The 273,438-nt window shown below is 49.1% G+C and overlaps 6 protein-coding genes across 7 annotated transcripts; 2 read left to right on the top strand and 4 right to left on the bottom strand.

Annotated features, from left to right (window-relative positions):
* Positions 1–2,472: 2,472 nt before the first annotated feature.
* On the top strand, positions 2,473–15,413 carry ASB13 (ankyrin repeat and SOCS box containing 13). Its single transcript, XM_067317568.1, has 6 exons — positions 2,473–2,612; positions 7,997–8,184; positions 8,675–8,825; positions 10,501–10,635; positions 11,925–12,116; positions 13,708–15,413. The coding sequence occupies exons 1-6, from the start codon at positions 2,564–2,566 to the stop codon at positions 13,833–13,835; spliced, it is 843 nt and encodes a 280-aa protein (XP_067173669.1). The 5' UTR covers positions 2,473–2,563; the 3' UTR covers positions 13,836–15,413.
* A 12,189-nt stretch (positions 15,414–27,602) lies between these two features.
* On the bottom strand, positions 27,603–81,389 carry NET1 (neuroepithelial cell transforming 1). 2 transcript variants are annotated; one of them, XM_067317566.1, is made up of 12 exons: positions 81,228–81,389; positions 51,703–51,769; positions 46,253–46,312; positions 34,730–34,837; positions 33,968–34,135; positions 33,140–33,202; positions 32,587–32,683; positions 32,388–32,464; positions 31,633–31,890; positions 31,248–31,418; positions 30,077–30,263; positions 27,603–29,650 (listed from the first exon to the last, which is right to left on the bottom strand). In XM_067317566.1, exons 1-12 carry the CDS (start codon positions 81,353–81,355, stop codon positions 29,250–29,252), a joined length of 1,785 nt encoding a protein of 594 aa, XP_067173667.1. In that variant the 5' UTR covers positions 81,356–81,389; the 3' UTR covers positions 27,603–29,249. The 2 variants fall into 2 exon arrangements, with proteins under 2 accessions (XP_067173667.1, XP_067173668.1); XM_067317567.1 differs by lacking the exons at positions 46,253–46,312; positions 51,703–51,769; positions 81,228–81,389 and adding an exon at positions 38,551–38,697.
* Positions 81,390–92,846: 11,457 nt separating this feature from the next.
* Positions 92,847–99,752, top strand: LOC106491708 (tubulin alpha chain-like). The gene is made up of 4 exons (XM_067317559.1): positions 92,847–92,932; positions 95,809–96,052; positions 97,387–97,535; positions 98,321–99,752. Exons 1-4 carry the CDS (start codon positions 92,930–92,932, stop codon positions 99,302–99,304), a joined length of 1,380 nt encoding a protein of 459 aa, XP_067173660.1. The 5' UTR covers positions 92,847–92,929; the 3' UTR covers positions 99,305–99,752.
* Positions 99,753–104,268: 4,516 nt separating this feature from the next.
* LOC106491706 (tubulin alpha-1D chain-like) lies at positions 104,269–106,610 on the bottom strand. Its single transcript, XM_067289989.1, has 3 exons — positions 106,430–106,610; positions 106,080–106,228; positions 104,269–105,240 (listed from the first exon to the last, which is right to left on the bottom strand). The coding sequence occupies exons 1-3, from the start codon at positions 106,608–106,610 to the stop codon at positions 104,269–104,271; spliced, it is 1,302 nt and encodes a 433-aa protein (XP_067146090.1).
* An 8,339-nt stretch (positions 106,611–114,949) lies between these two features.
* On the bottom strand, positions 114,950–121,561 carry UCN3 (urocortin 3). The gene is made up of 2 exons (XM_067289988.1): positions 119,472–121,561; positions 114,950–115,732 (listed from the first exon to the last, which is right to left on the bottom strand). Exon 2 carries the CDS (start codon positions 115,721–115,723, stop codon positions 115,253–115,255), a length of 471 nt encoding a protein of 156 aa, XP_067146089.1. The 5' UTR covers positions 115,724–115,732; positions 119,472–121,561; the 3' UTR covers positions 114,950–115,252.
* Positions 121,562–131,691: 10,130 nt separating this feature from the next.
* On the bottom strand, positions 131,692–272,947 carry LOC106488103 (collagen alpha-1(VII) chain-like). Its single transcript, XM_067317553.1, has 90 exons — positions 272,714–272,947; positions 256,280–256,419; positions 250,949–251,129; positions 250,288–250,447; positions 248,642–248,735; positions 247,398–247,571; positions 246,233–246,390; positions 245,118–245,247; positions 243,500–243,616; positions 242,752–242,907; positions 242,089–242,205; positions 239,332–239,478; positions 238,031–238,150; positions 236,782–236,940; positions 235,402–235,530; positions 234,653–234,802; positions 234,137–234,274; positions 233,547–233,693; positions 232,423–232,542; positions 228,546–228,692; positions 228,189–228,392; positions 227,193–227,332; positions 226,193–226,316; positions 224,700–224,843; positions 224,177–224,367; positions 223,554–223,685; positions 222,134–222,208; positions 221,728–221,808; positions 221,605–221,631; positions 220,122–220,166; positions 219,478–219,546; positions 219,270–219,356; positions 218,321–218,347; positions 218,111–218,164; positions 216,613–216,684; positions 216,047–216,106; positions 215,813–215,848; positions 213,099–213,134; positions 211,482–211,517; positions 210,959–210,994; positions 209,823–209,855; positions 208,258–208,329; positions 206,796–206,855; positions 206,041–206,076; positions 204,707–204,787; positions 203,737–203,772; positions 202,681–202,725; positions 202,074–202,145; positions 201,338–201,373; positions 201,191–201,226; positions 199,852–199,893; positions 198,063–198,116; positions 195,816–195,854; positions 194,911–194,946; positions 193,689–193,823; positions 192,993–193,109; positions 190,249–190,393; positions 189,842–189,954; positions 183,709–183,792; positions 183,550–183,600; positions 182,645–182,680; positions 182,486–182,530; positions 181,640–181,684; positions 180,859–180,894; positions 180,413–180,448; positions 179,765–179,824; positions 178,859–178,984; positions 177,819–177,890; positions 177,303–177,338; positions 176,455–176,514; positions 173,552–173,596; positions 172,706–172,741; positions 171,473–171,508; positions 167,807–167,863; positions 166,921–166,992; positions 165,403–165,474; positions 164,759–164,794; positions 158,152–158,232; positions 156,863–156,916; positions 156,579–156,632; positions 155,557–155,619; positions 154,667–154,729; positions 151,457–151,573; positions 147,039–147,116; positions 144,971–145,024; positions 143,305–143,353; positions 140,047–140,214; positions 137,639–137,710; positions 136,894–137,064; positions 131,692–135,581 (listed from the first exon to the last, which is right to left on the bottom strand). The coding sequence occupies exons 2-90, from the start codon at positions 256,347–256,349 to the stop codon at positions 135,535–135,537; spliced, it is 7,590 nt and encodes a 2,529-aa protein (XP_067173654.1). The 5' UTR covers positions 256,350–256,419; positions 272,714–272,947; the 3' UTR covers positions 131,692–135,534.
* Positions 272,948–273,438: the final 491 nt, after the last annotated feature.

The raw sequence follows: 273,438 nt of genomic DNA, 5'->3' as shown, positions 1-273,438 counted from the left end.
TTCAGTTTCTCCCATCGTGAGCCACATCAGCCCATCCAGCGATGGTCAAACTCTTCCACCAGGCGGGTGCTCTATGTCATTAATATCTGTGTTTTACGGAGGGGGCGACTGAGGCAGAGGGTGCTTCGCTGGAGACCACGCAAGGAAAATTTGTGGAGTTTCTTCTCAGGCCCATGGCATCCTTGGTTCCTTGCCAAGTTTGCAGGTTAGGTCTTGAACACCCTGTGGTTCCAGGCTCCAAGGTCCTTGGGACCCTCCGTGGCACAGAGTTGGAGCTACGGCCTGACTCTTCTCCCCTCAAAGTGTGGAACAAGCGCCCAAGGAATGCAAACGCGGAGGCAAGGTGGGCGCGCGGGGGGAAAACCCAACAGCAGTCGCAGACACACAACTGGTCAGTGAAGTGAACGGGTCCTGCAGCGGTCGTCCTCTGAGGGAGCAGCTCTCCTTGGAGAACTTCAACCACCGGAGACGCCATTGGGGGGGATTTTTTTTGTCTTTGCTTTTAATCCATTTGCAGTGTATCCTTGCTTACTTCAGCAGATTCGGGAAGGGAATCATGGGAAGACCACCAGGGTGGGAGCACTAGGACACGGGCGTACAGACACCAAGGCTGCCTGCAAAGTTCTCATGAAGTTCCTCAGCCGTCTAAATAACCCACTGGGAACTGGGAGAGCAAAAGCTTGGTGCTCCTGGATGTGGCTATGGAAGGGCAGGGCGGGAAGGTGACCAGTGCTCCCAGTCCCTCCCCACACACCAGAGCCCGCCACCAGCGCTCCCAGTCCCTCCCGCACACCAGTGCCCCCCACCAGTTCTCCCAGTCCCTCCCGCACACCAGTGCCCCCACCAGTTCTCCCAGTTCCCCCCACCAGTGCTCCCAGTCCCTCCCGCACACCAGTGCCCCCACCAGTGCTCCCAGTTCCCCCCACCAGTTCTCCCAGTTCCCCCCACCAGTGCTCCCAGTCCCTCCCGCACACCAGTGCCCCCACCAGTGCTCCCAGTCCCTCCCTGCACACCAGTGCCCCCACCAGTGCTCCCAGTCCCCCCCGCACACCAGTGCCCCCCACCAGTTCTCCCAGTCCCTCCCGCACACCAGTGCCCCCACCAGTGCTCCCAGTTCCCCCCACCAGTTCTCCCAGTTCCCCCCACCAGTGCTCCCAGTCCCTCCCGCACACCAGTGCCCCCACCAGTTCTCCCAGTCCCCCCCGCACACCAGTGCCCCCACCAGTTCTCCCAGTCCCTCCCTGCACACCAGTGCCCCCACCAGTTCTCCCAGTCCCTCCCCGCACACCAGTGCCCCCACCAGTTCTCCCAGTCCCTCCCCGCACACCAGTGCCCCCACCAGTTCTCCCAGTCCCTCCCTGCACACCAGTGCCCCCCACCAGTTCTCCCAGTCCCTCCCTGCACACCAGTGCCCCCACCAGTTCTCCCAGTCCCTCCCGCACACCAGTGCCCCCACCAGTTCTCCCAGTCCCTCCCTGCACACCAGTGCCCCCACCAGTTCTCCCAGTCCCTCCCCGCACACCAGTGCCCCCACCAGTTCTCCCAGTCCCTCCCGCACACCAGTGCCCCCACCAGTGCTCCCAGTTCCCCCCACCAGTTCTCCCAGTTCCCCCCACCAGTGCTCCCAGTCCCTCCCGCACACCAGTGCCCCCACCAGTTCTCCCAGTCCCCCCCGCACACCAGTGCCCCCACCAGTTCTCCCAGTCCCTCCCGCACACCAGTGCCCCCACCAGTTCTCCCAGTCCCCCCCGCACACCAGTGCCCCCACCAGCGCTCCCAGTTCCCCCCACCAGTGCTCCCAGTTCCCCCCACCAGTGCTCCCAGTCCCTCCCGCACACCAGTGCCCCCACCAGTTCTCCCAGTCCCCCCCGCACACCAGTGCCCCCACCAGTTCTCCCAGTCCCCCCCGCACACCAGTGCCCCCACCAGCGCTCCCAGTTCCCCCCACCAGCGCTCCCAGTTCCCCCCACCAGTGCTCCCAGTCCCTCCCGCACACCAGTGCCCCCACCAGTTCTCCCAGTCCCCCCCACACACCAGTGCCCCCACCAGCGCTCCCAGTTCCCCCCACCAGTGCTCCCAGTTCCCCCCACCAGTGCTCCCAGTCCCTCCCGCACACCAGTGCCCCCACCAGTTCTCCCAGTCCCCCCCGCACACCAGTGCCCCCCACCAGTTCTCCCAGTTCCCCCCACCAGTTCTCCCAGTTCCCCCCACCAGTTCTCCCAGTCCCCCCCGCACACCAGTGCCCCCACCAGTTCTCCCAGTTCCCCCCACCAGTTCTCCCAGTTCCCCCCACCAGTGCTCCCAGTTCCCCCCACCAGTTCTCCCAGTTCCCCCCACCAGTGCTCCCAGTCCCTCCCGCACTACAAGTCCCGGCGGGCGCCGCGGCGGGGCCGGGCCGAGCAGGGCCGGGCGGGCGGAGGCGGATCGCGGCCGGGCCCGGGGCTCGCACCGGGGCCAGGACCGGCACCGGCACCGGGACCGGGTCCGGGACCGTGGCCGGGATCGGGATCGGGATCGGGATCGTGCCGGGCCTGCGGCCTGGGCCCCGTCGCGGCCCGCGGCCATGGCCATGGCGGGCGCCCTGAGCGGCGGCTCGGCGCGCGGCGACATCTGTGCGTGAGGCGGCGCCGCGGCCGCGGCCGGGAGCGGGATCGGGATCGGGAGCGGGAGCGGGATCGGGATCGGGAGCGGGATCGGGATCGGGGGGGGGCCGGGGCCCAAGTGGCCGTTGGGGCTGCGGGGGGGGGGGGTCGGGGACGTGCGGGAGGGGGGTGGGGGGAGACGTGGGGCAGGTTTGGGGCTGTGGGGGGTGTGAGGGGGCTGTGGGGAGACGTGGGGGGTGTGAGGGGGCTGTGGGGGATGTGAGGGGGCTGTGGGGGGGTTGGGGGTGTGAAGAGGGGGCTGTGGGGGGTGTGAGGGGGCTGTGGGGGGGGTTGGGGTGTGAGGAGGGGGCTGTGGGGGTGTGAGGGGGCTGTGGGGAGGTTTGGGGGTATGAGGAGGGGGCTGTGGGGGGGTTGGGGGTGTGAGGAGGGGGCTGTGGGGGTGTGAGGGGGCTGTGGGGAGGTTTGGGGGTATGAGGAGGGGGCTGTGGGGGGGTTGGGGGTGTGAGGAGGGGGCTGTGGGGAGATGTGAGAGAGTTTTGGGGCTGCAGAGGGTGTTAGGGGGCTGTGGGGGATGTGAGGGGGGCTGTGGGGAGATGGGGGCTGTGGGGAGGGTCGAGTTTGTGAGGAGGGGGCTGTGGGGGGGGTTGGGGGTGTGAGGAGGGGAGATGTGGGGGGCCGTGGGGAGGGTCGAGGTGAGGAGGGGGCCGTGGGAAGGGTTGGGGCTGTGGAGAAGGGGCCGGGGTGAGGATTGGGGTGGGGGGTGGGGTGCTGAAGGGCCTGTGCAGGCCACGGCGAGGGGGCTGCAGCAAGTGCTGGAGATACAAGGAGAAGATACGGAGGAGATAGGGAGGAGATACGGAGGAGATATGGAGGAGATAGGGAGGAGATATGGAGATAGGGAGGAGATACGGAGGAGATATGAAGGAGATAGGGAGATATGGAGGAGATAGGGAGATATGGAGGAGATAGGGAGGAGATATGGAGATAGGAGATACGGAGGAGATAGGGAGATAGGGAGGAGATAGGGAGATACGGAGGAGATAGGGAGGAGATAGGGAGGAGATATGGAAGAGATAGGGAGATAGGGAGGAGATACGGAGGAGATATGGAGGCCGTGGGCAGAGTTGGGGACTTGAAGGTTGGGCTGTGGCGGGGGCTGTGGGGAGGGCCAGGGATGTGCGGAGGGGTCTGTGGGGGGCTGCGGCGAAGGTCGGGCGTGCGAAGGGGGCGGTGAGGGGATAACGGGGACACGGGGCTGTGAGGGGTGCATGGGGATGTGGGGGGGGGGGCGGCAAGGGTTGGGGCTGGTAGGGGGCTCGAGGGGGGGTTGTGGGGGGCTGCAGCAAGGGGTGGGAGACAGAGTGGCACACGTTTGGGGATGGGGGGGAGAGGGGCGTGTGGGTGCACGCTGGCGTGGAGGATGAGGGTGCGCGATGTAAGGCAGTTGTGTGGTTTGGGAAGCGTGGAAGAGGTGTCCGCGAAAGGGCGGAGGGGATCTCTGGGGCTGATTTAGAAGTGAGGAGGGCGAGGAAACACGATGGGGAGATGGGTTTTGGGTGCCCTGAGGGGGCAGGATTGATCTGTGTGTACAGATAAATGAGACGTCTCCGTTCTTTGGAGGCGGTGAAGAGGTGATAGTGGAACTGGAGGAGGAAAGAGTTTTGCTTTGGGGCTGGCATGGAGAAGGCCAAAATTTTAGCGTTGTGCTTTGGGAGGAGGGCTGGACGATTTGGGGGGAGGCAAATGGTGTCTCTCTCCAGGGAAAAGGTGAGGCTGCTTCTGTGTTCCTTGACAAACGTATGTGTTTTTGATCCAAAGAGGTGTTGCTGGCACCGTAGGAGAGGGGATGGCTCTTCCCTGAGGAGTGACTTGGGACTTTTTCCTGGGCACAAGATGGGGGGGGATGAGATCTTTTGTGAGCTGCTGTCTACAAGATAAGATATGCCTTGGAGAAGCGGGGCTTGAGATAACCAAACGGCTTGCACGGGAGCTGAGAAACCGTGCCCCCGAAATATCACGTACCTGCCACAGCGCGAGGTGCTTGGGAGCCTTGGGCCAGGTCCAGCAGCCTCCCAGGTAGATGGACCACCACAAAGATAGCTGGTGTAGGCTGTGCTGCACTGCCAAGGTCGCCTTGCAGGGATGCCCTCTGGTTGCGTAAGGAACGCAGCAATTTTGGAGCCCTTGATTCCCTGCATTGCACCCGAGACTCGCGCAGCTGGCTCTGCCTGGTGAGCTGCAGCAATGCTGCTTTGCAGCCGCAGGAGATCTGGGCCTGGCTGCAGTCTCCTCCTGCTCCACAACCCCTCGTGCGGCTGACTGGTGGGATGTGAGAGCTGAGGTGGGATCGGTGAGCTGTCTTTGGCCTGGATGGCCAGGGCGCAGGAGAGAAGCCAGGGTCCTGCCGTATATTTTGGGATGTGCCGTGCAAAGAGCCCTATCGGAAGGTACCTCAGAAGCTGCACAGTGTCTGAGCCCCTTCCCTGATGACTGATTACATCTCTCTCTTGTGACCCTGCCGCATAAAGGAATTGCGTAGTAGGAGAGAAGAAATTTGAGGATCCTGCAGTTCACGTGTTTGATTTTGGATTATATAATAGCCTTTTAATGAGATGCTGCCGGAGCTTTTTCATCGCCTTCCTAGTCCCGCTGCTGGCAGCGTTGGTGCTGCTCAGCAGCTAACAATTCAAGGGCTCCGTCCTCATTTGGACTCCTCCTCTTCTTGCTTTTCCTGGCATAAACCAGGAGAAGCACCAGTGAAGACAAAATATCCTGCCCAGGGATATAGGCAAAGGGAATGAGGAGCTAACAAGTAAATAAATAAGATTATATCGTATCATGTGCTGTGAAAGTGCCTGTACTCATGATTCCCTTTCAAGGGATGGTCATAAAAGGGGCTTCTGCATTGTATAATCTTATCAAGTCTGCTGCATCTTCCATAACTGCTGGTTTGGGATGACTTCAGTGCTTTATGCTGGTAAATGAAGATCCCCCCTCAGTCTTCTCTTCTCCAGGCTAAACTGTCCCCACTCTTGGCCTCTCCTCGTTTGTATGAGAGATGCTCCAGTCCCTTAATCATCTTTGTGGCCCTTTGCTGGACTCGGTCCAGCAGGTCCCATGTCTTTTTTTGTGCTGGGGAGCCCAGACTTGGACCCAGCGCTCCAGATATGGCCTCACCAGTGCTGAGCAGAGGGGAAATTTCACCTCCCTTGACCTGCTGGCAGTGCTATGCCTTATGCAGCCCAGGATGCCGTTGGCCTTCTTGGCCACAAGGACACATTGCCGGCTCATGGTCAACTTGTCCACCAGAACCCTCAGGTCCTTCTCTGAGCTGCTCTCCAGCCAGTTGGCCTCCAGCTTGTCCTGGTGCCTGGGGTTGTTCCTCCCCAGGAGCAGGACTTGGCACTTCCCTTTGAACTTCATGAGGTTCCTTTGTGCCCATTTCTCCAGCCTGTCCTTTTGAACGGCAGCACAACCACCTGGTGTATCAGCCGCTTCTCCCAGTTTTGTATTGTCTGCGAACTTGCTGAGGGTGCACTCTGTCCCTTCATCCAGGTCATTAATGAAGATGTTGAACGAAATTGGCCCCAGTATTGATCCCTGGGGAACACCAGTAGTCACTGGTCTCCAGCTGGACTTTGTGCCACTGATCACAACCCTCTGAGCCTGGCAGTTCAGCCAGGTTTCACTCCACCTCACTGACCACTTATGTAGCCTGCACTTCATCAGCGTGTCTGTGACGGTGTTAGGGGAGATAGTGTCAGAAGCCTTACTGAAGTCAAGGTAGACAACATCCACTGCTCTTCCTTCGTCCACCAAGCCTGTTGTCTCACCGTAGGAAGGCTGGCAGGTTGGTTAAACATGATCCCCCCTTCGTAAATCCCTGCTGATTACTCCTGATCACCTTCCTGTCCTTCATGTCTGGAAATGGTGTCCCGTATTAGTTGCTTCATCAGTTTCCCAGGGATTGAGATGAGGCTGACTGGCTTGTAGTTCTGAAGATCCTCCTTCTTGCCCTTCTTAAAGATAGGGGTGACATTCACTTGTTATCTGCTTTCTGCTCTGCTACGTCCTCGCAGGATCCTGAGCTCCACCATCTCATGGTTGCTGCAGCGAAGGTTGCCCCCAACTTTCACATCTTTGACCAGTCCTTCCTTGTTTGTAAGTATGAGGTCCAGCAGAGAGCCTCTTCTTGTTGGCTCCTTGGTCATCTGTGTTAAGAAGTTGTCATTGATGCTCTCCAGGAACCTTCTGGATTGCTTGTGTCCTGCTGTTTTGTCCCTCCAGCAGATATTGGGGTGGTTAGAGTCCCCCATATAGACCAGGGCCTGTGAATGTGAGGCTTCTTCCAGTTGTCTGAAGAAGACCTTGTCTGCTTCTTCCTGATGTTGGGCTGCCCCCTGATCCTGACCCATCAGCTCTCGGCTGATCCCTTATCCGTCCCCAGGCAGAGCTCTGCGCATCCCATTTGCTCTCTCTTCTCTATCCCAGTATGTCCTTCCTGAAGAGCCTGCATCCGTCCATGGCAGCGCCCTGGGTGTGTAAGCTGTCCCCCCACGTCAGGGCAGGGAGGTGGCCAGAAGTGCCTGACCATGCAGCGTTTCACGACTGAAGACAAAGCCAAAGACCACTCGTTGGTTGACCAGGGCTAGGAAGAATTGTATAAACCCTACTTTTACAGAGTATCTAGGCACGTGTTTTTACAGAGAGGATGGATTTATCTTGTTGAAGGTTGTGTGAAAATACGTAGGACTCTTCTTCACTCGTTGCTAACTTGGTAAGCAAAAAACACACCTGAAAGGAGATGATAGTGTCAGTTTGTGCTGGGAAGCAAAGCCCAGACTTGCCCTGTAGAAATGCAGATACTCAACGAAGGTGCCTAAGTTAGGAACTTAACTTGTCTAAGCTCTGTTGGCTTTTGAGAAGGACTGGCATTTCTGGAAGATAGTTTTTAGATGGACTGAAGTGTTCTCTGGAGGCGTCCATTTCCAGTGACTGTAGATGGAGCCAAGAGAAACGGTGCCTCTAACTCTAAACAGTTAAGAGCTATGTGGGATGAGTCTGGACCTAAATATCTGAATCCTGCTAATGGTTTGTACTTGGATAAAAGTTTCAAGCAAGGACTGCAAAGCATTGCACCAATCATAAGAGAATCCAGTGTCAGGAACAGTCCCTCCAAGGTCAGTGTTCAGTGGGGAACCCGGGAAAGCAAAGCAGCTAATTTAAAATCGCACACTGAGTTGGGGGCGCAGTGAGGAATAAGCTTCTTATTCCCAGGTCTCCAAGCTGCCAGCCCATGTTCCGCTTCTGGCAGAGCTGCTTTTTTCCAGCACAGAAGCTCATTCATTCTGCTTTTTTTTTTTTTTATTTCCTCCCTCCCTTCTTCCCTCCAGGCTTCTGGGCCGATCGGACGCCGGTTCATGAAGCAGCCAGGCGGGGAGAAATCCTACAGCTGCAGCAGCTGATAGAGAGCGGAGCCTGCGTCAATGCGGTCACCTACGACTCCATCACCCCGTTGCACGAGGCGAGCCTGCGAGGGCAGACGCAGTGCGTCAAACTCCTGCTGGCTGCAGGGGCCCAGGTTCGTATTCAGCTCTGAGCCAAGGGGCCTGGACAGAACGGGACACGAAGCTCCTGTTCTGTAGCTTTGGTCTTAGTTATGCAGCTCTTACTGCACGTTGATCCTGCGTTGAGATCAAGAGGAGCCCAGAGTACTCCATCCCTTGCAGGAAAGTCTTGAACTAATCTAGAGAAAACGAGATTCTCTTAAGTCCCACTTCATCCTGATGTCTGAAGTTATTCCAGGGATCCAGATTCACTCTGTCTAACTCTACGCTCTTCATTCATGCATTAGGCTAGAGGCTTAGTCACCCTGGGCTCTCTTGACCAAGGCCAAGGGGGCTAGGAGAGGAGCAGGGGACACATTGGATTCCTGTGGGGGCTTATATTTATTCTTGTGTTTCTTTTATTACTTAATTTTATTATGGAAACTCTACAGAGTTAAAAGAAGCAAAAATATCGTCAAGGCACGCAACGGCCTGTGGGTACATAACGGTTTTTCTGCCTTGAAGGTGGATGCTAGGAATATTGACGGCAGCACTCCGCTGTGCGACGCCTGCGCCTCGGGTAGCATAGAGTGCGTGAAAGTGCTGCTGTCCCACGGCGCGAAGGTGAACCCTCCCCTTTACACAGCGTCCCCTCTCCATGAAGCCTGCATGAACGGTAAGCCCCTGGCATCTGCTCCGTGCATGTTTACTTGCGGCTTGCGCAAAAAAGCGGTTGCCAAGAATCTGAACTCGACTGTAAGCTTTTGTTGCTCGTGAGACCATTACAGCTGGAAAATGTGTCAGCTTGTCTCTGCTGTGTGTTGTAATGACTGTTACGTGGGCGCAGCTCCCTTTGAACTTGCAATGGAAAGCGCTGTGGCATCCGGCAAATAAAGCAGTCCCCTGTGCTGGGTGCTTTTATCCCGTGTGACGGGCATGGGATAAGATCTTCGGCAGATAAACGTCAACTTCTTGATACTCTATGAGAAAACTTTGAGCCAAACCAGTAGCTTTGCTCCTGCAAGCAGAGGAGAGCTTGCATCCTTTCCTTCTGATCCAAGTCGAGGTGAGATGAATTGCTCTGATCAAGACACAAGACTGTTTTTGACAGATAGTCCCATCCCAGACCCTTCCTGGTTGTTCAGAGCTGCTGTTGCTGCCCAGGTGGCAGCAGCAGTGGTTGGAGGAAGCTCTGAGATGGGAAGATAGGGACTGTTCCGCTCCTTGTCCCTCTCCCAGCCTCTTTCATCTGGAGACTTCTGTCCAGGATCTAGGTGATTGGGATGGGGGGCAACCACAGGAGCTGCTGGGACAGAGGTGTTCCCCAGGTCTGAGCGCCTAGGAAAGGTGCCCTTCTTGCGTTACTCCGCTGCGGGCATAATTCCACCTCTGAATTTCCGCTCCCACGGACGCAACAGTGGGAAAGCGTGGGCGTGAGAAAGGCAGCGTCCCCATTCCGTGATCGTAGCCAAATTGCTTAATTGTTTTGTGCCTCAGTTTCCTCTTTGCAAGATGTAATATCTCCTTTCTCCTCCCCATCACCATCTTTGTTGTATACTGTCATGGACAGAGTTTCCCTTTGACTGTGAAGGCTTTGAGAGACAACATTTATGACAAATAAGTAGATATTTAAATAAATAGCCATTGTCTCCTGCTTCTGTTTGTGAAGCGTTTTTCCTAAGGTTCACTGCTGATGACTGCTCGCTTTCTGTTAAGTCATAATATTAAAATTGGAAAAAATAAGGCTAGAGGGAACCTTGAAGGTGATCTAATCCACCCAAGGCAGGATCAGCCACGCAGCCAGCTCTGTTAAGCACAGGCTATTCAGTGCAAAGCCTTGGACTCAGGTTTGATTCAACTGACTCCCTGCCAGGCCTGTTAGCTCTAGTTCAGTGTCACGCAGATGTTAATATATTATTTGTACTCTAGTCCCAGTCTTGGTCCTACAATATAGTGTGTTGGCTCAGACAGAGCAAGTGAGCCTTGCCGGGCTCAGCCGATTCTGTCTAGAGCTATATGGATGTGTCTGCATCCGTCCTCAGCCTGTCTTGTAATGCCTGTATTATCCGAAATATTTTCATTATCTGTGGGGTCTCCTCCCCTATAAAGGGGGGGGAACGTTGCCACTTTTAGTCCAATTGCCTTTTGGAAGACTTGAGTGATGAGACATCCCGTATTTTCTTTGGAGGCCCCGTTAGTGCCCGAGGGGAATTAAACGCATGCGTTTGTATTTTGCAGCCGTCACCCAAATATTAAACAAGCAGTTCTTAGGCCATGCTGATGTCGGCGTGCCCGGTGCTCCCGTTTCAAGCCGCGTTCTTTCTTTTGACTCGCGTCTCCCCTTTCTAAAGGTAGCTCAGAGTGCGTGCAGCTCCTCATAGACGTCGGTGCAAACCTGGAGGCCCACGACTGCCATTTTGGGACGCCCCTGCACGTGGCCTGTGCCAGGGAGCATCTGGACTGCGTGAAGTTGCTGCTCAAGGCAGGTATGGCAGCCCCGGGGTTTGCTGCTGGGTGGGCAGTAGATGGTGGAGTTCTCGTCGAAGAACTTACTCATTCGCAGCATGACGTAGGTGACGGTGGTGAAAGGTTTTGGTTTTACCTGAGCAAAGCCTGACACTTAAGCATTTTTCAGGCTACGCACGTCATGATGTCTCCAGCAATACTTCTGTTCCCCTATTTTAATAAAAACCGGAACTCTTCAGCCCCTGGGAGCAGTGTTTCAACTTCTTCCTGAAACTGGTATCAACTGGGGTGCGTAGGCTCAGTATTGGTAGTGTAGTTGTATGGTTTTGGATAGCAGAGAGATTTTAGGGTTTGATGTTGTACAGAAAATTAGAGACGATCTCAATTTGTGCCTCTGGGAGATCCGGTTAGTGTTACGCCAAGATGAGTCTGGTGGGTGTTCAAGGAAATATCCTGCGCTTCAGGTTTCACATCCTTAGTTTCACTGCTGCTAATTTGGGAGGAATTTGGAATTGGACTTCCTGTCTTCGCCTATCCTTACGAGGAAGCGATCTTGCCTAGGGTGCGATTTGTCTTGTTGAACATTAATTGTCTAAAAATCACACGGCTTGGCCAGCTTGTTCCCATCTTCCTCCCTCCAGTTCCCTGTATTGGGCACCTGTCTTCAGATGAGATTAATTGATCCCCCAGAAATGCCTGTTTCTCTTCGTTAATTATAAGGAGAGTCCAGTGCCCACCTCTATTGGACAAATCAGCTTGAGAGAAGGAACGCGAACGGTTGTGGGGTATTAGAAGGACCTTCTGCTGTCAACTTACAAAAGCCAAATTTTCCTTAGCGAAAATATCTGTGACTAAGGCTTGATCCTGGAGTAACGTGTGATGGCGAACTGCTGCATCTCCCAGGTCTGGAGCGTTTCTGTTAAATAAAAATAGTTAACAAAGATGCCACTGTTTACCCTGAGTATGAGCGCTCTGAGATGACTGGGAGCGGCGCTCTGTTGGCTTCAGACAGCACAGGTTCAGGAAGCCGTTCTGAATGTCACCACTCAGCGGCTTATTTACCTAGTAACGTAGACTAAAATCCTTTCTCTGTAAGGAAAACAGAAAGCCAGAGAAGAAAGTGGATACGTTGCCAGCGCTGAGAACTTGTTCAGTGGTTTGGTTTCCTGTTTAGGCTGTTTTGTTTGGATCTCATTCTAGCCACTCGTACTTGTCTTAACGGCATTTTTTTTTCTCCACCCAAATCTTCCCTCACGTTTGGGTCAAGTGAGGCTTTCACAAACAGATTTGTTTTTCTTTCTGGTCCCAGGGGCAAATGTGAATGCTGCTAAACTTCACGAGACAGCCCTCCACCATGCAGCTAAAGTGAAAAACGTCGATCTGGTGGAGATGCTGATTGAATTTGGAGGAAACATTTACGCGAGGGACAACCGAGGAAAGAAGCCGTCAGATTACACCTGGAGCAGCAGTCCCACAGCAAAGTGCTTTGAGTACTACGAAAGTGAGTGAGATATGATCCCCTACCCCAGGAATTCAGTGACTGCTAACTCCATTACTCCATATCAGCGATTCTCGGTCCACTTTGATTTGTAGATCCCTGATCATCTTCCTATGAAGGTACCGAGTTCTTGGTAAATCCAGCTGGACAATAGGCTAACTTTGCTTAACTGTAATTTAATGACAGTCGTAAAATGGTCCAAGTCTTGCCCTCGCTGCGTTCAGGCCTCTGTCACGTTAGTGTGAGCGTATGCTTTGGTGCATTAAGTGAGATCAAAGAACCGATCCAGTTGAAAACTCTCTTTATTTGGAGCAGGGTTAGGGAACGTGTTAAACTTCAGCTTTGTTGGTTGTCTGATTTTGGAGGAGACGTCTGACTGAGATTTGAGGATGTCTTGTAGTCGATAACACTCTTGGTTACCTTTAGAGGAGCTCGGAGACATAATTCACAGACCTTTCCCAGTTTTGCACACCCCTGCTCAAAACCACTGCGCTAGATGATCCTAAAAATCTTTTCTGGCTTTACAATCCTTTGGCTAGCACCCTACAGCCCCTTCTCCCTCTGACGCCTGTTCTCTGGGTAGCAGTCTCTCCTCTAAATTACTTGTTTCTCTCTTTTCTTTCTTCTCTTTTCTTTCAGTTAAGCGTGCCGCTCTGGCTGCAGCTGAGCTGCGTTAAGAGATTGAATCCCCCATGCCCATAAATACTTACTGTATCTTGCCAGAGTTTGCTGCCCCCTCAGCTCTGCTGGCAGAACTGCACGTGTAGTTGCTTTTTAACACAGACTGTTATAACAGAATTGTGATAACTTTAAGAGTAGCTCTGTGGGGTTGTTGGTTTTTGTTTTTGGTTCGTTTTTAACTTGCATCATTAAGTTCAGGAGAGATTCAGGGCGGGAGCAGGTCTTGGAGGCTGGCGATTGCCAAAACTGTGGGGGTAGGGACAGTAGCTTCTTGATGGCTTCCAGAGCAACGGGGCTCATCATAACTCTGTGTCTGCGTGTGTGTGCGCGCACCAGCACCTGGGATCGAGGCTCTGGGCTGCAGACCGAGGCCCGCCTGGAAAGGGCTTGGAGAGTCGTAGTGAGCTCTCGGCTGCTTAGTGACAAGGGTTATGCGATCCTTAGGTGAAAAAATAGGGCAGTAGAGGAGAAGGGTTGGAAGCAGGTTTTATTCCTTTATTTGGCATGGCTGAGACTTAGTACAGCATTACTAAAGGAAATTCGAAGGCTTTTGCTATCCCCGGTGGATGCGAGCAGATGATCTAATGAGCCCCTCTGGCTGCAGCCTACGCGCTTGGTCTTTGGGGGATGCGGGCGAGGAAGGGAGCCGGGAGCCGGGCGCTGTAGATGCGCTCGGTGTTCGTTATGGGATTGGCAGTGCGATGAGCCTTGAGAGAGCGTGCCGGCGGCCTCGCGATGCCCTTCCCGGGCCCCGGGTACTGTGGGAATTAGCACCCTTGCAAGCAGCGCCAGGTTCGTGATGACAAAGGGAGCAAGGCCGAGTGTCACTCTCCCGGGAGGCCTGCGCTCTGCGGAAAGATCAGCCTCCTGCTGAGCTGCGACGATAACTTTGGATCCTCTTTTCTCGTTTTAGAAACGCCTCTGAGTTTGTCGCAGCTCTGCAGAGTTACCGTGAGGAAAGCGGCCGGGCAGCGAGCGCTGGAGAAGATTGCCAAGCTAAATATCCCGCAGCGATTGATCCAGTACCTGTCATACAACTGACAGGGGTCAAGGTGACCAGGAAGGATGGTATCTTTAGATCCCACAGTATGAAGTCTCTGTCTCTTTCTCGTCTACCTCCCCACAAGAAACAAACTTTAATTTAAGCAAACCGGTGTAAACAGTATTTATGAGGCAGCACTTCACACCCCTTCCTCTTCTCCATCAGTGATTGTTTTAGCAACGACAGACTTGGGCAAGGTGTACCGCTGACCTGAAGTTCTAGGCTGTGGTGCTCACTCTTTGAGTGGGATTAATCTTGCCTAATTTTAGATGTCTCTAGCCTAAAAACATCTCCATGTGATCTAGCCAGGCTCCCTTTTGCGGTCAGTGGAGAGAAATAAATGCTGCTAGAGCATGACTCATCTGTCCTGTTTTAGATGGCGGTGTTAGGATGATGCAGGGTGCCCTTGGAGGGCCTCTCTGTCTCTCCGCTGACTGCGAAGGGATCTAGATATCCTCAGATGCGGACATCTACGTTTCTGACGCAGAAATGCTGGCTCCCACCTCTGTGTCAATAACTCAAGCGATAACTGCCTGGCGTCAAGGGATGAGGCTCAGATGACCCAGGTGCTCTAGCTGGAGGCAGAATAAGTCCTCAGCAGGCTCAGGACTAATCCAGAGGCACTGGAGCCCGTTGGTGACTTTCTGTCAGCTTCAGCGGGCTTTGGCCCAACACCAGCGGTGAGGGCACGTTGCTGATAGATCTGGCTTGGCTTTGCCCGTGCTCCTCGCTTGCTGAAGGTGAGCTAGCTCTGACTGTAGCGCTCCCCAGAGTAGCTCTACGTCTAACTTACAAGCCCAGGCAGGAGGCAGGTCTGTCTGCGCATCTAAGGAGGCTTTTCTCCACGTGGCTGGTCCCAAAGAATATTTCTCCACCTGCTTTGAGCCCCTGTGGTTACAGGGTTGGTTTTATGTGCAATAAGTGGCAGGCTTGCTGCCCCGTACTGCCAAAACCGCAGCACCCTGTCCGTAAAGCCACACCGCTGTGGCGAGGTCGCGTCCCTTGGGTAGCACCGCAGCAGGTGGGGAACATGGTTGGGGAGGTGAGGTGGGACTGAACGCACTTTAACAGTGACCAGTGAATTACTTTATCATTTTTCGGTTAGGTTCGTTTCCTCCCCCATACCCTGCTTTTGTCGTTTTCGCGTTTCGATACCGTGCGGAACTGGGACAGGTTTTTGCGACTGTGCTTTTGGGGGGGATTGTCTGTTTATAATTCCACCTGGATTTTTATATGTAAAATATCAGAAATGTGAAATTGCGAAGAAGCTCAGGGAAGCCCTAGAGATGTCTGTTGTGGGATTCACCCCTGTAACTGATAGGATAAAGGTTTTGTATTGACTCTTTCAACGAAAGCTTCCTCTGTCCAAAGTGTTTGTTCTTACAGTTAAGTAAATATTAGGAAAGTGTACACCTATCAGTAGTCTGAGTTGAAAATTCAAATCTCTTGGTAGTTTGCTTTTTTTAATACTGCCGTTTCACTGTTTCACCAGCTTAGGCAGCGCCCAAGTTTCTAATGTAAAAACAAGCCAAAAAACTCCTCGAACCACCAGGAATAAAATGACCAATTCCTTTTTATGTCATCTTTATTTTTCTCCTCTCTTGTAGGTCACCTGTATGGTAGGTCCTAAGATTTGGTTATTTTTCTTCCTGTTTTAAGTGGCCCTGCCGATGGGTGCGGACATTCGGTAAGGACTTACTGAAAGAGCTAAGCAACTATGTTTTGGTGGGAATAGCCACACGCGTTCAGTAGCTGTTTTTTCTTTGGGAAGCAAGAGATTTACTTGTTACTGCTGTGTCTGGGTGGAAAAGTGTTCCAGAAAGGTGCTTTGAGAACCAACAAGTTAGAAAACAACACCCAAATCGTTCCCCTGTGTGCTGTGGTACTGAGGCAGGTGGCTGTTGATCACCTACTGTGTATTTAGTTGTATATTCCTGGATTTCTAAATTGCAAGTGGAAATAACTCCCTCTGAGATTCTTAAAATGTTTCTTATCTGGTCTCCAACCCATCTAGTCCTCAGTTCTTTTAATCCTGTTGGGATTCCTCAGCTGGTTGTGAAGCATCTTCTGAGCTCTTGCATTTTACAGCTCAGAATAAAGGTAAAGTGGATGTTAAGATAAATCAATACTGAGTTTTGGCTTCCCTTAATACCTTGGACTGCAATTTTTGTGGCAGTTTGCAGCTACTACACGAGTAGCTGAGTCATCTTTGCAGTAGGTATAGTCTGGAGAACCGGGTGTGGGGATCACTACAGCCACCCCGAAGTAAGCTGAGAACGAGAAGTTTTGGCGATAACGTTGCCCTGAAAGGGGAGCTGGGTTCCTTGGCGCCTGGGGGTCAAATTTGGATGATCTCAACAGTCCGTCCTGCCCTGTAAATTGCTGAGGGGACCTCCGCCTGAGTAAGCAGTGGAGGCACTTGCTCATGCAAGCTGCGGAAGGTAGGTGGAGTGTCATCCCCACCACAGGGTGAGGTTGGCCCTATGCGTGGCTTGAACGGGTAACTTCTCTCGCTGCTAGCTGTGACCACCTGAGCACAGCCTGTCCCGGGCCTGGTGAGCCACGTGGCCAGCAGGAGGCTGCCCGAGAAGCGTGTCCTGATGCTCGCCGAGCGCTCGCTCGCTGTCAGCCGCCTTGCCGACTGGGTGCGACGCCAGCCCGGGGAGCAGCCCTGTGCGTAAAGCTCTGCTTTTGCTAGTCCATCCCAGCTTCCGAGGTGGCTGATACCTCTGGTGGAGGTTGCTTTGAGTGTCTCTGCTGCTGGCCTGACTTAACTGCAAGCTGGCTAAAGTAATTTCTTCCCTCTCTGGGGAATATGTTCCCTGGAGCCGCCCACGCAAAGAAATCTGCTCCCCATGCGTGGCAGCCATGGACCTCCCAGTCCTGAAGGCGTGGATCGGCTGTGGTTCGGGCGTTAGTCTTTGTACCTCACTGACTCACTTCGGTACGGCCTTGACATGAGCTCTTCTGCCCCTGTGCTTGGCAGGGAAGTCTTCAGAGTGACTCACAGAGACCAGGGTGCGAGTCACCGTCGGTCATTGCATCCCTGGGATCCTGTGATGAGGCTCTTCAGCTTCCCGGTTTCAGGACGCCCCTTTGGCAGTGGCAGTATTGGTGGGGAAGGTAGTGGCGACCGTCCACCATCTGGATTCCTTCTCTGGAGTCGACTCCACTGGTTCGTGTTGCGCTGGTTGCGTTTTGTTTCTCTTATATACCTAAAAAGAAGGGTCCAAGATGGCCTTACCTCCTAGAAATAGAAGTTTTATGCATCTCACCTGGATGACTTGCCCTCTGGCCAGCCCTAGAAAACCATCGTGGGCTGGCTTCTCCCGGGCACGGGGTGAGAAAATGGAAGATCCCCCAAAAGCAAACCCCTGTTCACACCTAGTTTATAGAGACTGGTTAATGCTAGATACCCCTGCTTTTTAGTGGCAGCTAAAATACCCTCGGATTTGTATCGAGTTTTGGGATTGTTGGGAGTGAAGGAGACCGTCTAAATAGGGGGTATTATTATGTGAAACTCCTCAGCTGACTCTGCTTGGGTTACACCCTTCCCTTCATTTTATGTCAGGTTCTGCTTATTATTTGACTTCCTTCGCTCTTTAATTTGAATGTCAAATCGAGGCATGAAGCCAGTGCAAACAAATCCAAACCCACCAGGCCAGTGCTGCTTTCATCTCTGCCCTTGCTGGGCTCCTGGAGCCGAGATGCCAAGGAAGAGAGCAATCCCCAAACTGCGAACCCAGTTTAGTGTTTCGGGCCTCCTCCCTTCTCCTGCGGGTTTCTCCTTCCTGCACCTCAGACCTTGTCAGAGATCCGGCGTACGCGGAGAGGTCTGAGTAACCCCTGCTCCCATCCAGACACTGCCTCGGCTTCAGGGAAGTCCAGGTGCGGATGCGGCTTTGCTGTTTCTTACAGCGAGCGTCGCTCCCGGGTTGCTGCTGGTCGCTGCTAGCAGGGCTTGTTAACGTTGGCTTGCAAGAAGGGAACTCGATCGCAGCAGCTTTTCTCTCAACTATGTGAAGTTTGTCCAGAAAAAACAAGGTGTGGCTAAAGCCGATGCCTCGGGAAAAAAAAGGCCTCGCGACTCGGAAGAATTAACTCCTTGTAACGCAAGCAACTGTTACTTTTCCTGGAGGAGGTGGCGGGTGGCCACCCTTTCTCCTGTTACACGAATAAAAGACCGATTGCAGAGGTGCAGGTATGCACAGAGAGCAGGAGTAGCTCCCTCAGTCTGGGCTTAGAGGAGACGAAGGGAAGATGTCGAATGCAAAGGGGGTTTTTTTTAGGATCTTCGGGGGACTTTGTACATTCGGCTTCACCTGGGAGGTCCCCGTAGGGGATTTTAGCAAACCCCCAAAGCTGCCCCGCTCCTCGCGGTGGCAAACAAAGACCTTGGTGTTCTCCGCAAGTGGCGGCTGAAACCGAGTCATGTAGCAATTGCATCACCTTTAGAGCAAGCACGAGCATGAAGCAGCTGTTCTACCTCTCGATTTAAAAAAAAAAAAAGCACTGAAGACCTCGAGCATTTACCCGAGCTTTCTCGCACCCTGTTCGTCGCTTCCCTCTTTTGTTCAAGGGAACAAGTGATCTTGCAGGCGCTTGCAAGAAGATGGCGCCTCTCCCATACGCTTGAGTTGGAGCCGGGTCGGCTCCTGTAAGCTGAGTCCAGGGGCTCCCGGCTGACTTGCGGCTGCCGGAGACCTGGCCTGGAGTCTCCTCGAGGTTGGCAAACAGCCTGTTCTGAAACAGGGTTTTTAAGGAAGTGGTAGGCCAAGGTTGTTCTACTCAAACCTGGTTGCTTAAAGCCGGCGCCTAAATCTGTAGCATGGTACCTAGTTTTAAGGGAGGCTTTTTAGTGGATAAAATTCTGCTGATTTCTTAGGACTTCTGGAAACCTCGACTACTTATATATTTGCTTAAGCCTGGACTCTCCTGCCACCCGCACCGGGTGAGCAAGACCTAGTCCCAGCGCGCTCCTCGCTTGCGCTTGGGTGACGGGGAGAACCTGTTGCCCTACAAACGTGCCATGTCTTGGGTGCTCCTGTGTGGGTTTAGGTGCCGAGACTCCGGGCTTGGAAAACCTCGGCCTTCCTTCTGAAGGGATACGGCACGCTACAAAGAAGTTATTTGTATTTATACCCGATTGTTTGTTTTTTGTTTTTTTTTTTAATGATTTCTAGCACATTGTAACGGTAAGGTTTTGGAGGGTGCGGGGCCGTGAACACTGGCGCCTGGTGGGCAACCTTGGAGAGAATGGACCGGAGTATTACTCATGATTAAAACTCACTCCACCACTTTTTGTCTGTGCCTGACTCTGTTTCTTCCTTAGATGGACTGCCGTAGGTGTGTTTGTGCGCCGCGCGGGAACCCTGCCAGCTCCCGTTGCCTCATAATCTGCATCCTTGATCGTAACGAGGCTGCCAACTGGCAGCGCGGGACCGAGCGACTTTAGGGATTTAAGCAAGCAGCCACCAGGGAGGCCAAAATTATTGTCCTGAGGGAGAGCGCCCAAAGTCCGTGCAGAGCTGGCTTGTTCTTGGGGCGGTCGCAAGCTCTTAGGGACTTTTGGCTTTGTGGAGGCAGCCAGATGGCTTGATCATGGATGTGTGTTGGAGAGGCCGGGACCGAGGTCTCTTGTGCGGGCGGGGAGACCTCTCTGCGGAGGCCTCTCTCCGTGGAGTAGAAGGGGGACCTAGGTCACGGCATCCTAAATTAAACCCCTCTGCTGAGTGCCTAAAGTAACGGAGGCCTTGGCTCCTTCCTCTAGACTCATCCTCTTCCTGCTGCCGCCGGGACTTCTTGCATCCTTCCTTCTCCTCGATGAAATCTTCCACGAGCAGAAAAGACCTGGTGAAAGACGGTGCCTTGGTGCGGGCTCTCAGCAGCGGCCCGCAGGAGGAGTCAGTACCTTGGTCTCCTCGCACGGCTAAGCTTCGGCTCCCGAGCCCTGTGCTGGAGAAGTCAACAGCTTGAGCGCGACCTTGTTTGCTTGAAGAGCGTTTTGCTTTTACGGCCCTTTCGCTCTTGGACCTTGGATGGGTTTGGCTGTTTTTCTCCCCGCGTCTTTCAGCTGACGTAGCGCTCTGCGCGTGCTCTTCCGTAGGCGCTGTCCGCGGGGAGAGGGAGCTGCGGCAGGCTTTTGTTGGCCGAGCCAGCCCAGTCTAAACCGGGGCTGGACGCCGGTTTTGGGAACCTGTTCGCGCTCTTTTCGCAGGTCCGGTGGTAGCTCCTGGCTTTCTGCAGGCCCAGGTGGAGACCGTGCCTCTAGCATGGTCCTCTGCAGAGAGCTGCAGCGCTTTGGGTGGTAAGCGCTGGGCTGTTTCGGGGGGAAATGATGAAAACGGAGCCAAAAAAAGGCCCCTGGGGAGGGGGATTCATGGTCTGATCGTTTGAAGGATAGAGATGCATCCTGCGTCCTGACTGAACGCATGGAGAGAGAGGAGCTTAGAAACCCTTTCTCAGATATATTTTCCCCTGTTTTATTCTCATCCTGGGTAAAAAAATTAAAGAGTAGCAACAATAAACTGACATGGAAATGTAGCTCTTTCCTAGCTCCAGGCTTGAATTCCTTGGGCTGCAAAAAGCTTTCCGAGCCCCCTTAGATCTGTTGGTAATAAACCTCCCTCCAATTTCGGCTCGGGAGATGGAGGTGTGGCATGCTTTTGAGGAGGAAAAAAGGTATTGAGTGAAAACTGTGCAAGCCCGGACGGCCGTCTTGGGTGAAGAGCTGGGTCAGCCCTGCTGGGGCAGAGCAGAGGGGCAGGTCATGCCGGCGAGCGAAGCAGAGCTCGGGGCACCCGCGAATATTTCCAGATTACGGTGGTTTGGCCCTGGTCAAAAGCTGGACTTTGTCAATGGGGAGAAAAGCGCGTTTTTCCCCCCACCCACCGCAAATTCTCCTAAACGGGAGGAGGCCAGAAGGACCCCAAGGCTGCACCTTCATTGCCCGTTAATGACGTTATTCACCTGCAAACGTGTCCCCTTTTTCCATCAGGCCCACGAAGAGCCTGGCGGCTTCTTCCCTTCGGCTGGGATTCACCTTCTCTCCCTGCAGCCATCTCCGTCCAAGCTTGGGACTCCTTCCCCAGCCAAGGGCGAGGAGGAGGCATTCGTACAACGCAGGTCTTCTCACCCAAACGCCTGCTAAGGTCATCCTGATGCCTGGTTTGGGTAAATCACACCCAAAAGTGTCTGTTTGCTTCCTGTCTGTTAGAGGGGAATGCTAGACGGCTAGCCCGGACATCGGCTCCGTGGTTGGTGGCCAACGTTGGCTGAGCTGGACCTTCCCTGCTCCTGAAAGCCCCGAGTCAAGTCCTTCGAGGTATCTAGAGATACCTAGAAAGATCTAGAGATACCTTCTAGGTGTCTAGACGTACCTAGAAACCTGTCTAGAAAGAGATATCGTTCTAGATGTCTCAGTCTTATATTTTATTTAAGGTAATATCTTATGTCTATCTCTGCACTGATTTAAGACTTATCTTAAGGTATAAGGTGGCCCCTGCTCGATGCTCCTAAAGCAGAAAAAGCCCACGGGATTTCTCACCGCTGGAGCTATCTATCCATCGTGTCCCCCCCCCAATAAACCCTGATCGTGACAACTAAACACATCCACATAGCTCCTGTCCCTGCTGGAGGATTTTTACAGCGCTCGGGCTGGAAATACGCCGCTCGGCTGGCTCAAGGCATCCAGGAGGGCGCGAGTCACGGCGGCGGCGATCCGGGGCAGCTGCGGGAATATCCGAGCTGCCGGGAGCCGAGTCGGACGGCAGAAAAAGCCGCCCAGCGCCAGGCTCCTTCCCCAGGGTTAAAAATACCTGCCCTCTCCTTCTCCTTTCTATTCCTGGGGCACCGGGGAGAAATGGATTTTCCTGCTGTCCGTCACGAAGCCGAGCTTGTCATGGGCTTTTTTTTTCCCCGGCAAAGCTTGCTCATGGACGTCAGGCTGGATGGGACCTGCAAGGAGGTTTGGATGATGATGAATTATATATGTATGTATATATATATATATATATATATAAAAAATATATGTTTATATGAATGATAAAGCACCAGAGAAGAGATGTCCGGAGCCCACAGATCCCCCAATTTGCCGAATTCACCCCAAACCCTGGAGCTGAGGAGGGCGCCGAGAAGCCCCATCTCCTAACACGCTCCGGGCGACCTGCCCCAAACGCCCTAGCACGGTGCCCTGCAGTGATTTATGAGGTTGCCCCAGCGCCTCAAAAAAAGAGGGGAAAAGCCCCCGAATCCCTGCCCGCGGGGATGCCGGAGGGGGACGAGGCCGGTCCGTGGCCGGCGGGGCGCCCGGCTCGCCGCGGGGGGCTGCGTGTGCGACGGCTGAGGTCACGGCGCTATTAATTCCCCCTCCTTAAAAGCCCGCGGGCCCCTGGCGCGAGGGGAAGGGGATGGAGCCGGCTCCGATTGCGCTGGCTCCCGGGGAGCCGCGGTTAACCCCTGCTGGGACGCTCACATCCCACGGGCCTGATTTTGGGAGCCAAATCCCTGAGTTTTCCTGCGGCGCGAGCTGGAGCCACGTCCTTGGAAGCGCCAAGGTTGGGCAGGTGCCATCCGGGATCCAGCAGCGCCGGCAGCTCCCTGGGGCACCTAACTGGCCCCGATGGGGCTCAGATCAGCGTCCGACCTGCCACCAGATCCGGATGGCCTGGAAAAAAAAGAAAAACCCCAAACTGGTGATTCTCAGCACGGCAAAAGAGCTGCCGGCGAGGCCCTCGAGCAACGTGCCGGGGCTGTTTCACGTTGCGCTGGCGGCCGCGGCGAGCCGGGGGAGCCTCCGCTCGCCGCCGGCACCGGCATTTCCCGGCTGCTGCGTCATCTTTGCTTAAGCGTAAAGTTATGGCCGGGGAGGAGCCGGGGCCGCGGTGCTGCTTCAGGGCGAAAAAGGGGAAAGCGCAGCGCCGAGGGGCCCGCGAGCCCCTTAGCTCTTGCAAAAAGCTTTGTTTTTGAGCAAAAGTTGTTTTTTTCCTCCCCCCTCCCGAGCAGGCCAGGAACGACCGAGCCCCGGAACGGCAGGAGCAGAGGAGGAAGCCTAAAAATCAAGGGGCTGAAATGTCCTGTTAGTGATTGCGGTGCTGGACGGGCTGATTTTCGAGGCTGGGGCACGATATCTTGGTGCTCACCTGGGCAAGTCCTCTGGCCGGCTCGACAGCAGAGCTGCAGCCAGGAACCGTGCGCGAGCGAGAGGGCAGCGCATGGTGAATGTGCCACAAGCTGCCATTGGCCAGCCCGGCGGGCACAGAGTTGCTAGCGAGGGCTGTTTGGGGCCGTTTGGGGCCAGGACAGGCCACGGCCTGGTGGCTGCCGGCATCCGTGGGGTTGTGGCCCCGTGAGTGCCTGGTGGTGCCCAGCTCCGCGGCTGGATGCAGCCGGTGCCAGTGCGGTCTGGGAAGGAGGAGGCCGCCCTGAACCCGGCGAGCTGCTCCTCACGGAGTGCGCCGCCTCCCTCCGTCCTGCCTTCCTCCTTCCCTCCTTCCTTCTGTCCTTCCTGCCCTGCTTCCTCCTTTCCTTCATTCCCTCTGTCCCTCTTCCTCCTTCCCTCCTTTCTCCATCCCTTCTTCCCTCCTTTCCTCCTTCCTCCTCCCCTTCTTCCCTCCTTTCCTCCTTCCTCCTCCCCTCCATCCCTCCTCCCTCTGTCCCTCCTTCCCCCCTTTCCTCCATCCCTCCTTCCTTCTTCCCTCCATCCCTCCTCCCTCCATCCCTCCTTCCTCTGTCCCTCCTTTTCCCCTTCCTCCATCCTTCTTCCCCCCTTTCCTCCTTTCCCCCTTCCTCCCTCCCTTAATTCCCTCCTTCCCCCTTCCTCTGTCCATCCCTCCTTCCCTCCGTCCCTCCTTCCCCCTTTCCTTCATTCCCTCTGTCCCTCTTCCTTCCTTCCCTCTCTCCTCCATCCCTCCTTCTCTCCTTCCCTCCATCCCTTCTCCCTCTGTCCCTCCTTCCTCCCTCCTTCCTCCTTTTTCCTTCCCTCCCTCCCTCTCCCGCGGGAAGAGGAGGAGGCGGCTGCAGATGGGCAGGAGCCGCGGAGGCCGAGAGCTGAGCGACGGGGCCGGGCGATAAAGCACCGAAACTCCCTGGGTTTCGGCTGCGTTCGCAGAACAGGTTTGGCGGCCGCTTCGCCGGGGCCGCTGTGGGCGAGGGCCCCCGCGGGGCGGCCCGGAGCCCCAAACCCGCCCCAAAACCGGGGTCGGGTGACTGCGGAGCGACGTTGTGGCAGGGGTTTGGGTGGGTTTTGGAGCAGCGTAGGGCGCTGCAGCCTGGCCCACGGCGAGGATGAGCCCGGCCCCGGGGTCGCTGCAGGCCCGGCCTCCGCTGGCTCATCCCGCTCCGGTTACGCGGCCCCGAGCTGCTCCGCGGTGACGGGGAGCTGACTCAGCTGTGACACCTCCGGGCTGGCGCGAGCACCCCGAGAGCAGCCGCTGGGGCAGCTGACGTGGCCGCACATCAGGCCACCGTCGTCATGAGTCCTGCTGGGTTAATCACGGGTTAAATGCCGTGAGTTAGCGAAGGTTAATGAAGTTATGTCATGCTCTTCAGAACAGGGCTCGGAAGCACATGGAGATGAAGTCCCTTCCTGTCCATCCACCCAACCATCCATCCATTTGTCCAGCCACCCATTGATCTGTCCATCCACTCAACCATCCGTCTACCCAAATATCCATCCATCCATCCATTTGTCCATCCACCCATTGATCTGTCCATCCACCTAATCATCCATCCTTCTACTCAACCATCCGTCCATCTGTCCATCCACCCAACCATCTGCCCATCCATCTTCCCTCTGTGCACATAGCATTGAAGTGACCTTCACCTGGGCCAAGGAGGGACAGGACCAGGCAGCCGGCTCCACCAGCAGAAGGTGGTTCAGCTGTCTCGACCAAAGGAGAACGTCGCCACTTCACCCCAGTGAGGAATTTGAGTTGCAGAGAAGGCCACGAAACACGGGTCAACCCTGCAGTGTCCCAAAGAGGACGTGATCCCCATAAGACACCTGCAGCCCCCTCCCTGCCTCAAGCGTCTCCCTTCTCCCTCCGAATGCCCAGGAACCGGGGTCTCCAGGTGGGCCAACATCTGGGAGGGGATCCTGGAAGCCAGGAACCACATGCAACCCCCGTTCCCCGCTCAGCCTGTCCACTCCAACCTCCTCCCGGCTCCGAAAAGCACCAAGGGAGGTGCAGCCGAGTCTTGGTGCTGACCTCCCACCTCCCCGCACCAGCACCCATCTCCCCCCCGTCGCCCCCACGCTGGCCGCGGGACCCCGTCGCTCCCCGCGGGAAACGCTCCCCTGGTGTTGGCGGAGGCGGCGCGGTGCAGATGGAGCTGCTCCTTGCTCGTTGTTAACCAGCCCGGGGTTCGAGTGCAGGCTTGTGCCTGCACCTAATTGCACCTTCATTAGCGCCGCAGCCTAATTAACCCTCCGACAGCCGGCTATAAAACCCCACGGTTTATGGAAGGCCTATTTTCGGCACCTGAGATGAGCAACGGGGCAGGACGGGATGGCAGGGAGACGGGGAAAGCAGCCACCGGAGATGGGGAGAGAGGAAACCCCCTCGGATGCAAATGGCCAAAAGTTAAAGCACAAATATTCCCAGCCCCGAGGCGAGAGGGCTGGTAACACCATGGGATGGGGAGAGCAGGGAAAAATCAGGGCCGATTTAGGACCGGCCCTACGGCAAATCCTTGCTCCAGATCCGAAGGTCAGAGCCGATAGGGGCAGGTGCGCGCCGGGGATGGCGAAACACTCCGAAATGGCACCCCGCGGGCGCCGGCGGGGAGCGGGTGCATCCTGCCGCGTCGCCCACGCTCAATCTCAGCGCCCGACTTGGAGCTGTCGCATCTGTTTAGTGGCGCAACGGGCCGTGGTTAAGAAAATGGATGCTTAAAATCGCCCGTATAGATAATCCCAAGCCTGCACAGCCCGTAATGCAAACACAGATGTGCACAGATGTGCGCGGCGGCGGCGGGGTTTGCACCTGCAGACAAGGCGGGGGGCAAAAGGGTGGAAAATTAATGGAAAAAGAGAACGTCGGAGGCACTGGCCATGCATCCCCCGATGCTTCTCGCAGACTAACCCCCCCCAGCGCCGATGGGGCTGCACAGACCTGGGGATGGGGAGGCGAAGACGGGCAAAAGCTTCGTCTGGGCTTAACACGCCGGTCGGGGTTTTGGCAAGGCTGAGCTCGGTCACGACCCGGCGAAGGTGCCCGGCTGCGGCGGCTGCCAGGGCTCGGTGCTGCCGGTTTGCAGCCGAGCGCTTGCAGAAACCAGGCGCCGAAAACCTGTGTTTTATTTAGGCGTCTTTTCGCGGGAGGTTTCCAAAAAGACAAGGGCGAATCGCCTGGTCTCCGGGGCAGCGTGCCCAAAGCAGGGCTTTTCCAGCCCAAACCAAGGCACTGCGCTCCCGCTTTTGGGCAGAACTGACAGCGGTGGCAGAGGGAGGCCGAGGGATCCGGGAGCCGCGGGGCCACTTTGGGGGGATGGACGGAGGCTGGAGAAGGTGCCGAGGGGGAGAGGAGAGGGAAGGACCGGCCGGAGCCGCGGAACGGAGCAGAAGAGGAAACCAGAAGATCCCGGCTTGTTTAGTCTAGCAAAGCCAGGGCCGAGGAAGCAGACGGCTGCGGTCTGCGAGTGCGTCCTGGAGGGAGCGCGGGGCATAAACACGGAGCGGGGCTGGGAACCGTCGGGAGCCTCCTGGCAGGGTCCTGCTCCCTGGGGAGCTCAGACTCGCTTTGGGGAAGCGCCGCCACGATTCGGCTAACGCTCCCGTCCGAGTCGCGAGGCTGGTTTGGGGCAAGAGCGGAGCCGAGCTCCTCTCCCAGGTACACGGCTTTTTTTTTTGGTGTCTGACTTTGCAGAGCTCCTGCGCCAAAGCCACGGCAGAGCTTTTTGCTCTCCGCAAAAGCGCCGGCAGCGGGAGCGCTCGGCCGCTGCTCTCCGGGAGGACCGCAGAGACCCGGCGCTTTCGTAACGCTGCTGATGGCGACTCTCTCCCCCAGGCAGCGCTGAGGGCGGCGGGCGCTGCCCGGCTGCTCCCCGCGCTTGGCGCCAAGTGGGGTTTGCCCTCGTCTCGGAGAGGATTTCCTCTCTATTTGCTCAATAGGGAACGTTTCCCCCTTTCGGCCCTCCCTGCTGTCAGGGCCGGAGGAATTTCTTTAGTTTCTGCGCTTGAACGATGAAGCGACGCGAATGGGATCCGATTTCTTTTCGCCAGCAGAAGCCGGCCACAAGGTATCACTTCGTTTCCTGCAGGAGGAAGGGAGGGCTGGGAAAGCGAGTAACGTTTATCAAGGAGAGCTGAAGATCGGCAAAGGAAACCGTCGCACGCGAGAGGTTTCTCCCGCCAGGGCTCCGCACAACCCTTGGAGCCGCGAGCCGCAGCCTCGCGTCTTCTCCGGCCTTGGCCACGCAAAGCCGAAGAGGAGCTGGGCACCTCCCAGCGCTCGAGCTTGCGGTGGGTCACAGCAGAGAGGAGGATGCTGAGCGAAGCCGCTACAAAACCTGCGCGCGGAGCGGGCTGCGTGGGCCAGACGCAGGCGCCTGAGAAGCAGAGCTAACGCTTATCCGCTTCCCTAACACCTCACCCTGGAAACACCTATTCACACCAGCGGCGCCTGTTCACCCACGTCCCACCCTCTGCACCAGCGAGCCCGGGCGCCCAGGCTCGGTGGCAGGGAAGGTCGGTGGGACACGAGCTGGAGCTCAAGACCACGTTGGCGCCTCCCTCCCAGGCAACAACTCACACCAAACGAGCAAGGTGCTGTCAGGAATTTAATTGTACTTGGCACTTGAAACTGTACAACACATTTACAGAGAACCACGCGTTTTGTTGTGTCTACGTACGCCCCCATCCCGTTTCTGACGTTACTGGGCAGACACCTCGCAGGCGACAACCCTCTGCACGCGAGTTATGGCTCCTCGAGCACCGACGTCGGAGGACGCTCGAGGGTCGGGATCAGGGGGTCGCTGTCATCGCCACGTCGTTACCAGTCTCATTGCACGAACCACCCGGTGGCTTATTCAAAGTTCTGTTTCTTACGACACTTTGCAGCACAGCGTTATCAGGCTGACTGTTCTCGCGTGAATCTTTGGACCACTAGAACATGGCAGCGCTGCCGTTACAAGTATATACAGTCACTAGCTCTTCTCAAGTCATCAGCTTCAGACGCTTTCTCTTCTCTACCTTTCTACCACATACAAGACGCCCTTGGTTGCCCCCAGTCCTGCCTTCTACCCTCCACTGGAAGACACTTCATTTGCAAAACAACAAAAAAAACTACCTTCGCTCCCTGCTATTCCCTCTAACCGATACTCGTCTTCCCTCCCCGAACCCTTTGCGACGTTCCTAAAAAACCTTCCTAAACCCCTTAGCAATGCGGTTCTCTTTCAGTAGCTCAGAGCACGCACGAGCCATTTACGTCGCCCGTGGTTAACAACCTTGAAGCGCCGCCTCGGGCGAGTCGTTTCCCTCCCGGCTCCTAACGCTATGGCTTGGTTTCGCTTTGCGGAGTCTTGAAAAAAGAAATCGTATGTACATGCGCATCTTCGAACGTAAGGTTCAAGTACTTGAAAGGAAATGCCAAGTCTGAAAGACTCTAAAGACAACAACAGCAACAACAACAACAACAACAACGACAAAAATACAAAAGTAAAATAAAAAAAACAACACCCAAAGAAAACCAAAAAACCCCAAACAAACCTGAAACAAAAACTAATAAAAAAAATTAAATACCTGGCAGGTTATGTGAGTGAAAATGAGGAATGTACAATGGACAAACTAAGAGGAAAAAAATTCCAGTAGGTAAATTGAAAACCTATTGACCTGGGGTCTGTTTTTTTGTTTGTTTTTGCCTTTTTTTTTTTTCCTTTTAAACATTAAAAGTTACACGGATTACGATAACCAAACGCTGCAAAACACGCACTGCACAAACGAAAAGAAAACGTGCATTCAGGTTTGAAGCCCACTTTAGAAGCGCTTTTGCAGCGGTGACGCAAAACCACCGAAAACGCGGTGTTCTGCTAGGCTCGTCGTGACGGCACACGCTTCCGCTTTAGATTTCCCGTTTTGCAGTCTCAAACGCTGCACGGGGTGACGCTCTGGAAAAGCTAAGTGCACTCTTCAGCTCTGCCGTTACCAATCAAAAGCACAAGGACTTCTGAATCACAAATTTACGGCACGCCACCAGGTTCAATGTGGCTGCGTTTGCAAAAAAACAGACTCCAGCTCAACAGTGTTAACTGTATACCAGTAGCTGCCATTATAACATAAAAATGAAAAAAAGAAAAAGAAAAAAAAAAGACATTTTGTTCAGTAGAGTAAATCCCACCATGCTCACAATACAAGAAAAATGTACACGTTATTTATAAATAAACAGTCTTCCGCAAGGACATTCCCGGACTCCTCTTTATACTAATGTTTCTTTCCGTTTGCTGCTTAGCTGCTTCTCTCTTGTTTTTCTGTGCCCGGACAGTGTTCTGTGTATTTTCAAACCCTTGACTTCCTCCGAGTCCAGGACGGAGCCACACTCGGAGGTGTTTTCCTCGAGCTCCATCTCAGTTATGCCAGACATGGCAGACTGCCTCCTCTGGACTTTGGCGTTGGATGCAGAAGGGTTGTTCTCCTCCGACTCTTCGCTGAGCTCCGGCAACTCCTTCAGTTCTCCGGCGGCCGCAGTCCGCTGGAAGGGGGCGATGGCTGTGCGGATGCAGTTAACCCACTGCTGCTTGTGGAAGATGTCGTTGGCTTGCAGCGTGTGGGACTGGCCCGGGGAGGGATCTTGGAAACGAACCCTGAAGATATTTTTAGCTGACGATAAACATAGGAAAAAGCAGATCAGTTCCTAGCTCAGTATTTAGAGATTCCATCACTAGACAAGCGGCCTGGACTGCCCTGCTGTTTCTGGGGAAGCGTTCAAAACTCCACAAACCAAACAGAACAGACACTTTGAAGTAGATGTTTTCTAATTCGAGCACTGACTACAAAGCGCTATATATAAATATCTATATATACACGCACACACACATACACACAGTGCGTAGCCACCAGATATAAAATCGCAAAGCCAGCGGTGACAGACTAAAGGTAGAAGTTTACCTATGTCACCTGGCTGCCATCCTAAAGGAACCTCAGTTCACAAGGATCTAAGACAGCACAGGTGGAGTCTTGTCTCATCTTAACACAGCCCAATTCCCACAGAGCGATTCCAACACAGGTAGCTGGTTTGGTCTCTACCTTTATCCGAATTGCCAAAAGCTCCTCGGAAGGATCCTCCCATTTTCACATCGCCATCCTGCAGGTCTTCGAGGAGCAGCTCCTGGACGGGGATCGGCTGCCTGTACACTTGGTAGGACTGACGCTCATTTCGAGTGACTGGCCGGGTCAAAACCAGGATGTCTTGGAAGAGGAAGACGTACAGCTTCTGAAAGGGAAAACACAACCGAGCATGAGCGAAGTGTTGTACTCTGTACTCTGAGTGGTTACGTATCCTCCTGGATTCAAGGTCACATTATCTAAGTTTCACTCACATTGACTTGTTGATATTTTCCTGATGCAATAACGTAGGGCTCTGGCAGTGGTGGCATACACAAGACTTGCACCAAGAGGTTTACGCATCTTGTGACCCATCAAAAGTTATCTCTAATTTGCACCTGTCTATGAGAGGTGGTCAAAGACACAAGTGTAGCTTTCTTAAAAGCTTTAAACAATCATTTAGGACCTTGCATTTAAAATTTAACTACCGCCTTAAGACTACACACTTGCTAGCCACTACTAGTTCTTTATTTGGCAAGGACAGGAGGCTTAGAAGCAATATCTTTTTTGAAAACACATAGTGTTTCATGTGTATAAAAAAATGTAATGGCTGAATTAAGAAGCAAAAAAAAATCTGACGTTTAATATGCGTTTACTCCTCCTGTAAGCGAGGACAAAAGGCAGCAAGCCCTTGACTACAGCAGGACTTTCCAGTGCTGCTGCAGTGGCAAAGACAAACTTTTGGCAGTTCATCTCCAACCCAAACAGGCTGCTGCAGGAACGCTTTGTTTGGAAGAGCTGCGAGCCAGCTTTTATAACGGGGAATGTCAGAGCACCTGAAAGTAAACAGCAGGCAGGAAATCCCTTCTGATGGAGTGCTAGGGCCCAGAGCACACTTTCTACGGTAATTCTGCGCTAATTATTTTTCAGGTTCTGAAGGCCACTTGAAGAGCTGTCAGCAGGCAACTTTCCCTTACACCCGGAAATACAGCCTGCCATCAGGTGCTCTCACTCCTGCTTTTTAAATTTAACTTTCTAAACCTTAAGGACAGAAGGGCTCCCGGTCCTGCTATGACGGACAAACAATGCCAGCTGTCTCCAGGGAAAGGTTTCCAAACTTTAGTGTTAATTACTGAGAACACAAGGAACTTACATGTCCATTTTTGTTCTTCAGCTCCCCATGGCACAGTAAAGCTTTGCTGCCCTCAATCCTCGGGTCCTTCTGCTTCTCATCCAGGTACTCCAACTTGTCAATGTAGTACTGACATTCCGACTCCCCCTTCTTCAAGTTGATGTCAGAGAGGACTCCTTGGATTATAGTGATCTACGCAACAAAGCATTAAAAATGATTAAATAGGAAACTATGCTTTGCATATCTTCACTTCAAGTGCTATTTAAAACTCCAGATGATGGAATTCACGTAGATTAAGCTCTCATTTGTTTTCACCCCCAAAATTGCTGGGGGTGGGGAACTTTCTGAAGCTCCAGAATTACATGCTTATGTCAGAATGATGATCAAAAAAATCACTGTTACTTACTGCTTCTTCTAGAATCTGGATATCAGGATGGTCTTTGGGAGTGTGTCTCAAGATTTCTTTTAGGAGCAGTGGGTATTTGACCAGCCGACTTCGAGGAATGTCCAGGAAGCTCCAAAGGTCTAATTTACGGCTGAAAGGAGACTCAAGGCAGCGCTGCAGGAAGTCCTGCACTCTCCGGTCCTGCTTCTTCTGATCCAGAAGTGCTTTGGCTGCCAGCTGATTGCTACAGTAACCTTTGTAGGCATGAAGTCGTGGCAACTGCAGGAGAATGGAACATTTAGGAGCTAAATTCCACGTAGGAAACAAATCACATTAACATGTCAAACTCGGGGAGTTCTATTTCCCTTACTGTAATTCTTTGTCCCATTAAAAAGCTAACAGATTATCTTGTATATGTAGCTAGTCTTTTGTGAGGAGAAAAAGGACACCCTGCATACAATGCCTTTGAAGTTCAGATGTTTGAGATTAACAGCAATAACACTATTGAAGTCACATCAGCTACAAACAGTCCAGAAGACACGGACATTTCAAACATAAATCAGTAAGTGATTGCAGACACACTAGCATAAGTCTCCAGCGTGAAATCTTGGCCCATTACAGTTGACAGACTCCCATTGTTTTCAGTGTAGCCAGGATTTCCGTTTAGATCTTTCACTCAAGGCCACAAAAGCCCACAGCATTTCAGCTTCTAGCTCTAAACGTTCTTTAAGCTCATGACTTGTTTTCTGCCTGGTGTCTCTCAGCTTTATACTCACCCATTTCACAAGAATGGGCCCAATCTGCTCCACTGTTCCATCAGGTTTTGTTGCTTCTCCTAAACTTGCCAACAAATCTGGAATTGAAACGAGAAAATAAAAATTGCCACAATGCCTCAGTGAACTTTTCTGATGCGAGAAAGCATAGCCTGTAGCTCCCATTCAGCATATTATGTAAAAACGATCCAGTTGCTCTTACCTTCATGCAGAGGAATATAAGAATCCAAGTCCCCAAATATGTGGGTGAGTTCCTCCTCAGACATGATAGAGAGTTTCAGCATGGGATCGTGATAGGCCTGTCAAAGAACATCAGTATTAAATCATATTCAGATCTCCCAAACCCAAATGCCAGATGAAAACATATTTATTAGGGGACGTATCACGTGCAAGACAGGCCTGAAGTAAGGCCAGTAGAAAAAGCAACATTGACTTCGATCTCTACAAGATTGATCCCTGTTTAACGGTATCAAGGCCTACAAATGAAAAGGACTTTCCTGTCTAAACTGATCTCATCTGGGAGAGGAATTCCCCAACAAGTTCTGTAGAACTGCAAAGCACAATTTCTTTTGGCTGGGTTTGTTGTCAGTCAGACCAGTAGCTGGTAGCACTGCAGGACTGCTCACTGCAGCTTTCCAGGCCAACTTTCAAACGGCGGATGCTGGGCCTGGCATGAAGTTGATGTGTAACGTTCCACATGTAAAGAAACGTTACTATCTGCAATTTGATTACTGACTCTAAGGAAAGACACTCACCTTTCTCGCAAGCTTCAGATCTTCTATTAGGTCCTGCTCTCCTCTGGACATTTCATATATTGCCTGTGAGGAGGGGGATGAAACATGGAGAGTCATTTCTAATCCTAGTGTTCCTCTGACAGTCTTTTTGTTCACATAACAAACGTACATCCTGTCTCTGCAGCTTGCCTAGGAGGTTTTGCTATCTGAATCTGGGCATGAGAACCTCAAGTAAATCTGTTGTCTTTCCTCTGAAATGAGCTACATTACTTACAGTTGTGCAAAAGCTTTGAAGCTCAGGCACCAGCCAAATTAAATATTAGCATCTTTTAAATCACTGCTTTTACACAGGCAAGTTTGAAAAAAACAAAACCCAGCAAACCGCAGAGGTCAAATCCCAAGCGTCTTTAGTCAGCTTCTGTGTTGTCATTAGAAGATTTGTCTAAGAACTACAGGAAAAAGGCAAGCCAAGGCCTTGCTATTTGGCTTTCAACCAATTATCAAGAGCCTTAAGAGAAAGACAGCTGGCTTTAGAAGGAAACCGACTTTTGGTCCGCTGCAAAGCAACCAGCGTGGGCGAGTCTCAAATTTCAAAAGTGTTGAGCACCACCATGGAGAGGGTTTGGCATCTCGGAAGGGTCAAACCGGGGAGACAAACTCCCTGGTGATTCGAGAGAGAAGCCTACCTCTTCCCAAAGAAAGAAATTTAGTCTTCTAGAAATAAAGGTGCACAGGAAGATACAGTCCCACGCACATATGCCCATTTTCTCCTTTTCCCACCACGGAAACGGGCTGAGCAAAGGCCTCAGTCGCCTCTTTCCCAGTTCTGCTGTTTAACTGATGGCCTACCTCTTGGCGCTTAATTTCTTTGGTGCTCAGGGACTCTTTCATGTTGACGTCTAACATCTCAGACCAAAGTACACTGTTTCTTCTTTTCGGAGGGGTAGGAGCGGCAGATCTGCTACATGACTTCTGGGCACAGCTAGGAGATTTGCTGTCACTGCGAAGGGTAAATGACTACGGGGATTTAAAAAAAAAAAAAGAAAAAGAAAAAAAGGAAAAAACAATTTATAGCCAACATTTAATAAGCGCAGAAGTGTTATCCACACCCCTCCCAATCCTTCATCCTCCTCTGCTCTACAGGGCAGGAAAACACACCCAGACACTTTTCCTCAGATAAAGGAACACTTTAATCAAGCTGGTGAGAAAGCCCCTCGAGACCTGAGATGGGCAGTCTTTTCCATGTTCCTCTCTCGGCTCTGATCCAGAACTAGCGTGTGGGAGGAAGAAGGGCAAGTAAAGTCCGACTCCAACTCCAAGGTATGAGGAAGTACATAAATTAGGATCATAATTCTACCTATAATGTGGCTAATCGTGAGCCACTTGAACTTTGCTTTCATGGTTTGCAATGTTAGTACAACCAGACATAGAAGTGATTTTTATCTGTGTGTACAGGTTATAGTGATCTTTAGACAACGTTTTTCTAACATTACGTAGCGCTAAACAGCGGGGTCAGTTCACATTTAAGCACGTGCCCCGAACACTTTGCTCACCACCAACCAGCCAGTATCTCCCACGTCTTCATGAAGGACTAGAAGGTCGACTATTTACCTGTATTGTCTGACCGAAGCGCCGAACTGCACCATTTCTTACAGGAGAGATCAAGTTCGCCAAGGACGTGACCCGTGCTAAAGGCCGAACCCGTTTATTGCTTGGCTCCTGTAAATAAAGCAGAGAACAAGTTGTACTGGCTGCAACTCCCACTTCATTTCTCAGCCGTCCAGGCAAGTTTAAAAAGCAAGAACCCACTTAAGGAGTGGGAAAAACCGCAAAGAAAGTGTTCTGAAGTTGCCATTCATCTTAAAGGGAAAAGCAGTGGCTGTAAATATTTGTCTGAACTTTAAGGCTACAATTAAACTGCAAAGACTTTAGCCAGTGTAAAAGAGGCAAGATAACATACGCGCCAACTGGAACTCAAAACAGGGTTTGAACAGCAACCGTTATGATTTGAACGGAAATAGATGGAAGCAGTCTCCTCTTTAGGGCAAGCTATGGCCACCTTTGGATGGAGCCGCGATCTGTTTCTCTGCTTCATCATGCTTTCCTTTTTTAGAAAGAAAGTATTTTTCCATTTTAATTCTATTTTGGAGACAGAAGTAGCAGTCGGAGCCCAGGATGGCCTCAGCAGCTATTCTAACAAATGGCAAATGACCACATGATGAACATTCCTGCGAGGAACATGCACACACGAAGCCGATTAGGTTTAAAATCTCCAGGTCTACGAAGCTTCTTCCCTTTACCCCCCCCCCTAAAGTCATCCTAATTTTTCTTCTACGTCGTTTAGATTTGAAGGAGAGAACTGCTGCTTTTCTACGCCGCTAATAGGTGCTGGGAGCCCAGGGAGTTTTCAGCTCTGTTCTGACCGAACCATCGCCAGGAAAGATGAACCGTCTCATAGAAATCTATTGGTGCTTAAGCTCAAATCGTTTTTTAGGTTAAGCTAGCAACCCTACGTACTTTGCATCAAAAATGCTGCATTCTGAGGACTGTTCGGGAAAAGCGCGCACAAGGGGAGGCCGGGAAGAGATGGACTCGGAACTGGATGCTGAGAAAGGCCAGATGAGCTGCCCTGGTACTCTTAAGCATCTGGCATAGCTGGACATGACTCATTATCATAAGGAAGTGTCTTAGCATGAAATTGAGTTTAATGGAAGCTTCTCTTTTGAGTCAACCTCAGCAGACATTTTACCAAGGCTTTATTAAGCATTTTTGGTTAATTACAGTTGATTCTCTCCTCTAACATACCAAAAGATTAAAGGGGGAAGACAGAAGATTGCCTAAGAGCTTAAAACAGGCCCTCTACTGTCTCCACTTCCCGTCTGAGATTGCAAGATAAGGAGCCCCAACCCCTACGAATCCTTTGCCTCTGCGCAGCAAGAGAAGTGACAAATGCTGCAAACAGCAAAGAGGAATAGGAACGTACGGCGCTGGATTCCAATCACGAGATTCAGGAAGTCTAAAAGCTATGTCTGCAAGATCTGATTTCAGCAACATGACCCAAGGAGCGGCCTGTGCCTGCTTACACGCGGTATTGAGCAAGAGAGGACATTAGCTCACGCTTTGAATTAAGCCTGCAAAGTCGCAGGGGGAAAACAAGAAAAACAGTCCTTCGATCGATCGATGCAGAACAGAAAGACCACCCCGCACGGTACAAAAGGGCGTTCAAAGCCGTGCTTGAAAACATTTGGGTAATCTCGGGACTACGAAGGTGCTACAGAAATGGAGAAAACCTACAGAGAGAACAGCGAACGCCTTCAGGCCCGGGAGCCTGATCCTCAGCTGGACTCAGGCACACCACCACCGCAGTTACTTCTTTCCTGCGCCAGCCCCCAAAACACTGCACTCAGAGCAGCATCTGTCGGGAACAGGATTATCCGGAAAGCTGGAAAATCAGGCTGGACTCGGTGGAAGACCAGGGAACTTTAATTAATTAGGGGCATTTCTGAATGGAGCAGAAGGAGAGGCAATTCAGTGCTATAAAACCATGCATCAACCTTCCAGGGCACAAGCCAAGAAAGGCTTAAGAAACTACAGGAATGTAAGCAGAAAATATACAGACATAAGCCACACACAGCTCCGTCAAGGCCAGGGATATAAATAGCCTGGAAATGAAAAATGCGACACCGAAAATGAAGTACTGAGGTTTCTTACGCTATTCAGATGCTTGTACGATATTGCTCAGCTCGCTGCCAGAGGGCCAAAGCCCGCAGGCTTTCCAGACTCGAGATACGGCGACACACTATCTGCACCAACGGACGCGTGCGAATGCCTTCCCTGCGCATCTGCGCGGGGCTCGGGCGACACATGCGGGTGCGCGGGGCCTGGCAGAAAGTGTCCCTTCCCGTTTGGGACGGGCCGTGCAAAGGGGCTCCCTGTTCGAGGAGGATTATGCATCGCCGCTTTGCGGAATTGCAAAGCGGACGCGTACCGAGACGCGCAAAGACACGCTGCTCTCTCCCGGGCAGGAGGAGCTCGAGAGCCTCTGAGGATGGGGGGGATTTTGCACAAGCCGGCAGGAGCGCGGTGCTTTCTGCACAGCCGGCGCACTCCCTCGGGGTGTTCGGCCACCGGGGGAAACTTCCGTACGCCAGAAATTAGGTTGAGCAAAAGGCCATTTCCCCTCTCTTGAAGAGAAGCGAATCCTGCTTGCCGTCCTGCGAGTGCTCGCAGACCTGAAGAACGGCCTGACTGCCAAAAGATGCATCTCTTTCTTCTCCTTCCAACTATATTGTTTGAGCCAGGTCGGGAAAAAAAACACACACCCCAAAACCTTTTTTTAAAGAGAAACCTCACCTTCTCTGAGATGTACAGTTCAGCCTTGGGGTTATGCACTCCATTTATAGCCAAACTCAGCCCGGCTGTAAGCTGAGACTCGGCAAAGTTCATACTGTGGATAATTTTGGCTCAGGATTATATATATATTTATATATATATATTTTTAGTTCTGTATTTGCAAACAACGATTAGACCGTCTCCGCAATGCATCCCTTACAGAAGCAGAGACGACATTAAAGCCCGTTCCAAAGTTTCGGGTTACTAAAACCAGCTAGCGGCGTGAAGCGTTACGGTACCGACAAACGATTAAAAACCCAGAAAGTTCAACAGCGTGTCTGCTTGCATTTGGAAAAAAAAGAAATAAATCAATCTCCGAGGGACTCTTTATTAAAAGTGACTATAATGTACATAAACACACAAAAGCTAGAGGATCGTCTCGGCGGCCCGGCTGGAAGGCGAAGGCTTCCTTACGGCATCGGGAGCCGGCAGACGTCCTTCGAGCGCTTCTTTCAAGCGCGGGTCGTCTTTGCGCTGCGAAAAGGTCGCGTTTACGGCTTGCGAGAAAAACAGCCTCTACTTTGACCTCCCAGCAAAGGGAGCCCAAGCGCGCACGCAACCTTTCCCCCGCGCTGAGTAATAGCTAGTGCTGTTTACGAGGCTCGCTCGCTAGATATATATATATATATACACATATATATGTATACATATATATACACACACGCATATATAGACAAATATATATACATACACACACACACACATATATATATATTAGACCTCCTATGCCCAGCACAGCGGTTGCACCGTGAGAAAACCCGCGGTTTAAGAATCGGCAGCTGCTGATGACTATTTAAAACAGTTTAAAGCAGGTTTATTCCCCTTTTTCACCCCTTCCCCGGGCAGCCCGGCCCCACTCGCCCACGATAACCCCCCCACGAGGCGTCTGAGGTGGTTTTAAAAGTTTTTCCAAGCGTCGCAGCTTGCACCCGCCGCCTCCCTCGGGCGCGGAGTGAAGGGGGTGGGTGGGGGGGGACCGAAACCAGCCGCTTCTCCCTCAAAACCGCCCCCTTGCCCGGTTCCCGGGGCGGCCGCCTCACCTCCTGCTCCCTGAAGGACTGGTTCTGCGCGTCGATGACCCGGATAGTCCTTTTGATGGGCAGCAGCCCCCCGAGCTCGTCGTGAGCCACCATGGCCGCTCGGCGTCTCCCCCCTCCCCTCCACCCGCCTCAGCCGCCGCCACCACCGCCGCCGCCCGGGCCCGCGCTCATGTCCGCTCTGCGCCCGCCGCCGCGCCGCGCCCCGACCCCACCGCCGGGGGCGGGGCCTCGCGAGGAGCCACGCCCCCTAGGGCCCCCGCGCCACGCCCCTCCTTCCCCGCGCCACGCCCCCTTCCCGGAGCGCACCGGCCCCCCCCCCCCCCCCCCAGCACGGCCACGGAGTGTGCGTGTGTGTCTGCCCCCCCCCTTTCCCAGCCCTCTTTTCCTCCTAAAATCTAGGAAAAAATAAAATAAATAAAATAAAATAAAATAAAAATAAAATAAATAAAAATGAAATGAAATGAAAATGAGGCAGCAGGCTTTTGGCAGCACAAGGCCCCGGGGGCGCCCAGGGAGGAGGTTTGGAGGGAGTCGGGGCCCCCTTGCCGTCGCCGCTCTCGGAAAATCTGACGGCCGAAACCTGCCAAAAGCGGGTGGAAGGTGAGGAAGGGGGGAGCAAAGCAAGGAAAATAACCCGACCTGCTGCAGCCGTTCCCGCGCGCTGGCTGATCAAAGGGAAAGCCGGCGGCGTGCCTGGGGAAAGTGGTTAGCAAAGAGCGGGTTTTTTTTTTTCTCCATTTACACCAAAAAGAGGCAAAGGAAAACGGGCGATTTTTCCTCCCCCCTTCGACGGCACTCGTGGCGCTGGGCCCCGTCGCTCCCCGCTGCCGCCCCGCAAATGAGGGCTGGGGGCGAGGGGGACGCGCTCCCCCGACGGCGGCCCCGTAAATCACTTGGCGCGGCGTGTTTCTGCCGGGTTCGGCCCTCCTCGCTCGGGAAGCGAATTCTTGCCTAGACCTGCGCCCGCGAGTCGGCTCGCGGCTTGAAAGGGTTTGCTGGCAGTGCCCTGCCTCCCCCTCCGCCGCCGGGGCAGCCTGTCCCGGCAGGCCCGGCCGTGGGTGCCGCGAAGGCTTGGCTTTTCCGCCGTTTGCTCAAGCTGTGTTATTCCTGGCGCCGCGACAAATCCGAGCAGCGAACGGATGCTCGTGCTGGTACAGGCCGAGCTTATTCGAGCCGCGCTCGGGGCCGTCTACCTGGGCTAACGAACCTTCTTCTCGGAGGAGGTAAAGCCGAGGTGGCTTCCCGGCTCCTGCCCGTGCGCCGCGACCGGCTGGGGCTTTGCAACATCGCTTCTCAGGCTGAAGGGCAGAAGAAAGTCCTGTCCCCTCCGCCGGTTTTCTGCTTTGTTTGCTTTGCTTTGGCCGAGAGCTGCTCTCAGCAAATCCAGACCCATCTAACCTCGGGGCGAGACCAGAACGTTTGGGATCATCTACTTGCAGGAGTCTCAGAAACTCAAGATATGTCGAGTTCCCGCGGCTCTATTGGAAGGACAGTATGTGACTCTCTCAGATACGGGTGGTCTTTTTTTGGAGTAGTGAAGTCACCTTCGTTAGCAAAGTCAACCATTTTAAAGACAACGGGGGACAGCTCTGGGGAGAAGCGGGCAGAGTCGCTGTTGAGCTTGATCAGGGTTTTTTGGGAGCATCTAACATGCCGGTCTCTCCCACAAGCTAAGGACATGAGTGCAGTCAGCGAGTTGGTTAAACTCGGTCAAAAGATTGAGGACCTGGGGGAAGGTGAATACTTCTAGACCCAAACAACACACCTCTTTTTACCGGGATGCAGATAGGCCATACGGAGTTAGATAAAAATAGGACTTAACAAGGACCAGAGAGGGAAGGCGTGAAGTGGAGTCATAGACACAAAAGAGGTACTTAAACGAGTCTCATTAGGACCAGAACGTGATGTCCTGCATCTTGAAGCACTTCACACCGCAGAATATGAAGTGTTTTCTATGACGTGAGCGTTAAATATTCCTTCTCCTTCCAGAGCCCTCGGGGAAGGGACCTGCTGCCATGCACGCGATTCACCGGCGGGGAGATCCCTGCCCGAGCGCGCCTGCCCTTCTGCGTGACACCTTGGGAGGCTAATGCGTGGTGATGCAACCCCCAGCTGATGCAGCCTCCTTAAGGCATGTCATGGAAACACGAGGAGCGAACACCGCTCTGGTGGGTGAGCCATTCTGAAGACGACTGTGGTACTTGGGAAACCCCCGACAAAGGCCAAAAGGTAACGGAAAAGCAAAGGAAAGGACAACTGTTCTTCGTGCAGCAGAAGCAATGAATCTTGACTTACGGAGCTGTGCCCACGCCATGACGCCAGTGTCCCTCAACCCCAGGACATGCTCTTCTAGCCAACAGCATCTCATAATACCCCTCCGTGCTCCCGGTGCCCCCTCGCCCCACTGCGCTGGCTCCAACCTCCTTGTGCCTTCCCTATCCCTCTGGCCGGCCGGGCAGGGATCAGCCCGCGCCGTGGCGGCTCTGGAGCCATGAGAATGCGGCCGAGCCAGTCGGCGGCTGCCGAACGACGGATAACAGGCTAGTTCTTCCTGCTTTCCTGCCAGTGGGTATTAAGAGCGAACCTCCCCTATACTCAACTGTTGATTTTCACTTCTAGGTGTGAAATAACTCAGTGACTTCTATCCTACCATCAAATTAGGGAGCTGGGAAGAGGTCGAGTGACAGAGGAGTCGCCCAGCCCTCATTGTTTTACTCTTATTTTTAGCGTGGGTTTTCGTTTACATGGAGGACTGTTGTTACATAGAGCTGTTTGCCTGAAGTCCTGGACGGCTTCATACCTGTGACATTCTTCGCTCCTGCGAGTTATTCTGGGTAAGGCTGCTGCTAAATAAAAAATGCTCTCCAGGGTATTGACATGCCATTTTGTTATTTCAACCCCAAAGCATCATCAGATAAATTTTAGACTAACAAACGATGAATTCCCATGAAAACATGCATCAAAATTCCCATGCGCAGTTCCAGACTGATGCTAAGTTTTCACAGTTAAAAATACTCAGTTGCTGAAGCGCCGCATGGCATCTGGCTAGTGCCAGGGGTTGCCGAGTGGGGCACGCAGACCACTCGCGGCACGGGCGCGCTGCCCCAACAGCTGAACGTGTCATCCCGCACCTGCGTTCAGCGCGCCCGGCGCTCGGGACCTGCTCCCGTCTCTTCTCTTGGCAGCGCGAGAACAGCAGGCAGATGGTCAACGTGAAACCCCAGCAGGCCTGGGCTGTGGTTTCAGCCTAGCTGCCTTCGGTGGAAGAGTCATTACAGCACCCTTGATCTCCCCATAGTTCAGGTCTGGCCAAGTTATACAGCCCCTACACTTCAGGGTTGCTCTACTTTATACCTAACCCTGCGAGAAGGATGTTTGTTGCTGCAGAAAAGAGCCAAAAATCTCAGTTCTGCCACCGGCTGGGGAAGAAGGCTTGAGCTGGTGCTCTACTGGAGCCGGGAGGAGGGGGTATTCCTCCGTGGGCAGTTTTCCCAGTTTTCGTAGGTCCTGGATGCCTCTAATGTGACTGACATCTGGATTCAATTTCTTCAAAGAAAGAACCTGCGACATTTTAATCCCTTTGGCGGCTTGAAGTCTCGGGGAAAATGAAAGCATCCATAACATTCATAGCATATTCATTTTCATTGTTGCGCACGTACGTTTAGAAATCTTGTTTACTAGGAACTGAAATCCAGCCACAAACTGACTTTATAGGAATTCTTAATATACTATATATAGCATAACACGCAGAACACTCAAGGACTGGAAAAAACAAGAACTGCACGGGCAATCTTGTTCTTCGTTATATTCTCATGCGCCCCAGGCAGTCAGACCTCCTCGGCTGTACACAGAGTTGTTTACTGTCCGTGAGCTGTGTTTAACATTCCACTCCTAGATATTTATATTCAAAGCCAAATTCAGAGCAGTATTCTGGAAAATGAGCAAAAGTAGGATATGACCCATCAAGAGACTATTGGGTCATCTGAAAAGTTTATGAGCTGGTCTGGAATCCAGCATTTATTTTGGATGGTGGGAGGTCACTATAATTAGCTGCCAGTCAACTCCATTATAAAGTTACAAGTGCCAAAAAACCCGATACACAGATACATTTTTACCAAAATACAAGTTAGGGCATTCTGCAGACCTCCGCAGAAAACAAGTTACCTCAGCCATCCATGAACTGAATGTTTGTGTACTCAGGCCAGGAGAGCAATTTCCATCTTATGAATATGAATGCAACGCCAGAAAATGTGGACTGTCTAATCTTGTGATATTATTAAACACAACGTCTGCCCTAACAACAAAGTAATAGAGCAAGAAACTGCAAATGACTTAAACCCCTGACCTGCTCATGTGCCAAATGTTGTTTTTCAGAGTTGTGCGGTGCAGCCAATCCCAGAGATGTTCATTTTGATCAAAGTCTGTTTCCAAATACAAATTTGTAACTTATGCACGGGCACGTTCTTGCATGAATCAGACACGCCAATAAAATTCCCATAAAAGTCCTCTAGAGCTGTTGCATCTTTGGGAGGGGGGGAAGGGAGGAGGGACGGGCTGTTTTTGCAGCTTCTTTAAAGTTTATGGATTTATATTCCAAAGAAGAAGCAATTTCTTGCATCACTTAGTGCTGTTCTTTAGGCTGTGCTACCCCTGCCTCGAGCCAAGCTGCTTGTGGGAACGTTGACCATGGAAAGACGGTCACTGATGGTTTCAAGTGATCTGGACCAGCAAGAATGCAGACGCACAAGGATTCTCCCTCCCCTCTCTTTTATTCAGGTCATTTTCTATGTTGGAAAGTCAGAGCTTATCTGCCTTCCTTGGAGCGACTGTCAGCTTCATAGACGCAATCTCCCTCCACCGCCAGTGCTGGTACAACTCCAGGGCTTGTGTGGCCTGAACTCCTCTCCTATCCAGGCTGAGTAATGTTCACGGAGTTGGTCCCAAAAAGGTGAGTAAGGCTTGGAGAGCGCACAGCACTGCGCTTTCATAAAAAGGGTCAGAAAAGGGTCCTCACTAAGACTTCACTTCCTCCGCGCAATTCCTCTTCCTAAAGCCTTAGGAGGACATCCCATAACCACCAGAAAACACAGTCCAGACGAGACGTGATTCTTAAACATTACTCAGCCTGGCTTCGTTTTGCCTCCGGTAAAATACACTATCACATCTGTCTGTTCCCTATCACCTACCAAAAAGGATCTAGTTGCTAACAAACATCAAGATATACACACCTTCAAAAAACACAGTCTGGTTTCCTCCCATGAATCATTCAACACCTTACATAACTCTGGGGTAACGTGCAACTATTTCATATGTGATTACTTAGCTAGAAGTTGGTCGTAAACGTAGCTGAAATGCGGGAGCAGCGCTCAGTATGGAAGCCTAAAGATCTGCTTAACAAATTCCTGTCCTCAGTTTCTTGCTTCTGCCCCTGCGCTGCAATTTGCTTTGCCTTCCGTCTTGTCCAGACGATCATTAATAGCCCGCATTGTAGTACAGCCCCAGAAGTGATTTGGGAAGAAAATGCCTCTTTCCCCCCAAAGGAGAGTGTTTTGGCACAAGAACAGGGGTGGCTCAGTGCTGAAGGAAATGGATACTGTACACTTGGTCTCAGGTTATAACTTCCCACTCATATTTAGGTAATGTTTGGAGGCCTCCGAGGGTTTTAGGCCGTACGTCAAATGATAAGAAGCTTAACAGACCTCATAGACTTGGCTCATTTTTGAGGCAGGCTCTGGAGGCAAAGAGGAGGTTAACAAACAAAAATAAGCAAGAACAGCATGGCCCTTTCAGTCTGTCTGGGCTGACGTGACCAGCCCTACAATAATTTTATGTACCATCTTCCTGGTATGCGGAGCAATGACGTAGAATATCATTAAACATCATTAAAGGACTGTTCAACCTTTTTAGAAGGACAGGTACGCATGCAGGTTAAATTACCCCTTCCCTTGCTGTATTTTAAAAACATACATTGGATAGAGTGCCAAGGGATATGCTTTATATAGACAAACTCTGTAAATCAGTTCCCAGCTGTAAGATGGGGATAAATAATAGCAAGGTTTAACCTATCTGTAACAATCTTAAATTATTTTGATCTTCTCTTGTAACTTTATTTTGTTAATTAAATTGATATATCTGTGTTTTATGGGGCCACGTTTCAGCCTATTGATTCACCATCAGAAAATCAAGATAGAGCAAAGTATAATCTGGACTACAGTTTAAGTGCACAAGGAGACTCAGAAGTCCAAGTGATGGGAGTGTTTTGAAAATCTGGCTATAAATAGTTGACTGTGGTGCTTTTGAAACTTCTAATAACCTTGACGGCTGGTGTTACGAAGCCTGCAAATTACAATCCAATCAGTACTGCTAATGCATTTTAACAAGGATACTGGAATGTACTTGGTGGGTGTGCCTCAAACTCTCAAATAAGAATATCCTGGAGAGCTTGATCCTTTCAAAAGAACAAGGTAAAAAGTCAGGTTAAACGAAAGCTGCAGCCTGAACTTTGACTGCATTAGCTGAGGGCTTTCCCTTTTTCCTTGGAAGGCTTCAGTTAAAACACCTAAAATATGAACACGCAAGTTATTGTTGATGTTTTAGTTTCACTTTAAGGTAATCGCTGTTGTGGGCCACCCCCTAATTCATGGGATTTTTGTCCAGCCCCCAAAATCGTAGCAGAAACCAGAAAGAGCTCAGAACCAAAACAAACCCAAAACACAGCGGGCTCAGAGATGTCAGCAGTGCTGCGTCCCAGCCCTCTGCAGATAATCTTTTCTGCTCTTTGCCCTCCCTTCCTAGGAAATTACAGGGACAGTCCTATCTAGAACAGTAGATCTAGTCTAGAGAGGTCAAAGCCCAGCGTTAGCCTCTGGACAGCACAATCAGTCACGGAAAGCATCAAGCAGTAGCCAGGCTAAGTGAGCCTAATAAATAATGCGCAAATGCAGAGCCGGTGACACCAACAGAGGATGTGCTGGTCGTTAGGTCAAGCAGGAAATTCCCCACCAACAAATTACTTTTAAACCCAATCTAATAAACCGTAAAACTCACTTAGTTAACTCTCAACCCAATAGCTACCAGGAAAAAAACACTATTTCTCTCGCTTCCCCTCATCAGAGAATTGTCTGACAGCGAGATCTTTAAGGCGGATGGAGAGCAGGAAGCTGTTTCCCTTTCAGAAGGGCGAGCATTGGGTAGTCCTTGGGAAAAGATACAACTCTGCACCCTCCCACCCCCAGTCTTTTCAAGTCACTATAACCCATAGCTTTAAGAATAATTTACGCACCCGAGCCAGTCCAGCTTGTTTGCAATACGATGAAGCGCACTAACTAAAGTCAAACAACAGCAAAATTCAAAGGAGCTTTGCTGCTTCCATGCTGCATGATTTTGCATCCCATCGCTTGAAAATGCTTGTGTTTTTTGTTAAGCACAGGTTACACATACTTATTTCACACAACATTAAAACTGTGGCAGATTTCAGATGGAGATGATTAAAACAGGAGGCCCCAAACAGTGCTATGGACACCACTAGCAGGACTTGGCCCACCCCAGAGAAGGATGCAAGAGCAAGCACAGCTCTTGTGCACTTCTCTGAGCTGTTGATGGTGAAATGCAGACGCAGAAGGTATGGCATCCCCGGGATAAACTACTGTAGTCGACCGAGCAGATGATAGCACAGTATTGTAGAGCAACATGCTTCGCTTACCTTAAAGTCAAGGCTGCAAAGACTGACCACATCATCGTCCTTCTCTCGGCGCTTCCTCTTCTGTAAGAGATGAAACCAAGTTATAGTTGTAGACTTGATCTGGGTTAAAAAAGGCGGCTTCCCAAGGCATATGTGATAATAAAGGTCTGTTTTTTTAAACCAGTCTAGAAACATTTTCTTTCTTTATATCCTCAAGTAACTGCAATAAGTCAAAACACCTGAAGGCTGAAAAGAAATGGAAAGCATTTTTATGCTGTTTCATTGGTTTGTCACCTGATCATACTTACAAATCATATGATTATAAACTTGTTTCTCTGCACTCCCATAATTACGGCTAGGAGTAACATATAAAGTAGAAAATCTTAGCGAGATGGTAGAATGCAGCAGTTACCACTGTGAAATGATTTAACATTCATTTAGTTAAATGAAACTCTTTTTTCAAATGGTTTCCGAGGTCAGGAATCCAGCAGTAAAGTTGGGCTTTTTTAAAGAGTTAAGTACCAAGGGGCTCAGACCTGTTGATCCTTGGGATTTGAAGTCCCTAAAGGTAAAGCAGAAGGTGCGATATGTAATTCTCATAATATCTGCTCATAGAAGTGGCTGGGCTTGGAGAGGGGTTCAAGAGTCAGGGGTCCACAGATTTCACCCAGGAGGCAGTGCCAACATAAAATAGCCTGGGACTGGATCGGTTGATCCTGCTCCTCAGCTACCAATATCCAAATATGTTTTATTTGGGGGATTTTTACCGTGGATCAGTGATTTGTTTTACAGCACAGTCCTCTTAGCAGCTGAATGTGTATATGAGAGGGAGCAGTTATACGGAGAGAAAAGAAGGGCCAGGGCAGGACTCCTGTAAGTCAGCTTCACCACAAAAGTCACCATATCCGGTGACTACACCCTAAAGTCAATAATATGGTTTTAATCAGAGTGGCTGACTGACGGTTGGTTGGCCAGACACAGCCCATTACAGCAATTCACAGTCTGCACCCCAACCCCAAATCTCACGGTGTGGTGGGGCACTAAAGCCCCCCAGTAGCTCCAGAATGGGAACCAAAGGGCAGTGTTGATTTAAATAGAGGGCGTTAAAATCACCTGTTTACGTCATTACTTTGGACACGTCCAGCAGACAGCTGTGCCTGAAGCAGCCCTCCTAGAAATGCAATGGGCTGAAAGAAAAAGCATTTTTGTCGAAGGCAGAAAGATGATGCCTTTGGCCAGGGAGCTCTCAGCCACTTGCCTCTCCGAGGAAAAGCACAAGCCCATGGAGCAATGACCAAGGACATCTGCACTGAGCTTCCTAAAACATCGCACTATTTTTGTACACTATCTGGGCTTCAACATTATTTTTTCATTACCTAGACAGTGGAAAACTAATTGTGGACACATCCTGTTCGACTGTGCCAGCCTGCAAATCACCTGGTCTGGAAAAAACATGAGCCGTGAGCATAAAGTGTTTGGTCACCCACAAAACAAATAGTTGATTTTAATCCTGTTTTTGTCACTTGTCCATCAACATTTAAGACTCAGTAGATCTCATCCTTTTCCACTTCACTGTTATAAATACAATGGAAAAAGACAACAAGCTATCTTGTTTTTTTCAAATTGGTCTACATGTTATTTATAAAATTAACAGACTAAACATTCGACTGAATGAAATGGGGACACTATCTTCTCTGCAACTGCTCTACAACCAAAAGGTCACTCTGAACTTCAACAAATTTCAGTTCTTGGTGCTCTACCAGCTCAGCAGCTTGACTTTCTTTTCAGGAGCAAGCGTGCAATTCCTGTCTTCTTAGAATTTAATAATCTATTCAAATAACCTAAAAGTTTCAGCTTTAACAGAGGTTTGTCATCACTGTAAGTATACTTAAAATGTTTGAGTACAAGTATTCATTCGAATTATTTTTAACTGCTGACCAGCCTAGTTTCCATGGTTCCTTTGAAAACCTGATGTCGTTTAGGGGACGTCCAGCTTCCCAGGAGGGTTCTCAGAAACCTGTTCTTTTGTTTTCTAGTCCTTTCATACGAAACGTTTTTAGGCTCCAATGTGTCTTCTTGTCTATCCACATTATGCTGACTCTACCGTTTAACTGTTAAATTAAATACACACATGTAATACTGACATGTTACAGAAGTACAGATACTCACTAGTTTCTTGTATTTTGGGTTTTGGTGGTGTGCTTTTTTTCCCTCAGCTGTTCAAACCAGCCAGAGAAGCGGATTCAAGCACAAAGTTCCCTTACAATTTAAATTGTGTTTTTTTCTGTTTTGTATTTGAAAAGACAAGATACTGCCTCAGTCATGTGAGTGAATCCCTTTGCTGATAGACTTGCTAACCACAGAGGAAAAAAAACTTCTCATATGAGACATTATGTATTACCAAATTTGTAGCACTGACATTGAATTAATGTCCTAGCACATTCCATACTTTTTGAACAGACTTTTGGCAGGCTTGAGAACACATGCAAACACAGACATTTGTCTTTTAAGTTCAGTAAAACATTCAAAGTTGGTTATTTATCAGAGCCTGCAATAAAAGACGGCTAGAACCACACCTTTTTGGACTGCAGACTATTTTTCCCATATGTATGTCAACGATATTAGCGTCGACTTAACAGAGGAGAATTTGCAATAAAGACAAAGACACCACGCCTTTCTGGTCTCAGTGTTATTCGTTCCTTATGTAGTCAAGTATATTAACATCTTTAACATACAGCTCCAGACCAAAGCCCAGACACTAAAGGAAGGCCAAAGTTTTGTTTTTAAACTGGCTAGACTTATGCAATAAGTACTGCTTTGGCTGGACCCCATTTCCTTTGCCCAGTATAGTTTCATACAAAAACGTAGACATTTGACTACAGAGCCAGCTGTATCGTTCCTGCGTGGTGCCAAAAAAGAAACAGATTCCAGGAAAACTCCCTCTTCAGACTGCTCAAATCTGGGCGTTTAAAGCCGCATGATAGGAAGGCGACTGCTGCAGTTCTGTTTTCTCACATTTTTGAGACGGTCACAATCAGAGATCTGATACGTTAACCTTCTCACGAAACTCAAGTCATGTGGAAAAACTTATTTCTATGAAAGTTATTAAACTGTAAAAACCGTGAGACCCTGCTTAGGCTCTCAAAGGGGTATTGTAATGGAAAAGCATAAAAAAAACGCTAATCAAGAGGGGAGAGCTAAATATTTGTGACTTATTTTAGAAAGATCTAAACAATGCCATGAGCATGAATGTTAATTACATTTCAAGGATTCCGATTAAAGCTCTAGGAATGTTTTTCAGGAAAGCACAGCGTTTCAATTTGCAAACAATTCCAGCCATCTAGTTTTCCCCTGCTCATACTAAGGGCTTTTGCATAAAAACAGGATCTTTATTCTTCAGGGATCAGTCTGTTCTCTGCTGCTTATTGCCCACCTGAAATCATAAAAAGCCAGTGTGACTTCAGGTAAGGAATGTACATCAGGACCGTTAAATCAACAAAGATCAAGTGCCTGGTTTTCGTGTATGCATCTTATTTAATGAAAAGGGGGAAAGGAAAACAGACTATGATTAGGCTTGCTTCCAGTCAGGAGCCATCAGGAGGATGTTTTAACACAACTTTCATTGGATTTTTCTTAGAATTTGCAGAACACGCGCTGGTCGTTTTGTTCTAAACCTCTGCAGGCATGGAAAGGACGCTTAGCTTGGTTACCACTTCCCCTGAGACGCAGGCCAGGTACATATTGCATTTTGCCAGAAAAGCTGCATAAACTATGTCAGGAAGAGATGCTATTTGTGACTGGCATACTAGTACTTGGTGGTTAGAGGGAAAAAAAAAACATTTTGTGACACACATTATTCCAGCACATGAAATACATGAAACCAAGAGAAGTGCAGAGCTCGTTTGCCTACGGGTCACAACCAAAATACAGTAGTTTGGTCAATGTGACCACCTAACTACATTGGCAATGCCGAAGTGGAGGCCAGGTCCCAGGCTGTGTAGCAAGGACAGATCTGCTGGGCAACTGAACTCCATAGCTCTGCGTTCTCCTTCGTTATTCCTTCTCTCCTGCATTTCTTCTCTGCTATACACACTCGCCCACCTCTCCATGCCTTCCCAGCTAATGACTCTGGAGGCCAGCGGTGGGTTTATCCGTCAAAGTCTAACCTCTAGCATGTCACAAAAAAGCCGGTATCTCCAGAACGGGGCTGGAGTTGAGCGGTGCCCACTGGCTATGGCTGGAGATGAAGCTACTTGGGCGTGAAGGGAGAAATGGCAGTAGACCAGGCTGATGAGGGACATGATGGAGGAATGCAGATAAGCAATTAAGTCATTCAAGAACAGTCTCTTTGCCTTCTGCAGTCTGTGTCATGAACTGTCATGCCTAATTGAGAATTGAACTGAATACGCATGCTGCAAAATAAAAGCAGAATAAAAAAAAACATATCGAGAACAGGAATGACTTGAAATAGAAATAAAATACTTTTAATTTGTGATGATAGAGCATAATATTTTCAAATTTGAGAGAATATAATTTCTAGGGCTTTGTAATATTTGAATGTGTATGTTACTGTAGCTGTAGTCACCAGATGAAAATTTCTAAAATTAATCTAAAGAAAAATCTACAAGAGCTTTTGGTTTTGTTTAATCGACTCCCACACTGGACTGGTGTTTATGCAGCCTCAAAATTGCACATGGCTGCTCTTCAAGGCATAGCCAGAGTGCTGTCTGAATGCATACGTTCACAAGAAGCTCCGGATGATTTTAGATGGGACTTTTTCCCACCCTCCAGATGTGTTCTCACGCCCTTCATCGTGCCAACGCTGGCATCGATGCAGCTTGCACAGTCAGCTGGATCAGCTCATCCCAAACTCTTTGTTTTCTTTTTGGTAAGGCACGTTTTTCAGCCAGATCAGCTTGCTGGCTGAGGATGGGATCGCTGCTTCCAGGGGCAGCAGGGTCAAGGCAGCTCATGAAAATGAGCTTTAAGAGAGGACACCATTGTATATGCACAACACCAGGCGCTAAGCACCTACTTCAGCTGACTAATCGCCTTGCAGTCCTCAGTGTGTGAAGAGGGACAGACTTCATGAAGAAGCAGTTCAGAACAGAAACCCATTGAAGGTCCCTGGAACCACTCTCCAGAGTGGTCCATCTTTCTCTACCAGCTCTAGAGGCACTCTAGGAAGATATAAACCACTTTACACACCATAGGATGGAGAGAAGAGTACAAGGCTTACAGCAGCAAGGCCATATACTTGCTGGAAAAGAAAAAGAAGAAAAAAAAAAAGCAGAAAAAGCACCTTCCAGCTAAAGCTCAGGAGCCTCAGGGGCTCAGAAAGTGTCTGTCCAGCCTCGTAGAGAGGCACATGTTTGTTTTCTTTCTCCTCCAGGGAGCTGGACCTTCACCTCCTTATTCTTGCTTTTGTTTGCATGCCTTTGCTATGTTCACCCACCCCTTGTTTTACTCACCAGGGTGAAGTCCCAGTGCGGTCCAGGAGTCAGAAACGTGAAAGAACTGCCTCGTCTCAGAGGGTACCTACGAAAACAAAAAAGGATTAAGGTAAATAACGTATGGGTTGCTGCAGCAATTGATAAACTACATCTGTTACCCACTGCTTGTAGATCTTCAGCTTCTAACACAAAAGTCTCAAAAACAATAACGTAGCACGGTCTTTGGGTAGGAGAGACCAAAGGAATTGGTCTTCCCCCCCGCTCCCCCATTGCAGGTGTTAGATGAAAAATCCTGGTTTACTACAATAAATGGCTCTGTGCTACAGAGGCAGGCAAAAACCTCCCACTGGGCCCTGCAGGCTGGTCCGGAGAAAAAACTTTCTTTGACCACACATCTGCCAGTTGGTTTAAATCGACCAAGAGGAAGGCTAAAAAAAATAACAATAATTAAAAGAGAATAATATTGTGGCCTCGTTTTCCAAGGTTAACGAGGCTGAAAGGAAAGCAAGCAACAAGCTACACCTTTGACAATGCAGCCTTGTAGTTTCCCATAAAATTACAAGCAGGAATTGAGTTGTGGTCTTTCATTAAGTCAGTCTCGATCCAAGAAAGTTAAACCACCAGAATGCAATACGCACAATGGACCGTTTGTATAATCCTCGCTCCACGAACAATGGTAAACGAATTGCCTTATGCAAGTCATTTATTGTACTAGCGCTGAGTTGAGCAAACACGTAGCGTTCCAACTTTCACTGTCTGGTGGACTTCAGGTATGTTTCCAGCAACAACTTTTCAAAGCTTATTCTGGCCCTAGTATAGAGAAGCATTTTTGTCTGTCATTGGGTTTCCACATGTAGAATTTGAGACCCGAACAGGCCGCTCTCTTTTTTCAAAGACGGCCAGCTGCATCATCTAACGGGGAGAAGATTTCTCCCTTGCTGCCACAAGCTCAGACAGAAAAGACATCTTCTCGCCAGCTGCACCTTTCTTCTTCGTACTAAGATCCCACAGGATTTTCAAAAACATGGAAATAACACAGGAATGCAATCCTTTCAACTTTCAGGGGACTTAACGCTCCAGCATTGCTCAGGCCTTGTTGAAAATTCATCTCACGAGGTAATTAGTAAGGTCAGCGACTACCCATATCAGAAGAGAAAAAGCATTTGCCTTTAAAAGATTTGTGCAGGGTGGGGTTTTCCGGACTGCTATTTGGAAAATAGAAGCCAACCGCCCAGAAAATACTTCTGCGCTTCTAACCAGCCAGCTCCGAACACCGAGATAAATGTTTTATGAAGTGTACCTTAACGGAAGAAAGATGTGGAGGAATATAAGGCGCTTTCAGTGATGAGGCAAACACTTTATGCAGTAGGTGCACGCTACACAGGTGAACTTATTAGCACATTTCCTCTGTAAACGTATTTCTGCGCTAGCCCTTTGCTTGGCATACTTTTGCTAGTACACTTGCAAGTGACAGTGTTTAATTTCAACCTCAAATCTGAGAAGAAATACAACCGGCGGTGGGATACCTGCACTGGTTCTGCGATCCGGGCTCCAGAGAGCATCACGGATGCTCTGTGGACCTGTGGGCCTGTTTGAGAGCATCTCCTCCGCTCCGAGCCTTCGTGCAAGGCAGCCGCCACGCAAGCGGTGGAAACAGCTAAGCCAGCAGCATCCGCAGCAGAAAACCAGGAAGCAGCAACATTGTCCCAGGCTTCAAAAATGGTTTTCCCTAAATAAACTTTGTTCAAAGTGCCGTACATGCAAATTACGATTTAAATAAAACCAAAGGAAACTGTCCCCTAAGATTGACGCTTTCAGGTATCTAAGGACCAGCCAAAAGCTTTAGTAGACTCACTTTGTCCGTGACACAGCTCCAGGGAGGAAAGGGGCACTTCCAAGAACTGCCACTTACCAGCACCCCGCCTTCTAGACAGAGGAGAAATTTCTGGAAGGAAACATTCTCTGGGATTTTTAAGAGTACATAATGCTCAGGAAGAAAATCTGGGAATGAGCAGCAGATTTCTTTGAAATTAAAATAGAGTCATTTTTCTCACGAGAAAGAAATCCGCGCGGCTTAATCCCAACATCCAACCTGCCAGGCTGCCAAGGCCAAGATTTATGGGTTTGATTAAACCTTCCTTGGCCACAGATAGAAAAGCAGAGAGAGAATTAATGGTCTGCAAACTGTGCCCTGCACAGCTATAAAGAGCTACCAGAATGGCCTAAACCTGCGTGTCTATTGGAAGCGGTTCTTTCCTGGGAGCTGCGAGAGTGATTTGCTTCCATGAATCTCATTCTCCGACACCAGCGGGACCACGCTGCGGCCTGAAAGCCACCCGAGGCTTGCAGACGGTTCAGAGCAACCCCCGCTCGTCCCGGGGCTGCTGCGTCCGCGCTGTCCGGGCTCCTGGGTGCGCTCCCCTCCCCGCTGGGAGCAGGGGGACCCCAGGTAAGGAGCTGCCGTAGAGAACAAGCAGAAGGAATTTGCCTCATTTATATTGGTGCACCCAGCTTCCAGCCAAACGGAGGTTTTATGGAGTAAAAAAATCAAGCAACTCCGGCTACAGCAGCCTTTCAGAAAGCATAAATGTAAAGGTGTGCTAGGACCAGCATCAGGTCTTCTTACGCTCCTAAATTTAAAGCGGCTACTACAATTTCTATTTACCGTGCAATGTTTTATGCCAGTTATGTAGGCATTATAACAAGATTTTAATGCAAAGCAGCGTTCTGTTTTGGCAGGCGTGTTACAAGGCAATGCAAATATCTGGTGGGAGGGTGTAAAGACGACAGCGCCAGACTCTTCTCAGCGGTGGCCAGTGGCAGGATGAGAGGCAACGGCACAAACCGAAACACGGGAAATTCCACTTGAACATAAGAAAACACTTCTTCACCGCCAAGGGTGGCTGAACACTGGAACAGGCTGCCCAGAGAGGTTTTGGCGTCTCCATCTTTGGAGATATTCAAAACCCAACTAGACGGCGGTCCTGGGCAACCTGCTTTGACTCTGCTTGAGCAGGGGGTTGAAGAAGACAATTTTCAGAGGCCCCTTCCAACCACAACCACTCTGTGATACCTCTTGGGTTCGCTTATCTAGTATTTCACTTCCCCCTCTGCCCGAGCTGGGGTGGGAAGGAATCATTTAGCTAATTGTGCAAGATGTTTCTCGCTCTGGCCTGTTCGCTGCCCTTGGAAAAGGCCCTTCTCCATCCCTCCAGGGAATATGCCTGATGGTGTGCTCCAAAAGACAACTAGCAGAGATGAACATGCAGGTATTAACCTCTCTACTGCTCAATGCCAAGAGTAGATAGCCACTATTCTTTAATAATAAGGAGAAATGATCATGTATGAGAGGGATGAATTGGAAACCTTCTTAGCATTTTGAAATGAGCCATAGGGGTGGGGAGAAAAATAGGAATACTGCTCAAAAATCTCCCCACAAGGTTAGGAAAAATCCCTCCACCTCTTACTTGCATCCGTCATCTAAACGTTCTCCCTTGCTCACTCAGCCGTGGGGAGAAATGCCGCTAATACCTCCCACAAAGGGCATATAACAAGAAGTATCCACCCCAGTTATAAAGTTCCCTTCAGTCCTACAAAGGCCCAACACAGGTCTTCTGGAAGAACAGATCAGGTTGTAGACAGGCTACTCTTCCCTCCTCTCCAATGGTCCAGTAAGAAGACTCAATCAAGAGAAGAGGGTGAGGCAGAAATCAGAAGCTGCTCCTTCTGTCCTACCACTAACACCTATGGTGGTCCACGCGCAGAAAGTTTTATTCATTCTAGATGACAAGTTTCTAAAGATCTTTGTATCATGGACATTTTCTGATCAGCTTTTGTTAATAGGAACGAGCCTTTTATGGCGTTAAGAGATCTTAGAGAACCTCCTTCCTTTTCAAGTCTTTAGCCAAGCGCGTGGAGAAGAAACCAGACATCAGTGCCGGTACAAAAACAAACTGGCTGAGTTCTGCCAGGAGCTGTCAGGAGCAGCAAATGGACAGACAGCGAGAGCAACAGACCCGTGTGCTAAGTAGAACAAAGATCCTTAGGAAAGCGGCCTCTGTCATCTCAAGGTATCATCGCCTGTCATCCCTGCATCATCTCTCCAGTCACTGCTAGCTATCCAAGCCTTGGTAAGGTACCCTTTAAGCAAAGATCATTGGGATAACTGCCTGCAGAAGCGCTTGATTTTACACTCCTCCTCTGTCGGTAGCAGTACCAGCAGAGCCTGCAAAGCCCTGCAAAACGACAGAGCCAAATTTAGTCATCTGCGTGACTACCACGTGTATTACGTGCAAACGGATGACTCATAACTGCAGTGCTCAGCAGGACATGCCTTGTGAGGTCCGTCAAGAATTTGAAGACAGCACTGGTGAAAAAAAGGTCAGTGATGATCCTAAGAGTAATCCTGGGAGTTTTACCTAACACATCGCACCATGCAGCATGAGAAAAAGCAGAGCTGTGTGATGGAGCACTGCACTGATGGTCGTCTGCTCAAAACACAGCATGATTAATTGAAACAAGTGCAGAGCTGCCTGGGTATAATGTTTTAGCACCTGAAGACAGCAAAATAAAGTATTGTTCTAATGCCAATTGGATACAGCTAAATATCTGTGTTTACAGCATGCAGAGCTTATGCAGTAGCCCAATTGTATATCCATAGATATCACTGCTGTGTAACACAACCACACTAAAATTATGTCCACCCACTTCCTTGGGTTTCTTGACAGAGATTCTTCCTGACAGACTGTCTCCAGCATCATTTTCTTTTTTACAACAGGACGAGCAGATCCTCAAGTAACGAGGGCCCAGCCTCTTTTTTTGCCTTAACAGGGTTCAAGACAAGCAGAAAGCGTTAACTACAGTCGGCTAATGCTGTAACTTTGAAACCTGTTTCAAAGTAAGGAAGAACATCAGGGTTATGAAGAAGATTACGCGAACACACGAAAATAACTTTCTAGATGTAAAATGCTGGGGCAACACTCTGTCAAAGCAAAGTTCTCCAAACTAAGGGCAGGGGAGGGGAGGACTTGTTGAGACTGCACAGAAAGAACACACACTTCTGTTTTGGTACCCTGTGCTTGCTTCAAGAAATGAATGTTCCAGGCTGCTTACCAGCAAATGATGATAACTGCCAGTCTTGCCAAGATTACATCTTTCAATGACCTGTTAAAATCCGGATTGCCACATCGATGGCCCATACAGAAGTTAGCTATGAATTATTTTTAACTTGAAAACAGCGCGTGTCATTTATAGTCTCAAGCTATCCTTCAAACAGATTTATACTACTGAAAAAGTTAGCTACGCTGAGGGCAACAGGGGAACTTCTGAATACGAAACCTGTTTGGCAACATAGCAGGGAGGACATGAGGCCCCAATAACCTTAATAGAGGAAGCTTGGGCAATTTAGTAGATAACATATCGATAAAGGCCAGTGGGCAGGCACAACTGTTTCACATCGAAGCCAGACGAAGGAAGCAGTCATTGTTCACCGGCTTCCTTGAATAAACATCAGGATCCTCCTGTGAGCACAAGACAGTGCGGATGTAGCAACTAGCAACAGCAGTCAGCACTCGGCTTTTAACTCTAAGGATGATGAATCCCTCCAGGGCTTGTATTTTTTGAAATTCAGAAGGGAGGAGTAAAAGAGCAGTGAGGAAACCACCTAGATCTTACCTCAGTTTTTACAGAAAGCGAGTGTTTTTGTCAAATAATTTACACTGTTTCTTCTCATGCATCTTTTTTATTGGTTGTCTTATCCAGAAACAAAGGTTCTCTTCTTTTGACTTTTGCTTAAGTTTGAGGAGAGAGAGATAAATAAGTCGTAAATAAGTCATAAGAGTCATAAATGAGAACTCAGAGTAAACAAATCCAAAAGGCATCTGCAGTGGCGTCCTCGAGCAGATTTCCATCAGCCAGACTAGAGTGCAAAGCACAGAAGAGCTTCACTTGTCAGATCGGAGCAATTTCCCATTAATGTTATTTGAAACATTTTTCTCCCTTTTTTACTGTAAATCCACATCGCCTAGTCAGCATCATTCGACAGTCTGCACTATTTTATTTTTTTTTTTAAGTTTATTTTTGATGACTTATCCAGGAAACTGCAGAAATGCTTTGATCTGGCACTTCTCTCAACTTTCTGAAGTTCCAAAATACATTCTTTAGACTGGGCAGAAATTCCTTGTTTCCTTCCCCTCTTACTCCCAATCCTTTTTTTGTTTTCAGTGCAAGCTGTTCTTAACTTGCACCGGTTAAGTATTAGGACTGTGAATATTACAGCAACATGAACAGATTAAAAAGTAAATCTTTCCCCAAACAGGTAAGCCACACTGGTGAATCCCACTTTAATTGACAAGAACGGAAAGCTCCTTCTGAATTTTAATTTAAAGCTCTTCTGTGGAAAATATCTTCTGGATTTCCAACTTAATATAGCTAATATTTCCACTTCAGCAATAGCCAGAGGCCTTGGCCACTAGAAAAGGCCTCCAAGCACTATGCAAACAACTGGTGACTAAGGGCACTTAGGGCAGTACTTGTCATGGTTCCTTATCTTGAAAAGCTTCAGGGTAAAAGCCTTACTTGAAGAAAAAAAAACTATTGACAGACATTTTAAATATCTAAAAGCAAGACAGAAGGACTCAACAGGACTCAGTGGCTTACAGGAAAACGGTGGTGATGCACTCCGCAAGGAGTTCAAGTTTGCAGATTGCTTCTCCGTCATTAATGCTACCGCAGATAGCGGCACACAAAAGGAAGCAGGATATTTACAGCCCTAATTATATAGAGAGCAAAATAATCACTGCTTGCTCCCTGGAAACGTGGTTTAAAAAGCTACAATAACTTTCTGGCAGCAACAGCGTCACACTTTGCAACACTGGTGCAATTAGTAATCCTAGCGGTCTCAGCTTTCCAAATAGCAAAGCCATGAAAACGCACAGTCGGCAGCGGAGTTAAACAGCGATCAAAACCACTTAAATCCATCTACCACTTGGACAGGACAAGGCACTGCTACTGCCGATCTGAGAACTTCTTGTACTTTACAGACGCTCTGGAATAGCTATTATTTTGTTCTTTTATGCTGGAACAGCCTCTGCTTCTAAAGGAAGCGCTTTCAGACGCTCCGGGCAGGTTTAAATTATATAAAGAGCATTTAATTTTTAAGTAGTTTTATGAAGTTTAGCGCAGACTGAAAGGGAAGAGTGGTTTTCCATTTGAGAAGTGTTTGTTCCCCATAGGTTTTGGTGGAATCCTAGGGCATTTGTCTGAAGAAGCAATCAACGGCAACGCTGAACACGAGCAGATAAGGCCTAAAGAGATTAAACATGCACCGCTATCCTTAAATAATCACAAGCCTGACCTCTCCAGAGCTGCACATTAACAGTCTCCCTGCAGCCAGCACAGCAACACGAAGTTTCATCTGAGGATTGGAGTGATATCTTTTCACTGCAGGCTTCCCCTATGACCCAAGCATCTTCCTTCCAGTTTGCCTTCAGACTTCCCTCCCCAACCGGGTGTCTGCTCCAAATCAAATTCAGTAAACCCTAAGCTCCCTAGCGTCGCTGCTCAGGCTGGAAGCCAGACCTTTCTGCAAAAGAAAGGAAAAGAGCTTTCGGGAGCACGCGTTCAAGGTCTCCTCTCCTCCCACAATCCCTTCCCAACCGTTTCGATTACTTCAGAGTTTATGCCTAGCACACGGTGGCATTTTCCGAGGCTCCTAAGGGAATGACGCACTGCAGCTCACCGGCAACGGGGCGCTGAAATGAAACCGCTAACAATAGCCTTTTGTCACGGTTATTTGTAGGAGCACCGTTTTCAGCGATTCCGTTTACAACCTGCCTGTGCAAACATTTGCACTGGCCAAACGGAGAGGCAGCAAGCACAGGCTGGCACTAAAACCTTTAGTCTGCTGAGCTGGCACGCCGAGACAACGCTCCTCCGGCTGTAGCTGCACAGGCGACCTGCAGCTGCAGCGCTGGCCTTACGGCGCCCCTAAACACGGGTGCTTCCCACTTGCCCCGGTGCAGTACACCACCTTCACCACGTTCTGCTGGAGCTGGCAAATGTGGTGGGGGGAATACTAGGAGCATCCCAGAGAGCCTATACCGCTGAGGAAATGGAAAAAGCTTGAATGCCTCGAGGAGGCCACAAATCCCAGGTCATACCCAAGCTGGGAGCACAGAAGCACCACTAGATCCAAGCCCAAAGTGCCAAGCTCTAGAAGACCATCCTCACAGGGCAGAGGAGGCAGCTGGCATTTCCCTAGATCAGTCATCAGCATCAATGTCTTCATATTGGTGACACTCCAGACTGTCACCTAGTTGTTCCCTCATCTGGGCATTCGCCCTTGCCTATATCTGTACTTTGCTTTGGATGATTAGCAAGAGCAGATCCTCCTCTATGCAGCCTTAGGGTACTCAAGGGCAAAGCTGTACAAAGGCAGGTCCAGGTTGGCACGTCTGTATTCTTGCCTACAAGCACATAAGAAAGGATTATGGCAATAATCCGTTATTGCAAAGAGAAAGATTTTATTCCTCTTAAGAGGAAACGAAAGCTGCCCCTAGAACCGCGTGTAGTCGTTTTGCCCACTTCACAGAGCTATTTGTGCTCTCACTTCCAGAGACACGATTTAAACGCTGAAGCGGAGGGGGGAGGAGGGCTGTAAGGAGAAGCAGTGCAGCTGCTGACAAAATATTTCACTTGTCAGCAGCCGCGCAAGGGCTCTCGCCGCTGCGGGACCGTCTCCAGCAGAAGAGCCCGGCTCCCCGCGGCACAGCAATCGCCCCCCCCCGGCTCTTGAGCCGCCGAGGTTCATGCATCAGGCCCTTGTCAATCAGGTCCGTCTGCTGTGCAATGACTCCTCGCATGAGCGATGGCTACAAGATAATCCGAACAATTAAAAAAACCAGGAACACAAAAGCACATCAATGCCAGATGCCAAACCTTGGCTCCCTGTTTCCTGCTGGGCGTGTGGCCGGGCCGGGGCTCGTCTCATCTGTCAGCCCCCCGACGGGCAGGCGGTTGTCCAGCCTCCCCTGTCACTCCTGGAGAGGGGCAGCACCTCCAGCAGACGTTTTAGGCTGGTTTGGCCATGCTCTGGAGGCGCCTCTCTTTCTGTACCGACTATAAAGGAGCCTTGTGTGCGGCTTAAATTTAAACAGTCAACTTTTAGGTGGCTGAAGTTAGGTGAAATCAATCTTCCAAACCATGTTTAAGAGACAAGAAGTTCTAGTTAGAGCTCAAACGCAAGTAATATTCTATTTTTTTTTTTTTTAAAGAAATATATTCACAAGGACATTTTTGGCTCACTTGATCATGTCATCCTAGCTGTACAGCTGATTGCAGGCATCTCTGGAGGCTACGGCTTAGAGATATCTCTAGTCAGGCTTTAGCCTGAATAATTCATATGCTTTCCAGAAATTTTCATCCCAAGTTCAGAACAGAGCCGTGTTCCAGAGAAATTGCCGTCACTGAAAAAGTAAAAACTGCCTTCTAAGAATAGAGGCGTTCAACTTAATCGTGATGAGGTGATAAAGCACAAGCAGAAGAAATATCATGAATAAGTGTTTAGGTAGCTGGACCGCGTTCAAGGAGGAAAGAGAGAGGAAGCTAATGTTGTAAACAGTGGCTGCGCTTGCAGGAAAGCGCCGTCTCCTAGAGACTAGACTCAAAGATAGGGCAGGCTTTGCAGTGTTTCTGCGTATCGAAGTGAAGGCCGCTGCCCCAGCGCGCTTTAGCGAACCACTGACCCTTTCGTTTTAACTTTACCTGACTTCTCTTTCCCACCAAACCAGGCTCTCGGGGGCTCCAAGTGAACTTTAAACTCTTAGAGTATTTCCAGGCAGGGAGCAAAGAGGTTCCAAGTTCAGCTGAAACTGGTCGTACTTTAAACGTAACTGTTTCCACTTAGTGTCACCCCCTCCAGCCCTGTCCCCTCCGATACCTATTTTGAACGCTCTCGTGGGAGAGCAGTCGGGACGGAGGAATTCCAAGTGCCCAGAAGCCATGGGAGCGAGCGCCGGGGGCTCGCGGCCATGCCAGCCGAGGAAGAGTGCCTCGGTTCAAAGCCAGACGACTATTTTGAGCTCTTGTGGGAACCAAGCTTGATCCAATAAATATTAGAAGTTATCACAAGAGAACAGTCAGGAAAACATACATTTAATGCTGACAGGCACAAACTTTTCTCTTTTTTTTTTTTTTTTTAAACTCTAAGCAGCTATGCAAACAATCATTTCAGCTGCATTTTTTTTTTTTTTTTAAATGCAAACTATGTAGCTGTAGCCCCTAGTAAGAAAGCAGTTATGCCAGTTATAGGGCTTAAGGGCTCAGATAGCAAATTAACGTGGTGAAACAAGTTACGGCTAATCGGCTGATTCACTGCAACCATCTGCGTGCATCATTGCGACCTGCAGCAAACAAGAGGTAGTTAAGAGCTCAGTTCGGCTTGCTCTCACCGAAAGGCACGATCACCTTGCGCTCGAGCCGAAAGCGTGCTTATAAAAGGCCGTTAAAGAATGGCTGAAGTGTAGTAATTTGCTCGTACTGGCATGGCTTGTTTCTACGATACAGGACTATACTGCAGCTCAAGGCTCCCTTGTAACGGGAGGAGGCGGGGAGATTTGCAACCGCAGGGAGAGCGGAGCGGTGCTGCCACGTGTGTGTGTGTTTAAAGGAAGCCATCTTACCCTTTGCTACGGCAGCGTGGGGACTCATCAGCACCGGGACGCTGTACCCGTAATTATTTGCACTTCACAAGAAAAAAAAAAAAAACCCTAAATAAACACCAAGATTGCTTCATCTCGCAATAATCTACGCCAGTATTTGTCCTACCAGGCAGTGCAGGTTCGCAGAAGCCATAAAACCCAGCCTGGCTGGGGTGGGGGCCGGTGACATCCCGCTTCCTGCCCACTGTGGTGGGAGAGGCACCGTCCTGGGCAACGCGCCAGCCAGGTGCTCGACCGGGCATCTGACCTGTGGGGCTCCTTGTCAAAGGCTGGCATGGATGCAAGGTCCACGTTGGATCAAGATGAGACCGGCCAAGGACTTGGGAGAGATTTACTGAGGGCCACAAAACAGACACCTTGAAAACAGGTGGAGATTGGGATGATACAGGTGAAAAGTCTCAGAAGCATCAGTCCTGTCCTTACTCCTTCCTAAGCATCCAACTCTGGACACTGTTGGAAACATGTATTAGAGGTCAGATGGATCCTTGGTCTGAGTCAGTTCACCTCCTTCTCATCTTGGGCAAGGCTATCAAAAGCTGCCCTGCATTGCTTTGGAGGATGAAGACAGTCAGCACTGAACCGGAAAACGGAGAGGAGACGACTTGGACAAGCAAAACAAGCTAGTAGCTAGAAGTCTAGGAATCAAAGAGGAAAATGGAGCTTTAGGAAAAAAAAGAAAAAGGCCAGAAGAGAAGAAAATAATCAGAAAATATCAGGGACTGAGGAGCTGGGCAGGAAATGGTTGCAGGGTGGAGATGTATAGTGTAATGTCCATACAATTTAAGGGTAAGATTGTAAAAGAAACAGACCTTAGTAGGTGGGTGGTAAGGCAGCACCGAGTGACTTCATATTTTAAATATTTAGACTTCACAAGAACTTGAAGGTGTACTTTACTCTTTCAGAGGAGATTGTTTAATGCTTTTACTCTCTGAAGGGGCGGTCCCTTTCATTCTTTGCTTATTAAATATAAGAATAAGTAAACACACTTACTGCTGATATCCCAGGCAGCTCTGCGAGCCAGTAACAAATCAACCTGTGCTAAGCTGACACAGACCAGTAACTACCCTGGGGGAATTTATTTTCCACCAGCAGGGTTTGTACTGTTTTATTAAATTCATTTAAGGCACGCTGATTTAACTCGTGCACCTTCTGTGCTCAGTCAAGATCTTTGTCTCCTTTCAACGCGACTACCTTTCTTCACACTCTTAACCTTGAACAACCTTCCTCCCCCTGTGAGTTTGGAGGCTTCAGCTTCCTCGGCGGCTGTATCCTTCACTCAGCGTTTCAACCGTGTCCTTTCTGTGGAAGCTTCAGTGGTGGATCCCAACTGAAGTTAGTCCAAACGGTTGGTACCCGTGTCTGACCTAAGCTCGTAGTCACGCAGCCTCAACGTAAAAACCGTAGCAATGTTTCTCGGTCCTCTCTGCCTCCATGCTCACCTGCATGCGTTTAGGAACACATCTTGCACTTTGTCCCCAAAACCCTCCGTTGTCCCCCAGTGGTGTGAAAGCACGAGAGGAGTATCAGCTCTCAGATGACTTGGTTCAAGCACTGGCTGCAAAGTCCCAGTTCAAGATCCTTTCCATTCTCTCAAATTGGGCAGTTTAGCTCAGCTTGTGCCTGGACAGCAGTAAAGATCAGGTCAGACCTCAGGCTAAAGCCCAGATTATCTTTGTAGGAATGACATAGCTCAGTTGTCATTTGGATATCTGATCATACAGAAGGTTTTAGAGACACGAGCAAATAAGGAACAGAGTAATGAAAGGCCTGCAAAGAGAGGAAGAGAGTTTGAAACTCAGACAAAACAATACAGATGAAGGATTAAGAAACGGGGAAAAATGTAGTTATTGCAGTAGACAAGGAAAATGCAGCCTCCAGGGATAATTTTATGGAGGCTGGAAGGGAAAAGGTTGCTGCTTGGGAGCCAAGGAAGCCATATGAGCTAGCATGATGACAAAGAAAGGAGAGTTCAGACAGGAGTCTCTAATCTCTTTCCCCGGGAGAACTATAAGTACACCCGAAGACTGTTTTCAAGTCTTAATCACAGAGAGTAGGAACGGAGTTTTAATAAAGGTTTATAGCTGTTTCCAGTTATTAAAACAAACAAACAGCCCACACTCAAAATAAATCTCCCAGCTCAAGGGAAACATAGCATCTCACTAGAAAGAATATACAGTCTTTGCAGAAGAGAAAGTCAGCTAGGCATGTGCACAGGAAACCCTGCATTAAAATTCACTTAGCTCAACTAGCGGTTATTCACGTTCAAGAGAACATTTTTGTACAGTTAGCACAAAGATTATTCTGTCTCTGCTAAAGATTAACCCAAAGCAAAAATTAAAAAAAAAAAACACAAAGAAAACTGATTTAGGTTATGGAAGAATTGCAAATCTGCCCCCTTACGTATATGAGCCAGTATTGCAACAGCCCTACACGTGACTACGAAGTACAGTAGGATCTATCTATACAAAGCGATAATCGGCTCGGGAGAGCACCGCCTTTCCCGACGCCTGATACAGTACAAGTTAAAACACCAGCTCGTTTTACTGAATATAAACAACCTTAGGGAAGGAGACGTGACACTAGCTGCATACAGCGGCAAGCAGTTTTCTAGGCGGGCGAGCCAAAGGCCAGGCCGCGCTGTAGTTAATGGACACATTACTGAAAGCACTTCTTCATCGGCCTTGGTCTGTCATTAACCGCTCCGAGTTTCAAAGCTGACCCCTCTGTAAAACAGTTATAACAAAATCAGCTGCTCAGGCACGCTGCGAGGCTTGTGGAAGATCGCTGTATGAAGGCCAAAGTCCCATGAAATTAATGGAAATGTCATTTGTGAAGGACTTAGAGTACAGGCCACTAATTAGCTTATGCTTCATGGTGCTCTGGGTGATATTTTCCAAACATTGAGGGACTCATGAACACGGCTGTCATTAAAAAAAAAATTACCCATGGGCTGGAAAACCTTGCATCTACAGATTTAAACTGAACCAAGCCCTGTAACTAACTGCTTTCACTGAGGAAGATATGGAAGTGATTATGAAAAAAAAGGAAGTATTAAGATCTTTACATGTGTGTGGGGGAGGAAAATCAGCTTGTTTGCAGCCTCATGCAATAGACTTTTGTGGTCTCTCTGATATCAAAGACCGACACGCACTGGGTTGTCAGAAATGAATCTGGAGCCACCCAGACAACTTTGCAGAGCGGCTTTCAAGTGAAGATATATGTGATGAATACTCCCAACCCAACCTTGCTGCGTTCCTCCTCCAGCCCACCCACACGCAGAGAGCCCAGAGCGCTCAAAACAGGTTTGCGTGCTTTCGTTCCCTGCTCAGTTGTTTTTTTTTTTCCCCCACCCCAATTCACCTTGGAGCAGATTTAGTTTATATGGTTTTGGAAAAGGAGCTGGTCAGAAGACAGGTGTCATGAAAGAATATCAATTCAATGAGGGAAACGGGGCAGGGGGAAAAAAAACAGTCCTCCTGTAGTATTCAAGAAATTATTTCCCTTCATCATGGCTGGGTGGGGAGGCACTAACCATTCGACTCTAAAACAAAATTAATTCCAAATGTAGTCTGACTGGTCAATTCATTAAGCTCAAAGCACAAGTGAAATATAAACACTTGTCTTGTGTCTTGGGCTAAAAAAAACAAAGAAAAATGTTTCCCAATCTTGTGGTGACACCTAGAGGAAAAGGATTTAATTGCGTGTTTTGCAGCTCCTGAAGGCCTAAGAGAAGTGCACAGCCTGACCCTGCATCAGCAGTGGCTCTGCAGAACCTTATTTCACACTCAAGTTCCCTGTGTTTCAGCCACACCAGCAGCCTCTCTCCCTCTCCTCTGTTTAAAAAGATCAGCTAGGCAGTGGCCGTTGCTCAAGCGTATTGCAAACCCAATAACTAATATTAAATATATACATTTAACTTCAAAATAGAGGTGTTTTAATCCTTCAGGTCTCACATTCAGGTGCGTTTCAGCAGAGCAAACAAACCTGCTTGCAGTAACAGTGGTCCAGGAAGACGCATGAAGAAGAAGACAGGGAAGAGCCCAAGTCTCTTCTGAACAGCAGCGGAAGGACTCTGCCATCCTCAGGGCTCTCACGCGGGAGCTCCTGCAGCCAGGGCACCTTAAACACTGCGGGAAGGGCAAAGCGTTTTGCACAGTAGCATCAGTGGGATGCAAGTCACACCCGGCCATCTCCAGGGGTGACAGCCCAGGAGGGCCCAGGCCCCCGAACAGCAGGTAAGCCCATTTATACCTTTCCTAGCAGACCTTGCCTCTCTTCCCCAGACTCGAGGACTCAGGTAACCTCCACATGCCTTTTTTTTTTTTTAAAAAAAAAAACAACCCTCTTTCTCTCAACTTTGCACATCCTGAACTGTTATCCTCATCCACGGAGGTAGGGGAAGAAAAGACAGAATCCAAGCACCAGCCAGCTCCATAGGAAAACAAGCTACATTATTGCGCCTGTCCTTGGAGCTACTTGCTAAAACACGCAGGAAACTTCAGCCAAGTTTATTACTACTCCTCCACATAAGCCGGGGCCCACCCAGATTTGCGATTCTAACTACATTACTGGCTTTAGGCTTAAAAAAAAAAAAGTCCGTGGTTTTTACAGCTTCACCACAGTTAAGATCAAGAATAAAGGTGAACACTGAACCATTCAAATGGACCAGGGATGGTTCTCGTACCAGGAAGCCGGTGAGTGAGACCATGGCTGTGCAGACACACTTCCGCCTCTTCAGGAGCGTAAATGCCTCTTTCCAAAAACTCCTTGGCAAGCACTCGCTCCCGCTCAAGTAACAAAGAAATCACCTTGCCCACCTGGGACCCATCCAAACATCTGACAGCTGGGTCTGAAATAACCTGGGCCTTTTCCCTCCCAGTTAGACTGCTGGGAGGGTCTCTGTCCTTGCTTTAATTTCTGGGAAGACTTCAAAGTAACCCTAAATAAAATTGCCCGAGGAGAGGGGGGTAACCAGGAAGTCGAGGCCTGTGATCAAGCCTGCCTTCCTGTCCATTTGCAGGTAAAGCGGTAGGTCTGGTCAGACAATTGCTCGCAATTATGTTAGCACGTTTTAATAAGGTGCTTCGCCTCTCACCAGGATGTGGTGACCAGGGGACCACCAAGTTTGCAGCAACGCAGAGCAGAACTGATTTGCTTGCAACCTGTAATTTCTGGGCCAGAGAAACTGAAGAATTACTTGTGTTCCTCAGAGCAAAGGAACGAGGCACCCCAATTAAAACAAGCAAGCTGCAAGCTTTAAACAGCTAAAAGAACAAAGTATGTATTTAGGCACGTGAATACTCCATGAAAATGCAGCTGCTTTCTAGAGACTACTGAAATCTACCCTGCAGAGCAGAAAAGCTGGGAAGCAAGGAAGCTGTGCACCTAGGAAGACAAACTAAATGGCCATTTAAAATACTATTTGGAAGCAGGTCACAGTCCTCCACCTGCAATTTTCTCCAGCTCATTGGGTATGCTATTAGCGTGAGATGGTTTAGTTTTGAAGAGGAATCTAACTCATGCCCAACTTCAGGCTGCAGCTTGTGTGTCCAGGGCTTGTGGGGAGGTGACAAATTCGCGCTCGAATGGGACGCTGTCCACGCGTGGCTGTGAAGACACACACACCCCACAGTTGAGCATTGGCTGTTTGCCAAGGACATGTTCCTACCACATTCACCAAAGGCTCAGTTCCACGGCACTCCGCTGCGGATGCCAAGCGGAAACCCTACGAAGATGACACGTTGGCCAGTTCACTGCAGGACCTGCTCTGGTAAGACAAACCTCCTTCTGAAAAACACCGAGGCAATCCTACTCTTCTCCAAGCCAAATTCAGATTGAATGGTCTCCCTGGAGACTTTTCCAGTATGCAGCGGATGCATTTTTCTAAACCGGGGTGTTTTACACCTCTGCTTTAACACGGAGCTGTCATGGTTAGATTCAGCTGCTACTCGAGAAGCAGATGAAGTAATTTCTGCATTCAGCTTGCATTTCAGGCCCTTCCATTACAGCAATAAAAGGTATTGGAGTACCAGCGTCACCGTTATTGACACCCACACAAAATAAAGACCCACGCTCTATGTAAGACATTATCTTCAGGAACAGCTCCTATGCACACGTGAATCCTCATTATTTGTGAGCAGAATTTCAAAATTATTTAAATTGGAATTCAGTGTGTTCTTAATGCTTACATCCTTTTACTCTCAAAAAGCAGCAAAATGCTACCAATACAAAAGGAATACAAATACTTATATTGCATTAGCTTCCCCAGGAATTGTCCTTATAAATCTTAAGTACTCTCTAATCTTCTTTCAGCTGAGAAGAGGCTTTTTCATTCTCATTAACTGCTTTACCTCAGCAGCATCAAGATGATCGCTAGCTCTTTCCTCTCCACTTACAAATTATTTGGGGGGGAAATTTTCATATAATTATTTTATTTCTCTCATCCCATTGCTTCAGTGTCTGCTCATCTCACTATCATACTCCTTTCTGCAAAGAGTTTTTCCTTCCACCTATTATTCTCATGGCTGTCTTATCGCTGCTGTCCGTTCTCATTTCAAAACTTTCCTCTAAGTTTCATTGTTGCTATGGCTTGACACTTACCAGAAACTCTGCGTTTCCTGCTGTTTCTTCAGAGCAACAGCAAAGATGATGGCAAATTTAAAGCTGATGCAAAAATGAAAGTGTAAAATATACTGGCAGATCTGATAGGAAAGGAAGAGAGGAAGGGAAAGGGAAAATAAAGAGAGGAGGCAACAAGTAACTTTAGCCAACTGATAACAGAGCTATGGAACAAGTATTAACAGTAAGGATGAAATTATTCCAGTATCCAGAGAGGAAATCCTTGAAAGTCAGCCAAGACAGCAAGTTTCTGTGGCTGTCAAACAGACAGGCACTTGAAATAAATCCATTGTACAAAGCTGTTTAGGGTAAAATCCTGGCTTCAGTGAAGTTGCTGGGAATTTGGCCATCCATTTCAGTGAGGTCATTTTCCTCTACGCATTGCTTTTAAATCTTAGCAATGACTTAAGAGAAAAGTGTTGCTGAAAGGTCCAAAAAGGAAGTATTTGCACATTAGCAAATCAAACAGTAATGACTTAACTTCTCAACTAACGTCCATAAGAAATCTTCCAGGTTCTAGGTCCATGCACGATTTGCAGTTGTAGGGGCCGAACTGTCTTCCACCAGCATGTCCAGCTCACATACTTTCAGTCACAGGCTCCCAAATTCTGCTTGCTTACTACCACCAATGGCAACATCCACTACAAATGCAAAAGATACCACCTCCACCATAGTCATCACCTCATTTGAAAATCCAAGGCATTTTTTTTCTCTAATCTGTCACCCCCAGATGTCTTCCTTCCATTCCCCAGCATAGAGGAGTCCCTGCTTAGGGATCTTTCATTCATACAAGTCACGTCAGTCATTTTCTGAATTTGTGCTTGTTCATTATCATCCTACAGAAGGATTCATGGATCTGCAGCCACTAGACATGCACACCAGAATGCTCTAAACCATCTCACCATACTTCTCTTAATCACTGGTCTAGATCAACGTATTATCATATTCCTATGTCCTAGATCACAGGAAGAGCGAGGCATGTCTTTCTTCTCAGGCAACTAATGCTTACTTGCAACTTACTTGATCACCTTAGTGGGAAACTGGTAAAACAAAACCACAACATTTTAATTAATACTGACTAAAAGTCACTAAAAACCCTCTTGGATATAGGAGAAAGGTCAAGAAGTGTTTTGTATTTCTCACACTGTTGTACAAAAACAAAGGAAACTGATAGTCACTTTTTATCTGTGACCTGGAAGACGATGACAGCTTGGCAGATGAGTTTTGTTACTTCCAAAGGGCTGAAGCTGACTTCAATAGGTGGAAGACATCTACTTTGGGGCTTCTGAAAAATGCTCACATCCTTCCACATGTAAATGCTTCCCAAAAATCCAGCCCAGAGGAAGAAGAAACGTTTTCAAATCCTAACGGGTTGAGGTTTCACTTTGACTAACTTTGGCAAGAAAAAGAGCTGTGCAGAAAACTGAAACCAAAAGTAATCAAGAAAAGCTGCCTAAAACAAAAGAAACTGAAAGTCTTGACATCCGGTATGATGTCAAATATGAATACCAGCATTCAGTTCAGCAGGAACAGAAACAATGCAAATACTTGAAGGAGTACACAGCTTTGACATTTAGAAAGCTTGACCCAACAGCGGAAGTTGAAGATGTCCCAGAAATTGGCTACTACTGAAACAGCAGCACCATCTCGTTCTTCTCACATCAGGCACATGAATGCCTCTTCTTCAGCCCGTACAAGCTTCTCCCTCTCACTCATACTCCCTGCGCCCTTGTTTTCTTCACAACCTTTCCTTCTACAATGATAATTGGGTCTACCCCTTTAGAGAGCTACTACAATGCAATAGCTCTCTGCTTTCTCAAGCCTACTCACAATCCCATCCCTCCTATGCAGGATAATTTCACAAATTAAAGCCTACCCTGTGACAGGCAATTTTTTAGGTTAATGACAATTTTGCCCCTGACATGCCCAGTGCTATATTAAGCTCAGTCAAATGCTGTCTCTGTGGAGAAGCAGGAGAAGGGCTTTGAGGGTGTCAGTTTTCCTCATCTTGTTCAGCAAGGACTTAACTATGTTTGCAAGACTTAACTATGTTTACCAGAGGGAACCTCCCCTCCTTACATATGGTACCAGTGAACCCTGGCATTCAGGGTACTTTGAGATGTCCGTGTAGCAGGCACCCCAAGAAGAGCACAAGGTTTGCTGGCTACCACCTGGAAACCTGCATGCCAGCATATGAGAATGAGTGACAGGTGAGTTGATAATCAGTAGCCTTATGGGTCCAGCTGGGCAGGAAAAGGTTTCGGAAGCAGTCTTTACATTTTTCATTGCTTTGACTAACATAAGGCAAAAATATTTGTCAAGACAACTAATTTGCCAGTTCTTTTTGATCTGAGCTCTTGAAAACACTCTGGAAGCAAAACCGGGAGTCTGAACACTTTCAAAGGGTTAAAGGCAAGCAATGGGAGCTGGAAGAACATTTCAAGTTCAGTAGTTGCAAGGCTTTCCCGTGAAACTAGAATAGTTCGGGAAGCAGTCAGACCTCAAATCTGTGCTGTTTTTACCTCTACCTGGCATGATGGGAAGCAGCAGCACACTGAAATGCTGTTTCTACATTCCCAAACCGTTAGAGCTCAAGCTCTTGCAACTATTTTTTAATCCAGTAGAGATGCACATGAGTACAAGGTGTGTTATGCTTCTGGAGATTTGGAGGAGGATTAGGTAAATAAAACCAGTTCTTCTTCACTTCTTAAACTATTCTTTAACCCGTGTACTATTCACATCTAACGTCTAATCTATAACTGGTGCATTCAGGCCATCTCCTTTCCTAATAGCTCAGCTCTGCTTACTGTTTGGATAAGCCATGCCTATCTGGTTTATTACTGATGCAACACACTTTTCCTGATTTTAGCAAGCATATGGGGACAACACTGCAGACCTCTTTGGCAAACTACTGCAAAAATCATTTCCTGGTCCTCCATATTAACCGCACAGTACCCCTCTGCAACCTCCAGCCCCCTTTGAAGGATCCCTCTTTCTATAGCATCACATATTTGCCTTCATTTTAAGACTCCTCACAACACACCCACCATCCCACTTTGTTAGGTAAAGGTGTCCCCTCCGCTGTTCAGCGATGTCAGCCTCCATCACACATGGTACTTTTAACCATGCAGCTCCTGCTTTCTCCTTTGCTGCCCCTCAGACTTGAAGAGTTACATAAAAATGAAGGATTTTCTCATTTCTTTTAACTCCCTTTCAAGTTCTTTCTCCTTTTCTTGTATTCCCTTGTCCATCTTTGCCTGTTGTCTCTTGCATTAGAGATTTCAGTCTGTTGGGAGAGACCATCTTTCTGCTATTTTAATTTCCCCTGAAGCACCAGAGATCACACACAGGATATAGTCAAGACATGCAGAGCCTCCTCCTAAAATTAAGATAACCGAGGCAGATGCCTGGCTAATCTCCCATTTACTTGTATTCATCCAAATGATTCTCCTCATTTAGAGCCGGTCAGCTCTCCCCTGGTCAGATCAGCAGGACCGCAAGAATTGGTTTCTTTTTCTTGGTCTTTCCCTGTAGGAGCAGCAAGGCCCATTTCATGAAGGTTTTCTTTACATTTCACTCTGAGACCAGCAGTGCACTTGATTTTCTCCTGTTCTCTTTCCATGGCAGATTTCAGAAGATCAGTGATCATAATCAGTAGCTGTTAGTCTTGTTCAAGGGATCTGGAAGTGTGTGTGGTCTGTAGTGAGAGGGCACGAAGCAGACATTTTGTGGGCTTTGCTGTGCTGTTGCTCTCAATTGCAAGGAACTGAACTAATGCCTGTGCTCTCTTCCTCTCCAGACAGGAAATTTAAGTGCTAACATAACTTGTCCTTTTGAAAAGCATATTTAACTTGTTAGATACCAAGAGAGGGATACGAATCAAATGTAGTTGCAGTAAAGATGCAGCAGTTTGCTTTTTCATAAAACCTGGTGCAACTACTCATAAGTGAAAACTGAAGAGCGAGGTCTTCTCTGAACAGGAACACAGCACCCCAGTTTTCTGGACTGATCAGCCCCACCACACTGAGCCTTGTCATTACTGTGGGCTCATACCAGCCTATGCCTGATATCTAGGTCAGAAGCAAGACCAGCCAAAAGAGACATCTCAGTTAACATCCCTCGTTGTGGAGAAGATACCTTCAGCACACACATAGATTATTCCACTGGGTGCAAGAACACTAAAGGGCTTATTCTCATCATGAAGGGGTCATTTCACAGGTGAGATGCTCTCCTAATCTTTTGATTTGCAGGACTAAAGTTGGCTGGGCTCAGCAGTAATATCTCATCTTCATCTGCTTTGAGTTACACACTTATCTGAAGGGGGCATTCTGCAAGGCACCTGTGATGAGCTTGCCCTGAAAATGTTAATTGAAGCAATAATAGCTAAGCTTAAGCAACTGGATGTTGAGGATAATGATTTGTGAGTGAAGATAATTATTTGGTAAGCGTAGCATGACTTCTGTTTTACAAGACAATGAAAAGTCAGGCTATCATCAGCATATAGCAATTAAGAGACCAGTGTTACCCACAGTCAACATTCACGTAAAGTGATTTTGAGAGTGCTGAGAACTGCCCTACGCTGTAGCAACAGGTTGATGGCACTTGCCACGTAGCTTCAGAAAGCAGCAGTTTCCTATTTCAGAAAAAGCAGGTTCTGAACAATTTCACAGGTCTTTCTTCCTTCTCCCCACCCTCATCTCATCCTCCTATGAGAAACTTCATTCATTGCCAGTCTCTCCAAGCACGGAGAAACGCCAAGCTGTGCTGGGAGCACAGTGAGGGTGGAAGAGTGCTCCAGCAGGCACTAGCAGCATTTCTTAGAGATACTCATGCAGAGGCTACTCAAAGTACATGTTTGTTTTATTAATTCAACAGGTGTTTTAACACACCTAGCACCTCCTAACAAAAAGGAATGATTTCCAGAGCAGTGCAGTTGACTAGTTAGGTAGGCTCACACCTTCTTTGCAGAGAAACACTGGGTACACCACAGTCCTCCTCCCCTTAGTGACAGATGTTAGTGTCCAAATAAGGCCAGGATTTCATTCCAGTTTGCTACACAAAAAAAACAACATACTGGATTCTAATAAATCTTCAGACATTCAGAATTAGGGAAAGACGAAATCTATAAAAAGCTACTAGTGATCTCATGATGTCACTGGAAAACACTGTTTACAGGAAGAAAATGCACAATGTCATGAGTTCACTGTTCTAATTCTAAAGTCCCTCAGTTCCGGGAATGCTTTCGCTGCTGAAATGTTGTGCAGTTCTCGGGCAAAGGAGGGCTGAGAAGCACAAGCAGCAGTGGGAGAAGATGAGACAGACAGTGAGGAAGGTACACAACAGTGAGGTTTCTAACTCTTAACAAAACACTGATTTGATCTCCTTCTCTGGAGATATTCAAAACCCGCCTGGACGTGTTCCTGTACAACGTGCTCTAGGTGACCCTGCTTGAGCAGGGGGGTTGGAGTAGATGAGCTCCAGAGGTCCCTTCCAACCTCAACCATTCCATGATTTTCATGAACTACTGCCATTGAAGTATCAGCCTTCTCTTAAAGTAACTTCAGGCTGAGCTATCGACACACAAGTTGCATACTGCGGTTGCTGCAGCTTTACCCATCTCCTGTGAACTATGCATTTGATGTCTCTGGAAAACACAACTGACTGTGGTGGCATTTAAAGCCTCTGTGCCTCAAACACATTCAGACCCAGACACTCACAGCCTGCTTTTGGAATAAAAAACAGTAGTAGTATAAGAGCCTCGGGATGTTTTGTGAAAGCTACACTGTAGTTTCCAATTATGCTCAAGTGATACATTTTAATAGCTACCTTCTTCAGTGAAATAAAAGTTTCCATTTATGCTAACTTTGATGTGATAATAGGGAGGAAAAGTGCATGTTAGCACTCTCCCATTACTATTTTACCAGCTCAAAAAAGTCTGATGGAACACAGGTTTTAATCACAACAGAGATCAAGAGCAAACAAACATTCATTTCAGAAAAGCCATAATTAGGGAGAAGAAAGGAAAGAGGCATCACCACCAAAAACACTTGGCCTTCAACAGTGTTAGGTCTCAGGCCAACAAACAAGTGACTTTAAATGGGATAAATTTGTGTAGTGAATAAATACAAGCCAATTGAAGAATTTATTGCAGATTGTGCAGAACAAGTGGGTATTCAGGGAGGATTAAAAACATTTTTTTAATCAATATAAACAGATTTTCAGGAACAACTCTTCTTTCAGATGCCTCCTTAAAACCCATCCTTCTCTGGTGTGAAGAGACAGGTTCTTTGCTCCTGCCTGACCTCATCCCATGCAGGCTGCAGCCAAGGGCATCATGTCATGTTACATCTCTCTAGAGTGACTGTAGGCTGCCAAAAAGGGACACCTTACTTCCTTTCTCCCACCCACAGGTGCCTGCCCTGGCCCTGCAAGCTGAATTCAGCAGTCTCACCACCTCAGGATAAGGTGGCCGACCTACTGTAAGACTTCACTTTTTTGGGCACTGGTTCAATGGAAAACCCACTACCCCATTTGCCCTGCAACCACAGTGTCAAGAACGGCCACAACGACTGCAGCGGGACTGGAGCTGATTTGGGGAACCAGGACCACCTCTTTGGCAGCAGTCCACAACTGCAGCAGCTTTGAGAAAACACAAAGCTGGACTCAGGTCCTCTCCAACCCTTGCTGCTCTGGCCAAGCTCCTCTGCCAGCCCCATCCAGGGATCACACCAGACAGAAGCTGCTTTTCCTTGCTTTCTCCTTTTTACCTCAGATTGCAAACTTCAGACCGCCTATTGCTCAGGGGCTTAACGTGACACCACCCTTGTTGCCATGAGTTCACAAATTAACATCTCTTTCTGTCTTCTACCCATATCTTATCCACATAAAAACTCTAGTTTCTTTTGATCCTTCTATACAAAGTCAGCCAGCTAATTGGCATCAGTCCCCTTTGAATAACTACTGAGAACTGACGGTTATAATCAAAATATTCACAAATACATGAATACGTACAATCAACTCTGAGCCTCTCCCACAACTCATCTCAAAGTGACATTTGTCTCTTCTTCAGAGCCACACTTTCTTTACAGGTCTGAGACCCCTGGTGCTGAGCAAGTGCCAACGGATTGCAGAATGAGAAGAACACTGCATTTGAGTCATAGGATCACTGGTTGCAAAGAGAGCTGTGGTTCTGCACTGCCAGGCATGATACACAGATGCTAGGGAAGGGGAGCATGAGGTAGATCTTAAACAGGACATGTGACTTGACAGCCCGTTTCTGTCCTCCAAAGCCCAGCACAGCAGTACTCCAGCCCCGTGTGACTGCTGCTTCTGCAAAAAGAAAGCTGCAAAATGTTTCTAGATATTGGAGAGAATAGTTGACTCTGGAAAAAGATAAAAAAGATTTTGCAAGCTCCAAGCTTGGCTGGGGCTAGAGGGTGTGTCTTTTCCCAGCAAGGCGCTGGGCCTTCCCTGCTGGAGGGAGCTCCTTTCCAAAGCCAGCCTCCACACTTGCTCCTGCAGCTTGTATGCAAGGTACAAGCCAAGGTTAGGTATCATGTCTGGGGTGAGAGAGAGCACTCACTGTTTTCTTTTATTTGTGTGTGTTACCTCAGAAGAGATAACATGCCCTTGAGCTGCCAGCTTCACCTGGCTTCACCTCCAGACATTAGATTAACTCTGAAGCTGGGAACAAGATTACAGAGTAAACAAAATCCAAAACAAGGTTTCTTTATCTGTCCCAGAAGCCCACCTGCAATTTCTTTGCCATGTTCTAGCTGCTAGAGCTGAGGACATGAGGTTCATCAAAACACTCACCCAGCAACTGGTAAAGCATGCTGATTCTGGGTCAGAAACCAGCTGGCGGCAGAGTGAATATCTTCTCAGTAAATCCATTCTTCCATCTGCCTCAGGCCTGCCTTGCTTTGGGCACACTCTCTAGCCTCCTCTCCCTCTGTTTAACAGAGCAATTACCTCTCCCATTCATACTTTAAACCTGATTCACATCGTCATTCAGGAGTTAGTGGCATTGCTGATGGGGGGGAAGTGATGGAGGGAAAATTATAAGATATTAAGATGTTAACAGCAGCTCACAGCCCATAACTATCATAGGAAATATTCACTGTTCATAACTGGATGAAGTCATTGTCTCCAGCATGCTATCAACTGTCTCCTCCCCTTTTAGACACAGCTTTGTGGGATTATACAGACAAGAGGCTGACTACAAATACTCTGTTCAAACCACATCCCTTCACACCTCCCTGGCCACATATCCCTCTTCTGGAAGAGTTAGGAATCTCTAACATCACAGAAGTGAAACTTGATGCTTTATACAAAAGTTAAACTAATGCTTAAAAAAAATCTCACTAAAACAGCAGATTTGAGAATGCGCAGAAATGCTGCGGCCATGAGAGTCTAAGGGTACAAGCAAGGCAGCGCCTGGAAGAGCACACGTCTAATAAAGGATATTACCTCGCCCTCAAACATTGCTGAATGTATTTAGTGCATCCACAGACCCTTTCAGTCAGAGGCCTCAACCCTGCAACTGGAGCTGCGTTTCTGCCTGTAGAGATATTTGACTAAAATCAGACTGGTGGGCAGAGGACTCCTCCTCTAGGGTCAGATTACAGGGCTGGAGACAAAGGGCTTTTTCATGCCTGCGCACACACTTGCAAGAGTTAAGGCGAATCAACTGGAGGGAGGAAAGGAGGGGAAGTCACTGTGCATATGTTTAAATATATTTAAGTTCTGGTGCAGAAGTGCTTGCTTAGAGAGCAGGGGTCTTTGTTTTAAGTGATCTGTGTGGTTCTCCAGGAAGCCCAGCTGAATCCAATCCCTGACCTCCTGTTTTTTCTGCTCAGAAGAGCTCTTCCCAGCTGGCTGGGTAGTCCACACGCAGCTCTTGCCTGCCATAGCCCGGAGACCCAGCTACAGATCCTGCCTGTGACAGGTGGTTAGATGCGATCACAACTGACAGGGAGAAAATCACCCACTATCCCATACCGGCTCTGTGCAAGGTTAGGTTGATTTAGTGCTCAGGAACTGACCCCTACAGCACGACCACTCAGAAATAAGAGGCGAGTTTGCATATTTGAAGTAGTTTAAAAAATTACTGCTTCCAGTTGCTTATTCTCTCCCTCTACCCTAAGTTGCCACTTCTCCAACAGAACTGAAGGGACCAAACTATTTAAATTAAATGTTATTAGTGGTTTGCAGCAAGCTGGCCGGCCCTGCACTACTGGACTGGCAAAACCACAGCAAGCAGGTCAAGGGAAGATATTCAGTATTTGTGAGACCTCATGAGGGCATTGGGTCCAGTTTTGAGCCTCCCAGTACAAGAAATATCAAAAACTGGAGCAAGTCCAGTCAAGGGCTACCAAAATGGTCTTGGGACTGCAACACAGTATGAAAGAGGAGAGGCTGAGAGTGGGTTTGCTGGGGGAAGAGAACGTGAAGAGAGGATCTGACTTCTGTCTACAACTACCTAAAAGGGGTGGGGAGAGAGAAGACGGAGAGAGGTTGTCTTGGGCACTCACAGCCAAAGAAAAAGAGGTAACAGGCACAAGTTGTAGCACAGAAAATTCTTGTCTAATAAGTAAGTTTTTCAAAATAAGTTTGATCAAACTCTGGAACAGGGACCCAGAGAGACAGAGAAATCTCCATCCTTGGAGGTATTTGAAACTCACCTGGACAAGTCCCTGAGCAAACTGACCTAAGTCTGAAGTTGCTTTGAGCAAGGGTTGGACTAAAGATCTCCAGATTTCCCTTACTAATTAAACTTTTCTATTATTCTACAAACAAGCCTCAAGTCAGTGACTTCTTGAACTGTTCTACTTACATCAAAAGACCACATCTAGGTGCTGAGCTGGCATCATTTTGCCTGTGAGAAAGTCTCTGGATGAAGGTTTAATACATCCGTGTCTTATCTGCGTCAACTTCTTTCAGTTTTATCGTAATTCTGCTGAGCCTTTCTACACAGACAAGCCTCACAAAGGAATGCACGACCATCCCACAAGCAACCAGCGTGTTTCATCACCTCACCGAGCCACCGAAGCCTTTAATTACGTTACGCTTTTCAACTGTGGTAATTACGGACCTACAAGATGATCCTGCAGCGTGTTTCTATGAAAACATTTATTTTTAAAGTTCATTAAAACATTCTGCCACCCAGAACACACCGTGTTTACTAAAGCCAGCCATCATGAAAACTGAGCACATTGATGTTTAACTTGCTTTGATTTAGGCCATCAAATAAAGAACATCCATTCCAGCCCCTGGGGAATATCACCAGGTCTCAAAACGAGGCACTGCCCAAGTCCCCTTTCTCCCATCCATTCCCAGGGCACAGATGAGGCCGAAGAAAGGCAAGAGCATCTCTGGCCGCTACAACCCAGGCAGTGAAAAGCAGCTTCCAGGCTGGGCTGTAAAGGATTGCAATCTCCCAGTGGGTACAAAGAACTACAGCAGTAAAGAAAAGACCATGATCGCATCTCAGGGAGAACCTCAGCTCACATACAGCATTTAGAGGTAGAAACTGGGGTTCAACAGGACAAAGCTAGAACTGAAGGATTTATATTTTTCTGATACACTACAGATCGCTACACTTAGAAGGCCTGAAGGCAGACTGCAGCTGCACAGAAAAACAAACAGAGGAATACGTATTTGTGTGTAAGGGTCAGAAGTTTTATAGATATGCTCCCTTCTCCTGTCCTAAGCCAGCTGACAACCACTATCCTAATTTAACAGCTTAGGGCATCCACATATCCAAGCCCACCATCTCCAGAGCTGGGAATGTTTCCCTGACAGCCCTGCACTTTCCATACCACCAGCATGAGTGGAGAAGTCATTTCCTAACCCCAAGGGCAACCGAAAACACAAGCCACCTCTAATCAATCTGGGTTTGTCTAGATGTGAGTCAGCAGGAGATGGGGCGTTCAGGGGTCAACTGCTGATAGGGCAGGATCCGTTTATGAACGGAACCAGGTATCGTTATTGGGGTCAACACAGATAAACTGAGCTTCTGGTTAACTCAAGAAGTAAGTTTCCTTCACAGGGTGGTCTTGGGAAAGGTCTCAAAGTCCGACACATCAGAATGACTACAATAGACGGCACACCGAGGCAATTAAAAATCAGAGTAAAAGCCAGGGCTGACCCTGGAGTCGAAGCAGGTCTCCCCACCTCAGGGGAGCACACCGATCAGGCATTACGGCCCACAGAGATCCTGAGGACCAAGCTGGCAGCGGCCAAGGGGGACCTGCCCAGTCTGGCCCTCCCTGCTGGACAGCCTCAGGCTCCTGATTTTATTGACATCCGCTCCCCACTCCCCCCTGCCAGCTGAGTTCCAGGGATCAGCGCTTGATATGGGTGACAAGGGGAGCCCAATCCCCTCAGATGTGGGGCAGCACGATAAGAGGGACTGGAGAGGGGAGAAGACATTCCAGCCCCAAATTGCACTGATGCCCACCCTAGGAAGCAGAGAGGACCCTCTCCTCTTTCCCCCCAAAGAGGTGGGGGCTGCAGGCAGCCAGGGGATACCCTCACAAGCAATGGGAAAGAAGGGAAGTCTTTGCATGAAAACCCAAGGGTAGTTTTGCACCCTGGGGTGGAGATGGGACCAGCCATCTTCCCCATTAAGGGATGGGGCAGGCAGGGGATCCCCTGTGGCCTGCAGACCACCCCTCTCCTCTACACACACACACTTACAGGATAGGAACAGGCAAGGGACCTCCCCACTCCCTTTATGGGGTAGTCAGAGATCCTCTAAATCCATGAACAAGCCTCCCTTATAGGATAGGGTTTGCTTACAGCCTAGAGAGTGTCCTCTTATAAGATAGGGGGGCAAGGAGTCCCCTACAGCCTAGGGGTGTCCCCCCCCTTATAAAACAGGAGGGCAACAGGTCCCCTACAGTCAGCAGGACCCCCTCCTTTAAAAGACAGGAGGATGAGGAGTTCCCTATGGCCTGCAGGGGTGGGTCGTTCTTATAAGATAAAGGGGTAAGCAGACCCCTATAGCCTGGGGGGGGCCCTTATAAGACAGGGGGAGGGATGGTGCCCTTTATGAGACAGACCAGCAAGGGTCCCCCCCTTTATAAGTCAGGAGGGTCCCCAACTGCCTGAGGGAAGGTCCCTTCTTAGGGGATACACAAGGGGCAGAGGGAGCCCCGCGGCCACCGGCCTGACGCGGCGACGGGGAGGGATCGCGGCTCCTACCGGCTGCAGGAGGCGGCCCCGCCGGGGGTGCTGTCCGCCGGCGGCGGCGAGCGGCTGGCGCGGGCCCCGGCACTGACCCTGCCCCGTCTCCGCCGAGGGGGCTTCGGGGCCGCGGGCTCAGCCTCCATGGGGACACCACACGTTGCGCCGGGAGCGGGCAAACACCGGTCGCGCCGCTTCCGCTCGGCGGGTAATGGCGGCGGCGGCGGCGGCAGCAGCGGCAGCGGCAACCGGGGGGTTTGAAAATGGCGGCGGCAGCGGCGGCGGCCAATCAGCGCCGCGGGAGGGGCGCGTTGCTAGGATACGCGGGGCTGGGCGGGGCGAGCGAGGCGGGAGGGGCGGCGGCGGCGGGTGGCGCAGCGCCCCCTGGTGCCGCGCGCTGCGGCGGCGGTTGCGGAGGAGCCCGGCGGCGGGGCCGTGTGGGGGGGGATGGAACTGAGGCACGGAGCCGTCGCGCCCGGCCGCGGTCCGGCTCTCCCCGGCCTTGCCCAGGGCTGCGGCCCCTTTCCCGCTGCCCCCCGCCCTTCCCCTCAGCCTTTTCTCCTCAGCGAGCACGGAGCCGGCGCCCCGCTGCCTCACGCAGGGCTGCCGCCGCCGCCGCCCTCGTCCCCTCGAAATCAACCGAAACGGCTGAAACAGCCTCAAATCTCAAAAGCGTACCTCAGAAATCGCCTCGGGTCACGAAAAAGTCCCTCAGGAACGGCCCCCCCCTCAAAAAAACCCCAAAAAATCGGCCCTGAAAAGCCACCAGGATCCCCCCCACCCCATTTTGGATTAAGCAGGACTTCAAGCAAGGCGTCCAGATGCGCTCAGCTGTTGGCTGGAAACGTGTCCCTTCTGGGCAAAATTTCGGTTTTCCTCCATTTTAGCCCTCGCCACGTGCAGATAGTGGCTGTTGGGGTGGGGGATGGACGGACAGACAGGGTCTTTCCCCTCATGCGGCGGCAGCCCCAAAGTTTCCAACCATTAGACCGGTCCTAGGAGAGAGGGAGGGTTGTGATTCACCCTTGCTTAGGAATTGGGATGGGAGGATCCACACTGGAGTGCAAGTCTGCCTTCAGACTAGACAGTTTTGGCCCAAAGACCTCCCTTTAAGGGTGCTGGCACCCCGGGCAGCTGTGCTGGAACGTCCTTTTACGGTTTATCACATTCGTTTCAGCGCACGTTGGTCTCAACTTCTGTGCAGCAGTTGGACTAAATGCTTTGAAACCCATAAAAAAAATCCTACATATATACAAGGCATTTCGCTAACTTGGCTGTATTTGAGTAATAAATCAGAAATGGATTCTTCAGAGATACTGAAAAAAAGCCTAGCTTTTGAAGTAGAAGCTGCAGCTTGAATCAGAAAAAGTAGATATCCCCCCTTTAAGCTGAAATACAGGAGGCTGCCAAAGGGTTAAACATAACCATATGCTAGACAAAGATTTGAAGGCTTTAGAAAGAAGTTGTACTTGTATTTTGAAATGTACCACTGGAATGGGAAGAAGAGCAAGCATACCCAATGCACCAGGCTTACTCTCAGCAGAGTATTTTGCTATGCCAGAATAGTCAGACTTAACACTGATACTATGCCAAAGCTAGGAGAATTAATTCTGCTTATGCTATTCCAATGCAGACTTCATGTGACAAAACTGTGAAGTTTCTATTTTTGTTCAAACCTAAACAGTTCAGCGAATTGTGTTGCCCCGCTTGGTATTTCATTTATATTGGCTTATAGTCACTGATAGGCACTCATATGCTTCATGGCCACCAGCCAGATTGTTCCCTTCTTGACAGTCCTTCTCCACAGCTTTGTCCTCTGCCCCAGAGAGACCTCCTTGCTCCACATCCGTCACGCCACACCACATACCAGTCACAGAGGCCTCTTTCACGTACATCATGTTGAACGCATGATCAGCTGGACCGTGGTTCCTGTAGCAGCCCTCCACAAACTGGTGTGTTCTCCTGGCACTGGAGAGCTCCTGGTCTTTCAGGACCTCCTGTTTTTTGCATTCTGCAATGGCCACAGTCACATCCCTGGGCACTGTGTTCCCCCAGTACAGTAGGCAGCAGGCCATGGACTTGTCAGATGACTTTTTCATCTGGTTGGAGAATTCAGCACTGATCCTGGTGATCTCTGGCATGGGAAAGTGCTTGCGGCAGGCCTTCTCCACTGAGGCTATAGGTGTGTAGGTCATGAAGGTGAAGCATATCCAGGGATGGGGTCACCAGGTTGGTCTGTCTTGTTGAAGTCAATACTGAAGGCACTGTTAAACCACAAGGATGCAATGGGAGGGGACAACACATGTCCCATCAGTGGGTACAAGTGGGATGCTGGGTGTCTAGGTTGTGGTTGCTGATGCCGTAGATGGCTTTGTTCTCCTGTGCATCCTGAGTGCTCCAGGGTGGGGTGGGAGGTCAGCTTGGAGCTGTATGTGGAAGCTGGCAGGTCTCCCTGTCTGCAGAGAGATCTGCAGGGCTGCAGCTTGGATCTGGATGAAGAGTTAAAGAAAAAGGAAGGGACTCACAGCCTGGTCTAAGCCATGGAAGACCAGGAACCCTTGCAGGATCCACACTGTTCTGCCGGCAGTGGGAGAAGAGAGCTGTGGGAGACTGCTACAGATGAATATTCAATCCAAATGTAAAATTTTCAAGGCCACACTTCATTAGAAGCCAATCACTATTGTATTGAGCTGTGGCCAGACAGGGAAGGGGAACATACCCTGAAATATGAACTCAAGCAGAGTCATATCTGCCTTCTTATCCACCTCTGTCACATCCACCTGTCTTTGCTTTTCAGTTATACGTTCAAGACACAGAAAGTCTCCATCCATCTGTACACAGTGCAAGTGTGATGGAAGTCAGACCTGCCTCCACTGCACCCATCATGCTTTGTTTGCCATAAGTCTTGTCAAGTAGTGCCCAACTCCAGCATTTCTTTCCCAGGGGAGTAGCAATCCCAGACTTTAGGTAGCATCTTCCTTCCCACTGACAAACTCCTCACTGTGGAAGAACAGTGGACAGCAATCTGAAGTTCACCTGTAGTGAAGGATGTTCGCTGGAGATCTTGGTAAAAGGGGGAGAGCAGAGAGAAGTAGATTGAAAATCAGAGTCACTCTTGCCTTTTTCTAGAAGGGACTTAAGTTGTTACGTTGTTACATTAGATGAATTTAAATTACAGCGGCTTCCCTACTACTCTACTCAGTAACTCACATCTGCGGTAGTCACAGGATCTGCTGAACAGTGAAAGAAAAAGGGAACCTCAAAGCCTGGGCCACATCTCGAAAGAGATGAAGAACCTCTCGTTGTGAGCCACAGGTCTCCTACTACAAACATTTAGGAAAGGTGAGAAGCCAATCCAGCTAAGGGATCCTCTTCAGACCTCTTGGGAAGGAGGTTGTGTTCCTTCTTCTGTTAGATTTCCACCAGGTTTTGGTATTTCTCCAGTGACTGTGGGCTCTGGGGCAGGGTGGATGCTCTGGACAGCCACTTCCCCAGTCAACTTTCACTAAAGAAGGGTGCAGAGGAGCTTGTTCATTTGCTTGGTTACGGGAATGGTGCTCTGTGGTTGGATCCCATGTGTGAGGCTGTACTGAATTGTTCATCTACACACCAGCCTGCCTGGCAGAGATAGAAATGCATAACCCCTGGGGAGGACTAGGAAAGAAGAAAACCAAGAAGCTCTACGAAAGAAATCTGTTCACAGTTTCAGTTCCCACCCAAGAGGCAGTAGCAACAGCAACGATTTCATCAGAGGAGCTGGAGGCTGCACGGGAAAAACCCTCCTCATGGAGTCTCCAGTAGTGGCGTGACACTAAGGAGATCTGCCTCTAACACATTCCTCCCTTGCTCCACTGTACGGCAGTACGTATCAGACTGGAGACATCATGCCCAAGGGAAGCCCCAACTTATTATCACAGTTGTGTGGGCAGCTGAGGGCTAGCACTGGGCTGGAAGGATACATCACTCTGCTAATCAGCACATGAACAAGAGTCTTCAGCTAGACGCTCCAGCCTCACCCAGTGTCTTCTTCTGGCTTACGCATGAGACTTATCAGCTGTGTAGCCCTTATGGCTGCTACTTGTGCAGTTTATACACTCACCAGAGCTGGAATTTTAATAAACATAAGTGGATTTAGGATGCTACGCAAAGATACAGTCTCAGAGACAGACATGAAGGTCCACACTGGTAGGCACAACCAGGCTTCCTTCTGAAGGTCAGGAGATTGTGACAGAAGCTCGGCCTTGCTTTGGGCCAGATCCTGACTTTACGTCAAGTCCCCAGTAGTGTCCGAAGCTCTTTACACCCCTGGAAATGAACTCAGGCAGTCGAGTGTGTATCAAAAACAAGTAATAGCTAAAGATTATGGACACAGAGTGTCCATGAGAACTCATGAGTGGTGGACCGCTAGAACTACCGACAGAGCACAGCGTCTCAGAGGCTTGCTCAGAGGCTTCCCACTGATGCTGCAGCATCCACCTGCTAGCAAATGCTGTCAGAGGTTGCAAAACTGAATTTTCAGAAGCTCATAATGCTCCGGGAGAAATTGTAAGTTTGACCTTTGCTCCATGCTCCATCTTTGGGGCCAGAGAGGACTTTATTCAAAGGAGGACTTTTGCCTGCTTGGCTTTCTCCTCCCAGCTCTCAGCAAGGAGTAGTAACAACTATATTGACTTAAATGGATAGCCTGCCTAGTGAGGACTATGGCCTTTTGGAAAGATTTTTTGGATTAGGCAGAGGATTAGTAACACATGCATTAAGGACTCGTGGCTCTCAGACAAGCAGACTTAATTAGGCAAAGATTAAAGCATGCTTCATTGACACCAATCTCTTTCAGAATTCAAAGTGTCGAGTTATTTTGTAGAATTTTATACACTTGGCAGTGTTGCTCATTTAAGCACTTACACCACTTTGAAAGTAGTCAGCTGGAGGATTTGAGGCAGCTTAGACATTTATGGTGCCATAAAACCTTAGGCCATAAATTGCACATGATGAGGGTGCGTGTCACCGTCAGTACTTCAAGTCATTAAAACAAGAAAAAAACTGCCTCATATTTTCATCTTTAAAATCCTAGAAAATAAGTGCCATAAAACTACATGAAAATTGCCCTTATGTTCCAGTTAGTCAGCAAGCATTAGGCTAGATAATACATGTGGTTCACAGCCACAACAGTAACTCTGCCAAGTGACACAGTCAACTTGTGAAAGGTTTCAGAGCTCTTCCATAAGGCTTATGAGATATCCAAGCTGGCCAAGCTGTTGTAAGCCTCGAGTGATGCATTTCCCAACTGTTGCATACCGTGCAGAATTAATTCCTTTCAGAAGAATAAAAAAAGAAAATTAGTTTGGATAATCCAAGTCATTCTGTTCTTCTGTTCTCATTCCTTGCACCTTCTACAGACACTGCTTTTAGGCCTCACTGGTGTTTTGTCTTAGCCAGAGAGCTAGCCAATGTAAAAAGCCAGTTTTAATAATAGTGCAGCCCTTACGCATAGTTTTGCAGTGCATTCCATCTTTCAGAAGGTGAAGGAAAAAGTATTTTGCTTCTACATCCTCACACCAATTGTTTACATATGCTTAATGAGAACATTTATCATTGTTGCAGAGTCAGGACCATTAGAAAAGCTCCACGAGCTGTAAGTAATCAGAATCGTCTATCATTCGTCACCTTTGTCTGTGGCAATGGGAAGCTCAAAATGGGCTCTTGCTCAAAACTTCTCCCTTGCACAGCTCAGTACCACAGGGGAACAGGTCTCTTTAACCCCAACACTGTGAGGTCCTTTTGACACTGCTGCAAATTTGATTTCAGTGGCTCCCAGCCAATCCTTTTCCATAAGAGAGAAAGGATATGTGTAGAGATGAGAAGACCTCACATGGCCAAGAACAAATATGTCTACAAACCTTTTCCAGCCATGCAATAGAGCTCCACACCCTACGTAGTCAGGTTAATCACAGCGATTATTCATCTCAAATCGCACATGAGAAAGGATTCTTCCAGCAGGGGAGAGAAGCCTCTGCACTGAAATCTAATTCCTCCACAATACTTGATGCAAAGCTTCAGTTTTCAACTCCGCTGAGGGCAGTGTTGTCAGTTCTGATATTAAACATGAAGGGAAGCACTAAGGCTGAGTTTTTATACTGGTCACAAGATTGCAAAGAGCTTTTCTAACCCTGTATTTGCTCTAGGTGTTTTCCATGTATGGACAGGCAGGGAGGAAAAGTCTCTTATTGGGAAAGGTATTTCATAGAGAGTCAATATAAATTGAACCAATGCTGCAAATGCAGCTTTAGACCAGGCAGTTCCATGGTGAGTGCTAATGGCAGAGCCCTAGTGAATGACAGGGAGTCTGGCTCAGTCTCTTGCAAAAACTTGCAAGAATTGTGGTAAGGTCAAGTAGTAAGAGAGCAGAGAGCTGCTAGGATCCCCTACAGCATCAGATAAAATCGCTTTATTGGCAGAAAAAAAGACACAGCTCAGTCGCTTGCCTTCCCTCAAGAAATGTACACGCACACACGCTCTTGAGAGCTGAGACAATTTCAGCTTTACAGGCTGGGGAAAGCAGGAGGAAGATCAAGAAGAAAAAGGGAAAAAAAGGATATCAGAAAGATGAAAAAAGTCATGCAGCACGAAGTTAGCTATGGGGAGTCCAGCTGAACAAATTGGAACTGAAAGTGCCCCTGAGCTGACGCTAACCTTGGACAACACTCAAGGGCACTAGACAAACTGATGGTAGAGTCTGTCAGCTGGATAAAAATCAGAGGAGAGACTTCAGGGGATATGTTATATACACTTTCCCTGCCCTTTGCGCTTCTCTAAGCAGCTACTGACGGCCACTGTTGGGAGCAGGGCACTGGGAGACGGACTTTGTCTGACACACTACAGCCACGCTCAAACTCATTAAAGGATATAAATCCATTTCTTTTAAGTCGCTTTAGAAGAAAGCTTTTCCTTAAAGCATTTATCTCATTACTTCTAAAGCAATTAAAGGGAGGAGAGTAGAAATAACTCTTTGCATCTGGAGAATAAATAAAAATATATCCTTACAGTCTTGCTAGCGCTACAGCCTAACCCCACTGCAAAGACTCCCCTACCCCACAGCTGGTTCCTATCTGCTATAGGGAAGGCGAAGGAGAAGCACAGCTGTGCAGACACAAATAAAGAGATGGTGCTTTCTCCACCCTTGGTTACAGGAATAGCTTTGAGGCAGAGCTGGTTGGGGGAAATTCTGCTGGAACTGTATTCTGCTGAAATATGCATTTCCACTCAAATCAAGCTGTCTTGCAGAATGGGGATGGGTCTGCCAGAATTTTATTTGGAAAGAAAAATTGAGGGGAGAAGGAGAAAGAAGTTGGAATGTCAAAATGTCCCATTCTGATTGCCTTGAAATGAAGGTTTTCAGTCTGTAACTGTTTTTTGCTGTAACTTTTTTGCATTATGTTAGAGCATGCTAAAAGTTGCTATTGAGGCTGAATGCTTCTGTTGAAAGTACCTTCTTAGTAATTTCCTTTTGCTGAGAGTTTAATTGCTTTTCTGTGAGTATATATGAACAGATCCCCCTTCATCCAAACAGCTCCACTGTCTCACACTGCAAGGATGTGTTTGCAGATAGTGTTTGGCTGGAGGACAATTTGTGCATTAGAGGGAGGGGTAGGAAACCATGGAAGTGAAACAAGAGGAGTTGCCTCTGCTCATATCCTTCATGTGCGCGAAGCAGAAAGGTCTGATGCCAAGGCGAGGGAAGCAGCAGTATAGAAACCAGCCGTGCGTGGACAAAACACACAGTGAAATGCTAGAGATATGTGGGCTAGCGCTTGGATAAATCATTGCTGGTTATCAGTAACAGATGCCTGAGCTGAGGTTGGGGCCTCACTACACGATAGATAAAAGGCAACCACTATCAAAAGCAGTGCTTCAACGTCAGCCCTGGAGAACTTAAGTTAGGGGAATGGGGGCCTGAGACCTCACTATAACCAGGGGTGAGAAGTGGAGATGTCCAGAGGGTTAGTTGGCCCTTGAGTCAGCAGGTGCCCCTCAGGAGGTCCTCATTTTCTCACCAGCAGCAATGAGCAGACATGAGGCTCAAAGCCACACAGCAGAATTAGCAGGGCCACCATGCAATGGCCACCAAAGCCCGTGAGGGTCACGAAGGCTTTGTGAGATATATGCTTGCCTCAGGCTGAGTCTTGGGAACCGCTCCCATAGGAAAAATTCCTGCCTTATCAGAGGCTCAACAGTGGGGGAACTGGCATTAGGTGGGACGAACCCAGGTTTGCCCAGGTCCCTGGGGAGTCCCCGTTAATGGAATAAGTGGCTTTTTCTCTTTATGCCTCCAGAGGACAATGGAGGCAGAAGGAGACCTGCTGGGGAATGGGATCTGGCTGTTTGAGGCTAATGTGGAGGACAGAGATCTCTAGGACTGTTGTTCTGCATATTCGGTCAGTGCTAAATTCTGTTGAAAAGACAACGACTGCCTTTTGGGGGGATGAGGGTATGGAAAGTTGGCAGCTTTCACTCCTTAGAAAAAGGCATAATGAGAGCCAGTGGCTGGAAGCTGATGCTAGAGAAATTCACATGTGAAACGGAGCAAATTTAACTAGATGAACAATTAAACATGGGAGCAAATTACTCCTGAAATGATGGATTTTGGAGCTACATAAATCACTGTTTTTTCAGTTGAGCCAACAAACCAAAAATACTGAAACTTCCCACATTTTGGTTCAGCCTGAAGCTAAATGAGACTTTTTCCCCACTTTTCCCTGCTTCAACAACAACAAAAAGCAATGTTGGCTTAAATTAAACATTTTCCCTGTCCAGGGCCTTTGGATTCCCTGGGGGCATCGCTAACAAAAGCAAGTGACAGGCCTAAAAGGTGAAATTTCAGTGCCATTCTCCAAGATAGCACAGCAAAAGCAGTAACTTCTCTTTTCTTCAGCAGCCTGGTAATTCAAGTGCTTGCCCAGAGCACAATGACCACAGATCAGTTGTCCCCTCCATCTGAGGACGCTCGTCCAGCGTCTCTCAGGACACCACCCACATCCTTGCAGTAAGGAATTGTTCTAGAGGGACAAATAGCAACTGGTGCCAGACCGCATGGTGTGGCCAGCAATAGGAGGACCAGGGAAGTCGAAGAGGCAATATTTAGGATGCAGGAGTGAGAATGAGGAGGCAGCAGCTGTGAGATCTGGCTATAAAAAGGCTGGGAGCTGCCGCTACGGGTCCTCTGGGGGGTTGGTCTCTGTCTTGTTGTTGCTGTTCTAAATATGTCTTAGAGCTGACATCGCAGGCAGGTTGTAGCTGTCACCACCAGACTACAACACTCCTCTCCTTTGCTTTCCATCTCTCAAGAAAGAAAGACAGAAATTAGCCTCAAAAACTGTCTTGAGGTATTAAGTAGTTTGGGGTTGACTGAAGGCATGCCATCCAGAGAATAAACGAATGCTTCATGCTCCAAACAGCCCACGTTCCTGGTTTTCTCTATTGCCATGGGGGAACAAATGTCTCCCAGAAAGAGAAGATCTTGTCTGACTGGCAGGCTCAGTGCACCCATTTTGGGTGGTTCTTGGTTTAGGCTGGAAATGAATAACTTCTCTATACTCAGAGGCCACCTTTATTCCCAGCCAGAGGTTTGGGGCCTAGGACGATGACAACTGTGTTTGTACAATGCTGTATCTAACGAAAGAACCTTGCTGAGCCCAATTAGGGGCTGAATTCCCCCACTTTCAACACAGGCACAGCTGTGTGCCCAGTCTGCTTGGCTCAGATTCCCTAAATCCATGGGATAGCCCTGAGCAGAAACAGAGTGATGCTCCCATCTGCCCTCAGAGGCAGAGGCGAGCGTTCAACATCCAAGTGGAGGAAAGCTCTTCCACAGACTCCTTCTGGCACCTCATACAGGTCAGCTCACCTCTTTGCCCATTGGGGCAGCAGCCTTGTCCCCGTTCTCCAGCAGAGCTGGGGGGTGAATACCCCCCACATCCCAGGCTCAGCTTAGCCCATACGCGGTGCTAACAGTGCAAAGGGAAACAAAGCTTCTCTGAATAAATTCTCCCTGCAGCTGGTGATGTTCTTACAACCAGTTTGGTGCATGCAGGTCTGTGGCAGGAAGGTTAATTTGGCCCCCTAAAATACTGAGTCAATTTAGCAGTGATGAATTTCAGCCTTGTTTGCCCATCATTACAGAGCATGGATGTACAAGCAGGTACTCTGTCTTCAGGACAGCCAAGATGGTGGGAAGTCCCAGGGGAGGCCAAGTGTGGGAGTGAGTGGCCAGAGCGGGGAAGAAGAAGGATCGGGTGGCAAGGGAGAGGATGAGAAATTCTTATATGACAACGCCGGTGCTGAAGGTGGCTGTTGCAGAATAATTGAGGTTGGGAGGGATGTCTGGAGGATGCTGGCCCAGCTTTTGCTCAAAGCAGGGCCAACTTAGATGGGGTGGCTTGAGGTTTTGTGCAGGTGAGTTCTGAATATATTCAAGGATGAAGTTTCCCCCATCTTCCACCTCATGCTGCAATGTCTGACCACCTTCATGATGAATTTTTTTCCCCTTATACCCAGCCAAAATTTCCCTTGCAGCCTCTTGCCCTTTTGCTGTGCATCTCCAGGAAGAGTCTGGCTCCATTCTCTCCTCACCCTCCAGCTAGACAGTTGCAATCTGCAATAAGGTCTGCCCTTCTGCAGGTTGAACAAGCCCCACACTCAGCCTCTGCTTTTATGTCCTGTGCTCCAGCTCCTGACCAGCTCGGTGGCCTACGCTGGACTCGCTGCAGTGTGCCAATGTCTGTCTTGCACTGGGGAGCCCAAACTGAGCCCAGTATCCTGATGGGGTCTCACAAATGCTGAACAGAAGGAAAACTCACTGCCCTCCACCCTCTGGCTGTGCTCATGCTGACGCAGTCTGGGGCACGGTTATCTCCCCTGGCTCCAGAGCTATTAGAACAGGTCTGGGAGCTCTTAATGAGACCATAAAGAGATAAATAATATATAAAAAGAAAGAGAATCAGTAAACAGTTTACCATTAACCGCCCTTATCTACCTTTTGTAGTAACCACACAGGCACTTACTGAGACTGAGACTTACTGAGATCCAGGGCAGTCTTAGTTAAGGCCATGCCTACCCATTTGCAGGATGGGGCAGAACTGGCACAGCATCTTTATGTCAGCTCTTGGGCAAAATTAAACCTTAATGGCCAGCAGGTAAGGCAAACGGAGGGTCTGACCCTACACCTTACCACTACTGAGGTGCAAAAATCAGCACATTCCTGTAAAGGTCAACGAGGGCTTGAGACAAAGACCAAAAATTGCAGGATTAGGTCTAAAAATAGGCAAGATATAATGTATGAATAGCAATGCTTTGAATAACGATAGGGGAAGGATTGTTTCTTCTGGATAAAGTGCATCATATGGGGGCACTCAAACTTCCCCAGTGTTCAGTATCTCTTTACTTTTTTTCAGTTGAGGCTCTCTGAAAAAAAGCGAGGAAAAAGCTCACATTGCAGCATACCCAAGGCTGTTAAATCACAGGAATTGCACCAGCTGGATGCTAGCAGATCATTTTATCCCTTGCTATATCTGGGGATGCAAAGGAAAAGGAGCTCTGCTCCTTTAAGCTAGCAGAAAGCCTCTTTATATTCAGGTGGAGTCAAGCCTTCCTGGGCTATAAAGTTGCAGGCAGAGGCAGGGGCAGCAGCTGTTTTGCTTAGATCTTAGCAAGCCTCCAGTCTCATCATGGTAAGAGCATGCCTTATATTTGTACTTGTCTGAACTTAATATATAGACTGAATGTTTTCTGAGTGTACTGAGCTGAACATTTTGCTTGCTCTTTTTCCCCTCCTTTCTCTTGAGGCTGTTAATTCCAAGCAGTTTTGTTTAATTGCCTATTACCTTATGGCTTATTGAATCAATGTTTGCTCCTTATAAGGAAAAAGTGAGGGACTTGGTTGGAGAATGGTAATTTAAGTGGCCTCTTGCTGCTTTTCACTCTGAGGCTTGCAGCTCCTGAGATGGTGACTGTAGAGCTGCAAAGTGTTTGACTCTTCAATGCAAGTTGGGTTTTACTTTTCTGGGACCCAGCATATCTAGATACACAACTAGGTGATATACTAAACTTTAAACTTTGATACTTCTGGCACTTTTCCATGAATTTAGCGCTTCAGCTCTCACACTACTATAGGGAACTAGTGCAACTTGCAGAGACCTTAGGGTTTCTTCCTTAGGAGTGAGCTGCCATGTTGCCTTTGTCTGCTACAAACCCTTGGGATTAGATATTAAATGAATAAAGGTTTTTTCCCCCCCTCTAGGTTTTTTCATTGAATCTTTGCTCTAAAGAGTTTGCAGCTGTGAAACTTAAGTGGATTGATCTGGTTACTAAAAAAACTGCAACCCTGAACATTGCTGGCTGATCTTGCTGAAACTTTTTCAAAGAATAACACAACTGTCACCTTATTTTGAATGCAAAAGAATAAATTTTTGGAAAATCTGATGGTGTCCCTTTGCATGTTGTAAATGGAAGAAAACTTCAAAGTAACCTTTGGCAAGTCAGCTTTTGAACTTTTTCTTTTATCTGGGACTTCTAGTGCCTGTCCTGGCTATAAAACAGTTAAACATTTACATGGTATTTCCAATGGGAAAATCAGCCGGACAACAATAGGCTGCCTATAGCCAGAGTCTGTAAAATGTAGTTTATCTTGATACAAAATACGAATGTTGGAGATCTGGGATCTCAAAAAAAACTTCCCAGTGTATTTGAGAGGGGGAGAAAACTACACAGTGTGAGCTGTGCTTTCATCCTGCTATTCCTGCAGGCCCTCCCCTTTTTTTTCCTTTTTTTTTTTTTTTTTTTCCATTCCCTGTGTGCTGGGCTGAAAATGCCAGTGCCCCCTTGAAGCAGGTGCTGGGACTAGTGAGCTGGGAGAAGAGAGAGAGCTGAGCAGCTGTCTTGGCTAGTGCTGGCGAAGCGGCTGTGGCGGTGACCCCCGCAAACTGTGGCGAGGAGCTATTGCAACCATTTTGCTGGGAGGGATGGGCAAATGGCAGCCAGCATTTCCCAAATAGTGCAAATATCAACTTGGAGAGAGGGGACTTAAATGTAGCCTCCACACCCAGCAGAACTGGTGATCTCGGCCCAGACCTGGATTAAGCAGTGTTTTGCCAGCTGTGGGTGCAGGAGTCAGTGTCCCTCTGCAGTATCAGAGCGCTCATCCGGATGATATCTAGCTTTATGGCAGGTGATCTGGACACGCAGTGGTGATTTGACTCACTTGAATGTTGAGAAACTTCTTGACACATCAATGCTTGGAGACAGAAAGAGGGGAGAAGTTGTGTTACTTCCCTCTCCTGATGACTCCTGCTACTGCCACGAGCAGTTGATGCCCGAGACCATGTCTAGCATCACTTTGAAGGCAGAGACTCAACTTAAAAGGGACAGGGTTGCTTTGACAGGGCAATCATGCCTAGGGCTGTGTGCATTCAGGGTGTCTTCTCAGGCCTGAGACACCTGAGCTGTCAGTGGTGCTTGTCATACTCTGCCTGAGGTGGACACCTTGGAGCAAGGGAGTTGGGCTCATTCATGGAGACCCCTGGCTCTGGGTAGGACTGGGGGAAACTGAGGTATGGGGCAAAAAGGAGCAGGATGGCTGGGTAGCAGCAGAGAGGAGACCTGAACTGGGCTGCCTCTCAATGCCCCAGATAATGGGATCAGCTGCACTGCTCGCCACCTCAGGTGGGATCACCAGCTGCCTTTAATGTGGATACCCTGGGAAGCCACACTGCTGTGTGTTGTGCATGGCTGTATTTGGGAGTCTCTGCTTGGGTCCTGGGACATGAGCCTCTGTCGTTGCTGCAGAGGTGCTTTGATCTTGGGGTGGTGGAAATGGCAGAGATGCCAATTACCAGGGGAAGCGTGCAACCATCAAAAATCCCCAGAGAGACCTACATCTTCTGGAGCATCTCCAGCACCGCCCTGGAGGTAGTTATAGGCTCCTGGAGGGTGACCCAGTTAAATCAGGACTCCAAGCCTCTCCCTGGGTGTTGGCCTGCCCTTGTTCTGGCCCCGGGCAAATGCTGGTTTCCTCCAGCTTTGTTTCCTGATGTGACTCCCAGCTCGGCTGTGGATTTTCCAGGTTTGACTCTTCCCTGTTCAGTGCAGAGCTTTGTTTAGGGAGACCCGAGCCCCCATCTCCAGTAATCCCTGAGGACCCATCTGTTTGGGACAAGGTGCCGGCATGGCAGACCCTGAGTCATGTTGGTGGTTGAGCCCTGGAGAATCAACAGCTGCCCTGCTCTGTGGCGGGGCCATTTGAGCACTGAGTAGGAAGAAGCCAGCACTGCTCAGCTGCTTCCTGCCTCAGCACCAAGCCCATCACCTCCTTCCTTCCTCCCCTGGGCTGGAGAAGCCCTTCCTAGGGTTGCTACGTGCATGGCTGGGCTGTGTCCAGCGGCTCTGCAGATCAGAGTTTGATCCTTGCTCCAGCTCCTGCTGGTGGGAGGAAGTCTTCTGTTTCCCTAATCATCTGCCAGTAGCAAATGGCTCCAACAAGAACTGTGGGGGCTAGTGCTAAGTCACAGGATGTCTAAAAATCCCTTTAACAAGCCATTTCCCCTTCCAGAGGGAATGCATTTCCATCCACATCGGGCAGGCTGGCGTGCAGATGGGGAACGCCTGCTGGGAGCTGTACTGCCTTGAACATGGGATCCAGGCAGACGGGACCATTCCTGGCCCCAAGCTGGCAAAACCTGTGGAGCCGGAGTCCGAGCAAGTGGATTCTTCTTTCGAGACCTTCTTCTGTGAGACAGCGTCTGGGAAGCACGTGCCCCGGGCAGTGTTCATAGACTTGGAGCCCACTGTCATTGGTAATAGTGGGGCAGATGGGTGTTGTGGCATCTCTTACCTCGACTCCTGAGCCTTCTTACTACTGCTCGTGTTGCTGCCTGTATTGCCTAGCAGCTCCCACTCCTTTACTCTGTTAAAACGTCTCCAGCCATCAGAAGCTGGATGGGATTTGCAGTTCCAAATGGACCTGCAAGTGACAAACCCATTAGTCTTACCACTCTGACTTGTCTTCAGTTGATCCCTCAATATAAGAGTGACCTGCTGTCTCAAGCAGGATCCTCAGCAGGTGTAAACTGGCATGGGTTTATTAACCACAGTGTCTCTGGACTGAATTACATGAGCCTATGACCTGATGCGGCACTTCTGGTTTTAATGCTACCTCTGAAGCACCTCTGGGCATGTGGGTGCTATCAATTTCATGGTTCTGTGGAAAATGGGTGTCTTGCTATTGCAGGCTTCATGCTTCTCCTTCCACCCCCCAGCTTCATTAATGATCTTTGGAAGCTTGACTTAATCATGGCATTTTAATTTGATTTAGAATATCTTCCTAGAAAACAAATTCTCTTTTGCTCAAGAAGCTGGCAGAAATGACCCTCTGCCACCTGCATCCATGTTAGGCGGTACATCTAACCTGCTTCTGCCTTCTAGGCTTCTCCTGTGGGTGAATGTGTCTGTTCCTATCTTACTGTCTAGGGTGTGTGACTCATTATTTCATTTAAGGGAAGGAATGCAGACTTTTGTTTTGGTTCCACTTAATTTCAAGGCACTAAATTGGGAACCTAATGAATGAGCCAGCAGAATATGAAATATATCCAACATTGAGACTGAGTGGGTCTAATGACCCTCTGGAGGTGTCTCAACCTCACTGACTGTGCAGGGCCTAGAAGAACTGCTCCTAATGTCTGTATTCATTAGATGCCTGGAGCTTGGTGGGATGAATCTAGCTGAAATGTCAATACAGGAGGTATTCTGTCTCCTCTTCAGTATGCTGTAAAGCAGGTGGTGGACATAGTGCTTCCAGCAACCTCAAGGTGCTCTGCAACAAGCGGAAGCATGTGGTAGTTATAATCCTACACCAGCACTGGAAATTTAGGCAGCACCCTAAATCTTTATGAACCAGATTAGATTAGGATCTCAAGGTGGCAGCTGGGAGAAGGTGGAGGAGGTTGTGAACTTGATAACTAGTCTGGACAGTGTTTCTCTAACCCCTTCTATTATTCCCAGTCTAATTAACCACACCATGATTATTACTTTGTAATCTTGTCTGGTGTGGGTTCCTGGTGGATTTGTAGGTGCTTTATGGGTTTTTTGTGGCAGAGTAACTGCTGCTCTCCATGATTGCTCCTCCTTGTAGATGAGATTCGGACTGGGACCTACCACGCGCTCTTCCACCCAGAGCAGCTCATCAGCGGCAAGGAGGATGCTGCCAACAACTATGCCCGTGGCCACTACACTATTGGGAAGGAGATCATAGACACTGTTCTCAGCAGAATTCGTAAAATGGTAAGAGGGAAAAGAAAATCTTTTCCTTAAAATAGCACATCATGGACAATGCAATTAAACTTTGGGTTCATGTCTGGGTAAAAAATCTTAGAGGCAAAATTCCTCTATCTGAGCTCAAGAACTGCTGCTGCTATCATTAGATTTGGGGCTTGGTAAAGAAAGGAGTTCATATGAAACTATATATCTATGCCTAAAGCAGCTGTCACTGTGTGTAAATCTCATGGGCTGGAGCGAGACAACACTAGACCTTGAAGATGGAAGAGAGGGACTTTGGACCATAGGGAGGCCACACTCTGATTATGCAATTGCAGAGATTAATTCTAAATGGATGATTGACACTGAGAAGATCAAACTCCATGTTTGATAGGGGTGAAGGTAGTTTGTAACACCACTGTTAGGGGCCTGTCAGGGAAATGCTTTTGTGACATCTCCTAGGGGTGCAGGAACCACATGCTACCTCCCATCTCCTCTCAGGTGCTGGGATATGCATTGAGCAGATAATTGAGCAACTTGCCTGGAGTTTCCATCTGGCCATGCAGAGCTACCTATGGTAGCTCCACAGAAATCATCTGGTTGATTAACACATGTCTAAGCTAAAGATGCTTAGTAGGGCAATATACTGAACGAATCCACTCTTGGGAAGAGAATGGCTGGAGTTTGTGGCTTTGTTTAGACGCTTCTCTTCTGGTTAATAAGTGCTCCAAACAGAATTTATTGCTGTATTACTTTGGTTCCTTATTCCAGTCTTTAACAAAGAGAAGTTAATATGCATTATTCTGCTGCAGGCTGACCAGTGCAGTGGTCTCCAAGGGTTCCTGGTCTTCCACAGCTTTGGGGGAGGCACAGGCTCTGGGTTCACCTCCCTGCTCATGGAGCGGCTCTCTGTGGAGTACAGCAAGAAGTCCAAGCTGGAGTTCTCCGTGTACCCAGCCCCACAGGTCTCCACGGCAGTGGTGGAGCCCTACAACTCTATCCTCACCACCCACACCACCTTGGAGCACTCAGACTGCTCCTTCATGGTGGACAACGAGGCCATCTATGACATCTGCAACCGCAACCTGGACATTGAGCGTCCCACCTACACCAACCTCAACAGGCTGATTGGGCAGATCGTTTCATCTGTCACTGCCTCACTGAGATTTAATGGGGCCTTGAATGTCGACTTGATTGAATTCCAGACCAACCTGGTGCCTTACCCACGGATACACTTCCCGCTCACAACCTATGCTCCCATCATCTCAGCGGAGAAAGCCTACCACGAGCAGCTGTCAGTGCCGGAGATCACCAATGCTTGCTTTGAGTTCTCCAACCAGATGGTGAAATGTGACCCGCGCCGCGGCAAGTACATGGCCTGCTGCCTGCTGTACCGGGGCGACGTGGTGCCCAAGGATGTGAATGCGGCCATCGCAGCCATTAAAACGCGCCGGTCGATCCAGTTTGTGGACTGGTGCCCCACGGGCTTCAAGGTGGGCATCAACTACCAGCCGCCCACGGTGGTGCCAGGGGGAGACCTGGCCAAGGTGCAGCGGGCTGTCTGCATGCTGAGCAACACGACGGCCATAGCGGAGGCCTGGGCCCGCCTGGACCACAAGTTTGACCTGATGTACGCCAAGCGAGCCTTTGTGCACTGGTACGTGGGGGAGGGCATGGAGGAGGGGGAGTTTTCGGAGGCCAGGGAGGACCTGGCAGCCCTGGAGAAGGATTATGAGGAGGTTGGAAGGGACTCTGCAGATGGAGAAGAGGATGAGGCTGATGAGGATGAGTATTAATAAACCCCTGCCTCTTCTTTAAGAAGTCAAACATCGGATCAAATACAAACTGTCTGTCATCAGGCTAAACTGGTCCCAAGTGCCTGGAGGTGCCAAAGGATTGTCCTGAACGGCAATGCTACTGTTTGACGTATTATTCCTTTTCTGCTTGCATAGTCTATGTGCTCATAATGCACTTCTGTAGCATGGGTGTCTCGAGCTTTGTCACACTGCTGTGTATCGAAGAGTGAAGCTGAATAGGTGTCTGGCTTTGTGTTGGGGTCACATCCTGCCTGGGAAGAGGATCCTGGTGCCTAGTCCAGGGGAATGTTGCAAGCTGCCCGCTTCAGCTTAAGCGGCAAATTTTTGCTCTGGCTTTTGCTGCAAAAGCACCTTTTAATTAGAAACATACCAGTACACTTCTATGCAACTGCCTTTTGTATTTGAATAAAGACTTTTTTCGCTCTGAGTTCTCTGGATTTAATCTAGGGTGTTCCTTACAGTGTGAATGTCATCTTGGGGAAACGGCAAGTGCTGATAAAGATGAGCTCTGGGTAGGTGAACACTGAGGATCGCAAACTGGAATTATTGGTGTGAGGGGAAATGTCCTATGTCATGCAGGGACTTGTCTGTCTAGAGCTGGATGCTCTTGTCACTCTGAGAGCAGTTTGGAGGAGGCAGCAGATCCCCAGTTGGGTTAGTGATAGGGGGAGAGTGGTGCCTGTGTGAAGGGTGCTTATTGGTGGGTCTCTGCCACCTTCCTGCCTCTGGTGAAGTCTAGAGATGATGGCTTGGCTCTACCTGAGCGTATCCTGGTGTGTGGGTCAGCACTGTGGCTCTGAGGAGGGGGTCTCATGTGGATATGGTGGCAACTGCTCTGCAGCTGGTGTGAGCATAAAACCAGGCCACTGGAGTTGGTGTGCAGAGGTTAACCAAGCCCAAGTGCTGGGGTGATGGTCAGAGGAGGAAAAGCCATGAAATGCCTGGTGATAAGATACAGAGAGGGAGTGTTTATAAGCCTGTGGGATGGGAGAAAGGCTTGCCCCAACCTTAGTTGAGCCTCTGTGTGCCCTCCTCAGGGCCATCGCATTAGAGGCTACACCATAGCCCTGTTTATACCCTTTATTTCAAAACCCAGCCTGGATCTACCTGTCCTTGGTGGCTGTAAACAGAAACTGAGCTTCTTCCTGCTCTAGGGCTTTAAGATAAGGTGCTGCTTCCAGGCTGTCTGAAGGCTCAGGAAGATGACCCTCTTCTTTCCTGGTGGTAGGGATGACACAGGAGATGTTCTCCAGGGTGATGCATTGGTGCATGCCTGGGGATGGTTAGAGGGTTGTGAAGATGGAGGAGCATTGCTGTGCCCAGGGGGAGGTGGAAGGAGTCAGAGCTCCTTGTTGGCTGCTGATGGCTTAAAAACACAGGCTGTCAACAGCAGGAGCAGGGAGCAGGTGGATCCCTAGGAAGATCCCTGCTGGGCTGAAGCCTCCTCTGTGTTCAGTTGCTGCTGTGAGTTTGCCCAAGCTAAAGCATTTGGCTTGTCCTATTGCTCGCCTGGAAGCATGGGGCTGCCCTCTGAGGCTGGTCCTTGGGGGTGGGAAGCAGCTCCTGCTGCATCTGATGGGTTCTCTCCTTTGGCTCCAGCTCTGCTGTGGTGACGGATGCCATCAAGGCCGGTGTACCTGGTGCCCCTCCACCATGGGACAAGCTGGGGCTGAGCATATCTCCTCTCGCGCACCCCAGGCAATCAGCTTTCCATCCCCCAATTCCTGGGGACTTGGCCAAATGATCTCCTGGGCTGCTGGCAGCTTGTGGGCTGCCAGCTGGCTGTGCCTATGCTGTGTCCCACAGCGCTGATGTTAACCCTTGTGGAGAAAGAGTGACTGCCCTGTTTGGGGCTGTTCAGGGCTCAACCATGCTTGCTAAAGGAGCAAGGACTTCTGACTCCATCCCCACGGGTCAACATGCTGGGACGTTTCCCGGCATGGTCTTGAGGGCTGCCACCTTTCCGTGGTGGCTCAGCTCTCTGCAGGTGGATGGGGCTGGAAGCCGTTGGTTAAATACCCAGAAAATGTGAGTGCGGCAGAGCCTGCTCAGGGTGGACATGGAATGAGTGTTGCTCTGGCCCAGTGAGGGAAGGAATGCGATCCCCGTGCTCTGGCAGCTTGGAAAGCAATCGGCACATTGCTGGGGCTGATGTAATTTAAACAGTCATTTATTACTGAAATCAATTACTTTAGCACATCCATCAGTGCAGCCCTGCTCCAGCCCTCCCACGAATGAAACATTGTTAGGGAGGGAGGGAAATGAAGGCTCTTCCTTGCAGGGAAGGGAGAGCGATCCCACAGCTTTTGAGGAGGCAGCATCTCTAGCTTGATGGCCACAGATGATGCCTTGTCCTCTCCATGCATGGCACAGTCTGCAGACCTGCTCCCAGGAGCAGTGCACGCTGCATTGCAATGCTTCAGCTTGATGTCCGCTGCCTGCTGCGATGGTGAGGCTGGTCCTGGAGGTGAGCTCTGCAAACAGCGACACATGGAGCAGCCCATGGGAGCGGGGTTCCTGGGATGTCACTCTGGCCTATTCGTTACTGAATTAGCTGGGGCAATAAGGTAGATTGTAGGGACAGCGGGAGGTTCGTTCATTAGCGTCCTGCAAGCAGGAGGCTCAGTGGCACCTTTAAAGAGGAGGCAGCTCCCTCTCTGCCACTGCATTCCCACAAGGCCTTGGGCAAGTTCCCTAGTCCTCCTGCATGCCTCGGTGCCATCCAGCCCTGCTTCCAGCAGCTCCATCATACTGGCAGCGCGGTGCCTGGCACCTGCCACCTCTCTCTTTCATCTTGCACCCTGACACTAGTAAGGAGCAGCATCTGGGGTCAGTGAGGAGCTGTGCATGGTCCCCCTGGTCCTCAGCATGTATCCAGCTGGGGGGACAAACCACCTCATCCTGTCATCACCTCTGGGCTGAGCTTAGGGCAGTCATGCAGTGATAAAATGGATGCTGCTGCAAGTGGATGAGCAGAGGTTTCTGACGCTCATGAGCTGCGTGGCCATGGGGGCAGCCAGCAGGAGCCATGCCTCAAGCTGGCATGCCACAAAGATGGTCCCCCGACCAACAGCCAGACCTTTCCTCTCCACCACACTGCACACTGGTGCAGTCCCATGGTTAGGAGCTACAGAGCACCCCAGAATGTGATTTAAAAGCAGCATGTGTGTGTGGGGGGGGGATACTTTTTCTCCAAGCAGGACTATGCTCTGCCAAACGCACAGAGGGTTCAGCAGATCTGTGGAAATAAGCCCATCTGCACTTGTGAAATCAGATGGTCCAGGTGCAATCTCAGGCCACCAGACCCAGTACAGCCATTCTAGCCCTTGTCTCCTTCAGGGAGGCAGGAGCAAACATGCTGCTCCAGCCCTGATCCTGAAAAGCAAGGGCAGCTGCAGGATTAGCTCCCAGCCAAAGCAAGCCTTGCTCTGCTCCTGGCCACACACCCAAGCAGGGAAGGCAGAGCCTGTGCTGCACCTGCCCAAGCGGTCTGTGCCTGGATAGAGTATTTTGTTTCTGCTTTGTCCCCTCTCTACGCTGGGGAAGGTGTAGGCATCACATTGGGGTCTTCAACATCTGAATCAGCCCTTTGCAGAGAAGCATGTCCAGAAGCACAAAGTCACATCTGGAGGAGCCAGAAGTCTCAAGGGAGGTGCACAAAAATGTGTTCCCTCTCCTGCAGCTCCTACAGTCATTGTAGCAGTGGCCACACCACTCCGCACAGCTTTGCTCCCCAAGGCAGAGGGCAGCTCAAGGTGAGCCAGCCCCTGGGAGCCCCCCCCCACCCCATGTTGACCTTGGGAGATTGCCACCTCCAGGGGCCCAGCTGAGTAATGGCAAGTGGAGACAGGCTTTAATTTATAATGATCCCCCCACCCTTGCCTCAGGTTGTTTAAACTTTCCTCCAGTGCAACCCAGAGCCAACGCTGTGAGCCTTTCAGTTACAGGCTGACTTGAGATCCAGAGTCCCCCCTGCATCTCAGCCAGCTCATTTTCTTGGATCACTTGCTGGGAAGGAGACTCCCAGATGGAGAAATAAACTGCTTCAGTTCAGGGATTCAGATCTGCATGGATCAAGTTAAAACCTCTTTTTCAGCTCATTAGCTCTTTACATGGATTCTTGCATCCTGCCCTAGGAGAAGTCCTACCTCAGGCTAATTGAGTAGCACAAGAGAAGAAAAAAAAATTAATTAGGAGACCACTCCTTGCTTTAGAGCCAGGAGCAGGTTTGGATATGGCTCGCATGCTTTTACAGGGGTCTGACAGACTGCTGAAGTATTTGAATTCCCATTTCCAGACTCCAATTAGACTTCCAGGCAGGCTGAGCACTGGCAGCCCTATGTGGATTGCTTTAACAGGGCTCTGCACAGGGAGGGGACAGGAGAAACCTGATCCCACTCCCTGCTATGCCTCAGAGCAGCCAGCAGCATGGAAAACCCAGAGCTGACTGCACCTCTGCACACGCACAGGCAGCCAGGGCCCCCAATGGGACAGGTCCTCACTGCTCATTTCGGCACTCCTCTCCTTGCCCCAGTTTTTCCCTAGGGCAGAGGGCTCGTATCACCATTACCCACCCTAGCTCACAGGGCTCAGCCCAGCCTGTGGTTGATCTGCTCCCAGAGTGGCTGGTACAGCCACATCTGAAGGGTCAGGAAAGCCCATGGGTAGGATTGCAGTGGCCAGCATAACATAAGAAAAAAACCACAAATCAGGTTGGTGGAACACCAAGACAGGAGAAGGAGAGGTTTTGCTGGTCACCATTTATTTGGTCAACTTTCATTTATGCATACACAAGCTTTGACCTGCAAGTTGCTTCTGGCCAAGCTATAGAGTTTCCAAGTCACATTTAGTTAGACACAGCCTGTGATTCTCCTTTCTGGAAGGAATTGCAAGACCAGGATACCAGACCATTTATAACCCAAGCTGCCTTCCCAGAGATAAACTTATTCCTCCTCAAACTCTTCTCCATCTGCAGAGTCCCTTCCAACCTCCTCATAATCCTTCTCTAGGGCTGCCAGGTCCTCCCTGGCCTCCGAAAACTCCCCCTCCTCCATGCCCTCCCCCACGTACCAGTGCACAAAGGCTCGCTTGGCGTACATCAGGTCAAACTTGTGGTCCAGGCGGGCCCAGGCCTCCGCTATGGCCGTCGTGTTGCTCAGCATGCAGACAGCCCGCTGCACCTTGGCCAGGTCTCCCCCTGGCACCACCGTGGGCGGCTGGTAGTTGATGCCCACCTTGAAGCCCGTGGGGCACCAGTCCACAAACTGGATCGACCGGCGCGTTTTAATGGCTGCGATGGCCGCATTCACATCCTTGGGCACCACGTCGCCCCGGTACAGCAGGCAGCAGGCCATGTACTTGCCGCGGCGCGGGTCACATTTCACCATCTGGTTGGAGAACTCAAAGCAAGCATTGGTGATCTCCGGCACTGACAGCTGCTCGTGGTAGGCTTTCTCCACTGAGATGATGGGAGCATAGGTTGTGAGCGGGAAGTGTATCCGTGGGTAGGGCACCAGGTTGGTCTGAAACTCAGTCAGGTCAACATTCAAAGCACCATCAAATCTCAGTGAGGCAGTGATGGAAGACACAATCTGCCCAATCAGCCTGTTGAGGTTGGTGTAGGTGGGACGCTCAATGTCCAGGTTGCGGTTACAGATGTCATAGATGGCCTCGTTGTCCACCATGAAGGAGCAGTCTGAGTGCTCCAGGGTGGTGTGGGTGGTGAGGATAGAGTTGTAGGGCTCCACCACTGCCGTGGAGACCTGTGGGGCTGGGTACACGGAGAACTCCAGCTTGGACTTCTTGCTGTACTCCACAGAGAGCCGCTCCATGAGCAGGGAGGTGAACCCAGAGCCTGTGCCTCCCCCAAAGCTGTGGAAGACCAGGAACCCTTGGAGACCACTGCACTGGTCAGCCTGCAGCACCAAGGAAAGACCCAGGAGGACTGAGTTAGTGAAGTTACTCCAGTCTCATTGGATTTTTAACTCAAATTCAGCTAAGTGCTGGATTCAACCATCAAATTTAAGACCATACTGCTATACTACTTATATGCACCCTCCACTTCTCACCTGGGGGCATCTGTTAGAAGTGGAGAAAAATCCAGCTGCTTTTTAGTTACCTTTGTTTTAGTGGCGGTAGAGGCCTGGGTGACATTTTGGGCCAGATAGCTCATTATACTAGCAGCCAGGAAGAGGATCAGGAAAAGCTGGAAGGCCACTAAGAGTGTATCTAAATCAAGAATATCTTAATGCTGTCATAACACCTCCAAAAGCCTATGGGGGGGGGGAGTTTCTGCTTCAAGGCCAAATGCATGGGGATGCAAGACCCAAGTGGAGACATCAGCCAGGAACTGGGATGTGACATCAGTTTGTGATGTCCAAACTGCAGGGTACCACAACTGCTGCATTTTGAGTTGAAAGACTGAAGGGCCAACAGAAGGTTAACATAGCAGACACTGCATCCAAGAGGAGAAACTCACTCTGCTGGACAGTTAAGGCACAGGAGACTTTTTGCAAAAGCCTGCTGCTTGTTTTAGCTCTTAAGCTACGTGCATTATCAGCACCTTGGTTTCCCCTCAAGTCCCAAACACTAAGACACTCCCTTCCCACCACATGCATCCCATCCTGTTGTCCCAGGTGAGTCATGGTCAAACTGACAGACCTCCATGCTACCACCCTTCTGCTGCCTCACTTGATGGCCATGGCAGACACAGCCAGAGAGCATTAGGAGCAAAGCCTCTCAACGGGGTTGTTACCATTTTACGAGCCCTGTCAACAACAGGGTCAATGATCTCTTTCCCAATGGTGTAGTGGCCCCGGGCATAATTGTTGGCAGCATCTTCTTTGCCACTGATGAGCTGTTCCGGGTGGAAGAGTGTGCGGTAGGTCCCAGTCCTGATCTCATCTGGAAAAGGTTGTAAGCTCATGAGTGTCACTGGCGTAAGAACAGCCATCTACCAAGATGCTTGCACTAATTTAATTAGATGCCCTTTCACATGAAAGCTAGTGACCTCACCAAGAGTTTTGATGGCCAGCACTGACACATCAGGTCAGAAAGAAGGTTAGGCAGGTCTAACAAGAGGTTTGCAGACCTTTCATGCCTTACCAATGACAGTGGGCTCCAGGTCAACAAATATTGCTCTGGGCACATGCTTCCCTGATCCAGTCTCGCTGAAGAAGGTCCCAAAGGAAGAGTCTGCTTGCCCTGAGGATGCCTTGGAAGAGATGATTCCATCTGGCTGGATCCCATGCTCCAAACAATACAACTCCCAACAGGAATTGCCCATCTGGACACCAGCTTGGCCAATGTGGACAGAAATACACTCCCTCTGCATGGGGATGGGAGACAGAAGGAGGTTATGAACACACACAGGGTAGCACCTCAGGGTCTCCTTATGGAGCACATGGCAAACAGGACTGGAGCTCCCATGGCACAGGACAAGAGGAGCATTAGCACAGCTTGGTGGCAATGAGGACATTTCCTCCAAAGCAGGCACCCAAGATCTCTTGAACTAAGAGAGAAGCATTAGCTCCTCAGACAGAAGTTGCAATCTCATGTCAAGGCAGATACAGAGATCAAGACACTGCAGTAGGTCCTTCTGCATCCCAGCACTATCATTACACTGCACAGCAGACCTGCTCCCAGGACAGCCAGCAAGGCAGGCTGTCAAGACCAGCCACTGAGCCTACAGCATGTGATAACTATCAAGTCAGACTGCTCATGCTTTCTCCTTGCTCTGCCAATCCTGCCTTGGGGCAGGAGGCAGGGCACACAAAGCCTTCCCAGGTACTTCTGGTGCTCTCAGCTGGGGAGGGAGGGACTGATTCAGACCAGCCAGCTTTAGACCAGCTTTACTTCCTCATCTCTGCTTAGATTAAGAGCAGCTGTGCAGGAACAGCCAGCTGGAGATAGCTAGAGGGGGTACAAGCAAGGATGGAAACAGACTGATCATTCACCTTCTCCATATGAGAGCCAGCAGTTGTCCCATGAAGCTACCAGGTTTGAACCAAAGGAGGAGACCCCTTTGCACAAGGCATAGCTAAGCTGTTAACTTCCTGATGCAGGCAGCTGTTGAAATTAGACTTTTGGGCTTAAAGAGAGAGTGAACTAGAGATATCCACTGAGGGTTACTAGAGGGAAAAGCCACATTCAAATCAGGAACCTCTCATCTACAAGGGATTTAAGCTAGAAGAGTCTCAGATACGCTCACCCAAAGCTTAGTCTGCCTAGCCCCCTGCTTTTAGGGGTGGCCTGGGCAGGACACCAGGTTAGATACCCAGCACAGCCACTCAAGTTATGTTCTTACAATAAGCCTAGCACAACAAGGCCCCCGCCAAGCACAGAAACACAAGGCAACATCCTCCACTGAAGCAGAGGGTCCTGTCCTGAGGGTGGTTATTTAACACATCAGCTCTACACTTACCACAGAACATTTATCTTCCTACTTAGGAAGCAGCCCTAGGACAGCCTTAACAAACCCACCAACACCAGGGCCAGCACAGGGGTGCTGAGCCAGTCTCTGCAAGGTCAGGCTCCAGGTCTGCCCAACCCCACAGTAGCACAGGAGGGGAGTCCCAGCCCAGTCTCATATCAGACATGGCCAGCAAGACCTTCAAAGGAGCTTTGCAAGAGGCACAGGCAGGTCTGAAAGCTCTTCAGCCTTAGCAGATCCCAGCAGGTCATTCCTCCCCAGGCCAGGAGAAGGTGGTAGACACCAGGCTTGCAAACCCAACCCAAGCCCCCAGCTCTGGAGACCTCCACAAGCACCAGCTCTCCACCTCAGGAGCTCTTTCTCCAGGCCTCACATGCTTCTCAACTCATTGCTTCTTTCTCACCTTCCCCCAACAGGCACAAATAAAGAGAAAAGTTACCTCCAGTGTCACCCTCCTGCTGATCTGGGAAGGACCAGCCACAGCAGCTATGGCTACCCAGAGAGCAAACCCTTCCTCAAGCCCCACAGCTACTCACCATGACTGCAAACCACCTGAGCTCCTCACTGAAATCTCACCCCACCTTCTTCTCAGGGCATTTTATAGCAGTAGAGCTGGGCTCACCATTAAAGGGGCAGTGTGGCTTCCTCCTGGCTCCTGCCCTTTCCTCATACGCACACCTGCTAACCAAGTTCTCTAACGTTTCTGTTCCTAAAGAGGTAGCAATATGGGGCAGTCAACTCGCTTTGAAGGAATTGCTCCTGGAGATCTGTAGGGTTTGGGGTTTCTTTGGCTTTTAAACACTAATGCAGCATTGCTAACCCAAGTGTGTCTAACATCACATTCTATGAAATCAGGAAAATAGTTTCAAATGTTTTTTGATGGAGTATCTGGGTTATTTTGAGGGTTTTTCTTTAAGATGAGGCTATTTTTTAAGCCTTTTTTGCAATCCTCAGGGCTGGAGATGTGCCTTCCCACCTTCATCCCCTTCCCTGAATGAAAACAGCATGTTTCTCAAATTGCCTGGCATTGCCCAGGAGTTGCAGGATACAGCTACTGCCTCGGGGTAAGGTTGCAGGGCTGGGACAGCTTCTCCAGCATTGGTGCCGCAGGAAAGCAGGGCTCTGCAAGCCCTAGGACCACACTGGCACAGGTGGCACAGGGCTCCTCTGAGACCAGAGCTGCGAAAGCAATCTGGCTCCACCTGTCTGTGCCTGAGTTTTCACAGTTTTCATGGTTTTTCAAACCTTCCAGGGCCAGATCTGGTGCCAGGGGTGCCAGGGCTTGTCCCTGCCTGGGTGGACCAGGGTGGCATGGCGTGCAGCTCTCCTCACCAGCCCCTGGCCATCGATTGTGCCAGGACCGCAGCTCATCCCTGTGAGGCTGAGTCCTGCCATGGGAGGGGATCGCAGGGACTCCTGTGCCTTTGCTTCTCTAAAATAGGGATAATGGCTGTTATATGGTAAAAATTCATCAGAGACTCTGAAGCTGTTATGGGATGTGGAGACGATGGATGCTCTGAAGAAACCAGAAGGGCTGGGGAGAGGGGTTATGATACATCGCAGGATGCCAGGACTGAGAGGCACCCAATGAGATCGTCATGTTGCAAACGGACAGTGGTTTTATTTTCCATGCAGCATGTACGAAAGCAAGAAACTCAATGACGCAGGATGTCCCAAAGGCCAGAAACACAAGTGTTTAAAACTGGATTAGCCCCAAGTCGTGAGGACTGGCTCCATGGGGGCTATTGAACCTCACGGTTGGGTCCCCTGGGCATGGTTTGGTTACCCTCCGTCCCACCAGCCTTCTTGGACTCAGCAGCAAGAGAGTTGGGGCTTTCCAAGGGGGAGAGCAGAAAATGGGAATCTCCAGGGGAAGAACCTATGGAAAAGCACTGGAAAGGCAGAAGTCAAAAAATTAAAAGCAAACGTTCGTGAGAGGGACATGGAGCAGAGTGAAGCACCCCATCCAGCGGCCAGCAGACCCCTGAATAACCCATGGGAGGATATTGGGTCATCCACCCCATTTGTAAGAGGTGCCCTGGGGTTATCCTCCCCTTGGTCGGGTTTGGAGGAGACTTGCAGGAAGCCCATGTTTGGCAGAGGATAGACTGGGAAGTCGACAGTGCCCGATGAGGACTTTTATGTAAGTCAAGTGAAGAATTTATTGTTAGTGTAATGGAAATCTTAGCAGTCTAATTCAAGAATCATCATTAGTCTAGATCTAACTTTGACAGAAAAAGAAGAAATACTAATACAGTTAGAGCACTTATATACAGAAAAAAATTGCAATAATAGTAATAGTGCAATTAAAATTGCAACGCACACACTTCTTAGTTTCTCTCTCTTCTTTTGGAGTTATCTCACCCTTCCTCCCCTGGCTGTTACAGTCGTCACCTTTGGACTGCTGGAGGAGATAACCCTGTAAGTTGTCAGACTCCAGAGTCCTTCGCTGGGGGGAAATATCATGTTGATGTTGCTGGTTTCTTCTTCCTCCTCTAGAATCGGGATCATTTTTATACATTTAGTAACATGCTTTACACCTTTCTCTTTCTTCATTAGCCTGCAGCTCCAGCTTACGTCTGAATTTACTATATACAGTGTCCTTAAAGCATATCAGATACTATTTCTTCATTACCTCTAAAGCCAGTTTTGTTCAGCTCCAGGTCTGCGTTTCTTTAGATGACCTTGGATGAGTGATCCATAGCCATGAGGTCTCCAGGGCCAAATGTGTACACCATCTCTGTCATCCTATGCCTGTATTCCTCTACGCCACAGCCTGTTCCTCCACTTCCCTGTCATACCAGGCCAGTATTTCTCTATATTACATCATTGTGTTAGAGTCATAAATATCTCATTCTACCTAGAATAACTGCTTATTACTGCTATTGACATAAAACTGTGGCTGTACCACACAAAGATAAGCAAAAGTAGAACAAATTAGCCACGGACACCTGCTCGACTAGAGAAGCTGCTGTCACAGCTAAACCAAGTAAAACAAAGTTACAGGCTGGCCAAGAAAAGTTCAGACAGAGCAAGCCTAACATGTCTCAGCCCTGAGGCCTTGCAAACTCATCACAAAGCTTATGGGCTGGTACTAGCAATGGCAATACCGGATTACAGGAATACACAGTTATACAGCCCCTCCTGGCCCTGCTCAGAGCAAGACAGGAGATCCAGGAGTGGGGTAGGACATCCCAGGAGCAGGACAGAACATCCCAGGAACGGAACAGCACATCTGAAGAGCAGGACAGGACATCCTAGAAGCAGGATAGGGCATCTGAGGAGTGGGACAGGACACACCAGCAGTGGGATAGGACATCCCATGAGTGGTGATGCTAGCGTTGGGGCAGGACATCCCAGGAGCAGGACAGGATGTCCCAGGAGCAGGACAAGACATCCCAGGAGCAGAACAGGACATCCCATGAATGGGATAGAACATCTGAGGAGTGGGACAGGACATCCCAGGAGTGGTGACACCAGCAACGTGACCTTCCTGCCTGACCAAGCGGGCTGACCCACTCGTGTTGTCTCTTGCCTCCCAGACTGGGTGGCTGCTCTTCCCCAGGAAGGTGGATTTACTGGCCTGACTGCTGTTTTTCCAGACACCCACTGCTCCTCCTGGACAGACTGCTCGGCCAACCCTGCCATCTTGCCACCGGGAATGGCTACCTGTAGGGGTATTTGCAGCCTGAAGTGCATCTCATCCCCCTGATAAGGGCTCAGTCTAATACTCATTCCTGACGTAGCTCTCTGCAAGGCGACAGTGTCTCCCGTGCTGTCTTTCCCAAGAGACAGGCTGACTCTGCTCATGGCCAGGGCTTTAGTTGGTGATTGAACTGGAAGTCTGGTAGATGCTTGTAGCCAAGATGTCACTGATGCAAATGTGGGCTTCTTGTCACATGGCAGGGTGTATTTCTGGCCAGATGGTCAATGCCCATTGAGCTACACTGCCTGCATCCTGTCCTTTGGGACCTTCCTCAGCGAGATGGGCGTGGGGCCTCCTCGATCCCAGAAAGGTGTTCAGAGACCTTGGACCTGCTGCCTTTGGTGAGATGCCTAAATCACTGTAGCATCTCCAGTTTGCCCTGACGTATGTGAAGGAGGCCTTTGTGCATTGGTATGTGGAGGAGAAGACGGAGAATGGGGTTCCTGGAGGCCAGGGAAGCCCTGGCTGCCCTGGGGAAGGATTGTGAAGAAGCTGGAAGGGACCCAGCAGAGGAAGAAGAAGAATATGATGAAGAGCAGAGCTGGCCTGACTGAGTCCTGTGCACCTACTCCTGACTGCCTGGTGAAATGTTCCTCTTGAATGCAGTATCAGGGAATTGGGTTTCGTCCCTGGATCCTGCATGAAATGACTGGAATGACTGAATCCTCAACTGATTTTTATGAAACTGCACATACAACCTCCAAACAGCATCGCTGTCTGCCTCTTCCTTTCCGAGAGACTTGGCTCCCAGTGCTCCCAAACCCAGGTGGTGGCTGATAGATATTTCAGTGCTCATGTTTCAATCCAGCTTCCTCAGGAAATCTGGCTCCTGTGACCTTTGTCTGTGTCTCAGCCCCTCCAAGCAGCTTGTGATCATGCTTGGCAGAGGCTGAGAAGATGGATTAATATTGGAAAGGTTTATCAAAGCCAGTGTGGGATGTGGGTGAGACTCCTCTGTGGGGATGCAGATGGGACAGGAAGGATCTCTGCTTTCCCCATCGCTCAGTTTCAGTTGATATCTGCTGTCTCCTGCTCAGCTGTGCAGGTTCAGGGAAGAGCCTGGAGCCAGCAAACACCCTTGGGCTTGTCCACTCCCAACACAAGATCCTTCCTCCAAGCAGCTGCTGCAGACTGGGATAGCAATATGGCCAGAGAGCTGAGCACTGTGCGGGGCCAGGTGGCCCATGCTGGGAGCCAGGGTGGATGCGTTCCTGGGAGCAGAGCCAGACGAGCAGCTTTGCAGTAGCCAAATTTGCTTATTCTTGGCTCCAAGACAGTGACTAAAACTGTGAGCTGCCTGCAGATCTGGATACAGACAGGGCAGGGCCAAATGCTCCCTTGGTTCCTCACCGCCCACTCTGTGAGGAGGTGTGAAACTACCCCAGGACTTACTGGAGGGATGCTCCAGGTGGCCGAGCTACCTGATGCGAAAGCAAGACCCGGCTGTGAGCCCCGGGAATGCGATGTTTTGATTTCTAGGCAATAGCATGGGGCTGAGATGTTCCCCTTGTCTGAACAAGTGACACTCAGTGAGTCCCTTCCTTCCTGGAGCATCATAAGTCCTTTGGGCCACAACCAGGACTGGTGCAAATCCTCCTGGCTGCTGGGGAAAGGCCTGTTCCCAGCTTGCAAAACAGGGAAAAAAGACTGCAACTTTCTGCCCAAAGCAATGATTTCTCCCTGCTGCCTCTCTCCTCTGTTGCTCCTTGCTGTGCCAAGGCTCCTCTGGGTGGCAGGGAGCAGCTGTACGCATTGGAGAGGCTGAGCCCTCACAACCTCGGGACACTCTTGCGGGATGTCAAACCTGCATAGGGACAAATGTGTATCTGGCTGGGTGTCCGGCCAAATCTGACCTTGCTCTTCCCTGCTCTGCCTGGCTGGATGTGAGCCGGCACATGTGCCTCTCTCTGCTTGCCATCCACAGGGCTTCCCCAGGCTGGCTCCCCTGTGCCCTAAACCACTTCCAGGCCAGACTGGGTGCTTTGTTTGGGTTGGGTTGATGTGACCAGTTGGCTCCAAGAGCAGCCCTTCCTGGGAAGGTGGGTGGACGCGCAGAGAGTGGCTTCTCCTCACTCAGGGAAGGTCTCTTCCTCCTGTGCTGCCCCTTCCCAGAGGGACCTCTCTGCAGAGACCTCTAATCATGTAATGAGTCCTGGCTGGAGGTCCCCTGGGGGGACCTAACCAAAGAGATCCCCCCACAGGCTGCTATTTCCAGCTGCTCTGGAAAGACCTTGCTGATCGCTCCTTGGCCCTGGTGCAGAGGCAGGATGGGCTCAATGAGCAGAGAGACCCCGCAGGCGTGTTGCCTGCTGGAGAAGTGTCACACTAGGGGAAGACGCTGGAGGGCCTGTTGTATTATTTTATATTTACTTTCCAGGTTTAAGTCGAGCCTGTGGATGGTGCTGAATTCAGGTCCCCCCAGTTGTGTCCCTGGGCTGCAGGTCACCCAGAAGCCTTGGCCACCTGAGCAGGGCTAAGGGCTGAATTCAGCCGTGTTGCCTCATCTGGTGTCCCTCTTCAGAAAGGCACGGAGCAGAGAGGAGATGCCTCTAGCTACTTCCCTGCAGCTGACTGGTGGGTCCCTCAGCTGACTCTTCAACCAGAGACCGTTACCCTATACAGTCCTACCTGTATGGGGCTGCCAGGAGCTACCTTCTTGCTCTTGGCAAATGTCTCCTGTGGAAGAAGAGTCAAGTTTCTCTCCATCTCCCACCACTACTACTATGCAGGGCTTGAGGCCAAGAACATCTTGGAGCTGGACCGGGAGGTGAAGGGGAGTGGGGGTATAGAGGAGGGAACAAATAGCCCAAGGTGAAGGGGCAGGTTTGGGAGCTCGGAGAGCTGGGACATGGACAGAGGGGACTGGGGTGTGCGGGGACGGCTTGGCGAGGAGTGTGCATGGGGAACTGAAGTCCCTCAGTTCGCACGGATGTCTGCTGGGAAAGGGTGAAAGGCAGGGAGGTGGGCAGGGGAGGACTGGGGAGTGCAGACAGGCCCCAGGGGTGGCTCTGGAATGGCTGGGAGGCACCTGCGATGCTTGGAGCTCCACACTCACCTTGGGCCACGGTTGTCAGCACCCTGGGGAAGCACAGCCAGGACCACCCTGTGACCGGAGATGCTCGTGATGGGCCATGTGGATGGGGCCCCTGTCTGGGCCGTGGGTGAAGGTGTCCTGGCTGTGACTGCTGAGGGTGTGGGGGGAAAGGAGTGGTTGCAAGATGACTTTAAATCTAAAGGGTCTCCTGCGTCCTTCCCCTGGGAGGAATTGGGAAATCTCTCTCCAGTCCCCCTGACCAGTATTGCTTTTCCCTTCCCAACACATGAGGTTGTGCGCAGGGACCTGGGACAGAGCACAGGCTGGGCGGTGGCAGGAACAGGATCATGTGGCTGGGCTGAGGGAGGCTTTGGACAGACCACAGGGCCCAGGTGGAGCCAAGCGAGCACCCGATGGAGGCGATGGGAGAACAAAGCATTGGAAACTCAAGAGATCGTAGCTTTAATAGGGACCTTCCCGAGGTGACACATCCCCTTGCCCTGTTCCAGAAACCAGCCTCTTCCCCATGTGTGGAAATGTCCAGGGCATGAAGGAGGATTGGGGGCAGAGAGGGAAGGAGAGAAGGAGGAAGATGAGACATCTGAAAGTTAGGTAGCTCTATGGGTCAAAAATATACAACACCGATATTGTACACAGGCGTCAGTCCCCTCCAGCCAGTGGGAGTGGGGCTGGCCGGTGGCCCCGCTGTCCCCGCTGTCCCTGCATGGCCGGCCCTGCTCCAAGTCCCCCCCGGGGTCACTTTCGCCGCCCGATCTGGGCCATGAGGTGTGCGTTGGCCGCGGCCTTCGCCCTCAAGTTCTTGGCTTTGGCGATGTTGAAGAGGATGTTCATGATGTTGGTGGGGACGTCGAGAGAGAGGGTGACCTTGGTGCGGCGGTCGCTCTTGGCCCGGTTTTGGTATGTCTTCCCCTTCACCTGTGCTTGGGAGACGTATTTGTAATGGCCTTCCCCTGGGAACGTCCTTTTCTCCTTCTCTTCCTCCACTGCCTCTTCCTCCTCCTCCTCCTCGGATGCCTCCTCCGGTGGCGGGTAGTCCAAGCCACGCTTGTCGAGAAGGCCGTTCTCATCTGGGTGGCTCTTCTGGGCCTCGGTGAGGGCCGCGTTGAGGCAGCTGAAGATGGAGGCGGCGTTGTAGAGCTTGAGGGCCCGGCTGGTCTCGGCGGCGCAGAGGAGGGCGAGGAGAAGCAGCACCTTGGCGTGCGGCATGGCGGCGGCCTGCACAGTGGGAGACAGGGAGGGGAGGGCAGAGGTGGCCATGAGAGCCCTGAGGGGTCGGTGTGAAGTGGCATCGCCCCCCCCCCCCCCCCTTCCTGGGAGGACCCTGGTCTTCTGCGTGCTCCTCCCAGGCCTGAAGGTGATGGGACTGGTGGGACTCAGGTGCCCCAGGGCCTCCTCCTTGTGCTAGGGCTCAAGGTGCAACCCACAACCCCCGATTTTGGGGTGTTCATGGGGAGACGGGATGCTGGGGCACCTCCACGGAGGAGAGGATTTGGCCCTTTTGCTAAAACGCAGCTACCTGCTGTAGGAGAGCTGGCTCCTAATGTGGGCACCTCCCCGGCTGGGACAGCCTCCTTGCCCTCCTCTCACTGACCCTTGTCCTGCCTGCCTTGCTAACAACGCTGTGGGGTAACCACAGGTGTCACTGGCCCAAATCTGGCTGCAAATGTGGGGTTTCCTTCTAGCTCCTCTCCTGTCAGCCTGAGGCCACTGGAGATGCTTCTGTGCTCTAGGCACCTGCAATCACCCGCTCTCCCAACCTGGTCCAAAAAGGGCACGTGGCATACCTGCGACATGGGGTAGAGCCAGCCCCAGAGCTGGCAGGGCAATCTGCCACCCCTTGAGCGTGACCGGGCCCCTGGTCCCCTCTCTGCGCCCTCCTCACCTTCCTGTCCTGCAGGCAAGCCAGAGCCTGTGGGTTGGGCACTGCCCGGTGCTCCCGGTAGCGTGAGACAGGGGACGCATTTACCTCCTGCGCCATCCCTGCCCCATTTGGGCCAGGGGGCTCTGGAGAGGGTCCAGGAGCACCCTCCGTCCTGGGCACAGGACAGGCTGGCCCATCTGATCGCACGACGTCCCCAGTGACGTGCTCTGGTGGGCAGTCCTGCTTGGAAGCCTTGGGGCACCTCCAAAACGATGGCACAGTGGCGTTGCCCCCTCCGCCCCCCCACCTTGAAATTCGGGTTCTTCTCGAGTCTGGGGGCTGCTGCAAACCTTGGGCAACCTCCCTGCTCTGCCAGACCTCCCCAACTCTGATTCCTGTCTCTTTGGGAAGAACCGACTAAAGTTATCAGGATTATCTATCTCATGCACCCATCGCTCCGTCTACCCGTCCGTCTGCTCAAAGGGGCTGACTAAACCCGAATTTCCCAGGGGGTCTTTGCCCTTGGACCATCCTCCCTGGGGCCAGCCCGATGGGACCCAGTCCTCCGAGTGCCTGGACCTGGGCTCGCATTTGCGATCTTCGGGCCCCATCTTGTGGCAAGCACATCGCACGGCAAGCCGGGGCCGGGGGACAGTGCCCAGGGGTGCAGGGACCCTGTCTGGGGTGACGGGAGCGTGGAGCTGAGCCCCACCGTGCCACAGCCTTCGGAGGGGCCGAGGAGGCAGGGATGAGCCCCGAGGAAGCTCTTGCAGATGCCTCCTGGGTGCCTCCCTGGCTGGCTGCGTCGCCCGGGGTCGTCCCTGCGTGTCCCTTTGCAGCCTCTGCACCCGGCGAGCGGGTTCGCAGCCGGGGACGAGGCCGTGCCGACCTGCACGAGGGGCTGCTGAACGGGGTGTCCTCAGACTGGTCTGAAATCAAACTGAAGCCCTTTCCCCTAGGAGCTGTCACCCTCCACCTAGCTGTTCTGCCACTGGGCCGTGGTCACCGTCACCGCTATCACCTTAACTCTGCCCTTTGCTGTCCCTTGGAGTGGGACACCAGGGCAGGCTGGCCAGGCGGGGGTTGAGGGCACCACTCAGTGCCCACTTCTTTGCCTCGCTCCTCTTTGCGCCAAAGCACAGATCTACCCCCGGATAACAACCGTCACCTTAACTCTGCCCTCCGTCCGGACACCCGAGGAAGGATGCGAGAGAGCCGTGCCGTGACGCAGGCAGCGCCAGCGAGGCTGCTGCTGCGGCCCCGGGGAAGGACAACCTTCCCAGGTGCTCAAACCTCCTGCAAGGCTGGTTTGGTGCCCACGGCTCCTTCGGCTCCGAATCAGACAACTCGTTTCAGCCCCTGCGAGCCCGAGTTTAGAAATCACCATCCTTCCTTCCCCTTGCCTGCAGCCCCTGCTTTCCCACCGGCCTCTGAATTAATCGATTGGGCCAGTAAAAACCCAGGAGCGGGAGCCAGCCGGGCAGGGAGAGCCCGACCGGGGCTAGATTTTAAATAAATCCGGAGTCGGCAGCCTGCGGCTGAAGATGGGCTCGGCCCCAGCCTGCACGCTCCGTCTTGCTCCGGAGGGTCTCCGCTGGAGCCGCTGGCTCGGCATGGACCACCCCGTGGGCGATTCGCGCCCCGCGAGCCCGAGCTGCCGGCCGCAGAGCGGCGATCGCTCCGAAAGCGCTTGCAGACCCGGCGCGGCTGCGGGGAGCGAGGTGAACTGATTTGAGCCGGCGGTGCCGGAGCTGCCGAGCCCGAGAGCGGCGCTGAGCAGCGTCTCCCCCCGCCTGCCTCGCCTCCCCCCGACAGGCGCTACGCCGCTGTCCGAAATGGGCCGGCTGCCCCACGGCCCGATCCGGCGCGCTGAGCTTTTGCCGCCCAGCAAAACTCTTTGGGCAACCTCGGCTGAGCGAGGAGAGCGGCAGCGCAGAGTGTGTGTGTGGGGGAAACGCAGCCGAAATGCATCCCGACCCAGCGTTTTGTTTCCTGGTCCTCGGCTGTGTGATGGATACCTTGGCAAAAAGGAAAAAAAAATAAAAAAAATCAAGGCAAAACGGCAAGGAAATGCAGCGCCCGCGGTGTGGGCTACGCACTGGCTGTCCCGAGCGTACAGCAAAAAGCTTAATTTTTTTGCCTGGGGGTTTTGTGCACCGACGTGTCACAGGGCACCAGGTATCTCAGACCACTTCCAAAAAAAAAAAAAAAGAAAAGAAAAGGTGGAATTCGGTCACCCCAGTCCTCTCCCAAAGCAGGAGAAGAAGAGAGCGGAGTTAAATCTCCTCCCGTTGCCGGAGGGTGACCCGCGGGCGCTGTTCGCAGCGCGGCTGCCGCGGGTGGGAATTGCCGGGATGCCCGCCGGCAATTTACAGGCATTACATTGAAATGCTGCCGACCGACCGCCGTGGCAAGACAATTTGTAGCGGCTGAAAAAAAAAATCCGCCTCTCAGCCTTAAAAGAGAAAAGTAAATCACTCCGGCAAGGCAGCTCCGGCAAACTGGGGACAAAGCTATTTGCTGGCTCTCACGGGCTCCTTCACAGCAAAAGCACCAGATTAAGCTAAATTTTTTTCCCCATCGAAAAGTAAGTCCAGAATAAAACAGTGTTGCAGATGAGACCTGTAGACTTTTTAAGCTCTTTCTGACCAAAGCCACCTCCGCTTTTCTAATGAATCTCTCCTAAGGGTGCAAACTGCCGGGGGTTATTCCCAGGCATCCGCAATCGAAGCCGACCCGGCGGCGAAGGGGCTGTGCCTTGATTTCCCCCCTCTCCCTTAAAGCACAGCAGTGATTTTTATCCCCACGTTTAGTTTCCCCAAGAGCATTTTCAAACCCTTCTCGCGCTGCCCAGCCTCAGCTGCCCGATCTGAACCCCCAAATTGTCACATTAAGTGAAAAGATATTTCTTGGGGTGGGGGGGAGTCTCTTAATACAGGATCTTGAACTGCTTTTCCCTATCCTGCCCTTTTTTTTTTTTTTTTGCATAGAAATGTGGAACCTGTTCTCCCAGGGAAAGCACTGAAATATTTAAACTTTGTGCAAATGAAGCCGGCTGCTGCTTAATAAATGCAATCCAGGCAAGGCACTCACCTGAGAGTCTTCGGTGGTCGGGATGGGAAGGGGCTCCGGCTGCAAGCGGCTGTCTCACACCGAGGAGAGAGGCATCAGGAACGTTCCCCTGAACTTCTGTACCTTTGCTTTTCTTTTATTGTTATTAAGAGGGCTGCGATATTTTTTCTCTCTATGGAAACGCTTTTCCCCTCCCTCGTGTATATATAAAAATGAGCGATCACGGGGTTTGAGTCGTAACTCCAGACGTGGAGCCTTCATTTGGACATGATTTCATTAAAATGAAATCAGAAGGAGTTGGCAACGTCACGGGGCTGCGGTGTCTGTCCTCATTCAGAAAAAAAAAAAAGGGGGGGGAAAAAGAGACCTCTGAACCCGACAAGCTGAGCAGGCTGGTGAGAGATTCACCAAGAAACGGGGCTGTCACAAACTTTGGGACTTTGCAGGATCACACAGACGCAGGCACACGTCTCCCTACAGCTTCCCCCCAGAAGCCAGAGACTTGGTGCAAGAATATGTTAAATGCAAAGGTTTTTACAGCCCCTTAAGATGCTTGTTTGGGTTTTCAGAAGTGTCCCGGGTTGGTTAACAGAATTATCCCACTCGATATGTTTCCCTTCAAAGTGCAGGGCCGGTGCAGCACCTTGGTGGGTCCTTGTCCTGGTGCAGTGCCCGCGACCCCCTGTCCGCCCTGAGGACAGGTCTGCCCCACGCTGCATTAACCGTGCCTGGGGGTTTCTGTCCTCAGGAGCAGGCGGGGAAAACCACCGAGGGGTCACGGTCGGGGACCCTTTTCCAGGACGTGGTAGCAGAGTCCCCGCTGGGGGTTCCTGGAAGCTCCAAGACCCTGCTCAGGTCCTGAGCGCTCTGCAGAGCTCCTTGCCGAGCCTGGCTGGTGCCTTCAGCTCCCTGGCTCAGGAAGACCGGCGGGTGCTCAGCACCTCAGTGCCGAGGAGGGACACCCTTTGGGCACCGCGGACCTGAGCATCTGCTTTGAAGTGCCGTCGCCACCTTCCTCTGGTGAGGGGCCGGTGTGGGGCTGTTGTCCCTGAGGAGGGGCAGGTCCTACTGAAGGTGAGGAAATGCCTCTGAACCCTGTCACGAAGAGGTGAGAGCAGCCAGTAGCGACCGTGAGTTGGGCTCCAGGTTAGGATGGGGAGACGTTCTTGACCCCAGACCATATGCCAGTGAAGGTCACAGCTGCTCCTTTGGAAGAAAAGAGCCACAATCCTGGATCTTCTTGGAGGAGCACCTTTGAACTTCCCACCCATCTTCTGAAGGTACCAGCTGTGGTCTGAGGGGCAGTGACTGGTAGCGATGAGAGCTCCCCATCGGTTTCAGTGCTGGGTAGAGCATTTTTCCCTTCATCACATTCAGCTGTTGGCTAAGACCCATCTGGATCCACTCCTCCAGCAATTCACTCATCTTTTCTTTTTCCTCAAAGCTTTCATCTCCTGAACTGAAATTTCCTTTTCTCTTCCTTGACCTGAAAGTGGAAGGTGGTTTGGTTATCCAAATCCCTGGAGTCTTTGGTCTTATTCCTGGGCAAGGGAACCCACTGCAGACGCCAGTGCAGAAAGCTTGGTGAGAAACTCCATTTGAGCTACCCAGGTGTGGGACTCTTTACCAGCAAGGGTCAGGGAATCACCATATGGCCTGCAGTCCTTTCTCATCTCCCCCTCCAGCAAAATCCTACAGACTTACTTATTGCAGAGGGATGAGCTTTCTCTAAGGGCTACATGGTCCCTGGAGCTAAGGAAACCCTTCATCTCGTGTCCTGCGGTGAGGAAGCATTGATAGATGAGAGCTATTTCCAACCTGCCCCCCGTGTTAGAGCTCCATTAAAGATGATTTCCCCTTGCACTCGTTGCAGATACCTGAGTGCTGATTCTCAGAAACCTTTGGTTCACCCCCCCGCTATCAGGTTATGTGTCTTGCCTTTCCTCGACATCCACGGGGTGAGAGGGGCTTAAGTCAGCATGGTTACCAGGTAGCTTAATTAGCACTGATGGGCTGGGTGACGTAACAGGGCAAGGCCTGAAGCTTGGCAGAAGGTGTCAGAAGCTTTTAAAAATATATGCAATTCCTCATGTGATGCCAGGCACCCAGGTTCAAGGGGCAGAAAAGGCAGAAGTTAATAGCGGAAATACCTCATTAAAAGAGGTAGCGCCACCCATGTCTCTTTCCTTTGGTTGTCCCACCAGGCAGGCTGGATTCCCTGTGGAAGAAGGCTTCATGCCTGGGGTGGATGGTGAGGGCTTTCTGCCCTACCCTCTTTCCCAGAGAGATGTGTTTTGCACCCTCTCGCTCCCTGAGGTGTATAGACATTGGTTGAGGTCCGGAAAGCTCAGGAGACCCTTCAGCCCTGCTGGGATCAGACCACTGACAGCCCTGCGCACTCCAGAGCAGTTTGAGAACTCACCTCCCCTGATTTCACAGCTCTGGAGACGGAGGAAAGGGATTGAGCATGTAAATATATGTGGGCTGGGGGCTTTGGGGGCCGACCTGGCCAATGGGTCCCTAATGAAAGTTGTGCAGGCTCTCAGAAAGCGAGTGCCCCTCTGCCCACCAGCTCCTCCAGACCTCATGGGAATCCTGCCTGGAGCCACACACAGAACACCTCTGGGCTCAGTAACACCTCCCAGGACCCACACCTCTGAAGCCACATCTGTACCAGAAAAGCTAAGTAGAGCCACGTACTGGGGGTTGACCATACTCTTTAGCATGGTACAATGTGGACCATGCCAACCAGTCTACCCCCAGGCTACACCCAGTCCCTGGGGTCAGTGTAGGCCAAGGACTGATCCCAGTAGGTGGTTTGGGTAAAGCAAGGCTTCCTGGGGATGTGGGGTGAAGTCCTGCCTTAAGGACACAAGCTGGGCCCAGCAAATAGGCCATATTATTTACAGTATGGACACTAGCAGACACATCTGTCACCTTAGACCTCAGGCTGAAGTGATGGGTGTAGCCACCCATGGGTCCTTACTCAGCCAAGGGAGGGAGACAGGCTCAATTCATCTGACCCAACAGCTCAAATCGCACTTTGGCAGGCACCTAAAATTGCCTAAAAGTAGGTAGGGTGAGTCCAGGTCTGCTGGGACTCAGCCTGCTCTGGCCATGGGGCCACCAGGAGGGTGTCTGCTCTATGCTGGCTTCAGGGATGCCCAAGAGATGCCCAAGAACCTCCCAAAAAGCCAAGCTGCAAACCTGTGTGTTCATCCCAGTGTCTCCTCGCAGTTCAGGCCGACCTTTGCACGTGTGCGCCGGTGGATCTCAGGGCTGCAAGCCTGGAGTGGCTGGGAATTGGGATGCCACCATCCCACAGCCCGGCATCGTGTCCCCTTCGGCTAGAGGAGCTCTTTCAAAGGCCTGCTGGAAATGCTGGTGGCATTTCCAATTGAGTTGTCACCTACTGAGGTGGCAGCTGGGGAATAAAAGACGCTGAAATGTTGTCGCTCATGGCATGGCACGTAGAGTGGTCACCCCTCTGACCTGGTGGTACCCCAACATGCTCGGGAAATCAAGACCTGGTGCTCCCGTTTGATGCAGGGACCCCATAACCTCTAGGAGTTTCGGATCTCCAGGTAAAAATCGAAGCCCTGCTATCGCCAAAATCACTGGGAACCTGTGATTTGGGTACCTGGGGGAGGGAATCCAGGCTAGGGAAGGCATGATGATACAGTAGATGAATTAAGCTGTGTTAAAGCCACTTTCTGCCAGAGATGAAGGGGTCTTTAATTTATTTCATTACATTCCCGAAGTGAATTAAACTAAGTGAAGTCTACTGACTTTTTGCTTGGCAGAGTCTATATAAGAGCTGAGCACAGTGTAATTTCCCCACGAGAAAAATGAACTTGGATTTCCTTTCAGGAGCGCTCCTGGGGACACAAGCCCTGGAGATGTGGCCCTTGGCATTCCTCTGCCGCGCTTCCCATGTGCTGAAAAGCCAGTGCTTCGAGCACTCTGCTTTCACCCCACCTCCCTGCGCTCAGTTTTAGGTCATGGTGGCCTGTTTTTTTGGGCTGTTTTCAGACTGTCAACAGCAATCAAGGCAAGCATTGCAATTACATTAGGCTGTCCCCATGGGTTGTGCATGCTCCATGTGGAGGAGAAGGTTGGGAATAGGGCGGTCAGGAAGGACCCAAAAGAGTCCAAGACCTGCCTGGCTGGTGGCTGCAAAGAGGTGACTTGGGGATGTTGGGAAGTGGCTGACCCTCAGGCCAGGAGGCCCCATGGGCTGTAAGGGGGTGTTTCTTGGTGTCGTCTCCCAGCTGGGCTCCTCAGTGTCTGTAACGAAGAACTTGCCGTTGCAGTCTTGCATGGGAGGGTCGCAAGCACGGTTATCCACCTCCAACGAGGGGCCCATCTTCATGGCGCTTGCAGTTGAACCTGGCCCTGTTTGGCTGAGTTTCAGGGTAGGAGATCCCAAAGGTCCAGGGGAACAGGGCCAAGGAGCAGACTGCACAGCAGAAAGGGACTTAATAAACCATTTTCCTTGGGCAACCAGGCTGGAGACTGATCATTCCTGTGGCTGCAAACCCAACCAGGGCTGAGAGCTGCTTTGGTCTAGAGAGATGCCAGGTGAAAAGCAATCAAAATAACCATAAAGTCACCCTCAAAAGTCAATCCCGATGCCCGAATGATCCATAAAAATGGGACAGACTGCACAGCGCTTGCAGACAATGATGCCTTCCTGACAGGGAGGCCGAAGCACAGAGGTGAATGCATTTACCATCATCCAGCAAGTCATTGCTGGAGCCAGGCGGTGAATCCCATCTCCATCTCCTGCTCTGTAAGCAAACGATAGGACGTATTTCTACGGCTCTTGCCCGTAAAATGCGCTGTTGTTGGGAAGGCTTGGTGCAGGGGAACATCTGACAGGAGGCAAATCCGCTTGCCAGACATGGAGTCTTCGTGGTGATTTTATTAGACGAAAATAGGAAAGAGAAGACAGTGCCTAAGAAAGAAAGATGAAAGAAGTCAAACCATCTGGTTCATCTCTATCAGTCTGCTTTAAAAGCAAACCAGAACGCTTAAGCTGTCACCGGTTAGGTACTGCGGCTTGCAGATCCCTGCCTTGTGCTGTGCATGGGATCAGAGAGAAGATTTTGCAGCAAAACTGGAAATGTCATGGCATAAAAATAACCTGTAATGACCCAGAGGAGAGCAGGAGCGGCATTATGAACAGTCTGGGGCATCCGTGGGAGCCCGCTGGCAGCCGAGAGGAACATGGTTCAAGCACCCCAAAGTTTCTCTGAAAATTACCAAACTTATGAAAAATGCAGGCTTTGTCATGAGTGTCCTCACTGGTCTCCCGTATGCGTCTGTCCCTCCAGGAGCAGGACACCTTCCAACCTCTCCGCAGCCTCTCTCGCTGTTACAGAGCTCAATTTCCTTCCATGAATCATCGTTTAAGTCTAAATGTGGGCAGCTGAAGAGGATCTTATTAAAGTTTCATCACCACAGCCATTCCACCACTGGGAGAAATAAGACACATCCACTTGTGTCCTATCACACCAGAAGCCTTGAAAGCAAAAAGCGTGCCCCAAATACCAGCCCAAAAGTTTCGTCTGGCATGGGGGTGCAAAGGGAATATGACACACAGTCCTCCTATCTACCATTTCTGATGCCAGAATTGCGTAGAGCAGGCCAGACATGGACGCAATAGCTTCTTGCAGGGCCAAAAGGGTATTTTCTGGTTTGCTTTCAGTCCCTTCTTTAACAACCCCTAAGGCTCAGCTTGCGCTTTGGTGGTGGCAGAGCCCCATGTCGTGGTCCCCAGCACACTGCCCGCTGCGACGCTGAGATTGCACAGCTCTGATCGTCCTGTAACCCAGCAGCGAACAGCAGCAGTGCCGCTATCGGTCTTCCTTGGTGCATTTCCCCGCTCCGTGATCCCGCAGGGAATCCTGTTTCGGTGACGATTTTCACTTCTGTGAGAATTAAGCCTTCTCCCGAGGAACAGTGGGCCTTTTTAGAGGCTGATGCCCCATCCTGCACTAAAACCGAGTATTATGAAAAAGGGTAGGGGCTGGGCATTGACTTCTAGGCAAGAAAGGTTGAAAAATAAATGCCCAAACTCTGCAACTCATTGATTTTTGGGAGGGACAAGAGGTTTTGATGGGAGGTGCCCAAACGGAGGGTCTGGTCCTGCTCTGTGGTGAGCGACTGGCCAAAAATGGTGTCTCTGGGAGACCGTCACCATCGCACTCACCTTGCATGGTGGGTGCCGAAGGGCTTGGAAAGCCCCGTGGCCTTGGGCAGGGTGGGGGGACCTCAGCAGAGACATGGCGATGGGGGTTGTTAGTTCTGGGGGGAGTCAATGCAAATTATTGCGTTGCTGATGTCATTTTTTAACCTTCTTGGGCCCCAAGTCTCTCGTTGCTGCTGCAGGGTCACAGGGGATTTACAGCCAACCGAAGCACATGGCTGGCTGTAAGGATCAGTCCCATCGTTGGTGTCACCTTTTTTTGGCAATATGCTCTGCTTCAAGGCTTGAAACAAATGTTGACATCAAACAGTAATATTCCTCTTTGGGATTAAAAGGACTGGGAGGATTTTGTAGCTTCCTAAGCCCAGCTGAGCATGATGCCCATGAGAGCCTGGGGCCAGGATCCAGGCACACCCTTAGACTTCTTGTTGTACGTTGTGCTCCGAAAATTGCTTTTTGGCCAAACTGAAAAATGAAACTGCCTTCTTGAAAAGAAGAGGATGGGGGATAACCTTCCCCTTGCACACATGCTTAGCCCCGACTATGCTGAATTTCAAGGTTTTACAATAGAAGTGGCTGAACTCATGAAAATGTGGGATCTTCCCCCCTTATTGGTGTGCCACCACCCCAGGTCCTTCCTCCCCTTGTGCCGGCGCTGGGTCTCCAGAAGCCACCTTTAGCCCAAATCACCTTGACTTGGAACTGGTCCTCATGGTTGCTGACCAAAGAGGAGAAAATCTGGCCACAGCTAAGGGGGAGATTGGCAGCTCCCTGTTCATCTGTTCAGTGGGGCTTCTCTGGGCTTTTGCATTAAAACCATTTTCCAAGGAGGTGTTTGCATCTACCTGTGCCAGTGGTACATGCTTGTAGATGTGTGGCGTCGCACCTCCTATTGGAAAGAATTGTCTAAAATCAAGAAAATGAACAGGGAGGAGATGGGAGCATGTCTCCCTGTAGTCCTGCACCTGGATCCACGCTGGAGCTGTGCCGGGCTTGGGAGGTTTATCCTGACAGCAGGCCAACACATAAAAACTATTTATACCGCGTGGAGCAAACAATAAAAATATCTCCTCCTCCTTTTTCCTGCCTCTGTGAGCAGAGATTGCTCCTAATAATGAGGCTGCAACAGCTGGATGAGGCCGGTGGGAGCGGAGTCGTGCAAGAAATACGCTGGTGGTTTCTCTTGGGCTTTTATGTGGTCCTCAGGTGGGTCATAGCACCTTTGCAGGGCACTATCCCGGCGTTGGCACCACAGCAGCCTCAGCTCCTGGCCGGGAGCATTTCTTGGGAGCGGTCGTGGGGGGAAGCGAAGAGCCTTGGTTTTGCTCCTAACGCACAGCGCAGCAACGCCAGAGGCGAATCTGCCCCCTTTCTGCTCCCGCTCTGATGGGCAGGGCTGTCCGCGCGGCGGTGAAGGGTTTCAAGGCTTTTACAGTGCTTTCTTCCCTCTCCGGGACGTCACCGCTGTCAGGTTGCAATTGCAATCGTCCTGGAAAGCGAGAGCATTGCCCCAAACGGCTGCGAGCAGCGTGCAAACAGGGGACGGGTCGTGGTGCGCGGGGGCGATGGTTTTGCAAGACGGGCCTTTGCCCTGCAGCCCCCGTGCTCGGGTCCAGCCCTGCATTAACTCTGCGGACTATCGGCTCCGTGGCGTCGCCGGAGTCTAAATTACTCCTGCTCTAAAAATACCGGGTAATTAATTCTCTGTCGGAGCACGATTCAGGCTGACGGCACGAAGATGAACTTTTTTGTTGCTTCTGGTTCTGGCAGGAGGGATGATGAGGGCTTTCGTCGGCTCCCTCCGAAGCAGCTCCGGTCTCCTGGCTGCGGTGAGAAGATGCTGGATTGTGCCAGGTCCCGGCCACCCATGCTCGCGGCCATTTGAGGGACTGTATCATTATCAAATTACTCAATTACGCCGGCCTAGCCTCTTCGTCTCTCACGACGCATTTGCTTTTGTCGGGGTTGCTAAGGAACTATCCGTTGGCACTGGATGCCGGCATGAGACAAGTTTCTCCTCCCCGCGCCTCCTTGCAAGGCTTCGGCTGCCAGGCACCCCAATTGCCCTCCGCTTCGGAAAGTCCCTAGGGAATTTTAAAGCTGGTTTTATATGCATTTAAACTCCATTGTGCCAACTTTTAAAGCTGGCTTTATATGCATTTCAACTCCATTTTTCACCCTTTCTTCAAATTCCTGGAACTGGCTGTTTGCAGTGATGCTTTTGGCTTTTTCAGGCCTTCCTCCAGCCTGTGGAGTTCAGGAATCTTCTGGCTTCTTATTTACACCAGCGCCACCTCCCTGTGCCTGGAAAGTGGCTGGCTCGCCAGCAAATCGCTCTGCCCTAAAAGTCTCCCCTATCACGCAATCAAATCATTTCAAGAAACTCAATTAGAGTGACATGACATTTCCAAGGAAACACCGAGGATCCATTCCGGTAATATTTTGGCCTTGCCAAAGCAGTTCAGATGGTAAATCAATAGTAAACATTTAAGGCTAGATTTATTAAAAAAAAATCAAGTTATCAATTTCCCATTATGCCCAAGCTCCCAGAGCAGTGATGGGAAATTCAAGCTGCATTTAATACACCTAGCAAGGGACCAAACAGCTTGATCTTATATACTCGTCCGCAATATCACTTTTCACCTCTCAAGTCTTCCAACCGCTTCGCAAATCGGAATTAAGTCAGGCAGCTCTCTGGTGAGCTGGAGATTTGGCCCAGTTTTAGAGGGGGGGAGCAGCCCCCCGCGGCTCGAGGGTGGGGAGATGTAGGGAGGATGCAGGGCAGTGTTTCAGCCGGTGCTGTCGCGTGCACAGTTGGCTCCTGAGCCAAATCACCATCTGGGAGCTCTCCGTTGGCCGCAGCAGGAGCCAGGCAGCTTAAGGAGGTGGCCAAATTTGGCCCCTAAACTTGGAGTTGGGATAGGGGCACTCCCAGCTGAGCAAAGCTTGGAGCCCAAAGCTGCCAAGAAGTTCTTCTCCTGGTGGCACTGCTGGCCCATGGGGAGGTGAAGTCCCTTTCTAATGAAGGCACTAGACTTCCAAGGAAAAATGAAGCTGTTTGTCCCATCAGTGACCAGCGAGGCAGGCGGAGATGCTCCTTGCATCCTCTGATGGGTACCAGGTCTTGAGCCCCAGCATTGGGACATCCTCTGTGTGCTCAGTGCTGCAAGCCCATGGGCTTTTCACCAGCAAACCTAGAGGCCACCTTGGAGCAACCCACCTCTTCCCTGGGCACGTGTATCCTTAAAATGCTTGCGCTGCCCCTTGGGGTTGCCATCGTGCGTCATCGGCCCCGTGTTGTCCCGTTGCAGATGCAGCAGTGGGTGCAGCCGAGCTGAGCGGTGCCGTCAACTCCCAGGCACGTTGCACGTGTGCATACCTACAGCTGCCTTCGGAGCCCCAGCACGTGGCTGATTCACAGCCTTAAGAGAGAGCTTGATGCAATTGCTATTGCTTTATCGTCTCATCAGACTTAAAGTCAACTTAACTTGCCTGCCGAGGGATTCGCTGGCCCACAGCAATGCACCCTCCGCTGCTCTAATGCCTCGTTGCTGTTGATAGACTGAGGGAAATGATAAAATGCAGGGCTGGTGTCCCTAGGAGAGCAGACACAGCATGGAGGAAGGCTTTCTTTTCTTGATTTTGGTAAATAAGTGCCACTTTGAGTTATTAATGAGCCCTCTGGTGGCAATGACTCAATGTCATCGTTTAGGGTAGCGACTTCACCAGACAGCAGCACAGATGAGTGAAAAAGCCATAACTTCTTTGGTGTGAACCAAACACAGCAAAAAACACCTCGGACTTGGAAGCAGTCTGCTCATGGCCCTGGATGCCTCTGCCCCAAGTGTCATCAGCGCTGTGCTTGGTGCCAGGAGGGCTTGAGCTGGGATCTAGAAGATACTCCTGATGCATCTCAACATCACCAAAAATAGTGCAGCTACATGTGGGCTGGCTTGGTAGGAGGAGGCAGGAGTGAGACAGTCCAGCATTTTGTCAGAAGGCCAATCCAAGGCTTTTCCTCTCAAATCCCTCTCACTGGGAAAACCCCCCTTCCCTGCTGGGCCAAAACCCACAGCTCTGGGCAGAGCTGGCTGAATGCCTGACCCTGGGTGACAGGCAGCCTTGGACATCTTGGGAGGAGCCCAGGACAGAGAAGTTGGGTTGGGGGAGATCCAGAGTTGGGTCATGGGCTGGCTAGAGCTGTCCCAAAGCTCCTGCAGCCCCATAAATATGACTTTTTGCCATTGCTAGCAGATGGGCACAGGTTTTGCACTGATCTGACCATCTCAGGGCTTCTCTGGGCTGGCTGTGGCCGGAGCTGGTTGTCGCTGTGGTCACCAGGGTCTGGTGGCCAAGGGCCTCCTGCCCTCCCAGCCTGAGCTCAGCGCCGGGAGCACCCGCAGGGCCAAGGGCTGCCCCCGCGCAGTCCCTGCCTGGCAAACAACAGCCCTGGTGTGACCCGCGCTGGGCGCTGGGCAACTCTCCCGCTGGAGCTGGGGCTGGGCGGAAGGGAGCCGGCGGTGGGGAGAGGAGGGGTAAAAACAGCCCCAGGGGGACCCACAGCTGGGGAGGAGGAAACCCCACTGTGGACACCACACTCCTCCTGGTGAAGACCCCAGGGTGATGATGTTTCATCATTACCTTCCCATGGATTCTGCTTGAGGAGATCGAAGCTGTCAGCCCTGGGACGCTGGCAAGGTGAGCACCACAGCAGAGGAAGGGGGTAGATACTGGGAAGGTGGGAACAGTTCTAATTGTATCATTAATGAAGCTTTTCTGTGCTAATTGAATAATTTGGACTGTTAGAATGTTAAAACAGTAATTGGGCTAAGAATAAGTTCTTAGCTCCGTAAACATGGTGTCTTCCCTTTGGCCCATAACAAGATTTTGACTTGGCTTACTATCTAAGCACTTTTATAATCATTGTAGAGAAATGTGCCCTGCTGGTGTGCAGTTCATCTCATCCTAAGAGCAACATCCAAAACGGGGCAGACAGATCTCACTCTAGAAGTGCCTATTTCTCTCCCCTGAATATATAAAGAGCATGGAGACAGCTGGCTCAGAAGGTGATGTTTGTGCTGTAGATGGGTGAGGTTAGGTGAAATAAATCCCTGGAGAGGTAAATGAATCTTCACTCTGAGCAGAGCTGTGAAGAACTCCCTGGGGAACCCTTCCTGATGGAAGTGTCTGTATAGCTCACTGTTCTCTTAACCTTAAATATCATAGAAAATGTCTAAGTCCATCTTAGGAGCCATTGCTGGCATCATGAATATGGCCACCCATGTTTTAACAAGCAGAAACAAGTTGGAGAGAGATGCGGATAGTGAATTTCTTGGAGTGAAGAATTAAGTCCAGCCATGGCCTGAGCTGGTTGTTGCTGTGATAACCAATGTCTGGTGGCCAAGGACCTCCTGCTCGCCTGGCCTGAGATGAGCTCAGCGCCGGGAGCACCCGCAGGGCCAAGGGCTGCCCCCGCACAGTCCCTGCCTGGCAAACAACAGCCCTGGTGTGACCTGCGCTGGGCGCTGGGCAACTCTCCCGCTGGAGCTGGGGCTGGGCAGAAGGGAGCCGGCGGTGGGGAGAGGAGGGTTAAAACCAGCCCCAGGTGGACCCATGACTAGGGATGAAGAAACCCCACCATGGACATAACACTCCTACCAGTGAAGACCTCAGGGTGGTGACGACTTGCTGTAAAACCTCCCCATCCTGCTCACGGGAGGCTGAACCTGCTGACACCAGGTCACAGATGGACATTGGCAGGGTGAGCATCACACCAGAGGAAAGGGAGATAAGAGTTTTTCTTATAACAGTCACTATTATTCACGAGCCTTTTCTGTATTAATTAGAAGAGACATCCCAGATTAGATCAAGGAGGGGAGACCTTTCTGGAGGTGCTTCCCTAGCTCTTTATATGACTGCATTGCTCACTTTGCAAAACTGTGGGAGCTCAATGACTTTTGCCTTTGGCAAGGTCCTACCTGAATAGAGATTTTCATATGAGGGTGACAAATGAGCCAGTGGGGCGTGTGCTCCATTAGGCCTCTGTTTTATTGTGGACAGTGATTGGTTTTTTTTAGTGCAATTTATGAATGAAGGTTTTTCCTGCTGGTTGCAATGCTTTGGTCTCCTGGACGGCCTCTGCTGTCCCGGGCTGACAGAGGAGCTGGGATTCATGGCCACCAGTGTGAACATCTATAATGTGGTTACTTACCAATGCCTGCTCATCTCCATCAGCGGCCGAGGGAGCCCTGGGTGTCTTGCTTGGAGGGAAGCAGAGGGATTTAACTCACAAATGAAGGTGCTGGGGGTTATACATCTCTGTGTGAGTTGGGTTTGACTCCAGCCCATGGGCCCCTAGCACCATCTGAGATGTTCTAAAGCTTTGGAGAAGTCACACAGACCTGGCAGGTATGACACTGCCCCGTGGCCAAGCAGGTTTCCCTAGGACATTCTGAACGGCACAAACACCGCTGTGAATCCTAGCCCTCGTGCTGTGATGTATTGATGGGGCTCCACTTCCCTGCTATGATGGTGGCACCCAATGCAGGACAGACGCCGTCAACATCCACACAGCCAGGCATGCCGCTGCCTTAGCCAGCTCCCCAGCCGGGGTGTGAAAACTTGGGTATTTGTCTGTCGCCAGGCAGAAAAAATGCCTGTTCGGTGATGTTGTGGCCTCACTTGGAAATGCAGAGACCTTTCTTTTGGATGAGGCTGGAACAAATGTTTTGCTCAGTTGGGAACATTTTGTTTCTTTTCCAAGAGAAGATTTTTTCGTGCTGTGATGTGATATCTGAATGTTTTTCTTGCTGAAATACATTTTGATATTGAACATCATTTTGAAAGGAGAGGCTGCAAATGTCATTCGGCAAAATGGCACTTATTTCGTTTCCAACATTTGCAAAATGGGTCAGTTCACAAAATTCCATCTTTTTTAAGTGAAAAAAATGTTGGCTGTGGGGGATAAAATGCCAAAAAAGTTCTGCTGACACCCTCCTTGGAGCCTGGGACATTATGGCCTAGGGTTATCCTGCTTCTATGTATGCTACCAACATCGGAGAGATAGAGAATAGCAGCCTGAGAATATGAGCTGGAAGCAATCCCATGCACACCAAGGAAGGGCCAGAAGTAGTTTCTCCCAGCAATCAGCCATCCTACACAGCTTCCTCTGCTTTGGGCTGGCTCTGCCTTAACCCTTGTTAATTTGGGGTTGGGGCTCTAATAGTCAATGGGTTTGGCCACCAGGTCATCAGGGTTTGGCCATCCTACTCACAGATCCCCAGGAGGAGATGACATGGGTTCGTCTGGTTTGGCTGGTGGATGCGTCAAGGCCATGACCCCGCAAGAGGGTTAATTTCAAGGAGAGGAACATGTCTTGGCCTTCTTGGGTCCTCTGCCACCTCTTGGTCTTGTGCTGCCAAAGCAGCGATGAAGCCTCCTGGACAATTGAGAGTGGGCAGTGACACTCCTTAGCCAGGAAAATCAGAACTCAACCTCACCAGGTTGTCTGTGCAGCCAAACTTTTAATAAAACCTGCTGATAATTTCCTAACAGTCTCCCCCCATCCCCCCCCCCAACCCTCCATTTAACCATTAAATTCCTGTCATGGTTGTTTGGAGGAAGAAAGAAAATTCCCAGTGCAATCCTTGAAGACACAATGCAATGCAAATTCTTTACTGCAAACATTTCTTGTCTATATGGGACAGAAGAACAACCATTTATAGAAATCTTGGAGTATTTATAGGGGAGATGTTATGTATGATGCTCTATACTGAATCAGCCCTACTTTAAAGTCACTGCCTGAACATGTGGAGTTGCTGCTGCTGTTGATTTACTCTCCCATTTATATATTCTCATCTGCGTGGGGAGGACCTAGCAGGATTTGGCACAAAGCTACAAAGCATGACTGCCACATCTCGCAGCTGTGCATGGCCCCGCTGCCTGAAAACCTTCCGGATCTGGGCTGTAATTGCGATGTTGTGAGGAGAATGAGCATCAAACTGGCTACAGGCGACTTGCCTGAGGGTATCGGACTGGTCAGTGGCAAGGACTGATAAGCCCTTGGGGATTCACACACGCCGGGAATTCACGCACAGGGCAGATCCTGCGATGACACGGGCTACCAACCCGCTTCTCACTTGAGAGGCGTCATTTTTAGACATTGAACACTGCATTTCCTACCGGATCGCAGCATGACGGCAATTTCCTTGCTCATCAGGAAGGCAGCTCCTTTCACCTCTGCTGTTCCTTTGGCAAAGAAATGAACTACAAGTGTTTCTGCAGCCCTCACATGTGCTAGATTTCCACACCTCTCTGGGCAATAGCTCCAGGCCCATCAAAGTCTTGGCGGTGACATTTTGCAGGAAGAAGCTGTGCTTTGCCATGGTCTGCTTTTGAACTGCTGTTTTTTTCCCACAGCACATCTGTATGGGTTGGGACAGTTCCTCTTTGCCTGTCCGGTGAATGGGAAGTTGAAGGAGAAGGAGGGATTTGCTAAAGGTCCCAGGGAGTTCAGGGCAAAGCAGAAAGGTTGTCTGCCGTGGGCCGGATCTCTACCAGCCTGCCCTGTCTGACACGGAGTAATGGAAATTCCCAACTGCTTTCTCTTTGCCTTTCTCAAAGGTTTACTAGCCCCAGGTGAGCGGATAACTAGACTTTTACAAGGCAGCATTAACACACTTTTATTTTACAAAAGTAAATTCAGGGGCAGGTGTCATCTGGTTTTGCACAATAGTTTTATGGGGTGAGTAGCGTGGTCACGAGCCTCTGAAAATCTCAGCTTTCCTGAGCAGTCAGACACTTCCCTCTTATCATACCAGTTTGTTTTCTCTTCGCAATTACAGTCGTCACTCACAGAACCAACATCTGCCACCTCTTTGCGTTCACTGGTTTGTCTTGCTTGTCCAATCTCTGAGATGTCCTGGAGGTGTTTCTTGCAGCTCCATGTTCCTTGATCTAAACACTGCAAGTGCAGCCGCTCGCCTTCCTCTGACTGGTTCTCAAAAGCAAGGAAAGAGAGAAAACAACGGCGACATTGGAAGTTGGCTGCAACTTTGGCGTCCTCCTGAACCTCCTGCACCCGCAATGGGTTGGGAGGTCCTTGCTGCAGCAGGAGTGTGTGCTCCAGGTCATCTCACAACAACTGGGGCAAAGAAACCCTCATTCCTGGCCAGTCAAGGACCAAAACACCTGTTGCTCCCCAAAGAGCACTTCTGCTCTCCAGGACGGCATTTTTGTCCCCTAAACTGAGCTAAGAGCAAGGGAATACTTGCGCAGCCTTCATCCTCACAGAATAAGAACCTGGGTTGTCCAAAGTCCTCGGTTTATCAGAATGGTTCGAGCAGACCATAGCATCCTGTGCAATGGTATTGGTTTTATATATTTAGGGGTGAGTCTAAACACCAACCAACCAAATATGAACCACCTGAAAATTCTGAAAGGAACCCATACTTAGATCCATATCCCCATCTTTAATTTCCTTCTCTTTCTTAAATGCCTTCAAAGATAGAGCGAATGAACCCCATTAGAATTTTTAAAATTTATTCTGGAGAACTAATGCATTTCTCTTGCGGCCCAGAGGGTTTTCTCCACGCAGAGAAAAGACCGACAGAGGAACATCCTTTAGGAAAGCTTGCATCAGTGACAGCTAACACACTGCTCAGCAGCAGTGATGTTTGCATTACTGTCAGGAGCTGTTTTCCCCTGTTGCGAGCAGCCAAGCTTCCTCTGGAGAGCAGGATGAGCTGTGCAGACTGACAAAGAGAACGGGAGGATGGATGTGCTTCCAGGAGTGAGTTTTGTCCAGTGACCCCTTGGATGAGGCATGACTCTGGATGCAGGGAGTGCTGTGGACTGTTCGCTAGCTGGTCTGGATCAGTGCCGCTCTGCCAGCTTCAGCCTCTGCCCCGAGTCCCTGGTGGCTGCAGAGACCAGAGAGACACTTGGACAAAGCAGTCCAGGGTTCAGAGGGCACCACCCCGAATCCCTGCAAACCTCAGCCCTCCAAAGTGTTTCTGTGTAAGGTCATGGTGGGAGCCCCAGGGCTAGCCACAATTTCTCTGCAGTCCTGGACCCTTACTGAAAACTTCCTCATCTACTGGCCTCACCTTGGACAGGACAAGACTTCTAGGGTGCTGCGTGCCCAGCACCAAGCATCGCATTTTCACCTCCCTCTTCTCCCAAGCCCTGTCAAGTGCTCACCCATTCCTAGCACAGTGCATCAGCCTCTGCCACCCCGCCAGCTGCAGCTGGTGGCCTGGGTTGGGATCCACCACCTGGGTGCATGTGGCATGAGGTGACAGAGACCAAGGCATGCAAACCAGCAGGGCCCAGCACCTGCAGCTCCAGTCCCACCTGGATCCTCCTCCTTGGTTGCTCCCACAGAGTCACCTGTATCGTGGGCCAAGGGAGCAGATGTTCAGGAGCTACCAGAGGGGGCTGAGGGGGACCAGGGTATGAAGTGCGCTGGGAGCAGGAGAACGAGACCTTACAAACTACAGCCACCCCTGCAGTGAGCAGGGCATGATCTCCCTTGGAGGAAGGGATGGGTGAATCCACAGGAGGTTAGAGGATTGCCTGGGGAAGCAGCGTATGTTAAAAGCCGTAACAGTCGTGCAGTCCATCCTGGAGAGGTCTTTGGGCAAATCAGCCCAAAGTCCTGTTCCTTTCCCCAGCATGGTGCCAGCGTTTATTGCACTGCCCTCGCCAGCTGTTCATCCTGAGCAAGGCAGACTCTTCTCATGCCTTTCCTCAGGCCTTCTCATGGTCCTTGCTTCCAGTCAAAGACGCATGACTTTCTTGGAGATCCCCCTTTTCTCCAAGGGCTGGGGAACAGCTTCTCCTCCCTCTTCCTTTTGCATCTGGCCTCTCCATCTCTATCCCCCTACTCCTCCAAATCAGTTGCAGCCTTTTATTGTCCTGTTCCCCAAGTCTAAGCAGGGCTGTCCTTCTCCTGCTAGGGATCGGAGTCTCCCTGAGCCCTCCCTGCCTTGTCCTGGTGAGACACCGTAAGGAAATGGAGGTGGTCAAATCATGGATGGGTTTTTTTTGCTTCCACTTCTTGTATTCCTCACTGTGGTGGTCAAGGGATACCCAGTCCCATGTGTGTGATACCCCCCCTGCTCCCCAGGCTGCTCTGTAAGGCAAGGAGTGCGGCTACCTCCGTACGGAGGAATATGGAAAGGCCGGAGGAAGAGGAGGGTTGGTCCCGTGCCAAGGAGAGGGCTCCCTTACCTGCTGCCATTTTACACTGCCGCTCGCACTTCCGTTTGGTTTCGAACCGGTTGCTGTTCCCTCGGCACCCTCCAAACACGAATGGCCGGCAGGCATCTGCCTCCGGGTGGTAATACCAGAGCAGCGTGTACCGCCGGCAGGAGCCCTCGTCCATCGGCTGGAGGCAGGGGGCTGCAAGGACACAGATCCCTCCAACACTCGCTCTGCCACCCCAGCTCCCTCCTGGTCCCCTGGCCAGTGAGCTCTGTGGGTCAGGCCACCGGACCTCCCAGCTACCCACGTTCAGCGCTGCACCCTGATGCAATGGGGCTTGGAGTGAAGGTGGCAGCATCCAGCCCGGTAGGAGCCAAAGATGGGACAAGCACGAGGCTGCTTGTTGCTCCACACCACCTAGTGTCCCCGGGGTGCCCATCACTGTGGTCTCAGAGCCTCGGAGGGGCTGTTTAACCCTCTGGCTCCCGTAGGGTCTTTGCAGCGTGCAGGAGTGTTGGCCAGGGGAGACTCTTGCTGTGTGTTTTGCCGCTGACCAACACGGGATCAGAACATTCTCCGCCAGCTCAGTCCCAGCTGAGTCCCTCCCGGAAAACGCAGCTACGTTAAGCTGAGTACAAAGCTGAGATTTGAGACTCTACTTGTTGGCACGTGTAACTCTTTCAGTGCTGCGTCCCCTCAATCTCAATGCAAAAAAGCACTTCCCACCCGGGAAGTGACTTCCCTAAATGTCATTTAATTCAGCACATTTCACCTGGTAATTGACTGTGGGCTTCGTGGCGCTTGTGCTGAGAGGGATCCATTATCTGCTTATCACTGGAAGCTGCTGAGGAAGCAAATGAAAGTCACAAGTAATGAGGGCATGCAAATAAATTAGCCACCGTTTAAATATTGATTGTTGGAGCCTTACATAGCTTTCCGTGACCTAACAAGTTCTTAATAAATGTCACAGAGCAATTGGTATGGGGGGGAAATCAGCGGCAATAAAATTCTTAATGGTGTTAAACAACTCGGTCAAAGAAGGCTGGATGTTAGTCAAAGAAAAGGGAGGTATTTGTGGTTGTTTGCTGGAGATAAATGTCAGGCGGGAGTTTTGTAAATTTGCGAGGTTTGAAAAGCCAGAAGCGATTGTAATCTGGTAGTAATAACCCTCCGATTGCAGAATCCTGTTAACATTTAGAGCGTCTATCCACACTCATCGCTTAGCGGAGCGATTTATGAGCCCTCCTGCCTCCAAGCCAGCTTTAATGGGCTTGTCGGCTGGCGACGGCTGCTGCTGTGATTCAATAACATGTGGTACACTCCATCGATCTGAAACCACCCAGATCCCCAACGCTGCCTTAATATAAAGTGAATTTAAACCCAGACGGATGATGTCTTCGAAGTACGACAAAGACATAAGGTGAGAGTAGGCAGCTCCTTGGGGATGGGGAGGAGGAAAGCGATGATGTTTGGAGTCAGATTCCAGGCTCAGCTGGATTTGGGGTTTGGGTTTGGCCTTCAGAAGTTGCAGAAGTGTGCTCATTGGCTGGCCTGGGTGCTGACTGGCCGGTCGGCCACTGCCCCTTGCCTGCATGGCTAGCCTTCAGAGAGCCTTGCCTCTGAGGTGGACCCTACCACTCGCAGGACTGCTGAAGGAGCACAGCCCATCGTATCTGAGATGGCCCCCTTGCGCTGAGACGACTCTTGCCCTGGAAGTACCTATTTCTCTGAGCTGAAGCACCGGCACCATCCTCCAGCCCATGCCAAAGGCAACCCCATCCATTCTACCCAACCCTTTTCCTCCTGGTGATGAAATTTGAGCATAAACATCTTGATTGACACTGCACCTCTCCCAGCTTGCCGTTCCAGGGTAGTTGGAAGGGATTGTGGTCACTGCAGAAGCCCCAAAGAAATCCTTACTTAGGCTCAGCTGCTGAATAGCAACAAATCAGTCTGAACTCTCCTCTTTTTGCCTTTGAGTCCTGCCCTGTCTTGCAGTGTGTTTGGAGTTTGAGCACCGAGTGCAGAAAGCCCTCCAAAAGCAAGCCCATGGTTTCCTATGCCTCCCTGCCAGCCCTTTTGCACCACAATTTCACTATTTCCCATAAGTCAAGACAAGCAGAGAGCTAGAGCCGAGCCCTGAGGAGGAGGTCGGAGGGTCCTGCTTCAGAGAGAAGCAGCAGACTGTGGGTGGCTGTGATCTGGCCTAGAAGATGTGATGGACCAGAAAGAGGGCAGCTTGTATGGGTCCAGCTGAGTGCAAGTGATCTCCAGGGAGCTGCTAAAATTGAGGGCAGAGCTACCCAGAAGCCCCTCAAGCCAGTAATGCCAAAGGCTGCTGGAAATAGCAGGGTGGTCCTGGAGCCTCCTGGGGAATTACCACGTAGCACAAAATCGTACACAAAATTTGATAATAGTTAAAAACGTGGCCGATCACAGGCAGTGCTTGAACCACACGCTGGCCCTGACCAGTTGCCTTGTGTAGATGTAGCTGCTGTGTGATGTTCCTACAGAGGCAGGCCTGTATACGTGCATTTGCAGTGTAGGACCTTGGTCTTTCTCTCTAGTTTGCTCTCCTCCCTTCTCTCTCAGGCAACACAAAGGGAGAGAAATAGAGCTGGTTGTTTTCCTATTAGCTGTAATCATGAGCTTTACCCATTAAAGGGTTCATGAGGCCCTGGACAGAAATAGCCTATAATAGCTCAAGCGTTTGGTCTCAGAGATGTAATTTCTGGCTGGTAGGAAGCCTCACTAGAAGTTACTGTGAAAGCAAAGGCCATGGTGCGAAGAGGAGGACAAAATCAACCTAAAAACTGCTGGCTCCTTCCAGCCTTTCAATATGTGTCCGGTCTCAATGCTGAGCATGGGCCTCCCATGGCTGGTGCCTGCCTCGCGCTCAGCCCTCCCCAGCTTGGGGCCACACAAATCTGTCTTCTCCCTCATCCATCGCCCCTTCTAGGGCCGTCGGCTCACCTCGCCTCTGATCTGCTGACCAGCCCTTTCTGGCATGGGGGATCGCAGTGTGGGAGTCCTCCTCGGAAATCCCATTGCTGCCTCATTTCTACCCAATTCCAGGGAAAAGGATTTAACATGTGGTTCCTGGCAGGCTCTGGGAGAGGTGGGACACCAGCTGCTACAGTAGTAAAGGCAGAAAGCATGCAGCTGTGCAGCGGCATTTACCTGTAATAAATGAAGTTGGTTCCATGAAGGATTCCTCCGATGTTGCTGATGTGGTCATGTTCTGAGCATTTTTAAGCAGTTCTTTCCAGCTTTCACCATCCTTCCTCGTGCGTTCCCGAGACTGAAAATACCCTTGGAGTTTCCTGTTGATTTTAGCTGCACCTAGGCCTGTGGATTTAATCATTGTATCGGTGATGATGAAGTCTGGCCTCAGAGTCAAGTTTGATGGTGAGGCCACCATGCTTTGAAAAATAATTGTAGCAAAACAAAATTAGTGCCACTGCACAACATAGTATGGGAGGAAAGTCACAAGATGATGTTTTGTTGACCAAAACATACAGACCAGTGGGGTATGCAGTCAAGGTAGGAAACCTATTTCCAAATCACATACAGTCTAGAGATGGGCAAGCAATCAGAGACAGATCATACTGTCTGCTGTCTTCTCAAGGAAGCGGGGGAGAGCGTGCTAAACTTGCTCAGAATAAAAGCTGATTTTGAGGAAGTGATTCCCAACCAGTGTGGTCAGCCTCCTTGGGAAAGCACAACATCTTCCAAGTGATATTTGGGATGGAGCCGTAATAAAAATTAAACTCTGCTGGACCAGTAGCGTCTTCATGGTGTGGACCCCCTGAAGTGCTAAGCACTGCCAGTCTTCTCAGATAAGAGTTGTTTACAGAAAAGCTGGGAACCTATGATCTAAGGGAAAAGTAGCCCAGCTCGGCTATGCTAATTTTACCTAAACAGCACCTGTGGCATGAGTGCTGGAGAGAGGACCATGCGCTCCAGGCTGGAGGACTGGCCCGTCTGATAACAGGCAGGCTCCTTGAGTAATGAATGCAAAATGCTTCAGCAAGGCCCGTTCTTCATAGGAGCGCAAAGGCTGGTGTGTCCAAGAGCATTCACCATGCAGGACTCATTTGCTCTGACTTATTTATGCTACAGAAGCAAGCGGAGGCTTGGGCAAGGGTGGGATACCGGCGCTTGGGGCCCTGGAAAGACACCTGGTGACAGATGACCTGTGCCCTGACAAGACTGTCTTTTTAACCACAAAGCATGAGCAAAACAGAGCCTGGAAAGGGCCAGTTCTACTGTCTCCTTACATCCAGGGCAAAGATGCCACCAAATATCTCAGCTCCTTGCTTCTTGACCTGTCTCCCTGTTTAGAAAGTCCGTACTTTGTGAAATGCTCTGCTTTCGTATATTGTAAAACAATGTTCTGTTAGGAAGGCTAAAAATAAGAAGAACATGAGTTCACTGTATTTTAGATGCAAATTGCTGCTCTGAAGTTCCTCCTTAGACTATTCCTGTTTATAACATTGATATTAAATACAGTTTCAATGGGGGAAATGAGTAACAAAGCAGTGGCTGCACAGAGGGGGGTCTGTGTGCCACGTGAGTCAGTAAGGTCCTTGTGTCACAAAGCCCAGTGACATCCTACGATGATGCACGTGTCACAAGTCAGGTAGATAGGCTGCGTGACTCCGTGCTGCTGGTGCTTAAGCTGGAGCAGGTGTACCACCTTGGCACAGCATGTAGCGGGGAAGAGGGCCACTTGGAGAAGCTGATAATGAGGGTTAGAGAATGACAAGAAAAAAACCCAGGTGATCTGGAAAGGCCCCAGAGTCATGCTTGCTTGGTCTAGAGGAGAGAAGGCAGAGGGGTGGCGGGATATAGGCTCAAAAACAAGCTGTGGAGAGGGACACTTGGTGTCGGTGGACTCACCGTCTGGATGCCATGGATGCTATGGATTAGATCTCCATAATGGGAGCTTAAATGCACAGTGATATATAGACCCCTACACCGTAGGCATTTCACTGGCAGTGTTGGATGGTGGAGCTTATAGGTGTCTATGGTCTGGGCTGGTGGAGCAACAGGATCCATTTCATGGGCAGGGAATGGTGTTCCTGTGGCTGCAGTTTTTAATGGACAGATGTCACAGGTGTTTGTGAGAAAAAGCGTTCATCCTGTCTTTTAGTAGATGGTGAAAGCAGGAGACCTCTTGGCCTTCCTCTCAAGCCAATTTTCTCAGATTGCCCTCAAGAAAGAGCCTCCCTAGAGCCAGGGTCCAAAAGCAGTCGGTGATCCAGGGTGATAGCCCATGCTGAATCACAGAAAAAGCACTTATTTTCAACAGCACCTTTTCACTCAGGACTTCAGACTGTTTGGGGTCTGGAGAACATCCTCTACTCAGCCACACAAAATTGCACATATTTCTGAGGCTTCACAGAAATTAGCAGCCTTCCTGTGAGCGTCCTTCCAAACTCACCTGCACAATCTGCAAACATAAGACATGACAGTGCCATGACAGTGCCAGGATCTGGGCAGCTACAAGGCAAAACCACAACACAGCCAGCCTTTTGGGGAGGCAATGGATACAGTTGAGGGCAGTCAAAGTTTGTTTGCTACTTCTTTTTCCCTATGAAAACTGGATTTTCAACCAAATCATTGTTTTCATAGGCAGCATTTTCCATTTTTTCCCTTAAAAGCATTCAAATGTATTCTAGTATTTCTAAGCAGAATCGACTGTGGCTCCAGATTAATGGCTGAAGCATCTTGGAAAGTGGAAGATCGTGGATCTGAACTCTATTTGGCCATAGATCGTTCCCTAATCAGCAGGCCCCAGAGTGCGAGGCAGGAGTGGGGCAGCTCTCTGCCTGCCCTCAGCAAGCTGAAACACCTCAGGGCAAAGAAAGCAAGACCACAAAACCTAGACATTCTTGTGATGTTGGGATTCTGGGGTAAAAACATCCCCAAATGTGTTTTCCCCTCCATTTGTTGTTGTTGTTATGACCCTGATCGGCAATTATTCACTGCCAGAGAGGAGAGGTCTTTGGGTCAAGAAGTGCCAGAAAAGTGACAGGAATTAAAAGGTTGCTTGGAGTCTTTAATAGGAAAAATGTAGCTCCAAGCTTTCCCTTGTGGCCCAGCACCATTTGCCAATCACAGAGAAATCGAGATGGCAAGAGAGGAAAGCTTTGCTGACAAAACCACCCACACAGAAACGGGAAGATAGAGGGTTTAAAGAAAAAAATTAGAGTTTGAACATGAGGTCAGGACTACAACAGAGACCTCGCGGCCCAGAAGCCCGCACTCATCTCGGAGTGTGGAGAGGCGACGTGTCTCCATTTGCTGCTAATGGGGTGATATTTGCTCTGGCAAGCGAGGTTGTGCTGGCACTCAAATTGCTCCAATTTAGTCCCTGGCAGGTGTCAGAGTGGTGCCCCGTGCAGCAGCCAGGGAGCTCGCCAGCCGACTTACCGCATCTACCACTCATTTCGCTTCTGACCACCTCCTTCACTCCTTCCTCCTGTGCCGTGAGGGGGAAAGCAGCGGGTTAGCAGTGATTTTCTGCCCGGGCACCCCCATCTCCCTCCGTTCTGTGCCACTTCCAAACTCTGTTTACTCCATCTGAGATGTGTCAGAAAGTGAAAAAAACCCAGCTTTGATTTGGCCAAGATCAGAGACATACACCTGGTGTAACAGGTTCAAGATTTGGGGCTCATCAGTGACCCGGCGGAAACAATTCCCTTTGAAAATTCCTTGGCTTGTGGATGTCTTGCAACACCTATATGCTAGTGACTGTTTCCTTCTTGCCCCTGGGGGCCAGGATCTCCAGTCCAACGTGAGGATCATGGCACACCTCAAGGCCAGGTTGGCTCTCCAGTGAGTGTCCCATCCTCTTGGCACTGTTCTTTGAGCCATGGTCTCTCAAGTGTCCGTCACCTCTGAGAAGCTTCATCAACCCACCTGCATCTGTGCAAAGGGGCTGCTCAAATCATACGGCATGGAGATGAGCTGTAGCGCTAGATGCTAGCTGCATCTCATTTTGTTCTCCTTTGTCTCTTTACCAGCTAACACTGTTACCCCCACAGCGAGACATCTATCCTTCACCCTTGTGCCAACCAAGGGTCAGATGAGCTTCTTCCATGTGCAATGACTGGCGTCTTACCGCATCTCATGTAGTCGTACCCCTTGCAGGGATGAAAAATTCTGCATGGGAAGAGCTATTCTGGGACGACAGCTGTTGATCTTGTTATTTGGGGTTGGATTCATCTGTCTAGATGAGTGTGTCTACATACCCTGAGCTCCCTTTATAATCAGTGTTGTTTAGGAAGCAATTCACCTCATCCTAACAGAGATGCCAACTTTTACTCAGCTTTGACTAAAGCTCTGGTTGTAAAGGGAGCCAAGACAACTTGCTCAACTGGAGGCACTTACTAACCCATAGCTGGGCTCACTTAAGCTGCCCACACATAGGGGCAGCTACATGTAAGCTGCCCAGCATTGCTTGCAATGCCAATGCCAATGCTCATCCTGCCTGGCCTCTAGGCACAGGGAGGATGAAAGTGCTGTGTCCTATCAATCAAAGGGCACTAAACACATTTGTTCAGGCAATGTGATAGAGACCCTAATACTATGGGAGCTGCATCCAGGTCTTTGCCCTGACCAACGTGGATAAACCACTCCTTCTTCTTCAAGTTTTATAAACCCAACGCAGGCAAGGTGAAAGCTTTTTCAGTAATGTCAGGTCCCTAATCACTCTTGCTGGCTTTGTAAATGGGGCAGATTTCTCTCCTCTGCTCTTTCTTTGCTGTTGCTCAACCCTTTGGCATTGGCCACCAGCCACTCACTCACTCAGCCACTGGTGAGTTAGAAGATTGATGGGGAGGATGGGAGAGGAGAAATGTGCCCTGAACTCTGGGTCTTTGGGCCTGGCCTCATGTTGCTTCGTACTGCTCCCTCCCCAGCTTGTGTATGTCTGACATCTCCGGGTAATGGCCAACACTCTCATTTCCTGGATATTAACCACATTGATTTGTTTCTCAGCATTTCCCTCCTCCCCTACACCTCTTAGGGGCAGTTTGCCCTATTTTCTCTATTCAAGCCTGTGTAATAGGATGTGATCTTGGGCTAAAGTACTTACAGAAAGACCAGGATCTCCCTTTTCTCCTTTCTGGCCAGCTGGACCATTTTCACCCTGTTAAAAACACTTAAGTCATTACAAAAGTTCAGTAGATTGACCATTAAATTCTCCAAGAATAAGTGCACCTTAGAAAAAGATGCTCTAGAAAGGGAGATGGGGAAAATGCTTATATGTTTTCCCATAAATTTAAGGCATATCTGTAAATAGCTCACTGAACAGGAAGGAATGGACTTATCCAAGTGCAGGGAGATAAGAACAAAAGTGTGTTTCAAAGGGCTAGGTACAGACTCTCAGATTTTGTGGGCTGGTTTATGCTTTCCTGCTCAGTTTGAAGAGCTGTGTGACTGCTCTAAATTAGATATGCAGAAAGCAGCAAGGCTCTGCCCTACCCAAACTATCAGGATGTTACCAGCTGCAGTTAGAGTCAGGTTTCTTTGCAATATGTAAGTGACCACAAAGATCCAGGGAGAGGACTGGAGGAAAGGATCTGGCCTCCAGATAGAAGCTCTGGAAACTCCAACCAGACCATGCAGAAGACTGCAACCAGGAGTCTTCTGCAATCACAGCTCTGGGACCACGCAACACAGGGAGATGCTGAGTTTTGCGAACAGGCCTTTCTGCATCATAGAAGAAAATATCTTCAAAAATTTTCCACTCCAACTTAGTGAAAACTGAATTTGCTGATTAAGAATACTTTAAAAAATAAAAGGAAAAGGGGCACAGGAAGAACAATCTAAATTGAAGCTGCGATGGCCATTTTTCTCAATCTGTGCCCAGTTACTGGGGCTAGAGCGCTGGGAGAAATCATATTACCCTCCAATGACACATGGAGCTAATGCAATGCCACCACCTGATGCAAAAATCATGTGAGTCAGTTTTAGTGAGACCTGCAGCATGTAGGGATTTACCCAGAACATGAGTTATTCTGGCTGCAGGGGAACCACCAAAGCCCAGTTTGCTGCTTGGATATCAAGATTAAGCTCTTCTTTGTATTCTGTGGTGTGCATTAAAAGGCTGGGCACCCCCTCTTTGTACTGAAGCCAGGATTACTGTTTGACTCCCGGTCACATGGCCATCACAGTTGGTGAGGACTTGCAGTCTCTGATCAGAGATCTGTCAGCCAGCTGCCCCAAGGCAGCAAAGAAGGTGTGATGCTAGCCTGGATGAACATGTGAGATCAAGGCCTATCTGCAGGGAAGCATGTGTGAGTTTTATGCTCAGCACATGAGGCCGAAAGGAGTTTTGTCTTTCCAGCTAGTTAAGTTCTCTGCAATCCTTGGAGATGATGAGACCAACCTCAGTGGGCAGCACTGCTCTTTGATCTGCCTATACCTCATTTCAGAGAGAGAGAAAACACCTTGTGCTGGTCCAACATAAGATGTTCTCCTAAGGAAGTCATATAAAACAACTGGCAGGCCAGTGGGGACACAGCAGCTGCCCCAGTTGAAGGGATCTTCTGACAGAGGGGTAGACAGCACAGATGCCTGGCACTTGGGGTAAAATGCTCTCTGTGCTTTTGTTGCTGCAAAATTTGGAGAGCCAAGAAATCCAACGTAGAACAGTCAGGATTCATCCAGGCCTAATGCAGAGCTCTGCACCACTGCAGGGAAAATGTATATGAATTAGCAATCACTGGCCCCAAAAGTGCTTTCAGAGCGTACCAAAGTCACCAGCAGGCTGCCCAGTGAGTCTATTTGCAGAAAGCTCAATCTCTTGAGCTGGCAGAAGAGCAGACTGAAGGCTGAGCACCAGAGAGCTCCTGTTTCAGTGTTCTTGGGCTGATTCAATACTCAAGGCAATCCCCTGAGGTGTGACCCTGCAGGCCAGCTGTGTCTGCTCAGGGATGCTTGGATCGGACCAACGCGGTGCGTTGGAACAGGGAGATCACGGGACGAGAGGAATGGCAGCCTTGCATTGAACTGGGACGTGACACTGCCCAGGCTGGAGAGCTGGCAGAAGCACATGTGTATGCGTGTGAACCTCCGTGAGGCTGTCCTGAGCCCTAACCCAGTCCAGCCTTGCTTCTCCTGCTACGTTTACACCAAAGTGAGCCAATCTCCACACTGACCTTTTCTCCTTTTCGCCCGTCCATGCCCGGGGGGCCCCTGAGGCAGAGCTGGGGTCTCCCTCTTTTACCTCGTGGACCCTAGAGAGATAAAGCAGAGTTCAGTCAGCAGTGGCCGGGCACCCTCCAGAGATGCCTTACACCACAAGTTGGCATTTTCCCCCAAAAGCCCAGCCTGGGCATGAGTAGGAGAAGAAACTTGGAGCCCTCCAGACCTCAGATGCTAGCCTAACAGATCAGAGACGCTGCCTTTGCTACTTCTCCCCTGGGTAACCTCAAGGAGTTTCCTACTGTCCAACCTGCAGAAAGGATCAATGCCATGTGGGCAGAAGTCAGTTTCTCTCTCCAGCTCTCCCTCTGTTCTGGCACTAATTTAAGAAATCGAGTCTCAGCAGGAGGAGAGGAGCTTGCAGACCAAGATAACACCCTCCCCCATAAGAAATGAGAGTAGCCTCACTGCTGCAGTTCAGACCCAGGGACTTTCTCTTTTAATTTAGGGAAAAGACGATTGGCAGTGTGGGTGTAGAAGACAGCATCTCACAGTCTCTCTTTAATCAGTGTCCAAGCAAAAGCCATTCATTATCTCATACATGGCTCTCTGCGCATGCAATGCTTGTAACTGCTAATCTAAAACTTCCAGCCTGTTTAAACATATATGAGGGGATCTTGTACTTTTGCTTCCTTACTCCCCTCTGTGGCTCTTCTGATATAATTTTCTTTGCAAGGTACAGCCTGGGGAGTTAGGAAAAGAAGAAGAATGTTGCTGCTATGGTTTGAAGCTGGACCTAGCCCATTTTTTCATGCTCTGGCAGGGGGATTTATACCTACGCCCCTTTTAGAAGAAGGGTCTGTGGCACTATTTCCTATTATCATCCTGCCAGTGGCGAAACACTGGATGGGATTCAGCTCACAGGTTTAGGTACCTAAAATGGAGTATCTACTTGTGCAAGTCTGCATGTGACCTGGTGCCTGTGCTCTCTTCATAAGCAATGTAAATCTAGACAAGAAAAGCAATAAAGTCCAAAAACTGGATTCAAACACCCCCTCCCCACCCCAGACATCTAGGGCTTAATGCAGTTACCTAAACATATATCCCTAGTGCTATTTGAGACATGCTAGGGTCTGCAAGGCATTGCACAGGGCTGGCAGATATGACCTGCAGGAGACCTGTGCCCTTCTACAGCTGGCAAAAGGCTACATTTAGGCGGCTGAATCCCTCACAAAATGTTTACGTTTCGTAGAGGTTCTGGATGTCAGGCCTCTTTTCTGTAGATGAAAGTTCTTACTGACAGCCATAACAAGGTCTGAAAAAAATGGGTGCACTGCAACGGACCCACAGTGAGTTCATCCACCGTGGTTCACCCATCCTCTGGACTGCCCATAATGTGTGCGTACGTGGGCTGGGGAGTACAGCCACAATCATCGTCACCAATATTCTCTCTTCAGTACTTGAACAAAAGCCCTCAATCCTTTTGCTGTCTTGCAGATGTATGGCAGAAAGGCTCAGACCTGCTTTTCCAATGCATGAGGAGCAAAATCACCTGCTATATCAAGCACATCATAGCAGGGAACAGAGCACAGAGCTGACAGGGATCCCTTGAGCCAGGCACTTCTGCAACCCCGCTTATGTCTATGACACTACAGGCCAGACGTGGACTGGCTCGCAGACCAGGCTGACACATGGTGTGTGGTGCCTGGCCATGGGGGAGAAGCTGTGGAGCAGCTGCTGCCTACATGTGTGTGCGCCAAAACCTGGTTGTATGCAGCAGGATCCAACTGGGGAGGTCTTAAAGGGCTGGAGGCAAGCAGGAGAGCCAGGATGTGTGCAACAGGGGCTGGGCATAGAAAGACGTACAGGTCATGGCTCGCTCTTGCAGCTCTTATTAACGTGCAACTGCAATGGTTCCTGTGCAGGGCAAGTAGAAAAGGCTTAGATGCATTAAAAGCAACGGAAGGTCACGAGCACCTTTGGGCCATGCTCCTCATGCACCCAGATGCAAAACTGTTTCCAGTTAGCATGGATGGGATTCATCTCACCCAGCTTTAAACTTGTATGGACACGTCTCTGTCAGAGCTAGTTGTCCTCAGCCATGTGGAGAGATTGAGATCCATAGGCTTTCAGGGTGCAATTTCTCTGACAACATTTAGGCATCTACTAAAGGATAAGATGAATCATGCCCTAAACATCATTTACCCTAGAGGGGCCCTTCTGGTCTCTGAACACCAGTGTCTAGCGTTGCTTGTAATGCCCTAAGGTGTCCCACTTAGCCTCATGTTGCTGGTTCAGAAGGGCATGGGTCTTCCATAGATCCTGTGTAATATTTGTCAGCCTTGTGTAATTTTAGGCACCTGAGTAAGCGATCCAATGGCACTTCCTATGGACTAAAGAGGGAGCCCGAGCTGAGTGGCTCAGAGGCAGATATAGACACAGCGCTCACGTCAGATGAATCCCATCTTTGCTCTCTGTGGTGTGGACACTGCCACCTGAGCTAGCCGTCTGGGTTTCTTTGAATCGAAAGCAGGAGATGAAAGTCAAGGGTGCAATTCATCTTGTTCCAGAGTAGACACAAGAAATAGGTCAGATGAATTGTCTCCCAAAAGAGCCTATTTTTCTCCCTCAGCTATCAACTTGGGGGCAATGGTGGCTTGGGGAGGAAAATTCTACGTCACAGACATGTCAAGACAGGTCAGAAGGATTCCCTCCCCCTCCTGCCCCCCATCTGCTAACGTTAGCCATGGATGCTTTGTGAATTCCTGCAAGGACACTTCAAAAGCACTGCAGGCTACTGAGCAATCTTGAACACCTATAGCCTCCTCTGTGCTTTTGCATCATGGAGCAGATTGCTCGAAGTCAAGTCTTTAAAATAATATCATGTCTCTGAGGACACAACAGACATTCAACTTGACCCATCAGTGCAACATGGACCTTGCTGCACCACCTGCATTTCCCTTTCCTAATTATTTCTTCCCTAAGATTTAAACATGTGTGTACATGCTCCTATAGCCTGTACCTATATATATACATATATGTATATATAAATACATATATAATACACACAGAGACATATAAGGATTAAATCCATACACACATATAAGGATACATCATCTCTAGGGTAAAACACAGCACATCAAATACATGCCAGACTTGCATGCTGACAGGAGTTAAAACAGAACTGTCTCTGAAGTGGCTTATGGAAAGCAGTTGGTCTTTCAGGTAGTTCCCCAACTTCAGCTTTTCTTTTGTTCTCGGTTCTTTCATGTTAATCTATTTATTCTCCTGTTCAAGCCTGAAACTCAGCCAGTCCCACTAGCACAGTTGAGAAGGATATTTTTATTTCCAGTCCTCTTTTATTTGAAAAGTTCTTCGTTACTTAATGGATGCCATCTAAGGACTGGTGATTAGCGTTAATATCTAGTATCCCCCCACTGCATTGTGTTGGCAGCAGCAAGACACTCTTTATTACCATAGGATCTGCAGGCAGCATGTTCCTTCTCATAAACAGTATTAGCACGTCTCATTTACAAGTCTTTTTGTTACATTTCAAAAGGTGCCCAGCACGTCTTGCATGCAAAGACACTTATTAAATACGGCCCACAAATGGGGTTTGAAAGCAATGAGCTCCTTCAGAATCCTTGGCATCCTGCTCCCCAGATAATTAGCCATAGGAGGGGTGCACTTGATGCCCTGCTAATTTGAAATGATCAGCTTTCCTGTCTTCATTGAAAAGTCAGATCTTACATTGCAGATAGGGAAAGAAGAGAGGAAAGGAAAAAAAATCTCCAGTGATAAATACACCAAGGGATGAAGTTGACCAAGATCACACAGAAAGATGGCAGTCTTTGCAACTACCTTCTCTCAATGCGAGAGACCTCAGTGCCAGTAGTAAGAGGGAGGAATGTATGCGAACACGGTGATGCATGCAGAGGACACATCTGGGGTGTTGGGTCATGTGAGGATGAGAGGAGCAACCACTTGGGGGTAGCTGAGGAAGGGACTTCTGGCAGGGCTCCCCTGCGAAGGGAAATCCACCATGTCTAGGGCAACATCATACTTCCTCCTGCTCTTGGACACTGCACAGAGCACAGCTGTGGGCGAATCCCGCTCAGGCTGCCCCACCAACCCTGGTGTATGGGTTTCCTGAGAGTGGAGAGGCCCATATATTTGCCCATGTGTGAGGTCCAGACCTGGCTGACTGAGACATGACGTGACTAAAATGGTAAGGAAAAACCTAGATCTCCTGGAAGCCAGCTTATTATAGACCAAACTTGCTCTAGCTGCAGAACCTCCCTTCCTCCCTCCCAGGGTTATTAAGCAGCTGAAGGGGCCCTGGCTGCACATGAGAGCTTAGCATTCACACCTTACCTCCGCACACCAGATCACACCAGGCTTTAGTGCCTACTGCAGAGCTTGAGGTATTCACCTGTGGCCCTGGTTGGCCCTGTGGCCCTTGAGGTCCGTCTGGTCCAGCGACTCCGATCTTCCCAGGCAATCCCATCTGTCCCTTGAAGCCTCCCAAGCCAGGAACTCCTTTGGCCCCCTGAGAATCACCAAGAGAGAGCAGTTCAGAGCGTTTTTCAAGCACAAGTGGTTTTAGACATGGGCTAGTCAAACATGACATAGATACTTTCATGGGTTTTGGCAATAAGGGGAAATTGTGCACACTCTCCTTTGCCCGCTCTTGTGGTACTTGATGGAGCACTAGCATCAATAGGATGGTACAGATCACCTTGGCTTTGCTCTCCACCTTTAGTCCTGCAGAAAGCACCTCACTGCTTGGTGACATGGATGTCCCCCTCTCCAGGGTGATGCCCAGTAACTTCACATCTAATACCCAACTCTCCATGTGTAGGTAAACGGAGTCCTTTAGTCTGTAGCCCTGGAAAAGCCAATGACTGCTGAGGAGGGGAGAGGCAGTTACCAAGAGCTGGCCCATAAATTTCCCACTCATCTGCATGGCTGAGCTTTCTCCTAGAGCTGCTGTGACCAGGAAGGACTACAAATAAACAGAGCAGAGGGAAAGAACTCACAGACTCAGCTGAAGGTGGATTTCTAAAGTAGACTAAAAGAAGAGCCCGTCCACCTAAATCCAAAAGACCTGCATTAATGTGCTCTTCAGGAGGGGTTGTCTCGCTCCCTCCAGCACTCCAGAGCAATGTTCTTCTGAGAAATGAGCCCGCAAGGTGCCTGCCAGCTGGGTGTTATGCACAGAGGCCCCTCTCTCATGATCAGTGTGAAACATTCCCCTGCCCAACATTTCTTGTCTGCCTTTAGCCCAAATGGCACTTCTGCTTGAACTTTTCCTCAAATGTGGACATTTAAACATGAGGACTGCAGAGGGGAGAGATTCACCATGGGGAAGCAAGACCCTATTTTCCCTCCTTCCCTGGGATCCCTCCAGAACCAGTCTGGTCCAGCACCAGTGATGCTTATGGGACAAGTGCAAAAACCCCACAGTCAGAAGACTGGGAATCCTCTGCCAAGGAGTGCCTCCTGCTAAATCATAATAATCAATGATTAAACACAAACTAATGATGTTTTCTGCTCTTCTCAAATTTTTCTGAGCTAAAACTCTAACTATTCTTGCTGTTCATTCCAACCTGAGTGCTTTATGGTTATTGCTGGAATTTCAATTTCAGCCACTTCCAGTGGCAGTGAGCCCTATAGATCATTCACGTGGGGTGTTGAAGTGCATTTGTTTGGATCACTTGTGAACGTGTTGCTCTGCGATCTCCTCATCAGGGAGCCATGACAGAGGGAGAACAGATACCGTCATCCTCTTTCACTAGGCAATTCACTGCCATGCTTGCATACGTGCCAGCCACGGGCCTCACCTCCATGGCCTCACCCTTGAACAGCCCCTTACTGTAGCTTCAGACTGTGTCTTAACTGTGAGGCAAAAATGGGATGGGGGAAGAAAAGAAATGAAGCCATCTGCAAACATGCAGAATTATGTAAAGTTGTCCCATGTCCCTTCCCACACATCTCCTTTGAAAAGTACACTATTTGCTCTCTCTTTTCCTCCTGCCCTTCACATGTATCGCCAAATGGAAACTTCTCCTCTGTTTCATCCGTTCTGGGTGAAAGAGGCAGGCGTGCTGCATGCACACACTTTTAAGTCATTCTCATCCCACCGAGCAACTATGAAGGCAGTGGCCGTCAGCTGGATTTCCAGCTGAGCCTGGATTTCCAAATTAGAATTGTAGAATTACGGGCTAATTTAGGTCGGAAGGGATCTCAGGAGATCTCTGGTCCAACACCCAGCTCAGAACAGGACCAGAGGCAATGTTAGACCAGGTTGTTCTTCTCAAGTTAGAAATAGTGAGAAGAAATTTTTTGCTGTAGATTGACTTCTACCCCATCAATCCTATGCCACCACAGGAAAGAAATTTAAAATGGCTGTAGGGGATCAAACCAAAGGTTCAGTCAGTCCAACATCCAGCCTTCAGCAGTGAACAAAAACAATTGTTTGTGGGAGAGAAGAAGAACAGGAGAAGGCAGTGATATTTTCCCCAGAAATAATCTCCCAGCCTCCAACCCCAGAGAGTTACTGAGCCAGGGGTGTTGCTTGACAAGGGAAGGACTCTCAGTTTTTGACACAGATGAGCATCAGGAGCTCAGAACAGTTGCTACCAACAAAAGCAGCACATTCTTTAAGATCCCAAAACAGCTGTAGACCAGCTTGTGAAGCTGAATGCAAGAATGGCCTGAGGGGCTGGAAAGTGCCAAAAGGCTCAATGGAGGTTGTGGGGATTTTCGTGTGTTTTTTTTTTTCCACCCCAAACAGCTTCTGTTTTAACCGAAAGCCTATTTCTTGCCCCGTAAAATGGAACAAATTTTAGACCTTTACATTTAGGGAAGAAAATGGAAAACATTTAAAGAATGCAGAGAGGGAAGATGGGTGGGGAATGATCGAGCAGGGGACTCTGCAGGGAGCTGGTAGCAGGGATATCTGTGATAGCATAGGACTGGAGCAGGTTAGCCTGGAAACCCTTCCCACTCCCACAGCTGATGTGTTCAGGTTTGAAGGAAAGCCCTTTGCTTTTCCACTGTGTAGTTGCTCATCGCTCTAAATTCCTTTCCTGTTCAGTGGAGGTGTAAAAGAGGGAACAAGTCAAAATTAAAAATGAACCATATTGCCACCAACTGGGACTGCTCCTGAGCCTGGCTCTTGGCAGAGTTAGTGAAGGTGTTTCTGAACCATCCCTTGAAGCTGATGTGAGGTGGACTGTAGAGCCCAAACACTTGTCATAGCATTGCAGGAGGCAGCAGTATAATCCAGTTTATTTTCCCCACAGTATCCCAGACACCCTTTACCCTGGACACGATGGTGTTCAATACACTCTGCCAACTAATCCCACTTCAAGGGTTTGGATGGCTTTAAATCAGTACAGGCCCCTGTATGCAGGCACCCTCCTGGGGTTTAGCGCATCAGCAGAGGGCGAATTTAAGACCTGCCTCTTATGCCCTTTCCAACTGCAGTCCCAGGCTTAATGCTCCAGACAGTTGACATTTGACCACTGGAAAGGGTACCTATGATGTAGAAAGTGTATAATTTTGTTAACTTGGCCTGATAGATGTGAGATTTATTCTTTTGTAAATGGCAGCTCAGTGCAGTCTGGAGAGTACTAACCTTTTCTCCTTTCTCCCCAGGAATTCCCAAGGCACCATCGTCACCTGATACTCCCTGTCTGCCCTGGAAAAAGTCAAGAGAAAATCATGACCGATGCAGACTTGGCCCGGTTGCAGTTTGCTGAACAATATCTGTCTCATCTTCAGATTAAGTGACAGAGACACATCAGGGTTGCTCAGACTGTGCACTGCTGGTACTCAAGGAGGCTTGAAGAAATCATGGCAGTCTGGAGGGAAATCTCATTAAAAAGCCCTGTTATTTTACATATATGCAGTAGCGCATGAGGATCATGAGGACTTTGGTGGATGAACTCTGCAGAATCACGCAGAGGTGAGTGGGGAGGTCACCACCTGCAGAGGTCTACCTTGGCCTCCTTTCCTTCCTCTGGTCCAGGCTGTGGTCCCCACAGGAGGAGCATGCCCAGGGCAAGAGTCAGACCTTGGGGCTCCTCAGGGCTCAGCAGCGCCCAGCTGGGACATCCCCACATGGCTTTGGTAAAGCAGACACGTGCTGAAAGGGTGGAAGCAGTCATGGGCACATGCCAAAACTGGCGCAGCTAGGCAGTTTTATGGGCAGGTTGCTCTGATTTCATTGGCATTTCAGATGAACAAACACACGAATGTAGGCAATATAAATTAGTACTAACATTCATATCAATATTAAATCAACACCACTATTAATACTAACATCAACAGCAGCCTGTCTGACAGCAGCATCCTCACACAGATCTTTGCTGGGTTGTGGGAACAGATTCAGAGTAACCTGTTCTGTGTCTGTGCTTAGATAAACTCTTTGAAAGAAATAAGCACATTGGAGAGGTGGATTCCCAGCATCTGCAAAGCTTTTATGCAATCTCTACTTGCAGGTAGATGCACAATTTAGATATTCACCTTTGGTCCGTATGGTCCATCTGACCCTGGGATTCCCGGTCTTCCGGGACTGCCAGTTTCTCCCTGTGGATGGAAAAGTAGTGAAGAGGCTATAAGCAGGGCAGGTGCTGGGGACGGGTCTTTATTTCCTTCTCAGCATGATCTGTGCCATGTGAAAACACCACTGCACTATGACCTTCTGAAACAGAACAGGGATGTAGCCAAACTACCGGACCCGAGCAGGCACAACCCCTAAAATATGGGGAAAATTGGCTCCAAAATGGTAAGGTGAATAAGTGGAACTGTGTGGGAAACATGATGACACTCCTCAAAACAGAAAGCCTAAATATAGGCAAAGTCCTATTTCACATCAGCATAGTCCCATAAATTTTAGACTGCCCAGACTTCAAGCCCACCTACCCGAGGGTAGGTGGGAAATTCACTGAGCAATACTTAATTTACCCAATAGGCCAGGGCTGATGAAGGAAAAGATTAATAACAACAATAATAAAAACAACAACATATCCCACTGGTTCAGCTATCAAAGGGCTCCCTTAGTTCCTATCAGGCATTTCAAAACCCTTCATAAAAAGACCATTAAGGGCCATTATCCCTGTTTATAGAGGAAGGACCAGTGGTGCTGAGCACTGAAGCGTCTTGCCCAGCAGCAACTGGAAATCGAGTCCGGGCAGTTGCTAGGCCACAGAGCAGGAGGTCCTGTGCGCCCAGTGCAGGGGCTCATGAGGAAGGGTCTGCTTTTTTGTTATCCTAGACGAGCATAAGACTCCCTTCAAGCCTCAAAACCTCCTTGTCACTGGCTCCCTGCTCAGCATGGTGATGTCTCTCCGTACTCCTCTGGATGGGGCAGCCTGCATCCCTGCTCAGTGGAGACACCCGCTGAACGGGTCATGGAGAGTGACTTCTCCTGCCAGCGTTAGGGTGGCTTCTTCAAACTTAATGTTACGCTGGGGACAAGAGGGAAATGCCACCTCCCACAGCAGACAGGGCATCCAAAGTGGGAAGGAAAGCTGGGTTGAGCTCACCTTGGTTCCTGCGGCTCCTGGAGCGCCGACGCGTCCTGGGAACCCTCGTAAGCCCTGGTGATAAATCACAAGTGGGTGGTGATGTTAAATCAAGGCTAGGGCAGGAAGGAGGAATGCTGCTATGCACACAGGGTAAGCCCCAACAAAATGGTACCTTGCTAGGCAAGCTCTTCCCCGGCCCACAGTGTCCCTTCCCATCTGGCCCACTCATTCCAGCCTGGAGTTTGAGCTCTCTTACCACTGTGTCCTAGCTTCCGTTTCACAGGATCTCATCCATCCCCTACCTTAGATCCTTTCCGTCCGATGTCACCAGTTATCCCAGGGTCACCTTTCCCTCCCTACATAAAAAAGGACAGACAAATGTATCATGCACAGTCAGGTTAAGAATACTGCCCTGGTAATAGCATCACCTCGTATCTATATTGTACGTACAACCACCAGAGGTTCCTACCAGAATTACAGATGGTGGTCACCTTGCCTCCAGAAATGCAGCCAACTCTGGTGTGGGACACTGAATGACACTCACAGAAGGCGGGTGATTGCTATAAGACTGCTATCAAAGTGCAAGAAAATGTTGTGATGAGTCACCACAGGGCTTGCGACTTCTGCTGGGCAATGTTTGAAAAACGAGCCCTGAAGATCATGTCACTGATCTTGGTCACTCCAGCCCTGAAGACTTGGAGTGAACATTACTCTGGTTCAGGAATTAGTGGAGTGGAAATGACCATGAGGACCTGCACTCTGGAGGCATTAAATAGTCTCTCTCAGCTCCTCTGTTAGTCTGATCTGAAACTGGAATCTGTCATAGAAAGTCTGATATGGGTCCTGGCTCCTTCAATCACTACCTGAATGATCTGGGGGATGTCCATTAATTTAAGTGAGAACTTCCTCACCTGCTCCCTCCCCAAATCTTCTACTAGTTTTTCTTTAGTGGGAAAGCAAACAGAAAAAAACCACCAACAGATTTCAACTTGTTTCTAGAAGCTCAAATGAAGACATGCTCCCACCAAGAGCCGTTTTGGAGATGTGTTTTCAGCAACGAGGGGCCAAAGTTCCACCCCTGCGCAGAGACTTTTTCTGAGGCAGGGAGGGACCCAGTTGATGCAGCAACCAAGCTCTTCCCAGGAAAGCTGGTTCCATCAGGGATTTAGCAAATGACTGCTTTGTTCCCTGCTCTCTGCATCAGTCAGGTCAGTGTTGAGAAGAGATGGACCTGGTACCTGAAGGAACTTGAAAACTGGTAAGTAGCAAAGGAAAACTCACGCTGGAGGGCTGAACCAGGCATGGGAAAACTTACGCTCTGTCACTAAAGAGACATGGACAGATATTCTCTGCTGGCACGCAGAGATGTCCAGAGACTATCACTGCCTAGAACTGGTCCAGGATGTGCATTAGAAACTTCTCCAGGAGATTTAAGCACAATTTCATCTCTCTTTTGGAAAGTCTCACCCTGAGCATGAACCTGACTTCAGTAATGAGGAACATAGGGGGTGGAAGGAGAAATGAACTATGAAGAAAGGCACAGAACCTCTTTCTGTCCTCCAAACACACCTCTTCCTTTTTGACTACTCACTGGTTGCCCCTTTTGTCCCTGAAGACCTCTGTCGCCTTTGGCTCCTTTGTTTCCGTTCTTCCCATCTAGGCCTGCCGTGCCCTGCCACAAAGAGGAGCAAAATTAATTTCCATGTTAGCTGATGCAGAAAGATGACTGAGGACAGTAACTGGGATGGAAACTGAGTAGTAACAGCCTGGGTAGCTCATTTCTGTAGTCAGAGATCAGAAGTTACACTAATGCTAGCACTAAGAGCTGCCTCTACATGAGAGCAAAGGGGACGCAGCAATCATGGCTGGGCAAAAAGTTACTAGGAATGTCCATTTTTTTCAAGGCTGCTGGCTTTGCTATGGTCTGCTGATCTCTTCTGGCCAATTTTCACTGCAATATTCAGAACCTGGATGTCAGCTGAAGTTGGATTTATCCCTACCTCAGAGACACTGATTGCACAGAGCTCAGTTCGCTCAGAGAAGAGTGCATTGGCTGGTTAAGCAGATTGGAGATGAACAAGTGGCCTTCTCTATTTTGAATTAATTTGCAGTAGATTGCTGAAAGGAAACACGTTTATTAAAAAAAATAAATAAATCAGCTGCTAGATCTGTATGTCAAGCAGGCCCATCACCTCTCCAACTACTCCTGTTCTCAGTGAGGAATGAGTACTTCAGACAGGATCACGGTGACAAGCAAACACCCTGGAGAGACACAAGTGGGACCGCGTCGTCCCAGCTGGCAGGTCAGTCTGCTAGGACAGGCCCTTCACCTCTTCATTTTGGTGTAAAAATTCAGCTCCTCCTCTGGGGAACCTATTGCTTCTTCAAACCCTTCCCCAAGCTTCTGCCACATTTTGCATTTCAGAGTAAGAGCAGTATTTGAGAGCTGCTATAAAGAAGGCTGGGTTCTCCTACATGGCTCTGCCAGTCATGGCTGGATCAGTTAAAATCCATGTTCCCTCAAGCACTGCCTGTACGACAAGGCACAAACGTCTAGTGCATACTCTTTATTTACTAGCAACTACTTAGTGACATGATCAATATGAAGTTCCGGCTGAGGAAGTAAATGGACTGTAAAAACAAACCATCTAACTAGAATTCCCTGTTTGCTAGGACAGTTTGCTTGTTTGGAGGGTAATAAACCTTTTGAGTGGATGATTAAATCTCACAAGCCCAGGATACCTTACAATGCTTGATATTTTTGAGATAGCTTCAAGCTGGGTACAGACCCACCTGGCCACGGATTTACACACCTGTATCCAAGGGGATGTACGAGAAAGCCTGTTCCTGAGCACTCTCTGGTCCTGAAGGACCCTGACGCTAGCTAGAGGCTTCTCAATTGGCTTGAATATTCCCTCAGCACCTGAATTCAGGTGTTCAGAGTGGGTTGCAGCAGGACTCGGCACTGCCCTCTGATGCCAACGCTGCTGTGATATCAAATTAGGTGTCCCCCCCACTGACATCCTGGCAGGGTCCCCATCCCCTGGGTGTGCTCAGAGCTCCACTAGCAGCCGCTGAGCACACCGAGAGCCCTCAGGAAGGCAGCCAGTTACAGACACCGCTCTGCTTTCTGCCTCCCACTTGCAAACAGGGATTGTAGACCATATAGGAAGGTGGCCCCACGGCAGGGTCAGCTCCATCAAAGCCATTTCCCAACAGATGCTCCTCAGCAGTCACAGTGGTGTAAGAGAGAGGTCAAGACTTATCTGCTTCTTGCCCACCCTTGGCTGTAGAAAATGTTAAGCTCACAATATGTCCTGGCAAGCTGACAGGCAGGGTGCTGGGTCTCAGCCAAGCCCACTTGCTCCAGGATATACAAGCAAGCTTTTGACCTGGGTCTCATTTCACCATCAGTGGACTCTCATCTGTCACAGTCCGAAGAGATTTGCCTTATGGTCTAGAAGTTTTATAGCAAGGCTTGTGCGTGACAGGGGGTCTTTCCCCGCTTCAGCTGACTGAATTGGCAGCCCCCTTATTACCAAGCACCCCGGCTGGGAGCGCCAGAAAGGTGATGCTTTTCAAGGCCATCTGCACCCAGGAAAAGAAAATGGTGGTTGAAAAGGGTCAAGAGGAAATAGGAGAAAGAAAAAGAAAAAAACATCAAACAGCAAGAAATGAATGAGGAAGAGGAAAATGTTTGGGCACAGGATAGGGGAAAGAAGCCGAATGGAAACTTATTCCCTGAGATTTACACACCATGTTTCTCCAGGCAAAGAAAGACAGGGCAATAAAAGCTAGTAAAACAGCTGCTTAAAGGCAATTACTGGTGGAGTACTGGAAATGGCTTTTGCTATTGGATTCTATTATTAAAGCGTTGCTGGAACAGACTTCATCTGTCTGCAAAGACACTAGGTACCACAAAGGCATGGTAATGCAGAGGCTTAGTCATAAGTCCTGAGTGCTGGCTGTGACGCAAAGACTTCTTTGAACAGCCGAGGAGCTCTGCTTCCAGGCACAAATTCCTGCAAAGCTTGGGGCTGGAGTCCGGGAGGAACCCGCGCTAACAGGCACATCATTTCCACTAAAACGAGCAAGTCGGAGAATTAGCTCAGTCACATCAGGAAAGCGTGAAACCTACCAATGGGAATGTGATGTGCTACTAGTCCGCCCCCAAAGGATCAATCTGTTTGAAGCAGCAGGGAAGACATAAATCAAACAGATAATGCATTTCCAAACCATGGGGTTGGTTGCAACCTTCGCTAAAGGGTTACCCACGTCCTGGGTATCAACGATCAATATTTGATGGTATGATACATCTGAAGTAGCTGGGAATCTCAACCTACAGGCTTCATCTGTCATTTTTTTCCCCTCCCAGCTGTCTGTTATGTCTAGACCATCCTGCCCAAGGTTCTTTGCTACAGTCCTGGGCCTTCTCCCAAAGACCCCATCCTGTCTTGGTGTGGGAGCTGCTGATGTTCCTCACAGCTGTAGCGAGCTTTTGTTCTTTGGCACCACATCTCGGAGGCGGATCAGCCTGACTACCCTGCTGCAAACCCTCTGAGGTGTCTAGGCAGAGACTTCCATTTGTGCCCAGAAGGTCCCGGGTCTGGCTGACTTGCTTCTCCTTGATGGGCCTGGCCTCATCAGGAGCATTCAGGACATACCAGGGCACCCTGCTAGGGCAAAAACTTCTCAGGAGACCCAACATTTTCCATGCTGAGTGGCCGGAGGCATCTCTTGCCATGTCTTGAATCTGGCCCTGTTAGGACAGACTCCTGCACCCCACCTTTCCTCTCCTCTGGCTCAAAGAAGCCCACCGCTCAGCAGGCAGGGTTATAGGGCCTTGATTATCCCTTAGTTATCACATCCCACAGAGCTCTGGGCTCAGAGGTACTTTCCCCAGCACGCTTTCTGGTTCAGGCTGTTTCACTGCTCTAAATAATGCTGGCAGAACAGTGGCCTTTAGCCTGTCTGCCTTCCTACACCGGACGCATTTAGCCTGTCGTTATCCGAGAGTTAACCAGAATTCCCTGATTCCTTCTTGATTTGCCTTCAGGCATATGGCTTCATTTTCATGCCTTGCAAACTCCATCCCTTGTAACAATCAGCATGGACCAAAAGGTGCTGGATTTCTCTCATCCTGCCCCTCACCAACATGCTGGTGGCTCTTTTCCAACCTTGGCTTTGACAGATGTGCTCTGGCAAATCTGGTTGCAAGCACTGAAGAATCGAGCACATCAGAAGTTGTTCTGAGAGCAACAGTGGTAGGTCCAAGGGCCTGGTGGGTCTTTCATCCTTCCAGGCAAGTTTAAACTTGACACCCTGGGAATAACCACATGGCTGTATAGATGGTATTACAATATGGACAGTGGCTTCCTCAACTACAGCGCAAAGATCCATGAACTGCTGGCCAAGCATAGAGGCCAGCTCACAAGAGAAGGGAGAGAAGATCTCTGAGCCCCAACTTGTGAACCTAGTGAGGAGGACTGCAGACTAGGATGGAGAAGGTCAAGGCACACAGGCAATTATAGATCCTGGCAACCCAAAATTGGGAGTAAAAGCAAGACAAAGGGAGATGGGTATTTATAATAGGGCCTTAGGAACAACAAGGGGGAGAATAATGGATTAATCTGCTGCACATTTTAAATGCCTGCATATTAATGTAAGAAGTATGGAAATAAAGAATAGGAGCTGGAAGCCTTAACACATGATCAAGATTATGACTTAATAGGCATAACACAGACTGGAATATTAATATAAAAGGGTGCAGCATGGGAGGAATATTAATGTAAAAGAGTGCAGTGCTTTTAGAGAAGAGGAAAAAGGAGGAGGAGTTGCCTGGAATATCAAGAACGCACTCACTTGCTCTGAGGTCCAGATGTAAAGTCAACCAGATCCATTGAAATTCTCTGGGCAACGATTATAGGGAAAAGACACAAATGCTGTTGCTTAGTTGGGGACTCCTGTAGGTCCCCAGATCATAAAAATGGATGAGACTTTTTACAAGCCAGTTACGTTATTCAGAGTGATATGAGGTGGTTTGTCTCCCCATATATCAGCTGGGAAGTAATAAGCTGGGAAGGACAGAAAGGAACCAGCAAATTTTTGCAGTGAGCTAGTGGCAGTTTGTTGATAGGAAAGATGGAATTAGAGGGAGCTGAAGGAAAACGAGAACCACTAGCCATTATCTTTGAGACCTGCAGAGGACAAATTGAGTACAGGCAGACTTGACCAAGCAGTGTCTGTCTTCAAGAAGAGGGGAAAAGAGGACTTGGGGGCTGTTAGATTAGACAGTTTAACTTCCCTCTCTAGAATAACTCGGGATCAAATAATCAAACTATTTGTGAACACTTGAAAGACAAAGTTGGATGCTGTCAACCTGGGTTTGTTGAGAACAAGTCACATCAAGAGGTCTTGCCCTAACACAGGTGTCTGAAATAGATGATGTGAATCATGCTCTGAGAGTACCCTAAAGCTGACTAAAAAACAAGTCTGAGTCTGGCTAGCTTGGATGTGAAAAGTGAACATGGCAGATATCTAACATGAGGTCAGATGAATTTCATCCAGGATGTCGTATATCACAGCTCTTCTGTCAAAGCCCCAGTTCTGATCTGAGTTTTGCAATTATCGAAGTTTAATGAAGGGCCAAAGCTTTTTTGTCTCAGTCTAGCTCCAAAACCAGCAGGGATAGACTTCCCTGTGCCAGTAAAATCCCCAAATATTAATTGAAGAAGAATTACTTTTCTCAAACATTGACAAGATACTGATTTCTGGTAGTTAATTATATTATGTGCTGATCCCTTTAGTGCCAAAAGAAAACACTGTATCTTCCAAACATGTCTGGATGATGAGATTGCTGTCTGGGATAGCAAAATCCTGCTGAAATCCAACTGTGCCTCCTTTGCCACTCAGAAGCCTCAGCTAACACCTGCGACCTAACCCTGCACTACTGTATTTTAGTGCTACTGGTTATTGCCTGCGGATCCAGGTATACACTACAAAGCCTTTTCAGAAATGCACTTGATCTAAGGACTACGTGCGGTGATCCCGGATGGGACTGTAGCAGGCAGATTTCTTATGGCATGTTATACCTCCTTCATCACCCGTTTGGCAAAGTGCTCAAGAGGTTGTTTACAGTTAAGCATGGGCTGAAATACTTAACTGAAGGGAGACTTATCCTCCATGAACAATTGCTGGTCTGGATTACAGGCTTGTAAATAGTTGCAAACCCGCAATCGGTAATCAGCAGGCAGCACTGAATGGCCATGGAGCCTTCCTAGCAACAACTAGTTGCTGAGAATTGAATGTTCATGCAGAAAGAGGCATAACTGGGGAACAGGTTAGAAAAATACCAATATTTCTTACTGCAATAAAACAATTTCTTTGTCAAAAATCTGATTTCTTTTTTCCAAAGAGGAAGGAACACAGTCATATTTCCATGACCTGAGAAAAATCCCAGTGGCCTTCTGGTGTTCCCTCCTCTCCTATTCCTTCCTCTCACACATGAAAAGAAACCAAAGGAGACCTTTGTACTTTGAACATCTTCAGAGACCACTTTTCACTTGCAGCTTCCATCAGATGAAATGGGAAAGTTCAGAAGCACCTAAATGGTTTTGCAAAGCATTTCAGTGAAGCTGAAATTGCTTTTTTTTCAGTTGCAATTTGCCAGAAAACAGGGTGAACTACGAGATTATCTAGGTCCTTCAGCATAACTGTTTTCCCTCTGGCCAGCAGCAAGCACACACTGAACGCTATGACTAGCCACTTGAGTCCAGTCTGTAGTCCAGCTGCTTAAGGATATATACATTTCTCATGGGATACACAACCCATAGTCACAAGTCTTGTTAAGACATTTGAACCTCAAACCTCCTCTGTTCATGTCAGGCAATGTCCCCTAACACACTAAAGGCATTAAAAAGTAATAATTAAATGCATATTTCAGGTGCCCTCTGATGCAAAATGCAAATTCCTATTAAAACATATCTCTGGCTCTGGCTACCCCTGCTCACAGCTGGTTTTCCAGCAAAGCCCCTTCGGACATGGACATTGCTGAGCAGCACAGAGCCAGCATCGCCTCCCCCATGACCCACACATGCGAGACGCGGCTGTGGCCACAGGGAGGTAATCATCAGCGGCGCAAACCTGATGTCAGCACCCAAGACTCGCAAAGGCAGACAGACAAAGAGGCTCCAACTCACAGCAGCACCTGGCAGGCCTGGTTCTCCTGGCTCCCCCTGCAAGGAAAGTGATGGTTGAGTTAGCTGGGGGGAAGAGCTGCATTTCCTCTCAGTGCACCACTTGGCAAATAACTACTGCGCAGTCAGTTGTGCCTTCCTAGCAAGAAGAGCTGGCCGGTATCCGAAAGGAGACACCTACAGCTTGACTCCGCTGTGGAAGATAAACCACAGGGACTTTTGGGGGCCCCTCTGCAGCAGTAACTGGAGAGGAGCACGTAGGATCCCCAAATATCTCAGGTGGCACTTTTGTGTGGGCAGCTGGATGGAGCCTTATATCTCCATTGACTATAACAGTCGCTTAGGCACCAGTTCACACCTGACATTTCACGTGCTGACATTTCAACAAGTCACTGTGACTATTTTAGCCTAGGAAAGGTGCCAGAGAATTCTGCTTCTTTACAAAATGAAAGAAATCTTTATGGCTTTACTGGCAAAGCATCCCTGCTTCTGATTTCTGGTAGCCCCATAGCATTTTAATTAGGAATATTAGAGAGGGAATGCAAAATTCCACTCCACGAGGAAACTGTGAAAGGATTTTGCACATCAGTTCATGCAGGACATGCCTTAACACAGGTTTTGAGGCTCTTTGAGCTCACTGTACTCACCTTCTGTCCCACTGGTCCTCTTGTTCCAAAAAGCCCCATCACACCCTTGGAGCCAGCTTCACCTTTGACTCCCTAAAAATTTAAATTCTGTGTTAAATACATCTCTGGTATCTACTGCTCTCAGAGTGACCCTCCTAAGAGAGACCAATAAGGAACCAATGGAGATGGCAGAATGACAAAAAGCACCGTTTCTATAGCAGACTTTATCCTCAGGAATCCCAAAGGTCTACATAGCAGCCAGTGCTCAGCATCGCTAGGAAAGAAAGCCACGAGCTGCAGAGCAGCTCGGTAAAAAACCACGGTATGCTGTCCTGTAACAGAATTAGTGCCCAGCAGTGGGGACTGAAGGAAAACAAGCAGAAAAGGGGCTCATACCCTCTGGTTGCCCGCTGCCTCCTTGCAGACCCTGGAGGAGCAATGCAAGACCGTGGTTGACTTACGAGTGGTGAAGATACTACTCTGGGGTTCAGTCCAAAGTCCCTCAGATATTCTGCCAAGAGGGGCTGTTGCTTTAGGAGATGATTATATACTATTTTTTTATTAGAGGGCAGTCTGACATCAGAACATCATGTGTGGGATTTCATCTGACTTAAAGAGTGCATACCCTCATGGGGGCATCTCCTTGAATCTCCCTTATAGTTACTGGAAACTTAGTCAGCTGTCAGTAGTGGTCAGGACATGATTCATCCCATCACAAAGGAGATGCCCATCTTGGGTCAGGTGACTCCCACCATGGCCTACACTGATTATTCAGACTAGTTCTTCACTGGGAATAACAGGAACTGGACATCTAGCTCAGATTGGGATGCTGCTGTTGTAGACACCTATTTATTCAGTTGAGTCCCATTCCAGGGTCATAATTCTGGAGCAAAATGCATTAACGTAATATGAAAATAGGGATGATTAGTACAGGGAGATTTAGTTCGTGACTCAATCTGAGAGTGAGAAAATTACGTGATTCCTCCCAATGAAGTGATGGGCTGAGAACTGAAACCTCCACAGGGTACATTAAAAGAGCAAAGAAAGAGAGAGAAGAGCAGGTGGCTTGCTCTGCCACTGCACACGGGGACAGAACTGCATGAGGAGTAGCTTTGGACAGGAACAGAAGAGCAAATCAAGCCTTAGCAAAAATGCCAGGAGAGCTGCAGAACCAGCTCAGTGTATAAATAAGCACGACCAGTTCTTGGAGGGAGGTGCAGACACGGGACTGTCACAGTGCTGTAATAACCGATGAGCAGCCTGCAAACTTTTCCCATAGTGATCCTGTACTGCAGACACCAATTTTACATGGTCCTACAATCTTGGTATCAGGTAAACTGAATGTGTATCATGTTCACAAGCCCCAGTCCAGCAGCATCCTCTCCCCTTCTGTGGGAATAGCTGGGCTAGCGTGTCATTGCACCATGTTTTCTAGCAGGCATATGGGAAAGGAGGATGCAGGGGTATTTGTCCCTTCCTCAGAAAGACACACAACGAGTGACTCTTTGCTGTACCTCAGTCTTTTCAGGAGGTTCATACCTTTTCTCCCACAGGCCCATCCTCTCCCTTCTCGCCTTTGTCTCCGTCAAAACCTGGAAGGCCCTGCTCACCCTGAAAGACGAGACAGAAATTAGTGGACTGCAGCTCCCTCCTGGAAGGACCCACTCTCAGTGACTGGCTCTAGACCAAACTGCTCATTTGTAATACCTATCCCAAGCTGTGCTTGGTGGCCAAGGGAATAACACAGCCATCAAGGGAGTTTGCCCTGAAAGAGATGGCACAGCCATCACAGACATCTCTACTGCTTGCTGCTGGTCGGAGTGGGGGTCTGCGTGGTGTAGCCATTACACATAGTGTCTGTCCCATGATGGGACTGGGTCAGCCCTGGTCACCTCTCTCCTAGGGACAGGCCTCCCTGTCCATCTTGTTTCATCCAGATGACCAAAGGCAGAAATTGCTCTGCCCTTGGCAACACACCTAAATGTGCTGCCTGTACCGCAGTGAGTGAACGCCTAGAAGATGGAGCGGCAAGCTGAGGCTGCTCCTGAGGTCACCCAGCAAACGAACCAGATATCTGGGAATAGGAGCCAGGTGACCTGGATTTATTTCCTGTACTCTGCCCACTCTCCAGCACTCCTTTTGCACAGGCCGTTCACCCGGACCCTATATGCTTTCAGCCACCCCTGGAGCCACATCTTGTGTGGGTTTGCTAACTAGTCCTCAGAAGTAGCAGCTGGCTATGGCAGTTCTCCCACCTCAGAGCCACATAAATGCCTAGAAACCCAAGTCAGGGTGTGGATGACAGGGGTTACCAGGAAGCATCAATAAAGCAGACAGAAACTAGAATACCCCATGCAAAGACCAAGCTGATGCCACCAACAGTGGGGAAGGAACAGCTTTAAAAGACAGAGAGACACAAACTTACAGGATCTCCTTTACTGCCTTTGTAACCCTGGGGTCCAAAAACAGTCCTGGGCTCACCCTAGAGAATGGAGACACAGCAGAGATGTAGACACACAGTGATACACAAATTCATGGGTGCAGCTGGGTGGAACCACTTTTGCTCTAAGTGGCAAAACTGAAAAAAGGGTTATTCACGCATCTGTAATGAAGATGAGCATTTTCCAAACTGTGGTCCATATGGACCCAGTCAGGGGAAATATAGATGCTCCACAGAACAACATTAAATGTTAGGTTTAGTGTATCCTTAATTGAAAACTTGATGATGAAGATGCAAAAAAAAAGATAGATCTGAGATCTGACAGTGACCTCTTGGTCCAAAAAATGTGGGGGTCTGTTGACAAAGGTATGACCGCAGTCTAGGTGTCATGGGTGGAAATGGAGCTGTGCATGGCAAAGCAGGAGCCTGAGGTTCAGTTCCTGATCGGAGGCTGTCAGTGACAGGAGTCTTTCTCATCTGACATGGTAACTTGGCTCCTTCACTGCACGTCACTCAGGACGTCAAGGTTTGCACCTCTCCCAAACTGTGGTGCACTAGCTAGCTATAGGAGGGGCGGTGAACAGCTCTGCTCATCGTGTCCTGATTTACAGACACAGAGCTGGAGTGAAGGAAGGGGAAGCAACACTTAGGGCATCCCTTGGAGGTAGCTTTTGAGGGTCAGACTCGCAAACTCTCTGACATCCTGAGAGAGCCAGTAGCCATGGGCATGCAGTAACCCCATGGACACATCTGTTTCAAGCGTATTTGTCAGCTCAGTGGTTGAGGAGGGACATTTTGCTGTTAGGAGGCCATTCACATGCAAGAAATAGCTCTGCTCTGGCGAAGAGATGGTTGCGTTGTCAAATGAGTGAGGCTGCCCATAATTCAGAGGGAGAAGCATTGAGGCCACCTTCCAAATAACTTCAGGGCAAGTTAACACCTGGCTGGAAAGATGAGTCTTTTCACTGGGAGAGGACTCCCTCCGAAAGCAAATCGAGCCCCCAGGGCATGTGGATGAAGGTGAACACGTGGCAGAAAAGCCTGCACAGATAACTGAAGAGGTCTTTTCATTTTCATCTTAATTTAAGTAGATTAAGACAACTTTTTTTTACTTTTTCTTTTGCAACTTTTTCTTTTGCAGCTTTCTGCAGCTGTATTGGCTGGATGTCGTAAGTGAGTATTTTGTTTCATCCTAACCCAGCTAAAGGACTGTTTCAGGGTAACTGGATAACATCTACACTTACAGGAACGTTGTTCCTCAAAACTGGGGCACTGCGACCTGCCAACAGGCGTCTGCTTCTGATGCGCTGCCCCAAAGGGAGCCTGGAGGCTAACGTGGCCCCAGCTACACTCACACCAGCAAGTGTCCAGCACCAGTGAGCATCCAGCTCGGCCCCGGGGCGCTGCACTCCTGGAAAGCCCCCACAGGTGAAGCTCACGGCTGGACAGTGCCTTCAGCACCCTTGTGCAGAATCAGTGCCCTGCACAGATTGCAGGACAGGCGGACGGACGGGAGGTGACCTGGAGCCCCGCGTGGCAGCAGAGTTGGGTGAAGGTGCGCGGGGTGCAGATTTTGGTATCGGTCGGAGACAGGGCAGACCCAGGAGGGAGGGCGTTCTCCATTTATTGTGGGCAGGATGAAGGTGGAAAGGAAAAAATCGCCTTTGGAAGATTTTTAGATCTGATTCGGATGGCGAGTGCAGCAGGCAGTTAATACTTTGCTATTCCTGTTAGCAGCATACAGCACTAATTTACTCGGCTTTTCGAAAGATTAATTAACCCCTTGCTGGCCAGTAATCCTCCTTGTTAGTCTTCTCTGACAATTCCAGCCCATTTGAAAAGGACCCTTTTAAAATCATCACTCTTCAGTGATGCAAATGTCCCTGTTCAGGGTGACTGTGCATTACTGTTGGAGTCTTAAAAAAACACGCATGAAATGCCCCAGAATTTAGCAATCACTTTAGCAGTTTATGCAACCACCACCATCACCATGTGACCCTGATCAAATTCTAGCTTAATATACTCTCCTGCTTTCCTGCTCTGGAGGGTCTGTAAAGGAGACAGGATTGGGCTCAATAGATTTTAGGGACAAAAGAGAGCATAAAGATCCTGTACTTTGATCTGATACACAGTAAAGACCCAGGATCCACACAGTTCCTCTTATATTGATCAAGGGAGAGTTAGAAAGTTAAGCTGTCATCATGTGAAACAAACCCAAGCCAGTTATCTCCCTCACCTCCTGTTTTATCTCACACTCCACCTTATATTTTATTAAGGTATTCTTTGGAAAATGCATTACACATTCCTTCAGGTTGGAAAGTGGTTTTGGGCCTCTTCACGAAGCAGATTAAGAATTGATTTGTCTCTGGAGTGAGTCCCTTTAGAAAGTAGCTTCCTCAGAGACAAATCAGCCTTAATCATTTAATACTGCATGACTCAAAGGTAGAATCATCACGTAGGTTTTCTAAAACTCATTTTCTAACAAGCCATTTCAGCCAGGAAGGAAGTTAAAAAACACTGGGCAGAAGTTCAGCATTTTCTGTAGCATGGGCTGGAGCACTTTCCAGAACCATTCTGGGAGTTATTTTCACATTACCTGCTATGAGCAAAGTCAGGCTTTTTAAGATTGCAGTGTGCTTTGGGGCGAGCTGGTTATACCAGAGTCATTGGACACTTTCACTTCTTCCCTTAATTCACAGGAAGCATTCCTGTGCCCCAGAAAATAGCTGCCAAAATTACTACTTTTTGTTGTTGCTGGTGGTGGTGATAACTGTAGGATCCTTTCAAAACTATGAGGCAAACTCCACCTGGAGTACTGTGTCCAGTACAAGGAAGACATCAACAAAGTGGATGGAACCCAGTGGAGGACCTCAAGAAGAAGGGGGCCATCTAAGTTTTATCTTCCACTACCTACATGGGAGTTACAGAGAGGATGGATCCGGACGCTTCTTGGAGGTGCACAGTGAAAGGACAAGTGGCAACAGGCACAAGCTGCAACGAGGGAAACTCCTATTAGATATAAAGAAAAACCTCTTCACCACGGTGGTGGCCAAACACGGGAACAGGCGCACTGAGAAGCACACATTTTCAAAACAAGGTCCTGAGCAACCTGGTCTGACTTTGCAGTTGGTCCTGCTTTGAGTGGGGTTGGACCAGAGATTTCCAGAGGCCCCTTCCACCGTGAAGTATTCTGTGATTTGAAAATGAAGTCTCACCACAGAGCAATTTCCATTACAGTACTGCTTCTAGACACAAGCAGCCTCAAACTCTGCAGATTTCCTTAGCAAAGGCATCCCGATGCAGGCACGTGCCTACTGCCCAAAACACTGTTCCCATTGCTGATCAAAGGTAGGATCTGAAGTCTTCTTAGATGAAAGAAAGGCCTTTGCACACTGCCACCTGGGATCCCTGTTTAGCCCTCCATCGCAGATGGGCTGCACTCACCCACACCTACCAATACGAATCCTATACAATTGCTAAGATCCCAGATATTTGAAAACATATATATATATATTTTTAACATTTACATCTCTATCTTGCCAGGCCACTGACTTGTTTAGATATCTCTTCATCTGCTCACCGGTAATTAAAAAATCCTGTAAGCCTTTTACCCCATCTTCCCCAGAAAGTCACAACCTGGAATGTCCTTACTCTTTCTCCCTTGGGTCCCAGAAGTCCTCGATCACCCTAAACACAGGAAAGAAAAAATACAGTGCACGATTCCTCTTTTACTCACTCTTGTTCTGTTGCTCAGTACACTGCTTTGCACGCAAGCCACTAAGATATATCACAGTTGGAAGTCAGTTCCTCTGGGCACTCTGCACAATGATTACTTTACCACAGGAGATTGCACACAACTAGAATTTATTGCATGGACAAAAAATAAGGACCCAGGGGACTGAAGTGCTTTGGCTGACTCTGTGCTCAGCATGTCTAGTGTGGAGCTATAACTAGATTTCGACCTCCCAATGGAACATAACCTCCCCACACTGCAGGGATGTGCCTACTTCTCAGGTTGAAAAGCATCCTGTATGATACAGGATTACCTGAATTTCAACCTGAAATCTTGCATCCTCTATTGAAAGTGTACAAAATGTTAACTGTTCCTGAAGGCTTATTATGCAGGACATGGGATAAGAGGCTGAAGGGCAAGGACTCATTCCTGATGGCATCTCCTAACCGCTTTCAACACACAAGACTAGTGTGGTGACAGCAGGAGAAGGTGGAGGCTGCAAGAACCAGCTGGGGACAGGAGAGCGGGTGGATGAGGAAACAGGCTGTGAAAGTGCACTTGAACTGCTTCTGAGTTACGTTGCTGCATGCAGATGCCCCTGGGTGTCCCACCGCACACCCTCAACTTGTGGACAAAATTCGCTCTTCCCAGCGCTCCACTTCTCAACTTTCCTAGAGTTGCAAGCGGGATGTGGCAGAAGGAGACTGAAGGGACTCCTGCTCATGGCTGCAAATGGAAAGGTACTTGTTGCTGGCGAGCGGTCACCATTCTGCCTATGCTGCAGGAGAGCTGTGTTCAGAAATGCTCCCCAGTCCTGCTCCCCCAGTCCTGCATGTTTGGGAATTGACTGGAGCACACCAGGGGCCTCTTTCTGTGCAAAATCCTGTTTCCTTCCAGAGAAAACCAAAACATGCAGAGGATAACATGCACCCAGGTCTTATCTCAGCCCATCCCTTACATGGGGTTGCTAATGTGACTTGTCACTTCCACACATGCTGGTCAAATTCCCTTCCCAAGCTATCCCCAGAGATAGTGTGGGATTATCCCTACTGTCTTAGCAGTGGCACCAGTAGTGTGGTTTGCTGCAGAAAGGCGCCCTCCTCCCGAGGACCCTGTTTATGCACTTTATAGTTAAGATGACTGTGGCTTACTCTTTCGCCTTTCACACCTGGGAGGCCTTTTAGACCCTGCAAGAACAAAAAACAACATTTTAAGACAAATACCGGAGCAGCAGAAAGTGTTAGGAGAGAGCAGTCTCTGCTTAGAGGCAGAGCTGTCTCCAAGGGCAGGCTAAACCATCTAGAAGCTGCTGCTCTGAGGGACCCATGCAGAAGCCCGTAGTCTTCTTTCCTTCTCATCAAGAGCAACGTGAGAAGATGTAAAGGGTAGCACATTTGAATTACACCAGTACAATTCGCCCTAGGTTTCTGCCCACAGTTGAATCCCAGACACAACTCAGGACTTCAAGGATGAGACCAAGGATGAATCCAGATACTGCAGTTACCCTTGGCTTTCTGAGGAGCTTCATAAAAGCCTTTTGTGCCAAAAAATAACAACTTGATTCTATTAATGATAACAGCTTAATAAATAAAAGGTATTCGTAGAAGTACTGGTTGTGATCTGTGGCTCTCCTGACTCAATCCCCCGTCAGGGAAAAGAGAATTTACAACAGAACGAGATGCTGAAATTCATGCAAGCAAGCAGACATGACAAAGAAGAAAAGAACAGGAGTGCTGTTTATGAAGGACTTCAAACGTGCCTTGTAGATGAGTCAGCCAAATGGACAAGAGCATAAAGTAATTACAGTCAGCATGACAGCTCATGTTTTATATCTATCTACAGGATTTATGCTCACAAATCCCAGCAAACCATTGGAATTCAGGCTCCCAGAGTCTCTATTTCCCACTAAAAGCATTAAACCACAGGGATCTTGCCAGCCGTGGGGCCACTGTTGTCTATACCATAAAATCATCCCTCCATCCTGTGTTAACACTCACCATCATGCCAGTGGGGCCTCGGACTCCCACGATGCCCTCGTCACCCTGTTAGCAAAGAGAGGCTTTGTGACGGCTATCAACAAGGATAAGTGCAGAGTACGAACAGTCCTCGCTCTGCAAATCTCTCCGCTGGAGACAACGTGAATTTAGTGCACCGAAGCCACGATCCTCAAAGGAGTTGTCCAGCGTCATTCACTTACACGTCCGTGTGGGTTAGATGCCTTAATGCTCCTTATGGAGCTGGATCCATAAAGGGCCTGAAGGGCTCTAGACCTTCCGCATGTCACTGCAGGTGCACAATGCATTCAGTATTTAGAGAAGAATGCTCTGGGTAGCTTCAGGCCACAAAGGGTAGGATCCATCCTGCTCAGTTGCTAATATTTATTCATAAATACCTATGGCTCGTTTTCCTGGGCTTCCTCATCAGCCTCTGAGAGAAGCAAGCATTTGTAGGACGATCTGGACCTAATTTAGCATGACATCAATCATTTCAAAACGGTGACTCTTTTGCTCTCTTGGGATAGAGAGACCCTGGTATGACTATCTCAGAAGAAGCCATCCAAAGCTGCATGTCCCAGTATGTCTCTCCCCAAGCTGCACTTGTATCTGACAAAGGCAGCGTGCAGGGAGAGTGGTGTGATGTTGCAGCAAGGGGCAGAGGGATGGGAGGAGAGGTTGCAGCTGTTCCCAGGGTGGGGTGGGGGGGTCCTATTCACCCAGCTAAAGGGCTCCACATCTTTTCTGCACACTCATCCTTTCCTCAACACGTTGCTAAACTTATTTCAGCAGGACTCAGCACAATTAAATAAAGTAGCCAGGAATTCACCTGGAAGTCACCCCGCTGATTTTCAGAAGGACGACACCACCAAGCAGCTGCTCAACAGTAACCTGTGTTTTTGGAGACAAATGGTGAGCGCTATCTTCATGACTGGTAGTGGTTTCCAGATGCTGTAGAACGTATTCTGAGTCCAACCTCCCTCTTATTAGGGAGAGTTCCTGCAGATCACACTGTGATCCTAAGAAGGCAGAGGTCTCCTCCCCTGCAGGAGCTCAGCAAAAAGGCTGAATTTTACACAAGTGAGGCACTGCTGAGCAGATGACAGGAGGTGTTTTGACAAGCAAGGCCTCCTGTAAGCCCCTGAGCTTGGAGCTGTACCACACGCCTCCCGTCAGTGTCGGCTATCAACTCCTTATGAACATTACTACGAGGGATAGCAGTGCTGGTGGGTCTATTAGGTCCTTTTATGACCTTTCTCAGTAGATCCCAGAAGACTTACCTGTCTTTAAGTTGCCTAGACTTAGACATATCCATGTGAGGTCTAATTCTGATCTCAAATAGAAATCCAGGGTTATTTGAGATTCTGTGATTCACTCCAGATTTATACTGGAGTCAGAAGAGCAGAAACATTATTTCATCATTTCCTTCAGATAATAAAACTTCAGCAAGGTTTACCCCAGACCTTTCACAGCTGTTGACATTCTCATTAAGTGTTTTGTCTCAGGGGCCTCGCTGAACAGTTCTGCTGGCAGATGGGGAGTTTGTCTAAATAGATTGCAACATAAAATCAGTTTATTCATGAAACAGCCATAGAAGCTGTTGAAATTGAAACACGGCCTCTCATTGAGACTCAAGAGGGTCTCTCTCGCGTCTTAACCAAAGCTTTTCTGCAGGATGAGGGGAATTGAATGTTGCTGCCCCAAGAACGATGGGCCGAGCTGGGTTCCCTCTGCCAGGAGGACGGGAAGGAAGAGGGAAACGAGTATAAAGGACTGGGAGGCGGATTCCTGGAGGAGCAAGCTTGCAGGTAGCAGATGCAAAGCATGCAGAATGAGACGGTTCTTCACTGAGCTGCTAGGACTCAGCTTCACATTAAGACACCCAGATGCAGGGGCGTACATATCATCTAAGCTCCCATGTGGAGGCTCAGAGGGGCAGGATTCACTTGGCCGTGCAGTTGCCCAGTGCTACTTGAAATGCTCTAGGGTATCTGAGACATCGCATGGGGCTCGCAGATATGAATCCAGCACCACAGACTCTATCAGCTAGATCATCATGAATGCTAATGGGAGTTCAGATACCACACACACACAGAGACACCACCACTTAGATGTCTGAGTCTCTACCTGAATCCCACCCACTACGTGGTTCATCTGTTGAACTCCCAGCCATGGAAAGCTGTGGATATCAATTCAGCCACCTAAACAAAGGCATCTAGCACCATCTGAGACACCCAGTGATAACCTGCCTGTTGACCCAGAAGGGCACAGGTCTCCTGGGCATCCTAAGTCATATTTGCCGGCTCTGTGCAGATGTCTCAGGTACTCTAAGGCATCTCTGACAGCACTAGACACTTATGTCAGGCCACCTAACCAAGCCTTAAACACCTACAGGGGTGCAAGAGGAGAACAGACATGTTCTTGGAAGAGAAATACAGGCCAGGCATGGTCACAACCATGTGAACCAAGCTGCCAGCATCCCAATGTACAAAGAAGACATTGCAGGTGCAGGGAGGATGGTTATGCATGCATGGGCAAGAGGCAGCAGCAGGCGAAGACCTCTGATGACGTGTGTGTTCAGACGAGTGCCTGGTGCTGAACTCTCCACTGGGCTTCCTGTGTGTACAGGGTGTAGGTGACTCAGAGAAGAACTACAGGCACTAGCACACTGCGGGAGGTCCTAATTGCTACCTGTGGGCAGAGACTGGTTGCCACCAGCTCCGGCTGGGCACAGCTGCGGGCAGTGTCCATCACCTCTGAATCTGGCCAGTTAAAAATCAAGGAGGGCTCTGAAATCAGCCCTTTATCATCTTCTAAGATGGGTGAGTGGCAGATGATGATAAAATTGCCTCCTACACAGGTAGGTTGCAACAAGCCAAGCCAGGAACACTTATGGTGGGACCTACCTGAGGGCCAGGGAGTCCGCGGGGACCTCTTGGGCCAGCTGCTCCAAAGCCAATTTCTCCCTGCAGAGCAGAGACAAACAGAGGTCTCATTTGGAGCAAGGACACCACAACCCTTTATTGCTGATTACTCTGACCATGATTCAGAGATTACAGAAAGAGTCAAAAGACTCACTTCTACTGGCTTTCTGCTGGATCATTATCTTGCAAAAAGAGTTCGGTTCAAGGTAGTTGGATCAAAATTACAGCCTACTCCCTGTACAATTAATGCCCTGAAGCAAAGGTGGCCAAACTGGGAAATGCCAGCCGCTTTCAAGTAGTCCATAGACATCTCAGAGCTGAGAGTGCCCACTGTCAGTGGATATACTTATTTTCCCAGCAGCTGGCAACGGCGCCTAGCAAAGAAATTTTGTGCACTCTCAGATCACAGAGCACAAGATGAGATTCCACATGGACAGCTGATGACACTGCTATGGCCTTGCAGTGCCCACTGTTCCAGCAGGTAGCACTCCAAAAGGATGGGCAGCAGCTGGTGTATAGCAGAGAGCAGCATACACGCAGCACCTTACATGCATCTACCTGCCACTTAGGATTGATGTCACTACTGGTGGCACTATTGGTCCTCCCAATAAGGGAAAGGGCTAGTGGACTCACTCCTCTCCAGACACAAGAGAATACACAGAGGAGACCAAAACTGAAAACCAGTCTTCAGATTTTACCCCCATGGGTCCCAGGCACTTTGAGGAAGACAGGCATGAAGGTGAAAGAGGGATGAAGTGTCTGGATGTGGTCGGGGATTGCCAACCCAAGATCTCAGCTACTTGCGAGCTGACTGGCAGCGTGGCACTCACCTTGTTGCCTTTGGGGCCAGGTGCCCCGGGAATCCCCTGTAGGACAAGGAAAAAAAAAATCAGAAGAGAGGACCTTGCTTTGCAAGGCCTCCATGCTCTCCTGTCCCACCCAATGCTCCAGGAGGGTAAAGGCACATCCAGCCCAGGCACCAGGGCTCAACCTCCCTGCAGCTCACAGCTAGGGCCAAGCAGCCCTCCCTGCATGCAGAAGCACGAAGCAGGGGAGGTGAAGAGACCTGGCAGGGAGGCAGGTGGGAACCAACAGGGAGAGAGACAAATTCTCCTAAGATCCCTTCCCCAGGGACCTTCTCCCCTTTCACCTGCAATTCCATCTCATCTTTCACTCCCAGCTAGCTCCTCCCTTCCACCCCCTCCAGGGATTGGGGCCCCTTGCAGTTTGAGTTCAGCAATGCTCCCAGGAGATGTTTCTTTCACCCCACAAGAAGGACCATGACATGGAGGAAATATTACCATCCTTCCGCGGCTCAAAAGACACAGGGGTGATGTGTAAGTCACCTCTTTTCCTGGGAATCCCGCTGGTCCAGCTGGCCCAGTGAATCCATTTCGTCCTCTCTTACCACGATCCCCCTTGAACACAAAATTCTTTTAAGGAGGAAAACACCCTGATGGAAAGTCCCTGCTTCCCCCCAGCTAGTTAGAAAGCAGGAGTCTGTGCCCCTACGTGTTCCCTGGACCAGCAGCAAACTGGAGGAATAACTTATAAAAATGCTGTAATATCAGGTACAGCAAGTTCTGGGATGCAGCCAACAGGATGTTCCCTATGTGGACTTCTTCTTCATTGAGGACAGAGTGCAAAATGTGGCTCTGTTTTGCCTGTGTGAAGGATACAACCACTGCCCTTATCTGCTCTCTCAGGGCAGAAAAGCAGCTGGTCTGGTTACGGCTTTGAGAGGGGACTGCAGCTACGTCAGAGGGAAGGGTAGCCCTGGCTTTGGCTGCCGTTAATGCTCCAAATGTCTTACAGACCCCCAGGACGTGAGTGTGGCTTTAAGCCTCTCTTCAGTCCCCTGCTATCTCAGACTCTCAGAGGGACCCTGCGTTTACAGGGTTATGTTGCAGTCCCACAGTGAGAATCACCCACTGCTCCCTCCATCTCCAGGGGCTGATGACCACGAAGCCTCACTCCTTGCTAACATTCCCTTTGCTGCACAGCCACCCCTCTTCCTCCCAGTCATCTCACTGAGTCACATAACTAAGCTGAAATAGAGACCAACTGGTCCCCACCTTGCTTGTCTCTCCTCAGCTTCTTTTTTGAACTTGAAGGAGCTCCCTATTTACCAAACCTTGCCTGTTTTTTCCCCAACTATTTCAGGTGGTCTAATAAATGCTGTTACCTCTCCTTTTGCAACCAGGCTTTGTACCTGCTTCCCTTCACTGAATATGTATATGGGTCTGGAGTCTAGAGACCTAGATCGGTGATGGCTTGAACTGCAGTAGACACCCGTTGTAGACAGTCTCAGTAGGACTGTCATCATTCTTGCATGGAGGTGGTTAACACAATGCAGCACAGCCTCCTCTCACCGCGCTCCACTTACCTTCTGTCCTGGCACCCCAGGCAGACCTGGCGTCCCTCTCTCCCCCTGTGATCCAGGGATGCCGGGATTGCCGTGAATGCCTTGGATGCCCTGTGCTCCTGGAGGCCCTGGGGCCCCTGGCTCACCCTGTTGCCAAGGAATCACATGAACCGTCCATGAAAACACTGGATCTTCCATCCCTGTTCTGTCTTGATTTAACTTTCCTCCATGAAGGGTTCATAGGTCTGCCCACTTAGCAGGTCTAAGTCAGGAACCTGCTTGCTCTAAGCTCATCCCATACTCATCCTGCGTCTTCTGTACCAGGGAGGGATCAGCAGCTCTGGGGGGCAATGTAGATCCTAGGTGGGATTAACTGCTCCCAGAAGGTGCCACTGGTCGTGGAGGAAGTCTGGGGTGTCTCTGTGGACTCACATGATCTGTATGCAGAAGTGGAGCCACCCCCTCCTGCCCAGCCCCAAAGCAGGGATTCTAGAGATGGAGAAGAAGGGGCTGTACCATTGCTTGCTAAGTGGGGACCCCTTACCTGCAGACCCACAGAGCTCTGCAGCGAATTCAAGCCCTGCTTGCCTGCAATATCCCAAAGGATCTCAGAAACACACCTCTATTGAGACCACAATTCCCCCTTTTTTTTTCAACACCCATGTTTATCCTCTGGACCGAAAGGAAACACCTGCTCTGAAATGGTCCCTTGCAGGATACAGAGCACTTCCTCTGTCCCAGACCCATGCCGATTGGCATGTGATGGCGTTCTGGCTTTCCCAGCTTGGGACTGGCTTTCGTGATTTATCTTTTCAGTCCCAGCCAGCTCCATGCTCCCCTCCCACCCAGTGGTGGAAGGATCAGCAAAGATTACAAAGACCCAGAAAAAACAAGTGAGAAGCCATCTAAACAAGAAGAAAGGCTTACCTTATACCCAGGGGGTCCAGCCTGACCAATGGGGCCTCTGAACCCAATTCCTGGTTCTCCCTGTGAAGAAAAGAAGATCAGGAAAAAGCAAGCCCACTCCTTTCGCCATGGACCCATCCAAATCAGAGTTTGCTTCATGCTGCTCATTAAACATCCAGCTGAACTCCCTCAGAGCTGATCATACATTGAGGGTATCTACAGAGCCCTCACTGACCATCACATCTCCTCTAGATGGTGGGAAGTTTTATCTGATCTGTTCCTGGAGAGACAAAGCTACTGAGAGCATTTAAACAGCTTTAGACAAGAGGTAGTAGCTGAGTTGCAGGAATATTACAGAATATAGTGTCAGAGGACTCTGGGTGAGACTTGTATCTTCTAACATTACTCATTATAAGGCAGGTGTCCTGTCCATGTGAGTCATCTGGAGTCCATCTCTAATCAACAGAGTCTCTGGCTCCCCCAGCGAGGGACCTGTCCCAGCCACACTGAGCCCACATCTCAGGATGAAAGGAGGTTACCCGGACACCTCACTGAGATGGTTAAGTTAGATACAGGAAAAGGAGGAAAGCGAGGAAGGGAGAGCAGAAGACAAGTTCTCACAGTATAAGAAGTGACATCCCTGACCGTGGTACTAAAGTTGTTCTTTACCTTCTGACCGTTTTCACCTCTGTCTCCTTTGATTCCCTATGAAATGAAAAGAGAGTTACCAAGCCTGTGGTTCCTCCCACGAGGAGAGGTCACGTGAAGAAGAACTTCAGTACACCCCTAAGCAAGAGCAAAGATTTCTTGTCATGGTCATAGCTTCGGACACAGTGGGGCAGCTGGCAGCTCAGGGATGCCTCTGACCTCCATCTCTCGCCTCCTCCGCAGAGGAGGTGGGAACAGTTGTGTGACCAGGGGAGAGTCAAATGCCCTAACGCAGAGCCACACTGCTCCTGTGAAGGAGACAGGGCTGATGCAGACAGCGACAGGGTCCAAATGAGGGCAGGGGGTAGGGTTTTCACTTTCCTATGGCAGTCCCAAATACTGGATTTGGGCCACTTAGCTTGTAATACCATCCTGCTCTAGCTGCCGAGCCCGATTCCACAGCTCACCTTTTCTCCAGGTTCTCCCGTCTCTCCGGGCTGCCCCTGCAAGACAAAAACATCCCATCTTCCAGCCACCTCTCCACCCTCCCCTGTCCCATTCCTTCCCACATGCACGTGTCCTCAGGACGCTGCAGTACACAGGCATTTAAATGCAGGGTAACCCATGCAAACTCTACCCTCTCCGCTGGGCCATGCCTTGTCTGCCTTTCTCCTGCAAATACGGACTACCCTTCTTCTTACCAGTGCCCCAGGACCCTCACTCTGCAATCCCAGCCTACATCAGCACAGTCTCCCCTGGACCTGCTCCCTGCATGTCCACCCCATCAGCCTGTCCTCAGCTGCTTCTCCTCTTCCAGACCTCATTAGCACTGATCCGTAGTCTGAAATACCTTGTGCCGATGATTCATCTGTCTCATATTTGCATATATGCACGCTCCCCTCCCCTTCTTGTAACCACCAGAGCCCAGCCACTGCAGGAGGAACATGACAGTGAGGGTAATGAGTTGCCCTCTCATAGCCTCACCCTCTGACCCTGCTAATGGGGCTATCGGAGATGGTTTAGGCAGCAGCGGGACTTGCAGGCTGGCTCTGCCCAGCTTCTCAGCGTTTCCCACTTCACCTTCCCTGACTCGGCACCAGCAGGTACTTGTGCAAGCAACTTGTTGCCTGCGTGTGTAATTGCCTGGCAACGCAGCAGGCTTCTCCGCGTATCGGCATCTCAGGCCAGAAAAGCAGCATACGTGCAGTGCTTGTCCAAACCCACTGTAGCGTACGGAGCAATAGCTACCTTTTCTCCCTTGTCTCCACGGGCTCCTGGAGCTCCCCTCTCTCCCTGGAAAACATCAGGAAGCCCCTTCAGTCGCAGGCATGCATTTATAGGGGAGGCTATGAGGAGTTTCCCCTGTCCTCTTGGGTTCAAGTTGGTGCTGCTCTTGTTCCTGCACCACCTTTTGGCAAACATCTGTTTGCGGAGGGCCCTCTCCTTTCCGTCACTTGCATTCCCAAACCAGATCAGGGCTGTACCTGACCTTGTCCCTCTTACCCGAAACAGCGGAAATGCACAGATAGAAAACCTAAATTGTGGAGTAAGGATCGGATATGAATGGTAAGCTGAGGGGTCCCTGTCCCAGGACACTGCAGATGCTAAAAAATAACATGAATTTGAGGGAGACTGGAGAAATTCACAGAGGAGAAATCTGTTGAGGATCCCCCTGTTACTGGCCACCAAACGGTCATGGTGGTTGATTACCACCTTTTCCACACACCGGCCCAGCCAATTTTTACTCTTTATTCCCGAGCCTCTGCATGAGACTGCCCTGGGAGATGGATCAAAAGCCTAACTCCTCCCAATGCCGTTGGGAGAGCTGGTAAGGGAGGCTGGACAGATGTGTTTTGAGCACATACCATTCCCGGTGGTGCAAGCACAGATCTTGCAAGGTGAGAGATAATCAAGAGCAAGAAAAGCAGATGCCTCCTTTGCTCCACTACTTAGAGCTTGCTGTGTTTAAGACAGTTAGATCTGAGGCTGAATAAGTGAGATCTGTATTTTGACAAAGTGTTTCCACCTCCATTTCTGATGTTTAAACTCTCTTTCTTATATATCTGTACTAAAAGGTTACATCAAAACACTGACCTTTTGGCTGTGGGAGGGTAGATCCACTGGGCCTGTTTCCTGCTTCTGTAGGAAAAAACACACATACAGAACCCAGCTGGGATGCTGAGCAACAGCAGAAAAGCTCAGCCGCATCCTAAGCGCACTCGGCTGCAGTGAGAGGAGCTCTGTGACAGGTACCTTAATCCTCCTCGAGCGCTGAGGGCCTGGGTACGTCTTGAATTGGAAAAAAAGAGGAAGGTGTGAGAACAACTGAAGACATGTTTCATCCCTGAGCCACAGAAAAAGTCTCTCGGAGCAGTGAGATGTTGCACAGCAAGTCACCACGTTGCAAGCGATGCCCTGACACCCGTCTTAATTTTGACCCTCTATGGACGGCAACAAGAAGAGAAGATGCATTTTCTCATACCATGTACAAATTCACCTAAGTGCTGCCATCCTAGCTGTCCATCAGGACCTTCCTTACGGCCAAATGCAGGGGTAGGGTCACATACTGGTTTAGAAGAAATTCATTCAAACACAGAAGAAATCTGCTATGTAGAATTTCTCATTCATAACTTGTCGAAATTGGTCCTTCTGTCTTATATTTTGCAAAGATCATCTTTTTGCACAGTCCATTTATGGGAAATTGTGTTAAAGCACGCAATATAATTGTGCAGACATGTAAGACATGTTCATGTTTATAATCACACGCACACATATATGTTTATAAATATAGACACATATATATTTATAAACATATGCACATCCATACAAATATATTCTATATTCTTAGGACACAAGATAGCCTTCAGTTACGCTGCTTTCTCCATGAAACAGGTTATTATGTTCCCTCATTGATTAAATTTGATTTTCCCCACTTCTAAGTAGCGTGTGTTTCCCTGGCCAAACACAGGGAAAACAATCTGCTCTGCCAAGAAATATGGCTTTGCCTGCAGCTGCTTCTTGCTTTATTTATTAATATTTATTGCTAACCTTTACCCTCCCTCCAGCTTCATCATGGCTTTGAAAAAAGAGAGAAGCAGCAAGTGTTTCCCTTGCATCCATGTGCCTGAAGACCCCCTTGATGTGCAATCTTCACTCACCACGTATCCAGATGGAGGGTTTTGACCTCCCGGGGCACCAGGGGAATGAACCTGCGACAGAGCCAACAAGGACCGATCACCTCTCCCTTCTGGATCACGCCGATGGCTCTGCTCTTGCACGGACCAGGCCGAAGCCACAGCAGGGAGCAGGGTCTTTACCATGTGCCTCTCACGCTCTGCAGATCTCCTGGCTCTAACGTGCGTCGGTAATGCAAAGCCATCGTCCCTGGAATTTGCATTTTCCTGCATGAAAGGGAAATGGCATCCATCTGAGCATCTAATATTATTATTTATACAGCACCGGGCAATTAACTTATCGCTATTGCAAAGAAATAAGAAACAGCTAAAATGTTGCAATATTGAATTTTAAATGCACCCCTGAACCCTTGTGGCATGCCCAGCTGGATGACGACTGCTGCGCTGTCACACACACGAGCTACCTCCTGGAGCCTGCAGCAGCCGCGTCCGGGTAACGTTCCCGGGATGCGTTTAATGCACCCAGTATATCTGATCGGAATCACTCAACTATTAATGACTGATCACTCTGCCACTTGACGATGTTTGCAGTGCTCATATTTTTGGGAAATATATACTTTAAGCAGACATGGTAAAGCTTGTACTAGTAGCTACTGGTCTGGCTATTAAATGGCTTATCCATTTCCATATCAGCAACAGTGAATTATTTGCTTGTTATTGTAAAAATGTTAATACTGTAGCTATTAGGTATTAACAAGATATCTCAGTATACAGCAATTACTCCCTGAACCACACAATGGAGGCACTGTGGCGTAGCTTTCGGGAACACTTTAAGAGGAAAGCAAGAAAGCAGTGGAATGATTTATCACAAAAGCATGTCGGGCAGCTGCTTGCACCCTAATCTCAGCCTGGAGACCTGCCAGGAGCAGACTTACAAGCACACGAAGGACAGGAAAAAAACAGAATGGGGTGCAGTTATTTAGCGCTCTTCCCACTTTTTTTTTTTTTTTTTGGCAGAAACAAGGACTTAAATTCATCTCAGTTTTTTCTAGGAGGGGCAAGACATTTAGATGGTTAAAGTTAAGGGAAGGTAAATCCTAAGCGAAGTGCTTTCAAGAAATGCTGGTTAGTCCAGCCCTAGGTGTTAGGCTGGGAGGTTTGCAAGGATGATGTGCTGCTCAGTAAATCCAGACTTCAGACAAAACTCTACCTGGACTTGTGGAGGAGGAATGGTGGAATCTGCCTGCACCCAGGGAGCATTTCCCGGTATATCCTGGGTCTGAGGGTTTTGGAGGCTGCTGGTCCTTGGTCCTCGACCAGTCTCTTGGTGAACGTGCCTGCAAGCAGGGACTACGGGGAGTCCTGTTCTGATGGATTTAACAAGCTGGATGACAGTTTCACCTAGTGAGTAATGAATCTGGGAAGTTTCTGACTCACCAAAACATGTGAAGAAAAAAATAATTGATTTTGTTCCAATTAAAATTGAGATTCTTCATGAAACACGGCAAGGAGAGAGACAGGAAGAATGAAAGCAAGACCAAAGAAGTGCTGGCACAGATTGCTCAGGGAAGCTGTGAAGCACCCATCTCGGGCAGTTTTTGTGGACGGGCTGGAGAAACATCTCTCAGGTTTAGGTAGAGATGGTTTGGGCAGATTGGATGATACCATGCAACTTCTTGTACGTTCCTGTGCGCACGAGGGGTCCAGGCCTTCTCCGTCCTGCGCTGGATCGCAGCTCACCTGCATGCAGACTGGGTGTAAAATGCTACTGTGCTTTGCACAGGCAGCATTTGCTGTACGAGTTGCACATGCGCAAATACCTTCGCAAGGAAAAGGCAGTGGCGAGGCAAGCCCACGGGTTGCCAAGACCTCTCTGAGGCTTTGCTTGGCGACCCGTACACATCCAATCTCATAAAGCTCCCATTTACGGGGGTGTGGGAAATTGCTGGGGGTAATAACTTTCCTTCACTCTGCAATTCCTCCGCAATTTCAGCAGTTTCCTGCTCTGAGGTGCCAGCAATGAGGCACCTTAAAAAAAGTAGAGAGGCTGCTGCCTTCTAAAGCAATGATTTACTGATAGCAGGTGGCGGTGTAAAGAGAAAGAAAAAGAGAGAAGAGGAGGAAAAGAATGGATAAAATTAGGAAAAGAAAGAGAAAAATGGAAATAAAAGGGGAGTTAAGAAGTAGCCCTGCAAAGAAAGAGATGCAGGAAAGAGAAAATTAGAAACCACCAAGTAGAAATTGGGCAGAAAAATTAAGTAACCATGGGACTGAACACATAGACACAACCAGGAGTTTTATCTGAATTAACTCTGAAAATGACTAAGTTCAGCTCTGTTAAACCTCTCTGGAAAAACTGACTCAGAGTAAAGATGGTCTCAAATAATTTTTTTTTTCTTCCAAAAAAGAGCAGGGGGGTTGAGCAGGGAAGTTGGACTAGATGATCTCCAGAGGTCCCTTCCAACCTCAACCATTCTGTGATTCTGTAAAATGTCTTGAAGAGTGGGAAGGAGATGGGGAAAAGGGGAGCAAGAAAGGGGTCTGAAAGCTCAGGAAAATCAATCCGAGCAAGCTTTAGGTATGAATTTACAATGAATTAGTTGAAATGGCTTGGAGGGCCACATCTCCTGGAATTAAAGCAGTCCTAATGTGAACCGAGATGCCCGGGAGCAAAGCTGGGGCAGGCGGAAGAGCCTCGGGCCATCCTATCGGGATGGGCTGCTGGCCGCTGATGCCAGAGGCTGGAGATGGAGGAGGCAGGAGCCAGCAGGATCGGTCCGTAACACCAAAGAATTGGCTTATCCACGGAGAGAGCAACCAGCCACTGCTTCTTACACAGGTGCTTGCACCAGGCTCCTTCCTGACCGTCTCTTTATATCAGTTGAACTGCTTCCCCCATTAATACCTACCAGGCAGAAATTACACCTCTGAGATCAAACTCTTGGGCTATTACAAGCTGCCTCTCCCTGGGGCCTCGTGAACCTTTTAACAGGTAAAATTCCTGATTGCAGCTGCTGCTAATGGGAAAACAACTGGCTCTATTTTCTCTCCTTGTATTGCTCCCCTGATGAGCTCAGATAGGATACAGGAGACACAACGCATCTGCACAGCCAGGAGAGAGGGGGCTGCTCCAGTTTCCCTGCCTTTGGATCACACATTTTCCTCCTCCTAAGGACAAAGGGGATTTTGCACCAAATGCAACAGAGGGAAATGCCCTCGAGGGCAGGTCATATTGTGCTGAGGGGTGGACAGGACTCTGGTGCCTTGGATGTCCTTAAAAACTTGCAGCAACTGTTTGGCTTTTGCAAATGATACAGCAGAATGGTTATCACTGAACATGAGAGCAGCAAGGATAGCGCCTAGATGCCCATCTTTTCAATGATTCCTCCCTTGATGGAGAATACAATAATTATGGCCAACCAAATATACCATCACTGTCAGATAGCAGCGATAATGCATGCGTTATTCCAGAGGACCTTGGAAAACCATCCCAAAAGGATAGGAGATCATCTCCTATAAAGCCAATGTGCAAAACTTTGCCCCAGCTTCCTGTACGCTGGTTCTGATAACTCAGGCATCAGCAGATAGGGAGACAGCTAGAGAGACCTTCTCATTCCAGCTTTCTACAGCCTGCTCCCAGGGTTAATCAGATTGATCTCTAATTTCTCATTTGAATTGTAAACCTTCAATTTCCGTCCTCCAGCTCTCACTCTTCCTTTCACCGCAAGATTAAGGAGACCTTTAACATTCTGTATTTCCTCCCCAAGAAAAGCTCTTCTGTGCAGAAATCAAGTGCTCTCGGTCATCCTTTAGTTCTGCTAAAAAGCTTGAGATCTTTAGGTCTCTCATGATAAATGAGTCTGCATCTACCTGCAAATCAATGCCATGGCTCGGCTCTGCACCTTCCTCATCCTCAAAAAAAAAAAAGTGGCCTCCCAAACAGGACCCAGAAGTCTCCCTTTCATCCCTTGGGGCTGGATATAGGGATTGAATGAATTGCTTACACCTCTGATTATTGAGGACAGTCCTTTCTGCCAGAACCTCGCAGCGGGAGCTGCTGACATTTAGCATGGCCACACGAACCCATTCCCTTTCCAGTGCCACGGCATTACCCCCCTGCATCCAAGGACCCGGATGCATTTAGCTCCCTGACACTGAACAAACAGGGGTGGCTCCCTTTCCATCAAGGAGGAAGATGCTGTGTCTGTTAAGAGATCTGATTTATTAAATCATTCTATGCAGGGGCCCACGTGAAGCCGCGAGGAGCTTTCTTCAGGAGGAACAACCTGCATGGCTATGACCCACCGTTTCAGATGGAGCCACAGATTCAGGACGCCTGATTTCATGGTCTCCAGATGCAGCTCCCTAGAGACTGAGCTTTCTAGAATGGGGCACCAGGAAGGTCTCCCCAGTAGGGCAGACCTCAGCCAGGATCCTGCAACCTAATCCCAGGAGAAATGATGGACCTTGGCCTCCATCCTGTGTACTTCCAAAGAGAAATCTCTCTCCAGCTTAAAAATGCCTGGCAAGTGGAAACCATGCACCCAGGAAGAGAAAAATGCAGGAGGTCAGCTGGAAACAGCTGGAGGCTCTCTGAGCTTGCAACTCCCTGGACTATGGTAGCATCCGATGGATGCTCAGTCCCCGAGCCATCATCTCCAGAGCTGCAGTTTACATATGTACATGTGCGTGCGCGCATGTGTGCGTGTGTGTGCGTGTGTGTGTGCCAGGAGCCCTCTTGTGGCTGCTGCGGCAAAGGTTGTTTCAGCTTCTCTCTGTAATTCAGAGTGGTTTTAATTTGCAGGGAGACTGCTAAAGCGATGAGAGCAGAAGCAAGTTTTCGGTAGGCTACTCACATCCAAATGAGATTTCTTCTCAATGGGTTTTCCTGCTCTGAGCTACCCCTCCTGTTGCTGTAACTGGAAGCAAACATCCAAGGGAATTTTCTGCTCAAAAATAGGATTCCCTCCTTCACAAAAGCACATCAGTACATAAATGTGTTAAAACAGCACTGGATAAGTGCATTTGTCATCTTTTCATCACGCTAAGTGGATTGCCTTGTTAGAGAAGGGTCTCCCAGATGGGTTTGACTGCACTTTCAGGGTTACAATGCCGTGAAAGCTGGAGGGTCCCGGGCTCGGTACACCACAGTGGAGTGCGTTTTGGGCTTTCAGTATGCACAGAAAGGCAGACAAATGAGTGAAACGGGATGTTAGGGTTCATACAACCAAATCACAGCAACACCCCAAGCTATTGCCCATCAGCTGAGCTGTGGTGGCTGCTGCTACCAGCCTGGTTGCACCCTCCTACTTTGCTGCAAAGGAAATAACACGACTTACAGGGCACACGTTCACTCGTCAGCAGCTGTAAGAACTGGAAGACACTTCTCTCTTTGCCACCACCCCTCAGATGAGAACGATAATAACGTAAACCACAGTAAATGATTGCACTGAGATGAAGGGAAGGCGCAGCTGAAGTCACAGCAAGAGGTAGTTTTAGCCGAAAGAGTGCACAGCTGGATGGCTTCAACAAACCACTCCAACTCTTTAAGGAGGCAAATGTCTCACAGACCTTAAGGAAAGATAGCTAAGGTAAGTCACCCCACCTCATGTTTCCTCTGGGACAGTTAGCTTGGCTGAGCTGACTTGCAAAGGGTTGTTAGATCACAGTTTGCTCTTGTGTGTGAGCTCTTAGAAAGGTGAAAGGCCCCAGATTCCTACTCAGACCCTAAAATCCTCTTCATGTACCAGAGCTGGGCTCAGGAGGGCACATGTCAGGACCTAAGATGCTATCTAACAGGGGGCAGTGGATCCTGAGGGTCCATGGACTACTTCTGAGACATCTGCAAACAGTAAGAAGGAAAATGAAATATCTTATTGGTGAGTGTATCTTACATTCACTGTCTGGGGTCTGCACTGCCTCTAGAATATTAGAAGCCTCTAATTTTAAAAAGTGTTGAGAATCATTGGCTGTTCAGTCAACCAAGTTTAAAAGATGGGATGGATGCTAAAGCCTGACTTATTCAGATTAGAAAAATACCTTTTTTTCTTAAAAAACCCCCAACAAAGTAGGTAATTAACCACCAAAATTTGCCAAGGGCTCTGATGGGTTCCCACATCCCTGCATGTATGCAGAAGACAAGGCTGGCTGTCAGCCTCACCCCCAGCTTCCATGCCAGAGCAGAGATCTCCTCCTGGGGAGCAGGGCAGACAGTCCTGGGACCTGCAGGATGTGTGAGATGGTCATCACAGCCCCTTCCAGTCTATCACTTATCTCCACATTGGTCTATCATCCAGCACTGCTGGGGAGGGCATACATGACTGGTTTCCTTCTGCTCTGGATGTTCTTCCAGCTTCTCCTCCAAGGACTCAAGAAGCTCCACAGACTGGTTTCCTTGCAGACCATCTTCAGAACGTGGTGGGGGCACAGCTGAGCTTTGCAGAGGATGATGTCCACAAATGAGCAACAGAAGAGCCTCACTGATTACCAGAGCGAAAGACGGAAAGTGAGACCCTTGTTCCAGCTGTGACACTGATTCATGCAGACACCTTGATTAGTCCCTTGTGCTCTATCTAACTTATTTTTTCTCTGTAGTGAGATAGGGTCAAAACTCACAGAATGGCAAGGGTTTGTCCAATCAATCTCTTGGAAATGTTATCCCTTTGCATCTATTATATTGATACATACGGAAACATAATTAAAAGTCACTGAACAGGCATTTACATACATTTCTGAGAGAAGTGTTTGTTCCACTTGAGTCTCTCTCTTTCCTTCTCTCCTCAGGCATTTTCTCTAAGGACCCCATCACTTTCTCAGATGGGTTTCCCAGGGGCTGGTACTCTGGTTCATAACCACGAGCAGATGGACCCTGCGGAGACAAAAGAAAGTCATTGTTTTTCTGAGGCAAAACATGATCCCCAACATACTGCTTTATCAACACTGCTGTTTATTCAACAGCATGTTCAGAGTTGATCGGTACAAGCCTGGAGATCCAGGTTGCTAAGACCTTTCTTGCACATCACTTGGGAAGTGCTGACAAGGATGGGCTGGGACAGACTGCAAGGGACCCCGAAGGGTCAGAGGGCTGGGTGTAGGCTCTGACACTCTTCTCTGGTAGCTCTCCAGTTGAAGCCCAGCCTAGACAGGCTGTTCCAGGTTAGCAGAGAGGGTATTTGCAATTGCTGAGCAGTGCTGGAGATCAGTAGCTCAAGAGTCAGAAGCCACCTCTGGAGACAAAGGAGAAATTACTCTTTCTGGCTTGAATTAACTGAACTAAATCCTTCTCCAGAGTACCTTCCATTTAATCATTTCCAAATGCATTTATTTTTGGTCTGACACTGTGAAACACCCAGGCTTGGATTTATTGGATGACTCTCAGCAGCTTTAGCTCCTTTCCCTAGTAATCCCATCTCCAGGTGCCTGGCTGAAGTCTCAATAGTGCAGCACTGTCTCTCCAGTCTTTTATGCCAGATTTAGGGAATCAGAGAGGAGCAATAGTGCTGTGATGAAAACAAAAGTGAGTCTAGTATTTTGACATGGAGGCTAGAGAAAGGGGCCAAAGTTTTGTCTGTTCTCATCTGCAGCCCAAAGGGTGCTCCTTGCTCCAGCGCTCCTTTCTTACCGGGGCTGGGCCCCGTCCCTGAAGTGTTTAACCCCAGGGTTACTTGTGAAAGTAAATCAAGGACAAGATGTACAATGTGATGTCATTTCTCACCCTGCCTGTTCACTCATCTCCATCTCTCTCATTGCTGAATGTCCTTTTAGAGGCCCCAATGCCTCCTGGGGCTCAGGGGTTACAGTCTGAGCAGTCCCTTGCTGCTCTGAGAAGAGCCTGTCTTGGCTGCTTTGCAGCTGGGTTCAAATCAGAGCATCTGGGCTCTGCCTCAGCTCTCTCCAAGCAGGGATCCTTGGGTTCATGGTGACAACCAGCACCACATGGACACCTGAACTGAGAGTGATGGCACCATCAGCCACGGGGGCACCATCAGCTGTGGGTTTCTTCTGCTCTGTCCCAGCCTAGCAAACCAGTGAGATGGGGGAAGAAGAATGAAGAAGCACAGCTGAAACTGAAGTCTACAACTGGGACACTACTCTTGAGCTTTGGCATGTTAGAAGTTGCCTCCCCACTCCCTGGCTTCAAATCAGCTGTAGTCAAGGACTTAAGGACCTCAGAGGCAGGAGATCAGCCTCTCCCCAGTCTGCCCTGCGTGAATTGGTCAAGCCATCTAAGCTTACTGCAACCTCCTGTTGAAGGTGATAGAGACAGTGATAACAGTTATGAAGCACCCTGACCCACAAGGATGAGCAAAACTCTGTTACTGTCATAACGCTGTGCTGATATCTGCAAAGCTGTGTCTCTTGGAGAATGTCTGCACATCTAGCACACAGTAAGGCCAAGTTTCCCTGACACTGTCCCTAATAAGCCCAACAGAGCCAGCTTTTGTGTCTTTATACTCCAAATCCAACCATTGCTTGTTCCAGGGGTTCCTTGAACATGTTCAGCTGGGGTCCCTTGAGACCTTTGGTGCAAACACACCTACTGATGTTTTTGCAGCTCTTGTACCCCTCCCCACCTCCTAGGCTCCTAAAATGCTATCATCCAGGCAGCAGTGATCAAGAAAAGCTATGTCTCACCTGAGATCACAGTAGGAGCCTGGAGCAGAGCAGGGATGAGCCTGCCTAACCCTGTCTAAGTGCCTGAGCAACTGGGCCATCACTGAAGCAACCACATATGATAAAAAAGTCTTCAGCAGCTGTCTCCAAGCACCCCCACAGCTCTCGTTCTCATTTCCTACCAATGACTAGGAAGGGTTTATGGACGGTGAGTCACTTCTTGGCTGCCATAAAGACAGAATGAGAAAAGCCTCACCTCACAAGCACTATTTCCTGGACTATCCCTTCAGGACTATCAATCAGGGCCATCTGTATGGGCAACTTAAGATCCATGACTACTACAGCAGCTATGAGACGTGGCTTGGATACAGCCCTCTGACTTTATTTCCAGAGGTGTGCTGTACCACATAAGAACTTGGGTACAGCATAGAGATTAAGCCTTAACATCACTAATGAATTCCGAATTCCCATAATTACAAACTATCTGTTACTTGCAATTGCAAAGAATGCATGCGACTAATTATCTCTAGTAATTAGCCTGGTTACTCAAGCAAATGAGCCCTGTGAGGTCACACTGTCTGCCAGTCCCTCTCTTGGGCAATCTTAATCCAATCTGACAGGACCTAGATATCAGCCTTCAAGTGAGAAGTTGCAGAGTGAGTTCAGCAGTGGTCTGGCATACAACCAGCACAAGTATGGCTTGAAAACAGCTGCAGCCTGTGCTGATTTTTGCTCAGTCAGTAATACAGAAGATGAGGAGGAGCTGGCATTGGGTGGAGGAGAAGGGAAGGCAGATATTAGCAGGAGACCTCACTGAAGCATGGACTGGCATTAGCTCTGCTGTTTGTTTTTACCTTAGTGAGTTGTCCTCCAGACACTGCCACCCCAAACTGAGCCTCCACAGCTAGACTTTGTGCTTCTTCACCGATCTCTACACTGGCCACAGAATCACGAGACGTATCAAACATATCCTGCAACAACAAAGAAAGCAGGTTGGTGTGGCTGTGACAAACTTGAGCTCCCAGGAATCACACGTGATGAGCTGGATCCTTTCAGGGTAGGTTATTTCTCCCTACTGCCCCCAGATATCTAGCATGCTCTGCCCCATTTGGTGGCCTTCCCCTCTCCCCAAAAGCAGCTGTATCTCACTAGGGCCATACATCTTAAGGCCAGGGTCAGCTCACCAGGTGTCTGCCTGCAGATGTTAAAGACTTCAGGATACACACAGTTTTCCCATCCTGGGCTTTGTTTTCAGCCCATTCTCAAGAGAATATCCCCTGGATCGAAGTTCATGTTTCAGATGTCTCAGATTTCTTCTCTAAAGAAAGAGTGCCTTGCAATCCCATTAGCTCAACCTATAGATCAAAGATCTTGGTGTGAGCCATTAGCATCCTCCAGCTCAAAACTGGTTATTACAGTGGCTGCAAGTCAGGCTTTTTAGCACAGATAAGCCTGTAGCCTTCAATGATTCATTTGCTTCGCTGTCTCCTCCTCCTCCTCTCTCCTTTCCCTTCAGGTCTGCCTGCCCTGTGAGGAAGACGAATACTCACGCTGTGGTCAGGGGCTTGCTTAGGCTCTTGCTTCCTCTTGGATGCCTTGCTTTTCCTGGAGCTGCCCAGCTGCTGGACCAGCCTTTCCAGTCCGTTCTGCAGGAGCGCGTTGGTGAGGTCCTTCAGCAGCGCCAGCTGCAACCAGGGGAGACCATTCAAGCAATGGCCCACAGCCACCCTCCCACTCATGAGATATGTAAGTGTGAGCACAGCCACTCTGAGACGAAGGCCGATGTGTTTCCAGTGCGACTTGCTGCTATCTCACAGGTCACTTGGTTAAGCGAGGCACCTTGACAGCCAACGGCTGGTTTAAATACAGGAGTCTACAGTTTAGGTGTCCATTGAAGGAAGACACTTTTTATAATGAATAGAGAGCTGATCAATGGTGTTTATGCTGTGATTTTCCCCATCCTGAATAAAAAAACCTACATTTGGTCAGATCAGTCAGACCCTAGCCTCCCTTGGCCAGGTCTCCAGTGCTTATAGAAACGAGCGGAGGGTAATGAGCCTCTGTAAGTGCCTACATGGTAGATACTAAAAGCCGAGATTCATTCAGAGTGAGAGCCTCACCAGCCCAGCATCACTGTATCACACAATGCTTATTCATTACTACTTTTGTTATGAGTTAAACAACAACCCAAACCGGCCTTCATGCTGAACACTGCTCGTATATGTAATGCAGCCAGTCCATGGTATGATGACTTTGCTCTGGACTCCACAGAGCTAGTTAGGCATTGCAATACCCTGGTGTTAGATGGGTGTCTAATAGCATGGGACATGCAAAGTTCGAGGTAGACATCCTATGGAGAGCACACCTTCACATATGAGGGCCCCCAGAGGCAAAAGTCTAGGCCACATACTGCAGCCAGAGCACCCAGAGGCCATGTGAATCTCTTCCTGGTAGCTGTGCAGACAGAGCGCTGAAGCAAGGTCTGTATGAGCCAACCCAACTGACAGCACCAAGCTCTGAATCCTGATTGCTAAGTCTCAATTTCACATGGGCCTCAAAGCCACTATCCACCCCGTAAAGTATCAGCAGCAAAGCTGTCCTAGAAGGATTTAAATATTTATGATAAGCTGCAAAAGAAATATAATAACGCTGCCCTCTCATGAGTGCTAGTGCTGGACTGGAGGAGCAAACATCTCCAGAAGGCCAGAAGGAATAGCTGGAAAAGCTTAATCATAGTCACCTTGTCAGAAGGGAGGTCAAAGCATTACCTACCTTGATACCATTTGCTTCAAAAAGTCTCTCCAGATCCTGCATGAAGAATGAAGCGTAAGAACATGAACTCAAGCACATGCCTTACAGAGCAGAGCAATGTCCCCCTCTGAGTCACAGCCTGACTCCACTGCCCTGGCAGTCCATGGAAATGCTGCTGTTGCCTCGGAAATGGATCAGGCATTCAACCCTGTGCTGGTCTGGATGTGAGCACCCAGATTAGCTCTTTCTAGAACAGTCTTCTCATTGGGATTTTTATTAGTATTATTCAGAGGCTTAGGGAGGGATTCATTTCACATCTAAATCTGAGCTGGTCAGCCATGGTTCCCATGTCAATGCAAGCACAGAAGATTTCCAGAGGATAATTTATCCCCCTTTGTTTTGAAAGGGATCCAGGATGACTAGTTCAGACTTAAATGCTGACCTCTTAGATACGTAACCAGGGTACCATCTCCCACTCATAACTGGGTAGCACCAAATGGCATTTCTCAAAGCAGCGAGCACGGCAATACTTCTCCTCCTCTCCCCTCCACCCTGGGAAGCTGGCACTGTGGGCTGCGGTACCTAAGTCCTTCCAGGACATCTAAAGTGATGGAAAAAACACCAAGGCCTTGGGCAGTGCCTGGAAAGGCGCAGGAAGGTGGAGCAGGGAGCAGAGGAATGACAGGCTCCTGGCTGCCCAGCCTGCCTAGAAAGCAGAACATCTGTCCGGGGTGGGCTCCCAGGTTGCCCAAAACAAGAACAATAGCATACAAATGTGGCTGATGACCCTGCCTGAGGGCACACGCAGGCTCAGCTCCAGAGGCCTCCCCTACGCCATCCGTGAGTCCCCTCTGCTGTCCCTACCCCTGGGCAGAAAGGAAGGTGGCTGCAACATTAATATGCTCTACAACTTTCATTTTATTTACCTTCATTTCCACTCCTTTGCCTGGTGGACCAGGATCTCCCTTCAAATAAACAAGAACAACTTGTTAATTAAGTCATTAGCCTGATGAACAGCAAGGAGAGGAGCTCTGAGGAGGGGTGATGTATAGGACCAGCAGGTAAGGTTCATGTGTCTGGCCCTTACTTTGCTACCACCTTGCTCTGTGACCCTGGACAAATCCCTGTTGGCCAAAGGGGGGGGGTGTTTAATCCTTCCCTGTGGAGTGGGCTTCTTTGGACCACCACTGGACACAGCCACTGGCTGCATTTCGTAGGGCAGGCCTGGACCAGAGCAACAGACATGAACATCATCAAAGCGGCATTTGGACCAGAGTTTGCACCCTCACCTTGGTCATGGGGATGTGATTTTTTCCCCCGAGTTAGGAAGGGCAGCCACGTTGCCAGCCTGAGTTATGTAATTCTGCAGTGAAAGGAGGGAGAGAGACCAGAATCCTGCTTTACTTGTGCAATACCTGTTGAAAAAAAATTCATCCAGCTCCTGGCTTATGATTTAGGATGTATGAATGCAACCACAGGGTGATCCATCAGGTAGCATCAACAACAGCTCTGGAGGCAATCCTCATGGCCACGGAGTGACTGGGAACATGCCAGGCACTTCGCTGAAGCACTGGAAAAGCCCTGATTATCAGGATGTCTGGGTTCTTGTTTAGTCTTCGCCATTCTCTGCTCTTCAGCCATGCACAAAGTGTAAAAAGCAAAGTTTTCACGCTTGGCCAAAGTTTCAGGGGGTGCTCTGTGTTTTCTAGCATGACTGAAAACTAGCATTCAGTGCCCTGCCTCAGTTTCCCTCATATGTTGAAAGGGTCCTGGGTAGCCCTCAAATGCCACTGTGCTGTCATCACCACAGACGCCATGCGGAGGTGGCAGCAAGACTGAAGACAGCCAGGGTGTTCCCAGTGTTGGTGCTCCTTTCAGGAGGTGGCCGCGGTCCCGGTGGCACTCCCCATTGCCACACGCAGTCTAGTTCAAACACCTCCAGTGTCAAAGGGCTCCTAACTGCATGTCCCATGGATGGGCTGTCTGTCTGTCCTCGTTCAGCACAGCACAGCTCCCCAGGCGAGTGATCCGAGGCAGCTGCGGTGTATGAAATGCCAGAAGAGCTACAATTGCTGCTGCTGGGAAGCTGAATTAGCAGCCAGGAAGTCCAGCAGCGAGGCAAGGAGCATCCAATGAGGCAAGAGGCTGAATTCCCTCTCTGACAGGCTTCATTTCACTGAAATCTGGTTTCTGCTCACAGATTCCGGTGGAATGAAGGGTGTCAGAAAGGCACCGATGGCAACGGCTGCCAACACATGATGTCCCCACGCTCCAGGCAGGAGAGTGTGAGATGCTCCAGGGCGAATGAGCCGCGTTACAAGGATGTGCTGGCTAACCTGGGTACACCTGAGGCACAGCCCGTTTGCATCACCTACACGAGTCCTAGCCTTTGCAGAGGGTGCTGCAGTGCACAGCAGCCAGACCTCTCATTTCAGTGGGGTTGTGGCCCTTGAGACCTTGAGACCACACACCCATGCTGTGCATGGGGCAGGGGTACACATAACCCTTCCCATCTCCCCCCTGCTCCCAGTAAATCCACATAAACTCTCCTTCACAGTGAAGAAGATGCTGGGCTGCTTGGGATTTGTTCTTTGCTTATTTTCCTACTGCCTTTTCCTTTTAGAAAGGTGTACGTCGGTCCCATAGGATAGCTGGTGAAACTCCGTGCTCAGAGCAATACAGATCTCAGCATTGGACCATTTGGGAGGTGGACGAACAAGACTGCATCCTGTTCTGGTCAGGAGATCAACCTGCACCTGCTGATGCAGCTTTCTGTAGCATTTTCCTCTCTGATAAGTGAAACAGTTGGCCCTGGCTCTGAAGATGTCTAGATAGGTGTGGTATCAGAAGCATTTTCTCCCTCTATCCCTTTCTGATGTGCTGTCTAGCTTGCAGGATGGGAGCAAAGGAAGAAAACATCCCCAGAGTTTTAGGAACTTATTCTCTCTAGCTCCTGAGCCTCATCTTTCTGCTTAAATGCTGTGCATCTACTTAACTGAGGTGCAGGACTAGCATCACTGTGACTGCAGGTTTATGAGCCCAAATCAGAAGCTCTCCTTTGAAAATCGGACCTTTGTGGGGTACGAGAGACATCAGATGGGTGCTCTTCCTCTCTGGCCAGCCCAGCACAATGGCACCAACACAAAGATGCCTCCACGCATTCAGGCACGTACCTTAGGGCCTGGAGGACCTCTTTCGCCTTTCAAGCCATCCTTCCCAGGATCTCCCTGTAAGTCAGCAGGAACACATTAGTTCAAGTTCTTCTTCCCCTCTAAAATTCTCAGGGGGGATGCTGGTTTCATGATGCATTATGGTGTTTCCCATGCACTGGCCCCAAGTTAACCTCCCTTTCCTGTCCACAGGGACCATCAGCCTTTTCTCTTAACTATCTCATTGATTCACGTAATTAAGTTAAACTTGGAGCAGCTCTGCTCTTCACTTGAAATTCGCTGCTTCTACTTTGGACCTAAAGAAGGGCTCATGTGTTTGAGAGCTTTTCTGGTTTTTCTTTTCCTCTAACACCTTCTCTGGGATAATAATTGGTATTACCTCGCTTCATAAACCAAACTTTGCCTCGATTTCCCTGCCATGACAGCTTGGCTGATGAAGCCACACCATTAAGCTAGTAAATTTTGGGACTGAATGCTTTGAGTGGGACATGGGGAGGGAACAGACCCCCAGTGATATTGTCTGCAGTTCTTGTTCTCTCACGGTCCACCATTTGCTTTGCCTGTGACCCAGGCTGGGCATCCCCTCACAAGTCCTGGGGGGAAATCAGAAAACCAAGCTCAGGTCTGCCTGCAAAGCACTTGCCTAGATATACAATGTCTGCATAAGCCCTTCCTCCCAATACAGCCAAATTTAGGCAGAAATTGATGCTGCGGCTGGTCTGCCTCCTCCTTGGCTGGCTCATTTCCTCCCTTGTCCCCTGCTGCAAGGTGCACAAAATTAATGGACAATTCACAAACTTTGTTAAACTCTGTGCAGGGTGGAGGGAGGGGAGGGTAATTAAATACATTCTTCATCTCATTGGGCTACTCTCCTTAACAAAATGATTACTCAGATTACTCCATGACTCCGCTTCTCTTCCTGCACTGGGTTGGATCCTGTGCTGGATGTGGCACTGTGGTTTACATGAAGCTGAAGATGAGTTTCTTTGCTGTTTACTTTGCTAAGCAGAGTGTAGTAAGGGGGTGTAGGAGGGGGCGAGGAGCTGCCTTGAGACTGATCACTACTTGTGTGTCTCTCAGACAGGATTTAGGCAGACTGGCATGTAGTCACCAGGGGTTGAGCAATATGTTCAGTGATCTTTTTCACAGTGCTGAAAAAAGATGGACTAAACCCTTCTCTGCTGTTTTCTATCACTGGCATTTCCATCTGTGCTGAATCCATCCTACTGTGATCCATCTGAGTGCTGGTGCTAGATAAAAGCTCCTCCAGATCTACCCACAAGCAGGGCTATTGCTATAATAAGGGAGCTATTGTAACAGCAATAGGCCTGCTGCTCTGGACAAATTCCCTGGAGTTATTTCAGCATCCAAATCATCTTATTCCCTTTCAGCAAAGCACTCAGGCTCACAGCAAACTGAAACGTCTGAATGGATCTCACTGATTTCTGAGCTGAAATGTTCACTCTGGTTTGCCCTGCAAAAACACAAAGCCTTGGAAGGAGAACTGAAGTTCACTTTGCCCCAGCATCATCAACAGCAATGCGTTGTGTCTGGAGGATCTTCGTTGCTGGAGGTGGGAATGGCAAGAATTTGCTTAAGGAACTTGGGAGCTTTGGGCTGAATTTGCAGACTTTGACTTATAAAAGCAATGAAGCTTAGGCAGCGGTATAAAGCTTGCTCAAAGCTTCTCAGGATAGCTTTAATTCTTTGTGCTACAAAATATACAACAAATGCAAAATAGGCACATATTCAGCTTCTACACAAAGCTTCTCCAGCAAGGAGGAAATCTTACCTTGTCACCTTTCAGGATGATGGTGTTCTCCAGAGAAGACAACTGCAAAAACAGAAGAAAAGTAGCTCACAAAATGGAGGACAGTGTCTTTGATATAAGCTCCCACCTCTATGTTCCTTTTATCTCACTTAGCCTTTAGCCATGGGCACAGAGCAAGCTGCTTTCTCTCAAATTAGCCAGCAATTTGAACTGCTATGTTTGGACCCAAAGCAACAGGGAGACGGTGCGGCGTTTTGCTCTCACTGCTCAGAGATGCAAGCTGGCTGTGGCGTTGGTGTCTGGATCTACATTTCCAACCATGTCTGCAACATTTGGCCCACCCTCTCAAAAGGACCTGGGGTCATACAGACAGTGCTTCCCAGCTGCTCAGGACATTGCTTGTGTCCCTCTCTACCATGGGCATTAAGGCATTAGCAGGATATTTTAGCAGCCAGTGAGGTAACTGCATGAGTGAGAATAAGCTGTCTGAACCCAAAGGAGACTTGGCTGGGTGATGGCTGATGGGATCCAGAGAAGGATCTTGGCATATCCTGAAGCAAAAATGCTCCTCCCAGCTTTGAAGGGAACAGAAGGCATTTGGTATTCCCGCATGACGCTCCCAAATATGCCAGAATGTTCATAGTGCAAAATAGATGAGAGACGAGTGAACAGGGGCACCAGTAGATAACAACAACTGAATAAGGGGTTGGGACAACAAAATGATGTGGGTTCCAAAGAGCATGTGGCAGGATGTATGCCAAAGTATCTGTCTGCACATTAATGTACTGAAACACCTTCCTGATCTCCTAGATGACCTTTCAAGATCTCTTACAGCCGTACTTTCTACGATCGTTGGTTTCTCTCTTAATCTTACTCATCTTGATGTTAGGCCTCTTGTCCAAAGGAAAACTCACTGCAAAGGCACAGGAAAGTCCTGAGCATGAGTCATCCCACCTGTCTAAGCTCCTTTCCTAAGAGACATCCATTCCTCTGCCATAGCTACAGAAGAAGCTTGGATGACCTGATTAGACAACAGTTAGTGGTTAAAGTTATCAGATAGGTACGTATTTATGTTTTACTCCCTTCTGTGTCACAGATTTCTTGCATCACCAGTAACAAGTCATTTGGGATGAGATTAATTTGACCACACATGTATATATCCATAGAGGTGCTGGTTGCATTGCTGTGCACCTTCGGTAAAGCTAGGAGGGGAACACATGCCACAGTGCTCTACACATACTGTTGCAAGCAGTAAGTTCTGGCAATGTCTCCTCAGTGGTACCCAGGACTCACGATACATCTAGATGTATCCTTTCCCCAAACAAATATGTCAGTCAACAAAAGTGTATGCCTTACTCACAATGCTTCCAGGAGTCCCAGGCAGCCCAGGCTTACCCTATGAAGATACAACACCCCCGTAAAAAAGTGAGTGGTGAAATTCAGCATTTTCAGCCCCAAAACAGACTCACTCTCATGCAAGGTTATAAATGGGAATGTTCAAACCTACAGATTCACCCTTGTCTCCTTTCTCTCCAGTGATTCCCTAGGAGGTGGAAAGAGAGGCAAGATGAGAACAAGTCTTGGCAGGGGAGTGGGTCTCAGCAGTTTCCCCTCTTCTTGCCAGCTCAGCATCCTATGGACTAACAAGCCCTTCTTCAAGCAGCTGAACTAACGAAATCTGGACTTCAACATCTTTCCTATGAATGAGTTCCTTGATATTTAATAAGGGGTGAGATTATTAGCCTCTTTCTCAGTGGGTGGACTCATAAGGGAGTCATTCTCCCATACTCAGCAGTTCAATTTCACAAAGTTTGTAGAAATGCCATGTCTTTGAGACCTCTATCCCTCTGACAAATGTAGTTGATGTTAGCCAGTGTTTTCCAAAGCTATTAGGGGTAGTTCAGACAGACATAGTGTAAATGCATCATTTCACTTCCTTCTTCACCAGGCTGAGAAAGCATAAGCATTTCTGTTTCAGCAGTGTGGGGCTGGGGAAGTTTTGCACACTCAGAAACCCCCAATGCACAGTCCTGCCATTTAACTTGTGCTTTAGTAGTCAAACAGGAAGGGAGAATTACTTCTACTCCTTCCTTTGGAGAGGAGACCCCCCTCGCTAACAGAGAGGACAGAGCTTTCTGTGCCTTGCAAACTGTAAAGGGGAAGAAATAAGAGCTTTTCTTTGACTGGCATTGCACTATCCCATGTTCTCCCTCTCTTAACTCTTCCTTTAGTGATCGCCTTACATCCTTTCCAGGTTGTCCTGTATCTCCTTTTATCCCCTGCTCTCCAGGCCGTCCTGGGAGTCCTAGTGGACCCTACAAAAATCATTCAGAGAAGCAATAAGAAATGGAGTGAGTCCAGGAGCTCAAAAAAGTACGCCAAGCAGGAAAATCTCTACCCCCATCCCTGATTTTTCATCAAAGAAAGAAATATTTGCACATGGAAATTTCTAAGTGTGGAAATCCTGCTGGGCTGAGAGCCCTGGAGAAGGAAGTCTTCTACTTTGCACAAAACAGTGGGTGGATGGGTAGTGGCAGTGCAGTCTACCCCTGCTGCCCCGCCACTAGCCTGGGAGTCCGCTTCACACCTCAGGTGGAAGGGGCATCTTCAGAGAAAAGTAATCTCCCGGCCTATCCAGCCTCCTGAGTCTCCTGAGTCCGAGGCCAGGAATCTCCGTGGGGGAAGGTGGCATTGCACTGCAGATGCTTGCCCTCATGGCCTGGACTGACACCAAAATCATCGTGCAAGTTACTCCACCCCTTTTAAATCCTCTGCAAAATGAAGGCACGGAATCGTAGTAGTGCCTGAATGGTGAGACAATTAATAACACCTATGGAGAAGAATTATTACCCTGATTCCCCTCTCTCCTGGCTCTCCAGGGATACCAGCTTCTCCCTAAAAGAGAGGAGTAGAAGCTTTTAAAGGCCTGCTTCAGTCAGGTTGAAAGTTCATTGATGATATTAATTCTACTGCACTTACATCTGGAGGAGCCAGTTTAAAGGGAGGGAACCAAGTTCACTTACTATTCCAGTTGCTCTGAAGCAGGCACAATCTCCTCTTTGGCAGAGCTTAATGCTTGGGAGGTCAGTACGAAGGGAGGCTTACAATCACCTGAGATGTCTTAAATTAGAGATGCTGGCTTAGAGCAGCCCCAGAGCTGAAGTAAATGGGGCAGAAGGTATAGGCTGACGAAAGTATTCATATTTACGAGGGAAATGGGACTACGTTGTTTCCACTGAACCCCAGTGTGATCTGTGGCAATCTGTTTTCAGTATCTGCCGCCCTTCTGCAGAGCTTAAAGAACTATCTCCCAAGAAGAGTAGGGCTTGGTTCTTTCTTGGCCTTTCTTTTTCAGTCTTTTGCTTTGGAAGGTGAAACCAAAGGCAAAATTAAGAAAAGAAAAGCCATGAGCAAGATGAATATGGTTCTTCATGGTCTTTTCTAACTCAAGGACAAGGCTACAAGGAATAAAATGAGCTGGAGTCAGCTTCGAAACAAAGCCACACACTGCTTAACTAACCTGCGCAATGTCTTTCTTGCTCAGGATTTTGAGGTTGTGAAAAGTTTTTGTAGGCTGACTAAACAGTTTTCAGAAGAAAAATCTACCAAGAGCTATCAAACTCAAAAGACATCACCTCTCACACAGGATGTCCCTGACACCTCTCTGAATGCAGGAAGACTATTCCAAAGCAGAACCACTATGTTTGCCTCGCTCTTATATTGTTCCCAGGACTTCCAGGGAAGTGGGTCACTGTTGGAGGTGAGGCATTGGCCTGGAAAGACCTTCAGTCTAACCCGGTTCAGCCCTTCTCCTATGCTGTTGTAACCAGAGCTCCAGCTGCAAGTGAGGATGGTGTGTTTGCTACCTATATGACTGTGGAAAGCATGGACTCTCCATTTGATTACCTTGGTCCCAGAAGTGCCTTTCTGCCCCGGTTCTCCCTAGAACACAATGCAAAAGCGATAGATTACATTTCCACCTGTTGCCAGTTTTGTTATCCTAATTTCCTACTCAGGTTAAAAGCTCTTGGCCTGATTCTGATGGGTGCCAGCCTCAATCACCGCTGACTCCAGTCAGTGGTATTAGGCAGAAGTGTCTCAGGACCAGAATCAGAGCTGTTTCTTTTTTTAAGCCTTCTCTTAGTGATCCCTTTCCACCTGATGTTCAGGAAAATCTAATTGTAAGTACAGTAATGAATAAACTCCTGGGTGTTCAACAGCAACAACTCAGCCCTTTGAAATGATGAAAAGTCTTTGCTGACTGTGGTTAAGAAGCCAGTTACAAAGTCCTTGTGAAGGGTTAATAGGGCACCATCAAACCATAAAAATAAAAAAAGAAGAGCAAGCCCTTCAGGGCTGGTGTGACCGCACAAGTGTGTTAGTTCCCTGCATGTCAGACAGATGTGACCCCATGACAAAAAGGCACGATGCCGAACAATGAGGAGAAGTTCTGCGTCCAGCCAGTGCAACACAAACACCATGGTGCTACACATTTGTTCCACCCTGGCCAAGGGTAAAGAGACTCCGCACCAAAACACGGCCTAAAGCATGCCCTAATTATAGTCATCGATGGATCTACCTTCTCATTTGCTAGAAAAGAACAGAAAGAGCAAATGGGAAGGTAGATCCTTAAATGAACAAGCCAGCATGCCTCGTTAGGGATAGTTTGTCAGGACCTGTGTTGCTGACCACTGTCATTCTGCAACCTGACCCTTCCCCAACCAGGCCTGCGTAAGATGCATGTTTTTGACCAGTCCCATCTTGACACTTGTTCCTAGTCGCTATTGCAGGGGCATAACCTAGGGTCGTTAGCTGGGTACACAGTGCTGCTGTGGTTCAGCATGGCCATCTTACTGGATTCTTAGTTTCTACTTACATCTTTACCTCTTAGTCCAGTCTCGCCTGGTTTCCCAGGTAATCCTCGTTTGCCTTTCTCTCCCTTCAGACCTATTTCCCCCTAAAAAAACCAAGACAATATTTACTTTCTTCTTCTGTATTTCACAGCCCCCATATTTTAGACTACATGCAGTATGTCCTCAATGAAGGGACAGATTCAGACAGCATGTCAGGCCACATGGCCATGTCATTGCTTCCACAGTCCTGGCTGTACCTTGGGCTCAGAGCATCTACCCTGTGTGAGGCAGAGCTGTGCTCAGGGTATCTGCTTGGTGGACTAGGTTGAAAAGCATCTAGCTTCATTCAAATGTAGTCTGTCCCGACTCCATGAAGAGCCTTAGTGGCACTGCAGGGCACACTGTTGTGAGAGTCTCTGCCTCCAGGGAGCTTTGCAGCTCAAGTGAGATGGCCTCTTAGTGGAGACCCTGTGCATGGGTCGGGTCTCAAGAAGTCAGTGTTGACAGGCTCAGTTCCCACTTCATGGTTCAGGTCCTATTCCTGGGTTAAATCATTTGAGCTCTAACAGACAGGTACCTACACATCTTCTTTGCTTGGAGTTTGTACAAGAGACCTTCCTCATCACTCAGCCACCACACCATGCTGTCTCCCAACCCAAAATACCTCTTACTGCCTTCTGTCTTGGATGCATTCCCATTTCTCTCTTTTCACATCTAATCCCTTCTTGCCCATGAAGCAGACCTAGACTAAATATTCAGTTCACTGGGCCACATTTTATGGCTGTAACATTTCCCAAATCCATGTGCCCCTTCAGCCAAGTCTGGGGAGCAGCACTGCTTGAGAAATGTATGCAGTGAGGCAGAGTCTTTGAATGAACAACACATTGAGGATGTTTTCCATGTCTCTCTTTGACCACTTCAGAAACATTTGCTAGGAGGAATCCTAGAAGCCAGAGTTTGCAAAATTTTCTAAGGCATCTTTTCTTGCGTCTTTTCATTTTCTATACCTCACAATGATTGAGGTGGGAACAGGCACTCTCTAGGCTTCTGTGCACCAGCCTGACAGTTCAAGCCTAAATAGTCTCTACTGACTCCTCAGAGTTAAACAAAAGCACAAAGTGAAGAGGCAGCTTTAGCTTTTGGTCTGACTGTGTGCAGGACACTGTGCATCACACAGAGACTCCAGCAAAGCAGAATCCCTTCAGACGTTTCAGCTTTTGAACTTTCCCTGTATTTTAACACTAGGCTTATGGCAAAGAAAACTCTCTTTTACACTGCAAAACACTCGTTGACTTGGGGTGACACAAACATCAGTTGTGACATTGCTTTGCACACTGCAATCACTGCATATGCTCACCTTTTGACCAGGTTTGCCAGACAAACCTACGTTTCCCTGCAGAAATACAGACCATTAGTCGCATGGCAAGAACAATACAGGTAGAATCATTTCAGCTGAGGGTTCTCTGTCCTATCTAAAGGGTGTAAACATCAGACTCAGTGCTGCAAAGCTGCTCTTTGGTTGCGTGTATTAGAAACCAAAACACTGTAGTATGGTGCAGAGAAGGGGAAAACATATGGTGTCCTAAGAGAAGAAGGGCTACCGTAAGCGTATACTGTCTAGATGCATCTGTCTCCCCCTTGGCCTCCCCATTTTTGAAATCACTAATAGTTTGATGATTAAGTTTGACAGAGGGGTGGGGATCTCAAAGATGTCATGTTGTGCAAGATTTTTCTGGATTAAAGTGAAAGACACTATTAGTATTTGCACAGAAAGGAACACCAAACATTAGCTCAACTCTTATTAGACATCAGTGAACTCACATGAGAGCCACCAGAAGCTTGCACCTTCTTAGAAACTAAAGTCAAGAAGGTAAAGGTCCAGTTCACCTTCAAGCCACAAAACCATTGGAAATGGGGCTTCCTTGGCTCTGCTGTTCACAGAATTACCAGTTGAGCTTTGACCTGCTGTGCTTTCTTCCAGATTCACAAGGGATCCGCTCTCTGCATTACGGAGTAGTCCCTTCTTAGCCCTTAGACAGATTTTGGCTCTGAGCCTCCCGATTTGCCTCCTTTGCTCTCCCCTTTCCATACCCAGCATGTTGCCACACTCACCCTGTCACCTGGGTCTCCCTTCAGCCCAGGTTGCCCAGGAATGCCGAAACCTGGACTTCCCTGGGAAAATCAATGACAATGCATGTCTCAGTGTAACACCTGGGGATCTTTTCCTCTCTGCACTCCTAAGTATGACAGAGATAAAGCTAGAGCTAAACCCCATGTTGCTGCCATCTGCCAGGTGGTTCTTATGGCCTCCACAAACCCCATTTCCCCATGTCCTTCTCCCCTTCTAACCACACTCCTTACCACCTCTCAGAGATGCCCTGTCAGCCCCTTTCCCTCCTGGCAGCCCTCTTCTTACAGCTGCTACCGCAGTCTGCTCAGCTCAACACCCACATCAACAGCAAGATGGCAGCCCCTGGGATGGGAGCTCTGGGGATATTTGCCCCCATCTGGTTTCCGGCTCCCTCCCAAGAGCAGCACCCAAGAGAGCTGCTGTCTAACACCAACCTGGCCACACCTTCATCTGAGAGAGTTTTTCCCACCAGATTTGTCAGCAGCCTTCAGGAACAGGTAATTCTGGGTTTGGCATCCAGCATTGAGGATATGAGAGGGACCAGAGGCTAACAGGAAGGGTCTTTGCTCTTTTGGGCCACAATCCATGAAAGAGTCTTCTTGTGGAGAGCCAACTTTCACTTGAACACTATCTGGCAAACCCAGCAAGTGGCTAGATTTGCCTCATCCCAAAGATCACAGAGTGAGAGGACAGATCAGAGGGAGGAACCAAGGGGCCCGTATTCCCCCATTAGTGGGACCTGGCAAAACATCATCTGCCAGCCCTGTGAGGGGGAGTGATTGTGTGACCACACAACTGCACTGCAGCAGCTCTACCAGACTTTTCTTGGTTGTTTTTTGCTCTGAGCCTACAAGGGCGCTTGCAGATTTTGGAAGCAATTCTTCCATTGCCTTGCACAAGCTGCGGTGGCATGACCCTGCTCCACTTGTTAACTCACTCTGGAAGCCTGTCATATGCCATGCTCTTGGTTACTGCCTCGCTAGTGATCTCCACCCCACCACCACTTTGCAGACCTTCAACAGCTAGCCTGCTTCCCATCCATGGTATAACTGATGTGAGTTAGTTGCCAACGGTGTGTTTTGTACTGAGCAAGATGCATGGGGGGATATAGTGTCTTCCCAGAGTAGCTTCAAAGCTCAAGACATAAATCTCCATGTCTAAAGCTAGAAGAAAAGCAAAGAGCAGATCCTAGGCATTTTTGTCATCCACAGATAGTCGGGTAAGATGAGCATTAGCACCTCAGCACCTCTCACTGACTTCCCTTCAAGAAGCCTTTGACTTCTCCATGTGACCACAAGTCTCCACTTGGGTTACTGCATGTGGATGCTCCTTGATAACATGGCTTAGGAATGAATTCAGTCTACCTCAGAGCTTCCTTGGTGGATATGAACAAAAATAACCTTCTACCCATAAAGGATGTGCTGAGAAAAGCAAGTGCATTACCTTCTCTCCTTTGTCTCCTTGTATTCCTTTGTTTCCTTGTGGTCCCTGGGCCCCAGTTGGTCCAGTCTCTCCCTGTGAATAAAGACATCCCCAAAGCCAATAATAACACGCAGAAAGGCCAAGCCCTGTTCATGTAGCTCTCTAGATCTGCATTTTGCATTTTCAATCCATTCTGAAAACTGTTCCCTTGAGAAATTGCCCCATCCATCCATCCTGAAATTTATAATGAAACTTTTCTCTGCAATACCTGGGCTTCTGCCACATAAAATCCATCATAGTAGTTACACCCTTTCCAGCTATGGAACTGGTATACACTACTGTAAAGTGCTGTGTGCGTATTTACAGAAGCGCAAGCATGATGAAATTCAGGTCCCAGGCCACTACTTAAATGCAGCCAGCCTAAAAGAAGAGACAAGTTTCTGATAATCGATATTAAGCAGTCTGGAGAATCAGACCAATAAAGGGAGGTGGCTCTCACAGGAGTCTGCTCACCCCAGCCCCATTCCCACTGTTCCCCAGGACAGAACGGTTGAAGGCACTGGCCGTGCTGGTAAGTTGCATGAGGGAAGGTGCAAGTCACGAGTGGACCCTCGTCTGGTTAGGAGTGACTGTAGAAAATTACAGGAGTAAATGAACTGCAAATATCCGAGCCCAGAGAAAAGGATGTAAGTCATTGTTTCTAAGGAGTGGGGGAGGTATGAAGCACTGTGGGGTATTCCTGAATGCCAATAGTTAAAAGAGCAGAAGTCAAAAAGCTAAGGGAATTACACTTGTGGTAAGTATTTCTTTTTAGGAAAAGGGAAATCTTTTATTCCTCTGCAGTCTAGCAATGAGTTATCAAGAATAAAAAATTAAGATATTCTAGGCCAGGTAGCACCACAAGTGAACTGCATCAATCATGCTATAAAGATGTTCAATACGAACAGCGTAGCCAGGGAACAGCTCTGTCTCAGAGATATCCCTGATCTAAGAAAACTCAATTTCCTCTAGCAAAGTGAGTCAGATGTTGTGGCAGGGGCCCAGGGAAGTGGGGAAATCTCCATCCATGGAGTTACTCATAAGGCGACTGCACAAAGCCCTGAACAACCTGATTCAGCTTTGAAGTTGGCCCAGTTTTGAGCAGAGAGTTTGACACCAGAAGTCCCTTCCAACCTCAGGTATTGTTTGACTTTAAGTCAATTCCTCACTTGGCTTGAAAATTGCTTCTATGAGTGGGCTGGATCTATGCTTCAGTTATCTCTAGCTTCTAAAACTAGCATCTGGAAACCCCAAATTTCTCTATTGACTGGGATTAGAAAGAGAAGGACAGGAACAAAATATGCATCTATCTTGTGTTTACTTTAACATTTGGGAATGGGGAGAAGTGGTGACGTGTGTGTGTGCAATTTTCCTGTTAATAAAAGCAAAATAAATACCAGCAGGGCAGGATTATTGCTGCTTTTCCAATCTGTCTTCCCTTCAATCTGTCATTAGGGTTATATGACTCAGGTGGTGAAACATTGTCCAGCCCTGACTTCTGCAAAGATCTCATTTAAGTTTCAAGCAGTGCTAATTAATGGACTTACCCTGACACCTTTTTTGCCTGGAGGTCCCAAAACCTGAGGATAAAAAGAAATCACAGAAGTGCTCTCTTATTTGGGAAAATGATCTCCCTTCCAAAGGAGGATTCATATCACCTTGTTCTAAAGGAAGATAATCTCAACCTTGTTATGGAATAGGAAACCCATCACCCGCACTGGATCATAAAATGCCAGAAAGAGCTACAAGACAAACCATAAACCCAGCGGAGTCTGTGAAATCCCACCAATTTCAATAGGTGTTTGCTCCAGGGATGGGGCTGGAAGATCACTTCCATGCAAGGGGCAATTGGCAGATGGCTGCTCTGGCCTTGCCTATCACAAACCAAGGACTGAACTCCTGACAGCAACAAGTCTTAATGAGTGCACTAGCACTCTGCAGAGCAGCCCTGAGCTGGATTTAGGGACAACAGAGCTGTGTTCCTACCTTATGTTTCCAACACAAATCTGCCACTGTTCCTAGGAAAGAAACCTGGGATGCCCCTGCTCATTCAAGCACCCCCCAGGACACAGTGATCTTTAGTGGTGGTGGGTCTCAGCACTTAACGCAGCCTCCAACTGCTCCCACTGCCCTTGCAGCAGATGTGGTGCACGCAGAGGTGGCCACCTCTGAGGTTCCTCCCTAAAGCTGTTCTATCATTTTGACAGCCAAGAAGAGGGGACTGTAGGTGCCCTGTTTACAGATGAGAATGGGGCAAATAAATCTTACCAGCAGTGACTCTTCAGCAGGGACCAGAGCAGCCCCATTATGAATGGGGAGCCCAAGCAGGGGATCAGGCCTGGAGTATAGAGGACCATAGGGCTTCAGTGAGGGGAAGGCTTTAGCCTCGTGTTTCCTGCACAGCAGTGAAGCTCCTTTGAGGATCCAGTGAGAAACTGCGGTGCAGGGCTGGGAATACATCAAGTGGAGCAAGGGAACAGAGGACATGGTTGGAGGGTCAGGGTAAAGGTCCCTTAGTTCAATAGGACACATCCCTGCAGTTCAGTAGGACACATCTCTCTTGGTCCTTGGCCTACTAGTACTGTAATGCTGCATGGTTATAGCACAAGCTAAGTGTACCTTGCTGTCCCCTACTCTCTGTATGGGGAGGGTGACAGAAGGGCTGTAATCTGCTCATAATTACCCCCATCGCTGGAGCACCTGGAAATCCTGGGTTCCCCTGCAAGACAAGAGGAAATAAAATGAACAATCCGGGGCAACGATAAATTTCAGCTCTTTGCTCTTCTCCATCCATTCCCTAAACCAGCTGAAAACTCAACTCGGAAGCACAAGAGCGAAACAGACAGGAGATGCTGAGCAGTTGGGGTAAAAGTATTGCTTTGTCTTGTTTGACTGAGATCATCTGAAACCATCTGGGAGAATAAAACTTGCAGATTCCCCCTTTCCAGTTTGATTGATGGGACTTGCAAACTAACTGCTTGTTGTTTCGTGGTGAAGGAGGAAATCTCATGCGACTCCCTGCTGGCTTCTTCTCTGCAAAACCCCCCACAAACATACTCAGCTGTGCTTGCGGGAACTGCGCACGGCACAAGCCGGGGAAGCGCAGAGGTAAAACCCAGTGGTCACACAGAGGCTCTGATTCTGCCCTGTCGGGACACTTGCACCCAAACTGGTGGCACACATTGTTCTCTTACTGTTTGACTTACTTGGTCTCCCTTCTGCCCTGGAGGTCCTGGGAGTCCCTGTAAGACACCAAAAGAGAATTTCTACAAGACTGAAAACAGATCCAGCACTTTTCGTCTGTGCTATGTCCCTGCTGTAATGAAAGGCTCCCAGCTAGAGGTAAGGAGAAAGGAAACTCTTCAGCCCAATTTTTTGCTGACTGTGAGACAGCCCTGTGAGCCTACTATGAGTGGTCTTGGGTGAGAGACAGAAGTCCCCGTGTCTAGATAGAGATCTCTAGCACGTCTCTGTAGCCTGGCTGCCATCTGCCAGGAGACTAAGTGCAGAGTGGGAAGCCCTCATCTCAGGCTAAGCTATGAGAGACAGGCCAGAGAGGATGCAAAAGCACATTGATGAGAGTGAAGTCCAACCCCTCTGGCAGTGGTGGACCCTCGGGCTGAGCCTACAAGTTTCCTTGTGTCTTCTGGCAACAGCCAAGCAGTATGTGGCAACATGCCTTGCTGTTCTCCTACCCAGAGTGGGGACTCGATGGCTCCTTCCACCACGTGCAGGGGAACTCTGCAGGCCGCTTGCAAAATAACTTGCAGTAACACCTTGAAGCCCCTTCAACTCCCCTCTCCTTGCTCCCCTTGCAAGCAAGAGAAGATGCGGAGACAGCTAGGAGATGCATGGGAGCTACCAGATCAGGTCAGTGCTTCATTTAGTCTAGCACCTGGACTCTCCCCAGAGCTGGGAGCTGCAAACACACATACCTAGCATGCTTACAGGGCCCAAGGTACCTATTAGAACACATAAATTCAAGGTAACAAGGACTGATCCAACAGTGCCAGACCCTGGACATCCTTCCACCACCAACTTTGAGGTAGGCAGAGTATCCAAACTAGCTGCTGGGAGTGCTTGGCTTAGGGTCCACACTCCATACTTAGGGCCCATACTCCTTTCCTATCAAATAGTATAAGAGCAATATCAGATAGGATCTGATATCCTGGGCAGCAGGCAGTGTGCGTCACTCTCTTGAACCTGGCCAGCTGAGCAGGGGGATCAGGATACAGCCCATGTACCCATCCCATGCCATGTTCCTGAGAGACACTCTGACTTAAGGAAGACAGACAGCCTAATTCCCATTTTTCACCACCATTATTATTTTTAGGAAAAAAATGCCACAGTCTCTTTTGATCTTTGAGGTTATAATCAAATGGATGTGCAGAAGGAAGTGCAGCTGGGGGAGCCATAAAACCAGCAAACTTGACGTACAGCTCAATAAAAGCAACCAGTGCACAGTATCGCCTGGCAAAGCGTATTCAAGGTTTGTTTGTCCTGTCACGTTTGCTAGTCGTAGACTGTTCAGGGGATTTACTGTCAACCAAAGGTCTACCCCATGCACAGAAGCTCCTTTAGCAAAAGTGAGTTCTTGAACGCTGTGGTTTCATGGGGTGCAGCTGCCGGGGACTCTGTAACAACGTGACCCGTTTAGACCTGCTCAGACTGGGGAAGCCTTTGGCATGAGCTCGGGGGGGGACTCAAACTCCATCCCTCTTGCTCTCCAGCCAGACACCTTAACTGCTCTGCCCTCGCGCCTGAGGAGCAGAGCCAGGCCCACCTTCTCTCCTGCTCTGCGCTCCCGTGCTGGCCGTTCTCACCTTTTCCCCTTTAACACCAGCTTGCCCTTTGTTACCCTGGAAAACAGAAGATGCTTTAATTAAGACCTGAAGGCAGGCATGCCCCACACTCTGCACAAGAAGGGTCCCTTCATGGGAGAGTACGAGGGAAGGAGGAAAGCAAATAAATAAATAAGCAGATAGTTATGCACGTATTATATATAGTATTTAGTATATAGTATATTTATAGTGCATGCATCTGTATGCTGTATAATACATATTAACGTATATATCTCTATAGAGTATCTATAATACATTAGAATATTTTGTATAAACATATTATTATATATTTCATATATAATATACAATATGAAAACACATGTATCTTACAATATGTAGTTACATATTATATAATTATTTTGTAATTATTTAATCTGTAATATACATAATTTTATTTACATATTTATGTATATATTTTTATATATAGGTGCATGCACATCTATAAGTGTGTGTGTGTATATATGTACACATACATACATCTACATACACATATGGACTGTCCTGAGCTTGATCAGAATGTTCCTTTTGAGGAAGCTTGAGATGTCAAGATGGGACAGTCTTTTGGAAAAGGCTTAAGAGTTTACGGCATAGATAATGCACAGGTCAGGGGGTGAGGGCTGGGTCCTGGCTAAGCTCAGAGGTTGAACATAACCAAGAGGAACAAGGTGAGATACAGGTCCAGAACCCAATTACTCTGTGTGCATGTGCCTGTGTCTATATTTACAGGTTTTTTTGGTTATTATTTTTTTAGGTCCTCCTGATTTGATTCAGTTAGAGCCATACTCTTGGGTCAATTGGTCCTCCTTCCCTGGGTGGTCCTGGCTCACCCTAAATGAGAGAGAGCAGCTGTGATCGCCTCATGCATCCTGTGAAGTCATCTCGGAAAGCGTTCCTTACCAACATCAGCACCTACCTCGACAGTGAGCAGCCTGCCAGGCTTCAGTCTTTCTCAAAAAGAGTCCGTGAAATACCACAAACCCACATTCATGTGCACTGAACCAGGACTGGACACCTCAGGGAGGTCTTTGCTCTTGCAAGGAGCAAGACATTAGCAGCAAATTGGCTGTTATTACTGGCAAAGACCTTACGGATTTGAAATCCTGTTCTCTTTTGTGAAATAAAACAGTACCACTGCAAAGGGAAGCAAAACATTTTGTTTCAGGCTGAATGAAATGTTTCCTTGGATATTCCTTTTTCTGTCATTTTCTACCTCTCCTGGAAGTATGAAAATAGTTTATTTTTGGGTCAATATAGATACTTTTTAAGATTAGCAGAACTGGAATAAATCAAACTTATCCAGATACATTTGGCCTTCAATGGTAATTCAGAGAGTATATCCTGAGTTATCTGGAGAAGGGGCGTGCAGAGAGCCATACAACCCAGTCCTAAGCTGTTGCTCCTCTCAAAGCCAAACCCAGGACCGTGCTGAGATGGCTCATGTATCCCCTAAATCAGTGCCAGGCACTACCTTCGCTTGGCTCCCAGGCCTTGAGGGGCCATGCACACAGCGTGGACTGGGCGGAGGGCATTAGGGGAAATTCAGACTTCCTGAACAGGGGCCCTGAAAAATTGGTGTGCCGAACTGCAGAATGAGCCATCTTGCTTTGGTGCCAAGCTTACAACACTAGCTGAAGCCAGGTGCTTCAGGAGGAGGCAAATATCTACTCCAAACTGCATTTAGAAACATTTCTGCTGGCGCAAGGCTGAGGTGGAAAGTCTCCTTTTGCCTGCGGCAATTGTCTGCATACATGCCAAGATCAGCTTATTCCTCCCACACCAGCAGTTTTCCAGGTATTTCGCTACATGGGAAAGCCCTGATGCTGAATTCCCACTTCTTTGTGAACAGTGAGAGCTGGAAGACAGTAACAGTCTGGAAGAAAACCTTCCGTGCCTGCCCTGAGTCTCTTCTTGACCAGCCCTTGCCACGCTTCATCTTTCCTGGGTTCACAGCAGAGGTGTCAGATCTGGAGTGGAGCTACTATAGTCCAGTCTCTTGCCTCTGACAGCACCGGACCCCAAAATCATTCCTCCCCACTGACTCCAGGCTCTTAAACAAGGTCAAGCTAAGCCCCCTCCACACACACACCAAAAAAAAAAAAAAAAAAAAAAAAGATGGGCACTTCCAGAAGACAACTCAAACCTTAGGATGGGCTGAATCACCTCTCACAGGGCTTGTCTTTCTCCACTGAGAAAGGCATCCTGGCACTCTGACACACCTGATGCAGGCATTTAATTAGGTGGGAATGAATCTGGGCCCAGGCGGTTCAGAGGATGGTGCCTGAAAGGCACCAGACGTGAGATAATCTGCTCCTCACATCTTCTTCCCTCATCATCCCTAATAGCATCAGAGCTGGGACCAAGCCCTGGTGCATGCGGTTCCATATTCCTCCTAAAGCACATCTAATATGAACTGCTGCAGCTCTGCAGATCCTTACCAGCCACAAAAATGTAATTTATTAATTTATTAAAATACTGCATCTTGCTACCATTCCAGGTCTCTGCAACATCCTGCAGCAATGAGTTCCACAGGTCAGTGACTGCTGACATGTAAAATTATCTCCTTTTACTGTTTTTGAGTAAGGAGGCAATGTTCCTGTAGCCTATGATGACGGTTAGAGCTAGATGCTTTCCTTGGCACCTGAGTACTAGGCACAGAGACTCAGGTTCAGCATAGTTGAATATCTTTCAGTACCCACCTTTGGTCCTGGTACTCCTGGAGGACCCATCACTCCCTATAAAACAGAAGGAAGAGCAAAAGCTCAGACTTTAAGACCCAAAGTCTTCTCTCCTCTGTCCCTTCCCATTTGCAACCACAGGACACATGCCCTCCAAGGACAACCTAGAGAAGGGGTATTGGAGGAGACTGCAGAGACATTGAGCCCACCTGGGGGACTTTTGCTGCAAAACTCGCTGAAAAATTGCCAACCCACCTGTTCTCCTTCTTCTCCCTTCAAGCCAGCAGTGCCGGGAATGCCCGTTCCTGTCATCCCCTGCAAGGTAAGCACAGCATTGCACTCAGAAAAGCAGACCCCATGCCAGGAGGAAGGCACAAAAACTGTAGAGCAGGGAATGTCCCACCCTACAGCCTGTGTTACAGTTCTGCTCTTAACTGTCCTGCAAAACTGGAGGAGAGAAATCTGCTCTGTGGCCATTTTGCTAAGACATACGCTTAGCCAGTGACCTTCGGGCAAGGTGCAAATAACTTGGAGGAGGGAGCAGTAAAGAAAGGGCGTGTGTGTATTTTCAGCCACCATTTGAAGCATGGTAGGGGAATCAGCAAAGCAGCCCCATCCAGAGGACAGGCAGCATGTAGGGCTTGGGCTGTGTTTGGGAGAAGACATCTGTATGAGCAGGGAGTGTAGGGGAATGGGGGAAAATCTCTACATGCCTCCACTTTATCTGCACTCAATCTATCCCACTATTACTTCGTCTCGATTATTTTCAGCTTCCCCCCTTGGGCTGATGGATCCTGCAAGCATCTGATACACGTAATGACCTTTTCTCCCCTTGGTCCAGGCAGTCCAGGAACACCATCTAGGCCTACAGGGCCTGGCAAGCCGGGTTTCCCCTGCAAAGGAAGAGACATCTTCACATCCTTTCCTTCCAAACTGTTTGTTAATGATCATATAAAAGACAGGGTTTACTTTTAAGTGTGCAGAAACACAAGCAGAAAATTGTATATCCTGATGGGCCCATCTTACCAGTTCCTTTGAAACTGAGGCTTTATAGAGATCATCATGTATACCCAAGTCAGCTTCTCCCCCACAAAGAGGCTATGGATCACTGGCTTTATTTGGGAAGGGAAAATAAAGATGCTTTTGCTTGTTAGATGGGAATCTAGAGGCTGGGTACCCATGTTGGTTTGGCAGTGGATGCCTTCTCTGGTGACTCTTCAAGGCTGTGTTGCTCTAATAGGGTATGCTGCTGATTTCGACACTAAAATCTGAAATAAGGAAATGGCTGGTCTATCGGATATAGGTCTGCAGTACGGTGAACATAACATAAAAGCACCCATCTCTGATGGTAGACCGTAATAGGCACCTTAGGAAGGAAACAAGAACAGGACATGCATATAATCCCTGAGTAACCATGCAGGCTTGAACTATTTGTAATTCAGACTTCCTGAGCCAGATGTGGTTTCTTTATCCTTAGCAGCCATCAATGGATTTCTTTTCTTTTCTCACCTCCCCTTGAACTCAAACCTCTTATACCCAAAGTATCCTTGTGGAACTTCTTCTGCGAAGAACCACCTCCTTCTCTTTGTCTTGGCCACCCCATCTTGGTCCATTTGATGCCTCATGCTTTTAATCTGCCTTCTTGCCCTCCTCTGGACCTGTCCCAGTTCTTCCCTGCCCTTCCTGAGATGGGGAGGGCTGTGGGAAGGAGCAGGGCTATACTTAGCTGCTTCATGGGTGATGCGGGCAGCAGGGGCTTGAAGGGAAGCGATCTAACTGAGCTCACGGAAAATGAACATGTCAGGAAGACATATTTTATAAAAGGCCAGGCTAAGGCATGGATCTCTGGAGCAGCCTTCCTCAGGCAACACTTGCTATCATCTGCCAACATGATTGACTACACCAGAGGGTTTATTGTAGCTGTGAGTGTGGCGATGGATGCACTTTTCACAGCTCTTTGCTCTGTGCTCTGAGGAAGAGCATGTGCTTGCTTTTTGCAAAACAAATGGCTGCTATCGTGCGTCTTTGCTGGGTTTCTAACATTTCCCTTTGATAACTCCTGAATGACAGGTCAGCAGGACGAAGCTGACAAAGTGAGAAATGCTTAATTGGCCCTGATTAATCTGCCAGCCCTAGCAGGAAGGGCTTGTCAGAAGAGTGAAGCATCCCAAAGCGGCAGCTGATGAAAGCTGTCAATAGACACGTCCCTGCATGACCACCCTCCTTGGCAGCTGGTGTCCCAAGGTCAACGGCACTTTCCCACTGTTGGCGGTGGCCTGTGGCTCTCCTTTAGCGCTTGGTCATCGGCAGATAACTCACCGGCTCTCCCACGCCTCCTTTGTCACCTTTGAGGCCATTCCTCCCGCGAGGACCCTGCATGAAGCACAGGAGAGTCTTACCACATGTCCCAGCAGCATGGTCTCAATGGGCACCTGGCAAGGACTGAAACAAGAGCCTACTGGACAGCTTAGGAATAAAAAACAAGGCTTGTCACCCCATGCAAAAGTGAAAGTCATTCTAGGTACTTACCCTGATACCTGAATCCCCTGGTTCACCCTGAAATGCAAAGGACACGAAGCATTACCACGGAGCCTGGGAGCACGGAGAAGCAGAGCCTTCAAACAGTCTTTCCCCACTTTCCCCCTTGAAGATACACAGCAGCAGCACGTCCCTTTCATTAAAGAAGCTGCCAAGCATTCCTGCACCCGAGCACGACGCTGCAGTCTTTGGGCTTTTCCCTCTCTGTGACTTCCAACCAAACAGTAGTGACAGGGAGGGGGTTTCTCTCCAAATTTAGTTCCAGCAAAAGCTCCTGCAGGCTGACAAGCCCAGAGACCAAAGTCCACTATCCCTCAGGGTAAGCAGAGCTTTGGTAGAGGTGTCTGCTATCTGTCATGCTCCAGACACCTCAACCCATGAAATCTGATATTCAAACTCCCCGTAGAGCAAACGAGGGGAGTTTAGGACCCTCGATCTCTGCTGAGATGATCTGTCCCCCGCAGTGAAGGGAGACAGTTGGTGAAAACCGTAAATCCAGTTTTTGCTGTGCACAGCACAAGTGGTCCTGGATATTTCACTCAAGGTGCTGAACAACCTCTGTAGGGACCTGGAGCTGGAAAAGTTTTAGTAACCACTGAATCTGGCCCCACACCAGACAAGCCTGACTGTAACCTTTTCAAGCTCCATCACCAATTTCTGCTGTTTTGAGGTTGTCATTTTGAGCTGTGGTTGAACAGCAGGGCCCTCACGGTAGGAAAAGCCATGTGGAGGGGGCCTCCTTTTGTACCTCTGTGATTCAGTGGGAGAATCCTATGGGTCTCAGCACTGCAGGATCAATTGAAGGTCTGGATATTTATTGCATAACAGAGGGAAGAAATGTGTATTCCCAGGGCCCTTAAATGAAGCGTCCAGGGACCCTGGGCTATGCCAGGTACCCCACTCTCTGTGGCTTAACCATGCTGCAAATAACCTCGCTCACCTTGATGGACATCCCTGGTGGTCCCTGTGGCCCCGGTAAACCTGGTGGTCCTGCTACCCCGGGAACCCCCGGCTGTCCTTTCTGTCCCTGCAACAACAAAAACCAGGAGACAGAGGGTCAAGCTTTCTGCCAGCACCTTTGCTGCTCTGCTAGCCCTGCAGAAGCTGAGCAGGCCAAGGGGCCATAGTGCCTGGGGTACGATACTCACTGGAGGGCCAGGTTGCCCGGTCTGACCAGGAATCACCTCCACTCCTCTCAGGACATATCCTGGTTCGCCCTGCGTGAGAAGGGAGAAGGACACATGCTCAGCTGCGTTGGGAGGTCCAGGTACCAACAGGCAGTTTCACGACTTAGGTGCAGTTGCAAGATCAGTGTACTTCAAGAGCAAACAGCCTGGGAAAGGCAAGAGTCTCCCTACGCTGCAAACCCAACCCCCCTGCTTGCTGCATCTCTGTTGTGGAGGTACCAGAAACCACATGGCCATGCACGCTGGGGGCATGGGGGAAGGACAGGACAACTGCTCCTGGGAAGAGCCCACAACAGATTATGAAACCTTACCTTTCTCTGTCCTAAATGTGTGCAAACAGGCTTGTTCATAGCAGCAGCTCTTGAAATGCAGAATGACCCAACAGAGTGCTACCTCCCCGGGGAAATAACCGACTGAATTGTGCCAAGGGCCTGTGATAACGACTGGCCAGTTTTCTCCTTGAAGACTTTAGATGCCTCATAGTAAAACTGAAGAAAGACTCCTCAAGGGCTGCTAGCTGTACAGGACTAGTGCACACACTTGGAAGTAAGAGGCGAGAACGCTACAATGGCTTTTTCCCAATGAAATCCAGGAATGAAACTCACTCTGTCTCCTTTTGGCCCCACTGGTCCTGGATAGCCAGGAGATCCCTGGAATTAAAAATAAATCACACACCATTAAACAATAAAGCATTTGCAAGACCACCGTTGTGGGATGTTCAAGTTCCTCTAAAAAAATGTCATTCACCCTTAAGCAATTAAGAAAATAGGTTCCTTGAAGCGAGTAACTGGTTTTGGTTCCAACACTGATGTGAATCATGTAGGTGTCACATGTGGGCCAATGTGTTATATGTCCCTCCCTAGTGATGGGTGCAGGTAAGAGATGTCCAGGGATGCCTGAGATATCCTCAGGTACCCAAGGCCCAGGGCTGGTAGACATAACACAGGATTTACAGGAGATCTATACCCTTCTAGAGCATCAGCTGGAGGTTAGGTGGGATAGCAGGGCATCTCAAATGACATGCGAGGACTCTTTTTAAGCAACTGAATTAAGCCCAAAGGATGGGTTCAGTTGAAGACTATGACACTCAAATGTTGTGTCTCCACATGAGCTGGCTGTCTTCACCCCGTTATAAGTGATGGAGATCAGGGCTCAGTTCAGTTCTACATGCACAGATAGCTTGTGCCATTTGTGATGCTCTGTGATACCTGCCTGGCCTCCAGGTCTCACTTCAGAAGTGCCCCATAAGTCCCATACTTTATCTGCTGTACATGGTTGCATCGGAAATCCTAGGGGATCTCAAATGACCTGGGGCACCTTGGTACCAGCTCTTCTGAAAAGAGTCCTCAGAGCCTAGAGGGTGATTTACCTCATCAAACACAAATGTCTATTAACAGAGCACCAGTGAAAGCAGGTGAGGGACATTTTTGTAGCTGACTGCTGATCTAATGTGTATAGCCATGCTATCTCCAGTAAAATCAACAGCATGGAGCAAATGGCGGTACTTCTAATGAAAACAAGGGCACATGAGGTTTGGCTGGTTTAGCTAGATGAGTGTTTTCCAAGCAATAGTATGAATAGTTTTGTGAAACTGTCAGAAGCATAATTAGTGCACGGGATGTCTGTGAGCAAATGATGCTACTGGTGATTAAATGTATAACAGAGCGTGGTAAGACTGATATATAAATGCAGGCAGGGTTTGCAGTTCTTGTGTTGTTTTTTTTTTTTCTGGGCAGCTCTGGTTCAGTGATGGTTACTTGGCTAGAAATATGCCAGTGTTGTGCTGCGTTATGTGCCAGGTTTCTGAACAGAAGGAAACCTGAACAACACTTCTGGTACTGAGTCAAGTTCACAGCTAGTGGTGAGAGTCCTGGCTGGCAGGAGAGGCAGATCCTAGAAAAACAGCCAACAGACTCTTTCTCATCTTAGCCAGGAGTTATTCAGTGATGGCAACAGCCCCTCATGAAGGCAGAATGAGTCACTTGAGGCTCCTGTCCTGCTCAGCCCAACTGGCCTTTGAAAGGCTTGAAAAGCAAAGGTTTTGAGTCCCACTTTGTGGGTGATCTTTGCTGCATTCAAAATACTTACCGTATTACCTTGGACACCAGGGAGACCCTACAAATCAGGAAAAAGAGAGAGAAATATTTCAGAGCCACGTTCACTCCTCTGTTAAATGACCCCTTTACAGTGTTTGTTAAAGCAAATACATACCTTGAGCCCAGGGGGACCAGGAGGACCTGTCCGCCCTGGTCTGCCCGGCAGCCCAGGAATACCGTCCTTCCCAGGTAGGCCCTAAGCATATGGAAAGCAAGAGTATGTGAGTTAGAGCTCCAAACCTGCACACCTGAACAGCTTTGGGCAACCTTAGCTTTGTGCATTGCTACAGGGAATCCTCAATTCCTAGTATGCAGAGCAATTTTCCTTCTCATGCGGAGGATAAAACCTGTATCATTTTGTTTTAGGCTGAGTTACCTCTGGAGGAAAGTAGAAATATCAGATTTTCAAACCCAGACAAGTTTTGTAAACTCTGAGATTCTTGGATAGATCTCTGCCTTGCTACTAATTATTTGCTTGTATATTAATTAACCAAGTGAATGGTTGAGGTGGACAGACTCACCCTCTCTCCTTTCTCTCCCTTTGTAGTAAAGCTGTACGGGTCATAACCTCCACGAGCCAGTGAGACCCTTAAGCCCTTGAAAGGAAAAAGAAAATGGAACAAATGTTCAGGGAATTATTACCCACTATAGGATGGCAAATAAACCCAAACCAGAGTGACTGCAAAACAAAGACTAGCACACTCCTTGACCTATGCAAGAGAAGCAAGGGATAAAGTTGACCCTGCAGGAGACTTGTCTGTATCATCAGACCCTTTAACATCCTTCTGAGATTATGCATTACTTAGAGTGTCTCCAGCTTGCACTGAAATGGGGAGAAAAGGATGGAGAACACAGAGCAGCATGAGGAGGAAATGCAGTCAGGGAACATGTTGATGTGTCGTGAAATCTTGGCCTCGTTAAAGCTACAGTTCAGGATCTCCTTTTTGGCTCAGAGAGACTGTAAACGCTCTTGGTTATATGTTTGCCAAGACTCAAAGGAAATTTCAGCACAACTTTTCTCTCCCATGGGAGAAACTATGGAAAGGAGTTTGGCAGAGGTGAGATAAAGACCTAATTCAACCATCCATGGACAATGGGGGTGACATTCATCTCACCTCATTTTAGATGGCCACCAGCATAAACATCTCTATCTGACTAATCATCTGCTAGTACAGGCACCTACTTATGAACTGAATCACGATCTACACTTTGTTGACCACACCAACTAAATGCCCACCACTGTGACTTACTACTGTGGAGACACTCATTTACTCAAATGAAGCTAGCACACCTGAGTGATTTATCCAGGGCCACCCAGGAAGTAGGTGACAGAGCAAGGAATTACAGCTATGCAGATAACCTCCCAAAGCTGACCCTAATCACCAGGGTATTTTTCTGTGACAATTCCAGGAAACTACTTGGAAACACTGAACTTCCCTTAGAAATGGCAAAAATGGATCCCCACCTCCTCTTGTGAGTTAAAGGTACATGGCTGCTACTGTTCTTCATTTCCTCCGTCTTTCTGCTTGGTTGGTGGGTAGAATTGCCTCCCAACATTTTATTTCTACACTAAGGAAGCTCAGGGCTCTGTTCAGTGGCTCACGTGTTGGAGTCCAGAGCTATCTGAAATGCTGTAGGACATCTGGGATGTCTGCGTGGGGCTGGCAGATATGATGCAGGACCCATGAAATAACTGTGCTCTATTGGTTCACTAGACAGGAGCATAGGAGGCTGCTGCATATCCCATGTAGAAGTGGCAGGTCCTAGGACGATCTCCCCAAATATGAACAGTCTCCAAAGTTAAAGACCTTGAGGGTGATACAACTGCACTGAATGCAGTGTAGGTGTGAGAAGTGACCTGGCCAGTGCAGTGTGGGAGATGACTGAGACACTGCTCTGAAATACAGTCTCCTAAACAGACATCAGTGAACTAAATCTCACCTTTAAACACCACGGACCACAAGCCTCCTCTCCTCTTTGGATGTATGGTGCAGCTGAAGGTGGATCAAAGATCAGTGACTTGCTCTCTGTGTTATCAAATGGCAATTGCTTGTCTGCTTCATGTCTGTCAACCTGCAGCAGGGAGTTTGGGTTAGATTAGTGATCCTCCGTACTCTGGGGCCAGACACCACCATCAACCCTCTGCAGATGTCAAGAGGTCATTGTGCATTTATATCACCAACCTTTCAATTGAAACAGCTATAAAATACCACTGTTTGAGATACTCTGCAAACAAGCTCACATCCTTACCAATGATCCATGGACCATAGTTGGAAGAGGGCATTGAAATTACAATATGTCCAAGTGCTTACCCCTGCAGTGGCCTTATGTAACACCACCTTCAAAGCTGTATTCTAGCTTCCCCTTTTTTACACCTTTAATTTCAAAGGTTTTGTTCTTCATCTTTGGGTTTGGACAGTAAGTGAGGTCAGGATTGGACCCAATGTCCTGAATCTGTTTTGTCCCTCTTGCTTTGAAACATGGCTCAGGGTAGATGACTGCCCTTGTGCATGACCTGTGCCAAGCAAGACAGCTTTTATTCAAAGCTCTGTGAAGCAGCTCACCTCCCCAGGCAGTGGCTGGGCCCCTGAAGGCTGCGGGTCAGAACAAATGATTTCTATCAGCTCTCGGAGGATATGGGGAAAGTCATCAAATGTGCTGATGTAGAAAACATTCTGGAGGTTCTGCTGCAGCAAAATGCTGTTCAGCTCAACGGGGTCAGCTCCGGAGACACCCACAGCAATGATGCGGATCCCTGAAACACATCACTTGCTTAATGGAAAAATGTTTGGGATCAGAGTTTCCAAACCCCTCATCATTCTTCCTGTTGATATCTTTTGGTGGTAATACATACTCCAACAGCCAAGAGACACCTCACCTAAACCAGCATGTGTGAGTTCTAGCAAAACCAAGACACTCTAGCTTGGAACGAAAAGAAGAAAAGATGAAGGAGTGAAGAAAGGCAACAATGCATTTGAAGTGCACAAATCATGCAATATAACACCCACAACACCCTGGGAATTCAGTTCCTGGTTGTATTTGAAGGACAACCAAGGCCTTAGGGAAACACAACAGGGCAATTCTTACCTAAAGCATGGGCTATTCTGGCTGGTGGTAACACATCATCCTGTGATCGCCCATCAGTCACAAGCACCAGCACATGAGGGAAAGCTGGTCTCATGCCTCTGGAGGACTGAAATAACTCCTTTAACACGTAGGCTATACCACGACCTGGGCAAATGTAGAGAGACACAGTGTAAATCTGCCTACACATTATGTGTGCCGGTGGGGGTGCTGTGGGTTCCACCCCACAGCTGGGCAAAATAGGGCATTCAGTGTAACCCTGTAAGTTGATAGTAGCTCCTACAGCAAGGCAACATTTTTTGAGGGGAGACAGCAATGAATCAGATTGACTGAAATGGTTCAGGTTGAATTCAGCAGATAGTTTTGGAAAGGAGAAAAAAAAAAAAGAAATGTGTTCAAGAGAGTCAAAGCATTTCCCCAACATTTTAGGAAAAAAACACTGAATTCCCATTTTGAAATTTCTTTAGAAAGATCATGAAAGTTTCAGAAAAAAAGCCCTCAAACTGAAAGGGTTAAGAAGCCGCAAATCACGATGGAAAGATTCCTATGAGTCTTGGAAATGGAAATGCATCCATTGACACAACATCCACAAAAAAGAAGGGTTAGAGGCAAGGTTACCTAAGAATTTGCAAACTGAACAGTTTCATACTGCCTCTCTGCCCGACCAGTCCTGTCCAAATTCTTGTATTCTGCCTAGTCCCACTTTTCTGTGCTCCTGACCAATACCACGTCATCAGGCTGAGGTATATAAGCCCTCTGTTAATATATACGGGTGCCTTTGGTCTCAAGGCTTTGATTTGTACTGTCTGGAAGACAGTTAGGTGTGCCATTTAAAAAGGATAAAGTTAAAACTAACTACCCTCATTTTATACTTCAGGGAAACAAGTATACTGTGCTGTCCTGCCAAGAAGGAGTAGGTAGAAAGTGCTGTCTATATTTGGGCTTTTTAGCTACGTAAGTCAAAAGCAGCTGAACTTCTGAGAGGCCAAGCTGATGAAGAGCTGTGTTATTTGAATAGAGGTAAACAAAGGACAGCTATGTGATGGCATACCACGAAAATAGAACAGGGCATGATGTTTTGTTGTGAGGGTAACGACAATAACCTTTGCAATTTGCTGATTAAAATGAGCATAGAGTGGGTAATAAGGATGCTTTAGCATCAACTATCCTTATCAAATGTTTATGGGCTGCTCTCCAGGCTAGGTATAAAAACATCCCTCAAGTGCGGGCAAGGTTACAAAATAATGAAGAGAAACCCAGTAGTAAAAGTAGGACACAGATAAAGGAACCAGGCCAGCTGGATAGGCCATATCTGGAAATAAAACTAAATTCAATCCTTTGCTCTCAAATTTTAAAGAACTTTGGGCCATAACTTTCTACCCATAGCAGGTATACGCAAATAGGTTCAAAATGCTCAGACAAATGCATTCTTGGACTCCAGCCTCATTCTTGAGCCAGAAGGTCTACAACATGTGTATGGGCTCACACATACACACCAGTTTTTGTGTTGCCTCCAGCATAGCGCAGCCCCTTGATGGCTTTCAGAACGCTGTTGCGGTCCTTGTGCTGGTGAAAGTGGAACGCCGCCCTGGGCTCCTCGCTGTACTGTGCTACAGCAACCTGCCAAAGAAAAGGCCAGGCTGAAAAAGATGAAGTTCATTCTACAGCCACCCAAACTGAGGTGTCTTCATCTCACCAGAATAATCTGTTAATTCAGGATAACGTCATCACCTGCCTAAATCTTGCAGATTACCTGCAAATAAAGAGTGCAAGGAACTCCTCATTTCTTGATCAACTGAAAGAAAGCAACATAAGTCCCCATTTCAAAAGGCTGGTTTGGATATCAGATGGGCTAATGGGCTAATCATTAAATACAAATGATCTGTACTAAATTATCTACTGAGTCTTCCCATTGGCTTTCCTGGGTTGTCAGTTAATACTGCAGGCTGCAGCCACCCTTGAGGTGTTTCACAGCACGGTCTGGGGATTCTGCTTGTCCAGAGAAGGCAGCTGCTGGCATGTGCTGCATCTCCCATCTGGGCATCCACCTGGGTCTCCTCCCATTAGCAGTCTGGATGTGGGCAGAAATGGGGCCCTGAAGGGAGATCCTTGGCCCTGGAGCAGGGCACCCATGGCCTCACCCAGGACAGAGTCAGAAACAGGGGATGCTGTATACGTGGGCTCCATAATCTAGACAGGCTGAAACACTGCATTTTAACAGGTCCAGGACTTGCTTTATTCCTGATGACTTGCTCTTGGAAAAATAAGCAAGAAAGGGAAATACACTCCAATGAGTATGGAGCCAGGCTGGAACTTAGGTGACTCTTATTCTAGTCTTTGATAGACCATGTAAGTCTGATGTGGCTTTAGGCAAAGTAATTCACCTCTAAGAAACACAAAGTGTGAGCTAGCAAACTCTTTGTTATTGCAAGGGTGAGCGAAAGGTGAACAACTGGAAAGAAAACACTTTCAGGAAATAGAATAACAAATTCTTACCTGTGTCCCTTCAGGCCCAATCTTAGGGAAATAGGATATGATCCGGAAGAGGAAGTCTTTCACTTTATTGAAATTGCTCTGGCCAATACTTGAGGACTCGTCCACCAGGAATGCAATATCTGCTTTGAACTTGCCACAGACTGCAAAGGGAAAAGAGGATTTCCATGAGTCATGGAGTCCTAAAGCAGAAGCACATTTCATTGCGTTCATAACAATGAAACAAACCCAAGCACAAATATGTCTTGCGATGCCAAGTGTTGGTGAGTAGGCAGCACCTTCTTCCTACAGGGCAGTGCTAAATGGGTTTTGTGTCTTCCCCTTCACCAACACTGGTCATCCTCATGGGGAACTTCAGAGTAAGAGGATCAGTGATTGGCTCTTGGGGCAGTTTCTAGGAGAATAACATGGGCTTAACAATTCCTTCTTGGCTTTTAGGACTGCCATCACTGAGGAGAAAGTACTATCTCCTGCCTCACCAGCACCACATCCAGCTACCACTTAGTCCTGATGGGAAGTATGCCATCCAGAGGAACACTGATCTGGAAGGTCCTTGTCCCCTGGATTTAAATCCCCCCATCACACCATGTCACAAATAACTCTTCACATGAGCAGATAAAATTCCATCTTGAAAGAAGATAGGTCTTTTCATTCCCCAAATTCCCACAGGAAGGCTGTTGCAGAAGCTCACTTCTTAAAAAGACTCTCATTAGCAACTTTTTAACTTCTAGCTTAAACATCATTATAGACACCTCCCTTGTGAGGGCTAGCTTGCAGCATAGACACTTCTCCTGTCCTGATGTTAGGCCACTAAACGTACTTCTAGATGGTATTCAGGTCCTCTCTTGCAGCCTTCATTTGGCTGAGCAAGCTAAATAGTTATTCAACACTCAGCGAATGAAGACTAGTTTTGGCTCCTGAGATCAGAGGAGACCATGGTGCCCAGGGACCTGGTGGTTTTAATCATCGTCCTTGAATCACACATGGATACACACTCACTTGGCCCAGGCAGAGTAGTCAGTGGTGCAGACACTACGGTGGTCAATAGTAGGGTTTCTGAGGTTGGTTTTAATGTTGCGTTGGTGCCCAGTGGAAGGGAAGTGGTTCTTGCATTGCTAAAAGCTGTGGAGGGGGATCTCATAGTAGCCTCTTTTGCAGAAGTAACAGGAGAGACTGGCACAGATGAATCTCTCTGAGGTCCCACTGTAAGAGACAAATGAAAAAAGTGTTTGCTAAACCCTTTTTAGTTAGGGTGCCACTACCTTGCAAAGCATCAGAAGGGTAGGGAAGCCAAGAAATAAGTCTCAATAGCAGTTACCTAGGAGAAACTGCAACACAAGCACCCAGCCTTCATACCTGTATGCCCAATGAGTGTCGTCTCTGGTCCTTCAGTCTCTCCAAAGACTGGCCTTATAGAAAACAAATATGTCTCTTTGGAGTTCAGCCCTGTCACTCGATATGATCTAGCAGCTGCTGTCAGCAGTTCCAGGGAAAGATCAGAAGCTGGAAAAAATAAAGGAAGAAACATACATTAGCCGAGAGACAGAGAAGCTCAGCATAACTCCCACACCTGGAACGTCCCATCTTCTAACGACACCACCTTCAGCAAACAGGAGGTCAGGGAAGACATGAGTCCTGTGCTTCAGGGTAGAGGGCCTGGTAAAATGTGTTTGCTGTCTGCAATGTTCATGCCCCAAACTCGATGTAACAGGGTTGTTTTCCATCTCTCTGAGACTAAGAGGGATGGAATAAACCCAAATGTGTGAAATGGTTAATCCCTTCCTAAAAGATAAGCAGTCAGGTTTATTAATATCTGCCAGAAAAGTTCTCAAACAAGTGAACAGGAACATAAAATGGGAATTTGTACAAGTGGTTGAAGAGGGCATTTGTTCCAGGTAGCGTCCAAGGCTTAGTTCTGTGATAGCCCAATGAAGGAACATTAATTATGGTCCACATGGCTGGTCATAGATCCACCAGGATTCTTATTTGTTAATGAATAGAAAGTTTCCTGAAAAGTAGAACCAAAATAATTTGAGAAAGCTATTCACATATGATAAATAGTTTTGATTTAAAATAATGCACCTGTGAAAACATCATAACAATGTTTTGACATTTTAAAAGAGTCTTATTCTGGAAATGCTGGATGATGAATTTTGATGTTGTTCAAAGTGAAATTTGTGCCTTTTCATTCTAAAGCAGCACTTTCCTTTAAAAAAAAAAAAAAAAGAAAGATAGCTTCTAGGGAAAAATTAAATCAGCGTAAATAATCTAAACCCAGTTTTAACTACCATACACAAAAGCAGTGGGCAGCCTTGCTTCACTGGTAGAGACAGGCAGACAGGCAGATCACAGCCTGAATCCACCAGAGAGTAGAGGACAGGGGGGGATTTCACATAATGAGAAACAGCGTGTGGTTACCACACTCATACTCTGGGACGTGCAGAAGACTGCTGGTGGACTGAGGTAGAAGGTTCAGGGATCATATCCAGGGCTGGATGCTCAGCACAACCCACAAGGTTGGGAGGCATACAGCAAAAGACATCTGCAGCCACTGAAGAAGGAAGATGGTCTTTGCTGGGGATGGTCTTCTAAGAAGAGTGATATTAATGTTTTGCAAGGGACAGGAGGACAGCAGGTGGTAATGCTTAAGGTGCAACTGCAAGATTAAACAGGCTTCTGAATACTGATTGTGGTGGATGCCAAAACCATAGCTTTGGTGGTCCAAGAATAGTCAAGAGAAGGTAGAAAAAAGAGAGAGGATGGCAACATCCAGCTGAACTTCTCCAAGGTCCCTCCTGTCGTGTGGAGGAGGAACACTGGCTCTGGATGGAGCCCTGTTGAGATGCATGGGTTTGGTTTTGTGAAACACTAGACACAGGAGCTATATAGCTGGGATGACCTCCAGCTGCATAGAGGGGGAACAAGCCTTTATAGGACAGTCTGGCTAGGGTAGGGTAGGGAAATGGCGCTAAATGAGCTTAAAAAAGGGGGCAAGGGAAATGGGTAATGAACAAGCACTCATTTAGCAAAAAATCAAGTTGCTGAGAACAAAATTAATCAAGGCACCAAGAGACACAAAGAGACAAAATTTTTAATTGCTTTTACATGCTAATGCTGGCAGCCTGGGCAATTAAACAAGAGAAATTGGAATTACTCACTTATGAACATATATTTGACCTCGTTGGTACTATTGAAATGTGGTGGCAAGATTCATCTGATTGGAATGTTAAATCAGTAGTCATAAACCTATTTCAGGAGGATCGATAGAGTGAGAGCACAGCGGGACTGTCAAATGTGGCATTATCCATTTCTGAGTCCCTGACAACTCTGAAACCAATGATTCCGAATACTTACGGATCGATATTTAACAGCATGGCACAGGAGGGGAACAGTTGCATTAGATCACTTAAATCACCCTAGAGAACCAAATGTTGAGTTCCCTAATCACTTATCCATAATGTGTAGAGCAAAAAAAATGATGTTATCACAGGAGACTTTATCCTGAATGACATATTCTGGGAGTCTTATGCTGTCAATACCAAAATGTCCTTGGAATTAAAAAAATTAAAGCTGACGACCCGGTAACTCAAAAAGCTTTGCGGCGAGCACAGGGGAATTCTGTGTCAGACCTGTATTCTTTATTGACCTGTGAAGATGAACTGATCACTAGCAAAAAGTTAGCGCCTGAAGCAACAATGACAGGCAACCCGCTATTATCGAAATAGATTGAGGCCCAATCCAGAAAAAAATGGTATAGCTGATGCTTTAAAAGGGCAAACCCCCCAAAGCAAAATCCATTGGAAAAAAGAAGCATACACTAAAAATTGTGAATAATGATTAGGAAAGTTTTAAAAGCTCCTCTCTAATTAGTAAAGCTTTTAAACAGATAAGAAATAAGGTTGCATCGATGACAAAACCAGCCCTGCTCAGAGAAGAAAGGAATAGCATTAATATGGATCGCAAATTGAAAAGGGGATGCTAAGAGCAATTGCCAAGAGTTATATATTAAAAATAGTAGAAAACTGGTAAGTGAAGCCAGAGAACACCAGCAGGATGTCACAGCCTGTGAGGGGGGCTGTACAGAGGTTTGCAGCTCAGGAGGGCTCGACACCATGGGCGCAGGCACTCATCTGCTCGGTGAGTTTGCTGCGACTGTCCCTGATGGACATGCGGTGACTCTCAGAGCAGCGAGTGCTCTGGAGGAAGAGACCCTGATAACGGCAACAGGCAGGCTCTTTTCCCAGAAATTTTCATGTCTCCATTTCCTTCCCCTGAGGACTTTGAAGGGCCAGCTGGGTCATCTTGTGAACTTCCTCGGTGAGCCAGGCAGTTTCCAGTTCTTCCTCTTTTTCACGCAAAGGAGGAAGCAGAGATGAAAAGACGTCATGTATGGGGAGTCCCTGGGGCCAGTCCAAGTAGGACTGGTGCTGGTGTGATCAATGACAGCATCACTTACCCCAGATTAACCGGGGAGTACTCAGAGACACAAGTCGTGACACTTCAGAGAATCAGCCAGCCACTTAAGGCTGGTAATGGAAAGAAATTTCCTCTTTAATACCTGCCACTTGCATCTTCCACTGCATCAGCTGGCTCTAAGACCAGGTGCTGAACTGAACAGACCACAGGGCAAGTCAGACTTGTTCTGCCCATGATGTTTTAAACTAAACCTGTACTAGCAATGGGGCGAACTGGTGTGAGAAAACAGTGGGTTTACCCCTTTTTTTTCTAAAAAAGAAAGGCTTATATGATGGTCTTCATATGAGTTATTTGTCCCTCTTGTCTCATACCCCTCATTAGGAATTTCTGAACCCACTGGGCAGTTTGGACCAAATCTTTGGTCAGTTCTGAGCCTAAAGAGGCCTCAGTTCTATGATGTTGCAGAAAAGCTTTGTGAGGACAGGTGATGGTGCATAGAAGAGAGGGTCCTCTGATGCCCTGCTCTGGGGAAAAGGCTACAACAGCAGCATAAATAGTATTAGATACCAGAGAGTCCACATGGGATGGGAACATTGTGGGTGCCCAAACTCAGGAAAAGCTTCAGCCAACAACCAGACCCTGATTAAACTCTGTAAGACACAAAGCCATAGGAAATCCCCAGTTCCCTGATGCTTGCTTGTGGAACCGCTTGCTACACTATGTGCTCCATTCTCAAATATTCTTGGTGATGTGGCAGCTCACACAGGAGAGGTCCAAATTACAAACTGCCCTTCCTTCCTCCACCAAAAGACATTACCTGAGGATGAACGCCATGTCAATAAGTATGTTGATGCTCCAGAAACAGCCGTCCAAGTCAGTGAAATGCTGGTCTCTGCAGCCTCCTGCACTATGAACTCAGTCACTTTGGGTAAATCCACTGTTGGAAAAAGAAAAAGAAACAGTGATTGGTTTTTGGTGTTGTTTTGCAGGCAAAGCATAGGGTGGGTGGGTGGAAGCTACTGTCAAGACCTTGGCTGGGCTAAAAGGAAGCTAATGCATCCTTTGGGAAGCTAAAATCCTAGCCTCACTGAAATCAAAGGCAAAAAGTCCAGATAGGAATTACGAGCCTGAAGCACATCCCTGTGCCAATGAACACGGTCTGTCCACAGCTCCAGCCCCTGGTGAATCTCTCAGATCATATTCAGCCCACAGTGCAAAGACATGTCTGCAAGGCAAATATCCTTTGGCCTACAATCAGCTTCAGAGACCTTCTGCCTACTTAACTGCAGGATGAGAGGAAAGAGTCCCCGGAGCATTGTAAGGGCTTTCCAAAAGCTGAATCAAGTCAGATCCTTATTTGGTGGGAACTGGTAGAGTTTTCACAAATAACCACCAGCAGATCTTTAGCCTGGACTGCCATGTGTTTCTCCAAAGTGATTCTGAAATCTAATCCATCGGGATCTCCATTGGGATTCTCCATTGGGAATGAAATTTTTGCTTGCTCACTTGTGCCAACTGCTAGTGCTTCCTGAAACCACAGCACAAATTTGACACCCCAAACTTCTCCACCACTAGATCTCTGACCTATTCCTATTCCAGGCCATCAATCAAGTTGCATAACATCACTGAGTCATGAGTGGTTTGGAAACTGTAACTAAAGAGCTTCCAAGGTAATGGATCACAAAATCAGCATTTCACAGTGATGGTCTGCAAGCAGGAGAAGACAAGTCAAAGCCCCCATGTTTCTCAGCGATAAGAAGAAAAGATCAATGCACATTTTCTGACACACTGGCTGGTGGGACCTGAGAAGCGGCAAGGTGTGTAACAGCCAGTGTTGCTCCTCTTCCATCCCCACCTCCTGTCACAGCCCCTGGGAGGGAGCTGGCCCCCCGGCACTGCAGTGGAGATGCTCTTGTCCCACCCTGCAGTCTCTGTACTCACAGGTTTTGGCTGTGAGGAGTGTCGGGCTTCCCTCCAGGTCCTCGATCATCGCAGACACGCAGATGGTGTAGGTGGTGTTCTCCTTCAGCTTGGGTATTGTAAAAGAGACAGTCTCTGCTGCAACCAGCTGGGAGGTTTCCAAGCCACCTGACAGCAGCCATTCCAAAAAATACTGTTATGTAGCAAGGGCAGGGCAATTGCTATTAACAATTTTACAGCAGTTTCCCCACACAGATCTTAGGGGAACTGGCAAAGAAGGAGTGTTATTAGCTTACTTTTCAGATGGGGATACTGAGGCATGGGCAGGTGAGAGATCTGGTCACAAAGGCATCACGTATACTGCTGGAAGGGAGACCAGATCCCAACTATGACTAAAAATGACTGATGCCTTTGTTACAGATTAAAACCTGGTTAATTTTCAGGGGTTAAACCTGTCCCTTTTGACATGTCCATGGAATTTCTCAAATTACAGTCCCCATCTACCCCAATCACCTGTGGGAAAAGAGATGACTTGCACTAATCTCCTATTTTATGGGTATCTTTGTACTCTGTCCTCATATCATACATGACTAAAAGAGCAGAACGCTTACCGCTGAATGGGACCCAGGATATCTTATAGTGAGTTACACCAGGAAGCCTCCTCCAAGACACCTTCAAACTATTTATGCCAGTGTCAATAATCCTCAGATCTCGAACAGTCTGGATGGGGTTGGAGTCTGCAAGAGATGCTGCAAAAATCAACTGGAATGAGAAGTCAGAAGTAACAGCCCAAGTTACACAGTGCCAAGTTCATAGCTCTGAGTCTAGTTCTGAAGCTCATAGGCTTCAGAGCCTACCTTCCTGAGACCACTGCAGATAAATAGGACTGGGCAGTGCGTTAGTACATCCGGAGTTGCCTATGTGTGTCCAGGCTGGTTAACATGCCAGTGGGATGTGTCTACGTCTATGCTCTCAGCAGCACCACCAGGGACCAGCCAGGGACTATTGCTACCAGCTATGGTGGCTACTCATGTAGCACAGCCAGCAGGGTCTCCGGTGCAACGCACAGGTCCATGATTCCAGCCTTGATGATCAAACACTAAGGAGGTCTTTCCACTAGGACATACCTGTGCGGTGAGTCAGGGTCACCTCCGGCCCCTCAGTCTTGCTGAAGACAGCCTGAATGCTGACTTTATACAGGGTGTCAGGCAGCAAGTGGTCAATCTGATATGCCAGCACTCTGTTGCCCAGGTACTGAGTCTTGGCAACTTGCTTTTCTATAAAGGAGAGAATACTTCAGAACTGGTAGCTCACCAATGAAGCTGGTGGCATCTCCTCCAAGAGAAATACCCATTCCTTGCTATACTGCTCTTTCAGAGCTTTGGGGATTATCTTCATAAACACAAAAGCATGAATACAAGGAGGGAAGAAACTAAAACCAATGGTTGCATGCTGGCCTACGTTTCTTAACAGTGGGATATCCTTCCTGTTCCAGGTACTGGGGTCAGTAGTCGTGGGGACTGTCAGGATGGTGGGACCTGCCACAGTTTGTGAGCTTCCATTTTGCACATTGGAGCCCTCAGCTGGGAAGTGTTACACCACCAGCATTTGGTGAATACCCAGGCAATGTTCTCCTTGCAGTTCAGCCAGTCCATACAAGCACTGCAAGGTGCTACCCATATCCTTCTGGTCCTATGGATTGCATTTATATACACTTACAATTCACTAATTATGTGACAGAAGTAGCATGGATGGAGCAAGGCATCCTTATAATGCACAGCAGTAGACCAGGAGTTTGGAAAGGTACCTCCCATGGCCTTGACCACAGACACAGGTCTGTGCCTGGAACATGCATGTGCACTCCTTCTCTGCTCACCTTTGCCTGCTCCCACAGGGTTCCAGGTGACTTTGAATTTGGTGGCAGCTGCCGTGGCACTCCATGCCAGAGACAGGCTTGTGCTGGTGTAGGACGCCACCCTGAAATTGGAGACGTAGCCCAGAGGAGCTGCAAAGTGAGGACAGCATTAAACAGTGCCCTGACTACTGCCCATCAGGGCTCCCTGTGGGCAGTGTAACAAGGACAAAGTCCTGGCAAAGGTTCAGAAGTCATATCTCTGCTTATGCCCTGTGTCACATCGTCCTCATCTAGGCAGATGCTGGTTTGCACTGCTTGAGGGCTGGGCCCCCGGGAGTGCCAAGTGTGTGCATCCTACCTCCCTTAACACCAAGGAGTGTTTTATGCTCTAGCTCAAGGTAGGAGCAACTCTGAGAGCCCAGGGCAAGCAGTTCTGGGACACAGGGAGTCATGAGATCTGGAGCCATGTGTCCTCACACTATCTTTAGGGTGAAACATCCACCCAGAGCTCCCATGGGTGCTGAACATCAGTGTTCACCTGTGCCTGCTCTTCACACGGATCAGTCCGTTATCTCCTTACTAAATTCCAGTGTGGCTAGTCACCTTCTGCCACCTTTAAACCTCTCTGAGGATGCATCTGGTACTGTACAAGTCTCACTTCTGCTTTCTGATCACCATGTTCAGCATTGCTATGTTTCCTCCTGAAGCTGCACCGACACTGACATGGGTGTACAACGGTTTGCCATGGAGGGACAAGCTCCGGCCACTGGCTAGACCACCGTCTTTCCCTATCTCAGAGGAAGGATTTGTCTCTGCTGCCTTTTGTCCAAGCAACCTGATCTCTCAGCACAGACCTCTGGAATCCCCCCTGCTTTGAGGCAGGAGGTGACAGCACTGTGGCACATCAGGAGAGACACTCATCACCGGGCAACAGCTGGCAGGAGGGACCATATTAGGATGTTCTTCTCCCTGAATCTCCCTATGGTTCCCTGCAGCAGAGTTTTTCCTGTTCTCTCCTCTTTTCCAGCTGGACTTTTTGACAGTGTAGAAGACTTTGGCCATTTGTCTAGATTTCAGGCTGCCCAGAAGCCCGGTGAGTGCAGATCGGGCAGTTCTTATTTGAAGCTCTGCCCACATCCACTGCACATGAGCTGATCCACTGCAGAGCATGCTGACTCCAGTTTGCATCTGAAGACTCCCAGGCAGAAAGCCCAGAGCTCACTCACCAGGCACAAGTCAGCAGGGCAAGGGACCACTAGATGCCACCGATGCAAGGTTAGCATGACAGGAGAGGGGTGCAGGATGCCTGGTGCATGGCCTTTATAAGGATATACAGTGTTGAACCAGCCATGAAAGGATGACACTCCATGGTAGCTACTTGAATGCTCTGCTCATACTCACATGTCCGGACTGAGGTTGTGATCCCTGGTCCTTCCACTGAGCCAAAGAGCACATAGAGGGAAATCACATACTCAGTATCATGGGCCAAGTTTCGGAGCTGGTAGGCTGTGATTGACTTGTTGAGGGCCAGCTGCCGAGGACGGTCTTTGCCAAAGAATTCTTTGGGAGACAGAGAAAATAAAACAGAAAGGGATGAAGACTGAGGAGCCTGGAAAGCAGCGCTGTTGCATACTGGGAAAGACACATGTTCACCCTGCAGTCCATCTCCAACCTGGCTGAAGCTCTGTTCTAGGACATGTGTGTGCACGTCCATGTGTGTGTTTGGGCCAGAGAGAGTTTTCCTGTGGTTGTTTGTTAGGTAATTCGAATGACTAAAGGAACCAAACCAGCCGAGAGGAAGCACTACTTAGAAAGAAGTGCAACTAGGTACCCTAAGGTAACTGACCAAATGTAGCTGGTTTCCCACTGGTTTTCCACTAATACTCATGCTAATAACAGCAACACATCCAGTGAGCCTGAGGACTAGGGCATGAAGAGGAGCTGAAGGGTCTGATCCCCTCCGTAGCGTCACCCTGCAGGACACATGCCCTAGGTTGTGTCACAACGGTTACGGGTTTCTGCACAGTCTCTCTCCCCCCTCTGTGCTGTGGCTGCATTCAGCCCCTCACTGAGCAGGATCTGGGGATGGGCAGCCAGACAGGAGCTGGGGAGCCATGCTGAGGGCTCTGCCCCACTTCCTAAAACATAGTTCCTAGCTATTTTCTTCCCACACCTGCAGAAGGGAGAGGAGCATACTGTGGGGCAAGGGGACACCTCTGTAGCTCTCACATCTGGGGCCTTGTCAGACCCCCTATAACTTAGTGCAGCCCAGGGGCTGCTCCAAAATGTGCTCTGACCCTTCTCAGCATCTCTAGGGAGACGCAAAGCCCTTGTGCTGGCTCATCCTCACCTCTTTACTGAGGACTGGGGCAAGGTGATGTAGGACTCTTGCACTGACTGGGATATGCCTAGCATTGGGGTCAGTCTGAAGGTACTTGCTGTAGGGACCCTGCCTGCCGGCACTGAGTCAGGTCCAGGAGTAATTTCTGGGTTCAGTTCATGCCCTGAAGTTGTGGGACAGGCTGCTCAGCCAGTTAATATGCTGGAGCTGTCCTTACGTCTACAATCACCTGACATTTCCAGTGCCTTATCTTCCTGTGCTACAGGGGGAGGTGTGGGTGATGCAGGCTGGAGGAGAGCGGGTTCTCACCTGGTGTAGGACCCCAAGCCACTCTGTACCCCGTGGCCCCAGCCACGGAGTCCCAGGAGACCAGAGCACCGTTGATGGATATCTCACTCACTTTCAGCATCCGGACAGTGCTCGATGCCACTGTGAGAAAACAGAGTTGCCAAGTTGCATCAAGGTCCCAGCAGCTTCTAACTGGCCCTAAAAAGCTGTGATGACTCAGACTGGTATCTGTGCCAGATGATAGACAGGGTGTTGACTACAAATGACACCAGCTCTGAGAACAGAGAGACAGGTTTGTAAATAACAGCAAGCAAAGGGATTTCTGCTATCCACCTGTTGACCGCAAGCCAGCTGTGATCTTGGCTGGGGCCCCAGGGCACTGCTGTGCCCAGCAAGAGTTATTTGGTGCAACGGTGCTAGGTCCGGGACAGTCCTGTCACTTCCACAGATCCCACAGAGGAGACAAAAACAACTAGCCTTTCCCCAGTGGAGACTAAGGCAAAGAGAAGTGGAAGGACTGACAATTTCTCTGCCTCCTGACCTGGACGTGAAGCCACACTTCCCCGGTAGGATGCCTCACATTATGGTGACTTTCTCCACCAGAATATCCTCTTCCTCCACACAGCATTTGGTGCCTCTCCAGCACTACTAATAGAGCCCTTCCCAAAGTGTCCACGTGTTTCTGATCTCTGTGGCTGTGTCTGTACTGGGGAGCAGCTCCCTGTCCCTTGGTGTGGCATTTCCACTCTAAAGCAGGACATGGCTGCAAAGCAAACAGAAGTAGGAGCCCCATACGGGAGACATAGCAAGCTCCAAACAGGTGCCTGGTCATACGGAGAGAAAAGGACTTTGGGGAAACTACTGAAAGAACATTCCAATGCCAGAGTAACCCAACTTCATCAGATTCTTCTGTTCACCAGGTTACCCTCAATCTTAATCCAAGCTAAGAAACCCCTGAGAGCCTTAAACCTACCCCTTTGGCCTTCTTAGTGCTAGCCCCAAACTTAGAAGAGCAGCCCCTCCCAGCTTTCCCATCAGCTTACATTGACTCTACTCCTCACCCTGTCCTTTGCCCAGAGATCTCAGCCAGCTTACCTTCTTCACATAGCCTGGTTATCCATGTTGCCAATGGATTTCTCTCCAGTCTGAGGCCCCTTCTGTCACCCTAACTTCTACGCCTCTCCACACCTGGACCCTACCTGCAGCTCCAGCCCTTCCTCCAGCCCCTCAGATCTTTCTTCATGGACCTGGCACAGCCTCATCCCTGGGCTGTGTCCTCTGGGCTGGTTCCTCCTCTCTCATCCCTGCTGCAGGGCACTTACCAGTGGTTGCTTTTCTGCTCACCACTGGCCCCTCAGTATCTCCAAAGATGGGGTTGATGGTGACAGTGTATTCTGTGCCAGGCTGCAACCCCTGGATCATGTAGTAGCTGTAGGTGTTGCTGAGGTTCACATCCTGGACGCTGCCCTCTGCAAAAGGAAATGATGGCTGAGCTCCCTTGGTTCAGGCTAAGAAGGGCCATCTGCCTGGGATGTGTGCGATTACACGAATGACCAACCAAAGACTACACAGCAACAGCTATAACTTTGAACTCATCATCCAGACATACAACCTGGTCTTGGGAGAAATGAGAAGAGGAAGGATGTTATAAATGTACTCGGGTGGCAGGGCTGGATTCTTGCCTCCACAGGTCTCTCTGCCTCCATTCCACCTTGGTTAAATGAGATTAAATAGCATGTCTTCCTCCTGGCTTGTGTATGTGCCCGTAAGGTCCTTGAGGCAAGGACCACAGGGATGCTAGTGCACTATGTGCAAATTGTGGCTGAGATGCTGGTTTCTATACAGCCAGAAATTACACTCAGCTTCTCAAGCAGACCTCAGCGATTACCAACAGACCAAGGCATCTCAGGACTTTGCAGGACAAAGAAAATGAATGGAGTCAACAACACACAAACAGTTGCATGTGGGTATTGCAAGCAGTCCCATAAGACGGTCCATATTCTGCCCTGTGTGACTCAGTGCCTGAGCTGTGCTGCCCAGCCCTTGCCTTCCCTTTAGGACATGGGAGCCGATCGATGCTATACAAGACATTTTCTCAGGGTTAATCCTTTCTTTGTATCTCCGCTCTAAACTATCAGCTGCTCATCTATACCTTCCAGCAGTGCCCCAGAGGGATGCATGGCTGGAGAAGGTTAATACCTAAACCCTGGGGATCGAACCCTGTTTTGCAGAGGGGCAGAGGAGGTGCAGAGGTGCAGGCTGCAGCAGGCCTGGGGCTTGAGGGGGGGGATGCTGCCATTCGCAGTTTGGTCACTAGAGGGTGCCATGTCCCCATCTTCAGCTCCACCAGCACTCTGCGCCCCATCCCCCTCTCCCGCCCCACACATGGACCTTCTCTCCACATCAGCCGCTCATTTATTTTTATCTATTCTCTGTCCTAGAAGTCAGAGAAGAAAAATCAACCTCCTCCAGTCCCTGGGATGGCTGCCCGGGGACGGACATAACATGGGGTTTTTCCTCCTCAAAACCCTTGTATGCAGGGAGAAAAGGCCAAGAAGTCATTATAATCTGTGCATAACAGCATGGGGTGGATGCATGAAAGCCCCCCCTTTCTCTTCACCACGGAGCCAGGCACCAGGGAAAGCCGGCCGAAGAGAAATACCGTGACTTACTGTTATGCAGCAAGACTGTGTCACGCACAGACACTCATCTCAATCTCTGGCCCCGTCCTGGGAAACAGGCTGGTTCCTGGGAGCAGGACTCCGCAGCCTGCACACTCAACCAAGCCCCGACGAAGCCCCGACCACAGCAGTGTGCGGGGCCGGGCAGTAAGGGTGAGCAGCCCCTGGAGCTTTTGCCACCCCCCGTATTTGGGGTGAGGCAGTACTGAGTGAAACAGCTGCTCTGAAAGAACAAACCCAAAGAGGAGGTTACGGGCTGCTCCTGCTTGCTACCTGTGCTGCAGGCTCCCTCGGCTGAGGACGTCACGTGCCGTCCCCTTGAGAAGGGGTGTCCCTATGTGCTGTCCTTGCCCCAAAGACATCACAAGCTGAGCGCTTGTGTGCTCGCTTTCAAGCTGGGATATAGGACAAGGCCTGGGTAAACAGCTGAGTCTGGGGTGTATCTTGATTTTTTTTTTTTTTTTTTTTGAGAACCATTCATTACTGGTTCATTACAAAGCAATAAAACCAGTGTTATATCATCCCCATAAAGATTTTTCCCTTCTGGTGACCTTCAGACCTGTTCTCCAGCTAACCTCCCACTTCCCCTGGTGGGAGATGTCTCTATTTTATAACCAAGGGAGCTAAGTCAGAGGAGTGTGTGCTATTTATTCAAAGTCTGTGATGGAGCCCAGGTGTCCTGACATCCCGTCTTGTCTTTGAACCACAGAAACATCCATCTCCCAAGGCCAAAATATGCCATCAAACCTGAATTTCTAACTTCCGCTCCCCCACACCAGCAATGAAAATGTGTTTGGGTTAAGGGCAAAGGAAAAGCTCCAGCTGCAAAATGCAGATCTGTCTACCAACATCAAAACTTGATTGAGAATTTAGATGCATTATGGGATGCTGGATTTCAAAGTCAGGTCTTGCAGCTGCATTGACAAAATCAACCATTACACTCCATTATCTGTTACTCAGCTCCCCTGACAAGCGGTAACCCCAGTTATGTGGAAGCTGTGGGATATGCTGCTCTGCACAGAGTACTTTCCTATCTGCACTCCAGCTATTAACCCTTTCCTGAGCTACTCAGGTCCAGTAAAGCTGGCACTAAGCCCATGCTAATAAGGCTGGCTATAGGATGGCCCAATCTGTGCAGAGCAAGAGGGGGTATTTTTGCAGAGCTAACCCACAAAGCTCCATGGTACGACTCTCTGTTGCAGGCTGCTAACTTATCCCCATGTGGAGAAAACTCCACCACTCGTGGAGCCAAGAAGCTTGGCTCCCTCCAGCTTCTTGCTGGATATGCTGGTGTCTCAGAAGAAATCAATGCATCCAGCACCTGGGGGCCTCACTGCTCTTCTCCTCAGCTCTCTTGCTATCAACGCACGTACTCCTCTCTGCTTCCTGGAACTCTACCTGCTGACATCCAGGTGAGCCTGTAGCCAGTCGCTCCCCGGACTGAACTCCACCTGGTCTGGAGCGTGTCGGTCGTCTCGTTCTGCAGCAAGATGCTTTTCACAGGCAGGAGTTTCACTGGAAGGAAGACAGGGAACAAACCTTTCAGCACACCTGTTTGCCATCTGATGACTTTGCTGGCTACTGTCCCTATAGCTCTGTTCCTCCAGCCCATCCGTCAGCGGGAGAGGGATTTCTAAGGGCTCCTGCACTGCCTGGCAGGCTGAAGGCATCTTGTATAAGACAGCTGTCTGCCCCAACAGCAGTGGAGAAAATGCACAAATCTGTGACTGTTGCTTTCCAAGACCAACGCCTCGAGATATTGAGGTCTGAGGCCTGAACGTGAGGGGTGAGAAAGGCAGGCAGCATGTGGGGCAGGCAGGGAAGGAAGAGTAGGCAGCCGATGGGGGAAGGTTTCTTATGGAAAACACACGGGTAGGCTCTCAGGCGGCAGAAAACTTTTGGCCACTGCAATCTGCCCCAGTTCTCCATGAAGCACAAGTTCTGAATGAGTTATCTGGTAACCCCAAATGGCACTGCCAATTGCGGGGTGATTATCAGTAGCAAAGGGTGTGAATACATCGCTCAGTGCAATAATACCAGCTGACGAGTCAAACCTCTTACATGTTCTTCCCACGGCAGACATGGGCTGGCTCGGTCCCTGAGGGTACACTGCGTAGATGCTGATGCTATACTCTCTATCCTCCTGCAAGTTATCCAGCACGTGGGAAGTGGCGTCACCCCGCAGAACCTGCTCGTAGGTCATTCCTGGTCTGTTGGCTGCAAAACCAAGGAGGAGAGTGACAGCGAAGCACAGTGCTATTGCCTTCCCAGTGCCTAAGGCCTAGCCTCATGGTGATGTTGTCACAACATGGTGAAGAGCATGCACAGCAGCTGGTTTGAATGCATGGTTGAAGTGGTTGAAGACTCCCAACTCACGTGCTTTTGCTGAGACTCATGCTGTAGCTTAGATTTGACATGTCCACACAGTCCCCAGCCTTACAGATCACCAGGAGGAGTGTGTGGACCATATCAAACGCTTGAACTCACCTCATGTCCACACCTAAGCACTTGAATATGAACAACATCCAGAGTAGATCTGGATGTAACAGTGAAAATGGGTACAAGACATCCATGGCATCATCCTCATCTCGTCCTTCAAAAGAAAGTCCTTCAAATGATGCCCCTACTCTCTACTGGAGGAACCACACTGTCTGGAAGAGCCTAACCTGGCCTTGTTCCAAGGTAATGCCAGGAGCGCTGTACTGCAATGATGCCGTCGGGCCTTAGACAAAATGTCACCTTTCCTGTTCACAGGGCACTGCTCATTTTAAAGAAAACTCTAAGAAAACTTAATAAAATCTCGACTCACCTCTAGGGATGTAGATCTTGTAGCCTTCCAACTTGCCCAGGGGAGGTGTCCAAGCCACCTTCAAGCTAAAAAGTCCTTCTTCTATCACACGGAAATTAGTGACTGGAGGGATAGGTGCTTTGGGGTACAAAAATGATGCAGAAATTTATGGGACAATGCTGTATTAATGGGCCACAACAAAGATCCTTGGAAAATCTTGCTTTATGGACAAAACGACACAACGGTGAGCAGAAACTGGCCTCCAAGCACGTGTTCTCTCAGCCGTATCCTCAAGAACAATCTTCCTGTCTGTGACACCCTTGCCCGCCTTGAAAAATGAGCTAAAACCTCCCCTTGGCAGAGTGCTTGTTGACTTTCTCTTTGAATGGCGCTGGGAACCGTGAAATATCTACCCATAAGGCATTGCCCTGCAAACAGAGAAAACTCTGCTGCATTTTCAGGCAGACTGAGCAAAGCTGCACAAGGACACATGAATCAAATGCTACTTGCGCCTATGGATGCAACTCTCACAAAGGGGAGTCCATTTTGATCCAGCCAGCCATGGCAGACAGATTTATAGCTTCTGCCTCTGGCTTCATGTTGGGGATATTAAGAGAAGAGATCAAATGATTTTATTTCCACCCATAAAGACATTCCATCTTATTCTTGGCAAGTACATATGAGTCAACCTCATTGAGGCTCTTTATTTATTCATCCTGTCTGAGATCTTCCTTCAAGAAGACAAACAATTTAGACATCACAGGGAAAAAAAGAAACAAAAAAAAAGGAAGAAAGGAACAATTCTCTTCAAAACCCCTCAGGCAAAGCAGACTTGGTGCTTCATGCAAAATAGAGCAGCAGAATCAGTGCACCTCAAACAACAGCAGTGTAGAAACTTCTGGATCTAAACCTGCTCCAACCACCACATCAGACCTAGTGTCAACAGGTCTTGGATTCTGGGGTTTAGTCTAGAGCAAAGTTGGCCCTTTGTTTCCAAGAACCTTGTCATTATAGGTAGTGATGTGACAGCAAAGAAATTTGGCATAGCACATTGCAACCCGAGAAGATCCGGCTCATTCCACAGGATCAGAGATCACTATTTGGGGCATTTCCTATTGGCCCTCGTCATACAAGCTTGATGTTCTCCTTGAGTGAAATGAAGCCCCACTGCAAGCCCAAAACTTTTGGACCATCCATTTCCAAAACAAGGCATTTAGAATATAAATCTATCCACAAACTTCATGTCTATGTTTATAAAATTACTGTCTCCAAGAGCTTCTTTCATTCTAGGTACACTGGAGTTACGTTAGCTGAACCCTAGCCAGAATTCATAAATCCTGTTGTTTATTAAATCAGATGACAGGAGTTATTCAGCAAGCTCCATCCTGTACTTCCAGGTACCACACACACACACACACACACACACTGTGCTGCACACACACTCCCCAACCTACAGCATCCCTACACAGCCTCACTCTGCATCCGCTCACACATAATGCACCGTGGACATCTGGACAGGAGATGGTCCTCCTTCCCCCACCATCCCTGGTTCCCTGCATGTTATGGTTTCAGGGCTGGAGTCCTTCCGGGCCCGCATAGACAAGGAACATGCAGGGATGACTGCAGAACAGATACTCACTTGTTTTACCCTTGACAGTTGTCAACCCCCCAAGAGCATCTGCATAGACAGCCTGCACCGTGAAGACGTACTTGGTGTTGGGTTTGAGATCAGTCACCAGCACAGTGCCTTTGTCACCATCCACCACAATCTGTCACATACATGGACAAAGGACATTATGTCACCTCCAAGACAGTAGACAACCATCATGTTTGCAACAGGTTAGGAGCACCACACTTCTCTGATGCAAGTTAACTTCCACGAGTAGCAGCGGCCTCTTAAAAGGCACTAACCCAGCACATTGCAATGCTCGAATGATTCCCGTGTTCGCACTGGACATGGCAGTGACTCTTCAGGGCTCCTCAGTGCTTGTGCCCGGGTTCAGGTGCAGACAGGTTGGAGAGGGGTTGTGCTGCACAGGACAGTGTCAAGGGCGTGTTTCATGGGAGAGCCCAGAAAAGGCCCCGTGAAAACAAGAGTTTGGAAAAGGAGTGAAGGGGTTCCCCAAGCTCCACCTTAGAGAAAATGGAGGAAAAGCAGCCATCTTAGATAAAGAAAGCTTGTTTTAAGCTAATAGAAGGAGATTCCAACTTAACCCAAGGAAAAGAGAGGTGGAGATGTCACTTCTGTGTTTTCACTATGTTCCTATGAGATTCTGAAACAGGCAAGGATGATCATTCCTGTTAAATACAATCTTAATAATTAATACAGTTAATAATCTCAATCTTAATGCTTTCATAGCTTTGTTCTATTATTAGAAATCAAAACTTTAGGTCAAAATCTTCTATCCTGCAATCTTGCTTTTAGACTTTATGCAGTGACAAAGCTGACCCTGAGCAATGAAGGCTGTGACAGCTAGTCTAAAATATTCTCCTTTTCTGCCTGCTCCTTTTCTCCAGCAGCTTTATCACTCCAATAGCACACTGTATACCTCTGCCCACCACTCCAGGTCACAGCAAGCAGCTTCAGCAATTTACACCAATCCACTGGGCTGTGAGTGGGATGGCTGAGGGACATGGTGCCACCTCCTGACTTTGGCTGTGGCAGCAGCAGCCTCCAGCAGAGGACTAGCCAGCAGCACTGGGACCAGCACAGCTCAACCCTTCAAACACTGGGGATCAGGAATGCAACTCTACCTGCCGCTGGTCCTCCGAAACCAGTTGCCCTGTAGGCAGCAAAGGATGCAGGTGGACACGGTACCCAGTCACTTTCCCTGTAGCCGGCATCCACGTTAGCCTCAGCGAGCTGTGGCTGTGTTCACTGACAAGCAAATCCTGGGGACCGATGATCTCAGCTGCAAGAAGAGAAAGGAAAGGTTTTTGATTCATGACACTGGTGATCAAGCCAGTGCTGGATATGTGCAAACCTTTCTTTAATGAGATCGCCGTATTCATTGCACATAAAGCCTTGGGTATAAATGTCCCTCGCTTAGCCTGAGAGGGAACAAGCAGCTGGGATCTGCTTCCAGACCAGAGCCGCCCAAACAGATTTTCTTTTGGTAAACTGCTGGACAGCACAAGAAGGAAAAACAAAACTAGTTCTGGCAACATTTTCCTTCCGAATACCTGCTTAATGCAAAGGGCATCAGTTCCTTTCTACCTTCCTCTTCACTGCCACCAGAAATGATTCTGACACAAAGCTTAAGCCCTGGATGAAAAAGTCACAGGAAGCTCTGAAGTGCTACAGAAAAACAAAGAAAGCAAAACAGACCCTCTGGGGACTTAGGGCTCATGCCAATGGATGACATTCTTCCAAGCTCTGCCCCCAGCTTTTAACTCATCTTCTCATAAATTTGTGTGCCAAAAGGGGGGCAGGAATTCATTGCCACCACCTGCAGGTTCACTGCAACATCTGTATCTCTTTGGAGAGACACCTAGGTCACTTTGGAGATCTCTTTGGCTGCTCCCTGCAAGGAAGAAAGTCCTTCTTGAGAGCCTGAGCTGTGCTGCCAGAGCTCACTATGACAGCCCCATCGTGAGAGCCACCGAGAGGCAGAACTGTGTCCTGGTGTGCAACTCCTGCCCCTTGTCTGAATGGGCAGTGAGAGCTTCAGGATCCTGCATCACCAGATGAACCATGGAGACACAGACACAAGCAACATATGCAGGACTACTGCCCCAAGCAACCGGTACTTCATGAGCTGACTGATCCTGTAGGGCCATCCACTCCAAAAAGGTCCCTTGTAATGAACACAGGGGACACGGGAGGTCCATCTCCATGGTATGGCTGGCACTTCCAGGAACAGAGAAGGAGATGGTTCAAGCAGGTGGAAAGCAGGATAAAGGGAGAGTCCTGACGCACCTTGCGCAGTCTGCTTGATGGGCCGTGGTGGCTCTGAGGCAGTGAAACAGAGCCTTCGAGAGAGTTTGGGGGCCACATTGTGGAGCAGGTGGAAATCGTCAACATAAAGCACATGCTCTTCAGTAGGCTCAGAAGCTATTTTGTTCAGTTCATTCTTATCAGCATCCTTAATTCCTAGACAAAGACAAGATGAGGAAAAGAGGAGCATCAGAGACCATCACTGGCATAGGCCAGACATTGTCAAGAGCAAGCGGGAGAGATGTGCTGGCCTCTGGAGCTCTGAGGGTTTTCATGTTTTACACCAGCTTTGCAGTCATGCTGCCCAAGGTAAAGGATGAAACAAGGAATGAAGACGCAAGCTAAACAAGCAGTGGTGGAGCTAATGAAACATCTTGCCTCAGATAAAAAAGGTCAAGGTTTTCTCCAGAGGCATGCTAGAAATTGCCCCAGGAGATTCGGCTGTGAATGGGTTGCTTGGGGTTGGGAGCGAGAGGGAGCAGGGCAGGATTTGGCCTTGTCCTTCCTGTTGGATACAGAAACCTTTCTGCATTTCTGATGGAGTGAGCAGAGAATGGGTCCTTGGGAGGCTGTTGAGAATTATGTGAAAATTGTTGGGTTTTTCGATTTTGACAAAAAAAGAAAAAACAAAATCACCCCTAAGTTTCATCTTGCATTGGTGTAAAAGGACTCGTTCACTCTCCATAATGGCATCTCCTCACTTTCCCTGCACCTTCTTCTCCCCTGAACTCCTTTGGTAAGTGCTAGGTTTGACTTGTAGTAAATGACTGTATCTAGCTTTTGGGGGCTTTTTTTTTTTTTGCCCATGGAATTATTCTGAAGGACATTTTTAACATTGCTAAAGTTGGTCTTCAAACCCCATTAACAGAAACCTTCAAAAGTAAAAACATTCCACTTTTGAAAATGTCACATCAAAACATTTTGACTTTTATGGAACTATTTATTGAACTCCTTCTGAATTCATAAGTAGTTTTGACAGAAGCAAAACTGCAGATTTTCACTGAATAAATCAGCTCTCGACAACAACAAAAAACATCCCAGCATAGCACAGATGCAATTTCCCTCTATGTGCAATAGTTGCTAGCGCCTAAGCTTGGGGTTGTGCACAGCATTTAGAGGTGGACGCTGTTGTGCATCTAGAGTCTTTCCTGGCACATAACTTTTATGTTGGTGCACACAAAGTATTTGGTAGCAATGCTCAAGCTACCTTGGTTGTCTGTACATACCTACAGCAAACACTGTCACCCCACCATTCTGCAGGACGAGGGCTTCATCTTCAAATGAATCGCCAGATTTCCCGTCCGTGATCAAAATAACTATCTGCAAAGAATTGGAGTTAGATGCAGACAATGAAAGAGCACAACATGAGGAGTTTACAGAGACAACTGCAGTATTTTCACACCTATGGCTCATCCCTCTAAAAGGATGAGCACTTGAAAACAAATCTTTCGATAACCTGCACCTCTCAGGTACCCCACTCAAAATTAAAAGCACGCTTGGCTGTCAGGTGGATTTGGAGAGCATGAGCTGAGAAGGAACCAGAGCATAAAATCTACAGTTCATGGCAGCTTCTCCTCTGCACATCTCCTCCTGCCCTACTGTGTCTCAACTCTGCTCAGGGCAGTAACCCTGGCTCCAGAAGGAGATTAAGTACAGAGAGAGTTTTCAGCCCTAGAAGTCCATAATAGCAGCTCTCAGGACTCAGCTGCACCCCGGATAACACACATGCTCATTGGTACCTGGATGGTGATATCAGGTGGCAGGAAACTCTCTCAGTCACAGCCTGGGTTTAAATTAAAGCCAAACTCAGCAGCACAGTAACCCCACACCTTTCAAGCTCTTTGGGCAGTCACACATCAAATTATGTAAAAGGATATACGACTGATACATTGGATCCTGTAATGGGGAAGGGACCCCACTACAACACCTGTAAGCAGGTAGGTAACATATCCCACCTGTAGCATCACGTTCTCTCTCCTGCTTTGTTATCCAAAACAGATCACACTGATCACACCACACTGACTGCATGGATCATGTAGATCGCTTCTGGCATACAGGATCTTAGAGCAGGAGAGAAGGTGCAGCACCAAGCTGCAATTGTGGAAGGTCCATGCCTGGCCATGGGAGAATGGGAGGCAAAACCCGGCTTTAATAGTTTCAGATTCAGTGAATGAGGTATATCTATTCCTTCCTTATGTGGCTGCCCCCTTCTTGATTTCAAGGCTGTTTGCCAGCAGAGCAGAGCAAACTGCCTCCTACAGGTCTGCCAAGCAAACTAGAATGCAGTGCCTTCTTTTCAGTATCCTCAGAATTAAGAATCCCTTTAAAATGATGAAAAAAAACATTAAATACGATCTGAGGAAACTGGTGACCCAGAACTATGTCTGAAAGATACTACAACATGCCTGCTTTTTAAATAAGATGTTAATTGTACTGCCACACTCCATAAGGGGAGTGGACGTATGCAATCCTTCAGCAACAGCAGCATCATTCGCACAGAGGAGGCGCAAACGCCAGGACTTGTCTCCCTCTCATGTCTAAATCATGTCCTGAGGCCATTACTGTGCCTGACAATGTGAACCTGTTCTTTTTGCTTATACAATATGTGCCCTGAATTCAGGTATTCAGCTGGAGGCATTTAAGACAGGAGCGCTGGGTCTCTCTGTAATAAGTGGAGAGAGAGAAGCGTTTCCAGAAGGTGAGCCAGTCAATCTGAAATGAGCTCCTAACTGAGGTGCCTCAATTCCAACTCTAAAAACAGACGGGATAAAAAAAAGGCCAACTGGCTCCTTCATGCCTTCAGGTGAAGAAGACAGAGGTCTGATCCCTTCAGAGGATCACAGCAGTGAAGACATCACAGAAGGTCACTTACCTTTGCGGCATCCTCCCTCAGCATGGTAGGGTGAAACATGGCACGAGCCACAAATGCCAGGGCAGACCCTGTTTTTAAGCTGCCCCCTTTGAATGAGAGCTCCTGAATTGCCACCAGCATTTCTTCAATGGTTACGTTATCTGTCAGCTCAATACTCATCCTGGGAATGAGAAATTGAGGGACACAGGGGAATAAAGAGCAAGGAAACTCTATTGTTACAGAAAGAATACATCTTTAATGGTAATGACCAGCAATCACTTTGATACCTCAACGGTCATACCAGACTCAAAGGTAGACAAGAAGCCCTCTTCACAGTGGTCAAGGGAGTTCAGGATACGAGCCACGGAGGCTTTTTTCCTTAAAACAGTATCTAAAATTGGACAGTGGGGAATTTCTTGTGACTGCATTAAATACCACCCTCCTTGCCCTGAAAGAATTCCCCATTGCCAAGTGCCTCTAGACTGCTGTCCCTTCAATGACATTTCTGGCGGGTTAACTCTTGCTTTGCTCTCGTTGATGGTTCAGTTAGTTGCCCTGGCTCAGCTGAACAGCAAGAGCTCTTTAACCATGGGGACATGGTTGCTTAGCAAAATCTACCCCTGCCCATAGCCGCAGGGCTTTAGAAACCCATCTGCTGGTGGAGGAGAATGGACTGACCTACCTTGGTTTCTCCTCATAGAGCACCACCCCCAGCTGAACGCCTCCTTTGCCCATCATCACGTTCTTGAAAGAGCGGGCCACGCTGGAGATGAAGTCCTTGACCAACTGAGAGCTCTCTGTCCCGGAGCTCTGAGTTTGCCCCACAAGGAACAAAATGTCCGCCGCCTCCGCCGTCCCACACACTGAGGGAGAAGATGGGCAGGAAGGCTAAGTCCACACTGTGCAATGAACCAGCTGTGAGATAAACCCATGTAAGTCATGTGAACCCCAGAGATAATTCAGCTAAGGGAGAGACACCTTGCCTAGGCCCAATGAAGTGGGTAATTATGGGCCTTCCAGAGTAACAGGCTGCTTGCTTCTCTTTAACATCTTGCTGAATCCCCTTTCTGCTGTTCCCACCCAGGGAAGTTTCCCATTTAAAGGCAGGGATTGAAGCACAAACACTGGGGCCTGGATCTGTCAAGGCATAGAGGTACGTAGGATATGCCAAAAGCAAGAAGAGCCAGACACCCAGGGGTGTTCATTTGACCAGAGGCAGACATTGACCCTTGAGCTGGCCATCCCAAATTCTCCTTGGAGACAACAGAAGGAAACGGGCCCCTCAAGAGTGGTTCACCTCTCCCATTTATTATTGAGACCTACCGGCCATCAGCAGAGCCCAGACAACTCAGACGTTGACATTGGTATCACAGATGTCTGCTACTAAGCGTAGTGAATCCACTCCTATTCACGGGTCTGAGTGACCTCCCCAAAATCAGATAAAAACTTCTGTTGCAGAACTGAAACTGAGGAGTTGGATAAGCAACTGGTTATATTTGTACCAGCAATTGCCCTCACATGGTGACTATCATCTCCCTTTCACTGGGGCCAGCCACAAGTCACCAAAACCAGTAAAGTGATATATATACCAGGGAGAAAGGAGACTTGAGCCCAGAGAGTCAACAAGAAAGGAAAACGGAGCCTGTCAGTGTAAAGCACTTCCCATTTACCTGAGATAAACTTCATTTATCAAGTTGTTGGAGGCCCCTAATGAGAAGCCAGAAAAAGGCATTAGCAGAGAGAAATCCCTGTTGCGTAGGTGATTTATTGGACTGTTTTGAAGTGCGGTCCCAAACCCAGGAGCAACTAGGCTCTGTCCTGGTAAAGGCAGACAGGCTTTGTGGTCTTTCAAATAGTAATCAAGGTGCTTAACTCCACTTCCTCCTCATTTGCAAGCTGTTTTGCAGGCCACGCAAACACCATGTGACACCCTGGATTTCTCATCATCGGGGCTCCAGAGCCATCGTGAGACACCTGTGCGGACTCATGGCCATCAGGCCATCCACGCTGCTCCGTGGCCTGCCACTGGCTTTGCAAGCCCTAAAACAAGCAGGGCTTTCAAATGGGGCTTGCAAAATGACCAAATAGCAACTGCAAGGAGAGGTGCCAGTTGTTCGCGTAGGTCTTTGTGCAGGGTGCGTTGTGCTCATTCGCTTTCGCGATGCAACTGGGCAATTCCAGTCTTGTATGGAGAGAGCTCGGGACATCCTGGTCATTCAGCTCTGCAGTGTTCCCCTCTTGCCAGGCAGCCAGAGCACCAAAGAGATTTCACATGCAGGAATGAATGGTTTGAGTGTTTTTCCCTTACAAGCCAGAGCTGATCTGATGACAGCTGGCAGGGAAGGGACAGGTGTACAGGGAAGTTTGTTTAATGAACATCAAGGCACATTTCCCTTTACAAAGTGTTCAATCTCTTTTAATTGAATTTCATTTTTTTTAGGCATCCAATGAATGTATTTCATGGACGGAAATCTGATACCTTTTAGGGACACTCAAATAAGTGAAGGCTGTAAATAGGAAGCTCAAAATTTATATTTTCTTTGGCATTTCCCTTTGTTGCAGATAGATGCTGAGTTATTATTGTAGGGTTGCTGGGAAGTAGACCACGCTGACTACTGGAGCAGGGCTTTTGGTATCACAGACTTGTTCACAAAGACTGGGCTCAATCCTATGTTTTGTTCTTGCTGGGCCACTTGCAAAGGCCAGGCAGTGCAATGGGTTGTTATTGCAGGGATGCTCATGAGTCCTGGGCTGGCACCCCAGCTTGCTTGGACAGGGCTCTTAAAACATCCTCGGAGGACAGAGTCCTTCCAGGACCAGCTGCATACCCTTCCCAAGGTGAATCCAGGCCCACACACTGACAATATTGCCACCCAGCTCAACCAGCCAAATACAGATGTAGGGACCTGTTATCACCACTTGCTAACTTCCTTCTGCTGCAGAACAAAGAGCTTTGTTAAAGCAAAGAAAACAGGTTTATACCTTTGACCGCTCCACATTTTTTTCATTCTGTGTCACTACTGCTTTGACTTCACCCAGCTGCTGTCTTGACTTTCAGCTGCAGGTTTAGAGACTCAACCTGCACCTGCCAGGGCTGGAGCACTTGCTCCAATTTGCCATTTTAAGGCTGAAGAGATGTTGTGGGGTGGGGTGGGGTGTTTCCCCTGATTTCAGCTGCTTTTAGGGGCATGGGTAGATTTCATTTTCTTTAATCCGACCATATGTGTGGGTATTCATACATTCAGCAATTTCATTACGCAGTCACTCATTACACAATACGCACAAAGCATATTGCAGCTGTACTGCTAGAGACCATGCCCACAGAGGACTTGGAAGTGCAAAGTTCCCCGTGAGTTAAAGCTTCTTAATCTCTCACACTGCTGCTGCAATGGAAAGCCTGTTTTAGCTCAGCCTCTTCAATTTACCTGACTTTTACCCTGTTCCTATAAGCAGGTAGGGCTGATTCCCAAGAGGCTTGGAAAGATGCAGGCTGCGTTTTCTCGGATCATCCTTTGTTGCTGTCTTTTCCTGCTCAATCCGCTTTGGCCACATAGTGGGACAGAGAATTGTTTACCGGCTGCAGATGGATGGCTGTCCAAGGCTCTTTGTTACCCAAGTTTTTTGGTTTCTTCATCTTTCTTCACGCCTCTGTCACCGAGTTCTTCATGATTTAACAGTTCTGTTTGCTGCAGAAAATTAATGACTGGATCTTTTTAGTTTAACTAGTTCCCAGTTGGGAATACAAAGCACTTTCCCTTGACAAAAATGGGAGACAATTATTTCAATTTTCCTTTCTAGAGCTATCAGTTGAAATTTTCCTTCCTTTCTCAATCCTGCATAAGTGCTTTTCAGCTGAGATGTCAGGGTTGTCTTGGAGGCAGCTCAGCTGCTAACAACTACTCCCCATAAGCTCTGTTCCCTGCTGCTGCTTCTGTCTATTTTGAATCTCCCCCTTTTCCCTAGCTTGGACCTCAATGTCCCTACTTCCCCAGAATGACTTTGGGAAAGGCCAGGCCAGTACTTGGCTCTGACTGAAGTTTCCTCAGAACTGAAGGAAATTGTTTGGCAGCCTCCCAGGTATCTGCAACCTGTGTTATCATGAGAAAATCCTAATAAAGGCTCAACAATAGAAAGAAGTATCCACCAGCTCTCCCCAAATCACCCATCTCTTGTAGTTGTTCAAGGCAGTGAGGAGTCTTCTTTCTGGGAGACCTGCATTTTTGTCCCTGATCTGGAAATCATGTTCAAAATGCCTTTGATATTCACAGGATTGGGGTCTTTGCCACCTGCGGGGAGCATCTCCACATCCCAAATCACCAGAGAGCCTTTTCCATCCATGCCTGGCCCCTGGAAGTCTTGCTCATCCTGCACAAAGTTCCTTTCCTCATTTGCATCCAGGGTAACGAAGGGAAAGACAACGGTGAGCTGCAAGAGCTCTATGGGATTAAAAGGGGCAGGATGGTGACCTCTCTTCTAGAAAGGGACAATCAGACCCCATTCATTGAGATGCTGAGCCAGGTGCTCAGCACCTTTCCAGAGGGGGCCCAGCTTGGCAATGAAACCTGAGCACGTTCTGCTACTTGGATCAGGTACTGAAGCTGTCATTGGAAATATGTGATATTAAGCATATTTGGATTGGTACCTTCTGGAGAAAATACCAACACAGACAGCTATATTAATCACAGGGGGATATGATTTTATTTGAAATTTTCCATGCACCTCCAAAATTACCACATTTCATCAATCACAGGTTTGCCAGAGACATCTGTAAACGTTGATTTATTGCACTGTTCCCAACTCCGAATTAAATAGCATTATAGTCAAGTATATTGGCTTAATTGACGGACAGAAATTTAATCAAGTTAATTTTGTAGCCGATCCAAAGCTTCTATTAACTCCTTGCTGAATTTCGTGAATTTACTCCAGGCACCATCAAAGCCTGGGGGTGTGTTCCTGCAGACCAAATCAAAGAGGAAAGATGGCTCACATCCAGCCTCATGACAGTCCTGGGAGCTCCGATTTAGCTCCATAGGCTGGTCACAAGGAGCAGGCTTGGAGGTACTGGACCCTTTCCACAGCACCAACCCAATTCATTTCCTTCTCATTTTCCAAGAGGTGCAGGAGGTATTAGACCACCACGGCAAGAAAAGCTCCCTACGCACTCACCCCTCTGCTCCTCAGTGACTTACTCTCCCTACCTCCACAATGCAGGGAAACAGAGAAATAAATGCACTTTGTCCCAGCACTTCCCTGAGGAATCGCAGCGTGCCTGGTACCGGGAGCATGGGAGCAGCCTGGGGAGGGTGTTGGCACTGCCTCCCCCAATCTGCCAGCCCAACCCAGCTCTCTGCACCACCACCACCGCTTCTGCAGGACCCACAGGCTATGGAATCATGGACTGGGTCATGCCTTAACTCCACTGGGCTGTTTCTCCGGGGTCCTTTTGGCTCCTGCCTGTGCCAGGCTCACAAAGAGCTCTTTACGAGCTTGGCTTGGAGGTGATGAGGCCTTGTGTGGTCTTGACTCCCTGAAGGGCAGCAGGAGACTTCAAGGCTGCACATCCCAGCCCTGACATCTCCTCTCTCAGTCCCCTCATGTCACATTCCCCTGGGTGGTGGCTTGTCTCAACTCTTAGAGGTCAGAAGAAGAATCAGGAGGGGACAGGTTTTCCTCTTCTCCTCACCTTCCTCTGAATCAGCCAAGGCTGGACAGTATCAGAGGCAGGACAGTGAGCAGAGTCCTGATTTCCCCTTAAAACCTGGTACGGAGTCAGGTGCGTCTCCCTTTCGGGGCCAGCTGCAGATGCTCTGTTAGCCAGCTGCTCCCAACCAAAAGGGACCTTAACACAAAAGTCAGAGGCATCAACACTACAGCCTCACCCTGACGGTACCCATGTGCAGCCTCAGCCTATGACATTAGCAAAAACCACTGCTCAGAAGGGGCCTTTCCCTCCCTGCTGTCTCTCAGCATCATCCCCAGCTGCTACATTTGCAGTAGCCCACTTGTCACGTACCTTCACGAACAGCCACGGCTCTGTACTGCGCCATGGCCACTGCCAGGGCGAGGATCTGGGCATACAGCATTTTCCTCTTCTTGGAGAAGAAACTCCTCCTCAGTTCCTGGAGTCAGCACGCAGCCTGGAGAGCCGTTCATCTGCCAGAGAAAAAGGGGCTTTAATGCATGTCATCCCAGCAGGATGCTCCTGCCTGCCTACCGTGGAAAGGGAACGTTTTCTCCAGCAACCAAGGCTCATCTTGGCTTAGCGCTCAGCACTAGAGTCCGTGAACCCTTTAAATCCTCAGGTTCTTTGCTGAGGCTGGCAAGGGGGTACTGCACAGCTTTGTTCCCCTGGCAGCTTTCCCTACGAGCACTCTTCTTCAGGCAGCAATGACCAGGGCACATCAAGCCCAAAGGTGAACGTTACCATTGCAAAGGAAAAGGAAAGTGGCCGCCACCTCAATTACGCAAGGAGGAGAGATCCCCGTGCCTCCAAACTACGAGTTTCGCTAGGAGATCATTGCAGACAGCAACCACCCACACTCTGCTCTCAGCTCTTTATTAATCTGTTTTTCAACTAACCTTCAGGTTCCTAAATCTACGGTGAACTGCCTTGCATTCGCTGTCCTTGGAAATCCAAGCCATCACTGTGTGGCAGCCAAAGGGGCCTGAAAGCTCTGGTTACTACCCACGGACAGTTTAGCGACTCCCCTAACAAATGCTGACAGCTCGTTAGGGCTACAGAAGTCTCCCTCTGCAAAGCAATAACTTCCCTCTATGAAGCAATAACTGCAGCAGAAGTGGCATCGCCAGAAGGGGTTTTATTCTTTTTTAATGGGCAATAAAAAGTTCTTCTTCTGTTCTAAGCTTCACCTGCTTGTTTCAGGCTGAGCAGATTTCAGAGAGAGAAATGGATTACTTCCAGGATGGAAATTACAAAGGTTAGGAAAAGACGAGCTCAATAACATCTCCTAGCCTAGCTCTTTGCCAGTGCTGGATTCTTCCTTGCAGTTAATAACATGCAACTTCAAAATCACATTACATTATAGATTTGGTTTCTTTTGGAAAATAAGGTTGAGCTTCCATGCACTAATTTGACCTAAATGAATCCCCAAGCAAGAAGAACGAAGGTCGATTCCCCTGGAGCGGCCCAGCATGTGTGTGTCGATGCAGCACCCTGCATAGCCAGGGGCACCGTGGCTGTTGTCACCCTGCACATCGCATAGCTACACCCATCTCTGAAAACTTCAGGGCCAATTTCCTGAACAGGCAGCTCTGCTGCTTAATGTGTTTTCGGTTTCTTGTTTTCCCTCTCGCTTCTCCTAATTGCTTGGTGTACTTGAATGTAATTGAGATCTCTGCTGTGTAGCAGTTAACCTGTGCTGTGTCCTTCCTTTTTACCTCCTGTCAAAACCTCTGCGTGATGCTGCCGTTAGTTGCTGCAGAGATGGCTTCAAAGTCAAAAAAACAACCAAACAAAAAACCCACAACAAAATACAGGTTTTTTAAACATTCAGAAGAGGACTTAACTACAGGAGCAAATAAGCTTATAGGAGACCAAGCACTGGAGAAGTGCAGAACTGAGACGCAAAAAAGCTAGGTTTTAACCTCAGCTCTTCTACAACAGTCGTGTTAAAACTTTTGGCAGGGTCACCCTGCCACCCCTCGCGTCCCAGCATTCTCCTTGCAATGCAGAGCTGACAGCATCCACCTTTCCCTTCCCAATTAATATGCAGCTCTGTAGGGCATGGTCTGTCCTGGGGCATGAGCATAGCCAGCAGGGAGCAGGATGGTGCTAAAACCTTTGCCTGCATTTCTGAGTTCTGCGTTAATATTATTACAAATGCACAGCCTTCCAGGATTGTTCCTGCGGAGATCCTTATTTCAATTTCAGTGTCCTCCAAAACGTGCCTTCTTCCTTCCTCTCTTCTCCTCCTCCTGTCTCTCACACCTCTACACTTCCTCTTGCCCAAAATATAATCCAAGTGAAGGGTAATTTATCCTGTAAATACAACACTGTCCCGGGAATTTCCATATCTAGAATAACACCAGAAGTGCAGTAAAATAGGCTCATGTAGATCCTTAGGGAGCAGACATCTATCACAAAGGCTAGCACTGAAGCCTGGTCTTATGGCCTTACTGGTCAGGATGGGGAAGGCCCCCAGTTCCTGCAAAGGGCACTGTGGCCAGCTCTCCCACTCCCGCCCCAAAAGCACCAGCTGCCGCACTGAGGCAGAAGAAGATCCTCCTAAGTGCCAATTTGCAAAAGTGCCCAATGCATCCCTGGTGCCTGAGGACTTAGGCAGAGCAGAGAAGCATGCATGCGTTAGCGTGGCCATTGCCACACGTCAGCCCCAAGTGGGGCTCCAGCACACAAACCATCCCTGGATGCCAGCAGTGCACATGGCCCTCGCCACCTTGGGTGCCATCATCAATCCAGTCTGCCTAATTAAGGCAAGTGCCCACATCTGGAGGGTAGGCAGTAGATTAATGAGCTCCAGTTGTCTGGTTTTTAAGTTGCAATGCAATGAGCACCTTAGCTCCGTCTCCCACATATTAGAAGTCCTTTGCAAACGCAGCCTCCTTCTTGGCTCACTGCTGTTTTCTGTGCAACCTGCAGACCCTGGGCTGCTGTACCACCTCCTCAGCCTGAAGAGGACATGAATCATGACCTACAGCGCCCTGCAAACACCTCTCCTCTCAAGACAGACCCTTTGCAGTAGGTTTGTAAATAGACTTGAGCCTTAATGTTGGACTTATGCTAAATGATACCTCCTCCCTTTCCAGGTATGACTTTTCTGACTTCATCCTCCCCATTCCTGACCTAAATCAAGGGTGGTTTCACTGCTGCTTGAAACCCTGGGACACACTGAGCCCAAAATGCATGAAAAATTCTGCAAAGGTGAAGTGTTGACAGAAATCTCCCTTTCTCTGAAATTCCAAGGAAACTTTGATTTATCCTCAAAGGAGGTCTCTCTAAGATGCCTCTGTGATATGACAAAATATGTGCCAACATCATCCTACAGAGTATCAGCTTCCTTGTACGACCAGCCAGCGCGCTGACCCATGGGGCAGGGTTATGCAACGTGGTGGAGATGCCCTGATAGAACCCCTGACCGAGAGCGATATAGAGTCAGCAAGCGAGAAAGGATAGAAAGAAAACCGAATCTGAATCTTTGCCATTTGTTCAAGTTCACACCTGTGCACAAAGCAAAAAAAGGCCTCAGCAACAAAGAATAAGTCTGAGTTTCTGCAGTCACTTTAGACGGTTAAGCCAAAGCACGTTTTCCACAGATAAACATTTGACATGCGATTCTTCATTTCTTTTTCAGCTCTGATGTTGTTTAATGCTCCAGCATTGAACAAATACAGTAAAAAAGGCACATTAACATGCTCCTACCCAGCAACAGGAAAACAGTTACATTAGGAATAAATCCTAGAAGACTGTGCAGAGGCAAAGAAAAGCATGGTGAACCTATGGCCCTTCAGTGACCAAATGTTAACATCTGCAAATGCAAAGACTCTATGCGTGTAAAAGGCTCTAGCTCAGATGATGAACTCCTCGAAGCTACATTGCAAAGGTGAGGAAAAGGATGCAACACGGGGGAACCATAATCTGTATTCCAAAGACTTAACACCTTCATTGGCAGACATGAATTCATATATGCATGTGTGCAAACACGCTGGACTTTTACGTGTTGAATTTTTGAACATGTTGTACTTCTTGAATTGAAAAAAAATGTATATCAAATTTTAGTTAAGGGTATGCTCTGCCTTTTAGCAGTGAGATGCAGATGTTCACCTATGGCAAAAACCCACTCAGCTGCCGCTGATAGTCACTGAGGTAGGTCCTTGACGTATGATGGCAGTGTATCCAGTTTGCAGATGATCTCAAATCAAGAGCACTATTCTCAGACTTCAGAAAGAAAATAAATCATTTTCTCTCTTGTTTCTCCCCTTCCTGGTTCCTTCCAAGATCCATTTGGGTCAGTTAGGTATAAAATACCCAGCTCTGGGTCGGGAAGGGCACTGTGGGCTATTTATATCAGCATAAAGAGCTGCTCTGCTACTTCCAGATGCTGGGCAATAGCCTGTAAACGCAGTGAAAAAGAGACAGCAAGGTTTTGCTCTGATCCTGGTGTGTGCACACTGTCCCCAAAGCTGCATTTTTTCATAGCTCTTTAGTACCTGAAGCACACATGGGACGTGATGTTCAAAAGCCACCAGTGTCAGCCCTCACACGATTCACCCAATCAAGCCCTCCACAACATATCCAGGCACCTGCTAAAAAGCAGGACACACTGTTTCTCTGTGCCTTTAGGCTTAACTCTGGACGGAAAAAGTGATGCCATTTCTGGACAGGCAGGTCTCAGGGGCAAGGCCATTAGGGCTGATGGCCATCTTGGACCCACACCCAAGAAATTACTTCCAATTCCCATCCTGCCAGCTTGGAGACCTCAGCTAGAATGGGTCAGAGAACGCACCTGAGATGTGCACTTTGCAGTGGGGTTTCTGGAGGCGTGGGGTTTCACAGGTAATGTGGATCCCACCACAGATCCAGCAGCCCTTCTTGCCCGCTCCAACACCTCTTCCTCCATCCGCAGCCCACCAGTGGGCCAAGAGAGCCACAGATCACACCTGGGCTTGCTCCTTCCGTGCACTCTGTCTTTTGGGATGTAATATTGGGGGCAATGAGGCTGGAGGGAGATTGCCATTCTCTCTACCATTGTTGTCCAATGTAGGGCAGCTTTGCTCACCTTCAGTCCTTTGGTGCCATCATGATGCTGCTTATATACATCAAATATTAGCAGACTTCAATCTAGCAGGTCTCAGAGCTGATCTCTGCAGTCACTGGTTGCCAGCAGCCCCTATCAAAGAGCTCCTAAACAGTTACAGAGAGCTTAAGAGAAATATGGTGGGGGCAGGGAAATGACCGCCATAAACGTCAGGGCTTTGCCTGGAATCCTAGCAATTTCCTTGATCTTTTACTGCCCCAGTAAATAATTTATTGGGGCAACTTCTCCAGGTTTTACAGTACCTGGAACAAATTGCCTCCCAACCCCATAAAGTTGATGGACCAGGTTCTCCCTTTACCATGCCAGGATCAGATAACAGAGCTGTAGGAAGCCTAGCAAGATGCAACAGGGTAAGAGAAGAAAGCAGGTCTTATATGCTTGCAGTAGTGTCAGAGGCTGGGCTGTTCCCCTCCTTTTAGTCTTCCTGTGCATGTATTTGTAACAAACTTTTTTTTTTTTCTCCCAACACATTTTGGGATAAATAAATAACTCCTGTCAGCAAGTTCAGGGATGGGACCCAGTGGATTTGTAGTTTCATCTGACCAATGCCTGCCTCTGGGTTTGCCTGAAGGTCCACCTGGACCTCATGCATGCTTGTGGCCCCACTCCTGCCCTGGGATCCCACATGCCAGTGCCAGATGCTGCTGCTAACCACATCCACCCACTAACTATCCCTGTTGCACACCGACACTAAAAATACATTAAGGTGCTACATCCGGGTAAGCACTGAACAGCCTTCTCAGAGAACCTGTGGAAACCCACTTCCCTACACCCAGCTCTGTGCCATGGCACTTTCTCTGTCACATGACCAGCAAGACCTTCCATCTCACAACCCAGCAAAATATTGTCTCCTGCATTAGAAAGCTCTGATGGACCTGAGATTGTCTCCTCATAAGGTGCTGACACTGATTTTTTTTTTTTTTGTACTATTGCCTGTTTATAGGCATTTTTGGTTTTAGCCCAATTTAGATAATTTCTGCCAAATATGACAGAGGAAAACAGGTCTCAGAAATTTTATTTTCCTACAAGTCTCCTGAAAATAGCCCTCTGGAAAGAAGGAGGCTGTCCTATTTGCAGCTCCCTCTGAAACGTTGCAGACTGAGCACAACCTTACATATTAGCCAGCAAAGAATCCACAAGAGGCACCTCCTTACAAACACTCCAGCTACAGACATAGCTTCAGCTACAGCTCACACCTTGGTAGACACGATGGTACCCAACCCAGCACCTCAGGCTCCCCTGCTCATGGAGCAGCTCAGGTAGCTCCTTTTTGGGGAAAGCCCTTATGTCCTTCTTCTCAGGTGCCTTGGTTCACAACCACTTATGTTTGAACATAGCACTACCCCTCTCAGGACACAAGCAATTGCACTGTCAGACACATCAAGGAAGAAGCGCCTGTCATTGCTATGACCTGTAGGGTGGTGTGGGGCCATCTCCATGCCATGCTTTACTTCTACCTGAGAAGTGGAAAGGAGAAGGATGCACTCTTCTTTCCTTCTCCCATCCAGGGCTGCCTCTCCTTCCTGACAGCAAGTCCCTAGAGCAAAGCCAAACTGCTGTGAATGTGTGTGTGTGGGGGGGGGGCATGGGGGGCAAGTGTCTGTGGGTCCCAGGAGGGGTGGATGAGGGGGAGCATCATTCTGGGGTAAAGAAGGAAAAAGGGTGTCACGACACCCCGTGCCACCAGGATATGGGTTGAAATCCTACAGAGAGGGATCGCAGCAGCCCCCCAAAGAGATCGTGCTGAGATGTCTAACAGAAACATTCAGACTGGCCAGAATGGGGAATTAATAGGAACTTCTGCATGTGGAAGCACCAGGGGCAGAAAGAGGTATGGGGAAGGGTCCAGGTACTGATGGCACCTGGGTTAGCAAGTCACCAAGATCCCAGCATACCTAGGTACAGCTTTGCAGGACATCCAGACAGGGAGAAATGAGGGACAGCCTGCATCCAGACAAAAACAAAGGCAGACTCAAGCCATTGAATTTTGGTGGCAAGATTAAAAAAATGGGGCTCGAGGCTTAAGACACCAGCAAGGAGGCAAAGGATAGGGAATAAATCCTAGTGGCGCACAGAGATGGAGAGAAAAGATGACAGGCATTGCCAACTCTTAAAAGGTACCAAAGGCACATCCAAAACCAGCATGTTATCCCAACCTAAGAAAAGCACGGGAGACAGGATGAAGAAGCAATAGCTGGTGTCATTTAGAGGGTTTGCCAGTTCTGCAAGCAAATGTGTTCATAATTTGCTGGAGGGGAAATGCCAGCTCTTCTCTTTGGCTTTGAAACGCTTAGATGGAAAGGTCTGGTCAGGGGGCATTTCTGCAGCCCCTCTCCTGTGATTAGACACCATTTGCTGCAGGGGCATTAAAGACATTTTCAGACTTCAAGGAAAACGGTAGATTTGGATGGGAGGAAAGACCTGGTTAAACACTGGCTGTTTCTTGCTTGATAGAAATAAACCTTACGGGGTCAAAAGTTTACAGGGTTTTTTCTAATGGACTTAATAGAGTTTTGTGGTAATTGATTTCTCTCTAAAACTCTTGAATAGGGAATTTAAGCTGCTTTTGTAAAAAAAAAAAAAGAATATATTGACTTGTTGTTATCTGTAAACACACCCCTGAAATGCATGGGACCTTCTCTCAGGCTCGGCTAGGACTAGAGCAAATCCACTCAGGATTAACTACGTGGATCAGGAGAACTAACCCCAGCTGAACAGGCTTGGGTCCCTCCAGCAGGTGTGAGCTGGGTAGGCTGGGAATGGACCCGTCCCCTAACACAGCCCATGCCCAGGCTCACAAAGAGGCAATGCAACGTCCCTGGACACATTTCATCATTCACATTCAAATTCTGCAGCAAAAAACAAGGCCTTAAACAGGACCGCCATTAAGCAATGCAATAGGAGACAGCTCTTATCTCTTGAAGATAGTTTATGCTTTTGCATAAACCACTCTGGATATCCAGAGGATTCATAAGCTCCTGAGCAAAACCACCTTCCAGTTTTCTGCTTCCAGGGCTGCTCCAGTCTCGGTGCCACCCACGTGCCACTGGTACCAAGTCCACAAGCCCTGCAGATGCTGGCTGGCTTCGCGGGGTCCCACCTGGGTGCCTCTCCAGCACTTTCCACAGTGGAGTGGACCTTAGCTTGTGCACAGCCCTAGCCTCACATGAACTGAGTTCATGCCGTTCCCCTCATGTGAGTGTTCACACACCATCAGGGCAATTTTCCTGGGATTTTCCATTACCTGGATAATCCCTTTCCCTACAGTGACAGATAGTGGAGTTTTGGATCCATGCCTAGGAAAGGAAAACTGTGATTTCCTAGATTCTTAAAAATCCCAGTAATTGCTATCAAAGCAGCATGACAGTCCTTAGTGCACCCAAACCGGCTGGTACTGCTAAAGGCTCCAATCAGCAATCCTATGGTCAGCAGAGATTTGGGTAAGTCTTAGGTGCTGCCTGAACGTGTTTTTTTTTATTCCTGCCCAGTCACTAATTCTTTGGACTCTAAATCCCCATTATTGAATCTTAACCCAGCACTCACAAGAAACCCTACGATAAACCCAGGGAAAGCGAGCTACCATTTCATGCAACTCTCTCAGATGATCAGAGAAGCTGGGGAAAAAAAAAAATCAGTGGGCCTGCTGTTCGCCTGTCTCAACATGACACTTACCCAGCTAATTCCCATATCAAGTTTCCCCTCCATCCCATGCCTCTCTCTCACCTTTGCAACTCAGGACCTGACAGCCTCCATCCTGCTCTGAGGTCTCAACTACCAGACAAAGCGTTTGCCTCGATTCCAGCTCACCCGCTCCTGACATCAGACCTCACGTGGTGGATGTTATATAGCCCAGTCTACCTCAGCAGCACCAACTTTTTGGAGTTAGGGCAGTGTCACTAATCCTGCCGTTGTTGGCTAGCTCCGAGATTCCCCAACATCAGACCATCTAGTCGAAGGGGCTGCGAAGAAGTGATCTGATTTTTCTTGCCCTGAAGCAAGTCCCCAAAGGCAGCCTGCGAGACCTGCAGCAACAGACATTCCCAGGGACAGCTCTACTCCAAGGCACCTCCTGCTCCCCCAGCCCAGGATGTGCTGCATGGCATCCCAGCACCAGGACTACTAAGAGGAGGAGAGAGCATCAAGCTCAGGCTCAAAGCCAGGAGGTCCCTCGCTAGCACAAGGCAGGTGCTAGTGCCATTGAGCACAGTATTGCAGCTGAACCCTCACTCGGGGCAAAGGTGCTGGGTGTTGGGAGAAAAGGCCACGGCAGGTAGGTTCTCCAGAACCCCCTCTCCATGCTCAGAGCTGGCACAAGGCATCCCAGACCCTCAGCAAATGACACTTTGGGTATCTGAAGCTCCATCTCCAGGGCATGTTCCTATCTAAAACTTCAGCAGCCCTCCTGGAAAGACATGGGGCTGCAGGCTGCATCTGAGGAACTACCTCCGAGTCTATTTTCAGCCAAGAGATGCACACAGGCATCCTTGGTGCACTAAGGAGAGTGTTTTGCACAGACCTCATGTTTTCCCTCCATGTGTCTCCTATTGCCATAACACCCAGGCAACATACAGCCCAGTTCTGCCCATGCACTAGGAAAGGGCACTGGCATGCTTAGGGCTGGTAAGATGGGCAGAAGAAGGAAAGGAAGCTGAGCTCCCCAAAGAGCAGTGCTGAGGTCCTGTCACACACCTGTAGAAGGTGCACAGGTCCCTGCACAGCCAAGGTGACGACAAATCCCCCTTAGACTCCTGGCTGCAGTTCTGTCCGTGAGGGGCTAAATGACATTTTACCATCCTCTGAGGTCCCACGTGGCTGCATCTGGCAACACGGGCTTTTTAGAGCATGGCAAAGCTTGAATCTGATCCAGCACCATCTTGGGTCAAGGGGTGCCGAAAACAAATGTCTCAGAGGGAAGCCGGAAGAGTTAGTAGAAAGCTAGAGGAGCGTGGCTTAGGGTGTCCCTCACATAGGCACCCACATTGCAGAAGGTGCAGGTGCTGGTGAGGTGCTGGAAGCCAGGGGCAACAGCTTGGGGGGCCAACAGACTTCCTATCCCCTGGGGAGGCACTTTTCAGGAAAACTGTTGGAGACACGGCAAATGCCACATCCTTGGAGCTGCAGCCCCTGCCCAGGGCTAGAGCCCTGCAGCTCCCCTCCACTTCACAAGACACATCAATTCACTCCTCTCTCCTGGAGGATCAGCCCTGTAGGCTTCCAGGCACTTCCGCCATGGAACAGAGGATTTTAGAAGCAAAGAAACCGTTTCCAAGGAGTATTTTTACCCATATGCTGCAGCGTGGAGCCCATTTGAACAGCAGTGTCAGCAATCATGAGAAACTGCTGCTCCTTGCAGAATGGGTAAATGATTCCCCTTCCCTCTCGGAGCGAGGGCTTTGAGAAAGTGTTTTGTTGGTGATTTTTTCCTTAATAAATACCATTGATTTCCTGATTTAAAGGGGTTGCACTGTCTAGTAATGTTTAGCGGAGATGATGGGGAGGGGGGAGGGAAATCTTGTGAGGCTGCTCAATAAAAGAAGATGAAGTAAGAGCTGGAGGAAGCCTATTTTCCGCTTCGGCACCCAGCTGAACGTGCCTGGCTTGTTCAAAGGCAGTGACCCGCAAGGGCTGCCCACCACCCAGTCCCACCAACTTGAGATTTGGATCCCAGAGCTCTTGTCTCCCTAAGGAGATGGGGACCAGGTGTAAAAGCAGCCAGATTAGCATTTCAGTGGGTCTCCTGAGAACATGGGGAGGGTGGTACTGCTCTCCTCTGGCCGACACTGGCAGGCTGAGTCCAATATCCTCCTCCGCGAGTCCTGCAGTTATTCACACCAGGGTCACACACACACAACACAGAGGGTCTGCCGGCAGCAAGGCATAGGTTAGGATTTGCGCGGACCTGACGGAAACAGCCAGTTAACAGCAAAGCTTTGAGGAGGGGAGACCTCCTCGGGTTCGTGCCAGACGCCACTGACCGGAGGGCAGCAAGGCAGATGACAAGGTGATGACAAGTAGCTGGAGGTAATTGGCAGGTGATACCTCTTCCCCTGGTATGCGACAACTTGCAGAGTTATGTCCAACTGGGGATGTTTTTGCCATTTTCCATCTCCTGCAGAAACTATCCAAGCAGCATCTAGGAGCACTGGATGGAGCATTTCAGCTTAGAAGCACCAAGGAGAAAAGCAGAAAAATACCTTATAAACCCTGGAAATGAGAGCTAGACCGCCCTCTCCTTTCCTCCACACTATAGTGACTCCCCAAACATCAGGTTTTCACATTAATGTTAGCATTAATTTAGCTTCTTAGCTAAATCTAGAAGCCTTTCCAAGTAGAAAGTTATGGTCAGATAGTGGCTGTGGACATTGTCTCCAGCCAGCAGAGCTGCCTGCAATTGCACACATTTTTTCTTCCTCTCCAAGAGGGCTGACGATTCTGCATGCGTAGCTGTTGCAAACAGCAAAGAAGGGTTTGCTGCCTGCCCTAATCTCTCCATGCAATAAACACTGAGAGCCGAGTGAAGGTTCAGAGTGGATACCTGAAGGAGTTTTGCTTGGAGACACTCTGCACCAGAGGTCTACATGGAACAAATGCCTCTGTCTTGACCCCAGCGACCTCCCCACTGGGATGCTGATCTTCAGGCCCTAACATAGCCTTTGATATCAGGACCTAGGTACATACCATCTAAGAGCGATCACCATCCTACTTAGGAAAAAAGAAATTCACTTGAAAGTCCAGAAGGTAAAAGACCAGCATATGGTAACAGTCAAACAGTCATCACGCACATCTCCAGAAACAGGTAACACCTCCAAACCAAATTTAACTTCTTTCTGCACCCTACATCTGCTTTAATACTCAGCTCTGAAACAAGCTACCTTGTTCCTCACTGCAAAGCTGCTTCCTGCAAAGAGAGGGGGAACCCCTCACCTGCGCGCGGCAATGCGAGCTGCTCACTTAATAGGTCTCCAAGCGCTCACAGCTTTAAGGATATTTGCAGTTTCTTTATCCTATTGCTGCCTGGGGCATTCATGAGATGGTGCTCATTATCTGTGTTCCCATAACGGAGGTGAAAGGTCTGCCCTGCAGAATTATGTATTGGCGGAGTCAAAGTCAGTATTTCCAGGCGGGCAGGCTGATATTACAGACAAGCAGATCAATAGATTGGGGGGCCGGGGAGGGGGGAAAGGGTTAGGAAGTCAATTGATCAACTGATTGAGCACTTGGCTGACAGCCAGATCTGCATTTCTCAGGTTGCTCACGCTCAGGCTGGCTGTTTTCCAGGAGGTTATTCGTATTGCAAAGCGCCTCTTAGCACGACTGAGGCGACTGGGAGCAGGTACAAAGAAAACAAAGATGCCAGTCTGAGGTCCCGCATCCCCTGGGAGCGAGGGGCCCCTTGGTTTTGTTGCGGGATAAATTCTACAGGCCAGTCCCTGCTTTCATTGGGCCAATGCCATTTCACCGCCTCCAAATGAGTCTCGTTGCTCAATGAGGTTTGGGGCTGTGAGCTTCGGGAACAAGTGAATGAAGGAGTGCCTGTCCCATCCTGCACGCTGCACATGGGACTTGCATGGTCTTGTCTCCCACCCATGACTGTGCAGCCCCACTCCAGACCCCACGCGGGCAGCCTGTCCCTGGCAATCGGCCCCCTCCATGCCCACACACCCCATGCAGCCCCATGGAGGTCCCCCAGGACTGGCTGCCTAGCCCTATGTTCCCTTCCCACGATCAGGAGCCAACCTCACCGGGGTCCCTCAAGCCCAGGTCTCCTCCACCATGACCAGCGCCCAGTGGGGGCTGGGCTTGCATAAAGCCTCCTGTGATGAGGATGGGTCTGGACTCTTCCCTGGGGTGTCTCAACACAATCACGACACCAATACCAGTCACCGTCTCATGCCAGCACTTTCCACTAAACAGGCACGGAGCCAACACAAATCTCAGCTTCAGTTTCTATTAAGCAAACGGGACCCTCTGACTAAAATCCTATTATTGGAGGTGGGAGAGACCTCAGGAGCAGATGCTCCTTCCCACATTTCCATGCTGTGAGATGGTGCAACTAGATGGTCACGTTGACTTTTAATTATTTTTGTCTCAGGTTTCATGCACGGCACCATGAGTTGCCAAGGCATTGAAGCAAGGGTGTTTTGACAGACAGACAGACATCTCCCCGAACATCAGACAGCACTGGCCAAATTCACCTTATTTGTGCTATTTTTTACCTCTGTACAAACCCACTATCTGGTACAAACATATTTTACACCCACCATAAATGCACGTTAATGGTTAAGGAAGGGAGAACTGGCTCCCTATATCCATCCAGCCAGATTAGGCATAAACAAAATCTAATCAGTTTGCAAGGTGCTGGCGACCAAGGTGTGCGTCGATGGGTGAGTTGTACAAACAGGAGGGGCAGCCAAGGCAGTGAAACCTTCCTGAAAAGCAGCAGTTGTCCTTGGCACAAGGCCACAATTTGGCCCCTGCCACCAGGGTGTTGAGGTGACTCTGCAACACTTGTACCACTCCTCTGGGGCGCAGCAGGATGCTCTTGGAGGGAACCAAAGCTCCTGTGGATGTAACTAAACCCATTTCAGACATCCCGCTGTTCCTCCCGCTCTCCCAGAAGTTGCTGCTGTGTCTGCCCGTATCCCCGAGGATACGAACCCAGGCCTCTCACTGTTTACGTGAATGTCTTTATTGCCTTCCTTCCGCTCACTGATGACACCCAAGATGAACGTATTGTCCACCTTTCAGCACCACCTGCACCACCTCCCTGGCACTGCAGCAAAGTGGAAACCTAATTCATCCCAGAAAACCACATCTGCAGTTATACTCATTAATCCTTTCCCTGCTTTTCTGACGGGGTTTCTCATTAACACAGACCTGCACTGTCTTTTTGAGCACTCCTTGTCGCTATGAAACGCACTCAGACCCTGGTCTCCTCAGGGAACGTCCTTTTCCAAAGCACAGATCTGAAAGGCTCCTTCATTACAATCTTTGCTCTGGCTCCCTCCAGCAGTGTTTTCCTGGCCTGCTCCCCTCCACGGCTGCCAAGCCTTGGGCAGTGACAGGGTGACCTTTCCTACAAGGGAGAAGACATTGCGCCTGCATCGTGGCCTGGGAGAAGGCTCTGCATAACCAGATAAGGGAGCATCTGGTAATGGGAGCCTGGAGTGGGAGATGTCTGGTTTTGACCTGCTGCATTCCTCCTCTCTTTCTCTTGTCCACTAGCTGGAATTAGCAGGAGACCAAGAAGGAGGAGACTGAGAGGCTGCATGCCTCCCCAGGAGTCCTGGGGGACAGGAGCCATCAACGGCTCCAGCCTGGTGGAAGAGGACACCCTCTGTTAGGACCCTCACACTGGTTCTCCATTGACTGGGGTCTGGCAACACCCACTGCGATCCTTCACAAGCCCTGCCAGCTCTTCCCAGGCCTCTGCAGAGGAGCTGAGCCCACCGTCTCTTGCTTTGGGAAGCAAGGATCTTCTTCTCAGTCTTTTTTTTATATGAAAAACTGGCATTTGGGGACGCTACACAGACTCATCTCTGAGCTTTCTCAGGATGCACAACCTGGCCCTTGGTCAGAGGAACAAACCCAGCAGGGAGACACTATCTGGACCTATCTGAGAACAGCTGAAACACGAGACAAGCCATGTTTGGGAAAGATAGGTTGGGGGGAAAAAAAAAAAAAAAGCAAACAAAATAACACCACCAAAACAGACAACCTTTTACACATATAAACCTTCTTTCAGAGCAAGGCCCCAATGCACCAATATTTAAAACCAGGGAGAGCCAAAAGAGCTGCTACAGTGAGAAACATGAACATCCTGGCCTGAAGACCAGCCCTCTGTGGGCTGCATCTGTCTGAGCCACCCTGGCTCCCCTGTTGATGGGATGCTCAGCATCCCTCAACATCTCAGCTTGGATTTGTTGTTCAGATACCTGCCTCCTTTCCTCCTTCTGCCACACGCTTCTCAGAAACCATCATCTCAACAACCAGATGTTCCCCATCTCACGTCTCTTCTTCTAGTGCTGAGTAGCTGCCATTCAAACAGCCCCTGGGGAGAAAGTATTACCCCTAGCATTTCCAGTCTTGGGCAGCGTGCAACATGAACAAACCCAATTCAACGCCATGTGCTCCCACAGCTCAGAGAAACTTGCACTGGTTCCTCACCCACCTTCTTCATCACTTAGAAAACCACAGCTGGTTTTGGCTAGCAGAAAGCTTTGCCCCCTTATCAGCCAGGCACAACATCAACTAATTGAATCATAAAGGTAACAAGGTCAGCCAGGCTGGGAAAAGTGAGGACTGAGACTGAGCATTGACTACCACTTAGCAAAGAAGCCTGAGGAGGGAAGGACCATCAGCAGAGCTGGCTGCATCATACAAAAGTCACACCACTAGCTTGCCTGGTGGCCAATTTCCTTCTTTCCCTAGAAGAAAGGCATCTTCTTGTAATTCTTGATTGTCAGAAAAAGCAAAGATTACATTATCTTGGGCCTACAATGGACAGCAGCTAAATGACATTGTTCATCACCGCTGTTCCCCATAAGATTTCATTTCTGTGGCTACAGGAGGAAGCAGGAATGGGTGGACTGCTAATTAATGCTGAAAGATCTCAATCACTATAACTTCTGGTGCTACTGAGGCAGGAAAACCTGGGCTGTGTTACTTGCTCCTGGAGCAGGAAAGGAGCAGACCCACAATTTGCAGCTGCACGTACACAGTTCGCACCCAAGTGGTCGCTGGATTCATTGCAATTTCTTGGCGCTACGTCTCTTACACCTCTGCAGAAGCAGTCTGGCACTGTTGTAAGAGAAAGCAGATTCCAGCCCAGAAGTATGTTACTTATCCCCCTCGAAACAGGCTGACTTCCCCAGCCAGGAATGGCCTCGGAACAACCCTTTCTGCCGTTTCTTCCATAACCCACTGAAATACTCATTTTGTGTGGGGGAGCAGGAGTAATAACTGGCCCTGGGAGGGCAGGGGGCTGGTCTGCTCCGTTGTCATAGCTTTGATTCAGAACTTGCTTTCAGCACTTGCTGTTTTACCAGCATCCACTTCACAGAATCCAACGGAACTAGCAGTTTAAAAGAAAAATATAGCTCCTTATTGCACTGGCGGGAAGTTTATTGGGGTTGAATCCTGTCCACTGCAGCACTTGGACCCCCCCCCCCCCCAAGAGCAAAGCGGGTGACAGGAACGCTCTTTCTCCCAGGAAACCTTGAAAAAAAAAGTGTGCTATGCAATTCTTCACAACTCTTCCCTGCCTCTAAGACCAGCTGATGCCACTGAGCATGGGAAGAGCAAAGTCACCCCAAAATTTAGACTACAGACAGGCTTTGGGCATCTTGGGCACTTCCAGCCAAGCAGGAGCAGGGCCCTCCGAGACACAGCGAGGGTTTGCTTGTGCAACGCAGCGGGAACTTGGAGGCGACTTCCAGTCCTGGAGGGCTGCTACCTCCCACCTGCATCCTCTTCCTCCCCATCTCCCCCGACCTGCTCTCACAAGTTTCGCGCCGCGGTTCACTTAACTGCAACCTGAGAGTGGGAAAACGCAAGCGAGCTCAGGCTGAGCGTACAAAACCAGACCCCTCTCGCCCGACAGCTGGGCGGACAGACAGACAGCAAGCTAACTACAGGCGGCCGGCACAGCTTACCTGGGCAAAGCTGCCGCACGTTGGGTTTTCAGCGCGGGCGAGGAAGGCCAACGGCCCCAGGAGCGGGCAACCATGGCTCCGCGCCGCGCGGGCTGGCCGGGCTGCAGTGAAACTCCCCGCGCGCTTGGGAGAAGTTAAGAGGCAGGAGGAGGGGCTGCTCCAGGCCTCCCTCCCTCCAACGTGTTCACCTCCGTCTCGGCGGCCGGCAGCTGGAAGCGGAGCGGCGGAGGGGAGGTCCGGCCGGGCGCCGTGCAGGGGCTGCTTCCCCTCGCGCTTTTGGCAGGAATGCGCGAGTGAGGAGGGGGGAGAAAGGGAGGGGAGGGGGAAAATCCTTACCTCGTGGGCGCAAAATAACACTGAAATAACTGGGATGTTGGTGAGCGCCCGGTCTGAACACCTAGGGCGGCGCAAGGGAAGGGGCTGGTGGTCCCCTTTATCCCCAGGGGCCAAAGGGTTGAGGCTTAGCCCTCAAGAGGGGGTGGGAGTGCTATCGAAGACAAGAAGCGGGGTGCCGGTATGAATATACGCTTCAAATATAGGGGTCTGACTGTGCTGCGGGTGTGCTGGGCTGATAAGGAGAGATACAGGTCGAAACATCTCAGAAACGGTGCTTGTACTTCATTTGTCTCATCTCACAACGCTCAAGAGCTTTGTAAGTCTCTCTGCGCACCCATTTGGATGACGTTGACATCACTATCAACGGGCGCCAAGAAACCGCGGCGCAG

Source organism: Apteryx mantelli, chromosome 1 (genome assembly GCF_036417845.1).
Source record: "Apteryx mantelli isolate bAptMan1 chromosome 1, bAptMan1.hap1, whole genome shotgun sequence".
NCBI lineage: Eukaryota > Metazoa > Chordata > Aves > Apterygiformes > Apterygidae > Apteryx > Apteryx mantelli.
Note: the sequence above shows the minus strand (reverse complement) of the source record. Positions and strands in the feature narration are given on the sequence as shown.

Excerpts from the sequence above, each read along its gene's own strand:
- ASB13 (XM_067317568.1), top strand. The coding sequence starts at position 2,564 with ATGGCCATGGCGGGCGCCCTGAGCGGCGGCTCGGCGCGCGGCGACATC. Across the intron at positions 2,613-7,996 it reads CTCGGCGCGCGGCGACATCT|GCTTCTGGGCCGATCGGACG; the intron begins GTGCGTGAGGCG and ends TCTTCCCTCCAG. Across the intron at positions 8,826-10,500 it reads CCATGAAGCCTGCATGAACG|GTAGCTCAGAGTGCGTGCAG; the intron begins GTAAGCCCCTGG and ends CCCTTTCTAAAG.
- NET1 (XM_067317566.1), bottom strand. The coding sequence starts at position 81,355 with ATGGAGGCTGAGCCCGCGGCCCCGAAGCCCCCTCGGCGGAGACGGGGC. Across the intron at positions 51,770-81,227 it reads GGGGCCGCCTCCTGCAGCCG|GTACCCTCTGAGACGAGGCA; the intron begins GTAGGAGCCGCG and ends TTGTTTTCGTAG. Across the intron at positions 30,264-31,247 it reads TGAAGAACAAAAATGGACAT|AAGCTGTACGTCTTCCTCTT; the intron begins GTAAGTTCCTTG and ends TTTCCCTTTCAG.
- LOC106491708 (XM_067317559.1), top strand. Across the intron at positions 96,053-97,386 it reads CTTGGAGCCCACTGTCATTG|ATGAGATTCGGACTGGGACC; the intron begins GTAATAGTGGGG and ends TCCTCCTTGTAG. Across the intron at positions 97,536-98,320 it reads TCAGCAGAATTCGTAAAATG|GCTGACCAGTGCAGTGGTCT; the intron begins GTAAGAGGGAAA and ends ATTCTGCTGCAG.
- LOC106491706 (XM_067289989.1), bottom strand. The coding sequence starts at position 106,610 with ATGGGCAATTCCTGTTGGGAGTTGTATTGTTTGGAGCATGGGATCCAG. Across the intron at positions 106,229-106,429 it reads CCTGGAGCCCACTGTCATTG|ATGAGATCAGGACTGGGACC; the intron begins GTAAGGCATGAA and ends AACCTTTTCCAG. Across the intron at positions 105,241-106,079 it reads TTGACAGGGCTCGTAAAATG|GCTGACCAGTGCAGTGGTCT; the intron begins GTAACAACCCCG and ends TTGGTGCTGCAG.
- UCN3 (XM_067289988.1), bottom strand. The coding sequence starts at position 115,723 with ATGCCGCACGCCAAGGTGCTGCTTCTCCTCGCCCTCCTCTGCGCCGCC.
- LOC106488103 (XM_067317553.1), bottom strand. The coding sequence starts at position 256,349 with ATGCTGTATGCCCAGATCCTCGCCCTGGCAGTGGCCATGGCGCAGTAC. Across the intron at positions 209,856-210,958 it reads CAGGTGCTCCAGCGATGGGG|GTTTTGGGACCTCCAGGCAA; the intron begins GTAATTATGAGC and ends TTTTATCCTCAG. Across the intron at positions 165,475-166,920 it reads ATGGGCCTGTGGGAGAAAAG|GGAGTCAAAGGTGAAGCTGG; the intron begins GTATGAACCTCC and ends TTAAATTTTTAG.